Below are 278,760 nucleotides of genomic sequence, written 5' to 3'. Positions count from 1 at the left end.
GAGAGGTCCTAGCCAGGATGAGGATTGTGGCTGGCATTCACTCTACGTTAGGCACTGTTCCACCTGTTTTCATTTAATTTGCCCAACAACCCTCTGAAACAGGCAGTATAATCTTTATTTCACAGGTGAGGATACCGGATTACAGAGAGGTTAAGGATAAGTATGTGGCCAAAGGTTTCAAGGCTATGAAGTAACTTATCAGGAGTTGAATTTAGGGCATCAGCTCATTGCACTTCACTTGTGTGCTGTATAGGGTAGGGGAACACGGTGTCTGGATATTCTCATAAATCCACTGGCCAGCCCAGGCCTACGTCCTTCTGACTCCTGCTGCCCCTGTAGGCCTCTCCTCCAGAAAGGGAGGAGAAGCAAGGAGTAAGTGGCCATTCTTGCTCTTGCTCTGTGGATAGTGAGCTGTAGAAGGGTGTGACTGCTGCTCTGTCTTTCCAGAGGATTAATTGGCCAGAGGAAGCGAGCCCAGGTGGCAGCAGGTGGGAGCTGAGAGAGGTACTGGGAAGCGTGGCTGGCGAAAGCCTTAGGAAGAGAAGTAGCATCTGTCTTGGTGGTGTTTGAGTGTGATTTCTAGCAGGTGATACAGGGGCACACTTTGCCCCTTACACATCTGCTAGACCCTGGAGGGGTCTGACATGCTAATACTGACCTCTGCAGTACTTGAGGTTGCAAGATCCTCAGAGTGTCACCTCTGACTAAGAACAGGTCTCCTTCTGTTACATGGGGACTGCATCCTGTTGTTTCCTCATGTGCACTGTGGGGGAAAAGGTGAGGTGCATGGCCTGGCAGAGGGCCTAGCAGGTAGTGGGTAGCAACGAAGAACTCTTGCTGGCTTCTCCCATTGAGTCCCTGCTGTTCCTTATGTCTGTAATGCCTTTCCTTGCCCATCCTCATGCCCTCATACACACTGGCCCTGGTTTGAATGTCACTTCCTCAGGGAAGCCTTCCCTGACCTTCTGAGTTGTCACATCCTTTTCTTTGATAACATTCATCAAGCTTGTTATTAATTCATTATCTTATTTCTCTGGTGCTTCTGGAGCACTTCATGATATTTGTTGAAGGAAAGAAGATGGTTCCCTGGTCAGGAACTGATTTCCTATTCTTTCTACATGGTTTTCCTCGTGTACCTCAGTTTTGGTTTCTAGAACCCTCCCCACCCTGACTTGCCTTGGTGACTTGTCTGCAGGACATATCCTCGCTTTACTCCCTGACTGTGTCTTATGTGCCTGGGCACTCAGCATGTCCCACAGGAATGGAGGAGAGGTGGACTCTAGGCATCTAGGAGCAGGTCACAGGATGGCCTGCCTCCCAGCCCTGTACTGATGTCTTTGGGTGAGAAGCTTGGGCTCAGGTAAGAAGCAGATTTGGAGTTATGTGGGGTCACACAGCGTCCAACCCAGGGGTCCTTGGAGAAGTGTGCTTGTCATACTGGCTGTAGTCTCTGAGGGGGTAGGATGTAGCTCAGCAGGGCTCAAGACTTCCTCTTTCCTTCTGCTGCTTTCCTGCTCTGCCTGCGTGCTGGAATGTCAGCAGGCTGGGAATTTTCACAGCAAGGATTTTTCCCAGTCAGGGCAACAGATTCCAGCTGGAGCCTGGGGACAGCTCCCCCATGGGCAGGGGCTGCCAGAGAGGGCCAGGGAACATGCTAGGGCATCCCAACTGCTCTGTGCTCGGAGCCTCAGCGGGTGGTGCAGGGAGGCCTTCGGCACCAGAAACTCCTCTGGTGAGGAGAGAACATAGCTGGCCATATCCCACAAGCCTCACTTCCTCCACCGTGTGAGTGAGTCAGGAAGGGGAGCTGCCTCAGATTCCATCCTCAGGTGGGGCTGTGGCTGCCAGACCCAGGTTCTCTGGCCTGTGGGGGCCACCCAGCCTTGGCAGGAGGCGGCACTGCTGAGTCTGTCCCCCTTACCCACCCCTTCTCAGTGGGCCCCGTAATGTCTCCAGGGCCTGGTTCCCTCTCTTTAGTGACCCTTCTGGCCTCTGTGCCTTTTGCCCCTTGACCTCAGTATTGCTGGCCCCTCCCTTCCACTCCCACTTCTGCAAGGAGCTGACTCACTTCCTCTTTCCCTCCCCAGTTTCTTTCACTGCCAGGCCCTATGGTGTGCAGGGTACCCATAGGGAGGGGAGATTTCTCGCAGAGGGTACTTCCAAGGCTCTTTCTCCTGGCAGTTAAGACTGAGGCTGTCCCTGGCCCTGGGCAGAGGAGGGCTGGGAGGTGAGGGTGGGGAGCATGGCTCTGGGCCATAGGAAGGCCCAATGTGAACAGCCCAGGATGGAGCCTGGCACAATTGAGGTGGGATGTCAGAAAGCCTTGAAGGGCACCTGTTCCATGTCACCCTGTGGGCTCAGTTCTGTGGAGGAGAAAGGCTGAATACACCATCCCTATGACCAGGGAGCCTGTGCTTTCTCTAGAACAGAAGACATCTGCAAAAAGATAGATCTCAGCCCAGGGTGGCATGGGCTAGAGGCCAGGCAGTGACAGCACTGTCAGGCAGCATGACACACTCATGACTGTGATACCCAGTCTCATGCCCAGCCCCATCTCATCATGGAGAAAGTGTCTGGGGATTCCAGTGGAGCCTTCCAAGGCCAGGGTGAGGAACAGGGTCTGAAATGGCCTCCCTACTGGTTCTTTCTGCTGGGAGCCCACATTGTGCCTCTCCTGGCCCCCGCTTCCCACATCTGTGAGTCGACTGGTCTAGTTGTGGAGCCAATTGAAGAAGCTGGCTTCAGAACAGTAGAAGGTTTCCTCCCCGAGTAGCTGGCATCTTCCAGCTCCTTGGAGCCATCCAGGCTGTGGAAGCCCATGTGCCTGGTACTTCAGGCACTGGGGACTCAGCTCATGCTGAGCTAGGTACAGCCTTGGATCTTCCCCCCGCAGGTGGCCTAGGTTACATAGAGGACACAGGCACCGGGTAAGGTTGAGTCCCCACTCACTTGGCCATGCATCAAGTTCAATAGAAGCTGAAAGGAAACTAGGCCTACTGCCTGAGAAGCCTGGGAGACTGCTGTGGGCTGTCTTCCTAGAATCAAGGGACCAGCAAACATTCTTATTCCCCCGAGCATTTGGCTTTGCCTGGCGGATCCCGCACTGCACAGGCGGCCTGCAGTGATCTGGATTCTGGCCTCAGGATTTCTGGACAATGACAGGTGTTTCTTGTATAAATGAGGTTGGGGGTGGCAGGCTGGAATGAGGCCTAGGTGTTGTGAAGGTGAGGGGTATTAGCCTGACCACCCCACCCAGAATACTCTCACCCTCTCTGGTGGAGGTGAACCACCCAATATAGGTACTCAGATGCCGGTCTGCATTCCTCTTCCAGGACTCCTTTATTGTTCCCTGCTACCATCCGTCACTCCTTGGCCTCGACCTGTGGCGCAGAACCAGGCTCTGTGATAGGATACCCGGTTTGGAAATGGCTTGGAACACACACAGACACATATACTGCAAAATTTAGTCTGGGTGTCCTTTTCTCTCACACTCTTCCAAAGCATTTCTACCATCAGCTTCTAATCCTTCTAACTGGCCTTCCCCTTCTCTGTCCAGACCACAGGAGTTAGTCTCTGAGGCAAGGCACAGCAGTTTTCTGGCTTCTATCATGGCCCTGGGTTCCCTACTCAGCCCCTGCATCTTCCTTAACAAACCTGTTTTCAGTCTCTCTTCTATGCCTCTGAAAGAGGGACCCATGCTATAAAGGGTCCCCTCTTCTCCCACCCCACATATTCTCTTCAAAAATCCAGAAACTGCAGATCTTATTGTTGCTATAGAAACAGATGCTTGGCAAATATGAAGTTGGATGGAAGGGCTGGTTTTGGCTGTGGAACTGCTTCCAGCTCATTTGGGGAGGAGAAAAAGGAGGCAGGCAGCATTGGCAGAAGAGCCCACAAATCAGAAGATGCTGATGATTATGTATATATTGTTAATACATTGGTGTATATTGGGTACAACATGGACTCTGCAGCTGGACTCCTGGGTTCAAATCCTGACTGTTTACTAAGCTGTGTGACCTTGGGCAAATTATTTAATTTCTCTGTGCCTCACTTTCCTCACCTGTAAAATACTACTACTACTACTACTACTACTACTACTACTACTACTACTACTACTTTCTTGTAAGGTTATTTTAAGGATTCAACTAATCATTACACACAAGTCACTTAGAATAGCATTATCGTCATCATTAATCTGTCTGTAAGGTGCTGGGAGGTACTTGGTGCCTGGGAGCCTGATGGGCCATCTGTCCAGGAATGCCACAGGCCTGTTAATGACTCAGCTCTGCTGATGGTGGTGGGGGGCTGAAGGGGGCACAGTACAGGGCACTTTACTCTCGTCTCCAGAATGGTGCTTTTCCCCAAAGGGCCTCCAAGTGAAGATGGGGAAATAAGACCCAGATCAGTCCCCAGGTTGACTCAGGGCCACATGGCAGCCTCAGAGTTTATCCAAACTAGCCTGTAGTTCAATGCATCTTTAAAATTGTGCTCCTTTTCCCATGAATGCCTCCAGTCAAATTCTTGTCCGATGCCAGCAACTTCGGAATACCAGGCTTCTTTCTACCTGTTTGTTTTCCAGTTAAACAGACTTCACTTTTTTGTGGTCTCTCCACAACTTATTTTGTTTCTTCACGCCCATCTTGCATCTGGATTAGGGCTAAACAGGAACTGAGGACAGAATGGAGGCACAGAACAGAGAGGCAGCCCTGACCTACAATTTCCTGGGTCTATTTTCTGCTCCTTTACCACACATATGAGCTCACCCAGACTCTCCCACCTGGATTTTCTAAGTAAAACCTTTCATATTAAGTGCCTGTGAGAGACTGTGGTAGCTGTCAGACCCATGTCCTGTTCCCTTATTCCTCCATGGATCCAGGGCTTGGGGAGCTTGCTTGAGCCTCTCTAGCCTGGCGGGCATGCCCTAAAGTCCTTTCTCTGCCATGTCCTCCTCCTTACCTTCTTCAGTTGGTTCATCTAGTGAGTGACACAGGGAGATGTCCAGTTATGGTCCCCATTGCTCCGTGGGCAGAACTCCTGGCATGCTGCTCAGAATGAAGCTTTATTGGCCTTATTTGCCCTTGAAAACTCAGGGTTCTGCTGGGACATTTCTCTCTGGGAGCACTCACATCAGATGAGTCCGGCAGCGGGTGGTGCGGGGAAGCCCTCAGGCCACTACATTCCAGATGTCTTACCCATGCATGGTCCAGAGACTCTGTAGAAACAAGGAACGATTGTGTGGCACCAAGGGGCTTTCTCCCAGGCCTGGGATGCCTTGGAGTGGGGGCTGGCTTCCATTCAGCTTTGCCTTTTCAGCCCCTCTGCATCTGGCTTCTGTTCCCTGGCTAGTTGTTATATTGTGGCTAAACTGTGTCCCCTTACTCCACTTCTTTCTGAGGCCCAGGGTTCAGGGCAAGGTACACAGGGACTGGACAGGAGCCTAAGCATAATCTAGGGCAGGGGTAGGAGAGAACAGCAGGTGGTCAGGGGGCAACACCTGACAGAGTCTTTGGACAGGATGACCAGGACAAGCTGAAAGGGGGCTCTCTCGATCAGACCTGTCTGACAGGAGGCTCTGCCAAAACAGGTATGTTCAGGGCAGCCCGGTGGCTCAGCGGTTTAGCGCTGCCTTCAGCCCAGGGTCTGATCCTGGGGACCTGGGATTGAGTCCCACGTGGGACTCCCCGCATGGAGCCTGCTTCTCCCTCTGCCTGTGTCTCTGCCTCTCTCTCTCTCTATGTCTCTCATGAAAAAAAAAAAAAAAGATATGTTCAGCAGTCCTTGCTTTCCAACCTGGTAGCCATTAGCCACCACAGGTGGCTTTTGAGCACTTGAAATGTGATTGGCATGACTGAGGGAGTGAATCTTAAAAAAAAAAAAAATTTTTTTGTTTTAATTTAATCAGAAGTATTCCCATTGTTTCAATTTAACTTAAATTTAAGTAGCCACATGTGGCTCGGGCCTACCGCATTGAACAGTGCAGCTTCAGATAGTTCTCAGAAAACAATGGTGGGGTGCTCTTGAAGGCTTCTCTCCTCTTGCAGCCCTCCTGGTGAGGCTGGGGATGGTGGCATTTTTCCCTTCCTCTCAGGAAGGAAGGCTTGTCCTCTTTGGCAATTTCTACACTTCAGCAGCTCTGGAATCCTGATGCCCCAGGGCCAACAGGTCCCTGGCTGTGAGCCACCACAACTGGGGCAGTGCTTCCCCACCTTGCCAAGCATGTTTTCTGCCCAGCTCTGTAACACACAGGTGCTCACATGCCCCAGTGGATTTGGCCAAGGCTGGTAATGTGGAGGTGGTAGGTTGGTAGGAAAGAAGCTTTTGCTTCATTCCTCCTACTTCTATGGAGATTGAATTTGAGCTTTATTTTTACTTTAAAGGGTTCTAGAAACAGGCTTAAAAAAAAGGCCTCCAGAGGTGAACACACAGATCCTCAAACTATGTATCAAGTGTCCAGTGTTTGGAGGAACCTGAGGCTTGTCTGAAGCAGCCTCCCTGGCGCTGAGAATAAGCACCATGTGTTTCCATCTCTCATACCCGGGAAGACCTTCCTGATGTTTTATTTAAATCTGTGTGGCCAACCCTTAAACTGGCTTTCCTTTTTTTTCTTCTGTGGAAATAGAAAAGAGTTGTCATTTATGTGAAAAAGAGAACAATAGTTCATTATGCTTATTCTCTCAGCCTGCCGAGGGGGTTGGGGATGGGAATATTGTGTATGTGGTACATTTGGTAGACTCAGGGGTGAACCAAGTTTGGGTAGGATTTGGGCAGCGGTATGGAGGATTTTGTCAAGGCAGGCGCTTGGCTTTGGGCCTCGTGGTAGCTTGGCAAAGCAGAGGCAATGTGGAAATCCCCAGGGACCCTGAGGAAATCCCCCGAAGCCGAGAGTCTGGGGAGTAGCAGACCTACTGCAGTGGGCTCTGCAGGCAGCCAGGTCCGACTGTGAGGGGACAGACCTGGTCTTAGCAGAAAGGACAAGCCCACATGCACGTGGGCTCTGTCACCGGGGTCTGAGCAAAGCTTTGGGAGGGCTACGGCAGGGGCTGGCGGAGTGCCGAGACCTAACCTCAGTGACAGAGAGGGTGGTGATCGGGGCTGCCCCTCCCCTGACTTTCCTAGACTGCTGGTCCCAGACCTCGCCCCCCAGCACACCGGTTTAAAGCGTCGCGTCCCCGGAGTCTTCTGTTTATGCACGTACTCATTCATTCATCCATCCATTTTATTCCATCAGTGAGCCAGCTGACTGAGTGCCCACTACATGCAGGGGCCGTTCTGGGTCTTGCGGATGGAGCGGTGATTAAACAAAGGCGGCGCCGCGCTCTGCCCGGCCGCCCCGACCGTACCCTTCCAGGATAAAGCGAGAGGCCATCTTGCCGCCGCAGCCCCCTCAGTCTCGAGCTCCGGGGGGACGCCTCTCGGGGGCGTGGCCTGGACGCCTGCCCCGCTGAGGTGAAATCCCGCGGCTCGGGCGGCCAGGGCGGGCGAGAAGGGAGCGGCCGCCCTCTGCCGGGCTGCCGAGGCGCTGCAGGGCGGGTGCGCCCTGCGGCTCCGGGCGCACTGCGCATGTGCGGGAGCTGGCCCTCCCCGGCTCCGCCCCTCCCCGGCTCCGCCCCTGCGCCTCCCGGCAGGTGGGCTGGGCCTGGAAGCGCAGGCGGGGCTGGGGCTGGGGCCCGGGGCCCACCCGGCTCCCCCCCCCCCCCCCCCCCCGGCTCCCCCCCCCCAACTCCCGCCCCGCCGGCCGCGGAGACCGCCTGGAGGGCAGCAGTGTCTGGACCCAGACCTGGGTCCCAGGGACCCAGACCCTTGCCCTTTTCACCACCTCATTGAAACAATGCATGGCCCCTAGCTTCCGTAAATTCTGTTAATGACAGTTTGTACATTGCAAATTAGTCCTAATACAAGCACTGTGGGATAGTGTTTATGAACCTTTTCTTTCTTTTTAACGGAGTTTTGAATTAAAGAGGAACTAGAGAGATAAGGTCAGATATTCTTTTAAGATGTCAAGTAGAACACCAGGCTCAGTGTTTTCCAAGCTATCTTCTAAATCAGTCTCCATCTGACATTCCTGTTTTAGATAGTGGCTTCAGATTCTTCTCTTGAAATCTTGACAGCTTGAAACGTTGGAGGCTTTACATCTTCTTCCTAACCCCACCCTTCGACTTCCGTGCCCATTTCCCAGCCTCCCCGCTTAGTTGCTGAGTCTCTGTCTTGCATCACCCACTGTCTCTTCCCCACCATCAGCATACAGGAGATACCAACCCCGCTCCCATCCGTCCTCTGGCCATCTCCTTGACTTTCAGCTTCTAGCCTCTTTTGCTTCCCAGCATCCTTTTGTTAGATCAGCATTCCTAAAGCTATGGTTTAATCATGTCCCTTCATTGTCCAGAAGCCTGCTGTGACCCCCACTGTTTTCCAGGCAGGAGGGAGAGTGGAAGGAGCAGGGCTCTGGAGTCAGAATGACTAGTGTCCTAACTGGTCTTGCCAATCACTATCTATGTGGTTTCGGGCAAGTCGTTTAACCTCTGTAAGCCTGTTTCCCAGACCATGATTCCTCTTTTGCAGCACTCACCTCCCAGAGTTTTGTGAGGAAAACAAGCAGCACGATCCCTGACTCCAGCCCTGACTCGTGGCTAGTGCTCAGAATGTGCCTGCTTTGTGCTTAGGCTGCTTACCTCCCTTTTTTCCTTAGGTACAACCCTTTCAATTGCAAGTGACAGAGCCCAGCTGACCTGTTTTTTTTTTTTTAATTTTTTTTTAATTTTTATTTATGATGGTCACAGAGAGAGAGAGAGAGGCAGAGACACAGGCAGAGGGAGAAGCAGGCTGCATGCACTGGGAGCCCGATGTGGGATTCGATCCCGGGTCTCCAGGATCGCGCCCTGGGCCAAAGGCAGGCGCCAAACCGCTGCGCCACCCAGGGATCCCTGACCTGGTTTAAAAAGAAGAAATGCTTGGGGTCAAACATCTGAAACATTCAGGGGGTAGAACTGGTTGTAAGTTCAGCCTCATCTAGAACCCAGGCCTTTCCTGTCTCTCAGTTCATCTTCCATACTGGCTTGGTCCTCAGACAACTGATGACAAAATGGTACAGCACCAGGTTCAGGTCTTATGGGAGAAGTGTGACTCTTTCAGTAATCCAAAGTTTCATTCAATGGCCTCGGTACTGATTGGATCATATGCCTTCCATGAACTAGTCCCTGTAGCCTGGGGACATGACATACTTGTTGGCCAGATTCAAGTCACATGCTGGGGTAGGTCCCCAGGGAAAAAATGGGGTGCTGTAATCAGAGAATAGAGGAATGGATTGTGGGCAGCTGAAACCACACCTGTCCACTATGACACGTGGGCATTCTTGATCTGGCCCCACTTACCTTCCCAGCTTTGCCTCTCATTGTTTACCTATCTGTGTCACTTCATCCAGACTTATTGTTTGTGCTTCATGTTTCATGCTTCTATTATCTTACTCCTTTACCCTGGAATCCCCTTCTTCTCTCATCTCATTACACTTCCTTCCATTTTTCATGGCCCTAGCCCCAAGCTGCCCATAAGCTCTCTGTTTTATTCCCCAGCAGGAAAAGATTTCTGCTTCTGAATTTCCCTAGAACATTATCAGTGACCCTGTTGGAGCATGGAGCAGATCCTACACCAATTCTAATTACTTGGGTAGCTTTGTTTCTCTTCTTCCGGTCTGTATGTTTGCTGAGGTCAGAACTGTGTCCGCATCATCTTGTTTCAATCACTCGCTCATCCATCTATGGAGCACTGCCTCTGAGCAGGACCCAATGCTCTCGGTAGGTGCAGAGCACACAGACTGAACCACAGACATACAGCCTCTTCCTTGAGAAGCTCACAGTCCAGTTGTGAAGTGCCAGAAAAAGAAGCCAGCCTTGTGCTTCTCCCTGGTGCTCACCTTGAGGAATTACAGGTAACTGCTAGTTGAATATGTGAATGGCTTCACTCTTGAGAGCCTTCTGTGTAGCCCACCCATGCCCCCCTGCTTAGCCACTCTGCCTGGCCCAGTGCCAGTAACAGAGGACCTTTCACTCACCCCACACCACCAACAACCACACACACCACCACCGCAGAGTAGTCGAGGTTGTTACTCTATCTGGATACCTCTTTTTTCCCTATTGTGTTCAACACCATGTATCTCACAACAGTTACCTTTTAGGTCAGTTAGTTAAAACCAGTGGATACTTAACACCTACTGTGTGTCTAATGCTGGGGAGGGGGATGAGATTTAAAAGACATAGGAAATGGTCCCTCCTGTTCAGGGAGATAAGATTTAGACATATCACAAATAGATTACCATTCAAAACATTAGTTTATGCTGTGTAGTTGTGGCACATGCACATCAAAATTCAATAAATTCCACTTATGTTTGTGTGAGAAAAAATTTAAACATTGCATTTTGTGTATTTCTTTTATTGTAGGCTGTACATGACTATCCATGCTATGCTTTCCTGAAGATACGTAGAATATATAAAACAATGTGTGCTATACTTTGTGAGCAATTTAAGGGATTTTCAAGAGTAATTTTGGCTATATTTTACATTTGCCTTACAGGCTGACTTTAGAATCTAATCCCATTTAGTATCTATGCGCATTCCATTGTATCTAGCAAAGTGCCATATTGAGTATAAAAAACCACCATGTGTACATGGTGATATCTGGGTATAGACAGGACTGTGGTTGGTTGGTTGTTTTTTTTTTAATCTTTTTTTTAAGATTTTATTTATTCGTGACAGACACAGAGAGAAAGAGAGAGGCAGAGACACAGGCAGAGGGAGAAGCAGGCTCCATGCAGGGAGCCCGACGTGGGACTCGATCCCGGGTCTCCAGGATCATACCCCAGGCTGAAGGCGGCGCCAAACTGCTGGGCCATCGGAGCTGCCCAGGACTGTGGTTTTTGATAATAATTTAATCACTACCTACAATTTGCCAGGCCTAATGCCAGGTACTTTACATATACTGTCTTTTTTAAATTCTCACAACAACCCCAGAAGGTAGTAATAGGTATTATAAGGCAAAAAAAATGGACACCCTAAGAAGCTGAGTAACTTTCCCTTAGGTCAGGCAGCAAGATAGATGCAGAGCTGAGATCCAGGACTGGGGTGCCTGACTGCGAAGGTGTGCTCTTTGCAGTATGCCTCTGTGCAGGCCTTGGGGTTTGGGGAAGACTTCATGAGGGAGGTGACACTTGTGGACCTTGACAGATGGGAAAGTTGGGCAAGGGAGAGAGGCATTTCTTTTCCTTTTTTTTTTTTTTTTTTTTTTAAGGTTATATTTGTTCATGAGGGAGAGAGGTAGAGACACAGGCAGAGGAAAAGCAGGCTCCCCACAAAGAGCCCGATGTGGGTCTCAATCCCAGACCCTGGGAAGAGAGAAGCATTTCTAAGTCATTGGTGGTGATGAGGGCAGGGGACTGTGGGAATGTCTGCCTGAGAATGTGAGAGCACGAGGAAAAGGGAGGAAGGGGAAGGGGAAGTGTCAGGAGGCAGACCCAGGGGCCTAGGGGTGGTCTGGTTGGCTGTGGGAGTGACTGCCCAGTCCCCTGGGGTTATAGGTTGGGCTTACTTAAGACCTACTGGGGCCTGAGGCAGCACCAACCTTTGGGCAGCAGGGGGACTGGTGGTGGCTTTGTGTGACACTGAGTGGGTTGTCAGGTCTCAGGTTTCTTCTCTGAATGAAGAGGTCTGCCCTTGTCACTGAGGGAAGAAAGTGCTTTGAGATGATCTCCATCAGTAACACAAGTCAACTCAGAGACAGAATGAACAGGATCTAGTTGTCTGAATAGAAAAGAGTAGATTGACACATGGTTACTAATAATTCAGAACAAGCTTCTGAAAGTAAAGTGACACCTTGGTCACCCATAAGGGGTGCACCAGTAACTTTTCTTGGCACCAGCGTGTCGAGAAAGCCCTGGGGATGTGAAGAGCTCTGACACAGCACATGCCCCCGAAGGGCCAGACAATCTCCTTGGGATGACACACCAGTCCCTGGTCATCTTCCAGAGCACTGCTGAATGGAAGGTGAGCCTAGAAGATCCTCAGGTGACCAAGATAGAGGGCAGCAAGTCTTGGAGGGAAAACCCAGGCCCTTTACTTACAGGAGAGTAGCTCTCTGGTATTCCACTTGCTCTGCTCTGGACTTTGTTGTATCAGGCTCAGTTATCTGGTTCTCTAGCCTTTGGCAGAAACTGCTCATTAGAAGGAAGTGAGACTGTTGGGGACAGGCATGCTGACAGGTGGAGTGACAGCTGATGGGGACAAAAGAATGAAAAAGCAGATAATCCGGACACAGAGGGCATCTGGTCTTACCAACACGGGCATGGAGCGAGGTTGGCTGCAGCGCCTAGGACGGGGCTGGTGCCTGTTGAGTATGGCGAGGGGCATGGGTAGCCTGGAGCCAGGCTGGGAAGTCCAAAGTCATCACAGTGGGGATGACGGGCCCTCATTTTCATCTGTAGAGGAGGGAAATGAGGGGAATTCAAGAGAGGAAGCTCAGGAGTTTGAGATGTTTGAGATGGGTTCTGAGTGTTTTACTTAAGAAGAGAACCAACAGGGACGCCTGGGAGGTTCAGCAGTTGAGTGCCTGCCTTTGGCCCAGGGTGTGATCCTGGAGTCCCAGGATCGAGTCCCACATCGGGCTCCCTGCATGGAGCCTGCTTCTAGCTCTGCCTGTGTCTCTGCCTCCCTCTCTGTGTGTCTCTCATGAATAAATAAATAAAATCTTAAAAAAAAAATAGAAGAGAACCAACAAAATGTGTGTTTTTATGATTTATAAGTTAGTAATAGAATTTAGAAAATCACTTAAAATAGAAAATATGTTGTGCCTTAAAGGGGATAGTCTTCAGTTACCTGGAAATTTTGCTTGTGATGCTTTGCTTTTCTCTTCTACCCCATCCCCCGACAATGATCCCAGATAGATGATAATAATTAAAACTATCGAAAACTTTTTTTCCAATAAGTTTATTGAAAATTTTTGTGTTAGACACTGTTCCTAGAGCTTTGCAAGCACTAATTCCTCTAATGCCTACAATCACCCTACTGGGTAGGTACTTTCATTGCCCTCCTTGTACAGGTGAAGAACTCACAGCGCAGGGTTCAGTTGTGTAGCTTTCCGCATGGACAAGCCACGATTGAACCCAGTAGGCTGGACCTGGGAGACTCACTGTCAGCCACGGGACACCAAGAATAATTCCTTCAAAGCAGTGGTTCTCAGAATCACCTGAAGGGCTGGTTAGAGCAGAGGTGCTGGGGCCCTGATGCAGAATTTCTGATTCAGTAGGTCTGGAAGGGGGAGGGGTTGCTGGTTTGGGGACCACGTTTTGAGAACCAAACCTTTTCACTCACTGAGATTTTACCAGTCTCATACTGACCATAGAGAAGAGTTACTGGTACAGAACACTCATTTTGTAGATGAGGGCCGTTTAAGGCACAGGCCCAGGGATCATACAGCTGCGTCCTTCATCCCTTCATTCTTTCAGGCACTCAGTGACTTAACAAAGGGACCCCTCTGCTGCCTTCATATTGAACAGTTTTCAGCCTTGGCTACCTATAAGCATCACCTGGGGGAGCTTTTACAAATCCTACTGCCCAGGCTTCCCTCCCGGACCAATTAAATCAGAAACTAGGGGGAAAGGGTGGGATTTAGACATCAGTATTTCTGGAGTCCCATGATTTCAGCTGCAGCCAAGGTTGGCACCAGCGAGTCAAGAAAGCCCTGGGGATGTGAAGAGCTCTGACACAGCACATGCCCCCGAAGGGCCAGACGATCTCCCTGGGACGACACACCAGTCCCTAGAAACCAGAGGCGGGACCCCACGTCCCAATGGTCCTGTGTGGTAGGGAAGAGGCAGAGCTGGGCTTTGGTCCTCCCAGGCAGTGCTTATCAACCTTTCAACAGAGAAAGTCATACTGTTTACAAGACCTACTGGGCTCATAAGACTATCTGGGGTAACAGGCCTGGGGGATCTCCAGCCACCGTGGTTGGACACTGGTTTGGTGACAGCTCTTTTTTCAGGCCTTCCTAATATCACCTCACCCCATTCTTTTTTTTTTTTCCTGGAGAGGAAAAAAACAGGCCAGCTTCCTTTTTTCTGCAGAGCTTACAGCTTCTGAGACAGCTTCAAAAGGCCTGTCTTTTGGCTCCTCCCCATCTGCCCCCAGCTCCCATTTCAGCCTCTTGGGGGTCCCCAGCCCCAGTCTGGGCATCCCCTGGTACTAACTGAAGAGCAAGGCAAGGCCTTCTCTTCATGAGGAGCACTGGCTTTTCATGGGCAACCCTTGCTCACTGACCAGACACCCACAATTTCCTCTGCAGGGCCAAGGCCCACCCACCACACCCTCCTGTGTGCCTGTGCAGTCTCTAGCTGTGTAGGGCAAGAGGTGTATACACAGAAAGTGCAGTTGATTCTTTGCATGTCCCCAGTGTATTTCCGGCAAGGCAGCCACAGACTGATCGTGTGGGTCTCACTCTATTCCTGCCAGACGTTCCAGGATGGCTGCATGGCTGTCGTTCTGGCCCAGCGTGCAGCGGGCCCTGTATATTGGATTGGATGTGACGTTAGTGGTTTCCTTGGCCTCTGCCGCAGTAATTAGATGGCTGGGGTGAGCTTATGATTTGTGTGTTCTCAAGAACACTGTGCTGTGATTGAGTGTTCATGCATGATGGTGTGTGTGTGTGTGTGAGAGAGAGAGAGAGAGAGAGAGAACGTGCATGTGCTTGTCTTAATCCTGGCCTGTGGGGCCGGGGGCTGCAGGTCTCAAATTCCTCTGCTATTTTTAGGGGCCATATCAGCTCAGCTGTTTGGGAGCCGGGGTGTGTGTCAGTAGGAAAGCCCCACCCTCCCTGTCCCTTGCCCCTGACCCTCCAACACTGCCCGCCCCCCACCCATTGCCCCCTCACTCTCCGTGCCTCCTCTTCCCCTTCTACACATGCTGTGTTACCCTCTCCATCCCGGCATACCTGGTATCCGCAGTCCTGGAGGCCACTCACTGTCTGGGACTGGCTCTGGCCAGGGTTGGGCAGCTCAGGCTGCCAGCAGGAGGGGCCTGGGGAGAGGGAGGGGACCAGGGGCGGGGCTGAAGCCAGTGCTATTTTGAGCCACTAACGGAGCAGCATCGGAGAGGAGACTCCTTGCTCTGGGTTGCTCCAGGCCAGGCCATGCGGGTGAGTGTCCCTGTGACCCCCCACCCACCCTGGAAATGTCCCAGGCTCCTCATGCCGGTTCCTCATTTATGAAAGGAGGGGCCTTTTTGTTATTTCCCCAGATGTGGCTGAAGGAGGTGGTGGTGAAGGGGGCGCTGCCTTGGGGCCCCTCTCTGAGCTTCTTGGTGGGGAGAGAATCATCCAGTGCAGGCAACCTCCCAAAACCTCCTGGGCCTGACTCAGGACTTTGGGAGTTTTGGAGGGGGCACCATTTTCTAGACCTCCGTGTCATGGGACTGCATCAGCTTGCCCACAGGCTGTGACACGCCTTCCCCACAGACCATTGGTGCCTGAGGCCCTCATTCCTTGGAACACTCTTTTCTTCCAAGGCCTGGAAGCCCAGTACCTCATGGACCTTCGGAAGGCTCGTATTACCAGCGTAGCCCTCCACCCTTTTGCCTCCTGGTAGATGAGAAAAGGCACTATACAGGGGTCATCCCTCCAGCTGTCAGGGTGGCCAGGAGTGGACTCAGCATGGTCTCCTGCATTTCTGTGGCTCAGACACTTGGAAGAGCACAGATGGCATCTTGGGGATACCCTGACTGTCTGTAGGTCTCATTTTCAGCAGAGATTACTCTAGAGAAGTAAGTTCCTTAAAAAAGCAAGTGAGGAGAGACATAGCTGCCTCCCAGTCATTCCGTTACTCCCCCATGTCAACCCCTCCTGGCCACTGAGGGTCAGGTTTTCATCATGTCAGCAGTTGGCAGCGTGTGGGCTGGCCCAGCACGGAGGTATACTGAGAGCCTGAGTCGTGCTTGTGAGCATTTGAATCTCCCTGGGCCCCAAGACTGCCCCATCCCAGCCACAGAACTGGCGCCAATGCTGAGGTGTGTGTGGGTAGCCAGGGGTGGGGCCCGAGAATCTCCTCGCTGTGAGAGGTGCTTGCTTCCTGGTCTAGCCTCCTCCCCGCCTGATCCCCAGCCCGCAGGCCACCAGCACTAGGTCAGATTTGGGGGGTGGGGGGTGTGCGTGATGATGGCAAGGCAGATGGCAAAGGGCCCCGCAGTGGGGCAGCGAGTGTCCCCAGGGGAGGGAGGCCTCCAGCAGGTCCAGCCATTGGAGGAGGAACCCCAGGCCCGTCTGCAACCGCAGTGGCAGCAGGAAGCCATTCCAGTGCACCTGCTTCCTCTGGGCTGGCCGGCAGTGACTGTGGGCCCTCGGCCGCTTTCTCTTCCGCCCCCCGGTGGGGGAGGGCTCTCACTGGAGGCTGGACCAAAGGAGCCAGGGTGTCCCTGCCAAGCTCTTCCCCTCCTCCTCTGGCTGGCAGCATGGCCTTCAGGCCACTCCCTGCAGAGGCCTTGTTCCTTTCAAGTACCTCTGTGCAAAGCTTATTCGGGTCATGGTGGAAGGGCAGGTCATCTCTGGAAACCCCTGTGTTTCTACCCAAGCTGTTATTCTGGTGGATGACATCATACAAGTTCAGCTGTGGAGGTGAACCAGGGGAGGTGGAGGCAGGGCTTGCTTCCATCCCTTAAAGTGAGCCTGGAAGGTTCTTGCTGGAGGACAGACCTGGGTGTGAGTTCTAATTTGCGATTTGCTGTGCTGAGGGCTCGGCCAGGTCATTTCTGAGCTTCCTTTTGCTCATTTGTAAAGTGGGAATCATGCTAATATCTCCTTCAGAGAAATGTGGGGATTAAATGAGCTCATGCGTGCAGAGGATTCAGCACGGTGCCTGGCAATTAGGACATGCTCAGTAAGGGTTAGCTGTTATTACTGCTATTGCAGTTCCTTCTTCCCACCCTCCTCCTTAGACAAGTAGGTGCTGGGGCGGGGGGGGGGGGGGGGGGGGGGGGGGGGGGGCGGGGGAGGGTAGGGAAAGGGTCTCCTGGGAGCTACTCTCTGCTCCTTAGAACAGGAAAGGAGAGAGAGGATGATGCCATGCCTCTTTCTCCTCTGAATGTGCATGAGTGTTGGCAGAGGGAACAGGTGTGAGTTCCCTAATTCAGACAGCAAGATCTCTTTTTTTCCCCCTGCCCTTGGGGCTCCCTGTGTGTGGATATCTGCATGGGTATTTCCCAGTTTGGGTATTCCGTGCCTTCGGGGAGCCTAGTGAGTAGAAAGCTTGCCCTGGGGGCATTCGTGCCCCCATTCCTTCTTGCAGGGGCACGGAAGATGGTAAGTTAAGGGTGGCTGGTCCTTGCTGGTCCATGCAGTGGGTAAAACCCAGCCTGGTCTGTCCCCTGAGTGTTGGAAGCCTTCCCAGGCTGGGCATCAAAAGGTCCCTCAGCACATTTCTTGGATTTCTCCTTGTTGAGAACAAATGCTTGCAGCTATTATCTCCTCTGCTTTTTCTTTTTTATTGACTATTTAGCTATCTTTACAATAGAAATAAACAATAAGTAACAAATACATAACAAAATAAATACCAAATGTCGCTATTGTGTCTAGTTTACGCAATTTACAAGATTATGATGATCACTGTTTGCATACTATTTAGGTTTTGGTTTCTTTGATGGATATTATTTTAGGTGGAGTTTTGCCTGCATATTTGTTAGTTTAAATGGCAACATAATGGTGCATTGTATGTACCGAGGTACCATAGTTTACCTACCCCTTCCCTTTTTTTTTTTCTTTAAAGATTTTATTTATTTATTCATGAGAAACAGAGAGACAGAGAGGTAGAGACATAGGCAGAGGGAGAAGCAGGCTCCATGCAGGGAGCCCAACGTGGGACTCGATCCCAGGTCTCCAGGATCCTGCCCTGGGCTGAAGGCGGCACTAAACTGCTGAGCTACTTCCCTAATAATGCTAGGCATTTGGGTTGTTTCCAGTTTGGGGCATAGAGTGCATCATTAAAAGTCTCTGCATGGATTTGTGGGCTTTTTTTTTTTTCTCTTCCTTTCTTTAAATCAGCCCATTGCTCATATGTTTCTGAAGATGGAAGGGCTAGGGCCAGAAGATGATGCATTTTATGGCTACTGTTGCTTCCCTAAGAGCTACTCAGCAATCTCAGAGTGTCCCGCCCTCCTTTTCCACTCTACAGCATTGAGTGTTCCATCTATTTATCGTTGCTAAGTTTAGAGCGAGTATTACCTCCCTTTTTTTCCCCCTCATCCCTGGGAATCAGGATTGGCAAGTGTTATTTTCTGTAGTTTACAGTTGAGAGAAGAGACCAGATGGGAATAAGAGTTTGCCAAAGAACCCCCATTTCAGTGCTGTCATGCAGTAAATGTTTATTTATTAAGGCCCACAGTATGATGGGTGACAAAGCATCCTGTGCATGAGGAAACCACAGTCCAGGGAATGCTGTGGATGCACAAACGGCTCACATCCTGCTTGCTCGTGAATCCCAGTATGCCATTTAGTAGCTCTGGGGCCCTCAGTGAGATCCATACCCTCTAGAAAGTGGGTTTTGTGAGGATGAAATAAGGAAGCAGTGTAAAGTGCCTGCCTCTGTGACTGGCTCATAGTAAGGGTTCAGTGAACATTAGTTTCTCTTCCCTTCCCCCACAAAGAAGAGGGCAGAGAGGTACCTGGGTGGCACAGTCGATTAAGCGTCCTGACTCTTGATTTTGGCTCAGGTCCTGATTTCAAGGTCATGAGTTTGAGCCCCATGCCAGGGCTCAGCATGGAGTCTGCCTGAGTTTCTCTCTCCCTCTGCCCCTCCCCTTATGCTCTCTCTCTCTCTCACTCTCTAAAATAAATAAATAAATCTTAAAAAAAGGGGGGGGGGAGACGAGGCCAAAAGTGCCAGGGAGGGTGGTCAGAGAGGTAGTTCGAGCTTCAGAGGGACAGGATTGTGGTGGGGTCACTAGTAAACACTAGTGAACAAACACCTCACTGTCAATCCATGCTTCAGCTAGATCCAGACCTCTCCAGACCTCCTAAACATTGACAGTGACACAGTATGTTAGCCAGAGTTGGCTACTAAGGATGACCTAGCCCCTCTGACCACACATGACTAGCAAAAAAGATGGGCCTCTAAGGGAGCTTTGCAGTCAGAGCAACCTGGGTTCAAATCCAGATCTACCACTTAATAGCTTTGTGACCTAATCTCATTCCAAGTCTTTTTCTTCATCAGTAAGATGAGAATAAAAGTAATTCCTGTGTCCTGAGGCTGTTGTAAGACAGATTTAAAAATATGTGTTAGGGACGCTTTAGTGGCTCAGTGGTTGAGCATCTGCTTTTGGCTCAGGTTGTGACTCCAGGGTCCTGGGTTTGAGTCCCACATCAGGCTCCCCACAGGGAACCTGTTTCTCCCTCTGCTTATGTCTCTGCCTCTCTCTGTGTGTCTCTAATGAGTAAATAAATAAAAATCTTTAAAAATAAATAAGTAAAAATGTGTTAAATACTTTTACAGGTGTTCCATATACAGTAATTAATGATGTTGTCAGAAATGGCTGAAATCCCTAGAGAGAGCAGGTCAGCGAAGACAGGCCTTGGTTTCCTTGCTCCACAAAGCAAGTCATTCCCAGCTCTGGCAATGGCTGTGGTGAAGATGTCACTACCATCTTTGGGGCTGAGTTCCTTACCTGTTTTGCATCGGCTAAAGCTAGGTTATTTTGCATCCTAAGCAAATCTTTAAAATCTTTAAAAGCCAGTGATAAGGACAAGAGCAGAAATAGCCAGGCAATTCCTCACAAAAGCCACAGAGATAATGTCCTCTGGAGAGAACCCCACGTTTGTGTTCAGAGTGATGTTCCTAAGGAGGAGCTGGTGCAGAGGAACAGGCCCAAGTGCAAATGGCCAAGTGTCCTCACGGCCTCAGATGAATGGACCTCTCCCTGCTCCCAGGGAACTTGAGCAGGAGATCTAAGACCAAATGAGTGAAATTATTTATATCTGGCATATGACCCAAATAATAAAATAGACAAAATAATTTTCTAATTTTTCTTTTTTTTAAAGATTTTATTTATTTATTCATGAGAAACACAGAGAGAGAGAGGGGGGGGGGCAGAGACACAGGCAGAGGGAGAAGCAGGCCCCATGCAGGGAGCCCGACATGGGACTCGATCTGGGGTCTCCAGGATCACGCCCTGGACTGAAGGCAGTGCTAAACCACTGAGCCACCCGGGCTGCCCAATTTCTAATTTTTCACTGGTCATTCATGATAAGCAGTAAGAAGGATGGGCCAGTTTTGAAACTCCACTGAATTAACAGATTCTTTGCACAAAGCCTTTCCCTGGGTTGAGGCAGATTCGGCCTGTTGCTTCTCAAGAGAACCCGTTCTAATTTCTCCCCCGTAGTTGGAGTGGCTTTACAATTTTCCCACCCTCCTGCCCCTGGCCAGTAGTGGCATGTGGCAGGCAGAAGGCAATGTCGCCACAGTCCTGGAGAAGCTTTGTTAATGCCTTCACAGGCCCATAACTTTGGTTCACCCAGTTGAGGGCTAGAGTGCCTCTTCCTACCCAAACCCCTAGGGTGCAGACCTGGAAAGGACTTTAGCCATTTTCTAGACTAATCCATCCCCTAATTCTACAGGGAGGCCCAGAAAAGTGAGGTGGCTTATTCAAGGACACACAGCTTCAAGGGCAGGACGTTCTATGTTCTATAACCCACCTGGCCATCTCTTTCCTCCTATGTTTTATTCCTTACTCCTTCTCTGACCTTTTGAACTTTGCTATCTGCCTCCCTCCCCAGTTCCTCCCTCCTGTCACCTGTCGCCCACAGTGTTTGTCCCAGCAGGTCGTGACCTTTAGGAAGACTCCGATTCCCTGAGCGACCCTGCCCACCCCCGTGTCTTCTCTGACCCAGAGTGCAGGCTACCTTCGGCGCAATGGCCTTTTCATCAAGGTTCGCCTTCTGGGAGCAAAAGGAAAGTTGGGTCTCAAAATCCTTGTGCTTTTCTGATGTGCTTGGCATGGTCTGTGCAGGCAGGAGTCTGGCTTGTGGGCCAGGGGGTTCTGGGAGCTAAAGACGGCGCATGTGTGTGGATCTGGGGGCCAGGGAGGATGACCAGGGGGGCTGGTGAACTCACTCTTCTTCCTCGATGGGCTGATGGGCTTCTGCGCTGAGTCATGCTCCTCCTCTGAGCTCCACTTCTGGTAAGCTGAGCTGCCTTTTGTCCCCCTGGTGCCCCTCCAAGTTAACTCCTCCACACCCTTCCCTTCCCCCTGCTGCTCTGACTCACCCTTGGGAACCTGGGCTGCTGTGGCGGTTGCCGCTGGGAATGGCTTTGGCTCTGAGGTCTCTGGAACTGGGTCTCCCCGTGTCTGGGGATGGTGGTGGGTAGAAGGAGAAGAGCCAAGAGTCAGGAGCCAGGCCAGCTAGCTGGCTGCCTGGGTTCCAGAGGGTGATTCAGACTGCAGACCTGGGCGTGCCTTTGTGCTGTGCATAGTCCCCAGCTGGGCAATGACCTATGACAGACAGAGCTTTTGGCTGGGGGCGGGGCGGGGGGGGTGTGTGGAGGGGGGCAGGAGTGGCAGTGAGTCAGCCTCAGGCTAAATCCAGAGCTGAGCTCAGAGCTGGGCCTAGTGTCCCAGGCATTTTGGGGGGCAGTCAGTGTTATCCCCAGTGCTTCACCACTTGGGCAGGACACTTGGGGTCCCAAGCTCACATCCCTGGAGGGAGCACAGAATTGGAGCTGGTGAGGGACACGGAGTGGACTTGGAATCTGGGCCATCCCTGAGCCTGAGCTAACAGCACTGCGTGCAGTAATGAGCAAGTCTGTGTGGTTTGTGAACACTTGATGTTCCCCTGACCTGTGTGCTCAGGTGCTAATGCATGGTGTGATCCTTGGGCGTGTGGGGAGGGTGCAACTATTGGACATTGGTGGGGGGCAGTAGGCACAGACCCAGACTCTGCCACTTGTCCTCGTTCCCTCTCTACCAGCCCCTCCTTTCCTTTTAATTGCTCCAATCCCAGTTTCTAAAGTAGTAGAGCCCACTCTGATGAATAATTGCCATTTCCCTCTGTCTGTAACAGTGTGAACTAACTTTGAAGCTTCGGCCCATTGAAAATAGCTCTCTAGACAAGGTGCAACTTTAAAACTTCAGCGGCCATCATGCTGGTCAGTGCCCTAGGTGCTGCTAATTAGAGATCAAAAGTAGCCAAGGACTCTGGGTACAAATAGAGAGTCCCCACCCCCACCCTGAGGTGGATAATTAACATGATCCTGGATGAATTTCTAAGGATCTTTTCCATTAGGAATCAAGAAAACCTTCCCGTGCAACTACTCCACTGTGTCTGGGGGGGGGGGGGGGGGGGCATGCTGAAGCTGAGTAGGGGTGCTCACAGACCTGCCTTTTTCCCATAGTCCTAAGTGACAGGGCAAAGAGGAGAAAAATCCACTAAGACTGTCTGAGCTTTTGGAGGGAGAGATGCCAGTGAGGGGTGGGCAGAGGACTCATTTGGATTCAGGCGTGGCCCCTTTGGGTCTGTTCTGAGCCAGTCTCAGAACTGAAGGAACCTTCAGAGCATCATCCACATGGTCTGTTCTTTTTCCAGATACAGTCTGGTGGCTGCTGTTTTCCCGACTCTGCAACTCCCCTCTGATAGGCCAGCTAGCTCATAGGCTGAGTGCAACCCCCTGGCCAGAACAGCCAGAGCTCAGGCATCTTTCCTTCCTCTACACTGTGCCCCTATAACCTTAGGGTTTCCTTCCTCAGCTGCATGGTTAGCCGTTTGGTGGGTCTGAGGTTGGCAAAACATCTGGCCTCTCCTACCTCTGCCCCGTTTCCTGCTTCCAGACGTTGCTCAGCTGTCTGGCTGAGAAAGCATTCAGGCTGTGGGCTGGGGGATGTCACAGGGGCCTAGAAGTAAGTTGGAGCCAGCCTGCTAGAGGTTGCCTGTTCAGCCTCCGTTGGCCTAGCAGGCAGGGCCCCCACACCCGGGTCAAGCCTTCCTCCACACTCATTGGGTCAGGGGGCTCTTGTTCAGATGCTTCTTCTCTGAGCTGGGAATGACTCATGGAGTTCAGCAGGAGTTGAGTTATCTGGATCTTTCTGTCCACCCTGTAACCAAGGCCATGATGGCATACTCATAAACAGCCCCAGTGGGACACGTGATGGGGACTGGCGGCAAGGGTACTTGGTTTCCCCGCTCCGTGGAGACTACTCATTCACTGGATGGTTTTGACTCTGGCACAGGATAAGTTGCCCATGTCCTTCACCACTGGTATTCCTGAACACACGGGAACTCTGCCTTCTGGGGAGGGAAGGGCCCATTGGATGTTTTCCTCCTGTGCCTTTGATGCAGAGTTTCTGCCCTGACCTGCCGTTTGACTTCCTTGTCTACTCCCTCAGGTTAAAGAGGAAGACAAAACTCTGCTGAAGCCTGGCCCTCCTGGCAAGGAGGAAGGGGCTGTAAGTGCTTCTCCGAGCCCTGTGTGCGTGTGTATGTGTGCACATGTACGTGTGCCTGGGTGGGTGTGCCTGCCAGCACTAGTCTAGTTCATAAGGCAGTTCCATGGAGCAGCAGGCATGGTGGGGTGCCCCTTCCTGTCTGGGGTGGCCAGAGGGAATGCCATTAATGAGGTAGAAAGTGCAGCATGTATGATGCCAACTTGGGGTGCATGGAGGAGATGGGAAAGCCAAGGTGCTTTGGAGACCTCCTCCAACCCCTCTCTTTAGTTCTTACCTTTAGTTCTTGCTTCCTGAACTCTTAGGTGCTAGAGAGGCCTAGGTGGGCAAACTCTTAGGTTGGGGAGCACCAAAGGAGAGCTCAGCTGTTGGGACTCCTCATTCCCCTCTGGGTGGCACAAGACCAGCACAGGGATGGATTTCACTGCAGCTGTTCTGTCTTCCCAAGACCCTGTCAGCTGCTTGGTGTGGATGACCCAGAGGCAGGCTCCGGCTGCCCGATGACCCCAGCCTCTCCCCCAGGTCATTCTGCCTTGAGATAGGGACACTGAGTAAGGCTGGACTCTTTTGAGGCAAGATAGGGGAGACAGTTCCAGAATAGCAGGTCTGAAGATGTGTAGTTTAGTAGAGGACTGCTATTAGTGCAGGGGGTGGGAGTGCCAGGGGCTCTGGGGCAGAGCTGGGTCTCAAAGCAGATCCGTGCTTCACTATCCCAGATGGTGCCTGTCCCCACTCCCCTACTTCCTTAGATGGAGGTTTGATCATCCAGACATTGTGGCTCCCACCTGATCTGTAATTAATCCCGCAAGGCTAGTTTGTGATTTCAAAGATGTGTGTTTGAGATATCTGTGGAGGGAGGGTCCTCAGAGTATCCAGATAGTTTGTGAAAAATCACAGGTGAAGTGCTTGGAAGACTTCCTGGCACACAGTAAACACTGTGTGACTGTCAAAGGTTACTGTCCTCATCGCTACCATCTTCAGCCAGGGGGGATGGGAGGAAAGCCCGAAGGGGGAGGGGGAGGAGGCCCTAGCCAGCTCCACAGTGCCCTGGCATGCCATGGAGCACTCTTGGTCCAAGAGGTAGAGGAAGAGGCACCTTTAGGTCCTCCTCTCCCCACCCCAACAGCTGAGGTGACTTGGCTCAGCTCTGCTCAGGATGTGGGGCAATCTCTCCATGTGGCAGCCAGAAGTCTGTCCACTCTGAGTGTCTTCCTGCATCCAAGCAGAGATGAAAGCCAGACTTCCAGGTCCTGGTGCCCAGGTATACCCTGGAACTAATGCTGTTGTTTTGGGGACCAGGGACTCAAGCATGGTCTATTAGTGGCAGGGCATTGCCTGACCAGCAAGGAGTCCCGAGGTTGACCTTGCTTATCTGGGCAATGTGGCTGGCTTTGCAGGAAATTCTGCCCTGCTATTAGCCAGCCTGGCTTGCCCAAGTGACTGTCCCTTGGGACCACAGACAGTTCCCACTAGTGTTGGGGGAAGTGTGAGTATGTCAGGCAAAGTGTGCCAGCATCTTCCAGCTAGGCACCCAGAGGCTGGGAGGCTGGCTGAGCCAGGGCCCCAGCTCTAGGGCAGAGTGGATCTGTGGTCACCTTAGTGCTTAACCCTCTGTGGGCCCCAGCTGCCTCCTTTTCATTCTATTACTCTGTACACATACACTTGAGAGGTTTGCTGAAGAAAAACTGCAAAGAGGCTGACAGAAAGCAGGTTGAGGTTGAAGCTTCCTAGGCCAGCACCGGGTCTCTGTAGCCCCTAGGAGTGCAGGTGATAGGGAGATAGTGGCCACAAACCAGAGGAGCAGGAGGGACAAACACTGGCACATCTTGGGGCCAGAAAGTTGTTCCCTGACCACTATTTTTACTGGGATGGATAGGTTTTGGGTCTGGCTGCCCAGAAAGCACAATGATAGACCAGGGCCACAAAGGCAGGACACACCAGAATTAGGCCTAGGATCAATGGCAGGAATTGGCTGCTTGGCCTCTCCATGCTCCATAGCTGCTGTGTTTGGGCTCCGAGGGAGTAGGCTTACCTGGATAGGGATGGTTGCTGCCCTGACATAGACCAGTAACTCTGGGCCACCTCATGGACCTCCATGTGCTGGTACCTCACAGCTTTGTGCTAAGGCTGGGGATAGAGAGAGGGTGACAGCAGTACCTGCTTGTGCTTTGTGGGATAGAGAAGCCAAACTTTTAGTTGGCAATCATCCTATCTGGAAGATGGACCAAGGGCTTCCTAGTGTAGCCTCTTTGAGCTATGGATGAATATAGGAGATCTGTTCCAGGGCTAGGTGTGAGGTCACACCTCTCACTTCCTCTGCACAGGGTGGGGCAGGGATGCAAGGGCTGATGCTAATGTCTACCTGTGTTTGTGTGACTGCAGCCAGAGGGCAGCTCAAAGGACAGCAGTGGCCCATCTAGGAGTCCTCAGCCTCCCACCAGCCCTGTACCCTCAGAGACCTCCCAGAGAGCCAAGAGCCCTGCACCCACACTCGCCATGAATGGCCCAGGGGCTGCCTCAGCAGAAAGCCCAAGTGAGGAGGCCCAAGGCCTGTCCCGGAAGAGAGTGGCAAATGCAGTTAGGAAGGTGGTGAGCAAGGTACTGCCTGGCGAGGAGCCTGGGAGTGCCAAGGAGCCTTCAAGCAGAGGGGTCAGATCCCCTGAGCACCCAGCTAGAGGCAAGAGGGGAGAAAAGGCAGTGCCTGGACCCAAGCCACCACCTCCTCCACCTCCCCCTGCTCCACCTAAGCCTGAATCAAAGAAGGAGGCAGCCAAAGATGAGCTCTCTGTGGGACTGCGGAGCCTGATGTCTCGGGGCAGGGGCAAGGACCACAAGGCCCGTGGCAGGCAGTCTCCTGGGAAGGGAGAGAAGCCCTCCAGCCAGGAGCCAGGCCCCTCAGGGAAGCCAGGCTCCCCAGCCAAGCCTGAAACCCCAGAGAAGCAGTGTTCCCCGGCCCCACCGGAAGAGCTGGCAGCCCCAGGTTCTGCTGGCCTGAAGTCGAACCTCACTGGATTACAGCAGCCCAAGTCACCAGCCTCTGACGTGCAGCAGGAGGTACCCAAGTGTGTCACTAATAACCCCCACCCCCGCCCCTGACCACCCTTGTCTGAGGGCCAGGCACCCTCGCAGCCAGCTTCCCCCTGCTCCGTCAACACGGCCGCATGTCCGAGAAGCTAGGCCTGGCCAGGTGCCAATGGCAGGGCTGCATGACTTTCCTCAACTGAGTGCCAGAGCCCATGGTGGCCTCTGCTCTGAGATGGGCACCGCTAACCAGCATGCTGCTGTTACTCGACACTCTTGCGTGGGAATGGGGTCTGTTCCCAGGCTGCATGGTGTTGGTTGGAGACTCCAGATCCCAAGTAGAGGTTCAGAGTCTTAGCAGATCAGTGCTAGGATAGAAAAAGAATTTCTGGGGTCCAGTGACCTTTGTTTACCTCCCCAGCTGCTCACCCTGTGTGGGATCTCAGCAAGGTCCCATCACTGAGCCTTCATCTGCCAAGTGGGGATGGGACAGGTCTCCAATCCCTTCTCTGAAGCCCTTGGGACCAGAAGTGTTTGGGAAGGTAGTAATTTTTGTATTTTAGAATGTCATACATAATGAGCAGCAACCTGTAACCAAACATAAATACTTTCACAGCAAAATCTATGATCACTCACACTATAGGTGGAGCAAGGGGATAGTCTACAAACAAGTTTTACCAATAAAATACTTAAGAAAAACATCTTTTGTTTTGGGGAACTTTTGGATTTTGGAATTACAAATGAGGGATAATCCGAGCTTTGAAGGGTTGCTGTGAAGATGAGGAATGGTACAGATAACGAACATTCTGAGCCCAGTCCCTGACATAGTGGGTGCTCCACGAATGGTAGCATGGATAGTGATGCTAATAACAGTGGTTTTAATGCCATCATTGCCATCACTATCTTCTTCAAGCCTGGCCAGCAGTTCCCTCTGGCAGCAGGATTTGAGGAGCCCTATGCCTGGCTGGCAAATGGGCATAGCGGGCCCCCTTTGGATCTGGGGCCCCATCTGTTCACAAAGTACCGTCTAGGTGGGACAGAAAGCTGAGAGGTAGAGGGGAGAACGTTGGAAGGTGGTGCCTATATGGCTGATCCTTTGGTCAGGGTCAGTGCTCTTCAAACTTCCCCATTTTGTGGAGCCTTCTGAGACCTCATAAAGTATGGGAGGGGAGGAGTCAAATTTCACCACTGCTTCTCCCAGGCTGTTGCATGCTCTTCTGGCTGGAAGGGCAGGGTGGAAGGGGTGGGGGTAGAGCACAGCCTACAGGCCCTCCCTGCCTGCTACCTCCTGGGATTCCTAGGGTCCCAGAACCTGCCTTATTACCTACATCATTCTTCTTGAGTTTTACAGAACTTAGAGAAAATAATGGCTGCAGCCTTCCTGGCCCTGCTGGCCTGCTCTGAATCAGGGAAATCGCCTCCTGGCACACAGGAGTTGGCAGGGGCATTTTGGCCTGATGGGCAGGCTGTGAGGGGAACTGTCAGCCCCTGAGTAGAACCCTCTAAGTAGCCAAAGAGTGTCATGTGCCTGTTCCCAGACCTAGCTGCCCTCCCTCTGGCTACCTGTCCCTCTCAGTAGGGTAGAATGGGGGGCTGAGATGTGCCCTGACCTGAGGTTCACCCACCTGTCACCTGGGCCTGGGGTAGGGGCCAGGGGGCATGGGGGAATAGGGCCACCCTGGTGCCGAAGTGGTTAGGACTATGAGAAGGAAGAACCCCAGATTTTCCAGGCACCTGTTCTTTTTTTCTCATCATAGCTTAAAAACTAAATTTCATGCCTGGCTTGCCTCCCTGAGCCTACTCCACTTGTCCATGAGGTCCCAGCGGCTTCCTAGGCTAGAAGCTTGGCATGCTGTGCCCCACCTCACCCCTCCTGCCCCAGGCCAGGACTAATAGTGGTTTAACCTCTAGGCAGGAGCCATTCCTGAGGTCCGGCTGACCCCCGCAGAGGAGGCCCAGCAGCGGCTCGAGAGGATCTTCACAGCTTCTGTAATGCCACCTCTCGTGTATGGTTCCCCAAGCTCTGGTGCTCCTCTTTCCCGAGGCTATTGGCCAGATTGTGGGTATCAGGGGGGCAGTGGGAGCAGCACCTGACTATGGAAGGATGGCTCCCTGGTGGCCTGAGGGCTCTGCCGAGGTCTTGAGCAGTGAGGGCTGTTCTTCTAGGGGACCCAGAGCCCTGTGCCTGTGGAAGGGGACCCCTCTTGGCTGAGGATCTAGCCCCTTTCTCTTGCCCCGGAGGACAGGTCTTGGTGCCAGGGCCTGATGGGTGGTGAGGCAAGGAGTTAACTCTCCCCTTTTTTGACGTATTGGCTTTCTTGATCCAGCTGGGGCTTGTTAACTCCTTGCTTATTCCTTAGAGGCAAGGTCCAAGGCCAACTCCACTTTCTCTTCAGAAAGGTCTTCAAATCATCAGACAGGTCAGGTCTGGCCACAGGGTCTGCCCGCAGCCCCTCAGTTTGTGGGCAGGTGGCAGCTGGACCTGGTACAGTGGTACCTCCACTTGCCATGGGGTGGCATGCTTGTCTGTCAGTGGTACAGGAGTGTGGTGGGAGTAAGGGGTGAGGAAAGGGTCTTGGCCTTGGAGCTGCTGGTGGTCTTGTTCTGCACAGGGGGGATGATGGCTCTGAAGGATGGTTGGTCCTGGGCCCTGTACCTTTATGTGTATTTGGAGGCCAGGGACAGCCCTGTTCTGGGGTCTGCTAGCTGCAGGGGACTGAGGCTGACCAGTGCCTAGATTTAAGGCCAGAGCCACCCAAGGGGCCCAGGCCCTGGGTGTGCTGTGGTAGCCTGCCCTGGCAAGCACACAGAAGAGGAGCCTAATTCAAAGTGCACTGGAGGGGGATCCCTGGGTGGCGCAGCGGTTTAGCGCCTGCCTTTGGCCCAGGGCGCGATCCTGGAGACCCGGGATCGAATCCCACGTCGGGCTCCCGGTGCATGGAGCCTGCTTCTCCCTCTGCCTATGTGTCTCTGCCTCTCTCTCTCTCTCTCTCTGTGACTATCATAAATAAATAAAAATTAAAAAAAAAAAAAAGTGCACTGGATATCCCATCCAGCAGAGACTGTGGCCAGAGGCAGAGTAGCATACTCCTGCCCAGGCCATAGTGCATGACTTAGCAGAGACAAGCGTCTCTTTGCCAAGCTGGGCCTCTCCTTCCTACTCTTGCCTCTCCTCGATTGGGCACGGTCCACCTGCCCAGGCCGGCTTCCCATCCTGGCACTGCGTCCTGCTAACCTCCAGCCTGCACCTCAGGCAGCCAGAGTGCCCACCCACCCACTTGGCCCAGAGTGCTTGCTGAAGGGGACATGCCAATGGTCTGCTTGTCTTCACCTCTCTCTCTCTCTCTCTCTCTTTTTTTCTCTCTCTCTCTCTCTCTCCTTTGTTTGCTGCTGGCAGCTGGATCCTGAGGCCACCTCTCCTGCCCACAGCCAGGTAGGGTGCTCCTGTCCCCCTCTGGAGCCCTCCGCTTCCTCTGGTGACTACCCTCCACGCCTGGCCTATACCTGGGCTGGCGTCTGTGCTCGGGCCTCGTGCTGGAGTGTAAGGCCATTTCCCCCTTCTGGCTCCACCCGGTGTCTGGGGGGATCTTTGGGGGAGGCAGTGCTGGAAGTTTGAGATATGGCAGTTCTGTGTCAGGCCCTTAGGGACTGTCTAGACTGGGTGTCACCACTCAAGTTTGGCCTTGTGGCACATGTTTTTTTTGGTGTGTGTGGTTGGTTTTTGTTTTTGTTTTTGTTTTAGTATTTATTTATTCATGACAGACACAGATTGAGAGGCAGAGACATAGGCAAAGGGAGAAGCAGGCTCCCTGCAGGGAGCCCTATGTGGGACTCATCCAAGGACCTCAGGATCACTGAACCGAAGGCAGCTGCTCAGCCACTGAGCCACCCAAGTGTCCCATGGCACATGATTTTTAACCACTGGAGCCCAAGGGCCTGGCTAGAGTTATGGTTTCTAGGTGTTTCAATTCTGCTCACTCTGGGTAGAGAAAGCTGAAAGGCTGAGCCCCTCCTACCTCCCCACCCTCAGGCCCAAACTTCAAGATTTGACATTCTCTGGCTCCACCTGCTGGCCAGTATGGGAAGGATTAGTTCTATGACCCTTTGATGTCTCCTTGTTTGTCAGGTTCCAAACACCTGACCCATAAAACATAACCATTTGAGACAGAGGTTTTCACCTGTATCATGTGATTTGGGAAAAAAAAAATAAAACATTGTGATTTTTTTTTACGAAGTTAGATTTCTTCAAATAATAAAGAATTAGTCTTTTTTTTTTTTTAATGTCATTTAACAATTTAAAATGTTGCCAGCCCAATAGTGGTCTTCCTGGGCTTTTTGTTTTTAAGATTTTATTTATTTATTCATGAGAGACAGAGAGAGACAGGCAGGAGAAGCAGTCTCCATGCAGGGAGCCCAGTGTGGGACTCGAGTCCTGAGCCTCCAGGATCACACCCTGGGCCGAACGCAGGCGCTAAACCGCTGAGCCACCCAGGGATCCCTGGTCCTCCTGTTTGAAGGGCGATTTCACTGATCATGATTCCCAGAGCCTGGGGGCCACGTATAGTCCATGCTTGTCTCTCAAACAGGGAAGGGCAGTCTGCAAGGGAGAGGAAGTTATCTGAAGCTGGAATCCAACCTGGGAGTAGAACACAGATTTCTTTTTCTTTCAGCGACAAAGAAAAGACTTACTATGTTTTCTTGTCCTTTCCTATCCTTCACCCAGGAGGTCAGGATCACAAAACAGCATCTGCGCCTCTGCCTCAGGTCTCCTGAGGGCGGAGGACTCAGAGACTGATTGTAGCTCACAGTTAGTCCAATGTCTATCCATGTGGCATGCAGTCTTCTCCTGTGTCTGACACAGCACTCTGCCCCCTCCTTATATATCTGTCTGTGCTGTTTCATGCTCTTGCATGGCCTTAGCCTGTCCTGGGGAGGCATGAAGGAGGAGTGGAAAGGCTGGCCTGTGCATCCAGTGGAGCATCCTCTGGAGGGAAGGCTAGGCTGAGGCTGGACTCAGGACCCACATGTCACTTTGCAGTACAGAGTTCTCAGTAGACACTTCTCTTCTCAGGTCTTGAGGAAGTACCCTTTCCCAGCTTGGTGAAGGAGGGCCTGTTGTTAGTTGGCTGAGGGAAGAAGCTGGGCATGAGAGGTCACAGTAGCAGTGGACAGTGGCCCAGGCAGAGTTGTACGGGCTCAGGACACACTGATCCTACAGGCTTCATAGGGAGGTGGGGAAGAGGGTGGCCGAAGGTAGAACCAGGTTTGTTTTCCTGTGGTCTACTCTCTTCTGGACTCGAGTTCTGAGTGTCCCTGTCCTTCCTGACATTCAAGGTTAGCATGGTCCCTAACTCTGTGTCCTTGTTCTCAGGGCTCCTCAGGACCACCACCATCCCCCGGCTTCCCCACCTTCTTCCTCTGAACCTCCGACATCCCCTGTTCTGTATCTGCTATCCAACTGTCCCCTTCCCAAGTGGCTCACCTGGAAGCACTTCCCCTCACATTTCTCCTCTCTCCTGCTGTCCTGACTCTGTTTTCTAGAGCAAGGTCTGACTATTTATTCCCCCCTCCCTCTGATAGGTGAAGACAGAAGAACAGATTGCAGCTGAGGAGGCCTGGTATGAGACAGAGAAGGTGTGGCTGGTCCATAAGGATGGCTTCTCACTGGGTGAGTCTGGGGAGGCCCAGGGGAGAGATGCCTGGGCCTCTCAGGTTTCGGGGCTGAGTGTGCCTTCTGGGTCTGGTAAGCCTGGGTGGCGAGTGAGGAGAGGCTAGTGATATAGTGGGGAGGAGACAAGACCACAGAGGGCCCAAAGACAGTAGCAGAGGCTTCCCAGGCCTGTGTCTGACTGTCTGTCCCCGCTCTGTAGGCAGTCAGCTCAAATCCGAGGAGCTCAGCTTGCCAGAAGGGAAGGTGCGTGTGAAGCTAGACCATGATGGCGCCATCTTGGATGTGGATGAGGATGATGTGGAGAAGGTTTGCAGGTGGAGGGCACAGGAAGTGGGCTGGGCAGGGCAGGCCTGTCGATTGGCAATACAGACAGGTTCTGCTTCTTCAGTGCCTGCCCACCTGTCCTATCACACAGGCTAATGCTCCCTCCTGCGACCGTCTAGAAGATCTGGCTTCGCTGGTATACCTCAACGAGTCCAGTGCCCTTCACACACTGCGCCAGCGCTATGGTGCTAGCCTGCTACACACGTACGCTGGCCCCAGCCTGCTCATCCTCAGCCCCCGTGGGGCCCCCGCTGTGTACTCTGAGAAGGTATGGTGACCCCTAGGCTACCATGCTGCCTCAGGGACCCACCCATGTACTACCTACCCCATCTTCCCTGGCTCTGCCCCTTTCCCTTGGCATCCCACTGGGTTCTGGTCCACTCTCAAAGTTGAACTTGGGAAGAGGAGTTGCTTCAGGGGGTGGGGACATAGGCCCTCCCCCTAAACTCTAACAGAAACCAGGATTGGGCTAGAATCTGCATTCCAACACATGGCCTTAGCCTCAAAATCCCTTGCTCCCCACCTGCAGTGAAAGGCCCAGAAAGGTGGAGCAAGGGGTGTCTGAGTGGGACCAGCTAAGAGCCTTCTTCTTCCCTCCATCCCCCTCCCACCCAAGGTGATGCACATGTTCAAGGGGTGTCGGCGGGAGGACATGGCACCCCACATCTATGCCGTGGCCCAGACCGCATACAGGGCAATGCTGATGAGCCGCCAGGACCAGTCTGTCATCCTCCTGGGCAGCAGCGGCAGTGGCAAGACCACCAGCTGCCAGCATCTGGTGCAGTACCTGGCTACCATTGCAGGCACCAGTGGGAACAAGGTGTTTTCTGGTGAGACAGGACACCTGGAAAAACTGAGAGGGGGCGGGAACGGAAGTGCCCTGTAGGTGTCATCTTTTTTTCTCCCTGCCTTCTCTGTGCCCTCAAAACCCCTCTACCCCTGGGTCTGAGTAACTCAGAGCCTCTGTGTGCCGGGGGAGTAGGCCTGGGCTGGGCCTCTGGAGGCTTTCCTCATGGCTCTGGGCTGTCTCCTGCAGTTGAGAAGTGGCAGGCTCTGTACAGCCTTCTGGAAGCCTTTGGGAACAGCCCCACCATCATGAACGGCAATGCCACCCGCTTCTCCCAGATCATCTCCCTGGACTTTGACCAAGCGGGTCAGGTGGCCTCAGCCTCCATCCAGGTGAGGGACATGCAGGGTGGTTAGAGACTGGCTGCCTGGTTCCACGCCCTGGCACTCAGCTCTCTCCTGCGCCTCGTTTTCCTGGGATCCTACCCCAACAGAATGGACCCTGGCTCCAGCAGGGCTGGTTTGCTCCTCTTCAAGCCTTCACCATTCTGCTCCACCACCCCCCCCTTGCCTCCTTTCCTGGGGTTGGCTGCGCCCTACTCCTGGGGCCCTGGCCCTGTGTCTGGGGGCTTCTCTCAGGCTCGTTTCACCCAGGTGAGACTGGCTTGTCAATACAGTAAGGTCCAGCTGACGCTGATCTCCGTCCATGCTAAATGAAACATCTCACCACCGGGTGCCTGGCTCCCTATGAAGACTCTGCCTGGGGGCCCAGGCAAAGGGCAGGAGGACCCCTCCAGGAGCTGGGCTGTCTTTCCCTGGCTCCTGTATCTGCCCCAGGTCTGACCCTGGGGTCATCTGGCCTCTGGTTGAGAGCAAGCTGTAGCCGCTTTTCCCCTGGGCCGGGTTCTTCCTGGTACGGGATGGGGGAAGCTTGACTCGGCATCGCCCTCTTTGCCCATACCCTCCATGCTGTGCCACAGACAATGCTTCTGGAGAAGCTGCGCGTGGCTCGACGCCCAGCCAGTGAGGCCACGTTCAATGTCTTCTACTACCTGCTGGCCTGTGCGGATGGCACACTCAGGTGAGATGGGACAAAGGAAATGGGAACGCTGCTCTGGACTCCAGCTCACTGATGGCTCCTGGTCTTGTCACCTGGTTGTTTATATTGTGTGCTTGCTACCTTTGAGGCTTGGAGGTAACAAACCAGTTTGCTGAATGAGCCATAGGCTCTACCCCACAGCAGCTCCCGAGCTCTGGGCATGGAGATCTGGCTATGTATGAGAGGCAAAATTGGCCCTTCTATGTTCCCAGGGCCTCACCAGGACCTCTGCTACCCCTGAAACCAGGGCTGCAGAGGAAAGCACACCAAGATGCAGGTGGTCAAGGGCTTGCCTGGAGTCACACGGCTAGTGTGGGGCAGAGCTGTTGTTTGAGTCCACACTGGAGCTGAATGCCTGGGCCTTTTTGAAGTGCCCTCTAAGCTGGGCTACCCCCCACAGTCCCCATGTTGGCTCATCTGCCAGGTTCTTCCCTTTAGACCTTTAGTCTTGCTGTCTTTGTTGTTGTTGTTTTAAGATTTTGTTTATTTATTCATGAGAGACATGGAAAGAGAGGTAGAGACATAGGTAGAGGGAGAAGCAGGCTCCCTGCAGGGAGCCAGATGCAAGACTTGATCCCGTGCTCCAAGACCACGCCCTGAGCCAAAGGCAAACACTCAACCACTGAGCCATCCAGGCATCTTGACTTCCTGTCTTTGTTAAATGATAAGGCTGAGTAGCAGCCCCAGGACATTATCCTCCTTAGCTCTTCTTGTAACTGAGAGCATGTCTGTCCTGTCTGGACTCACTCCACAAGCAGATTCCTTGCTCTCTTTCAAGGGTCTGACTGGACACTCTCACCAGAGCATCTCTGGTGACCTGTCCTAGGGAGGCTAGTGCTCTGATCAGGCATCCAGGCCAATTAGGGAAGGTGGCAGCAGCTGGCCTGATAGTAGGGCATGATGGGCGGACAGAACTCAGAGTCTGGAAGCTGATCTGTGTCCACCCTGGTAGAGAGAGGGCCCTTGGCATGGGGGCCAAGCACTGTGCTGATGCCTCTATTGTACCCCTAGGACAGAGCTCCACTTGAACCACTTGGCAGAGAACAATGTGTTTGGGATTGTGCCACTGGCCAAGGTGAGGGGCCTATGGGGCCTGGGTTGGCAGTCCTGGGCCTTGAGAGCAGAGGACGCCTCCAGTAGCCTGGAGTGCCATGTGGGTGGAGCAGGACCTCAGTTCCAGCTGGATGGCTCTCCCTAGCCTTGCCCTTTCTGAGGGTTCAGCAGCATGGGGGTATGCCGAGAGGGACTGCCCCTCGGAGATGTGGTCTCAGCATGCCTGTCTGTCCGTACAGCCTGAGGAGAAGCAGAAGGCAGCTCAGCAGTTCAGTAAGCTCCAGACCGCCATGAAGGTGTTGGGCATCTCCCTAGATGAACAGAAAGCCTGCTGGCTCATCCTGGCTGCCATCTACCACTTAGGGGCTGCAGGTGCCACCAAAGGTAACCCACCGTGGGTCCCAACAGCCTGGCTTATCTCTTATCTCCTGGGAGAGCTTGTGGAGGCCCTGCCACTCTGTCCTCACCCAGCACAGCTCTGTTATCAGACACCCCTCTGTTGCTTGTGCCTCTTCCCCATCCCCCACATCAGAGCAGAAGGCTCCAAGCACGCAGAGGAGCATCTCTACCACTGGACCTGGATGGCAGTGATGCAGAGCATTACGAAGAACAAGGGGGCGGCGGTTCAGAGGCTGAGGGGATAAAGGGTTCTAACTCAGAGCAGTCCTCCTGAAATAACTCTTCTTCTTATTCCCTTCCTGACAGAGGCCCCTGAGGAGCAAGCGGGTAACTGACCTCAGCCCCTCCCTGGGGTATAGAGGCCACCTTGTCCCATCTTGGTGCTGGGGCTCTCTCTGGGGAATGGACTTGTTCTGCCATAATGGAGGGGACTGGCCTGGGAGAAGCTCCTGGTTGAGGGTGGAGAGGGGGTCTGCTGGCCATGAGGCTTCTCAGCATCCCAGGGATAGCTGCTTCGACTTGTTTTGCATCTTGGGATGCCCACCCCCCGCCAATGGGGCTTAGATGGAGTGGGGGGGTTTACTTCTTGGGGCTTTCTGAGGCCAGTACCCCCCCACCCCCCAGTCTTGCTTTCTCTTTACCGGTTTGGTAGCAGGTGTCTCTTCCTCTTGCATGGTAAGGTGGAGACCACTAGGGGGCAGCAGGCACCGTGGTAACAAAGGGGCTGCAGCTTCAGCACTTGCACTGGGGGCTTGTGAATGGCTAGAGCTTGGTGTGGCTGGAAGAGCACTGCTGTCTTCCCCTGAGGTGACGTTGATGGGCGGGCACTTTGAGCACCTCTTCACCCCTTTCTCCCCTTTCTCAGAGGGATGCTGACTCTGAACAGCACCTTGGGCTTTGGCTTCCTCCTCCTCTGGGACGTGAAGAGCCCCAGACAGCTTAGCAGGAGGGAGAAAGGCACTGGTGGGTGGGTGGGTGCCTGGAGGAACAGACGGTTAGGTGTCAGGTTCCTTACAATCCCAGCAGGTGGCATCCCTGCCAAAGAGGAAGCAAGCTCCAAGCTAAAGAAGTTGTCTCCAGACTGTGTAGGTGGGCAGGCGGGTAGGCGTGTTGGCTGTGTCTTGAGGAAGTTCTTTCACTCTGAGGAGGTGACAAAAGCAGGTTTCCTCTAACCCTGTCCCAGCACTGACCGCAGGCAGACAGCTCTGGGTGGTCAACACATGGACCTGGTTGAGCAGGGTCTGTTACCTCCTCAGAGCTTCCAATATTTTCCAGAGTATGTGTGTACATGCGCACATGTGTGTGCATGCATGCATAGTGTCTTCATAGGTCTGTGTGTGTGTGTGTCAATGTGATTACATCCATAAACATACTCCTTTGAGATTGTGTGCGTGTGCTTGTGTGTATTTTTGAGACTGTGAGAATGTGGCTCCATTCTTTCGCCCGCTCATCCTCACAAACCCCCACCCCCTACAGTCCCTTCCCGTGGGCCTGGCAGTTTCAGTTGATGACTGTTTGCTAACACACTGTTTTTCTTTGCATGCTGCATGCTGGTCCTTTGCCTTACAGAAGCTGCTGAAGGTAAAACCTTGTTTCTTGTTAGCTCTCCCTAATTGCTGTGATTAGACACATGTTGGCTGAGGCACGTCTGTCTGCGTGGGCTATTCCCTTTCCCCTGAGGCTTTTTCCACGTTCCCTGCTGCTGGGCCATGGGTGGGTGTTCGTGGTCTCCCCTGGCAGACGCCTGGAGGTAAGGGAGAGGGTCCTCATGTATTCATGGAGAGGGAGGCACTAGGATTCTCTTGTGATGTGTCCCCCATGGGCACAGTGGTTCTCATGCTCATCCCAGGTGGGCTTGCACCTCCTCTGACTGTCTTTCCCCAAGTTGGGACTCCTGAGGCTAAGCCCTCTAACAGGGCTGTTCCAAGCTGCCTGGGTGCCCTCCGGTGGCAGCACTGTGGCATTCCCCCCTCTTTTAGGACCTGTTCATTCTCTCCAACCGCAGGGGACCCCGGAAGTGCTGGCAGCTCCTGGCTGTCCCTGTTTTGCCTAAAGCCCTTCTGGCATCATCAGGACTATTTTTAACTCAACATGTTCACTCCCTAGTCCTTGGCCATGGGAGCCAAAGGGCAGAGCGGTCATCAAACGGACTAAGGAGAAAGACCCAAGATGCCAGATCCTTTTCTCTACCCCATAGCTGGGCGCAAGCAGTTTGCCCGCCACGAGTGGGCCCAGAAGGCCGCGTACCTGTTGGGCTGCAGCCTGGAAGAGTTGTCCTCAGCCATTTTCAAGCATCAGCACAAGGGTTGCACCCTGCAGCGCTCCACCTCCTTCCGCCAGGGCCCTGAGGAGAGCAGCCTGGGAGATGGCACAGGTACACTGAGCCCCTTGGCTGGTGGCTGTGATTGGGAGACCTCACCCAGGGCTCATTGCTCTCTTCTCTGGTTTGGGGAGACTCTTGGAGTGAATAAATACTTCTTTCAGAGGGAGAGGCCCAGCCCCAGTGCCCCATGCTGACTTGACCCTGGGTGGCTAGAGAGCATACCCTGTGGGGATCCCCTAGGGTGGGCAGGAGGTAGAGCTGAGGCTCTTGCCCCACAGGCCCCAAACTGAGTGCGCTGGAGTGCTTAGAGGGCATGGCGTCTGGCCTCTACAGTGAGCTCTTCACCCTTCTCGTCTCCCTGGTGAACAGGTGAGTGCCTGGCAGGACCCAGAAGCTGATCAGCTTCCTGCCTTGACAAAGGGGGAGTTGATGCCTCTCTCAGCTGGTGTGATTGCTGAGGCAGAGCTGTTCTCCACCAGCAGAGGGCTCACTGTCCTTGCGGGCGAGGAACGGCACAGCCTCCCCACCAGGGTTCTGGGCGCCTGGGCCGGGATGGAGATTTGGCTTGTGGCAGAACAGGGCTGCCCGGGCACCACGGGCAGACCAGTGGGGCCAGCTCTGACCCAGGCTCTCCCTGTGAAGGGCTCTCAAGTCCAGCCAGCACTCACTCTGCTCTATGATGATTGTGGACACTCCGGGCTTCCAGAACCCTGAACAGGGTGGGTCGGCCCGCGGAGCCTCCTTTGAGGAGCTGTGCCACAACTACGCCCAGGACCGGCTGCAGAGACTCTTCCACGAGCGCACCTTTGTGCAGGAGTTAGAAAGATACAAGGAGGTAGCACTTGACCTTGCCTCTGCCTGCCTACCCCCTAGCCCCTGCCCCCAGCCTCAGCTTCCTGGCACCCACAGGGAGGACTTCTGGGGAGTGGGAAGGCTCCTGCTTCCTGGCTGGTGGCTCCCTTCCCCACTTCTGCTGTTTGTCATTTCTGTTTCCCCATGCTCTCCAGACTAGTAGTCTTGTCCTGCCCCAGGCTATATTCTTACTTTGCAGAGAGTTTGCTCTCCAAGGAGCTGCAGATGCATTCAGGGCCACTGAGAGCCCCTCCTTGCCCACCCTCAAGGCACCCACATAGGACCCGAATTGCCACCATGCAGTTCCGGCCTCCGTGTGTGTCAGGCCTGGCCTCTGCTGGCCTCCCCCTGGCTCCTGACCTGTTACAATGCTGACTGATTATGTAGGGCTCCTTTGTAAAAGGGTGTCTCGGATGGGACAAGATCTAGAAATCCTACTTCATGTGCAGGTGAGATGAATGAACTGGAGAGGATATTTATCCTGGAGAGAAGATTCAAGAAGCAAACAGCTATCTTCAAGTGTTTCAGGGATGATTGTGTGAAATCGAGAGTAGACTTATTTGGTGTAGTCTCATCACCTGGCCCAAGTAACAGTACTATGTGACTTTAGCTCAGTATTCAAGAAGGTGAAACAAATTTTACTGTCCCAAAATGCCATGTGGTGCCTTGGGAGGTTGTGAACACTTGTCAGTGGGGCTGCTGGAGGGGAGATCCTGAGAGGGATGGAAGGTTAGACTTGCTGACCCAGCACCCCCTCCTGGCCTTCACATAGGGCTGTACCCCTCAAGTGGCCTGTGCTCATCACCACTCACCCTTCCCTCCTAGGAGAACATTGAGCTGGCGTTTGACGACTTGGAGCCAGCCACGGATGATTCTGTGGCAGCTGTGGACCAAGCCTCCCATCAGTCCCTGGTAGGAATTCCAGCCAGGGCCCGGGCTCTCCTTTTCTCCCCTTGTCTGGGCCTTTCCCTCGGTGGAGCCCTCACCGTGTGAACTGCTGCTGCTCTCACTGCTCTGGCCAGGAAGTGGCACTTCCTTCTGCCCTGGTACAGTGAGAGCCTTAGCCCCAGGGTGTCTGACCGGGTTGGGGAGGCATACCTGCTCCTACACGGGCCCTGTCCCGTGACTAGCTGAGCCTTGTGTATGTCTGCCAGGAGCCCTGGTGTTTCCTCCTCCTGGGCCACAAGGGCTGGGCTGGGCCCCGAGTACATAGTAATCCCTCCCACTGTCCCCAAGAGACTGATGCTGCTGAGCAGAGTGGGCAAGGAGCCTGTGCAAATAGGGAATCCACACCTAGCTCTGAATGTGAGCCCTGGCACCTCAACCTTAGGGACAGGCTTTGTCACACTTTGGACTTGTATCTCAGGCAATTTGCCGCCTGGGGGCCTGGCTGACCTGATGAGCACTTGGCATTTACTGATCATCCTCAGACAAGTTGCATAAGGTTCTTCTGGCATATTTGCCCTCTTCTGCTTTGAGCCCTGTCCCCTCCCTCCTCCTGTGGGCAGCCGGGGTGGGGGGCAGGGAGACTGTCCCTCTGGGACAAGTATTTAAAGTGTGCAACTTCTGTGTCTCCCCTGGGAAGCTGGCTTCTTATTCCTGACACCTGGGTCTCCGTGCCAGCCTCCTGGAGAGCCTTTGCCATTCCCAGGAGGTGTGGGGAAGACAGTGCATGTGGCTTAGGAGGGGGGGCATGTCAGATAGTGTCCGGATGGGACTTGGCTATCCCTCCCCTTTGCTCTCCTTATCTGATAGTCCTTGGCCCCTCTGGGGACAGGGGCCCCTCAGTGGTGAGCCTGCTGCTCACTGTCCAATGGCTGCACTGCCCACTCACGCCAGGTAGCTGTAGCCACTCTGAGACCTTAGCTGCCACCAGTTCTTGGCCACCTTCTGCTTCTTCCTGGTTGTCACACTGACTCCCCTGGGCAGCCGTGGGGTGGGTGGAGATGCAAGCAGCGGGGTTCAAAGAGAGGGAAGATGGCACTTTTCTTACTTCTCTTGCCCCCCACTCCTGAAAGGCCAGGCAAGCATGGGGTGTGGAGAAGATTCTGTCCTTCTTGCTCAAGGAAGACTTGGAAATGCTTTGGAAAAGGCACCTTGAGACCAGATGCAACCACAGGCCTCATTTGTGTGATCCACACAGGGTGTTAGAAATCAGAATTTTGTGTTTCCACCTTCTCTTGAAAAGCTGGAGCATTTACCAATGCTAGGCCAGTGTTCTTCCAGGAAAGCAGCTGGCCACCAACTGGTGGCTCTTCCCTTTAGATGGGGACAGGTGTGATTCAGTCACCTTGGCTCCACCTATTATTATTTATATCTATTAAATCACCAGCCTTACATTTTGACCTTTGAGTTTCTGACCCTGCAGGGATTCCACCTGCAGGGCTCGAAGCCATTTCTGGCTCTCCACTGTCAGGGGGACCAGGATTAACCCCATAGCCATTGCTGGTTGAGAGCTTCCTTTGGACCATGCACCCTGCCCCAGGCCTTCCAGACTTCATCTCCTTTAATCTGCCTGGGATGTGATGCCCAGAGAGTGAGGGCAATGTGGGTTCACCCAAGGCCCTGCTGACTTCCAAGAGGATGAGGATGGCTAACAAGAGCCCTTCAGGCTTTGGTGGCTTTGGACACAATTCCTAGGAAATAGATTTTGCTGTGGGCTTTTCTCTCTAGTCTTTTTCTCCTTGCTGCCCAGCTGCTCCACAGGCTGTCAGCCGTGAGTGTCATGGGCTGTAGTGCATGTGCATATGTGTAGCATATTTATAGTGTGTGGTTGGGCCAGGGGTTCCATGTGACATGGTGGCATTTCTTCACTTCTCCATAGGTCCGCTCGCTGGCACGCACCGATGAGGCAAGGGGCCTACTATGGCTATTGGAAGAGGAGGCACTAGTGCCAGGGGCCACTGAGGATGCCCTCCTGGAGCGCCTTTTCTCCTACTATGGCCCTCAGGAAGGTGACAAAAAAGGTGAGTCATACCCCTGGAGGGCTCCTTTTCCTCCTCTCCTGAGGACCCACTTATGTAGGTCTAGATGGTACTGCCTAGAAAGCCCAGAGTGCCTGGGCTTTTTCTGGGCCTGTGCCCTGATGATCTGAACCTTACTTCTCCCACCCTCAGGCCAAAGCCCCCTCCTACGCAGCAGCAAACCACACCATTTTCTCCTGGGCCACAGTCACGGCACCAACTGGGTTGAGTACAATGTATCTGGCTGGCTGAGCTACACCAAACAGAACCCAGCCACCCAGAATGCCCCCCGGCTCCTGCAGGACTCCCAGAAGTAAGAACACCACTCACTCTGCCATGTCCAATCCCCAGGGCCGGTTTTGGGCTTCCTAGTCTCAGAGGCCCCCTCGCCAGCAGGCTTGATAGCCTCTGGTTCCTGAGAGGTGACAGCCAAGCCCAGTTTGGTCTTGAGGGCCTGGGGGCAGCCTCCTGGAGTAGAAGTGGGATGGATATGGTTGGAGGCACCTATAAATTGGATATGGTTATCCAATTATGGATATGGTTGGAGGCACCTTGAAATTTGAATAGCACTTCCACATTCTTCACAGAAGGCAAGAGTAGCAAAAAACAAAAAGCAAAACTTTAAAAAATGGGGCACCTGATTGGTTTAGTGGGAATAATGTGCAACTCTTGATCTCCAGGTCATGAGTTTGAGCCCCACATTCAGTATAATGATTACTTTTAAAAAATAATAAGAATTAACAAATAATAATAAGAAGAAGATACAAATAAAAAACTTAAAAGAAGGCAAGAGTAGCTTTAGAAACCCGTCAGTCACATAAGGCCTGTTATCCGTTTATTTATTTAGCAGATAATTATTGGGCATCTACTCTTTTAGGTGCCTGGCAGATGGCAGTGAATAAAAGAAAACTCCCTGCCCAACTGGGGGCAAGGGGAGAGGCAGAGAACAACCAGTAAATATCATACACAGATTATATGGCGTGGTAGAGTGTTGGGCTCTAATCCCTCCTGCCACACTGGACCTCTGCCCTCCCCAGTGATGACCAAGAGCAGATCACTCTGCCGTGTTCAATCCCTGCCTACTCTAGACCTCTGTCCTGCCCCCCACTAGTTTTCTCTTCTTCCCATTCAAAGATTTCCCTCCAGTTTCTCTCCAGGATTTGGGACATGCAGCCCCAGGCCAGATAATATCCAGGCCTCCAGCCATGGCAATATGGGGATTTTGGGGGTGTCCCAGAAACTGGGAAGACACCCTCTGCTACTCTCTCAAAATTACTTCTTCTCCTCCTCTGCCCTTCCACCTCTGGTAGGAAAATCATTAGCAACCTGTTTCTGGGCCGGGCAGGCGGCACCACAGTGCTGTCAGGCTCCATTGCAGGCTTGGAGGGTGGCTCACAGCTGGCGCTGCGCCGGGCCACCAGCATGCGGAAGACCTTCACCACGGGCATGGCGGCTGTCAAGAAGAAGTCACTGTGCATCCAAATTAAGCTGCAGGTGGTGAGTGTGCCTGCCTAGGCCCTAGGGCCCTCTCGGGGCTTCTCTGGCTGCTTTGGGCACACCCTACTGACCCAGTACCCACTCAGCATCCCACTCTCACATGTGATTGCTGCTGGTGGGTCCTCTTTTCAGAGACCACTCAGGCCTAGTGAGGGTGGCTTTGTCCAGGCTTGGCATGTCTTGGCCAGTGGCAAGACACCTGCCATCCTGGGAGGAGCCAAGTGGCTGCCACTGGTTCCGGCTCTCCTGGACACTGGCTGGGCCATCAGAACCCACTGAGGCACATCTCTTTCCTTTTGGCAGGACGCCCTCATTGACACCATCAAGAAGTCAAAGCTGCACTTCGTGCACTGCTTCCTGCCCGTAGCAGAGGGCTGGGCCGGGGAGCCCCGGTCTGCATCCTCCCGCCGAGTCAGCAGCAGCAGTGAGCTGGACCTGCCCTCAGGAGACCACTGTGAGGCTGGGCTCCTGCAGCTGGACGTGCCCCTACTGCGTGCCCAGCTCCGTGGCTCTCGCCTGCTTGATGCCATGCGCATGTACCGCCAAGGTGGGGCCTCCTTCCCACTCAATTCCTGCTTCTGTTTTCTCGGGCTGTTCCTGCTCCTCTCTACCTTCTAAGTGGGACCCATGGGGCTAGAGGGGTACTACTCCCTTCCTGTCTCTGGACTGGCTCTAGATCTCTTTTCTGCTCTGGTACCTGCTCTGGTGGTGGTTTTCCAGCGCAGTCTGGTCCTCTCTTTTTTCCTTCCCACCCAGGACTCCCTTCTTCCCCCTCTCCCTCCGGCATCCAGTCCTCTTCATCCCCTCCTCGCCCTGCCCCACAGGCCCCGTTCACACAACTCCCCCTCCGCTGTTCCCTGCTCTGCTCTGGCCTGGCCGTGGCAGCAGACCCATGCCCATATAGAGCCATCTGTTCAGTGGTGCTAACTACCTCTGAGAGTAGCCAGGTGGCGGGGCCATACCCCTGAATGAGAGATGAGGTGCTAAATCTTTCTGAGGTACTTAAATTTCCCAAGAAAGGTCAGACAGATCCTTTTTATAGACCCATCTGGAGGAAGGATTGGAAAGGGTGAGAGTCATAGCACAGCTGACCCTTGACCAACATGGCTTTGAACCGTGTGGGTCCACTTACATGTGGACTTTTTGTAATACACTCTGATAAACGTATTTTATCTTCTTTCTGACTTCCTTAATAACATTTGCCTTCCTTGAGCTTTACTGTAATGATACGGTATGTACTCCATGTAACACACAACATTGTGTTAACCTGCTGTTATGTCCAGTTAACCATACGTTATTAGTCATTAAGTTTTGGGGGGAGTTAAATTTACATTTGGATTTTCAACTGCACAGGGGGCCAGCACCCTTAACTCATGTCATGCTGTTCAAGGATCAACTGTAGTTAACATTATTAGAGCAGTTATGGTGTACCAGGCACTGTTCTGAACTCACCATACAACGTCACTCACTTAAGGCTCACAACAGCCTCATGAGGTATTGATACTATGACCATCCCCAGATGAGGAGACTGAGGCTCAGGGTGGTTAAGTAGCTTGCCCAAGGTCACACAGCTCACGAGTGGCAGAGCAAAATGGGACCCAGGCAGACCAGCTTCTGAGTTCGTGCCTCTCAAGTAGGGGGTTCGTTTGCCTGAGAAGTAATGGACTGCCAGATTTCTGCCCTTTTTTCCTTTGATAGGAGAGCCAGCAGGGTCCCACCCACCCATAGCCAGGTCCCTTTGAGGCATCCCCATAGACACCATCACTTTTCCTTAGCAGCCAAAGCCACAAAGCAGGCTCCCTGCCCTGCTCCAAATAAATCATCGATCTGTCCCCACGTCTTGATATGGAGTTGGTGTTTATTATTTCAAAACCAGATTGTTACCGCTCTGAACCAAAATCAATGTGCTTTACTCAAACAAGCAGATCGATGAGGCCAGCAGCAGCAGGCCCCCCTCCCCTGGCCCAGCCCCCAGCCACCATCGATAGCGCTGATGATTAATTAAGATGCCAGGCGTCCAGACCTGCTATTCTGGCCCATCAATTTAATTGCAATTCAGATACAATCAATAGCTCACTTTGTCTTGGCCCCTCAGCGGCCCCCGCCTCCTGTTTCAATTATCGGGCACATGCATCAGCCTCATCTCCCAGTTGGAGGGTTTCCCGGAGCTCATGAAGCCGGCATAGCGTAGCAGGCCCCCGACAGGCTCTCAAGAGCCCGGGTTTGGAGTCCAGTTCTGCCTCTGGCGGCAACCCTGTGACCTTGAGTCAGCCAGTTGGGCCACTGCTTTGGCCTCGGTTCCTATGCCTGGGAGATGAGTTGTATCTGGCCTAAGACCCCTTTTCGGTTTGAAATTCTGTGACTGTGTCCTCTACCATGGGCTCAGGGTGACCTCCTACCAGCCTCCATCCCGACCTCGCTCCAAGCCAGAAGCCGTCTGACCACTTGCCCTGGCCTCAAGCCTAAACAGTAGGGACGTCTCTGCTAGAGGTAACGCTCCGCAGGGAAAGAGAATCTAGAATTCTTTTGCTCATGCAGTCTGGGGCCCAAGGTCAGGATGGGAGCAGGAAGGGCCACCCTTTTTGTATCCTGTTTCTGGGGACTGAAGAAAGGAAGGGAGCATTTTATTGAACACCCACCATGTGAGCCAAACGTGCTTTCTACATATTTTCTCATTCAAACCGCAGGACTATCATACAAGATAAGTGGTAGGTCCCCCATTTAAAGATGAGGAAACCGAGGGACACCTGGGTGGCTCAGTGGTTGAGCATCTGCATTCGGCTCGGGTCATGATCCCAGGGTCCTAGGATCAAGCCCCTCATTGGGCTCCCCGCAAGGAGCCTGCTTCTCCCTCTGCCTATGTCTCTGCCTCTCTCTGTGTGTTTCTCATGAATAAATAAATGAAATCCTTTTTAAAAATAAATAATAAAGATGAGGAAATTGAGAGTCCAGTGACTTGTCCAAAGTCACATGGTGCCATGAGCCAGGGCCAGGATTCTGACCCCAAGTCTGTGCCCTTTTCCTCTTGCTACGGTCTGTTACCCTATTTTCTTTTTCATTGTTAAGTCCTGAAGCCATTGTTCTCTCTGGGTTTAACAGAGTCATAGACACAGAGGCTAGAAAGCATCTTTCTTAGCCATAGTATTATCCCCAGGTGGTCAACCGTCCTCTGTTCACACACCTCACTGACAGGGAGCTTGCTTCCTTCTAAAGGAACCTGTACCCGTTGTAACCTTACAATCCCCCTGGAGGGCAGCCCTAAGTGTCCTGCAGTCTCCTGTCCCACACCCCTGCCTCTTCCCTCTCCACCCTCCCTTCCCAGGCCTGCCCCACACTCAGGCTCTCCTCCCCCTGTAGCTTCTTCCCCTTTCAGGGACTGTCCCTGTGTGCAACCTGGGGCACCAGTGGCCATCTGGTGTGCCAGGAGCAGGCAAGGGGCCAACAGACGTGGCTCGGGGCTGCCGTCTCTCTAGGTTACCCAGACCACATGGTGTTTTCCGAGTTTCGTCGCCGCTTCGACGTCCTGGCCCCACACCTGACCAAGAAGCATGGGCGCAACTACATTGTGATGGATGAAAGGCGGGTAGGTCTGGGCCAGAGAGCCCTACCAGACCCCCTTCATTCTGCGCAGATCCCTCCGAGCAGCTACCCTCCCGCCCCTGGAGATAGCTGGGCTGGCCCTTGCTCAGGCTCCTGGATTTGGCCACCCAGGGGCCAGGACAGGGACATGTAGTAGCCCAGCTATGCCAGTGTAGAGAAGGCAGCCTGGGGCATGGCCCATAGGAATCAGAGAAGAGTCACCTCCTTTGGAGGCCAGAGTTGGGGGTCTCTGCTCTCTGGTCAGCCAGTCATCTAAGAGCCTTCAGGATGCAGATAAGAACTAGTGTTTGGGGTGTTACCACTGGTAGCACCCGGGCCCTTCAGCCTTCACTTCCACATCAGGGACTCGGGTTCCTGCAGCAAGCAAAGCTGTCCAGAGGTGGGGCAAGCATCCTTCCTAGGGGCAAGATTGATACAGCGCCAGGGTAAGCCAAAGGCTCCGGCCTCTTGTCAGCACAGGTTGGTGAACTCATGGCTTCAGAAACTCATGGCTGTAACCCCCAGAGGCAGCCCCTCAGAGAGCCAGAGGGCTCCTTGAGCAGAGGAAGCCTCCTTCACTGTTTTCTGGCCTCAGGCACCCAGCCTGACTCTGAAGGTATCTCAGACCTTAGGATGGCTTCCCCCAAAGGGAGAATGCTGTGCAAAATGGGGCAGAAAGCCCCTCTCCCCTTGCCCCCCAAGTCACAGACCCACATTCACAGAGACCTCAAAAACTTCTCTCCATCCAGGACCTGCCAATGTCCTGAGCAACCTTGGTGTGCGTGTAGATGAGCCACCCACAACCCCCTTCTCTCTCACCCCAGACCTTTATTCCAGCCTCCCACTCATGGCTGCACCCAGGACCTTGTCAGCCCTGGAAATGCTTCACCTGAGAAATCATAAATTCCAACATGGCCTTCTCTGACCACAGCCTCCTACCTGCGCACTTCACTTCTCTCCTCCTTTCAGGACACCTGCTCTTTGACTCTGTTGAGACCTCTCCTTTCTGTACCCCACTCCATTTTCTCTGCTGTGTCCATTCCCTTCTGACTTTCTTTTCTGCTCCACCTTGATGCCATGGTCCAGCCCTCTGGTCACTTGGCCTCCATGCCCCTCAGCTCTCCTGAGCCTCCCTATACCTGCCCATGTCCCCCACCCCCCACAGTGAAGGGCCAGCCTTCAGGTATCTGCACTCCTCAGTTTGGGGTTCCCAAGGGCTATGGAGAAAATTATACAACCAGGCGGACTGGAAGTCCTATGGGTTCATGGCCTCCAGCCTCAACTGCCCTTGATGTGTCCTGGCAAGGTTTTCATATGGCGCATCCTTCCCTGGCCCCTGTTCCAAGCTCCTTCCCTGCCATTCAGTCTTTCTCCTTGAATTCCCCCCTGCTGTACCTCCCCAGGTCATCTGCCCAACAGTTGACCTTGCTTCTGAATGGTAATAAAACTGAGGCTCTGGCTTCCTTCTCTGCCTTCTGTATGTTCTCTTCAGTTTTCTTCTGGTGCCTTCTTCCTCAGCCCTCCTGTCTGGGTGGGAGAGGCCTTCCTCCTGTGCTTTGGAATCCACTTCCTGTGGCTCCCTGGAGTCCTACTTCATCGGTGCTGCAGCCTCTACTCTGCTGCAGGCTCTCTTTTCTCTCAGGGGATAAACATTCTGCAGATCCTGTGCTGGGAAAGGAGCCTCCCATCAACCCTCTCTCACATGGGACCCTTGTCTGTTTCTTGCCTGCCCCAACCCGTTCCTCCACCCTCCAGTGCCCAGATCCCTGCCCTAACACCCTGGGACTGATCTGTTGTCCGTTGCCCTCCGTGGTGCCCTTTACTGTGCTTCTTGGCTACATGTGACTCCATTGACAACTCCATTCTTATGGAAACATTCTCTGCTCAGCTTCCTTGCTGCCACACCTGGCCATGCTCTCATCCTGCTGAGCTTCCCTTCTTCCACTTGCCCCTGCAGGAAAGGTCTCTCTCTCCCTTCAGACACTGCCCTTGGCCATCTGTGCTTTCTATTCTACAGCCTCTTCCTGGGCAATCTCATTCACACCCGTCACTTCCATCACCACGTATGTATTGACGACTCTCATCAATACCTGTAGTCCAGGCCTCTCTCCTGAACCTCAGACGTGTGTTTCTATCTGGCTGCTTTTTTCTGGACTTTTCCACCTACGTGCCTTGTAACACCTCAAATTCAGCATGTTCAGACCAAACAGATTCCATTCCCTCCTAAACTTAGTCTCACTTTTCTGTTTCCTACCGTGGAGAGCAGCACCATTGTCTGTTTAGCTTCCTAAGTCAGAAACCTGGGTGTATCCCTAGGTTCCTCCTTGTCACCCACCCTGCCTCTGCACACCTGCAGGTGCAAGGTTCTATCTCTTCATATCGGCATTTCCGCCTCTTTCTTCCCTTTGGGTCAGGCTTCAGCCTCCTCTCCTGTGAACGCCTGCAGTAGCTGCCTGAGGGGGCCTCCATCCAGTCTCCATATAGGCGCCACCCCTTTTGGCTACTGCCCACCTTTCTAGCAGTACCTTAACCACCCCACACCCTTCACTCCCAAGCTGCCTGGTTTCCTCAGTACATTCCCTTGTCTCGTGTTTCCATGCCTTTGCTTGTGCTTGTCCCTCTGCCTGAAATGCCCTCTCCCTTACTTTGCCTAATTCTTCCTTAGAACCAAAAACTCAGCACAAACAACACCTCCCATCCTCCAGGACACCTTCCGTGATCTCTTGTCTGACTTAGGTGCCGTCTCCTTTGTATACTTCACTAATTCACTTGCCTCTCTCGCCAACAAGATAACTTACTGCCCTCATAGTCATCTTTACGTCCCCAGAATCTAACCTAGTGCCTGACGCAGTGGAAGCCCGCCCAAGAGCACTTGTTGAATAAGTAATGGACTGCCTCAGTAGAGGCTGGGGAGGGACTCGTGCCTAGGCAAAACCCTGCATAGAGACCGGGGTCGGGGGAGCAGCCCCTGGCCTTCCTGACAGAGGCCTCTCTCTGCAGGCAGTGGAGGAGCTGCTGGAGTCCTTGGATCTGGAGAAGAGCAGCTGCTGCATGGGCCTGAGCCGGGTGAGCAGTCCCAGCTGGGTGAGGATGGCCAGGCCCGGCACCCACTCTGGTCACCCTTGTCCAAACGGCTGGCCCTCCCCTTCTGCAGCAAACCTGACTTCCCACCCTCTGAAGGAATGACTCGTTCAGGACCATGAACCTCTGTAACGTCGGGGAGAGGGAGTGGGTTGGAAGGTGGCCCTGAACTTGGCCTGAGTCCTGGTGTGGGGAGCGGGGAGGACAAGACAGCAGGGAGGAGAGCTGGACAAAGCAGGAAGGCAGTAGGCAGAGTGCTCTAGAGGCCCCCCGAGGGCTGCCAGGGTCCCAGCAGAGCAAGCAGGATGCAGCGAGGCTGTGCCGCCGCCACCTGCCCACAAGTCCAATTCCTCACCTGAATGGAACGTGGTGTATGAGAGGCAGGCCCGCCCGGCCTCGGGTGCCAGTGTGCCGCATCACTCTGCGCCAGTGGGTCAGGCGAGCGTCCCTCCCACAGGCAGGAGCCCTGCTCGCCATTCTCTCCTGAAACTGGGAGGCTTGACAGGTGGCGTCCACGTATGTGCTCCAAGGGCTGTACTGGGAGGGAGGCCATGTGGAAGCCAGGGAGGGGTTCTAAGCCTGTCTACCTGTCAGCAGGGACGGAGGGAACTGTGGGTGCCAGGGCTTCATGGAGATGCTCGCAAAGAAGGCTTGGTGTTGCTTGTCCACTCTTTTCTCTCTGTTCTGTATCCTGAGTCACCAGCCTGGCCCTTCTCTTTCCCATCCCCTGGCTGTATCTTTGTCTCTGCTGCTTTTCCCTTTTCCTTCTGGCCCTGGCAGTTCCTGCTGGTATCTAGTCCTTGGTTTCTGGCTCTGTCATTTTCTGTTTCTTTCCTTGTTCTCTGGGTCTTCTGTGGCCTCACTCTTTCCGTTTATTTTTCTGGCTTTGGTCTCTTACTGTATCTGACTCAACCTCTCCCCTTCCCCAACTATCTGTCTGCTCAGGGGCTGCCAGCCGAACTTCCTCCCTGGGAAACCCACAGCCAAAGTTTCACTTCAGCCTCTCCGGCTCCTGGGCGGGCTCCTGCCCCTCCGGCAGGCTGGGCTGCTGCTGGCTGGCACTGGGGTGGCACCTCCTCCAAGGCATGTCCTGGTCAGGAGTGGGCCTGTACAGGCTGGTCCTCTTCCCAGCTGCAGCTCAGACCCTCTGCTTCATCCCAGGTGCTTGGCTGAGGCAGGCGAGCCCCAGGGCCCATTCACACTCAGAAATTAGAGGCAAAGTTGGATGTTTTCTCACATCTGATTTTGGGAGAGAAATTTCAGGGCTTCTAGGCTGTGGTTGGATGGCTGGTGAGCAAAGATTCTGCGTATTTGTGGCATTGCTTCAAGGAGGGGGTCGCTGTCTGAGCCCACAGAACTCTGGGGGTTTCAGGCAGGGTGTTAGAGGATCTTGAGAGCCTCCTGATTCTGTTTGTAAAATTGTATGGATGGGTATGCTGGGAAGAGAGGTCCTGAGCTTTCACCTAATACTCAAAAGGAGTATTACCCCCACTCACCCCCACTAATGCATAGCTGCACAAGAGAGGTCTCAGGCTCCCTGCTCCAGTCCCTAGGCCATCTAGGGACCGCTCTCCATCCCCTTGGCCACCTCCCTTCTGCCCTAGTTAGACAGCTGTGTGTGCTGACCACTAGCACCTATGTCTACCTTCAAGAAGAAAAAGGTGCTGTTCCAAGGGTATCTCCATCCCAGTCCCCAGCTTAGACGGCAAAGCAGAGTTCCTGGGGTGGGGTTGGGGCGGGGGGTCCAAGGGAATGTGCTGGGGCAAGAGGTTTTGGGACTATGAGTTATTGTCACCTGGGGGAGATGGAGCAGTCCTGGGGGGACTCAGATATTCCCCACCCCTGGAGGAATCTCAGGCTCATGCATTGTGAGATACTGAGGCTCGGGTAGGGCTTGAGGCCCATGGGAGAACCCAGGCACTCAGTGCCAGTGTGGGATCTGAGGAAGTGTTGCTGAGGACCGGAGCTGGCTTTCTCCTAGGCCATCCCCAGGGAACTAGGTTTCTGTGGAGTCGCCAGAGGCAAAGCTTTCTCAGCAGAAAGTGTAGGCCCTCTCCCCACTTCTTCCCTGAAGGGAGCCTTAGGGATACTGTAAGTATTGGTTCTGAGTGTTTCCCACAGAGTTCACATCTTCTCTCTGCCCCACAGAAGGGAACTTTCTGTGTCCTGGGCAAGGTGGAGGTGGGCATATACCTAGGTATCCCTTTGCCCTCTGTGAGGATCCTGGAGTCTTCTCATCTGTAAATTCCCCCCTCTTCTTCCCTTAGCAGGGAAAACTTTACCCAGTCCCAGTTTGGAGCACCAAAGAGAGAGAGGAAATGCTGGATGTGGGGGCGCCCAGCTGGTTCCTCTCCCATCTGCCCTCCAGCCCCCAAACCTGTAGGACAGGTCTCTTGATTGGGCCAACCCCCACCCATCCCCTGGCTTTTTCATGAGCTGAAACCTGGGTGTGTGTGTGGGGGCGGGATGCTGGCAAATGAAAGAGGAGGCTGTCTAAAGAGGAGACTGAGTGGGGAGGGGGCCCCACCCTTTCTCTGTGCATGGCTTCTGGACCTTTCTCTCCTTACACAATTTCACCACATCCACTCCACCTGACCCAAGCAGCTGGCCCCTGTGTTTGGGTGCTCCAGTGGGCTGTGGGCATGGGGGCACAGATAGTGCTGCTGGCCGTCCTCGGGGAAGAAACCGCCCTAGATATTGCCGAGGGGTGTCCTGTCCCCATTTGACTGTAGCTGCTGTATTTCCTTCTTGTCCCAGATACCTTCCCTTTGACTTCCTTCTCCTTTTATCTCTCTTTGAAGTTAGATTTCCCACCTTACTCCTCCTCTCCCAAAAACCCTCCCCAGCCACCAGCCTAGCCCTCCCCTCTCAGCCTTCTTGGGGCCTCTCCTTGCTCCCTCCCTCCTCCCTTGTTCCCTTGGATTTTCAAGTTCTTCCCAGGGCCACCTCCCAAGCTGGCTAGTTTCCTGTGCCAGCTGCTTGTTTCTCTGCTGGGCTCCCCTCAGCACATCTCCTGCCTTCATCAGGACTGCCTCTCCACAGGTGTTCTTCCGGGCTGGCACATTGGCCCGGCTAGAGGAACAGCGGGATGAACAAACCAGCAGGAACCTAACCCTGTTCCAGGCGGCCTGCAGAGGCTACCTGGCCCGCCAGCACTTCAAGAAGAAAAAGGTGCTGTTCCAGGGGTATCTCCATCCCAGTCCCCAGCCTAGATGGCAGAGCAGAGTTCCTGGGGTGGGGGTGGGGGGCAGTCCAAGGGAACATGCTGGGGCAGGAGGCTTTGGGACTATGAGTTATTGTCACCTGGGGGAGAAGCAGGATCTTCCTGGGGCCACCATGCCCTGGGCCAGGGCAGGGAAGTGTTCTGAGCTCCTTGGTGCCTATGAGTGTGCTGGAATACCTAGCAGTGGGGCCATGGGGCCTGGGCCTGGGGTGGGGATGGGGGGGCAGCGCCTAGGCAAAGGTGGGCTCTGGATCATAGGCTGCTCCATGAAGATTAAGGAGCTGTGTCAGCGACTCCTTTTCTTATTAGCAAGTCCATAAAACAGCCAGCACCGCCGCCTCTTGTGTTTCAGCAAGATTAGGTTTTATAGCACATCTAGGCCAGGGTGCTGGAAATAATCAGGCAGCAAATAAAGCAGATGAAATTATTCCTAATGACGGCAGAGCGGTTAGTGCCCAGTGCAGTGCTCCCAGGGCCAGGCTCTCTGCCGCCCGCTCTCTGAGGGATGGGAGAAGCTGGAAGCGAGGGGTGGCACAGGGAATGTTTGAACCATGGGTTAGGTTGCCAGAGAAGCAGCCTGGCCTTTGTGCTGGGGGAGGCAGGGCCAGGGGCAGGGCTTAGGACTGAGAGCCCTGCTGTGCACCACCCTCACCCCAATCTAGATCCAGGACCTGGCCATTCGCTGTGTGCAGAAGAACATCAAAAAGAACAAAGGGGTGAAGGACTGGGCCTGGTGGAAACTCTTTACCACTGTGCGGCCCCTCATCGAGGTACAGCTGTCTGAGGAGCAGATCCGGAGCAAAGACGTACGTAACAGCTCCAGAAGGGCCACATCAATGGAAAAGGAGGAGTTCCTCTATGTGGGCAAAATTCTTGCCAGCTCGTCTTGGGCTCCCAAGTGTTCTTCATTTATAGTTCAGAGAGCCTTGAATGATGCCCATCAAACAGAAGGCTTCCCTGTGGGGTGCTGGCCAAGCTCCTGGGTAGCCTCTCAGTCTAAAATCTCAGGCATCCCCAGCATCTAGGGAAGGGTCTTGGGATAGGAGCCCCTGGGAGACAGTGGCTTCCTATCCCCTGTGTCCTGGCCTGAGCTTCCCCAGCTTCATTCACCCACAATGGTGGAGATTCCAGGCCCCAGCCTCTCAGAGCCTCCAGTTCACTTTGTCCTCTTAACGGCACCCTAGGAGGAGATCCAGCAGCTGCGGAGCAAGCTTGAGAAGGTGGAGAAGGAGCGGAACGAGCTTCGCCTCAGCAATGACCGGCTGGAAACCCGGGTGAGTGACTCCCCGCACCAGGCTGACTGGCCCACCTGTGCAGAGTGCCAGGCCCAGGAGGTCCCCTGGGGGTTCCAGCTGAGTAAGGCAGGAATTTCAACTGGTGGCGACTCCCTCCCCCACCAACCCCAGATCTCAGAGCTGACATCGGAGCTGACTGATGAACGTAACACGGGAGAGTCCGCCTCCCAGCTGCTGGACGCAGAGGCCGCGGAGAGGCTCCGAGCTGAGAAGGAGATGAAAGAGCTGCAGGTGAGGGCAGGGCCAGGGTGGAGACAGCCGTGCTGGTGACCACCACGCTCCAGTGTCCATCTGCTGCCCCCCAAGGACAGATGGCCCTGCACCCCTGTCCACCTGGGGTAAGCACGCGCCCAGGGTCTGCATGGCTCAGGGCCATGGTGGATACTGAGCAAGGGAGAGGGATGGTAACCTCATAAGCCTCCCTCCTGCAGACCCAGTACGATGCACTGAAGAAGCAGATGGAGGTAATGGAGATGGAGGTGATGGAGGCCCGCCTCATCCGGGCAGCTGAGATCAACGGGGAGGTGGACGATGATGACACAGGTGGGTCTGAGGCCAGAGGTGCTCGGCCTCCCCACCCTGGGCAGCCACACCCCTGGCCTGGACCTGTCTCTCTTCTGTAGGCTGGCAGAAGGCTTTAGTGACAGAAATAGATGAGGAAGTAGAGGTGGCAGTGAATGCAGGGGGTTGTCGTGGAGAGCCATGACAGCCGTGATAAGGACAGGGTCTGGGGGCCAGGGTGTGATGGTCCCCGGGGAGAAGATAGCACACATAGCCATGCACCCTCTCTAGTCCTTTCCTGGCTTGGGAGGAAGCCATCATTCCAGAGACCTTTGTCCCTTCTCTGGCTGTCTCCCCCTGCTGCCCCTTCTCAGAGGCCCTCAGCAGCTTAGCCATCCCTTGTCTGCCCCTGACTCTCCAGGTGGTGAGTGGCGCCTGAAGTACGAGCGAGCCATGCGGGAGGTGGACTTCACCAAGAAGCGGCTCCAGCAGGAGTTTGAAGACAAGCTGGAGGTGGAGCAGCAGAACAAGAGGCAGCTGGAGAGGCGGGTGAGGCTGGTGAAAGGAGGGAGGCCTATGCCCGGGAGGGGCTTGCTGCCGTGAAGGGCCAGGCGAGCCCTGGGAGCACTGGGGTAGGGTTGATGCCTTAGCCTCTCACTGGGGATGCCCAAGGGCAAAGCATTGTTAGAGAGGTGTGGTTCCCTGGATGTCCCCGACTTCCATCCCTCAACCCTGGATCTCTCCCTCGCTAACCACCCCCTTCTTCTCCTCACCTTCTCCCCCCATACTTCCTGGCCCCTCATTGGCTGCTGGCCCTGTACCACATCTCGGCCCTAGCTTGGGGACCTGCAGGCAGACATCGATGAGAGCCAGCGGGCCCTGCAGCAGCTCAAGAAGAAGTGCCAGCGGCTAACGGCAGAGCTGCAGGACACTAAGCTGCACCTGGAGGGCCAGCAGGTCCGCAACCACGAGCTGGAGAAGAAGCAGAGGAGGTGGGTGGATCCCCTGCCCTGGACATAGAAGACTTCCTAGCACAACCCCAAACAAGGCTCCCTGCCTCCCCCGCCAGGGAAGAGAGAAGGAAAGAGGGCTTGAATTTGGCCAGGGGCCTTGCCTGCATGGCCTGTTGTCCCAGAATGTGAACAGGTCTCACCCCTGACCTCTGAGGAGCACTCTGGCCACACCCCCTCGGAAGGCCTGCTCATGCCTCTGCTCTTGGACATGCTCCCCACAGTGTGTGCCCATCACCCCTGCCTGGGCCCAGTGAGGATGAGCTTCAACCAAGCCCTGTGCAGAAAGCACCTGTGCCCCTGCCCCTTGCCCCCTGCCCCCATATCTTGCTTGCCTCAGCCACACAAACACACTCTCCTGACTAATGTTGTTGAACTACTGTGCCACTTCCATCTCATTATGGTAATGACATGGGGTGGGGGTGGGGGGAAGCAGCCCTCACAAGATCAGATCCAATCTAAATTAATTTCCCTGGCTGGGGATGGGAATGGGCTGCCTTTATTAGCAACACCGGGGAACCCACACACCCTGAGAACAGCAGGGTGCCCCAGGGAGTGGGAAGAGCTCCTGGTTCCTCTCTGCAGGGGAGGGTTTCTCAGCAGAGGTCCCAGGTGCCTTCGTGAAGGGACAGCCCCACCCCTGAGGGTGAGCAGGGCAGAGCTGAGTCCTTCCGGTGACCCTGGGCCTCCTTGGTACTCTGCTGTCCTGCCAGCTGGGTGCCACTTGAAGAAGGTGAGGGGAGACGGCTATGCCTCTCCACCACCCTACTTCTTGTCTTTATCCCCATCCTCCCTTTCACGTAGAGGGGGGCACCCTTAGTGGGACCCCTCTCTCAAGCCCCCCCACCCATGGCAGTGCCAGCCTGGCCTAGTTACCATCTCACTACATTCCCTGCTGGGCAACTTATTGGGTTTCATTTCTGCTGCCCAGAGTTTCCTTCCCTTTTTTTTGATGTGGGATTGGGTTGGGGGGAGCCTTCCAATTTTCCAACATGAACCTTATTAGTTATTCAGAAAAGATGTTAAGAGGCATTTCAGCAATTTGCTCCTTATTTAGAGTCACTGGGCCAGGGAAATAGGCTGGGAGGTAGAGGAGCCAAGGAAGAGGCCCCAACCATGGCTGTGGACCATGCACCTGCCGACGCGCACTGCCAGCTGGGCACAGTGGGACTGCTGGCTTCTGGCCTGGTTGAGGGGGTGGCGGGAAGGGGTCCTGGTGGTGAAACGGGTATTGCTGGGGCACATGGGCCTGCCCGGGGGCTGGCACCCAGAGGTGGGGGCTGGAGCCAGCTGCTTATCTGGAGTTGCCAAATTGAACTGTGGAAAGTGAGTTAGATGAGGCAGGACATCCATTTCTGCATATTCCAGTGCCCTCTCTACCCTCACCCTGGTCCTACATTCTTTGATCTTTTGAAATGAAAAAACTGAGGAGAGCCTGTCTACCTGTTCCCTGAAAGCAGTCTGCAGGTCCCTCCTAGGCTCACCTGGTATAAGGGTTCCTTAGACCCACTCAGTGAGATGCCCCCCTCCCCATCCTAGACCAGGTTGCCAGCAGGGCCTCAATGGCCTGGGATCCTGGATATCCCCCACTTCTGGGCTATCCCTCACTTCTGGGCTGTGTGAGTCCCCCTCTGCTTGCGTCCTGTCCCTGTCCATGGCCCTGCTTTCTGGAAGCCTCTGGGTGCTGGAAACCCAGACTCTTCCCTCCCCTGACAGAGTCACCTTGGTGGTCCTGGCTCCCTCATAGGTTTGACAGCGAGCTCTCACAGGCGCATGAGGAGGCCCAACGGGAGAAGCTGCAGCGGGAGAAGCTGCAGCGGGAGAAGGACACGCTCCTTGCTGAGGCCTTCAGCCTGAAGCAGCAACTGGAAGTGCGTGAGCCACCCACCACCCATGCCCCATCCTCCTCACGGGCAACAGCTGGTTCCAAACCAACATGGGACCAACATCTTTTCTTTTACTCCAGGAAAAAGACATGGACATTGCCGGATTCACCCAGAAGGTTGTCTCACTGGAGGCTGAGCTCCAGGACATTTCTTCCCAAGAGTCTAAGGATGAGGCCTCTCTAGCCAAGGTCAAGAAACAGCTTCGAGACCTGGAGGCCAAAGTCAAGGATCAGGAAGAGGAGCTGGATGAGCAGGCGGGGACCATTCAGATGCTGGAGCAGGTGCCACAGGGTCTGGCCAAGGGAGGGCACCACTGTCCCCACAGCTAACCCGGGGGTAGCCAGAGAAGGGCACATTCCCACATGCAGTCGTGTTGAGTGAGCACCTGATCTGTGCCAGCCCCAGTGTGAAAATAATTAAGCTTTCATGCAGCTTCCACAAAAACAAACCTCGATTGAGCTCTAGTGGTGAGGGGCTCGGGACGCGTGGCAGCCAGAAGGCCACGAGCCTACCGAGCCTGCAACTGAGCCACCATGTCAATTCAGAGAGCTAGAGCCTAAAGGGCAAATGGAAAGTCTGCAGAACTGTCCCCATGTCTGGCAGCTTTCTCTGGGCCTGTGTCAGACATCTAGTGAGGGAATTTGGCTTCTCTGGAGGAGCTGGCTGCCACAAGCAAGGCAGAGCTCTTCTCTGCTCCTGAGCCTAGGGAGAACTGGCCATCAGGGTCCAGTGGGCAGGGGTCAGGGTGCTGCTGAGAAAGGAACCCAGTCCATACTCCCAACCACCTACAGGCCAAGCTACGTCTAGAGATGGAGATGGAGAGGATGAGGCAGACCCATTCCAAGGAGGTGGAAAGTCGGGATGAGGAGGTGGAGGAGGCTCGGCAGTCATGTCAGAAGAAGGTAGGGCAGTGGGCACTTAGCATGTCCAGTACAAACCCTGGTTCCCTCATCACAGCTTTAAAGTAAGGGCTTTTCTGTTGCCCTACCTTAGCTACATGATCCATCCATCCATCCATTGCCCTTCTGGACCAACAACCTCTGCTCAAGCTCCTGCCATTGACTGGGATGTGTGCTTTCAGGGACTAGAGAAAGCTCAGTCCTCTGAGGAATGAATACTCCCTGCTTTCTTTGCAGTCAGCTGGGCCAGCCCAGCAGGGCCTGCCCATTCTCCCGCGAAGCTCTAGGTCTTGCTTGGGGCTGCTGTGCATGGCCTACAATACCTGCTCTCCCTCCCAGGCTGCTTTGAAACCCTGGGAACTTTGAATTCAGTCTGACCCCTCTGGGTCACCCAGGCTCAGCCTGCCCCCAGTTTGCCCAGGGTGGTGGTGGGGGGGGGGGGGAATAGGATCCCCCAGGGAAGGGGACCAGCTGGCACCAGGCATTGAAGGGACTGATGGGCCTCTATTCCCACGGCACTCCAGTTGAAACAAATGGAAGTGCAGCTTGAGGAGGAGTACGAGGATAAGCAGAAGGTGCTGCGAGAGAAGCGGGAACTGGAAAGCAAACTCACCACGCTGAGTGAACAGGTGAGCAGAGCCTGCTGGTGGGGCCTGGCCTATGGGGCCTGGCCCATGGCCCATGCCATTCGGCCTTTGAGAGGGGAATCTCAGCGATGCAAAGCTGGGCCCATGAGTGGGGTCTGGGGGTGGGGGGGAGGGTCTGTAGAGCCCACCATCCTCACATGTAGAATGGGGGGTGTCACCACACGTGGCACACCAGGCTTTTCTCACTGGCGGGCATGATGACCCCGGCATTTCCTCTGTTGTTGCTTGTCAGGGGACCCTGAGGATGAGGGCAAGGGTGAGCCACAGGCTTGGGGAAGATAGGAAGAGGCTGTGCGGTAGAGCCCAGAGCCCCACCTTCTGCTGTCCATCCAGGTGAGCCAGCGGGACCTGGAGTCTGAGAAGCGGCTCCGGAAAGACCTGAAGCGTACCAAGGCCCTGCTGGCAGACGCCCAGATCATGCTGGATCACCTGAAGAACAATGCACCCAGCAAGAGGGAGATCGCCCAGCTGAAGAACCAGGTATCTTTCCAGAGAGGAAGTCATCAGCTCCAAGGGGCAACAAAGCTTATTTTTTCAGTGCTTTCTCTCCCTGCCTCCTCCTCTCAGGGATTCTGGAGTCCTTGAGAAGGAAGGTAACCGGGGAGGGAGAGAGACCACTCATAGCCAGCAGATCCCTAGGATCTGTGCATGCCGTACAGCCTGAATGCCAAGCCCCAGGATGGTGGGGATGGGTCCCTGCATCTGCCAACCCTGCCACAGGAGATGCCTGCATACATCACAGCAGGCCACAGCCCCCGGGGTCTGAAGTGACCAGAGCGCCTGGGCTCCCTCTCCCCTGTGAGCCCCCTGTCCGGCCCTCCCACCCCCAGGGACTGGCTGACGCCCCTCCCTGGGGTGGGGGTGGCTCTGTGCCCAGCTGGAGGAGTCAGAGTTCACCTGTGCAGCAGCCGTGAAAGCACGGAAAGCAATGGAGGTGGAGATGGAAGACCTGCACCTGCAGATTGATGACATTGCCAAAGCCAAGACAGCGGTGAGGAGCTGGGGTGTGCAGGTCGGGCTTGATGGGCCAAGGGAGGATAGAGCCGAGGGAGGATAGAGCCATGACTGTAGCTCCCATCCCCCCAGATATGGGCCCTTCCCTGGTCCACTCCCTTCAGGCCAGGGCTTTTGGCAGGGAGAGCAGGCCACCCCTCCTTGGCCTCTCCCCACCCAGAGCAGAAGCATAGGATGGGGGGCAAGGTGGAAGAGGGAGCCAGCAAGAGCCTGGCTCCCTATTTAACCACCTGCCTGTGGGAGCTTGGCCACAGGCCCCGACACCATAAATAAAGGCAGCTAATATGGCTGAGGGATGTAAACAGGTGCCTAGAGATTAGCCGAAGCACCGATAAGAGAATGGGATGGCTCCAGTTCCCTCCCCTTCCCCTGGCCAGCCCACTGACAAGCCCAACCGGCAGCTAATTAGACCTTTTATTTAATGCTTCCCTTTTAATTCCCTACCTCTCCCACAGCCCATCCATTGGCCCAGAATTCATTACTGGGATGCAGACACCAGTACCTCCTTGGGCAGGGGAAGTGGGGGTGGGGGGTGGGGATGGGGAGTGAGGCTGGGCTTGGCTCCGGGCTCTGTGGCCCCCTCAGCCGGTCACCTGTCTGTGGAGAGATGCCAATCTCACAGGCCTGATTTATCCCTGTGACATTTGTGCTCCTCAGCAGTTTTCAGGTGAGTAACTCAAATTCTTTAATTGTGTTAAAAAAGGCTGTTATAAAATTACCATTTTATTTAAATCCGAGTTAATAAATTTCTTGGCAGAGGCTTCCCCAGCTCCCCACAGCCCGGTAACAAGATGGATGGGGCCGAGAAGGAGCCAACACAGTCATTTTGGTTTGGAATTACAGGCTAATAGATTCATTCATTTCCTGAAGCTGCTGTTGGCTGTCTCCTCCCCTCCCCCCAGGAGAGAACTGACTGGGGGGCCCAGTGGCCAGAGAGCAGGCTGTCCCGTGGGAGATGAGAATCCAAGCCAAGAGAGCCTTGCACATTCGAGGGGTCCTTCCCCAAGGCCTAAAGGGGGCAGAGTGCATGCAGGTTGGGCCTAGATTGCTGGTGCCAGGATGATAGGTCATTTGTTCTGGGTAGACCCTTTTTTTTTCTTAATATTTTATTCATGAGAGACACAGAGAGAGAGAGGCAGAGACACAGGCAGAGGCAGAAGCAGGCTCCATGCAGGGAGCCTGACACGGGACTCGATCCTGGGTCTCCAGGTTCACGCCCTGGCGGAAGGCGGCACTAAACTGCTGAGCCACCCGGGCTGCTCTGTTCTGGGTAGACCTTTTCTGCCTTCTCATTAGCCTTCAAAGAGCTGCCAGGAAGCAGCTGTCATTTAGCCCAGGGTCTGCCTCTGCTGCAAAGACAGCTTTCCCTCAGCTCCCTGTGCGCCTCCGGTCTGGACCCCACTCTAGTGGCTGGGCCCGGCTCCGACATCACCCCCTTCCCATTGGAGGTGGCATGGGGAGGTTCAGATTTGCCACCTCGTGCCATCAGGCACTTGAGGCCTGATGCCCTTTGCTCTTTCTTGCCTCCGTCCAGCTGGAGGAGCAGCTGAGCCGTCTTCAGCGTGAGAAGAATGAGATCCAAAGCCGGCTGGAAGAGGATCAGGAGGACATGAATGAGCTGATGAAGAAGCACAAGGCAGCTGTGGCTCAGGTGCTCCTCCACACCCCGCTGTCCCTGTGGCCCTCCTCACAGGCCCTCACACGCCACTTCTTTTGGGAGTGGCAAGCCTCCGTGCCCCGGCACAGCACTCAGTGTGCAGTGTGGCAGGCTGGGGTTTGTGTTCGTGGTGGATCCTGCTGCAGCGCTCACTCCTTCCCCAGGCCTCGCGGGACTTAGCGCAGATGAATGATCTCCAGGCTCAGCTAGAAGAAGCCAATAAGGAGAAGCAAGAGCTGCAGGAGAAGGTGGGGACCAGGGTCTTCCGTGGTAGAAAGAGGGTGCGGGGCCACTATGTGGGAATGAACCCCCAAGCTCATGGGATAGTAGGCGCTCCCCTCAGTCATTAGTAATCCAGAGCAGCATCAAAGCTGTGAAGGCCTAGGCTTTGAGCCATATCACCATAGTAGACATTTTGGCTTCAGCTGCCTCATTTCACATTTCTATTCCCTCTCTGGTCCTTGGCTTTTACGTTTCTCTACAAAGGGCAAAATCTGTGCCAGCATCAAGAGCACAGGTGGGGAATGCCTCTGGCTCGGGGCCCCATCCTTCCACCTCCCCTGTGCATCCCTGCTCCCTCAGCCTTCCGGTCATCTGCCCCCTCTCTCCTGGGCTCAGTTCTTTCTTTTCCTGGCCCCCAGCTCCAAGCCCTCCAGAGCCAAGTGGAGTTCCTGGAGCAGTCCATGGTGGACAAGTCCCTGGTGAGCAGGCAGGAAGCTAAGATCCGGGAGCTGGAGACCCGCCTGGAGTTCGAAAGGACCCAAGTGAAGAGGCTGGAGGTGGGCACACACTTGTCCTGGTCCGCAGCCGAGAGCAGGGCAGAGCTGCCCTGGCAGCAGGAGCTGCGCATGCTCAGCAGCACCGGGCAGGCCCTGGCCACTCCTCAGAGGCCCCTGCCAAGCTGCCAGGCCAGCTGACGGGGGCGGGTGCCTCCCCCGCCCCCGCCCGCCCCTCCTGCTCTCTGGGCACCGTGGAGCCTGCCTGCTTTACATTCTGTTTCCGTGCTTGCTTTCTGCCAAGGGACCAGAGCAGCTTAGCTTTTTGTCTTCATATTTTCCTCCACCATGGGCTCCCCCCGCTGGTCCCCTCACTCGCTCTCTGGCAGGGTCATAAATATGCAGCGGATGGCGCCACTTCTGTGAGGGCTGAAGTCTGTTCTCTCATCTCACTGCTCACTCGCTCTCTCCCTTCCCTTTATTGCCTTTTTTTCCTCAGTTCTTCCCGCCCCTCCTGTCGCTGCTTTGCCTCCTCTCTCTTTGCTGTCTCCATGTCTGCTCCCTTCTTTCCTGTCCCTTTGCATTTCTCCTCCTCAGCTGCTCCCAGCCTCTCTCTTTCTCCCCATGCCATCCCTGCTCTCCCATTGCTCCTTCTTCTTCTCCTCCTCCCCCCCTTCTGCTCTCTCTCATTCTCCCTTCCACCCATAACCTCCATACTCCAAGTGCATGCAGCCCATTCCCTTTGGCTTCCCAAAGCCAGTGTGCGCAGCCCTGTCCTCTCCCGTGGAGCAGGTAGGAAGAAAGAAGCAGACAGAACTGTCTCAGGGTGAACACCCCTCTCGTCCTATTTTTAAGTTCTCCTCCTCCCACTCGAGCTTTTACACGTGTCTAAGCCCTGGCCATTTTCCGTGAGAACTGTGTTCACAGGTGCACGAACTGGGGAGCATCCCCACTGCCTCCCCAGCAGCCCCTGAAGCCGCAAAGCAGGGACCCGAGTAGGGATGGGAACAGGTAACCGTGGGGCTGGCAGTGGGCATCGAGAGGGCATTAGTCCCTGTGGCCTAGGAAGAGAATATGGCTAAACCCCCCCAGGACAAGGTGCCAGTCCTCAAGAGAGCCGGGGAGAGTTAGGGGAGACTTAGTAATGTTCCTGTTCTGCCCACCACAACCCCATAATGGTTGGTAATATTTTGATCCCATTGTTGCACGTGGGCAGAGTTAAGGAGGTTGCCTAAGTCACAGAGCTGTCAAGGGGCAGAAGAAGCCATTGGGCTGGTGGCCCCAGGGCAGATCAGTGCACAGGTCTCTTTCTTCTGGGCCTCAATCCCTTTCCTCAGCCCTGTCTCTGTATCCCTTCTGCTCAGAAAGGCAGTATTGTCATTTAGATGCACAGAATGTTCAACACAAATGGCCCTTAGAGATCGGATAGCCTCGTGCTCTTATTTTAGAGACACAGAGGTTGGGAGGCCAAGAAGTGGAGACCCTGTGGCCAATTGGAGGTCAAACCAGAAGCAGGTCTTTCCGTCACACTCTGTCCCAAACCTCCAGGTCATTTCTTGCCCAGCATCCTCTGGCCTGCTAGGGGAAAATTTGTTCAAGTTTCCAGAAGAGAAATTCATCAGGCTTAGAGGGATGGCTTTGTGCTTATAATCTGATGACTGTTTAGCCTCCTGATCCAGAAATGCTCAATGAACCATTTACCTCTGAGCACAGGATCTAGCTTTTGGGGCTGCTGGGTTCAGGGTCTCTGAGGGAAGCCCTGCTGACCATGGAGGCGCCACATGTGGTGTCAGTATGGGTAGGCCCAAGCTGTAGCCAGAGCACTCCTCCAACCTTGGTAGTGGTGGTGGTAATGATGATGATGACAATAGCACCTTTCATCATCAAATTGCCTTCATGTACATGACCTTATTCAATCTTTAATAGACCCTGAGGGAGTAGGTGTTACTCTTCCATTTTATAGAAAGGCAAAGGACGCCTCTTCAGAGGGCTCTAGTTCTTGCCCACCTACCAGTGAGTGGTGGTGCCAAAGTTGGACCCCACGCCTCCTGACTCTAGAGCTCAGAGTCAGAGCCACACCCCTGTCTGGGCCTAGCTGATGGGCCTCTCTTCCCCCACCTCCCTGCCTCCTTGCACAGAGCCTCGCCAGCCGGCTCAAGGAAAACATGGAGAAGCTGACGGAGGAGCGGGATCAGCGCACTGCAGCTGAGAACCGGGAGAAGGAGCAGAACAAGAGGCTACAGCGGCAGCTTCGGGACACCAAGGAGGAGATGGGCGAGCTTGCCAGGAAGGAGGCTGAGGCAAGCCGCAAGAAGCATGAACTGGTAATGCACCCTGACCCCCAGGGCCCCAAGCAGGCAGCTGGCTGAGTCGCTGCTATGCACACACCTACCCCCTGGGCTGGTGGGGGGTGGGCCACTGAGAAACCACAGTTTAGATCATTGGAAGGAAGAGGAACATGTCAAGGAGGCAGTCCAGGAAGTCCCAAAGGCAGGCCAGAGGGCCAAGGGTGGTACCCAAGGATGAGCCCAGGCTTGCAGTAGCCTCCATGGAGCTCCTGCCTGGCTGGGAGAGACGTGAACCGGGATTTTTCTAGAGCATCTGGGTGAGAGACTAGCCCTCCTGTGAACTGGACTGCCCACTCTGCCTCCTAGGAGATGGATCTGGAAAGCCTGGAGGCTGCTAACCAGAGCCTACAGGCCGATCTAAAACTGGCATTCAAGCGCATTGGGGACCTGCAGGCTGCCATCGAGGATGAAATGGAGAGCGATGAGAATGAGGACCTCATCACCAGGTGAGGCAGCCTCTGTGGCCACAGTGGCCACAACGAGGCCTTCTGACCACCTCCGGAGCAGGCCACGAGGTAGAACAGCTGTGACCTCTGTCCCCCTGCCACTGAGCCAGCAGCCCACCTTTCCCTCACCACCAGACCCCAGCACAGACCGGACCCTGTCCTGTCACACACAAAACTTAGGGCCTGCCCTCTTCCTCCCTGTCCTCCCTCCCCCGGGCCTCCCAGGAACCTGCCTCTCCAGCTCTGCCTGTTCACAGTGAGTTATTTCTCCTGTTTAGCTGCATTTCCGATGGCACCTGCCCCACTCTGGGGAAGGCAGAGATTTAAGGCCTGTGGTGCCTTGTTACCGTGCCAGAGATTTTCTCTCATAAAACCCACTCAGGGAATGGTTCAGGAAAGGGAGAGAGAGATTTGTAGTCTCAGGCTGAGGAAGAAGTCCCAAGGCAGGTCGACCATCGGCTCTAGGGGGCTGAGGGTCGGGCCCTGGAGAAGCTCCCAAGGTCCCGTAGACCTGCCCCCTTCCTGTGTGAGCGCGGGTGCCCCATCCTGCAGGCTGGGTCCTGGCCCACACAGGGTGCCTGCGCCTTTGGGGCAGGAAAAAGTTGCCCCAGGGCAACCCAGACCTCCCTCTGAGGACAGCACTGTCACTTGGCCCCACTGCTGCTGGCCTCAGCCAGTCAGAGCCATCTCTTGCTGAAGAAAAAGGGGTCCTGAGCTGAGAGGTCATCCTCTTTGGTTTGCCCCCCTTCTTTCTGGCCCCCTTGCCTACCATTTTCTTTCTGTTTCCAGTTTGCAGGACATGGTGACAAAGTATCAGAAAAGAAAGAATAAACCGTGAGGACTGGAGCGCATGCGCTCTCTGCCTCTCCCCATGGTGTCTAACCACCCCTAACTCTGGCTCCCCCCCACCCCCAGGGCCCTTGCCGCATGCTGCACATGGACACAGCCTCTCACACCTCCTCCCAGCTGGTCTCATGCTAACACTGCTGACTCTGTCCTGAGGGGAGGCCAGGCGAGGGGCTGGGCCCTGCCTCAGAGGTAAAGGGCGGGCAGCGAGGCATGCTCCCCCAGGGAGGCTCAGGCTGCTGGCCCTTCACGCCCTGGGTGGGCAGGACCAGGGGGAAGAGCGGCCCTCCAGCAGAAAAAAGAGCTCAGCCTCAGTCTGGAGCACCACAGTCTGCCCTCCTGAGCTCCAGCCCTGTCCTCCCTCACAAAGCCAGAGGAGCTGCCTCTGCCGGCCTCTTTCTCTAGGGGGAAAAGTCTGATTGGGTTGGAGTTGTCCATACTGTAGGGCTCCTTTGGAGCCTGAGCTGCCGGAAAGAAGCAGGTACGTTTCATTTTGAAAGGACCCCCACCTTCTCATGGCAGACAAAGGTGCGAGGTGAGGAACTGCCACCTAGCAGTTCCTTGTTTGGAGAAGGCATCCAGCCAGCTAGTCACAGGCTGCCCGGCAGTGGCCCGGGAAGGGAACACAGCCAGATGTGTTTACTCCCTGTGGGCACTTTGGGCAGAGGCGGGGGCCCAGGCGTTCGTGCTGGTGCTGTCTTGTCAGGTGGCAGCGAGCCCAGGAAACCCACCCGCTCTTCGGTTACTTCTTTCTGGGCGGGAGCTGGACGGCGGTGCAGATGCACAGGCCTTCGGGCAGATCAGAGTGATCCTCCGTCAGGTTCGCCAGGACTGTTTGTTTGGAGGTTGTTTTTTTAGTGTGGCATTGGATTTCCTCCTCCTGCTCTCTCTCGCCTGGCAGGCCTCCTCCCCTGGCCAGGATGGGCTGGCGGCAGCGCAGAGGACTCCGTGAGAGCTAATGATAAATGTAATAGTGTGTAACAGTGATAGAGGGCCGCTGGAGCCCGGTTGTCACACACAATTAATATCCCCCGCCATTCTGTCTCCGTTTGTTTGTTCCCCCGCGATTCGGCTCCCAGTTAACTAATAGCACATGAGCCTGGACATAAATTGTATTTGACTCGAGGTTTAATTCCGACCATTTAAAATTTCAACTGCCCCCTGAGCCTGCCTGCCCCTGGAGTTTGTTTACGGGCCTGATTATTTAAGGAAAAGAACCTAAACATCATCTATAGGCTTGAAACTAAAAGGAAGGCGAGGGCAGGGAGGCCAGCTTCTCAACCCATTCGCTGCCCTGAATGTAAGGAGGAAAATTCGTATTCTGGGTACGCTACTATGTGTCCCCTGTGCGTTCTAGCCCTGCCATCCTTGGGCTGTAGAGAGCTCCGAGGGCTGATAAAATGCACATTTAAGATCATATTCTAGACCACTGCAAGGCAAGGGCAGGTGCGCACATGCATGCGTGCACACACACAGGTGTGCTGGGGCACGCGGTCCTCACCACAGTCCTGCTGATGCCAGAGGTGGCCGTGGCTCCATCCTCAGCAGCTGGGTTTCAGGTCCAAGTTATTGAGCGAGCGAGCGCGTAAGTGTGCTAAGGTGGGCAGAAAAATAATGTTTCGATTTACTTAGAGATACAGTTGTTATTGCCATAACCTTAATGAAAGCAGTAAACAGTGCAGTATTAAGGGAGATTTATACAGAAACACTTTTAACATGTAGACATAGATTTTGTGATGCATACAGCACCTCCTTTCTAAAGGCAATCAATATGGTTATGAACGGTGGTGATAAATTACAGGCTCTGAAGCTAGAGAAGGAGGTTTTTTGCACGAGTGTATAAATCAGGTGGTATTGGCGTTCCATGGGGCCTGTGTACCATAGTAAATCTGCCAGGCTTGGACAGGCACAGGGCTTGCATTAGTGGTTTTGGACTGTCTGCTAAAATCCTGTTTACCCCGGGCATCAGCTAGCCTTGTCTTTGTTCTAATTCTGTATTTGAAGGAAACCCATAAAATATGGGCTTTGTTCCCTTCCCAACAGGTCATGCTCCCTACAGTCCTCAGTACAGTGTCTGGTGGTTTCCTCTGTGTGTGTGCGCATGTGTGTACACACACACACACATGCATGCATGCACACACACGCACATGCCTGTGCAGCTATTTATTCAAGAACATAATTCAGGAATGGGGCTGCTCCTGTTGACACAGATGAAAGGAGATTTGTATCAAGGAGAAATCCTAGCATGTCCATAGCAGAGGAATGTGGGAGCAGACATTTTGCAGAATTCTAAAAGCATTCTCATTCAGAAGCCCTCTCTAAGCCCTCACTGCTTTGCAAAGGAGTCACCATGACTCCAGCCTCAGAATCTGACTTCTTTGGGCTTTTCTGCAAGTAGAGAGGCCTCAGGCTGGCTTGGCCAGACCAGATGTGCAACTGGGAGCAAGAGCTGGCAGCTGCCTGAGGGAGGGAAGAGGAGACTTGGAGAGATGGAGCCATCCTGTTGTCTGGGACTTTCTGGGCTCAAGTGGATCTCCAGGGCCCAGTTTGAATCCCAGAGTTGTTGCCACTACCTCAGGAAGTGCTGATGCCCCGTCCTCATCCTCCTCTGTTTCTTAGGGGCCAGGGAAGTATCAGGGTGGATCTGGGATCTGGTCTGTCATGCTCAGGTTAGCGCCATCATTGGCTGATGAGCCTCCAGTCCAAGCTGACCTGAAGGCATAACGATGCCCTTTTCCAACCTGTGGCTGGCAGTCTAACTCTCGCAGCAAAGGTGTGGGAAATGGCCACTGCTGTGGCCCCATTTCTGGGAGTGGGCAGACGAGATGGAGTCAACCTCAGGGTGTAACTGTAGGGCCTAGGACTCCTCTTTTTAACCGACGGCCATTTAGCCATAACTCATCAATGGATGGTTTCCCTGTCGTCCTCATTGGTTCTGTTTGACCGAACAGCCAGCCTGTCCCAGGAAATAGAATAGGAGGCACCTCCGTGTTCCTCAGGGTCCTGGGGGTGGCTATTGTACAGTGTGGCCTGCTGAGTGGGGCCGGGTCCTTGTGAACTGTGTGCCCCATCTAACCTCTCTTGTTCTCCCTGACTCACTGATGTGCATGCCACCCCGCATCCTACCCCCACACCCACCCAAGACAAACCTGCCATCACTTCTGCGTTCCCTGCTGGGCAGTGGGTGATCTCTTCCTCCCCTGCCTTGCCTACCTTTCTGCTCCTCATCCCACAGCGAGGGGGACTCAGATGTGGACTCAGAGCTGGAGGACCGCGTCGACGGAGTCAAGTCATGGTTGTCAAAAAACAAGGGGCCTTCCAAGGCAGCTTCCGATGATGGCAGCTTGAAGAGTTCCAGGTGAGCATGTGGCCTTGAGCTGGGAAGAAAAGCCACCTCATGCACCAGGAATAATGGAGTAGGGCCTTGATCCCAAAAAGACCAGGCTTCATGCTCCCAGCATCTGTTGCCTGACATGTGGAATGAGCACAGGAGGCTCAGCGTCTTCTTAGGGTCTGTGGCACCCTTGTTCTTCCCAGGAAATGTTTTCCTACCAGGCTTGGGGCTTTGGTTTACTGTAGGTTTGAATTCATCCCTGCTTATGCATCAACAAATGTTGGTTGAACCACTTGCAAGTTTGAGCACTGGAATCAAGGCTGGAATGGGGCATAAGGAGACTCTGGATCCCACAACCCTGGACAGGGCTGGCTTGGGCCGGTTCTGGACCTCTGAAATCTTAAGGGGAATAGCACCAGAAAAGGCACTGGTTCCCCCTGACTCCCCTGACACAGCTACATTCCTCTTTCTCTGCCCATTCTCTCCTTCCTCTGATCTTTTCACCATGTCCCCTCACCCTCCCCGCAACCCCACGCTTTCTGCTTGCACCCATCCACTGGAGGAACTCATTCCCCTCTTGTCCAGCCAAGTCAGTCTTCCCATCATGCAGACCCTACCCCTGAAATCCAGCTCCACATTCCCCATCCTGCACTTCCCCAGCCAGCATGGCAGCAGGGAGGGAGATCCTCTGTCCTCTGCTCCAGTGCCTCCTGCTGGCTCCCCAGCCTCCCAGCTTCTCCCCAACTCAGAGCCATCCTGATTCCCCCCACCCCATCCCTGCTTCCCCACCCCCTCCCAGAGGCTGCTGGCAGGCTGGATGAACAAAGTAATCCCCCTCCTCCTCCAGCTCCCCTGAGGCCCCTTCCCAAGTCCAGCCCCCACACCATAAGCACCCAGCCGCCCCCTCTAATTGGCTTAATTTATTCAGCCAAACAACGTTTTGTTACCGCAGATAATGCCGCCTTCCCCGCCCCACTGCCGTTCACCATGGCATGGCACAAGGCTCCAGGTAGTTGACAATGAAATAAATTGAACTAAACGTTTTAGAGGGGGAAAAGTGATGAAATAGAACAATGGTCTAATTTACATGACATTCTCCATGAAGCTATTTTCACTGACGCAAATTATTTTGCTTCATTTCCTCCAATGCTCTCACTGCCACTTTGCCAGGGTGCTGCCGGGTGCTCCCTTTGCCTCCTGTCTCCTCCCTCCCCCTGTGTCTTTATTCTCTGGGTTTAATGCTGGCTCCTCTCTTTCTCTTTCTCTCTCCCTCTCTCATTCTGTCTGTGCTGCCTCTAACCCACTACTGGTTCTCTCTTCCTGGCCTCACCTCCCTCCCCTAGGACGGCCCTCAACACCTCTGGGAAAGAGGGCAAGGGGGTGGAGGAGAGGCCAGCCTCAGCACTGAGCTCCCTGAGCTACCGGAAACGGCTCACCCTGAAGGACTCCATCGGGGGCACCGGGGACGAGGACTCGCTCTTCACCACCCTGAGCGAGCGGGCAGCCTCCCCCGAGAGGCCCCCCCGGAAGACCTGCCCGGGGCCCAGGGATGAGCTGGATGAACGCGGCTCCACCTTCTCCGAGGCCCCCAGCCGCCGCACTGGCCGGGGGCTGGAGAAGAGGTGGGGCTCAGACTTTGACCGGGCCTCCACGGTCTCTGCCCCCACCAGCCGGGCCTCTTCGGCCACCCGGCGTGGCTCCCGGGGCTCTGGTGAGGACGGGGCCCGCTCCTCCATGAGCTTCTCGCTCTCGGGCTCCCCCAGTTCCCGGCGCAGCACCTCCCGGCTCGATACCCTGTCCGTGTCCAGGACCCTCAGCCCTTCCTTGAGCCGGGCCTCAGGCCTAGGCCGGGACAGCCCTGATTCCCACCTGTCCCTGGGCCAGAGCTGCCTGGATGCGTGGGATGACACGGCCAGCGTGGCCTTGAGCGAGGCCCACTCCCAGTACAGCCACCCGTCACTGGCCCGCAGTCTGTCGGTGCCTCCACGGCCCCGCATCTCAGCCTCTGTCACCGATGAGCCTCTAGGCTCTGGCATCCGCCCTGCTAGCCGTCGCTCCTACCTGGACCCAGACCTGGAGGCCGCCATCAACGAAGTCTTGAGCTACAAACCTGCCCCGTTCCAGAGGAGCAGCCTGGAGCCCGACTCTGAGGAGGACGACCGCAAGAGCATCCAAAGCGTCCGCAGCGTCCAGCTGGACCTCCCAGCGCAGGCCACCAGCATCCGCCGCTCGGCCTCTGCCGCTGACGTGTCCCGGGCCCAGGGCGGCCGCAAGGGCCGCAGCAGGAGGAGGAGCAGCTCCAGCTCCAGCTCCAGCTCCGAGGATTCCTCGGAGCACAAGCGGCGGAAGAAGGGGCGCTCTCGAAAGAGCAAGAAGAAGTCCAAATCGAGAAGAAAGAGAACAGAGACAGAGTCAGAGTCCTCATCAACATCCAGTGGCTCTACCATGTCAGGCCACAGCCGCTCAAGCGTGAAGAAGGGCCCAGCTGTGGAAGAGGAGGAGGCCGGGCAGGCACGCCGGCAATCTCGGAAGGAGGAGAAGAAGCGCAAGAAGGAGGTGGACAGCCTGATGATGCGGTACCTGTACCGACCCGAGAGCGACTAGTGCAGTAGGTGGCACCCGGCATGGAGTGCAGCATGGAGTGTCCCGCTTGGTGTGAACTAACTGATGTGCTCCCACCTCACCTCTCACCTCTTGGGCCTCTCCGTCCAACCCATCCAGATGAGCCAGCCTGGCCTCAGAGAGCTTTCTGGCTACCGTGGAGAGTGGGGCCAGGTAGTCCATCTGAGCTCCAAGCCCAGTCACCTGATGGTGCTTAGGATGATCGGTCACACTTATTAAGTCCCTAATAACAGGCCAGGGGCCCTCCTAGATATTTGCCACACTTTGTTCACCTAATCCTCATACTAACTCCACAACAAAGGTCTGACTAGCTCCATCTTCTAGGAGAGAAAGCTGAGGCTCAGGGAGGCGAAGTCACTTGCCAAGGTCACATAGTTGGGAAGTGATGTTGCTGGGATCAGAATGGAGTCTATTCAACTTACCCTTGACTGCTCTTCTGTATGGCCCAAGGCAGAGCACATGGGTGAGATGTTTGCTGTGTGTGCCTGGCAGCACCAATATGGGAGCTTTTTATCCATGGCCCCAACAGGCTGGTCTTGGGAGAGGGCTCTAGCGGACCTCCTGGGTGTGAGTCGGTGCGTTAGTGGCTATCATCTATTATGAGGCCTTTGGCTCAGCTCTTCCCTGCCCTGCAAAACCACCTTCCTCCCTGGCACAGAGCTCAAGCCTCAGAGTGCAAGGCTAACAGGGCTGCAGCCCCCACAGTACCACACCCTCCATCAAACCCGGAGATGCCTGACTCCCTCCCCATCCCTCCCACCTGAAGCCCACACATGGGCGTCACCTCGTCTCAGCTCATCTTAAAAAGTTATAATGAATAGAAATTAGCAGCTGCTTGAGTGACAGCCCCCTCCTGGCTCTCCTGCCTCCCCCAGCCTTTTCTCTGTGGGAAGGGAGATCTAGCAGTTAGGCCCTTTATGCCCACACCCCCACCTCAGAAGAAAGGCAAAGACTGACTCACTGGAATCCCATTGTTGCCAGTTTCCCTGGTGGGTGGTGACACTTGGATCACCCTGGTTATGTGAAGCTGTTTTTGGCATGGTACCTCCCAGAGCAAGCTTGCTGCTTCCCAGGAGGTATGACCCCAGAGTGCAGCCCCCCACCTGGGGCATGGGCACTGCTTCCCAGGTGCATGAATTAACACACACCTGTTGCATGCCTTTGGGCCTCTAGTGCCCTGGAGCCTCTGAGCAAGTAACAGCGAGTTGGTGGAGTTCTACCAAAAGGGACCAGTTATGATCTAAGAAACGGACAAGTAGAAGTGAATGTTATCTGCACTCCTTGGAAATGGGTGAGGGGATGGTGGGGAGAGGGTAGAATTTAAACCTAGACCAGGCTCATGGCCATCTTGGATTCCTCAAACCCTGAGCTGCTCTGAAACCAAGTCTTTGGGCTCAGCACACCTCTGTTGCTTCCCCTATGTGGCAGATGGTTGCAGGGTGCTCTGGGAAGAGCGGAAACATCTCAGTTGCACTAGGGAGCTGTTTTCAACCCCACAGTGAGAAAAGACAGGAGTCACAATATTGTGTCTACCACATCAGCCTTTCCCTCAGCAGCCCTGCCAAGTGCCCTGCTCCCCCAGTGCAGGAAGTGAGTTGATAGGCCAGGCCCTTCTGAGCACTGCACCCCTGCCTGAAGAGGGAGCCTCCGGCCTTGCCAGGCCCTCCCAAGCTACCCAGCAACTGGTGTATTTCAGACCCAGTGCTTTCAGCCCAACGTCAAAAAACATGTGATGCCTGCTTCTTCCCCCAGCCACCTGCACAGTTCCTCTTGTCCACCAAGAAAACCGGAGTAGTCCCAAAACCCTACACACCACCACCAAGGAGGACTGGATTCACTGCAGGGAGAGTGGGCACTGAGCCAGAAGAAGCTAGCCAGCCAATACAGAGCCGGCAAGAGGAGGGCCAGGGAAGGGAGGACCTGGCCGGGCTCTGCACAAACTGGCTGTGGGTAGAGAAACTGCCAAGTGTGGGGCAGGGGCGGAGTGGTGGCTTAGCTTCCCATCTGGCAATGCGGGACCGGTGAGAATTCAGAAGGCGAACTCATCCATAGCAAAGGCAAGGGGAGGGGGCTGCCACCCTGGGCTCACCCAGCATGAATTAGCTTATACACCAAATTGTTTGTGACAGCAATGTGCAGGAAACGGCTGGCTTGTGGGGAGGAAAGCTTTTTGAACAATTTGGTTAAAATGTTCAAATTGCCAGCCCTGACTCTTGCCCTGGGGAGGAGGCTAGCTGCCTGCTGTTGGCTCTTCAGCTGTGGCACTGTGAATCCACCAAGGAGCCTGGCTGAAGCATACCCAGTGAGGAGCAAGGTATTTTGTAGCTCCCTGGAGCTCCAGAGAGGAGCATGGAGTTGGCCCCCTCTCCAGCCACCTCTGTTATTTGTCCCACATCTGGGGCAGTGCTAGAACCTGGCTATCATCTATCCAGGTATCTGCTTGGCAGGCACAGGAATATGGGAGTGGGGGCTGCTGCCCCACTCAGGAGAAGCATGAGAATGGAAAAGATCTCAGACCAGCCCTACCCTGCGGTGCCCTGTTTACATCTGGATCGCAGCCCTGGCATCCACCTTGCCCCCCTGTCTGCCCCCAAAATAACCCTACTGTTTTTCCACAAAGTCCTCTTGCCCAACAGCAGAACTTTGCACTTGGGTGCCCAGAAACTCTGTCCAAAAATTGAAAATAAAACCAGGCTCCCACTAATTTAGAATTCAAACAACCCAAAAGCTAAAATAACCCCAATTTTTTTCTATGTTGCACAGTCATCATTGAGCTTTATAATTTTGTCCCTGAGATACCCTAGAGTCCTTAAGTGCCTTTGGCCCATCAAAGTAAGACTCATTTATGTTCAGTCTAGTTTGTATTAAATGTGTTTTGTGCTATTCTGATTCCTTTAAAAATGGTAATTCATTCATGAGAAATATGATAACTATTAACCAGACTGCCCCATTCCTGAACCATTCTGCATAATTGAACATGTATTCTATCAGGCTCTTCCTTCTCCCCAGGGAGACAGAGAGAGAAAGAGAGAGAGAGAGAGAGAGACCTATCTTTACAAACCCCCTGGGCTCTCACCCAGGTCAGCGAGGAGCATTCAGATTTGTTCATTTTTTCTCTTCAGGTCACCTAATCTAGCAGCAGGGTGGAGTCAGCAAAAAGCCTTGAGGTTTAAGAGTCCAAGTTCAAGTTTACTTACTGACTGTGTGACCTTGAGTGAGATGTTTCCTCTCTTTGAACCAACTTCCCGCTGACATTTCATAGAGTTGTCCTGAAGAGTAAGACACATATCCAGAGTGCCTGGGACAGTCTCACACACAGGAAGTACTCAATAGCCAAACCCTTTCTTCAGACACAGTTGGAAAAGCTAAGAATGTGATTCTTTCTTGCAGAACCCTGTTTCCTCTTCTTTTGGTTTGAGGATAGAAGAACTTCGAAGGGGCCAGTAAACAAGGTCCCCGCTCAGATTCTTTAAGCAGAGTTGTGAGCAGAAGAGTTACCAAACTCCTGTTTATCCTGGCAGAAGCTCTCTAGGATCTGGAAGCAGAGTGGTGTCCTCGGGAGTGGAGTGGGCAGGGATTCTGAGTGCAGGGCACTGGTAGGGGTGGAGCGCCTCTGAGCTGCATTTTATTCAAGAGTGCTGAAATTATGGTGCACTTGAACCTGCAAAGGCAGCAGAGGTGGGAGGGGCAGGGGCAGGCAGCCCTGAGGCTTTGGGAAAGAAAGAAAAAAGAGAGTGGAGCAAGAGGTTTCCATCCTTGCTCAATGCCATGAGCCTGCTTTTTCCCCGGGATAATGCTTCTTCACCTCCTGGTGAGGGGAAGTTGGAGGCTCCCAGCGACCTGATGAAAACTCTCCAGGGTTGGGTTATGGTGCCAAGGAAGGGATGCCTGTGCTACTCCAAAACAGAGGTCTTGCCAGTCCCTACAACCTGAGCCTCCATTCCTTGTGATGAGTGGATGATGCCATGGTCAAGGGCAGAAAGTCTCAGAGACCTCAGGAAAACTTGAGGGGAAAGGGTTCAGGTCTGGGAGTATCCAGTAGGGAAGGAATTCTGTTTAGGGATAAATTTACCTTAGGCAGGCTGGTGCCCTGTAATCTACGAGACCTGTCAGCATGGTCCATGGACCACCTGCATCAGAATCTTCTGGGGAGGAATTGAAAAAGCAGAATTCCTCAGTCCCACACAGAAGCCAGCAAATCAGAATTTCTCTGGGGAAGAACACAGGAGTCTGTAGCCAGTTCTTACGCATACCCTATAGCACTGCTTTCTTGGGAGTTTCAAAAGTTTTCAGAATCAAGACAATATGCTCCTTTCTCTCACTACTCTGAGTGTGAGGGATTGAATTTGCTTTTCAATTTGTGGCTTTTGGGAAATGCTGTGACAGGGCCTTGGGAGCCTCCCCAGACCCAAAGGCTTTGGTGCTGAAGGTAAAGATCATCTTTCCAGTGACCTTGTGCCTCTCTCCCTGCAGCCCTACCAGCTACTGGAAGTCCCTTGCCCCTGACCGGTCAGATGATGAGCACGACCCTCTGGACAACACCTCCAGGCTGCGATACTCCCATAACTATCTGAGTGACAGCGACACAGAGGCCAAACCAACAGAGACCAACGCATAGCCCAGGGGAGTGGTCTGTACCCCTTGCACCCAATGGCTACTGCAGCCACGGCGCCTCTCCCAGGAAACGGCGGGGCACAGGTCTCCCCCACCTGACTGCTGATCTGCATGGGAAACACCCAGCCCCGTTGGGTCAGGGGGCTTTTCAAGCTGTGGGTGTCTGATGTCTCCACATGGAAGAGGTGGGGGAGGGGGGGAGGAGAGGAGTTTTCGAAAAGAGAACTTTTTGCTCCTTCTGCCTCCAGAATGCCACACTCTTGGCTTCTACCTTGGGCCACTGTGGGCAGTGGCAGGTGGCTTGGCACTGCATGGAGCCAGCAAGCTGACCTCCATCTCAGCCCCCTGCTCAGGGACAATGGACAGATGGCCTGATGGGACACTCTAGGTTGCTGGGTCCATGGGGAAGAGTCAGGGGATGGGGCAGGAACAGCAATTCTCTACCACCCCCCCCACCCCCTGGGTTGAGGGCTTTCTCTTCTCAGTGCCTGCTGTCTTTTTCCTTTTAATTTAAATAGCCAACCTCTCCATCACAGCTGCATCCCTGAAAGAGTGGGAGGGGGCTGTGGTGGCAGCTGGGGTTTACGGGAATGACTAGGGGAATCTCATCTCCATCTTCACTCCTCAGAGAGCAGTCCTTTCTCTGTGCAGCTGGAGAGACCAGTAAATGGAGCTGGGTCCAGATTCTTAAGTCAGCACGAGGTGGGGCTCTCAGGTGTTTCTGGATTTGGGTTGAGCATGCCTACACAGACAGGGGTGCATATGTACTATCCAGCAGTTCCAGCCCCCACCCCCCATCGTCTCATCAGTGTGTTACGTGCAATGATTTATTTAAGACTAAACCTATTCCACCTATACCGATTCAGGGCTTATCCAAGCATTGCCTCCCTGCCATTCTGTCCAAGTTTCCTGCACCATAGGCCCAACTTGAGAGGGAAGGCCTTGAGTTGAGGGCTTGTGATCAGAAAAACTGACGATGGGGGTTTGGGTCAGTACTGGTGTGTATTAGACACCAGTCCTCACATGTGTCCTGAGCCCAAGTCATTTTTCTTCTTCCAGTTGCCCTGCCCCCACACGCTCACTCTAGACATGACAACATGAGGCCCAAAAGTCCCAGCCCCCACCCTACAGGTCATCCCACCAACCACCAGGCTTGGGGGCCCAAGGGCAGTGCCTGGTGCCTCTCCCATCTGCTGTCCCCCCTTCTCTCCTGCAATTGGTTTGTACTCATTGGGCTGTGCTCTCTCTTCCCTGTTTACCTGATGTATGGAAATAAATGCCCTTTCCCTCCCGGCTCTGCCAATTTTCCCGCCTGTTCCTTCAGGCTCAGGTTAAGTCCTGGGTGCTCACTGGAGAGCAGAATCAGGATTCTGCTGGGGACTTGGGGAAGTGCCCGGGTCTCTAGCCTACTCCCACACCAGACCAGTGCCACTCAGCTTTGGCAGGTCATTTGGGGCAGGCAAAGGTAGAAGGATGAAAAGGTTGATCAAGGAGGACAAACCCCTCCTTTTATTTTAAGAGCCTGTGGATTGTAATCAGAGCCATCCACACCACATCCTACCCTGGCCTCCACTCAGAAATGTGGACGTCCCTCTGGTTATTAAATCAGAGATCCTGTCTTTTTTTTTTTTTGGATGCAAGTCCTTACTAGGCAAAAATTTTAGATTTATTTTTAATCATTCCAACTATGATTTTTTGCTCAAAACATGGCAGAACTCTCCTTGGCCTCCAACCCCATTGGCCATAGGGCAACTCAAGTAGGCTGGGAGTTCTGGCTTCTCTGCCCTGCTCAGTCCCTGCCTTCATGCCTCAGTCCACCCTTGCTCTGCTCACTGACAGCTAAGAGGCAGCTCTTGCAGAAAGGCAAAAACAAATGACTCCCTCTCCTCCTCCTCCTCCTCCTCCTCCTCCTTCTCCTCTACCTTCTGTAATGTGACCAGATATAATCCCTGCACTCATAAAGTTTCTTTTACAGCTGGTCAGTCAGGCTCCCCTGGTTTGTACAGATAGTCAGGAAAGGGTATCAGACAGCCCTAATGCCAAGGCTCTGGTGATGTCAGCCACCCAGAAAGGATCAAGAAAGGGAAGGAGGGAGGAAAGTCCCCCAGAATGAGTGGGAGAGGAGTGTCAAATGGATCCATCTTGAATGAAAGAGACTTCCCCCTCCACTGCCCCAGTTGAATAGAGAAGGTAGTAAAAGTAACTTTTTTTTTTTTTTTTTTTTTTTTTTTTTTTACTGCTGGCTCCTCACATTCATCTTTCACTTGTCCTCTCAAGTTAGATGGGTGTGTTTTCTGTTTCTTGCAGGAACTAGTATGACAAAGTACCTCCCACCTTCAGACAAGATCCCAATTCTGTTGACCCACACTGACTCAGGCCTCTAGCTAACTGGAAAGTCCATCATCATTATCTAGTAGTCTAGGGGCAGAAGGCTTATTATTATTATTCAAGTCAGAGAACTTATATTACTAATTTATTCATTCACTTGACAAATATTTCATAACTGCCTGCTATGGCCTAGGCACTGTTCTAAGTACTGGGGACCAATGAGTTTCCTTCTTTTATAAAGCAGATATTCTAGTGGAGATGCTGACATACAAAATAGGTAGGTACTGCACCTACTAATATAATATGTGCAGGCTTTGGGTGAGTAGAGAGGAGTAAATCATAGTGTTTGTCATCTAGGGGTTTGTGGACATGGGCAGACCCATGTGGAAATAATTACATGAGAAAACAGAAGGAGAAAAAAGTTGCTTTGGGCATATTATGGGGAGAGTGGGGTGTGGGGTTCAGGTGGAGGAGGATGGGAAGGCTTCTAAAAGGAGCTGGTATTTTGAACTGGGGCTTAAAGAAAGGATAGCACTTCCACAGGGCTACTGGAAAAAAAGAAGAGCTTAAGCAAAGGACCTGAGGCAGGAAAAGACGGTAGGGATCTCCACACGCAGGGATCTTCTAAGGAAGCCGGACTTAGCCTCACATGACCAACACTTCAGGTTGCCACAAAGCCCCTCGGCCAGGGTGCTAGGCTCCAGGCTGGGAAGGAGGCAATGCCCTCAGCACCAACTCCCCAGGGGAGTCCAGGGGCCTGCAGGGCTGTCAAAGCCCAACTTTATTTGTGTGCGCCTTCAGAGCCCTCCCCTGTACACTGTACACTCATGGCAGCTTTGGTCACTAAGATGTAAATGATTCTCAAAAAATAGGCAGCAAATCTGCCCCTGTGCCAGGCTCAAAGCTGCCTTGATAGCGTCTCCTCTGTCATCTCAGACCCTCAGGACTGCTCTAACTCCTGGGTGAAAGGTGCAGGTGAGGACCAAAGGCTCATGGTGGCGCAGGCTATGCCCAGAGACAAGAGCGGCCCACAGGGACTCCTGAACTCCCTCCTTTGTCCTGTGTCCTCTTGGCAGATTATCCCAGCTGTGCCCCCTCATGCCCCACCCCCATGCCTGGTGGCACAGACACTTAGCGATTTGCTCCTTAATTGTCCCCCGGCTAGGCTGCGCAGATGCAGCTCTTTAATCTCTCCTGATAAATGAATCGCGCAGCTCCTTTAATCATATGTTCATATCCAAGCCAATTTGAATCAATTTGGCAGTGAGCGTGTAGCAAGAGATGCCATGACTGCTGTTTTCCCCTCAGGGTCCCCGAGCCTACGCTTCTGCTGTCCTCATCCTCAGCAAAGAGCCCAGGAGGCCCATTGGAGAAGGATCTCCTACCTGAATGGTGGGAACTTTTCAAAGTGAATCATGAATCCCTGTCCTCCGTGCTGGGCTCTGTGGGACTAGAGGAAAATGGGTTCCCAAAGGCCTCCCACGGGGCCGGGGGGGGGGGGGGGGGGGGGGGGGGCGAGTCCACAGCCTCCCTTGGCCCCTGAACAAAGGGCCCATTGTCATCCCTCAGAGAAACGACTGCCTGAAATCTGACCATAATCCTCCCGCTCCCCTTTCATTTCCTCTGAGCTGGTTCTCAGGGAAGCTGGAACTCATCCCCACCTTCTACATAGCAACACATTCCAGACCAACCTATGGTAATTTGTCCTTGCCTGCTGCTGCTACTGGCTGCCTCCCCAAGGCCTTTCATCCTTCCCCAGGAAGTAGTCCATTCTAAATCCCCCAGCCTGCTGGGCCACCCAGGACCTGCTTGATAATGCACCAAGTTTTGCTGCATTTGGGGCTGCTGCTTTTTCACCTGCAGAAGTCGTGGCCACGTGCCGTGGTAAAAACAAAATACAAAAGTGGCCAAAACCTGCTTACAGGAGCGCTCCTGACGCTAGCACTGAGACCCTGGAGAAGGGGCTTAATCTCTCGGGTTCAGTGTCCTCAACTGTAAAACAAGGTGGTCGTGCTGGCAAGAACCTCCTGGCTCCTAAATTCGGGGGAGCCCCTCCCTGCTGCCTGCAGACCCTCCCCCCTCCACCCCTTCATCCCCCTCGGTAACGAGCCAGAGGAAGCGGGAGCGGAGGGCGGCAGGCGCTGGGGGAGGCGGTCCTCTCCCAGGGCGAGTCTGTCTGTCTGGGGTTGGTCCCGTCCAGCGGCTCGGCTGCTCCTCCGCCTTCTCTCCGCGCCCTCTGGGTTTTCCCCGGGGGCTCGGCCAGTCCGGGCAGGCGCCCTCCCATCCGCCCGGAGCCCTGTATTAACATGTTCATATAGTATTTGCCCTCCTTGGGCCTGCAGAGCACCTACCCTCCCGCCCCCGCCCGAAGGGTCTTCCCGCAGCTCCGCGAAGCCGGGAAGCCACTGCCATCGCTCGGAAGGTTCCTAAGCGGTTGACTGGACCGAGCCCATCAGCCTTGCCCTTCGAGGATTCCCTCTGCGTGAGGACCGGTCTCCGTCAGCCACTCGACCTTACTGTTTCCTGCCTTTTTGAGGGCTCTTGGAGGTCCTTGGCAGAAGCTCCTAATGAGGGGTACCTTTTCCCACCTGTCGCCTGTCAGTAGTGACCCCGGGGATGGGGAGGAAGATGAAATCAACAATAGTTCCCATTTGCTGAACACCTACTATGTTCCCATTTGCTGAGCATTTACTATGTCCTCTAACCTTTATCACAACCATGCAGTGTCCTCTCCCTGAGGCTCCAAGAGGTGATGTGTATCCCAGAAGGATCCTCAGCTTGGTTCTAGCAAAGGGCCAAGCATCTCCCAGCTGCTCTGGCCTTGTCAGGGGATAAAGGGAGTTGAAAGAGTGCCAAGAATCACTGTCACGATCCTCCTCTCTGATGGCTGTGTGCATGGTATTCACCAAAGCTTGGCCTAAGTAAGGAAACGCTTCTTGGCATTTTGGGGGGAAATGTCAACCTTACATTTGTGTTGCTCCTTACAATTTTCAGAACATCCTCCATACATTATCACATTTGTGCTTCATGCATATGGTGCCAACACTATGAGTAACAGCTCCACATGGCCCGGAATGCATACATTAAGCTATATTCACCTCAGTCTAATTTCATTACAGTATAACGGAAAAATCCAGACCCCGTTCTCTGGGATTTGATCTGGGAGGAGTGATTTCCAGAGCAATAGTCATTTTGGAGTTAACAAGGAGGCTAGATTGTTTAGAAGGAATTTCACAGAGAAATTGAGTCTTTTGTAGTATAAACCCTAGTGATGGGTCATATACATGAGGGAGATTCCAAAAAAGGATGTGTGCTTTGCAATTGAAGTCAGTGACATAAATCTCCCAGTGGAATACTTAAATGTGCAGATAGAATTTGTTTTAGATATCAAAAGTCAGCTATGACAGTTTAAAAAAAAAAACACCAAAAAACTCAAAAAGGATATTAAGGTTCAACACCATCCAGGCAAATTATATTTGAGGTGGATTAAGAGTCAAAGAGTTTCCACATTTTAATAAATTTTTATATGTTTTGCACCATATCTATGATCTGACTAGATTAGGAAAAGAAGCAAATGGATTTTGGGAAAAGAGGACACTAGGGATTTGAAAGCAGAGAATCTAAAAAGGAGGTTTTGGAGGTTTTGGGGGGCGGGTTTTTTTTTTTTTTTTTTTTTTGCTTTCTTTTTTAAAACACATTCTGGTATAAGAAGATGTAGCCAATAGCCTTGGAAACATTATATCTTTGAAAGACAGGTCAATGACTGGTAATCAGGCAAATACAAGATTGTATGCAGTGAAATAGGCCTCAGGGCTCATATTTAGTCCTGGGGACTGGCAGCTTGGTACCTTTGCTTGGAGAGCTGCTTCTGGCCCCCACAGGAGTACTATCCTTGGGAGAGCAAGGAAGAGTTACCCTAGATAGTTGCACTGCCCTGAAGTTTCTGCACTAGAAGCATGGAACTCGTGGCCTGCCTTTGAGAGTCCTAGAGCTCATCTGTGGAGGCTGTTCTTTCCAGTGCACCACATACTGAGCCAACAGAGCAAAATTTAATAGTAGAAAAGGGGCTTCTGCTCCCAGGAACTGGCAAAATAAGCCTGGAGAACCAACTAGAAAGGGAGGCACTCTTATAGCTCTGTGAATGGGTTCTTACCAGAATGTGTACACACAACAAAAGTGCACGTGAAAACACAGATAAATAGATAAGTGTTAGAAAAAGGGACCTTAAAAATTAGAAATAGGTTTATTTGAGGATGTGGGTTATAGATGAAGTATCTCTGCTTATAAAGTTTGCAGACGGCTTTTTTAAAGTCAGTACAGATGTATGTCTGTGCCAAACACCAAAGAAGGGCCCAAATTGTCATATTAGTGTGATTTTAAAGAGTAGCTTCTTTCCTGGCATTTCGTAGATAGAAATAGTAGTGCGGTGGGGCGGGGGTGGGGGAGGGGTGGGGAACCAATGTGGCAAAGCTGCTTAAACTGCTTAGATCCCTTGCTGGGCGGGGGGAGCTGTTTTTAAAGCAGCAGGCATCTCTTGGCACGGCTCAGAGTAGAAGCTGGAAGAGGAGCAGATTGGAGGGTGGAACCTGAACGGGGTATTTAAGGGAGAGGAACGCGGGGGAGCATCTAGACGGGCCCTCCGTGCAGCCTGGAGCCCTGCAGGTGACAAGTTTAGGCAAGGAAACTCTTGTACTCTTGTTGAGGGACTGGTAGAGTGGGGTAAGGAGAAGCCGAGAATCAAAAGGTCATTTAGGATATTTGTGTCATGGTTATTATGTACTTCTTTTCTTTCTTTCTTTTTTTAAAGATCTCTGTGGGTAGACACGGTTCAATGGCCAGACTTTGTGCCTGGCTGATGGGTTTGTGCTTTCTCATACCTGACTCCATCCAAGTAGGTTTAGCCCCTTAAGGAAAAACTATTTTTGCTGTTTCAAAGAGTCAAGCTAGTAAGTCTCTGAGAAAATGAGAAGGTGTAGGTATGAGAAGGGGACGCCTGGGGGTTCAGGCTTGGCAGAAGGTCCGGAGTAAGTCCCCTGGGGCTGGGGGTGGGCTTCATCTCCCTCCTCGCCCCCACTCCTTGCTCCCCAGTAGAAATCAGCTACAAATCTCAGCTTGTTGGGAACAGATGGCCTTGGCTGACGAATAAGCCACCGCAGGCTGCTCCACCTGTTCTCGGGCTGGAATAATCAGCTAGAGACAAACATCGGCGCTGAAATAACTCATGGCAGCGGGTGATGCGAAAGCACAGATTCCAAAAATCTCTTAAATAGACCCCCTCCAAGTCTCTCCCCTTCCCAGCCCTAGAGGCCATCAGGGAAAGGTAATGGAGCGGAGAAGACAGATCGAACCCCAAACTGAGCCTGATGCCCAACCGGTGGTGCCGCGGGGTGGGGAAGGGGATGGGGATGGAGGCCTGGGGTGGGGGCTGGGCTGGTTCTGCGTGGGAGGGGCGCAGGTCGGGTGGGGGCCTCGTTTCACCTGCTCCGGGCAGGAAGTTATTTCGCAGGAGCACGTGGAAAACAATGGGAATGGTCGGTCCAGGTCAGGGACAAATGTGAGGAGATCCCACCAGTCACGGAAAGTTGAAAACTGAAAATTTGGGATTCATTCGAATTGTTCATTAAAGGAGTGATATGCAAATGAGACCAAGCTCCAGCGAATCTCTCAGCAGCTCAGACAGCTCTGCCAGCAGCCACTGGGAGTGGGTGCCTGGGTGCCCCTACTTCTTTGGGTTTGTGTTGCCTCCCCTCACCTCCTTGATGAAGTCAGCTAGGCTAATGTTCCCTGGCAGAGGCAGATGAGCATTGGGGGGGAGGGGTGACAGCTCAGGCAAGCAGTGGTGACAGCAGTTGGGGAAGGGGGGAGTGCCATCTGAGATGGGGGTCCAGCTCCAGTGGAGTCAGTCAGGAGAGGGCGGGATTGAGAGACTGGGACTAGGCTGACTTCTTGCTCTGGGTGCCTCAGGCAGGCGGCTCCCCTTGGTCCAGCAACCAACCCCAACCTCCTGCACCTTGGGGCACGGACATGGGGACTCTGAGTCTCCAGACTGGCTGGCTGAGGGAAGAAGCCTGAGAGCCCTTGGACACCCCACACCTCCAACTGCATCTCTAACTGCCAGGTACCATGTTCCCCAAGTGGTTTCTGTGGCTCTGCCTGCAGTCAGGACCCGTATCTATCATTTAGGGTCCCACAAACCTCTTCTTCCTGAAGCCAGCTGTACTCACAGAGGTGCCATGGCAGCCCCTTTCCTGTGGAGTGCCAGGCTCTGTAGTTCTCACCCTGTTGCATATTAGAAACACTCAAGGATGGAACACCTGGGTGACTGAGTCAGTTAAGCCTCAGACTTAATTTCTGCTCAGATGGGTGATCTCAGGGTGAAGAGATCCAGTCCCATGCTGGGCTATGTGCTGGGTGTGGAGCCTGCTTAGGATTCTCTCTCTCCCTCTCCCTCTGCCCCCCTCCTCTCTCTCTCTCTCTCATTCTCTCGAAAGAAAGAACTGACTCAAGGAGCCCCCCTTTATTATGTTTTGTATACAAGAAGTAAAAAGAATCATTAATGAACATCTTTGTCCATCAAGCAGCTTCAACAATTATCAACACTGAGCAAATCTTGCTTCATCTACCCCCCTCCCCACCCACTTTCCCATCCCCTTCAGTGGATTATTTTGAAGTAGATCCCAGATACGATATTACTTTGTTAAGAAATACTTTAGTGTCTATCCCTCAAAGAAAAGAAAATGACTCTAGGGGCACCTGGGTAGCTCAGTCAGTTGGGCAGCCAACTCTTGATTTCAGCTCAGGTCATGATCTCAGGGTCCTGGGATTAGGCCTCACATCAGGCTCTGTGCTCAGCAGAGTCTGCTTGAGTATTTTCCCTCTCTCCCTCTGCCTCTTCCCTGGCTCGCACTTTCTCTCTCCCTCTTTCTCTCTCTCTCTCAAATAAATCTTAAAAAAAAAAAAAAAGAAAATGACTCTTTAAAAAATGTCATGATACTCTTATCATACCTAAAAAAAATCATCAATAACTTCTTAATACCAAATATCCAGTCAATGTTTAGATTTCTCTGATTTTATTTCACATATTAATAATTTAATAGACTACATATGTATATACATATTTATTATATATACACATATATGTAATTTTAAAAGTTTGTCCAAATTAGGATCTAAACAACACTGAGGAGCTTTTTAAAAAAAATACTATGCTTAAGGGCCTTCTTACTCAGAGATTCCAATTTAATTGGTCTTGGGTGGGTCCCAAGCATCATATTTTTTAAAGCTTCCTGGGTAGTTTTAATGTGCAGTCAGGGTTGAGAAATGCTCTACCTTTCCCCCTACTGGTTTCCTGCCAACTCCTCCTCATCTAGGCTTTTAATACTTCTCCCTGACTCTAGCCAGTAGACTGGGCAGCTCCCAGAGCAGTTGGCACTATCATGCCTACCCAGACGCGTTGAGGGCTACCCAGCTTCTCCAACCTTCTCCTTTAGAGGGGCTTAAACTCTCTGTGGGCACAAGCCTTCCTTTTCCCTACAAATTCACATACCACGTGTGCCCGTGTCTATCTCGTTCTCCCTTAATATGCTTGTGTCTGTTCTTACCTTGCAAGCATAGGAGACTTTTTTTTTTTTTTTTTTTTTCATGAAAATAGCAAAATTCCTGCCTAGGAAAAAAGTGAGAACTTCCCTGGGGGCTGTACTCATTTGGCTGCTCAAGTGGCTCAATGCTGCAATGGGCTGAGCCAGGGGCCTGTCAGGGGATTGGCAGCAGATGTAAGGAAAACCAGAGATTGAATGGGACTTGAACCCAGCACATCTCGGGAAATCTAAGAAACTTTTCTTTCAAAAAAAAAAAAAAAACAAACAAACTTTTCTTTCCTGAAGATGTTGGCCCCAGGAGCCTTTTAGAGAATGCTGCCCAGATCCCTAGCTCACAGCCATCTGCTGCCTTCCTGAGGCTGGGGCTTCTGTTCTTCCCCTATGCCTCTATTTCGCCTGCCTTTTGGACTCATTCCTCCCTCCTGTGTCCCCCACTCCATGCCTCACTGAATGTTGGTGAAACAAATCTAGTCTAAAATAATGAGCAATCAACTACCCTGATGCTTGGGGCAGGCTGGGCAGGGGCTGGGGGGGAAGGGGTAGGGAGCTGAATCATTTATAAGGCTTAATAAAGATGCAGATGAGCATGCTGACTAGAAGCCCCAGAGCTGGGCTTATTCATTATTCAAAGTTATGTAAATGCCACTGGGTCTTGCACGTTAGAATCCTGCCCCCTTGCCTCTGATGCTTCTCCCAGCCTGACAGATCCAGCTCACCTTGTGCCTCCCCTTTCCCCACCCCCAGATGCTTCCATTTGCCCTGCCATAGGCCCCGGTCCAGAAACCCATTTCAGACCCTACCTCAACGATAATAAAAAATCCTAGATCTGGGATGCCTGGGTGGCTCAGCGGTTGAGTGTCTGTGTTTGGCTCAGGGTGTGATCCCTGGGTTCCAGGATCAAGTCCTGCATTGGGCTCCCTGTGAGGAGCCTGCTTCTCCCTCTGCCTATGTCTCTGCCTCTCTCTATATATATCTCTCATGAAAAAATAAAATATTTTTTTTTAAAAATCCTAGATCTCCTCTCTCACCAGAAGTCTTCCAGGAGCTTATGGAAGAAAGGCCCTGGCCTTCAGGAAAGTCTATATAGGCCCAAATAGATGGACTTCTGGCTGTTACAGATTTCCAAGGAAAGGATACCATAAGAGTGTTTATGTGCATGTTTTAATATCTCACAAATCTACTTAGTGGGATAGATTTCCTGAGATCTAACCTAAATCCTTCTTGTTGCCCCGAATCCCACCACTGAAATAAAATATCCAATAAGCAAATTCTCTTTCGTCACCTGAGAAGTAAAACTCAAGTATCGTCACCCCTGCTTACTGTCTCCACACTAATTCAACTTTGTTCACTCCTTTTACCTTTTTAGACAGTTGAACCTCCTCTTCCAAGTCATACTCACACTCCTGAAGCTTTTCGGCCTATCCTGGGGTGCCAGACTCCCATGAGGGCTGAACTCGTACCAACATCACATCACCACCTCTTGCCTGCGTCCTAAAGACTGACTCATGCTCCACAACCTCCTGGGTGCCAGGACTCGTGTCCCTTCCTCTGACTCTCCACTCCCTGAGCCAATCTTTCCCTCCCTTTCCTTCCCACCTCATCCCTCTCTAGCTTTTCAGTTTGGTGAGGCTGAGAGAATAAGAATTGGGTCAGAGTCTCAATGGCATCGATTGCCTCTGCTTTCCCTTCTTTTCTGGACTGGCTTTCTTCCCTCCCCCCCACCCCAGCCTATTTTTAGCCTGCCTCTGTTTTCCTTAGTCTGGTTGGCATCAGCACTGGCCTCTTTCTCTTGCTGCCCTTATCTCTCCCCTGCAGCCTATACAGACCCCTGCTGCCCTTCCAGAGGTCTCTCATTGCCTGCCCTGCTGACTGTGATTTTCCCTCATCTTGAAGATAGGTAGAGTCTGTCCTAAAGGGGATGTCTGGCTTTGCTCAAGCACAAGGGAAGCGGGGAGACAATGTTGATAGGTCTGTTTCAGCAAATCCTTCAGTGTTTCTAGAACCCTTAAGTTGTCTCCCCTCCACTACCCACACCACCCCAACCCTGGCCTTCTACAATGGTGTTTCCTCTCCTCTGTGCCCAGAGACTCTTCATGGCCTACACCCCCTCTTCTCTTCTAGGACCCCAGCCCAGCCCAAGAAGAGGTGCTCTGGGGCATTCCGGAGCAGTTTCCTTTGGCTTTGGGGGTGAGCAGCAGCCCTGGAGGTCTTCAACTGCCTTCTTGGCCTGCACATTACCAGTCTCTTCTTCAATTCCTTTTTTTCTCTGCTCCTCCCTGACCTCATCCCTCCCCCCAACGCCCCTTCCTACTCGCACTTGCCCCCGCCCCTGCTGCCCTCCCCCTCGGTTTCTAGGACACACGAGTTCAGGCAGAGCTTGTCAGCATCCCCCACTTGTCCTTTCTCAGCCTCTTCTAGACATTGGTCCCCTCCTTTACTGTCACCAGCAAGCTGAATAAGACTGGATATTTTGGAAGGGGAGCTGCAGCTGGCTGGGGGAGGAGGGCAGTACTGGGAGAAGCAGAGGCAGAGGGAACTACGGGCAGGCAGCCGTTGAATGAGAGGGAGAGGTTCCCAGTGCCCTTTCTCCCCAACTTTGCCAGCTTGGGAGATGGCAGGATCCTACACTGATCTCTGTCTCGGTACCCCTTTTTTTTTCTCTCTCAGAAATAACACAATATCTCGCTTTACAGTTTACCACGTCCTCCCACACATTTCCTGGTATCTGCATGGTGCACTCCTTCTCTGGGCTGTTCAGATGCCACTTCCCTCTGAGTGGGGGTGGGGTGGGGGGGTAGGAGTGGGGGGGGTGCTGTATCACAACCGTGGCAGAGGGCAGCCCTTCCCCCTGCATTCTCCGTCCTCCCTGCCCTGCTCTTTTTCTCCGTGCACTTGTCTCCTTCCAAGCCAGGATATAATTTACTTATACATATTTCTTATATGTCTTCTCTCTGAACTGGGTGAACACCCCAAAAGCAGAGATTTTCATCTGTTTTGTGTCCAGGTACACCCACAAAGCCTAGCACAGTCCCAGGCACATGGCAGAATTTCGATCAATCTTTGTGTATTTGATGAATGATCTCATTTGATCCTTGCAAGCTCTTGTAAATTTGGTCGGTATTACTATCCCCACTCTTTTTATTGCGGTAAAATATAAAATATACATAACATAAAATGTACCATTCTAATAATTTTTAAGTGTAACAATTCCATGGCAGTATGTACCTTATTTATTTATTTATTTATTTATTTATTTATTTATTTATTTAGGAGGGGGTGGGGGACAGAGGGCAAGGGAAAGAGAGTCTTAAGCAGACTCCCCACTGAACATGGAGCCAGAAACTAAGCTGGATCTCACAACCCTGAGATCATGACCTGAGCCGAAATCAAGAGTTGGAAGCTTAACTACACCACCCAGGCATCCCTAAGTACATTCTCTTAAACCATGTTTGTGTTTGTGATGTTGTTAAACCATGGTGTTGTGAAACCATCACCACCATCCATCCACAGAATTTTTTTATCTTCTCAAACGGAGACCCTGTGTCCATGAAAGACTAACACCCTCTTCCCCCTACCTCCCCAGCCCCTGGAAGCAACCATTCCATTTCTGGTCCCTGTGAATCTGACTGCTCTCAGTACCTCATGTGAGTGGAATCCTCCAGTGTTTGTCCTTTTGTGTCAAGCTTATTTCACTTAGCATCACATCTTCAAGTCTCATCCTGGTTGTAGTCCATTATTCCTACTATACAGATGTAATTATTCCCACTTTACGGAGGCTGAGGTTCGAGGGATCCTCTGAGAGCACCCAAGAAGCAGACATGGCACGGGACTTGAGAGACTGGCTGGCTTTAGGATCCCCTGGAGAAATCAGTGCTGAACCGTGTGTCTAGGCTTATGAGGCTATATTCTTTGTGTTGTCCTTCCTTTGGGAATATTTTTATTCTTATCTCCATTTCCTGTTTCTGTTCAGCACTTCCTTCTAACATTTTCACCCCAGTTAGTCCCAATTTTTCTCCCCCAGGAGCAGGAGTTCTCAGGTCAAACTGGCCTGGTCTGGAGATGCTCCGGCTGGGATTTCAGCAGAGCACAATCAGCCTTGCTTGAGTCCCTGTTTACACCCCTCACCCCTTCACCCGCCCTGGGGTAGTTATAAGCCTGTTTCCTTCCAAAGCAATTAGTGCAAGGAGGCCAGCCGACTTGGTGCTAATGCCGTTTCATTAAGTGGGAGCAATCCTAATGATAATAAAATGGCACATTTAACATTCAAACATTGAACAGGGTTTCTAAGCGAGTGTGTCTCTCTCTTCCTTTCTGGTATAACAGCTCCATCTTCATAAGGACCTGACAATACACCCTAATGAGAGACTGGGGAGAACTAAGCGTCCTTACAGAGCCAAAGGGAGGCCAAGAACCAGACAAAGAATCCAGGGAAAGAGGGTGCAGGGCATTGAGGGGATAAAGACCCCAAGGATTCCTGGGGTCATGGGCTCTGTGGCGCTGATTTAGACAAAGTCATGAAGAAATAAGGTCACATGGAGAATAAAGCCCACCACAGACTCTAATGCAATGCAGCTATTCATTTCTTTGCTTGCTCAACACATTTTTTTCAACAAACACTTTTTGTGCACCCAAGGTGAGCCAGATTTTATGGGAGTCTGTGATGGAGGATGGCTCATGTTTTAGGAAAAGGAACTCCAAGTTCCTGTAAGTTGTGATCTACAAACCATCTTGTTTACCCTCCCCTAGGCAGCTCTAGTCAAATCCACCCCAAGTTTATGAAATGTCTCAGCAAAGAGAATTTTTTAACAACTGCTTGGATCCCCTGAGCCAATCCTTATGCATCCTCCTTATTGAGACATCCATCTCAAAGGTCCTTGCTACTTGGTGATTTAGAATATCTGGTTGACCTTCTGGAAGCAAAAACATAGTGGGACTGGGGAGCTGGCCAGGGAAAAGAAAGTTGATTCAATCATCTGGTATTGACTGGGGACTCCAGAGAGGCAGGAGAACAGGATGACATTTAATAGCCAGAGGGCTTTATTCCCAGCTCCTATACATATGCACAAGGGAAGCTGCTGGCCAGGGGTCAAAGGTGGGCTTTGCCCAGGCCAGGGAAGCGGCTCATTCGAAAAGGCGTCAGGTCATAGGATGGGGTTAATTTCATACTTAATTCACACAGGATCTTGCCCACAACAGGGGCGAGCTTGAATCCATGTCCTGGGGAAAGGAAAGCAGGCTGTCAAGGATCCTCAGGGAAAGCAGCTGGGGTCCCTGAATGTCCACTACCCTGTCCCCAAATAGAGCTAACATCCCAAAGCTGGAGGTTGTCTCCCACCAGAGTACTTCTTCTCTATTTGCCTGCCCAGCCCCTTCATACACTCAAGTCTAAGCTCTGGCCAGCTGCGAGCCTAGAAACACCATTTTGCCTGGCACTGAGAAAGGTCGGCTTTAAGGCACATCTTTCCCTCCTCAGGCTCACCAGAGAATCCAGCACCAATGACAATGTTGTCATACTTTGGGTGTCGATCAAGAATGCAGTGCCCATCGGGGGTGTTCTAGAAAGAAACAATCACACTTGCGTCTTTTGAGAACAGAAGGAGGAGGAAGAACTGCAGGCTCCAATGGGAGGGGACTAGGCTGGATTGCTTTCCAGAAAGAATGGGAATGGGGCACAGGAATGCTTTCTGCATGCCAGCGCCCCCTCCGGGTACGACAGTCTTTCTCATTTGTCCATCTGCCCTCTCTTCTCATACAACGCTATGAACACAGTAGGTGCTCAGTTAATGCGTGTAAACTGACTTTAGCCAAGATGCCTCAGGCCCTGGTGACATCTGTCTCATCTCTTTGTCCCTAAGGCCTGTTCAACGAGAACATCTTGCCAAAAAATCTTTTAGAGCTCTTCTGGGAAACATAGTGAGGGGCTGCCAGGCAGAAACCTAGTTTGCTAATGAAAAGGAATATGAATAACCTCCAACGGGGCCCTCTCCAGTAGAGGTGGACCAGCCCACAGGAATAAGCTCATTTGTTTCAAGTCACATACCAGGTCAGGGGTCAAAGAGAAGCCAGCTGGAGCAGTGCAAGGTCTCTCTGTGTCCTTCCCCTGTTCTCTGGGGCTACGAGAGGGCCAGGCCTGGCCCGGCTGCCCACACCCTTACCGTGTACAGGCAGTGCTCCAGAATGGCAGGCTTGGGCTCTAGGTCGGGTAAGTGATCTCTGATGAAGCGGCTCAGGATCTGGACGTCTTGGATGTCTGAGAAGGCTTCCGGGCAGTCCCGCTCCTCAGGATCTGCATTGTTGCCGTGGTGATAGCAGACCTAGCTCCCAATCAGAGCAGTGTGAGCTTCGAGGCCGGCCCTCCTGCACACCCACCCAGCCCAGGGGGCAGGCTCAGACGCAGAGTGCCCCCATCCATCATCACAACCTCTCCCTGGCCCTGACAGATGCTGTTTGCTGCCACATGAGGTTGCCTTAGCTGTTCCTCCCCCCACCAGCCCCATGTTTGCAAAGGAAGGACTCCCTTTGGGGAGGGGGACTTGGGACAGCTGGGGGTCATGCATTGCAAATGGTGAATAGAGAAGTATTCTCCTGCTCCTACTGCTCCCTGGGGGGATCTGGGGAATCTGTTGAAAGGGAAGTTAGAGCACTGCCCCAAATCTGCAAGGGCGGGGTGCCCTACCAACCCTCTCTAGGCCTTTCTGTTCACCTTCATCAACCCAGGATACTCTCCGGAGGGCAGCCCATAGATGTGGTGGGGAGTCAGGCTGAGGTCCAGGCCCAGGAAGCAGGGAAAGGCCTGGGACATGCCATAGCTTCCAGGAACCTTCTCTGGCCAGTAACACACATTGATCCGCAGAGTCTTAAAGGAGAAAGAGAAGTGAGAGATGAAGGGGGAAAGCCAGGAAACTACAGACAGCAAGAACAGCCTCTCCAGAGGTCCTGTAGCTCTTAAATACAAGCCTGGATCCCCCCCCTTAACTTGTCCATCCTTGTTTCACCCAATTCTCTCGTCATCGATCTGTTCTATTTTGATACGAGGCACAAAAATTTCTGCATCTCTGTCTCTTCCCTCTGTCTTAGTCTCCCATACTGCACCCAGGCCTACTTCTCTCTCTCTCTCTCTCTCTCTCTCTCTCTCTCTCTCTCCAGCAGTTAATAAGGCCTCAGATGTGAGGCATTACTACCGGCCAAGCGAGTTCCTGAGGGCTTTATGTTTATTATATAATTTAATACTCCAACAGCCCTGTCCCCATTTTACATGTTATAAAACTGAGGCTCATGAAGTGAACTCATTTGCCCAAGTTCGTCCACTAGCAAGTGACAGATCTGAGACTCAAACTCAAGTCCATCTGACTCCCAGGTTTCTTCTCTTAAACATCAACTCTGAGGCTTTCAGCCCGCCTGACCTGGAGAGGCAGCTCGATCCCCAGGGGACGGAGGAGCCGGTTGGTCCAGGGACCTACTGTGATGATCAAGCTCTTGGCTTGGTAGCTCCTGGAGGTACTTTTCACCATGACTGGTAGCCCTGGCTTTATCTCCATCACCTTCTCTCCATCATGGACTTGGCCTCCAAGACGTCGAATTGCATCCTGGAAGGGCAATGGCAGGGAAGAGCAAATTAGTTATATAGCTATACGGTTCACCCTGGTGAACAGAGTCTTTCACTTAGGGCAGAAAAGAGAGCACAGACTCCAGACCTCCCGTCCCATATCAACGAGATCAAGAATAAAGCCAGCAGGGCAATGGCTCCCTTCCAGCCAGGGACGCTGGGGACGGCATACTGGAACCACAACAGGAGCTGCATTATCCCCAAGGGCTATGCATACTACCTGGAGGGCTCTGAGGGCCCTGTCTGCATAGAGAACTCCTCCAGACTTTTCCAAGAGCCCCACTTCTCCCCTGGCCAACTGAACATTGGGGAAACGTTGCTTCAGTTCCTCAGCTGAGAGATACTGATGTTCCACCCTGTGTCTAGACAAAGTAGCCTGGATTGTTTTTAATTCTGAATTCTCCTTCATTCCCAGCATCAGTAGCCCAGTCTGCCTGTAAAAAAAGAAAAAGAAAGAAAGAAAAGAAAGGCACATGGATGATGGTATGAGTCAGGGCCCTGGGCCATTCTCTCTCATTCTTCAGCAAAGGTCCCATCAAGGAGGGAAGGAGGGTCCCAGCCTCATGTTCAAAAAACTGACCAAGGGCAGTTTTTTGCAGCGGTTTAGCACCCCCTGCAGCCCAGGGTGTGATCCTGGAGACTCGGGATCGAGTCCCGCATCGGGCTCCCTGCATGGAGCCTGCTTCTCCTTCTGCCTGTATCTCTGTCTCTCTCTCTCTCTCCGTGTCTCTCATGAATAAATAAATAAAATCTTAAAAAAAAAAAACTGATCAAGTCAGGGGCGCCTGACTGGCTGAGTCAGTAGAGCATGTGACTCTTGATCTCAGGGTCATGAGTTCAAGCCCCACACTGGGTGGGCATAGAGCCTACTTAAAAAGATTTAAAAAAAAAAAATTAGGGTACCTGGATGGCTCAGTCGGTTGGGTGTCTAACTGTTGGTTTAGGCCAGGTCATGATCTCATGGGTCCTGATCGAACCCAGCTGGGGCTCCAATGCCCACATGCGTTCTCTCTGTCTCAGATAAATAAATAAATCTTAAAAAAAAAAAAAGGTTAAAAAAACCTGTAAAGTCATCTCAGTACTGTCATCAGGGTCACACTCAGTATTACTAAGCTGGCTGCCAGCCCATTCCTAAGTCTGCCCTTGGCTCTCACTATCGGTTTACTTGTCCCTCTATCCTCTTGGGATCCATCCCCGCCTTGAGGGCAGTTATCAGAAATCCTCTTAATGCCACACCTAGAAAGTGGTAAGTGTCTCTTCCTCTTCCTCCATCCCCTGACCCCTTCACTATCCTGATCTCCATTTTTTATCCTCTCCCCCGCTACTCTATGGTCCTGCTGTTTCTTTTCCTTTGTTCCTTTTCTTCACATATAATGTTTTGTCCCTTGCTGTGCATCTCTCTGGTTCCTCCTCAGAGGCTGCCCACTTTATGGAAAGGATCCTAAATGGGGAGACCTGGCTCTGGGTCCAGTCCTGGCAGACCCTTTGTGACCTTGCCCTGGTTGCACACCACTCCAGACCCCAGATTTCTCTGTAACGCAAGCCTGTTGGACAATATATTGGTGGTGCCACACCAGGGTGGTATCGCCCCGACCCCAGGGCTTATGGACATGGCATGGGCCATTTTTTTTTTTTAGTTGCCACAATGCCTGGGGGTTGCCCCTCTCGTGTTTAGTGGGCAGGGCCCGGGGATGCTGAACCTGCAATGCTCCAGAAAATCCCACCCAAATGCTGAGAGCACCCTCACACAGAAACACCATTAGATGGTTTCTTGGGGTTCCGGCAATTAATTCAGTGATTCTGTGGTTCTATTTCTCCCTATACTTCCCTTTATGCTTCTTACTCTCCAGGAGAGTAAAAGTTGTTTCTCTTTAATACTTTCTGTCTCTCTGTCACAAGACATCAGAGCTCCCTTTTGATGGGAACGGATCTAAACAATGGAAGGGTCACTTTGGCCCTGGGACCACTGCTACAGTCCCTCTCCCTTTCAGCAGCTGCAGTGACCAGCACCAGCCTGGTACATCCCCCAGGTACTGTGTATAAAGCTCGTAATAGCCTATAATGGAGTCTCATGGATATTACATGCTTCCAAATCCCACATTATCTGGTTGGGGGGATTAAAGAGAAGATTGGGAGGGGGTAGGGACACAGCAGGCCCCAGGGCCGGTGTCAGTACACAGAGCCGCGAAGCGTGCCCAATCCATTCGCCATGGCCCCCGCCTACCCAGCATTCAGCACTGGTGAGCGAGGATGAGCGCCTCCGCCTCCTCAAAGCTTAGCAGAGGAAGGATGCTGTAGCATCCCCATTAGCCAGCAGGGCCCCTTTCCCATGGCCCCAAAAAGGGCTTCGTTTGGTTCTCAGGTAATGAAAACTTGCCCAATAGACTTCTTGGTCAAGAGGATAATTAAAAAGTCATGCAAGTATATGTCCTAGAGCCCTCGTTTGCCGATGTGGGCTGGGTACAATTCTGGGAAAGACCTGGCTTACCTCTCACCTCAGTGGTTATGTCAGACCCCTGGCTCAGCAATTGCAGAGCAGCATTTTCTAACCCCTGCCTGCTGTATCCCAACCGCAGTGTCCCATACACCCTGAGATTTAGCTACTTCCTTTCCACCCTTTCTTCCTTCCTTCCTTCCTTCCTTCCTTCCTTGAAGTAAGAACTCCTCTTACAGGAATGTACTGTATGGGGAAAACAAAACCCATGCCAAGACAACAGGCAAATCTGTCAAATTATGAAATGCTGAGTGATATTCTAATTCCCAAGCCATCCCGTGGTGGATGAAGCGGGAGCTCCCATCCCTAGGAGCAATCAGTGAGCTGATTCTGCCGGTGAATGTAATTGTGCCAATTGTAATCATTTTGCTCCAGCTCTCTGCCCCTGTGGCATTTATTTCTTAGCCCAGATATTGATCTAACAGTGGGAAATTTTCCATCTGAATTTGTGATGGTGGACCCTCCCCTCGTCCGAAGATGCGTTTGGGAAATTCTCATTTTCCGTGGATCACAGCTGAGCTATTTGGCCTGAGGGAAACCGTGCACTGCTGGAGAAATGCCTCCGATTGGAGAGAGATTTTTGACCATTATGAGCAAATCGGAAATAAATGTAAAACACTGCCTGCAAATGCAAAGGTCTGTCATTATGGGAGATAGGTGAGAGGCTCCTGTGGGAAATGCTTACAGAATTGGAAATCAGTCAGTCAAAACCGGGATCAGAGAATGGGCCTTTTCCACCCAGGATGAAGATAGATGACTTCCATGGGCAGATTGAAAATCATTTAAGTGCTTATTTTCTTAATGGCTTTTCCTAGATCCCAATAAACAGACCACTCGTTCTGCATCAATTTCTCACCCCTGTGCTCTGGGCCTCCCTCTGCTCTTTTCCTGCTCAGACCCTAGTGACAAAGTTTGGAGAGGAGAGGAATGAGAAGAGACAAGGCCATCGCAAGGGAGAAAAAAAAAATGTCCAGGAAATGCCGGCTCAGGGCTGGCCTAGAAAGAAAGCATCTTAAAGTGAGGCTGGATTGTCAGGGGACCCTGGAAAGTGTGGCTCCCAGCTCCCAGCTCCCAGCTCCCAGCATACGACCAGCTGAGTGCAGAGCATGGGGTAGGAACTGTGACTTCCCCCCAACCAGAGTTGGCTCCAGCACCGGGAAGAGGTAATCCAAGAATCCTCCTGAGGGCCTTGTTGACTCCTCTAGCCAACTAAAGCCTCAGACCTGATGTAAGGAGCTGGTGATCGGGGCCTTCCATCTGTTACTAAAGCAGGACAGGAGGCCACCGGCCCAATGGAGCAGGGAGGAACTAGGAGGGACAGATAGCCCTCCTTGGTCAGCCACCTGCCAGCCCGGGCTCCCTCTTTCCCTTCCCAGGGTGAAAAGTGCCAGTGGAGCACCTTGGGGAAGGGACTCAGCCATGGTTGCTGTCTTTGTTGGTTTTGGAGGAGCTCTTGGCTTTCATCTTCCGCTCAGTGGGCCGAGGTGGAATTGGTTAACAAAGACTGCTCCAGGGAGGGGATGTGGCTGACAAGCCAGACATTTCACAGAGACACAGGAAGCAGCAGCTGCAGAGGGGGCCACCAGGTTCTGCCAGCAGCTGTACTGCCTACGGCTGTGATCTTGTCTGATATTGTCAGCTAAGCAGGGGCAGCCTGGGTCAGGAGCTAGATATTAGGACTCAAAGGGAGAAGGGGGGCGGCAAGCAAGAGGTGAGCCACAGAGCTGGGATTTGCTGGTGGTATCAGCATCCCAGCTGTATGCATCACAAAAGATTCAGACCTTGTGATCTGACACGTGTCATTGTCTGTACCCAGAATGTATGCAAATATCCGGAGCCCACCCATGTTTAGTATGCCACTGTCACAGGAAGAAGCAGAACAGGAGGAAAAGAATTGGACAACCACCTTCACTACCAACTCCTGAAGATGTTTGTTTGGTTGTTGTTTTTTTGTTGTTTTTTTATCACCATCGAATAGCATTAAGTACATACATTCGGATCTATCAGTTACATGATGACGTTGCACTGGTTCTCCCAGAAGAACCTAGGAGAATGAGAACCACAAAGATGATAACGCACGTAGAAAATCAGAATTAAGAGCCAAAGCAAAAAGAATGGCAATGGGAAGTATCTATTCTGTATCCCTAAGTAAAAGAATCAAATAGTGTGCTCGAGTGAATCAGATTAGCCACAAGAAAGAACTTGGTAATGATTATGATAATAATAATAATAATAATAATAATTAATAATAATAATGGCAACACCTAGCACTCTGTAGAACTTGAAAGGCTTTCCAAAGCACATTCACTCCACTATTCATTTTTCATAAGTGGGGATTAAAGTGTCGGAATGGTCTTTTATTTTTTTAATTTATTTTCTTTATTTTTTTAATTATTTATTTATTTATTCATGAGAGACACAGATTGAGAGAGAGAGGCAGAGACATAGGCAGAGGGAGAAGAGAAGCAGGCTCCAGGCAGGGAGCCTGTCGTGAGACTCGATCCCGGGTCTCCAGGATCACATCCTGGGCTGAAGGCGGCGCTAAACCACTGAGCCACCAGGCTGCCCTCAGAATGGTCTTTTAAGATGGACTATGATATCTTCCTGTCTTTAAATATATATATATTAGCAGTCTTTCGACCCGAGATGATTTAGGCATAAATTTGTTTGGACAGAGGGGATGGACAAGGTCACCACTCTGTGGTATCTTCTAAGCCGGGGGCCAGCAAACTATGACCCAAGAATCAGATCAGATCTACCACCTATTTTTGTCTGTCATACAAGCCAAGATGATTTTTACATTTTTAAATAGTTGATAAAGAACAAAAGAATATTTCAGGACGTGAAAAGTGCATGAAATGTCAGCATCCATGAATAAAGTTTTATTGGCATACAGCCACGCTCATTTATTTACATATCATCTGTGGCTGCTTTCACACTACAATGGCAGAGTTGAGTAATTGGCAGAGTTGAATAGTTACAACAGAGACCATATGGCCTGCAAAGTCTAAAATACTATGTGGCCAATTCTGGAAAAAGTTCACCAAGCCCTATTCTAGACTAAGAGTGTAGTGATCTCGCGATCTGCACTAATAGGTTAAGAGCCTGACTACTCAGCAACCCTCTCATAAGGTTGTGGGGTGGATTCAATGCTTTAGCATATATTGGGTACTTTTAAAACAGCCTAAGTTTCTTATCATGAGCACTAAATAACATGATGATAGTGATGATAGTGATGATGATGGACTTGTCAGGTACCACCACTCCAAACCCTTCACATACTCATCCTCACAACAGACCCCTGAAATAGCCCTACTTTATAGGTAAGAAAACTGAGTCTCCCAGAGGTTAAACAGCTTGCTCCAGACCACACAGCTAAATGTGTCAGAGCTGACATGTAGAGCCAGGCCTGCCTGGTCCCAAGGCCTTTCCAAATTCCTATCCTCCTGCCATGAGGACTGTGAGATTATGAGAATCTCCTATCCAAGGGTTCCTTTCCCTTGCTCCAGCAGCCATTCTCCTTGATGTCCATGGCTGCTACCTCCCACCTGTCTCCTCTTGGCCTTCTTCTTCCCTATGCAGCCGAGATAGGATACAGCTGACCCAAAATGGGTAGAAGGAACTGCCACTTATCCAAAGATGCTATGTACTATACCAAGTACTTCATGAGAGTCTCATTTAAGGGGCACCCAGGGTGGCTCAGTCGGTTAAGCATCTGACTCTTGATTTCAGCTCAGGTCAGGGCCATGAGATTGAATCCCACATCAGGCTCCACACTGGGCATGGAGTCTGTTTAAGATTCTCTTTCTGTCCCTCTTCCTCTCTTTAAAAAAAAAAAGTCTCCTTTAATCCCCCACAAAGTCCTGTGAGGAAAAAATGAGACACAGAGAGGTACAAAAACTTTTCCAGTGTTATACAACCAGTAAGAGGTAGACACAAAGTCAAGTTCAAGCCTGTCTCAGAATCACGTCCTTTCTGAAAGATTCCAGACACTCTCCTAACATCTCTTAGTTACCTCCTTATCTGCTGGGAGGAAGTGTGCCCTCCAAGGCCTCAGCACTTCTCTTAGTACCAGATACTCAGCAGTATTCACAGATGGCTGACAGAGAGGGGTCCCTTTGCCAGGCCACCCCTCAGCAAGACATGCTCCTTTATTTGGGTGCTGTGTGCATTAGCTACCTCTGGAATAAATCTGTAATTAGCTGTCCTAGCTGTATTTGCATAATGGATTTCACTTTGTTCTTAAGTTAATGGTGTTTTTGCAACAGAACAGTAACCTCTTGGTTCTCGGCCATTAAAATAACTGCCACCCTGTAGGATAGAGTCGTGGTTTTGTAGAGAGTTCAGTTAAGAGCCACAGAGAAGGTGGGAAGGGATGTGTGGTGGGTGATTAAAGTTCTCTATGCACCATGGCTTGTCTGCCTTCTTCCCCATGACTGTTTGAAAGGTCAATGGAGGTGAAGGGGTACAGAGGAGCTTTAAAGGTTAGAGAGCCATGGGGGCAGCAGAGATCCCCAGTGAGCAATAAGGCCTAAAGAGGAGACCTATAGGAAGAGGCATTCAGAGAGAATGAATGGATTTATAGGGGTGGCTCCTGGGGGAGAGGACCCAGTGTGAAAAGTTATGATATTAGTATGAACATAAAGAACCAGCTCTGGGTATCAGCTCCCAGTGTCTTTTCAGCAGTCTTCACAATATACCCTCTGCTGGCCTTGGACATGTGCTCTGAACCCAGTCCTAGAACTCAGTGTGACAGGAGCCAGCTGACCTATGGGGCAATCCTAACAGGGAGCAGAATGCTCCTATGTGTCTGGCACTTCCCTAGGCCCTGTGTCCCTCCACGGCATTTCACATGTTCACGGCACTGTACCCTCACATACTCAAAGCACCTCCAGGCACTGGGCCCCAGAATTCAAGGAATTCCCCCATCCGTCAACCTGTGTAATTGAGTTTCAGCCTCGTGCTCCAGCTGGCCCCATATCTGGTAGCACTCATCCATCATCTGGGTATAAAAGTCTTCAAGGTATGCCCTTCGGATTATCCGGCTCTGCCCATGCGAGCTTCCTCGGGAGTGTGGTAGAAAAAACTGGAAACAGAAAACAAGAGAGACAACTGAAGCTGTTACCCCTTTTGCTGTCTCTTCCACCCCTTAGGAAATTGCTCAGCATGTGTTGTCAATCAGGAGCATTTCCTCTTCAAATATTTTCATAGTTCTCCCTTTATGGTCAAGTTACTGATTTGACTACCAGCATAGAAGTTCTTTAGGAGTACTAACTCTGCTTCCTGGGACGCCTGGGTGGCTCAGTGGGTTAGCACCTGCCTTAGGCCCAGGGTGTGATCCTGGGGTCCTGGGATCGAGTCCCACATCAGGCTCCCTGCATGGAGCCTGCTTCTCCTTCTCCCTTTGTTTCTGCCTCTCTCTCTGTGTGTGTCTCTCATGAATAAATAAAGAAAATCTTAAAAAAAAAAAAAAATAAAGAACTCTGCTTCCTGTTTGGTAACATTACCTCACACCCCAAAGTCCCTTTGTTAGTTAGTCTTTGGTCATCTTGCTGCAAGCCCAGCCCACTTAACTCATAGTCTCATAGAGAAGCATAATTAGAAAGCACCTTTGAGATCATTCCCATCTAGCCCCCTTCATTTTTTTTCAAATTTTTATTTAAATTCAAGTTCAAGTCACTAGTTGGCATATAGTGTAACATTAGTTTCAGAAGGAGAACTTAGTGAGTCATCACATACAATACCCAGTGCTCATCACAAGTGCCCTCAATCCCCATCCCCCATTTAGCCCATCCCCCACTCACCTCCCTCCATCAACTCTGTTTGTTCTCTATCTTTAAGAGTCTCTTAGGGTTTGACTCCATCTTTTTAGCCCTTTCCCATATATTCTTCTGTTTTGTTTCTTAAATTCCACATATGAGTGAAATTACATGGTATTTATCCTTCACTGACTGATTTATCACACTTAGCATAATACACTCTAGCTCCATCCCCATTATTGTCATGGCAAGATTTCATTTTTTCTAATGGCTGAGTAATATTCCATTGTATATATACACCACATCTTCTCTACCCTTTTTTTTTTTTAAAGATTTTATTTACTTATTTGACAGAGAGAGAGAGCGAGAGCAAGAGAGCACAAGCAGGGGGAGCTGCAGGCAGAGGGAGAGGGAGAAGCAGGCTTCCCACTGAGCAGGGAGCCCAATGTGGGGCTTGATCCCAGGGGATTATGACCTAGCCAAAAACAGACACTTAACCAACTAAGCCACCGAGGCATCCCCTTCTTTATCCATTCATCAGTCAATGGACACTTGGGCTCTTTCCATAGTTTGGCTACTGTTGATAATGCTGCTATAAACACCAGAATGCATGTATCTCTTCAAATCTGTATTTTTGTATCCTTTGGGTAAAAAAGGCTCAAAGTGTGCTGGCTCTGGAAACTTCTCTCTGGAAGAGGAGAGAAGGACAGTCCCTAAAGTCAGGAGTGTGGAGGAGACACAGTACCTGCTCCAGCAGGATGACCTTCTTCTTGTGTTTGGCCAGGTGGTATGCCGTGAAGCAGCCCTGGATGCCTGCCCCTATCACAATGGCATCACAGAGAACTTTCTGAGCAGCCATGATGCCCACTCAGCCTTACAGCCACAAAGCTCACACACAAAGGAGAAACCAAACAAAAGTAGGCTCTGGGCTGAAGGGGGAGGAGTAGGGCAAAGTCCAGCCTGGCCAACACTCCCACAATCCCCTGAGCTGTGTCCTTCCCTCCACTCCTCCCTCCTAGCAAAGCCTGGCATAGTGCCCAGCCCCCACCTCCCCTGCAGAGCAGAACAGGGTAGTCTGATTCCTGAAGTTTAGCCCAGCTCAGCTGCCAGCCTCACCCTTGTATCCCTCTAGCTTTCTATTCTTGGCTCAATTATTGTCATGCAAATGGCTCCTTCCTATGCCACCTTCCTGTCTCATTATGATCTTTGTCTCGGGACTTCGGCCTTGGAATTTCAATGCCTCCTAGACCAAGCTGGGCACCAGGAATGCTGCCTCCCCCTGCTGGCTTCCCTCCCTGCAGCCTGATTTCCTTTGGAGATTCTAAGGGCCAAGCTAAGAACTTGGCACTCCGCCCAGGGTAAGGCTCACCTCCCTGGTGGATGGTGAGGTCAGGGGGTAGATGCAGGGAACAATCCGGAGGGCAGTTTTGTGAGTATGAAATTATTCTCAGCGTGTTGCTTTCATTTTTTTACAAAGGAGAAGAAATTATCCGGAATAAATGGGAAAGACAGAGTGAGAAGAGGAGCCTTCTCCTGAGGCACAGAGTGGGGACCAGGCACCAACCCCGGGCACACAGGGTCCCCGATGTGAGCACACCCTCTGTGCCAGGCAGTGTGCTAAAAAAAATACCACTACATGCATTCAGGACAGAGCTAGAATTTGTAGGACCTGGTTCTTGTACCATTTTGGGGTCATGATCCCAGAGTCCCAGGATCGAGCCCCTGAATTAGGCTCCCTGCTCAGTAAGGAGTCTGCTACTCTCTCTGCCCTTCTCCCTGCTCGTGCTCCCTTCCTCTCTCTCTCTCTCTCTCTCTCTTAAATAAATAAATAAATAAATAAATAAATAAATAAATAAAATCTTTAAAAAAGAAAAAGAAAAATTATGAATACAAAATTAGGTGCTAGGACTAGGAAGAGACTGTCCAATTAAGGAGCACTGTGGATGAAGTTTTGTTAGCTTCATGGTACATCTGCCTCTGTACACATCACCTCGTTTAATCCCTGCAGCCCTAGGAGAACATATATTTATCTCCACTTTGGGCACATTAAAGATGGCCCCAAATTCTTTGTCACTCCTCCCGTCACAGGCTCTGTGACTGCATGACCAATAAACTATGGCAAAGTGGGCAGCCCCGGTGGCGTAGCGGTTTAGCACCGCCTGCAGCCCAGGGCATGATCCTGGAGACCCTGGATGGAGTCCCACGTCAGGCTCGCTGCATGGAGCCTGCTTCTCCCTCTGCCTGTGACTCTGCCTCTCTCTCTCTCTGCATCTCTATGAATAAATAAATAAAATCTTAAAAAAAAAAAAAAAAGACTATGGCAAAGTGACACTGGGACACTTTCTGGCCCCCACCTTAAGACACTGAGAGCTTCTTCTTGTCCTGGAGCACTTGATCTGAGTCACCATGTTAGAGGTCCAACCACTCTGTGGGAAAGACCATGTGGGGAGGCCCTGAGACTGCATGGAGAGCCAGACATAAGAGTGAAGCCACCTTGGGCCTCCAGCCCAGCCCAGCCACCAGCTCTATACCACTGAGTGACCCAACTAATGCCACACAGAGCAGAATCACCCAGCCAAGCTTCACCTGAATTCCTGATCGACGAAATCGTGAGATAGAATAAAACCAGTTGTTACTTTAACCACGAAGTTTTGGGCTAACTTTTTATGCAGCCAAAACTGAAATGCCTCTTTACAGCCAAAGACATTAAAGTTTACAAAGCCACACACCTAGTAAGCATAGGCACTGAGATATGAACCTAGGGTCATCTGCTCCCGATCCTGTTCCCTTAACCACTGTGCCATGCTGGGGATCCATCCGAACTCATACTGATGATTCTGATTTAAATAGTTTGCTGTTTCTTTCATGGCCATACTGTGTGGGGAAAAAAAATACTGGATCAGAAAATCCATATGATCCCATTGCGGCTGCCCAGCCTCAGTGAAGTGACCCCCCCGCCCCGCCCCCAGCAAAGGAGGGCAACTAGTTGTCCTCTTGGCCCAGACCCTCTTTTACTAGGAAAATGGGGGTCCAGAGAAGGGGTACCTATGACTGGCTTTTTTTTCTTCTAGAAAAAAAAAATCACTCTAGAATCCAGAAGTCATTTCAACTCCATCTCACCCCTATCCCACATGAATGGGGTAGCATCTGCCTCACAACTGGACAGTCCCCTTAAAAAATGGTAGACATGATGGGAAAAGTGTACTATTTAAGTATGCAAAGGCTTGATAGAAATAGGTAAGGTCAGCCCCCAGATTTGTCTTGGTAAGATGTCAGAGAAGATGAACAGTTTATATACAAGGGAAACAGGTAATAAATCCTCACATGGAAGTGTGCCCAGCCTCACTAGCAATGAAAGAAATGGGAATGAAATAACCTCAAGGTACGATTATGTGCCTATTAAATGAGCAAAAATAAATAAAAATTATAAAATTGGGTGTTGTCAGTGCTGTGGGGAAGGAGAGAGAATGAAGGGGCGACTCAGATGGTCTGGGCCTTCTGGAGAGTACTGGGCAACGTGCAGGCACAGTAGAATGGTGAACCTTCTGATCTAGAAATCTGACTTGGGGAACTATACCCCCAGGAAATATCCAAGGGAAGAAAAAGACATTTGTATGAAGACATTCATAGCCATGCTTTTACAATCTAGAGAACTGGAAACAACCCAGCCACAGGGAATCGCTGAGCAAATTCTGGCACGTTGACACAACGGAATACTATGTAGCAATTCAAAATGACAAGCTGAGGTCTGTGGGCTACATAAAAATGTGTATATATATGAAATCATCCTGAGAAAAAGAACAGAACACAAATAGACACACTCAGATCCCAACCATGAGTTATGGGTGTGTGTGTGATCAAAGATCTAAAGAGAATCTGGCACAGTAATTGAGCTTAATGCTCATTAGTTTCCATACTCTCTCAAAACCGTGCTTTCATTCACAATTTGTAACAGGGGAAGGAGGAATTCCCTGGGGAAGCAGATTCTTCAGATCTCTGCTGGTCACTGGTTCCAGGGCCGGGGGAAGTTCTTTCTTTGTTCTAACCTCCGTGCTTCCTGCTGTCCCCCCACCCACCCCTCCTGGGCCATTTCTTATTGTTCGTTCTCCAGGGAAGCTACAAAGCGGCTCTACATCCCCCTCTCCTTTGTTTAATATAATATCCCTCCAGAAATAAGACGACACTTCCATTTCCCCATCCCTACTTCACAAGCCTGCCCTGGATTCCTAGACTCAAGCATTCTGCTTCTTGTTAAGAATTTCAAACAGCTCCTCCGAAAGCAGACACTGGCCTCGGCCCAACCTTGAAATGAAAAGGAAATAGACTTCTGAAGGCTTCCCCTCTCTCTCAGGGTTGCCCGTCCTTGTGGCTGTCCTGACAGGGGCAGGCAGAGAGAAGCGATCCCCTCAAATTCCATTTTAACACCCATTTTGCATCGGAAGACTATTAAAGAAAAAGCCAGCAGCCCTACACCACGCTGCTGTGTGTCAGCAATTGCAGCTCGTGTCCTGGGGCCCAGCCGCCAAGGATGTGAGGCTGAACTGCTCATCTGATGGCTTGATTGACACTTCGCAGACGGGGGCGGGCGAGCCCAGCCAGGGAAGCAGCAAGCTGTACGGCTCGAAATAATGAGAGGACTCGAATCGGGAGAGAGCGTGGAATAAATAAGAGAGACCTCAGAGTCGAAAGGCGAGGGGGAATCTTCTGTTCCCAGGGAGCTGGAGCCTGGGGTAAGGAGGCAGGCTGGCAGACCAGGAAGTGGCCCCTCCAGACCCATCCTGCCAGCTGCCAGGGGTCTTTGGGTCCCTGATGTGTAGAAGATGCCAGAGTGAGAAAACCGAGAGCTGCACAGCTGGATCTGAACGTGGTCTCCACACACACTGTCCACCCGGTGCATGTCTCCGGTTTCACCCTCCCACCGCCCACCCCTCCAGCCTGGCTCCTTCCGCTGCCTTTGCCCCAGGTCATCCATCTGCCTTCACTCACCCCGATTCCTGCAGTAACCTCATAATGGGGCTCCCGGCCCCTCCATGCCCACTCTGTACCTATCCTTCCATGCCTCTGCCGGAGTCCTCTCTCTAAACGGTGAATGGAACAGGTCACCCCCTACTGAAAACTCTGTAACAGTCGCCCATTTCCTATTACAATGAAAATCACAGCGCCTTAGCCTGGCACGCGAGGCAGTTTGCTTCTGACCTCCACGGGCTCTTGCGGCTCTGCAGCTGGTCCCTTCTCACTGCTTTCTTTAGGCCCTGGCAAGGCTGAGCAGAGAGAGGTCCCCACGTCGCTGCGATGATTCCAAACTCCCCAACACCCCCAAGCCAACTTGGATATCCTCTGTCCTGTGCTCCCTTCTCACGCCGTCTGCATCTCAGGGACAACAATGAACAGAGGGTAATGCAGTAGTTTGCGTGTCTGCCTCCCTCCGCCCCCAGCTCCTTAAGGGGAAGGAATCTAGAACATGGCGAAAAGGATGTCTCCCTCCCACCCTGTCCTCAGCCACTTTGCTCTCCTCACATGCACTACTGTTACCATTTTCATTTGTCTCCTTTCAGAGATGTTCTATGAGGCTACAAAAATATTTAAACTGCCTAGTCTTTGTTTTAAGTCTCAGAAGTAGCACACTGCACAGCACTTTGCTGTTTCCATTTCTTATCTCGTGGCTCCCGCATGAGTCCTATGGAGCTGGCCCGTTCTTCCTGATGGCTGTGTAGTTTTCCTTGCATGGCGAAGGCATTTGGGACAGAGAAGGCACCCAGACATGTTTGCTGAATGTATGCTGGGTTTCTCTGGCTGCCAGAGGCACCCTCACCCACAGAGTTCTCTAGCCATCCGGTGTTGGGAATTCTGGGGTTCTTATCCAGGCCAGCCTGGCAAGGTTTATCAAAGGCTGGCAGTGTCCTCTGTGAGCTGCTGAGGACGGTGCCCATTTTCAGGCCTGGAGGTAGTGGGGATAGAACACCCAGAGAACCTGGCTTCTGCTTCCTGCTGTGTCTTTGTGTTTGCATTTGTTAAGTGGCAGATATTACCGAAACCCTGCTCCCTCAAGATATAAGAGTTCCATTCCTAGGCAGTCTCCAGGGGAGGGAAGAAAATAAGGAAAGTCCTGGGAATTGGGGCTGAAACCTCTGAGAAAAAAATTAAATCACCATGTAGCTTGGGAAGGGAGCATCCACCTCAGACCTCACTAGGACAGAAGAAAATTTGGTAAAAATGAGGAAGGAGACATTTTCATTGTCTTAAGGGAAAACTTCCTTGAAGATGAACACTAGAATCCCCTTCTTCTTCTTCTCCTTCTCCTCCTCCTCCTCCCCCTTCTTCTTCTTCTTGACTTAAGAGTTTTATTTTCCAGAACGCCTGAGTGGCTCAGTGGTTGAGCATCTGCCTTTGGCTCGGGGCATGGTCCTGGAGTTCCTGGATTGAGTCCCATGTCGGGCTCCCTGCATGGAGCCTGCTTCTCCCTCTGCCTGTGTCTCTGCCTCTCTCTGTGTATGTCTTATGAATAAATGAATACAATCTTTAAAAAAAAATCCTTTACTGAGGAGCTCCTGAAGGGTTGCCCTGGCCAGGGAATCCAGAACCTTCAGTCTCTCAGACACAACAGGTGGAGTTACAAGCTTATAGCTGGGAACTTCCTTACAGAGTTTGTCGTATGTCACTTTGTCAAACGAGATCAGGTTATTGAGCCTGTCCTGAACTATTCCTTTAGACCATTTCTCCTCTCTGGCCTTGCCCCCAGATTTGTTCACTGAGTCTTTTTTTTTTTTTTTTTTTTTTTTTTTTGAGGACTTTTCAGAATTTTTCTTCTTGTCATCCCTGGGCAACATTGCAAAGCTCAGAGAGTAGCAGCCATGCCTGCCTTAGCCTCGCTAAGATGTCAGACAAAAATCAAACACTGGAATCTCAGTCTTGTCTTAAGTCTTTCTATCCCAGCTCTGCACAAATCTGTGTGCACATCTGCACACCCATCTAACTGTGGTGCTCAAAGATATACTCAGGTGTTCATTAAGTAGGTCTCTTTACACCTATGTGTATCTGAATGGGTCTATTTCCACCACTAGGCTTTTGGAGAGGTCCCATGAAAGCTCAGAAGACATTGGAGAAAATAGCAAATCAAACAGTGATGAGAATAGGTATCCCAAATTCTGCCACTTGGAGGTGAGGGTGTGTTTGGGACCGAAATAATATATTATCCCCCTTTGTAGGAGAGACTCTTCCATGGCTTTCCCATACTTCATAGCCTGGCTATCAGGACACTCTGCAATCAAGATTTGCAGCAAGAAGTGAGAACCAGGGGCAGGAAAAGTCAAGTGGTTTTCACATGGATCAGACTGGCTTAACAGGTGACAATAGCAACTAAACTTTAGTAGCATGCAGGAAGACCAACTCCAGGGATTTGGTGCTCTGGTATTCCCCAGTTTTCAAGGAGATATGGTCTTCCATTCTCCTACCTCTGCAGCCTGACTGCTGATGTTGCTGCTTGTTAGGGAACATAGGTGGACATGGGAGCTCAGGTCCTCCTGACGTAATGCTACCAAACGTAGGGTCATGGAGGCAGAGAATAGAGGGAAGCCTGAAGGAAAGCAGAATTTGGGATAGCAACTCCTAAGTCATCTTCAATTTCCATCTTCTAATTGTTGCCTCCTGGCTGACTCCCAAAGCCAATCTGGCCCATCTCCTGAGTCATAATACCTGTAAGACTCATCTCCCTTACTCTGATTTCTCTCTGATTCTTATTCTTCTGTTCTTTTTTCTCTTTCTTCCTTGGGCCTCCTTCCTTTCCTTGAGGCCAAGAAAGAAAGAGAGGTCTAAGGGAGGGTATTCGCAGAGAAGTGGTAGGATACCAGGGCCTGGCTGGGGAAGAGGGCTTGAGGCAATGGAAGAGGGAGGGGAGCCTAAGGGAGCAGAGAATCTCAGGCACCAAAGCTACAAAGCTCTGCTGCTTAGTGCTCTTTCTACTAATTGAGTATTTTACATAACATTTAAGTCCCCTGGGGCTGGCAAGACAACCCTCCCTCCTATATCCCTCCCTCCTCTCTCATTTGGCTGCTGGTTTAGACAGGACATTCATGCTTAAGATTCATTGGCTTCTTGAATCTGTAGACTAGTATCTTCCATCAGTCCTGGAAAGCTCTCAACCATTTCTCTTCTCAAATATTTGCTTCTGCCCTATTCGTTCTTTTCTGTTTTTCTGGGATGCTAATTAAACATATATTAAGGCTCTAAGCCACTGTATCTACTATCTTTTCCATCCTTCTACTCTTTTTGTCTCTCCATGTTTCATACTGGGTAATTTCCCACTATTATCTTCCACTTTGCCAATTCTCTGTTCTACTGCATCTCAGCTGCTTTTATTTATTTTTTTATTATTATTTTTTTATTTATTTACGATAGTCATACAGAGAGAGAGAGAGAGGCAGAGACATAGGCAGAGGGAGAAGCAGGCTCCATGCACCAGGAGCCCAACGTGGGATTCGATCCCGGGTCTCCAGGATCACGCTCTGAGCCAAAGGCAGGTGTTAAACCACTGCGCCACCCAGGGATCCCTCAGCTGCTTTTAAATTAATGAGTTGAATTTAAATTGCAGGGGATCCCTGGGTGGCTCAATCATTTAGCGCCTGCCTTTGGCCCAGGGTGCGATCCTGGAGTCCTGGGATCGAGTCCCACATTGGGCTCCTGGTGCATGGAGCCTGCTTCTCCCTCTGCCTGTGTCTCTGCTTCTCTCTCTTTCTATGTCTATCATGAATAAATAAATAAAATATTTTTTTAAATAATTTTAATTGCAATTACTATTATATTTTTTAATTTTCAGAATTTGCATTTGGGTTTTTTTTTTAAGATTTTATTTATTTATTCATGAGAGAGACAGAGACATAGGCAGAGGGAGAAGCAGGATCCCCATGGGGAGCCTGATATGGGAGTCAATCCCAGGATTCTAGGATCACAACCTTAGCCAAAGGCAGATGCTCAACCACTGAGCCACCCAAGTGCCCCTGTATTTGGTTTCTTTAAAGTCTGTTTTGTCCCTTTACATAATGTCTTACTCCATGTAAATATCTGCACTTGAACAAATTATTGTTTATTACACATTAATTTATTACATGTTATTCCACATATATAGGAACAATCTAAATATGAAGGGGCTTTCTCTGGAGAGTATTGTGCTGACTTCTGCCAGACCCTAGGGGCATCACCAGTCCTGAGCTATCAAAACAGAGACCCCCAGATCTGAGGTTCTCTGGATCATGCAGGAGTCTTTTGGGATCTCAGTGTATTGAAGGGAGGACATTGTATTAAGCTTCCCACCATGTACAGGCACTGAGCATGGATTTCTAACCCATACATTATCCCAAGTGATCAAAATGAAACTTCAGATTTGCTAGAATTGACAGATTCCCTTTTTTCAGGGAAAAGTGGTTTCTGTGCTTTGTTTGGTTTTCTCCTCCATATTGACCTGTTGGTTCCTTGGTATTTTATCAATTCTTTGGAGCTTTTAAGGTATTTTAAAAAATATTTTATCTAGCACTTCTAGTTGTTTTTACTGGGATGGTCAGTCCAAATAATTCTGTCTGACATTACCAGGTTCCAACCTCAGTTGCAATCAGATTACTGGGAACACTGGAGATAAAGATCACTTAAAAAAAATAAGATCTAGGTGCACCTGGGTGGCTCAGTGGTTGATCATCTGCCTTTGGCTCAGGACCCTGGGATCAAGTTCCCATTGGGCTCCCCACGGAGCCTGCTTCTCCCTCTGCCTATGTCTCTGCCTCTCTCTGTGTGTGTCTCTCATTAATAAATAAATAAAATCTTAAAAAAAAGAGGACTGTTTTGATAAGATGCAAGTATAGGCTGTGACCTCCAAGGTTAACTGCCTTCAGCTGAAAGTGGGTCCTGATTATGGACAGCTTTTGTTTTAAAGACTGGGTCATGCAATTGCCCACCAGGGCTGCGTTGCTGAGAACAATAGAGAAGCATGGTCCTCTGTTCACCCTTCTTCTTTTCAGTACCTAACCTCCTTAAATAAAGTGTTGAACAAATATTTAAAGAAAATCAGTTTTCTCTCTATAAGTATAGCAAGAAACTGGCAACACAAGTTGCCTCTGGGGAGTGAAGGTAGGTGGAATCTTGTTACAGAAAAAGGCTTAGAAGAAAATGCTGTACAGGTAATTGCTGTCCTGAGGGGGCTCAGGGCATCGTCAGCATCCTGCCTGCACTGAAGCTCCCAACCACAGCCAGGGTTTGGCCTGGATGGGATCCAAATCCACAGAAAGACATGAAAACAGGTGAATGGTGGTGTGCAGCATCTGGAAATGTAAGAAATATAAAAGGGGCAAGATTGTGGAGCCCACCCTGGGTCTCATCTCATTGAGCAGGGTTTTTGTATAGAACTTTGAAAGGATCCATGCCAAGCTCACAGTAGCATGGTATTAGCCAAATGCTCCCCTCTTCCTGCCTCCGTCCTTGGCAGCCCTCTTTTTGTCTCTCCCTCTTTCCGTGTCTCTCTCCACTCCCACCCCTCTCCCTCTCTCTCTCTCTCTCTCTCTCTTTCTCAGCCTTTCTCACTCTATCTCTCTACCTATCATAGTTGTCCACCTTTCTCAGTATTTTCTCAGTATTTAGAGGGGCAGAAGAAGGAAGGCTTAGAAAACACATTGGGAAAAGTCCAGCTGTGTTTGGAACAGACTATCTATGCTCCTTGTCCAGAATTCTGAAAGGAAAGGAGACAGCCAAGGTTTGTGGAATGCGCTGGAGAAGGTCTGCCTGGAGCCCATTCCAAAAGCTTCCTGGACAACACTGATCCTGATCATTGCCCCATAAGAACCCACATCGCATTGCATGAGCTCATCAAAAACTTCAGGGCACTCACTTTATAGACATCTCATTCAATCTGCATGACAGTCCTGTGAGGTGGGCAGGGCAAACATTTTTAACCCCATTTTGCAGACAAGGAAACTGATAACCAGTAAGTGACAGAGCCAGCATTCCACCCCCTCTCTCCAGGACTTCAAGTTCCAAGGCTTTCTCTGCATCCAGAGACAGACCCAGGGCTCTCACTCCAGACCATCCTGGGTCTTGAGCTCAGTGAGTGCTTTTATGAAGAAGGAGCAAGAAGGGGGCTTTGTCCATATTGCAAGTCACAGCATTTTCCACCCCTCCCCTGCAAAGAAAGAGAAGGAACATGAACCCCAATGGAAAGAAATTCTAAAGCAGCCTCTAGGGACCTCTGGAGAAGCTGTTTGATTTATTTCAGTCCCTACTGGTATTCTGTGCCACATTTATAAACGTCAGTGCCGGAAATGAAGTTCCCACTGCCCTGGCAGCTGCTAGTTGCTGCTGTTGCTCACTAAGGGTTCAAATAAAGTGTCTCCCCCTCCCCTTGATTGATAGAGAGCTGAAAATAAAATAAAAATAAAAGCCCCCTGGAGCACTGATAGAAGGGAGGGGACAGCTTCTCGGGAAGAGAAAGGGGGTGATCTTTTCTAGGCTTAGGCTGATACTAGTGGAAACAGAGAGGGTGTGTATGTGTGTGTGTAAGGAAAAGATCCAGTTTTTAAGGCCACATGGAAAATAAATGCCTTCTGCATGGCCATGACAAGAGGAAATGTAGTGAAATCCATGATCTGTTTCAGGAGCTCTGACACAAGATGAAGGAAGGAAAGGGGATCTGTGTGGTTGTCTTCTTAACCTCTGGGTTTCTACTCTCCTTGAGCAAAATCTGCTATCTTCTAGGGTCTGAGCCAGGAACAGAGACTGGCAGAGACCAAGAGCAAGAGAGTCCTAGAAGAGAGTGGCAAGAAATGAAAGATAAAAGCTTCCCAAAGGACCACAGAGATCCAAGGCATTGCCATTATTAACTGAACGAGCCGCTGAGATGGAAACCTCCCTGTGGGGAATGGGCTATGGTGTTGCCCGTGGTACCAGGTAGATACTGATGCACACACCCCTGCAATAGTGCCTCCTTTTGCATGTCTCCTAAATCCACAATGCTCTCTGGTCTTTGAGAAACGCTGGTTGGGACCAATGCACACAGTGCTGGTTGAGCACCTATGATGATCCCCAAAGCAACAAGACATTTAAAAGCCACTTTGATTTATTTTTGTACCTTTATTTTAAAACATAAGCCAAATATTTCCAAATGACTATTGTTCTCTTCAAAGTCACCCCCTTGAGAGGTTTTGTAGTTAACCCAGTGGCACTCACTGTGTGACCTAATCATCCTGGAGGGCAATATGTTAATACTTCAGGGCTGGTTTATAACGCAGGAAATAAAATGTCTTATTGCTTTAGAGGTTCCTTCCTTTGCCTTAACTTGTTTATCACACTTGTTTCCTGTAACTTCTGGCCCTTTCCAAGTAGTATCCTCTGTCTTGCTGCTAGCTCACAGTGGTTTGAACAGGCCCTTAGAGGACAGGATTACTCAGTGACGGGGTGGAGATATAATTATTAGCATAAGAGAAAAACGCACAGCAGAGAGAAGAACCGTTACATTGATGTGATGAGTATCTGGGTGGGTTTTTGCTTCTTTTCACTTTCTTATATGGATAGAAATGTCTCTGGTTTTTTTTTAAAGTGTGGTGTAAACAAAATGTGGTATATTTACACAATGGATATCATTCAGCCTTAAAAACACAGGGAATTCTGACACAGGCTACAACATAGGTGAACCTTGAAAACATTATGCTAAATGAAATAAGCCAATTGCGAAAAGGACAAATACTGGGATCCCTGGGTGGCTCGGCGGTTTAGTGCCTGCTTTCAGCCCTGGGCATGATCCTGGGGTCCTGGGATCAAGTCTGCATCGGGTTCCTTGCATGGAGCCTGCTTCTCCCTCTGCCTGTGTCTCTGCCTCTTTCTCTCTCTCTCTCATAAATAAATAAATAAATAAATAAATAAATAAATAAATAAATCTTTAAGAAAAGAACAAATACTGTAGGATTCCACTGATACGAGGTACCCAGAGCAGTCAAGTTCACAGAGACAGAAGACAGGTTGGTGGTTATGAGGGGCTGGGAGAGGCAGGAACGGGAGTTAGTAATGGCACAGAGTTTCAGTTTGGAAATGAAAAGTTTTAGAGATGGCTGGTGGCTGATGGTTGATGGTAACGTTTACACAACTATGTGAATGTACTTAGGGGTACTTGGGTGGCTCAGTCAGTTGGGCATCTGCTTTTGGCTCGGGTCATGATCCCAGGGTCCTGGATTGAGCCCCATATCAGGCTCCCTGTTCAGCAGGGAGTCTGCTTCTCCCTCTCCCTCTCCCTCTCCTTCTCCCTCTCCCTCCATTCTTTCTTCTCACTCTGCGCTCTCTCTCTAATAAATAAATTAAATATATTTTTTAAAGATTTTATTTATTTATTCATGAGAGACACAAAGAGAGAGAGGCAGAGACACAGGCAGAGGGAGAAGCAGGCTCCATGCAGGAGCCTGATGCAGGACTCGATCCCGGGACTCCAGGATCATGCCCTGGGCCAAAGGCAGGTGCTAAACCGCTGAGCCACCCAGGGATCCCCAATAAAATCTTTTTTAAAAAGCACCAATGTGAATGTACTTAATGTCACTGAACTATACTCTTCAAAAATGGTTAAAACAGTAAATTTTAAGGTAAGTGAATTTTATCACCACAAAAAGAAAAAGTGTGGAGAACAAAATCAAATGTATTCTCAAAAGGTGAGGATTTGACATTATTGGTGTTATTCAAAAGAATGTGCTACAGGGAGGGCAAAGGCCCAAAATAGTCTTTCTGGATCAAAATCAGAGCATTGGTGTCAGGCAGGTAGCCTTCACTCCTGCTCTGAAGCCACTCCCAGGACGAGCTACACCTCCTCCAGGTCTTCTTTTCCTACACCTCCTACAACGTTGTGCACCTGCAGCTGCGAAGCCACTCTCCCAGCCCTGGAATGTTCCACAGCACAGCCTGGGCCACCCTGACCTAGCCTGTGGGCACTGGCCGGCTCCCCTGGCAGCATGAACGAGGCTAGAGCAAGTCATGGCTCTGCTGGCCAGGCGTCTGCTGAGGTGGCTTTTTAATCCTCCAGCCGTGCCTTCCTAGTGATTGCTTTTATTAGGAAATGTAATGAAAAAGACTATATGAAGCCCCTGCCAGAAAGAAAAAAAAAAAACTAATAAGATTTTGTACCAAGTGTGGCGAGAAAAGAAAGGGGGGGGAAAGCACATTAGGAGTCAGATAATGAGATAAATGAAAGACCGCAGGGAAGATCATTTTTGCAGACTTGCTGGATGGTTGTAAAATTTTTAATTTGCTGAATTCTCTTTTTTTCGTTGTCTCTGACTCTCCCCACCTCTTTCCCTGGCTTTCTGATGCTCTGAATCTTGTCCCTGTCTTTCCATCTTCGCCTTGCCCTCTCTCCCACAGCTGCTCTCTCAGTTTCAGCTCTTGCTCTTTGAGCGTGCATGTGCGTGCATGTGTGTGTGTGTGTGTGTGTGTGTCCCTTCACCATGGCCAAACCTGACCCTCAGGAGTTGGGCAGGAAGCTGGCACCTTGGGCAGCGAGTCCCACCCAGTCAGAAGGAGCAAGAGGACAAAGGACTGCAGCTCCCCACCCCCCTTCTAGGGAGCTGCTGTGATTTGGCTGAAGGAAAAGAAAGAGGGAGAGATCAAGAGAAGAAGGAGGAGAAGAATAGGGCTGCAGAGGAAGGACAGGAGATCAAAGACCAGAGAAGTAAGGAGGGAAGAGAAAGCCCCCGCTGCTCCCGCAAATCGATTCTCGGCAATGCCCGCCCTCCCGTCTGTGCTCTGAGCTGCTGAGCAGAATGCCACCTCCGTGGGATGCCAGACCTGAACAGAAGGGCTCTGGGGCACAGGGCAGGCACACAGGCCAGGCTGCCAGGGTCCACAGGGCCTGCCTTACCCTGTGGGGAGAGGTCCTGCCTCCCCAGGACCCCCCTGTCACCACCCAGGCTCTGAGGAGGTTCTCTCCCAAATCCGGTTTGGGCATTAGCTTTGGCAGACCCCTTCCTCCGGTTCCACACTTGGGAATTCAGAGGAGTTCCTTTGCTCCTCTGCATAAATCCCAGTTCACGCTGCAGTTGGAGAGCTTGAGAGTGGACACGATGAATAGCTTCCCCATGGGGAGGAGGAGCCTGTGAAAGTACAGGAATGAATGGCTCAGGGTGGAGACATGTTGTCAGTTATTAGGAAAATCTCTCTCGCTCTTCCATCCCTTGTTCCTGCCTCAGTGGGGACCATCTGCTCCACTTCCTCCCAGGAAGACTTTCTCTCTGTGCCCTGCCTCCAGCAAAAGTCGGCTGTTGGTGACCTAGGGGATAGGCATTTCCTCTGCTGGCCATGCAGAAGAGAAAAGAGCCATGAAAACAGGCAAGGTCTGTGGGAATTAGAGGACTGATCAGAAGAGGGCGTGGGGAGTCCAGCAGTGGGGCCCTAAGCTGGCTGGACAGAGAAGGTGGAAGGGGACAGAGACAGGCAGTCCCAAGAGGGAGGATGGTTCAAGGTCAGTGGGAGGAAGGTGATTGCAACTTGACCATGGCATAAAATAAACTGGGAATAAGAACAAATGCACATGGTGCTTCCTACGCTCAGGCTCTGAGAACCCGGGGTATTGATTTATACCCTCACCACGATCCTGTGAGGTTGGTACGATTGTTAACATCTCCGTTTTATACCTGAGGGAACTAAGGCATGGTGAGAGGGTTGGCTACGTCTCTCTGTTCCCCCTCCAGAACAGGAGACAAGTTGAACAAAGTATCAGAGATGAGTCAGGAGGGAGAACAGCAAAAATAAAAAATAAATAAATAAATAAAAATTAAAAAAAAAAAAAGGAGGGAGAACAGCACTGTGGTTAAGAATGTGAAGATTGGGACGCCTGGATGGCTCAGGTCATGATCCCCGGGTCCTGGGATTGAGTCCCACATTGGGCTCCCCATAGGGAGCCTGCTTCTCCTTCTGCCTGTGTCTCTGCCTCTCTTTCTGTGTCTCTCATGAATAAATAAATAAAATCTTAAAAAAAAAAAAAAGAATGTGAACTTTTGGGCCAGATAACCTGACATGGACTAGCAGTGGGACCTTGGGTGAGATCCTCAGAGCAACATGAAGAGTACCAAATGCATGTTGGTTAAACATGGCATATTTCCTGGCCCCCAGCTCATCAGTGGCAGTGCTTAATGCCATTACCCCCACCACCCATGAGAATAGGAGAGAAGCTTCCATGCTTGGCAGCTGGCAAGCCTCAGTTTCCCCCCTCTAACCTCCCACTGGAACACTGGAGATGGGCCCTCCCAGGGATCAGCTTCTCAGGGGCACGCAGTCCTGCAAATAGGCCCCCAAAAAGCCCTACCCCCACGGCACAGCCCCTCACCCCAGAGCCTCCTCTTTCTCTGACCTGGTGATCCCAGGGATTCCCAGGCTGTGAGAGTAACCCCCAGCCCCAGTGGGCTCAGCGCATCACTCAGGGAGTGTGTTGCCCTCTTTCCTTGCCTCTTTCCCTTCCCTTGCCCCTGCTTTTCTCTTGATGGAGAAGGCACAAATTAGGCAGAAAGGAAAATGTTGACAGCTCCCAGTCCTCCCTTGCTGGGAATAAAGAGAAATGCGTTAACTGCTGAAGCTTTAGGTGGATCAAACACAGTTTGTGAGATGCTTCAAATGTATTATTCATCCCACCAATGATATGCAGTCTTGGGCTTTCTCCTGTCACCCCATCAAGAGGAACCTCAGCCACTGTGGAGATGGTGGGCTCCAGAGAGGAGAGGGCACCCTCAGAACAATATTTTTTCAATATTAAATCAGTAAGTCTGTCTCCAATCCTTCTTTCTCCTCTTGAAGCTTTCCAAATGGCATGAGTCAACTTGCCAAAACATCTAAAGGTACAAAGGCTACAGGTGAGACCCATGGAATTGGGCACAATTCCAAGTGCTTACACTTGGAACCAAAAAGTGACTATGACACTCGGAAGGCAGGAGCTGGAGACCCAGACCCCGGAAGATCCTCCATGTGCCAATTGAACTTGAGGGATGGACTCTCATGGGCTGGAAGAGCTCTAAGAGAAGGCATCTTAGCCATGCCATTAGGTCTAATTTGTCCTGTAGATGGAGAGGGTGGGGTGCCGCACTCATCCTATAGTTGGACATCTGGAGGAAGGTTCTGGATCCAGACACAACCCTTAGGCCTTGTGATTGGGACAGGTGGAGGCCCCTAAGGGTTCTACATTCATTCACTGCCCCCTCTTCCTTTTCCTTTTAGCCACTGAATTCCCCTGTGGGCTCCTGCTAGCATCCCAGGATTCTGAGGCACTGGGCAAGCTTCCCCAAATCACACACTGCCTCCTTCTTAAGGCTGGAGAAGAAACCATCCCAGCCTCCCATGTTTTTCCCCACTATCTAACAAACCTCACACTTGTGCAGTGCTAAGCATATCGGAAGTGGGAATAGAGTGTGGGCACTGCTGGTGCAATTAGAAGAACCCAGAAGGAAAGAATTTTGACATGATGTATCAAAAAGCCTTAGAGTATACATTCCCTTTGACCCAGCAATTCCATCTCTTAAAAACTGCTCTAAGGAAACACTGGACAAGTGTGCAGAACCATACAAAAACATTCACCCCAGCTTTGTTGATAATGGCAAAATCTGCAAACATCTTAAAACCACAATCATAAAGGGTTGGCTAAATAGTTGCCTTCCAGTGTAGTCACTTATAATCAGATGCAATATGGGGGAAGTAATGAACATATTTGCATTCTAAAAAAAAAATGCCAAATAATAAAAGTAAAGCACACTCTTTCCCTTAATCCTAACCTAGTCGCATTCCTCCCCTCAAAGTATTCATTATTAGCAGTTTAGTATGTATCCTCTCAGAGGGTTATTTTGAAGAATGTATTTAATGTAAACAAATAATAAACTCAGGTTATGCAAGTTTGTAGCCAGAGATGTGTCCATGCAAAGATAAAAGTCTTGCTGCTTGTACACCAGAACCTTAAGAATATTCAGCCCTAAATAGTGGCACTGTATATGATTTTTACTTCCCCCTGCAGTAATTACTGTGTTTTCTACATAAACAAAAAAGAGAAACATTTTATTTTATTTTATTTTATTTTATTTTATTTTATTTAGCTATTTTATTTATTTTTTCAACGGTTTTTTAATTTGTTCATTCCAGAGAGAGCAGGGGAGAGGATCAAAGGGAGAGGGAGAAGCAGGCTCCCAGGTAAGCAGGGAACTCAATACCAGGCTCAATCCCAAGACCCCAGGATCATAACCTGAGTCGATGGCAGATGCTTAACCAACGGAGCCACCCAGACAACCCAAAACAATTCTATCTTTAAATATAGTAAAACACAAGGAATTGATACCATTGGCTCTCTCTGAGGAATGAGGGAGACTGTTCACCAGGTACTCTTTTATGTCTTTTGAATTTTGCACCATGGACAGATTATCTACTCAAAAAATGAATAAAAATTTTTAAAATTTAATATGGTAATAAAATAAAATGAAGGGACTGGAGGAGAAGACCTCCAAAGGGCAGCATGCCCTGATATTCCAGGAATCAGTAAAATCCTTCGAGCTGTAGTAACAGTTTCTGAATCTGCTCAGGATTCACTCCCGTAGCACTAGTCTCTTTCTGACTCACTAGGCAAGGAATTAGGGCCTATAACCTGGAAGAAGTGAGGTGGGGTCTAAAATAAACCAGGCTGCCAGTCAGAAATAACTTTGTAATAATTTACAGCACAGCAACAGTAATGGCTCAGTTGAGGCCCTTTTCATTCTTTTTCAAAGTATTTTTCATCTCCCTGTAGTTCTTCCTAGTTTCCTTGAGGTTCTCTGCTGCCATCAGGTTCCTGCCAGGAAAGGATGGGGCCGAAGACCTGTCTAAAGGGCCCTTGTTTGAAGTCTGCCCAAAAGATCCATATTTCCCAGGGCTGGGTGTGGGGTCTCAGACAAGAGTCCCCTCTTCCTCCTTCCCAGGGCTCATCTGCTCCCTCAGTCCCCAGCTCTGTCTCCTATCTCTGGCCTCGGGTTCCTAACTTGTCAAAGGAGGGTAATCAGCCTTGCCTCATAGACCGGCTGTCAGATGTAGGGGATGGTTGGTTGATGGACTGACTGTACAGCAAGGTGGCTGCCCAGTCAGAGCAGAGGGCCCCCAAAGCCAGAGTGGCATCCAGCATCCACTGTGGGGGAGAATATAGTTGGCAAGGTGGGGGCTCTCTGAGGCCTGGGATAACCACTATTCACCAACCAGTGACAGACAGTTTTAATGGACCATGTTATGAGAGGTACAAATGATGTGTGTCTGTGTATGAGGACACGGGCGGCCAACCCAGCCTAGAATGTGCTCCATGAAGCTTCATTCCCTTCCCTGGAAAGCCTCCTCCCTGGGTCCCCTCCAGCACTTCCAGTCACCCTTTTCTCCTCTTGGCTGCCCCATGCCTCTCCACTCATATACCTCCCAGGACTGTAACTGGATGCGTGTTTCACACACAGTCTCACTAGAGTGAATTCCTTGAGGACAAGATTTGTATCCAAATCATTTTTATATGTCACATAGTAGGTCCTCAGAAGCCACTTCCCAAATAAACAAATAGATGCAAATTTTTGAACCCATGATTCCTGTAAATCTAAGCTATCTCACTCCTAGCCCAGAGGCTACCCTAAGACCTGAGGCTCCCTGTTGCAACTCATGCCAAACCTGACCCAGAGGAGGTAGGGACAGGGAGATGGGGGGGGGGGGGCAGCCAGGTGTGGCAAAAAGTGGGCTGGGCTGTGGTCCTGGCAGAGGGAGACTTGACTGCTCTGGATTCAGCTTCTTTTTTTTACATGATCATTAAGTCAGATTGGAAGTTGAAAACTCAGATACCTACAGAGGAAAGTAATGTTGAGAGAGAAGCAAAGGGTGGAAGACAGGATAGTCAGGTAGCAGGTATGTACCCTGAACACTGCCCTTCACAGCCAGCTGGTTATTGTCAGTTGATACAAAACCAGTGAGTTACGGGACACCTGAGTGACTCAGCAGTTGCCTCCAGCATCTGCCTTCAGCTCAGGGTGTGATCCCAGATCCAGGGATCCAGTCCTGCACCAGGCTCCCTGCAAGGAACCTGCTTCTCCCTCTGTCTGTGTCTCTGTCTCTCTCACTCTGTGTGTCTCTCATGAATAAATAGAATCTTTAAAACAAAAATAAAAACCATGAGTTAAGTGTGGCGAGAGTTTCTCATTTTTCAAGGCAAGCCAGAAATCTAGATTTTTTTAAAAAGATTTTTTACTTATTTTTTCATAGAGACAGAGAGAGAAGAGGCAGACACAGGCAGAGAGAGAAGCAGGCACCATGCAGGGAGCCCAACACAGGACTGGATCCTGGGACTCCAGGATCACGCCCCCGGCTGCCCGCGGTGTAAACCGCTGAGCCACCGGGGCTGCCCAAAATCTAGATTTTTATGTGAAGTCTCCTGTGAACAGGTCAAGCTCAAATCTATAAACCCTTGGCGGGCTGGAGGCCACCAGTTTGGGATCACAACACCAGGCGACCACTCACCTCCTTTCCAGCTCTTGAATTTGCCAAATTTCAAGAAAGTGGCCTGAATACTTACGTTTGGGGGGTAACCTTTAAAGGGCAAGACCCAAAGTCCAGGTCTCATTCTGGCAACTGCCACCCTGATGCCCAAACTGCTGGTTTATGCAAGTGTTGTCCCCTGTCTGCCACCAACCGCCCCCACGAAGCAGGCAGAGATGGGGGATGAGGGGTCAATGGCCACTCGTCCTAGGATGGGCCAGAGGGCAGCCGCCGGCTTTCTGCCCTTCCAAGGGCCTGCCCTGCGCAGAGGTCCCGGCCCAGGGGCAAACCAGCTTGCCGCCTCGCCCTGCCCCGCACAGGGGCGCCCACCAGGGTGATACGGTCTCACCTAATAAATTCCCGTCAGCGACGTTGTCAGGGCCTGGGAAATAAATAATGATATTTAACATTTTGTAATAACAACAATTAACCAGTAAATAATGTCCTTTAAACTGCAAACGCTGGAGTAAATTAATTCTTCTAATGAGCTGTCAGGCACGGAAGAAAAAAGTACCGTTTCCTTCGGTGCCACGCGGCTGCCGTGTGAGCAGCGGGGGAAGCTCACCTCGGCCCGGGAGCTCATTACCGCCGAGCCCGCGCCGCCGCGGGTTTCCCGGGAATCGGCCGCCGCCCGTCCTCCCCGCGAACCCCCACCCCCACCCCGCCCCGCCCGGCGCCCCAGGCCTGGCCACGCTCGGCACCCGCACCCGCACCCGCACCCGCAGCCGCACCGCGCACCTCCAGGTGCCGATTGCAAACGAGCGCGCGGCCAGCATTTCAATTAGAGACGCCCGTCTCCCCTGCCTTCCTCGCCCCGCTCGGCCCCGAGGTGGCTGGGGGCAGGGGCTGGGGACTGGGGAGGGGGAGAAGCCGGCGCGCCTCCCCAGTCCTTGCTGCGTGACCTTGGAGAGCTTTCCTGCCCTCTCTGGGCGGGCGACGTCGTAAATGGAAATGTGAAGCTAATCAAACCAGATCTGATTACTTCTGAGCTCCCCAGAAGCCTGTGACCATAAAAAGACACCTAAGAGTAAGGCAGCTCTTTATGTACTGATTCGGAGTAATCTCCAAGATATATTGTCAGGTGACAAAACGCGGCACAGAACAGTGTGTAGGGTATGCTATATCTTGTGTATTAAAAATAGGACTAAAGAAAGAGAATATGTGTCCCTATTTGTGTATGTCTAGACAGGAAACGGATCCAGTGTGCTTGCCTCTGGGGAGAACCGGGAGACTGGGTGGGAGGAAGGCTTTGGCTGGATGGGCTTCGGACCCCTTAGTTGTGGAACCATGTGCAGTTATTTCTGTATTCAAAAAATAAAAGACAAAGCCTCTCACAGCAGAGGTCATCTTGTCTCTCGGTGGCTTTCAGGAAGTGGGAGCCACAGGGGACAGATGAACTGAGACCCATCTTGAAGCCCCCGCCCCCCAGGAAGAGAGCACACTGCCTGCCCCCTGACCCCTCCTACAGCACTGGCTCATGAATCAGGACCTCCTTGCCAGTATCTAATCCCATTCCCTCTCGCTACAATTTGAGTTTATCTCTATATTCTGTATTTGGTGGGTGGAAGGACTGATGATTTCATGCAGAATGCAGAAGTGGGGGGGTGCAGGAGGGGCAGCCATGGTCTGGAGAGGAGAGAATGCAGGCAATCACCCACCACCTTCTGGAGCCACACAGGTCTGAATGTGAATCTGCTTCAGTTGCTTGCTGCCTGTGTGGTACTGTGTGTCATTCTCCACTGCTAGGCTTCAGGATCCAGACGTCCCTGCTTCCCTCAGGGAGGACACAAGGTGCTGAGCATGATGAACAGGCATCCACCTCCCACAAGGGCCAGCCCAGGCCTTTTGCTGCCCAGGACAGACGGAAGAGCCCTTTCACAATCCAGGGCCATCTGGTCCCCAGATCTATGCCTCCCTGAAATGCCCAACACTAATCCCCAAAGGAGATGGATATGTGGCCTCCCTGGGGAACTAGGAGCAGCTTTGCCCACTTAGCACCTAAATTACCATGCTGTAAGTCCAGAACAGACTCAAGGTAGCTGGTGGCTGAAAGATAGTGTTGGAGCCAGAAAATCAACCAGGCCCAGGTCTTAACTGAAGCACTAGAAGGCCAGGGGTGGGGGGTTGGGGGACCACTGCTCCGGAGGTGAGAGAATGATTTAGTAGGAGGGCTCCCAACCCCCTATTGCCAGCTGACCAAATCCATTTTCTTTTTTTTTTTTTTCAAGATTTTATTTATTTATTCATGAGAGACACAGAGAGAGAGGCCAAGACACAAGCAGAGGGAGAAGCAGGCTCCATTTAGGGAGCCTGACGTGGAACTTGATCCCGGATCTCCAGGATCACGCCCAGGGCTGAAGGCGCGCTAAACCACTGAGCCACCAGGGCTGCCCGGACCAGATTCATTTACATCTGTTTGTATCCTTGTCTCCTAATTAGAGAGTTTCTTAGCTAAAATATATTTGAAAAGCCCTGATCTTGGCCATTTAGAACACCCTGCTGCCTGGCCCAGGCCCCACTCCTCACCACCTAGATATATTAACAGGATTGGGGGAGGGAAAGGGAGTACGTGCTGAAATGTGAGATGACCAGTGTGGACTCCTGACCCTCTTGTTTCCTCAACACCCCCAGAACATCAGGGTGAAAGTTCAGGAAATTCATTGTGCCGGTTGTGAGAATTCCTGAGAGTCTCCCTTCCCTGCCACCGTGGTGGAAAAGCATGGCTTCATTTAACCTGATAGGATCCAGGAGGGGGAGAATGCATGTCATCTTTAAGACAGTGTTGGTGGCTAAGGCTTAGGGAAGAGAGTCTAACAGATCCGGGTTCAAATCCAGTCTTCATTTCCTATCAGCTGTGTGACTCAGGACAAGTTACTTAACTTCTCTAAGCTTTGGTTTCCTCTTCTACAAAAATGTAGAGAATTTCTCTATCTCTTTGGGCTGTTATGAGGATTAAGATGAGGTGTGAAATACTTAGCATAGTGCCCGGGCATAAAGTAAGCACCCCATAAATGGCTGTATCTGCTCTGGAGAGCTTTTTTGCTCTCCTGCTAGACAAATTCCATCTCCAAGCCCAAGAAGGTCAGTTGTCCCGCTGCCTCAGGTAAGCAGATCACCTCTGCAGCTCCCTGACTTGGGAGGCAGCCCAGAAAGGTCTCCAGGCCCGGCTTTTGCAGAGGGCAGCGGAAAATCGGAGCTGAAGCCAGCAAAACAAGGATCCCAGCAGCAGGTCTGACTCAGCTCCTCCTGGGTCTGGGGGTTCCAGAGCCTTCCTCAAGGTCACATGACTTCCCAGTCATCCTGTCTCCATGTGACTGCCCTCTTGGCCTGAGTCCTCTGAGGGCCTGCCTGGACACCTGTGAGCTGGGCACACTGGCTGGGAGAGAGGGGTGTTCCAGTGCGCAGAGGAAGCTGGGTCTCAGCCACACGGAAATTAAAACCAGCTTGCCCAGTGCTGAGTTACCATGTCGCCTGAAATCAGATTGATTTCTTGGGCTTGTTGTGACGGCAGTGTTACAATTGATTCGTCTGGATGGCAGGGAGTTTATCTATTTGGAGCTGTCTGTCATTGATCTGAATAAGCTTCTAAAATAGCCCCAATACCTGGTGAGGGCGAGGTCGCCACCAACCCCAGCTCAATATTAATTATAATAATGAACAGGCATGAGGAGGGTTGTTTCATTGCCTGCCCTGCAGGGCTGGCCTCTGTGAGGTTTCCTATTTAATATTCATTGCAGGCCAACCCGTGCAAAGAGCTGGCGGATGCTCCTCAACTGGTGAAAGTTTGCATGGGACAGAGAAGGGACTGGTGCTGTTGAAACAAGAAAGGAAAAAAAAAAAAGAAAAGAAAAAAGAAACAAGAAAGGTTTAGATTAGACCTCAAGAAGGACTTCCTAATGACTAAAAGTGGATGGAGCTAAAAGAGCGTATCATTCACTTGTTAGCCTGGACAAGTTATTTCTTACTGCGTCAGTTTCCCTTGTAAAGTGGGGATTATGATACTTCTACTTGCTGCCACCTCTGCTTCTGGCTAAAAAAATAAGACAAAACAAAACACTGGAAGCCTCTTCTGGTTCAGGGAGAAGCAGAAGGGTTCTGCTTTAGGTATAAAAAAGCATCTGCCTTTCTCAGCTTTGGCACAGAGTAAACATAATGGAGTTATTATTACCATAATTATTGATTCAATGACTATTTACTGAGCGCCTGCTACCTACTTGGCCCCAAGGAAACACAAGTGAACGAGCCACGATGCCCTGCCTTTGAGGAGATGAAGCCTTGGTTACTATGGGAGCCAGGACATCCCCCTTTGTGCAGCATCTCAGGAACCAGGGAGCGTCCTATGCATGGGAGACAGCTTGGAAGTTGCTCCAGGAGGCAGGCGGGTGAGCATGAGGACCTCATGAGGTGGCTGCCAGTCCCAGGCAGTGTCGCCCTGCAGAAAGCAACTCTGTTAAAGATCAGCCAACGAGAGCCCCTCCAGAATAATGTTCTCCCAGGAAGAAGAGGATCCTTCCCTCTAAGGATGTGGCGGAGATGTGATCAGCCTTGGAGTTCAGGTCTGCAAGAAGCAAAGAATAACAAGCTGCCCCTGATGACACCAGCTGACATGCAGCAAGGAGCACGGAGGTTTAACCCACATAGGACTTCTCAGCTGAGGTTTGAAGGGCCGAGAAGGAGACCCTGGATGGAGAGACTCACAGGCCCGTCTGGTAGCCTGGTCTGCTGCCTTTCTTGTGACATTCCTTGCTCTGTTGCCGCAAAGCTCTCCTCTCTCTTGCAGCCTGTGGCTGGCAGGGACCCCCACGGCCAGCCTTAAGAGAAACATCAGAAGAAAGTTAATAGCGAAACGCTCTGGCGGATCTAATTGATTTTTTTCCTATTGGTTCCCTAATATAGGCAACACTGTTCCTGCCGCTTTTCTGGGCTGGAGATTATGTCATAAATAAAGAGATTTGCTCCCTATTTCCATGTGCTTATCTTTAATAAGTTAAGAACTCAACAAGCTTTAGAAGGACTTGAAATAAGCAAGGGATCCGGTGGTGGCTTTGGCTGTGGTGGTGGCAGTGGCAGTCACAGCTTTATTTCAGCAGAGGGGGAGGCAGATGGTTGAGGCTGGTGGGGGCAGAATTTGCATTCTGCACTGGGCTGCACTGGATCCAGGCTCAGCTGGAAGAAGACAGGAGCAGGAGGGAGAGGTGGAGGAGGGACTTCATGGTGGTGACTGTGGCAAAATGGATGGATAGGGCCCGTGAGGCTGGACATACCAGGGGGGTGAAGAGCGCAGGTTCTAGAGCTGGGGGCCTGAGTTCAAATCCCAACCCCATCGCTGCTTACCAACTGTGTGACCTTGGGCTATGTTCCTAGCCTCTCTCTTTTCTCATTTTAAAGACAGATAATATCATCAATTCCATAAGTTGCTGTGGGGCTTGACAACATGTAAAGAGCTTAGAACAGAGCCTGGCATGAAGTGTACATACAACATGTTAGCCAATATATGGTCAATAAGACATCATCTAACTCCATGGACTTTAACTGCTCCTGAGCCTCTGCCATGTGCTAGGCCCTGGCCTGGGCTTCACTGATGACTGAGACACTGCCCGGCCCTGACTTCAAGGAGCACCAGGCCAGCCGGGGCCCCGGGGTCTGTGACTGGCATGAGCAAGTGGTCACCCCTTCCCGAGCAGGCTGCCATTCTTATGCCCCTGTCTCAAGGCTCAACCATTCTCCAGTTCCGGACACACCACGGATTAACTTCCGTTTCTTAAAGCTGACAGTGAACAGAAACTGGGAGCCATGTGTCAAAACAGCCCTCCTCGAGCCTGAGCACATTGCCACCATCCATCACGCATTTACCATATGCCAGGCTGTAAGGACCGGGATTTGAACCCAGGTTCAATTGACTTCCCCTGCTCTAAGCACTGTCCTCGATTCCTATGCTATACTTTCAGTCACAAGCATTAATAAAGCACATAAAAGATGCAAAACCCAAGCTAAAAGCTAAGGGCACAGATAAGTGAATATAATAAGCATTTATTGACTACCTACTCTGTGCCCAGCCTTCCTACAGTTTATCTCCCTGAATACCTTTCTGAAAGGCAAATGGTACTGTTTCACCTTTCTTTTTCTTTTTCTTTTTTTTAAATTTTATTTATTTATTTGACACAGAGAGAAAGAGCACAAGCAGGGGGAGCAGCAGGCAGAAGGAGAAGGAAAAACAGATTCCCTGCAGGGCTCTATCCCAGGACCCTGGGATCCTGACCTGAGCAGATGCTTAATCCACTGAGCCACCTAGGCACCCCTGTTTTCCCTTTCTAAGTAAGGAAGCAGAGACCCAAAGAGGCCCAGAAACTTGCCCACGGCAAGCATGAGATTGGGACGATTTAAACCTGGACCTGACTTCCAAGCCCGGGCACTAGCCCCTTAGCCCTTTGATAAGCAGTCTCCCTCTCCAGTGGGTCCTACTCTCCCAAACCACTAACATGGCTTCAGAAAAACCAGTGGCCAATCTAAAAACACCCCTAGTGTGCCCACCTCCACCCTTCTCCACTCACTGTCACTCCCCCCTCCCACCCCCTACTCACTCACAGAAGACAGAGGGCAGGCCCACAGCCTTAAGCCAATTTGTTATTTATCCTATAAGTCAGGAAACAAGGCTCCTTAGTGCCTTCCCTCTTTCCCTGATGGGGAAATCAAAACTCAAACTTACACCAGGTCTTGGCCAGACTTTCTGAGTCAGTGGGGCTGAGAGCAGAACCACACTCCCGCCTCTACTTCCCAGTGATACCTGGGTGAAGTCAGTGACCCAAGGATGCTGCTCAGCTACCCCATCAATTTCTGCAGTCCATCTGAGTCAGATTATATGAAGTTCTACCTTCAAGGGCAGTTTGGGAGGGGCTCAGTGTCAGTGTAGAAGCTTTCCAGTGAAGACAAGACCAATAAATTGCAAAGGGGGTCGAAGTGGAGCCCTCCTCCCTTCCGTAGGACTTGGGTGGCCCTTTCCTAGTAGAAGAGGGTTTTCTTCTCGGAGCCCCATTTTGAATTCACCCTCTCTCCTTCAGGCCATTGTCCGGATCCACAGATTCTGTTGCTTTAAGGATTGGTGACCTCACAATCAGTTGCCATAGAGACCATTGTGATGTCACAAGCAGAGGACAAGTAGTTCAAGGAGGAGTGGAGGGTGGAAATGCATGGCTGGAATTGAGGGACATCCAGGGTTTCTGTCCTATTTTCACACCCAGAAAAGAAAATGTCTGGAGCTGGATTCTGATGTCTCAGGGAGACCTGGCCATGTTTCCCTGTGTTCTCCTGAAAGTATGAGACCCCTGAGACCCAAAAGAAGGGTCAGTGAATACAAGCATCAGAAACACACTCCACCTTGGAGTGGTAAGAAGTGGGCTACTTTTGTAGCAGAAAGGAATGAGATTGCACATCAGGAGGAACCATGTAGCTGAAAGATCCCCATGGAGGGGATGATGATGCCTTGTCTTAGAAAACTTGAACCATGGGAGATGGCCTCTAGGGCTTTTATTATCCTGTTTAAGCACCTTGTAGAGATAGATATGCCACATTACAGTGAGTTGAGACTCTATCTCCTCTCCCTGGTCTGGGAGCTCCTTGAGAGCTCTGCCTCTCTATATTCCCCTCTATATTCCCCAGCACCAAGAAACATTCCCTCATTCAGCAAACAAACAAGGAAACAAACAAGGGAGAGGGCGTTGAACAAATTAGGTAGGTAATTGGGTAGAATGAGGGAGGGCATGGACAGATGACTGGATGGACATAACGGGCAGGTAGGGAGCCTAGATCATGTACAGCCCCACTAAGCTTTGGAGCTCCACACCTGCCTACGTCTCTACTGCATCCCACCACATACTTCTTTTCTACAATCCAGCCACATTAATCACCTCTTAGTCCTGCTGATTCCAGGACTTTGCACATGCTGTTCCCTCTGCATGGAATGCACTTCCTGTCCCTCTTCAATCATGTAACACCTACTTGTCCTGTGGCTTTCTACTTCATCAACACCTTTTCAAGGTAGCCTTCCCTAATTAGGTCAAACCCCCAGTGAAGTTGCTACAGCCTATGAACCTCTCCTGAGCACCTGATATGCTACAGTTTGTGTTTACTCATTCAGAGTAAGATCTCCCATTCTAGACTCTGAGCTCTGAGCCAGCAAGGGCAGTGTCTGTTTTACTCACCTCTGTACCCCTAGCACTTAGGACAGTGGCTACTTCATAAATATTTGTCTAGTGAATTAGTTAATAAGTGACCAGCCCTGCCCTCACTTATTCCAAGCAGCATATCCTCCACAGATTGAGCCAGGGGAGAGAATGTAGGCACAGGTCCTCTGCAGGTGAACCCAGGACACAGGCCAGAGGTTCAGGGAGCCTGAGGTCCCCCCACAACCTACCCCTGCCAAGGCCCACCAGCACCTATGCCTACCAGCTCTGCCTTGTTAATATATCTTGGTATCACCATGAACTACCTGCAAATCGTTCAGCCACCCAGGGCCTCAGTGTCCTCCTCTGTACAATAGGAACAATGACACTGCCTACTCAATTATCCTCTCACATTATTCAAAGCAACCCCCCAATTTGTCTCAGTCATTAAAAAAAAAAAGGTATGGAGCATTCTTTTGTCCCCCAGCTATGGCTTGACCCAGAGTGAGTACTGTTTGGGACAGGGGTATGAGGTCAATCTGGGTGGATATTTGTTCATGCTTCCACCACCCTCATCCTGCCCTAGTCCTCAGAAGTGGGAGGAGCGGCCCAGGATTCTGTTGGGTAGAGGGACTCTTCCTGACAAAAGACCACCTTTTGGTCAGTGGCACCTCCTCCTTCTTTGTCCTGTGCATAAGTAGTCTCGCATCTATTGACCAAGATTCCAGGGCAGACCACCCAGGCAAGAAGTCAGTTGAACATCCTAATTGGTTCCACATAGCAAAGAACTAAGATGCCTTTGAGGACACCTGGGAAGCTTTGTTCTTCCCACCCCCACACTCCAGCTGACTATAGCTTCCTGAGGCCCAGATGCCCGGGGCAGCCTCAGGATACACATTAGGCTTTCTCCTCCTTTCTCAGGGGCTCAGCCTCTCTGATGACCCACTCCCTCATCACATGGCCATCATCCTGGGACCAGGACCCCCGCTCTATGGCCACACCACCATTAACCCAATGCTTCTGGACAGATGTATTTTATGTAAGTTCAAGCACTAGAAATATTGAGTTCAGGGAATTTTATTTCTAGAGCCCTCTATATTTCTCTGGGATTATCACCTGTCTTTGTTCCCTCCCTCTCCTGGTTATTATCTTTGGACCCTTTCCAAGTCAAGCCACCTTAATTGCTTGGGGAGAAGGCCGCCAGCATCCTCCCACAGTATCTGTGGGTCTGGTAAGAGTGACCTCAAGGGACCCTTTCTTCTTCCTTCAGTATAAGTCTGCAGGTGGCCACTCTGCCCAGGCAGCCTTGGCTTTTGGGAGCTGGCTTCACCAAGGGACTCTCCAAGTGCCAGGGAACACTGAGGTGATGGTGGAAGGGGAGGCCTTCTCCCCGAGTTAGGGAGGACAATGCTCAGGGTGAGCCTCAGGGTACGTAGGGGAGGGAGAAGGCCAGCTGTTCTCTTTTCTACACTGTGCCAACCTAGCCTGACACCAAATTAATAGCATTCAAATGAGATACAAAACATTATGCAAATCTAGAGGAGAAGGCTGCTCTCATCGGGCCTTTGGGCTGTTGGAAGACCAACACTTTAAGCCCTTTCCTGGAGGACCCCACAGACTGCCTTCAACCTCAGCCTTCATCCCTTCAGCACCAGCTGGTGTGAAGATTCCAAAGAGACTTCCATGACCCTCTCAAGGTCCTCTGATTCATGTGCCTCCCCTGGTATCACCTCTCAAGCACTCAGGGCCGCCTCTATTCTGAAATGGTGCAGAAGCAGCTAGAGAACTTGGCATAGCCTTCCCCTGAATACCAGGATTCTGGAGCAGTATATGCAAAATAGATGCAGGGTTTTGTGGGGGTTTTTGTGGGGTTTTTTTTTTTTTTGCATCTATTTAATTGTCCATTAAAACGGCCCCACGCCCATCACCTCTGCACAGGCCCAGGCTTCCAAATTGCCAACCCCTGCTGCCTGCAAGCACCATGTGGTTCCTACGCCTGGTAATTGCCATGGTGTTTGTTGAGCTGTATTTGCATTTGATTGTCATTTAACTTTCCATCTTTCTCCTTCAATCAAAATCGGGGTTGGGCTTTTGCAATTGATTATTCATTTTATTTTCAACCCCTTGGTGGGTTTTCAAAGAGTTTCCTTTATTAGTCCCACAAACTTGAACCCTGGGACTTCTCCTGTCACATGGAGTGGGGAGGCTTCCTCCCACTCATCCCAGGGCTCCTGCATGAAAATAATCTAGCCAACATTGTGGATTTTAAGTCCTATTCCCAGTCTCTCCGTCCCAGCACCTGCCTCATTTCTGTCCAGCCGGTGCCATTAAACATTTATGGAGCTGTAGAGGATCAAAGGCCTTGGCTGGGGGTGATGGACAGGCTAGAGGCCTTGGTTTAGAGATGGAAAGCAGCTCATATCAAGCCTCTTTATGCTACTGTCTCCATCCACCCTGGGGTCTTGCTACAGCTGATGTGCTCCTGCCCCTGGTGCGGATGCAAATGCCTAGATGCCAGGACTCCCCATTTACCAGGGTAGGGACCTCCTCCTACCCCTAAATTCAAAGGGTTGACTTTGAGTACTCCAGGAAGCCTGACTGAAGCATAGTATCCCAGATTGTTCAAGCTGATGCCAGGTCCGGGAATCCCTCTGCGGAGTGGGGGAAGTGAATCGGCAGCTCTGTGTCCCTGGGAATCTCTAGAGTCAGGTGGCAGTCTTTTGCCCCTGCTTCCCTAGAACTCCAAAACTCCCTTGGCTCCACAGAAGATGTAGCTCTGGTTTGAGAGCTATCTTGGAGGAGGCTCATTTTCTTCTTCTCTTGCTCAGAAAGCAAGTGTCATCCAGTTTGAAGGCAGAGACTTCAAAATAAGTCACCAGTGTGCCTGTGATCCTGCAAATTGATGGGCTGTTTGGAAGCGGGAAAGTGAAGCTGGCTTCTCCAGGGATATGGGCTGGTTGTCTGGCACTGCCTGGGCAGAGGCTGCAAAGGTCCTTGGGTTTGGAAAGCCCCACTTCCCTCCCTCTGGCCCTCAATCCTAATGCAGCCATTGTAACCCAGACCCCACCCACCAACCTTCTGAGTCAGCAGAGAACTCTTCTCAGTTACTACCACTTGCTATAGTGTTTGAAAACCCACCTTAACAATTCCAGACTCCCTTGTTTAGGTGAGATATCTTTGTGATGGGATAAATCCTTCTGTATAGTTACCAAGGATGTACTGCAGCTCAAATGACCACAAAGTCCAGCCACAAGTCTACTCCCATTCTTCCTCTTAAACCTCTGTAAGGACTTCCTGTTCCACCAGAGCCAGTCTTCTCACTGACCCCAAACTATCTTGCCTTTTCCACCACTTTACCTTTGCATATGCCACTCCCCCAACTTTGGATGCCCTCCCTCCTCCTTTCCACTGACTGAAACCTAAAAATTATTTAAGACTTGGTTTCAATCCATTTGCCTGCTGTGTGAAGCATTCAGTGACACCCCCCCTTGTGCCCCCAAAAGGAGCAATTATCCCCTTCTCCGCTATCTCACAGCACTATTTTGGCACCAGTAACCTGCCTTGGGCTTTAGACATTCCTTCCTCACCCCTCTACCTCCACTACTGCCGCATCATTTATTCACAAATATTTATTAAGCACCTTCGCAGAGTTGACAGATAATGAGGAAAACAATTAGGCAATTATGTAGACAAGGGTCATCTGGATCTAAAGAGCCAGGTGGAGGGCACAGAAAATGGGAGAAATGAGACAAGTGAAGGGAGACTTGCAAGGCTGCCACTTCCAAATGTGTATATGACTTAAGTACACTATAAGCCTACAGCATAGAGCTGAATACCCCCTCGGGCATCTTATTGTCCTCAGTTTGTGGGTGATGCTGAGCTCTGGGTAGACTGAGTCGCTTAGAGGACATAGACAGGGTGCTTGACAAACACTCTACTGCTTCCCAGTCTGGCCCAGTTCCCTAACTGGGAACCCATTACACAGAGGCCACGTTGACCATCCTCAGGAGGGAGAGACAACCCTGGAATATTATTATTCCCATCATGCACTACAAACCCATCCTCTGAGCTCAAGGCAGAGTGCTGCATTCTGGGACTTGTAGTCTCCATTGGACCCACCCCCACCCTCCTGAATGCCTACCTTAGTTCAGACAATAGGGAAGGAAACATAGCAAGTTCTTGACTGGCTCCATTTACCCTCCCTCTTGTGAGTAGTGCCCAGCCCAGCTTCCAGGAGACAAGCCTTCCACCAGCCTCCAAAACCCCATGAATCATCCTGTCATACAACGTTCATCCCTGGGTCATGATTCACCCTCCTTTTGCCAAGCTGAGTCCAGAGGAACTAGAAATCAAGGAGGTCAGGAATACCTTTAAAAAGGAAAGGAGGACTCTCATACCACTTGCCAGCATTTCCCCAAACTTCTTTCTGCCATAGAACCTACCACTTCCCTCCTCTGCTGACAACTTTTTCTCCCCTCTGCACCTTTCCTGGCTTCCTCTCCTCATCTCTGATTCTTTTGTCAACTCCCCTTCTTCTGCCAGTCTTCTACTACTGCCCTCTTTTTTCTCAGCTTCTTGAAAGGACTGTCCAGCAATCCTCTCCCAGTGACTCCCTCAGATAATTCCACCTGCCTGATGCCTGGGATTCTTTAGGGTGGTGATTCAGTTCAAGGAGACTCCCCAGAGCTCACAGGAAGAGAATCTGGAAAGAATATGAGGAGCTGAGCTGGAAGACTGTGGAGGCAGTAAGGATCAAAAGACCCTCTGAGGAATGAGACTTAAGAGTAGAAGTCTTGGGATCCCTGGGTGGCGCAGCGGTTTGGCGCCTGCCTTTGGCCCAGGGCGCGATCCTGGAGACCCGGGATCGAATCCCACGTCAGGCTCCCGGTGCATGGAGCCTGCTTCTCCCTCTGCCTATGTCTCTGCCTGCCCTCTCTCTCTCTCTCTCTCTCTCTCTCTCTCTCTGTGTGTGTGACTATCATAAAATAAATAAAAATTTAAAAAAAAAAAAGAGTAGAAGTCTTGCCACCTGCTTCCAGGATGAAGTCAGGAAGGGCACTGGACAATAACTAGGGTCTGAAAGCTTTGAGGAAGAGCCAAGTTCATGTGAGAAGCACTAATCAAAAAGCTGTCCTTCTCCCTAGGTGCCACAGGGAGTTCAACCCTCTTCTTCCTCTATAGGAAATATCATCAGTCACAGGGTCATGTCCCATTGTGTCCACTGAGGCTTTTCAAGTGAGTCTATCTATGAAGCCAGAATCTCCTAGGTCTAAACATCAGTCTCAGGGATGACACAACTATGAGTGCCCTTTCTGCTGCCCTATGAATCATTGGAGTTCCTGAGCCCAAGTAGAGCCATGGACGTTTATTTTTCCATGTCCTTGAAATGGTACAGCCTCCCTGGCTATTCCCCTGGTCCTCCTTCAAGTGTCCATCTAAAATATCCTAGGGAAATGCTCCCATCCTCCATACCTGTCCCCTTTTCTCCACCAGTTCCAGGAACCTGGGTAGAGATAGGCATGAAGGGTCTGGTCTCACTGGCTATCACTTTGATTTTTCTGGTCCTGTATGTGTGCTGCGGGGCTGCCCGGGGTGGGGGGTATTGCCAAGACAGAGTCCTACTGACCCTGGGCTGCAAGGGGATCCAGGATACTACCTTCAACTGCCCACAGATTGGCCCAAGTTGCCTCCTGCGAAGACTGTCTTCCCAGGACGTGAATACCACTGGCTTTTAACTATAATATCAGGATAATTAAGCTTTTCTGTGAGCACAGTTTGCTGCTGATGCAGCTGCCTGGAGCCCTGGCATTTATTGAGCGCAAAGTAATAATTTATTGTCCTTTGTACGCACAAAAGCCATCTTCATTATCAGCCCAAGACGGAGCTGCCACAAGGGCACGCGGGCCTCGCCAGCTGCCTCACTGGAGAATGTCTTCCCAGGTCACCCTTGATGCCCTCAGGTACCAGGATGGGGTGGAGTGAGGTGGCGAGAGGGTTGCTCTCCTGGAGAATCAGGTGAGAACCTCACCTCCTTGACAGGCTGCTAATAGGGGAGAGGGTGGCAGGCTTGGCTGGGCGTGGGCAGCCGGGAAGGGAGGGGGCCGTGTGCCCACACTAGCAGGGCAGTTCTTCCCCGGAGCTGGCGGCGGCGGCGCGGGAGCCTGGGCTCCCGCCGCTGGGTCTTCTGCGCCTTTGCTTGAGACTTTACGGTAAACCGCTCCTCCCGCGCCCCCGCCCCCAGCCCCGCACGGCGATCCCCGGCGCCGACGCCAGGCGCTGGCCGTGGTGCTGATTCTGTCAGGCGCTGGCGGCGGCGGCGGCGGCGGCGGCGGCGGCCCCGCTCCCTCTGCCCGGCAAGACCCCGCTCCGTCCCCCGCGCCTACGCCCCGCTGTGCCCCCCGCGTCCCCGCCGTAGCTCCGACCCGGGGCGCGGCCACAACCGGCACCATGCGCTCGGTAGCCCTGCTGCTCCTGCCCTCGCTGCTGGAGCTCCTGGCTCACGGTAAGGGACCCCGGCGTCCGGCGGCAGGACGGGAGCGGGGGCGCGGGCGGGGGCGGGGCGGGGTCCCGGGGGTGGGGAGAGAGGGCAGTACCGCCGCGCAGCCCCGTGCATCTGGCTGCCCCGCGCAAGCACCGCGCTCCGCCGGCTGCGCTGGCCCCCGCGCCGGCCGAGCCGAGCCGGGCGGGGCGCGGGCTCCACCGGCGGGAAGCTGCCGCGGATCCCGCCATTCGCGCCCGGCCAAGACCTCGCCTTTAATCATCTCCCCGGATCTAATGGTATTTCTCTGCTGCAATTCATCACGCCACCCCCTCCCCGCACACACTCACGCGCTCACCCGCGCGCTACCTCGCCACACTCCCGGCGTCTAGCAGCGCCGGGGCGCGTGCAGGAGCGAGGAGAGGGCAAGGGGCAGTCAGTCAGGATGGTCCTGCTGGCCGCCCGCGGTCCCGCCTTCCCTGCTGCCGGCAAACTTCGTTTGACTTTGCTGCCGGTTCCGGGGCGCCTCGGTCCCTCGCTGCGGAGGGATCGAGCCGGATGGCGGCCGGACCCGGGACTGGGACGTCGTTCACCTCCCTCCGCTTCGCGCTGCCACGCCGGAGTCGGAACCTGGCATACAATTCCAGGGAGAAATTCGGGGACCCGGGGACCCATATTCGGCTGCTCGCTCTGACCGCAGCAACTGAGGTCCTAGGCTAGGAACTCTGTCCCCCACCCCACCCCGAAGTCCTCTCCTTGCACCCAGCCAGAGCTCTTCTCCCTCCGGGCCTGCCGTCCTGCCCAGCCCCAGCCCACCCCACGGCAGCAGACTCATCGCGGGAGGACTGGCACCCACCCCTGCTGCCCCTGGTCCTCCGTTCACAGTCCGGGACTCCAACTTCTTTGGTCCCGGGTCGAGGGAAGCTTGGCCATGGAGTGAGCAGCCAGGGAGTGTTGGGGAGAGGATGAGGGTTCTGTGCCTCGGGGGAAGGAAGGTTTCCAAGTCTCGACGGGACCTGCCGCCCAGGCTCAAACAAGCATTCGTCAAAGCTACGGACGCGCCCAGGTCTTTCTTCTACAGCAGCCGGCCGGACTTGTGGGTTCACGGGGATCTTGCTTGGAGTTGGGACCCACCGGCCCTCAAAGTATATGGTTCATAGCTTCTGATGTGGAGTGGGGAGAAGGTGGAAGTTTCTAACCTCCTCGGATCTTTTCAGGCCACGTCGGAGGTCAGGGCAGCGGGGCCAGGACCAGGCTGGGCCCCTGGACGGCAGTTTTCTGCGTTCCCAGGGACACGGAAGCTGCTCTCTGAGCCTCTGGCTCTTGTCGCTCGGGGCCCAGTGTCCTTCCCCGCCCCCTGGCTGCCCATGACTGGTCCTCCCTTGGCTCCCAGAACTCAGAACCTAGTGTTCACGTTCAGGGGCAGCAGGGGGGTGGGGGGTTGTCGCAAAAACCCCACCCTGCTGAGGGCAGGGAGAGGAGGGGAGAAGCCTGTATCTTGGCCCAACCATCCAAGGATGTCCCTGGGAGTTCGGCACCTGTCTTGCAGTCTGGCCATGTCTTGCTCTGGACACCTCCCCTGGGGCTCACTGCCTATGTCTGAAGACTCGGTGTGTGGGTGTGTGGGTCTGAGTGTGAATGTGTGAATCAGGCCCAGTGTGTCTGGATTAACAGATCCAAGTGTGTCTGCACTCAGGAGATCTGGATGTTGGGTGAGGGCTCAGCAGTGAGCCAGTGTGAGGAGTGTGTAAGGCCGGGAGTGTGCCGCACAGCCTCTGCCAGAGAGCTCCCTGCAGGGCTGAAGTGAGACTGCGGGTCTCCAGGAGGATGGCTGGTGTGGATGAGTTGGAGGATCCCCACTGGAGGTATGGGTGCAACAGTTGGGAGGAATCTGTCCATTCTGCGGCCAAGAGCCTGTGTGCCGCCAGTCAGGGTCCCTCCCTGACACACCTAGACCTCTCTAATGTCCATGGGGCCACTTGCCCAAGGGGTATATGTTGTAGTAGTTCACCTGCTGGGCAAGACCTTTATTTTCTCTCCCCAAGGGAGAAGAGGAAGCAGCCCTGCAGTGCCAGGCATGAGGAAAGAGGACCTGGACCAGGGCAAGCCCTAGCATGTCCTTCTATCTCAGTGGAGATTCAAGGTCCTAGTTGGGGTAATGAGTTTCCTCATTGAGAGGCAGTGCATTCAGCCATCTTGGCACTCCTGGGGGCTCCAGCCATGAGAAGGCAGGCCTCGAGCCAGACTTTGAAGCCCAGGTGGCTGAGCACGAGGCCTTGTGGCCTTGAAACTGCTCCCCACCCCCCAAAGCTTGGCTCACACATAGATTGAGGGACACAGCTCTAGGCAGCCCGTGAGATGTTCCTGGGTGCACCCAGAAGTAGCTGAAGGGCCCCAGAGGTCGGAGGCCTTGGAAGGGGGATAAGGGTGAGATCACCCTGGGCCTGGCTCAACCCCTATCCAACTGCGGGGTGGGGAGGATTGGTCTCTGGCTTGAGGGGCGCTTTGGGCCACTGTGATCCTCCAGACCAGAGGGCGGTGCCCCAGCAATCCTGCCACAGTGGGAGAGGAAAGCCATTGGGGTGGCATGTGTCTAGGCCTGCTGTGTCAGTTTAATGATTTTTAATGAGCAATTACCTTTAGTCATTCTCCTAATTTCTGAATATCAATAAAGTTAATTAAACTCTGTGTGTGTGAATGTGGCCTGGGGAGATTGTGAAGGTGGAGACTGGGGTGGGGTTGAGTTTCCTGGGGCAGAGGCTGCCTCCCTGGCCCTGTGACCTTGGACCCAATGCTTCCAGTCTCTAAATTCTGATGGAGTGTGTGGCAGGAAAAAGGAGGGAGGGGACTGCAAGTAGGGGCTGCTCAGTCTGCCAAGAATTAGGGGATGGTGTCTGGGAGGCAAGGCTTGTAGGAGGAAGAAGAGAATGGGGGCTTGGCCTCCAGGAGTCCCAGTGCTGAAAGGGTTAACAAACCAGGGCTGCCTTAACCTAAAATGGTAATTGCTGCTTCCCGCAGACTCAGTGGGAGGTGCGGGATTCTAACAGAACATTTCAGAGTCAGGGGGCTGCAGCGAAGCAGCGCAAGCCAGGTCCTCCTCCCTGCCTCGAAGTCTGGCACTTGGGGGTCAGGAAGTGGCCACTGGGGATAAGGCCCCTTGGGAGGCAGTCTAGATTTCACTCAGAACCCCAGAGGTAGACTTGGCAGACAAGAGGCTCCCCTAGGCTTCTGAGGAGACTAGAGGACCCAGAGATTGCCATGGATGGAAGGGGAAGTCCAGGTTGGCTTCTTGCCCCTCATGGGTCTAAGCTCATCAGGCTTGGCAGGCCTTGGCGGCCATCCCAGCCTCCTCAGCAGGGTGGCAGCTTAAAATGCCTTGGGGACAATAATAGGGAGTGAGGCGACACAGGGGCTGGGCTTAATTAGAAACTGGGCTTAATTAGATCTTTCATGCCCCCCCCCCCCACCTTGGCTGCCCGAATGGTGGGAGGGCTTCAGAAAGTCGGCTTTTGTGAGCCCCTCCTTCCACCCAGACAGGGGCGACCAAGCCCTTCAGCCTGCCTCCACTATGTCCCCATCCCTCCTCTGGGGGCCAGCAGGTGCTGGCTGGTCTCAGCTCAGGGATGTTGCGCCCCCGCCTGGGCAGAAATGTCAGAGCTGTGTACCCCGCCTCCAAACAAGAAAGATGTGAGGAAAGGCCTAGAGGTAAGGATTACTTTTGTGAAGGAACCTCTTGGCCCTGAAGGCTAAGAGCCCAGGCTCCCCTGTGTGGCCTCAGGCATGCCTCTGCCCTCTCTAAGTCTCTACTTTCTGAAGCATTCAATGTAAAGTTGCACCAAACTGATGGTTGCCAAGCCTGGGAGCACATTGTGGCCTCCAAGGGCTTGTCCAGTCAGGCAGATTTCTGGGTCCCCAGCTTTCTGGCTTGCTCTGAAGGAGAAAGAGCCAAGATCTATATGTAAGAGTAGAGCGTCGGGGAGATGATGCTGCTAGCCATGGTCAGCAGCTGGGAGGTAAGGGAAAGGCTCGTCCCAGACTAATTCCAGCGGGAAGCACCTGATCCAGGAAGCCCACTCGCCCAGCCAGGCCATTCAATTTGCCAAACTATCCATGTCCTCAACAGCTCCTGGGCTCTTACCATTCCTTCTGCCTGAAATTCTTTTCCCCTCCTGGGCCAATCTCATTCCATCTCATGCTTTGGGTCTAGCTGTGGTTGACACTTCATGCAATTCTTCAGTATATATTTATGATTCTTCAGGGGAAGCTTCACCTGACCTCCAGCCCGTGTCAGGGGACTCTTGGCCTCCCACCATCCCCTGGTTTCCCTCATTAAGGTATCTATCTTGTTGAGTCACGAGTGCCTGGCTGCTTGATGCTTCTCTCCAGGAGCAAAACTGAACTGAGAAAGGAGACAGCCAAGTCTGTTTTGCTGAGCCCCTCTATGTTGGGGCAATTCCAGAATTCCTATCTGGAAGAAGTTTAGGGTCAGAAAGGAGAGATTGGTGCATGGCAGCTGAGACTGTGTCTTGAGGCTGAGTTTGCGTAGCAAGCACACTATTTTTACATAGATTGTATGTTAGGATTTTTTCCTTTTCCTAAGAGTTGGCCAATTATCCCCACTGTAAATTATAGCCTTTACTTCGTCTTTTCCTTCCACAAATTATGCTGTCACATCGTCAGCGTGAGGTGGCTTGAGGGTGGGATGCTGATGGCCATTCTGAGAAAGCTAAAGCCTCTCTCCAGCCACCCCTTAGTGCCATTACTGCTTGTGTCCCCAGTGGCACAGAGCCTAGCACACGACAGATATTAAATGTATATTGAATAGATTCATGAGAGTTGCACGTGTGGACAGTGGTGGAGTTAAGCCCGGAGCCCAGTCTTCTGGACTCCCTCCCATGGCACCTGCCTACCACGTCTGCTGGCTGAGAGAGGAGCCCTATTTGAAATTAAGGACGGAAGTAAGGGAGGGACAAACCCATTTCATCTGGCTTCTCATCATAGCCCCCTCCTCCATCTCAGCTTCAGCCATCTTTACAAAGCTTAGAGGGACCAACATGAAGCCTTGGGAGCAGCCCTGAGTTTAACATACCCTTGAATGGAAAAGTGGGGACCCTGGGCATCATCCAAGATCATAATAATTCATGTCCACAAAGCCTTCACATCTCCTGAAACAACAGTCCCTGGAGTACCTGTATTCACAATTCACTCATTCACTTCACAAACATGTACTGAGGTATGAGGCCTAGCCCAGAACCCTCAGACCAAGCCCTTCACATGCTTTTTCTATTTAATACAAGAGACTAGCTATCCCCACTTTACAGATGGGAAAACTGAGCTTCAGAGAGATTAAGTCACGGACCCTGGACTTCACAGCCAATAAGTAGGCAGGCTACTCCAAAATGCCTGCCTATTTTGCAAAGCCTGTCTACAGACAGCACTGTGTCTGCTCCCCCAGCCAGAGGCAAAGCTTTAGTACAGGCACATGTGAACCCAGGACACTATCACTATTATCATCACTATAATAACAATACTAGCAAGCATTTGTTAGGTACCAACTACGTGCCAGGCACTGTGCTAAATGCTTTCCATACTCTATTTTTTTTTAAGATTTTTATTTGTTTATTCATGAGAGACACAGAGAGAGAGAGAGAGAGGCAGAGACACAGGCAGAGGGAGAAGCAGGCTCCATGCAGGGAGCCTGATGCAGGACTCAATCCTGGGACTCCAGGATCACGCCCTGGGCTGAAGGCAGGCACTAAACTGCTGAGCCACCCAGGGATCCCCGCTTTCCATACTCTAGATAGCAGCTACTATCTGCATTTTATAGGTCAAGTTCAAGCCCATGTTGTCACGGAGACCCATAAATGGCACCTTTCTTCTGGCCCATTTCTGATGATGACAGTGACTTATCTTCCTGATATCTACCCTCAGTCCTCACTGCTGTAGATTAGGGACATTTTATCTTGCTCAGTTCTTAGTGGCAAGGAATAAAACATTCTCTGACACTGGGAGACCAGGACAGAGTATGAAGCTGGGAGTCAAGTGAATCTTGGTCTTGGCTCAGAAGTCCGTGACCTTGAGTGACTCATTCTTCCAGCATTTGGGAATGAGAAGACCTTGTCATTCCTTGTTGGATGAGAAGACCAGTCAATCCTGTCTTAGCCTCTGGGCTGCCCCACCCTACCCCCAAGTACCCCCTGCTGAGGCCCAGTACCACCACAATCCCACAACCCCCAGGCAGGAAAGCCCAAACTTGCCTGAAGCTCAACTCATCTCCTAGACAGGGCCAGGTGCCAAGCCTGCCCCAGCTTCCCTCCACCTGCCTACCTGCCACCCAGCTGCCAGCCCTGGGAGGGAAGATCGATGCTGCAGCCGCCAGCAGTGTTGTTGGTCATCGATTGTTGAGATTTCTCAGCAGGCTCTGGAGCAAACAAACCTGCCGCTTCTTCAACAACAATCCTGGTCTCCAGCTACAGAGTCTGCAGCCTTGCTGGCAGGCAGGCTGGCGGGAAGGGGAGGGGGTGAGAGGTCCTGGCTGGGCCCAGCAGGGATAAGGGACTCTGCCAGGAGATGAGAAGAAACTGAGTGGTCATGGGAAGGGAGGCAACAGAGAGACCAGGCCAAGATGCTAGGGTGAACCCTAAATCCACGCATGCGTTGTTTGGACCAACCTCTGAGTATTTGCTCAGCCATTTTTCCATTTCTGGAATGCCATCCTGTGTCCCTCTCCTTATTTCAGTTCTCTCACCCTCTCTTTTCCTGATCAGCCCAGAGGGCTCTCTGTTCTCTAAAAGCTAAATGCCTCCCCTTAGGAACTTAGCCTGACAATCCTTCATCCACTCATCCATTCTCCATTCAACAACCCTCTATTCAGCCCCTATCAGGTGCTTTGATAGGCAAGAATACAACATAATCATCATCCTAAAGGAACCCAGTTTGGAGAGGGAGATGCCTTCTAATAAGCTCAATTCTGACTGCCTCCAAAGTTAGACCTGGACCCTCTGATTTTAATTAAATGAGATACAAATGAGATGCCAAACAGCATCTACGTATGTGATCCAACCACTTGGTCTTTGAAAGCACAGGAGATTCCTAGCCAGGGATTGCTCTGGGTCAGTTTCTTGTCTGAGGCTAGAGGGCTCACCTTTTTGGTCTTTGGGGGTCCAGTAAGCCTCTGGAATCCCTGGGCCAGGGCAGCTCTGGTGGCGCAGCGGTTTAGCGCCGCCTGCAGTCCAGGGCGTGATCCTGGAGACCCAGGATCGAGTCCCATGTCGGGCTCCCTTCATGGAGCCTGCTTCTCCCTCTGCCTATGTCTCTGTGCCTCTCTCTTTGTGTCTCTATGAATGAATAAATAAAAAATCTTTAAAAAAAATGGAATCCCTGGGCTAGGCCATTGTGGTACCCTCCATCGTAACTTTTCCCATCTTTGCTGTGACTAGGTGTCCCTTACCCCCAAACAGAGCAGTTGCAGGGCCGCTCCTGGCAACAAGTCCAGTTCTGTGCTGCAGAATGCAAGCGGTGGGTCTCTTCCTGCCCGGGCCCCACCTCATGCAGTCTCTAGGGTCCCAGCCAGAATCTTGACACCCTGGCATCAACCTCACCATCTCCTTGGTCCCCCACTCATTCCCTCCCCACAGGCTCCTCTCTCTACCCCCAGGACCCTCCTCCCTGCTGGTCATTGGGCTGGAAGGACAGAGAGGATAGCCCCTATGAAAATTGCCTAAACTACTGAGCACTCCTACACAGATGCTCATTTGCATGTTGTTTTATCCCCCTTTGCATTCTTGCTCCTTATTAACGTCACAGAAGCAGACCCTGCCTCTCCCCACTCCTAGACCAGATCCCTCCACCCCACCCCCCACAGCTTTCCCTCCCTGCCAGCCCAGCAGCTGAGCACCAGCTCCTTTGTCCCCCAGGCAGCCACCTGCTGAGTGTCTGGCCTGGGTCCCATCAACCAGCAGGTGCCTAGGGAGTCCCAGAGCCTGAGAGGGGGGCTATCGGGCAGTGTGGAGAGCCAACTCGTGCCTCAGGGAAGAAGGGGCATCAGCTAAGGAAGAATAGAAGAGTGTTCATCAGGGAACCAGGACCTCCAGGACTTAAACCCAGTCCTGGCTCTTGCTGGCTGGCTGAGCTTGTGCAAATCATGTCCCTTTCCTGTGCCTCAGTCTCCTTGGGGATTCATGCTGCCCATCCTACCTCTTTTATTGAACAGCATCGAGATCAAAGGAAATCAGAGGGGGTGGTGATGGAAGGAAACCAAAAGCCTCACTTGGGGTGGTGGTCCTTCAATAGCCAGAGCTGTCTAGTACCAAGAGGGGCTGATTTTCAGATTGTCAGTGGAAGAGCCCAGTGCTGAACTGTCAAAGGCAGGGATGGAGAGTGAGTACCAGCTGTACAGTAGGTATGAAGGTTAGTAGTACAGAGGTATGACGGTTGGATTCAGGGTGCTTCTAAGGGCCTTTGACCCTTGCTTGTTGCTCCCATGGACACTGTCTTAGACATCATTTACATTTAGCAAGGGGATGTGTTAGTGATTTGAAACATCTGGTCTGGCAGCTGGCAGGTCTCCTCCTGTCATGAGGCCCTATTTTCTGGCTGGTTAGAGGAAATGGGGGAAAGAGAGTCACCTTCTTTTGAGGACAGAAGAGCCTCTGGCATCTCCAGGCAAATGCATGAAGGTGGGATGAAACAAGGCATGCCTGAGAGAGGTCATTAGAGCATTTATTTATCTAGCCTCCCCTTGTCCCCTTCCCTCATTTCCCATTCACTTCTTGCCCATCCCCTACTAGAGCCCTGGCTGTGCCCAGCTGGGTCTAGCCACCTCCAACCCATCTTCCCTTTGGCCTGCCAGTCAGGCCAGGGAAGAGAACTGCTGCTTAGATTGACGTGGTGTTCCTGAGACTCTAGCCACCTGGGTGGTACCCTGAGTCTGGTCTCTACTGCACCTGTATCCTTGATGCACCTGTATCCCCAGGGTAGGGAAGGGCCTCAAGCAGACAAGACTAGAGGGGATAGGGAAGGAGGACTTAGCCCTCTCAATTCAAAGCAATCATACACCCAACCTGGTAGGGTCCTTGGAGGTCAAAACAAGGTTGGGACAAGAGGGAAGTCTGAAGGGATGGGGGCTGTGCATCTGGGTCTATCTGGTATTTCTAAGAGTCTTGGGAAGAAAAGTCCCAGATATGAAAAGAGCCCTGTCTGTGTGCATCTCTACCTGGCTTGTCCATTTTTCCCTTGGCGTTTGTATGTCCCTGCATATCTGGGTACTTCTATCCCTGCACCCTTGGGACTGTGGCCCTGAGTGTAGGCATAGCAGGTCTCAGCTGAGGGTGGTGTTTCCCCCTCCCTGTAGCTCCCTCCATCCTTTTCCTCCCCAACTTTGGGCTCCATTGACCCCTCGAGGAGACTTATAGCTGGAACTGCTGCTGCTATTTTTGGCAGCTCTGCACCCCTCCCCTCCCCCACCAGGCTTGCTGGGGAAGTGGGGAGGATAGGCAGAGCCTGAGGAGCCTCACAGTGTAGAATGCTGGGTGGGTAAAGCCCTCTCTCCTCAGTCCTACAAGGCTGTGGAAGCAAGGGGAGCCTGGACTTGTCCATAGGTGCAGGGCCTATACTCTGGGGCAGATCAGGCTCCATCCCACCTGCTTGGGCCTGGGAGAAGGTCCCAGGCTGTTCTCTTCATACCTTCTCCCCAAGTTCCTGAGAGTCCAAGCCCCAGTGACTCTTCCTGAAGCTGTTTGGAAGTAAGGCAGGAGCTCCTAGGTCTTCCCCATAGAAGCTGGAGAGTCAGAAGGGCTCAAAGTATCAGGAAGTTCAATGGAGGGAGCACACCTGGATGAGATGACACTCCACCTCTAGGTACCTCTGGTACTATCATGGCACTTCCCAAAGAGGTTTCAGCCCTAGACTCTTGGGACGCCTGGGTCCCTCCCCACCACTGCCCCAGATGCTCTGGAAACTGGCACCAGCTGGAAGGGGGTAGGCTACAGCAGTCCAAAGGGTATGATCTGGAGGACCGAGCAGGTAGGCAGTTCTGGCTTCCTCAGAGTGGATGCCCTCTAGGCTCTGGATACCCTTGCTTTCTGAGGCCCTTTGTTCCTATATCTGTTTTCATCTGTCTCTTGAGATTATCAGGGCAGATGTAGCCCCAGGTCAGCTTCGGGGCCCAGCTAGACCACTTCCCACAGCTGTCTTGTTCTCTAACTATGGGATGGGGAGGATTAATCAAGTAGTGCAGCTGAATAGGCCAGCAGACCCTGGCACACCATAGGTGCTCAAAAATATTCAATCCCTCCCTAGGTTCTCTTCTCACACTTCCGTCCTCCACCTCCCTGGTTGTTCCCCCCCCACACACACACACGCATGCACATACATGCACATATAGATACATTATATGTACTCACACATGTACATACATACAGACAGCCTAGCCTTCCAAGTGCTCAGCAAATACTGGCCAACAGATAGAGGTGAGGAGACCAGGGTCCACTGCCATACCAAAGGAAAGTGATAAGTCAAAAGAGCACAGTGCTCCACACTGCCAGTCCCCCACCTTCACCTTTACCACCAACCAAGGGGCTCCAACAGCTCCTGAGTTTGGGTACCACCCATAAAGACAGGACTGTGACTCTCCACCAAACCTACCCAAAGACTCTAAGAAGCCAGAACCTGAATACTGTATGAAAAACCAGCCATATCCAGAGAAGGCAAGACAAGTTCAAGGTCACACAGCCTGTCAGTGGAGAGCTACTTTCATGCTGGGATCAGGGTTCTGACAAGGCATCACCAGGCTCCTCTGCCTCACAGCTAAGAACAAATACTCTAGTGACTTCATAGGCAGAGAGTGGCCACAGCATACACCAACCAGGGCAGCCCAGGGATCTGGGTTCAGCACCCTCCATCCCTAGCCAAATCCCCCAATCCATCTCCTCTCAGATGCAGCTGACAAAAGCAGCCACAGGGCAAAAATCACAGGTCTGGGAGGGGACTTTGGCCCTGGTACACAGAAGAAGCCCCTTCATGTGACTTAGAGGCCCCAGAATCTTAGGGCTACCCTGCTGTTAATTCAGCTCAGCAGCAAACACAAGCATTCGGAATAATCCCAATTGTATCGGTTTTTGAACTTCAGGATGCGGGCTAGGAGGGGGCAGCAGCCCGGAGATGCCAGTCTGGGACTTGGAAGCTACCTACTCTGGGGCCCTGGCACCCTGTGGCCCTGTCTTGCAGGGTGGGATGGCTGGGAGGAACTGTCCATGGTAGGTACCTGGAGTAAGGCAAGGGCAGAGAATGGAGGGGATGGCTGCTCCTCCCTAGATCAACTCCAGTTGCCCAACTTCAGCACTGGGCTGCCTGAGTTGGTCCTGATCCTGGCACCAGGGAGAATCCAATCCCTGCCCTTACAGCCTTCCTTGTCCCACCTAACATTCTTAAAGTTTTTCATTCAGAGAAATATATTCCTGCTGCTGACAAGGTGGTGATTGGAGAATTAGTGCTGGGGGAGGGCTGACCTGAGCACCCAGCTCAGTGCCAAGTCCCTTCCCTGCCCTGGCCACACTACTTTGAGTTGGTGTAATTGGGGTGGAGCATGACAGATTGACTGATTAACAGGCTGGTGAGGGAGGTGATGCCACAGGGACCCCTGCTGTTCCTCCCACTCCTCCAGTCTGCTCCAGGGGTGAGGGTCAATTCTACTGCCCCCACTCCAAAGCCACTCCTACCCTTTCCCTTGGGGACCCCAGTCCTGTGCCACTTGCCCAAGCTCCAGGAACTGTGGGCAGGCAGAGCTAGGGCCCCCAGGTTCCCAGGGCCAGCAGGCAAGCAGGAGAGGGGAACGCAGGGCTGCAGGGGAAGGTGGAGCACGCAGCAGGTGATGCTGTAGCAGAGGCCTCATTAATCACTTCTCCAGCCCCCAGCTCTGCAGTGCTGAGACCATATTAGATTTTAAATTGGAAAGCAGAGAACATGGCAGTTAGCTGGGAGCTCCCTCTACCCTGGGCCCCTGGTCATATAGCCTCAAAGGAGGTAGGGTGCAGTGGGGAGAAGAGAAGGGAGTTGGCCCCACCGCGTTCCAGAGCCCTATTCCCACCCCCCTCCCCTGTGTACCCAGGGCCTGAGAGACTGTTCAGGCCACAGGGCCCTGGGAAGGGTCAAGTAAGGGTCCAAGAAGGGGGCAGAGTGAAAAGGAGGGAGCACAGCAGCCCCCTTGGAGAAAAGTACAGCCCTTCTGGGAGCAGTGACTTTTTTGGGCTTGAGGACTGTATGAAGTCAGGTTGCAGGGTGTGGCATCCATGGGCAAGGACAAATGGTAGCGACTTGTGGCCCATGCATGTGTTTGGACCTGTGTGCACATGCTCACATATACCCATGGATCCACATACTCACACATGCACACACACATGCTCACAGAAAGCAGCAGCTCAGTGTGGCAGAAATTTTGAGCCCAGGCTATGGACCATGCAAACCCGATTCAAACCCCTTTTTGCCATTTTCTTCCAGTATGAACTAGGATAATTTACTTTGCTTCTCAGTCTTGGTTCCTTCCCATGTAAAGTGGAAAATACTGATTCCAAGCATGGAGAGCTGCTGATCTGAGTGGAAGACAACTCTCTGGGAGGCCCACGCCTGACCCATAGAGAGTGCTCAATAACTGTGAGTGCCCTGCCATGACCTTCAGGCCAGGCAGCTGCTCTGGGGCTGCCCTAGGAGCCCCGGGGAGTGGCAGGCCAGGCTCCCTGCCCCCCTGTGTGCTCCTGAATGGGCACTGAGGTTGCAGCAAATCAACCAATCACAATGGGCATTGTCATGGGACATTCACATAGCCTGGCCCCATCCTGGGCCAAATCACAGGAGGCCAAGCCTTCCTAGCTGTCTGCCACCCACAAAGTCCTCCTAAACTGCCTCTACCTCGACTCCCCAAATTGCCCATCCCCTCAGAACACCAGTGCTCAGTCAAGGTTGGGAAGCCAACATCATCGGTGGGCGGCACTCATCCTTCCCAAGGGGGTGAGTGGTGATAGGCCCAGTTCTCATAAGACCCTTATGAAAAATCTAAAGAGTACCAGGGTTCCTTGTCATTTCTCCTGCCCAACCCCAGTCCCCAGTTTTCCAGACTCAAAGGAGGGAAACAAATACTGCCATGCCATCTTAACTCTTCTCTGAGACCCCTGCTTTAGGCTCTTTCCTGCTGAGAGGCAGTGAATACTACAAGAGGTCAGGTGTGAGCTACACTTCCATTATGGTAGCCTTAACCACATGTGGCCATTTAAATGTAAATTCATTAACATGAATTAAAATTTAAAACTCAGTTTCTCAGTCTTCATTTCAAGTGCTCAATATCCATGAGTGGCTACTGGCTATCATATTGGACATGCAGATATAAAATGTTTCCCTCATCATAAAAAGTTCTATTAAGAGCACTGCTCCGGGCTGGACCACCCCCGGGTTTGAATCTGATATATTCAAATTAGTAGTCTTGGAAACTGCACTCCCTGGGTCCCAGTTTCTCCATCTATAAATAGAATAATAAAAGTTCATATCTCATAGAGTTATAATGAGAATTCAATGAGTTAATTCCAGTAAAGTGCTTCGAGTGGTGCTGTGCAGGTGATAAGTTCTCAGTCAACAGTAGCATTCCATAGTTTTATTCACAAGGTCCTTTGTGACTCACTGGATCCTGGAAGGTGAGAGCTGGCAGGGCCCTCAGATACTTTTCCCATTTTACCAGTGAGGAATTGGAGGCTCAGGTTCAGGAAGTGATTTGTGTAAGGAAACCCAGCCTGTGAGGGGCTGGACCAGGACCAGGCAGGCTGACTCCTGGCAGGGGGCCACTACCTATCCCCACCCCGGCTCTCTCCATCTGACAAGAAGACCCCAACCCTGAGTTGCCAAAGCTCAGGATTATCCACCACCCCAACCCAGGATAGTGAGGGACAAAGCTGCCCCCAGCAGCTCAGGAAAAGTGAACTCTCTGTCCCTGGAGGTTTGCCACAGATGGTATACAGCCCTGTAAGTTTTAGAGTTTACTCTTCAGAGCAATTGGGCAAGATGTTCTCTGAGTCCCAACATCCTGAGTCCCGGCCCTGCCCCAAGTCTGCTGTGTGACCTGGAAAGCCTTTTTGTTTTGTTTGTTTTGTTTTGTTTTGTTTTGTGTTTTTTGTTTTTATTTCATTTATTTATTCATGAAAGACACACTGAGAGAGAGAGGCAGGCTCCATGCAGGGAGCCCAATGTGGGACTCCATCCTGGGACCCTAGGATCATGCCCTGGGCTGAAGGCAGGTGCTCAACCATTAAGCTACACAGGCGTCCCTGGAAAGCCTTTTTGACTCAGTTTCCTCCTGCATAAAAGGGGGAGTGAGTAGTTCACATGGGCTCAGATTCTAGGGATCAGCAACTTCCTCGCCTGGAGCCTAGCCAGGAGGAAGTGCCCTCATTCATATCTGTCCTCCGGACTTGACTGGACTGCAGTCAAGTCTTGGAGTTGACCAAGAAAGGATAGTAGAAGGGTGTGATGGGGAGGGTGGTCAGTTGCAGAGAAAAAGAGGGTAGTCTGGGGTCAGGGACCCAGAGCACTATCTGTGCTGACAGATACTCTTCATGGATTGCCAGTTGAGGCTGTGCTGGGGAACTGCCAAGGGCTGGCTGCCCATCCTTTCCCTGTAGAACCCGCCCCTGCCCGCCTCTGCCCTCCCCTGCCCACCCCTACTGGACAAGGGCCAGGCACTTTGGGGAGAAGGGAGCCTTCCAAGAGTGCAGATAGGCAGAATCCTTGAGCCCACCCTTCACTGTGCCAAGTACCAGGGGTCAGTATTTGTGGGCAGAGACGTGGAAAGAGAGGTGCCTCATGCTGGATCCTTGCCCACAGACACAAGTAGTACATGTCCTGAGGGCCCACCAGGAGGTGTCCCCAGGAGGTCAGAGGAGGGAGCTATTGTCACTCATTGGGCCAGCAGTGATGGCTCCCCAGAAGGGGTATAGGAGCTGGGGCTAGTAGGATGGGGAGGGTTTAAAGAGATAAAGGAACACTGAGTAAATGGGGCAGAAGGAGGAGAGCATTTGTTCTGGCAGAGAAGATCCCTTTGAGTGTATCTCTATGCCCACTCCAACCATGCCCCTGCAAGACACCACCAGGACTTCCTTCCCCATCACCCCAAGCTGCCGGGGTTCCCAGTATAAGTGCCCTAGCATAGTGTGGCCAGGCTGCTGGAGGGACAGTCAGGAGGCCCCAGTGAAGGCAGTGGACAGAGCTGAGCAATGGAGCTATCCAGCTCTGGGTTCTAGTCCCGGCTTGCCATTCTTCAGCCATGAGACCTTGGATAAGTTACTTAGCTGTTCTGGCCCCAAATGTCTTTATCTTTGGGGATAATGACCCAAAGCTTGGTAGAGTAAGGGAGGGGATAAGAGTGGCATGTGAAGGCATGGAGCACATGCTGGGCACACAGTAAGCACTGAGTACTGGCAGCTGACACCTGCCCCAGTTGCCTTGGCTCCAGACCACAAAGGGTAGAATGTATTCATTCAGGCTCTGCCATATATTCTGGGTGACCTTAGAGAAGCCACACCCCAGCTTTGGGCCTCAGTTTCCCCATTTGTCATACAGGGAGTATGTTGCCTTTCCTGTTGGTACAAGTAGTCAGATAACAGGAAACCTACCTCAGATGCAGGGATACTGTGTGGTAATTACTACAGTAGCACATGGAATCAGAAGCCTCTAGAATTGGACCTCAGGCCTCAGGGGCCCTAGGTGGCCCTGCTAGCCTCTAGCTAGGGCCTCTTATTTCAGGGGACTTGGGCCCAGGGTACTGTCACTATGGAGACCAGTCTCTGGCTCTGGGGAGCTCAAGCACTCTCACTCCCAGGACCTCTCTTCCCTCCCTTGGGCTCTGGGATAATGAGGGCCTGCAGGGGCCAGGCCCTCACTAATCCCCTATTAAAACTTGAAAGGGGCCAGGAAACCTCCAGAATAAACTCATTAACTTTTATGGGATAATAAATGTATCGCATTAAATTCTCATTCTTATGCTGGGCCAGCTTAACCTCCAGAACCTAGAGGGGTGGGCTCCCAGCCCACTGTATCCCCAGACTCCCCCTATACCCACCTGCTGTCCTCCTCCCTGCCCCCTCACAACCCCAGCTGAGAGCTGGTGCTACAACAAGGTAGGGATCAAGGCTGGCCTCATCTCAGAACTTTGGGCACCCCTCCCTGTGCTGGCTTTGGCTTCATCCTTAGGAGGCTAGCAGCTGTGGCCCTGGAGTGGGAATGCCTGGCACCTCTGCAGGAAGATAGTTATCAGAGTGACAGAAGCCCTTCTGCCTTCACAGAGGATGGGGTGGGGCTGGCAGATGTGAGCATAGGCCAGTCTCTAGATGGCCCTCACCAAACCCAAATGTCCCCACTCCACAGATGGAGAAACAGAGGCCCAAGTGGGCAGTCCCCTGCCCCAGTCACAGAACCCGTGAGGTGTAGATTTGGGATTCAAACCTGAGTTTTTCTGGCTGTCTGGTGCAGGATGATTTGCAGAAACAATAGCACCAAATAGGGCAGCCCAGCTGGCCCTGAGGTGGCATCTGGAGTCTATTGCCCAGTGCAGCACGTCTCCCCAGGCAGGGCCACTTCATAATGACCCCAGTCCTTCATCACTGCCTCCACAGACCAATTCCAGCTCCACAGCCCACCAGCTGCCTCTTGGGTCTCAGTGAGCCTCAGTTTTCCCATCTATAAGACAGGAATGATAACACTTACCTAGTTGGATGTTATGAAGAAAAGTCCCCAGTGTTCAGGCTTCCGCTAAACAGAGGCTAGAGGACTCCCTGACCCCCATCCACCCCCTACCCCCATCCAATCCGGGGCGTTCAGGGTGGAGCAGAGGACTCTCATCTCTACCCTTACAAGCTGGGCCCTGGGGAGGAGAGGGCAGGGCAGGTGGCCTTCCCCGGGAGGCCTCGTCTGGGCCTGGTGGGGAGGGACCTCCAATCCCTAGAGGGGCCATGGTGGGGGGTGGGGGAAGAGGAGAAGAGGGCCGCTCCGGCTGGGAGGCGGGAGCGGGAGAGAATCCACCGGGGAGGCATCCTGAATGGCTCATTAGTGCCGATGAAAGCCTTTTTTCATTTCGTCTAAATACTTTAAACAGGGCTCCCTCCGATGTCTATTTGCATAGCTTAAGAGCTAATGCGGGGGGAGGGCCTAGGCGGAGGCAGGGCCACACCAGGGCGGGGGTGCTGCTGGGGAGCTCCGGGGCTCCGAGGAGGAGGGGATGGCGGGTGAGGGGAGGAGAGGGGGGTTTCCTGGACCCAGCCCTCTACAGGGAAGAAGCCCTGGGCCCTGCGTCCTTTCCGGAGGAGAGGAGAGAGGGGCAGCCAGGGGAGTGCATTCCTGCAGTCTGGCACCAGTTGGAGGAGACAGGTGGGGATTTGGGGGACCTGTGCACCTCCTCCAGGCAGACCTTGGAGGCAGCTGCCCTTTGCATGACTAGTGTAGTAATATCCTCATTTAACAGATGAGGATGCTGACATTCTCAGGGTCACACACACTGCCACCCACTAGGGAACATGTTCCCTCAGAGAGGAGAAGCCTGGTCCTGGTCCAGCCTCTCCTCAGTGTTGCCCTGCCAGGAGTGGGTGGGGGCTGCCTGGCCTCCACTCTGTGGCCTCTCCCTCAATGCTTCCCTCAAAACTAAAATTTAGAGCAGTAAGATTCTCTGAAAACCCATCCAATGTGCCCATTTTACAGCAGCGAACACAAAAATTCTGAGAGGCAATTTGCCTGGGCTCAAGTGAGATTTAAGAGGCGGAACTAACACTTGAACCCAGGTATGTGGGACACAGTGCCCCTGTCCAGAGAAACCAGTGTTATTGATTTCTGGTTTGGGGTCCAGACTCAGATATGCTTTGGGCATGAGGTGGGTGCTCTCTAGGTCCCACCCAGAAGGCTTCCTGAAGGTCCAGAGCAGGTCAGGCTCAACTCAGGTTCCAGATGCCAGCTCTACTTCCAAACTGCATGAGACCTTGGACAAGTCCATTCTCTCTCTGAGCCTTAGTCTCCTTGGCTATCTAGAGACTTCTTTACTGGATAGCTCCACTCTCCTGTGAGGCAGGCTAGTATCCTGGGAAGACTAAGGCTTTGAAGCCAGATGGGCATAAGTTCAAATCCCAGCTCCATCACTGTGTGACTGAGCGAGTCCTCACCCCAGCTCTCTAGGCTTTGGCTTCTTTGTAATTCCCATCTCTCAGAATTGTAGCATCAATTTAATAATACAAGATCTGGGAACAGCCTGACTCAGTGTCTGGCAAACAGTAGGTACCTGATGAGACTGAGCATGTGGGTCCCTGACACCCCTGTTCCCTATGCCCTGCATCACACACTCCCTTCTGTCAATCTCTGCACCTTTGAACTCAGCCCAGGCAGAGACCCTGAGAAATCTGGTGGTAGGGAGGGTAGGTCACGAGGCCTCAGGCTTCCATCAGAGTCATCCAGGAGATCTGGAGATGCCCTCTCCCCAGAAATGGCTTGTCTCCCGGAAATTGTCTTACCCTCTCTGACAGTGGGTAGCATCCTCTGGGACCAAGTGGCAGCTGATTACGGAATCAATTTGCTTGTTTGATATGCTGTCTTGATCCCATTTAACCAAGTGCTCAGTCCCCCCAGATAACACAATCAGTGCAATCGACAGTGACGGGAGGTGCCCATTAGCTCTGCTCCGTTGCCCAGCACCTACCTGGCAGCCGGAGGGAGGAGCTATGCCCACTATGGTCCCTTCCTGAGACAGAAGATCTCTTTGCCCTTCATCCCCCAGTGAAGAATCCCACAGTTCCCTAGCCTGGAAGCCACGGGCCACATCTCTTATTGGGCAATCCAGGAAGGGGACTCAGTCTTTAGTCTATGTGATGAGAAAGGCTCTTCTTCCTTGTGCTATGCTAAGATCAGTTTCAGCTCACCTGGCAAAGACTGTGTGACATCTGGGAGGTGGGCAAAGAGAGTAGCCCTGTCCTGGCATGACATAGGCACTGCCTGGACCCTCCATTACTGACTCAAATGAAAGACACAGGGCACTGGCAGACCATCTGCTCCAGGGGGTATGGGCCTGGCTGGGCATCTAGTTTGGGCATTGTATCGTCAGTGACTGGCACAGAATGCCAAGGCACAGATGGGCTGCTTTAGTGGGCATCTCAGGAGATAAGGATTTGTCCTGTTTTCTCAGGGCTTTGGGACACCAAGGCCCCTCTGACCCAGAGTAATGGAGAGCCAGCCCTCTTACCTGCACCCACTTCTCCTGTCCTATCTCCTCCCTCCTCCCATTTGTCTGACACATCAGAGTTGCTATGGGCTCCTGAACAGAATGTAGGCCATCTGCCACTTCCCCATGCCTGCCAATCCATGGGGTGGGTGTGAGCCTGTGGAATGACAGCCCCACCATCAGACATTCAGAGGAACCAACCTTCTTCTTGCAAACTGTTAACTCGCCCTGGCTGTGTTTCCTGTCAAGTGCTCATGCAGCCATTTTGAGAGCTGTTAGAATTAGAATATCCTCCCATCCTTCTTGAAGCTGGCAAAATTCTGTATGAGCTGAATCTGGAGCCAGAATTCATTGACCTTTTCCTGGCAGTTAAGGATCTGAAGAGCCTAGTGGGCCACAAGCAGAATATGCATCATCTGTCAGCTATGTGGTTGAAAAAGTGAAAATAATCAATAGCAAACAATTTGTATCTCAAACCAGCAAAAGCAATAAGTTTTATCTTCCATAGCCTATCTAACTGATTAGTAGTGGCTGCCTGGATAACTGTGTTGAGAAGGATTCTGAAGTCCCATGTGGCTCAGCAAGAAATACCCAAAATTGATTAACAATGTCTGCCATGAGTTGGGCCTAACTAATCCCTGCTTTAGACCCTGCCCTAGATGGACCTTGGCTAGTATCACAAGAAAGATAATGGGAGGGAAACAAGAGAAAACTAATGGGAATTCAGAGAGATTGGATCAAATGAGGAAAAGAAATATCATCTCTGTTAATCCTAAAAAAGAAACCCCATTTTATAGATGAGTAGACTAAGTTTCAGAGTTTAGGTTATTTGCCTGAGGTCACACAGCCCCAGAGTGGAATGGATTTGGGATTTGAAGCCACACATCCTTTACTCTAGAGCTTGGCTCTTCCCCCTCTCTTCACATCACTGTTCTAAAAGGATTTAAAACAAAAACAAAAACAAAACAAAAACAAAAACAAATGGATAAAAGAGATGATTTTCTGATAAGTGAGAGAAATGGGACATAATGGGACCCTAACAAAGATGTCATGTACCCATTGGGGAATCTAAAACAAAACCCCAAATATATGAAGCATTTCCTGAGACTTCACTGCAGCTTCACTGAGAACAGAAAATGAATTTGAATGCCCTATAACCTCAGGCAGGAAAGTCTCCATGGTGGGGGATGGCATTCTTGCCAAGAGTCTTACCTCAGGTCTTCAAGTCACTGGTTGAAGCCAATTCCTGTTTCCTCACGTATAAAATAAGGCCCCAATTAGAAATGGCAAATATTTATTTCTCATGTCGGTCTAAGGTAACAAGCATGGCTGCCTGGAGTGTTGTGTTTAGAAGGACTCTGAGGCCAAATCTGTGAAAAGCAGGAAATAATGGAAAGATAAGTTAGTAGTGTCCATATCTGGTGCTGGAGCAGAAATGATCTCTCACATGATATCCCGAAAATATGTGATATCCTCTCATTTCCAGCTCTGAAGTTCTATAGCTCCTGATTCTCAACAGTGAGCACACTCCCCAAGCCTCTCTGTCAACAGAGATAGATCTCCTACTATCTGGACTGGGTGTGATGCTGCTCACTGTAGGGCAGGGGGAGAATCTCTGATCATTCGTTATTATTTCAGGACTCTCCTCAGAGGCCCCAACCATGGGGGAAGGGCAGGCCCCAGGAATGGAAGAGACGGATGGGGAGCTGACAGTGGCCCCCACACCTGAGCAGCCAGAACGAGGTGTCCACTTCGTCACAACAGCCCCTACCCTGAAGCTGCTCAACCACCACCCACTGCTCGAGGAATTCCTACAAGAAGGGCTAGAGGGCAGCGAGGAGGGGCTGAGGCCAGCACTGCCCTTTCAGCCTGACCCACCTACACCACTCACCCCAAGTCCCCTTCCCCGCCTGGCCAACCAGGACAGCCGCCCTGTCTTCACCAGCCCCACACCAGCCATGGCAGCAGCACCCACTCAGCCCCAGTCCAGAGAAAGACCCTGGAGCTTAGAGTCAGAGCCCCCTGTGCTTCGTAGCACAGCTCCCTTACCTCCAGTGCCTACCCTGGGCCCAGGGGAAAGGCCCAGTACCACACCCCCTACCAGAGCATGGACTCCAACCCAAGAGGGTCCTGGAGATATGGGCAGGCCATGGGCTCCAGAGGTCAAGTCTCAGATCATGGGGCTTGGGATGGAGGGAACCATCACCACCTCTACAGCTTCGGGGGATGACGAGGAGACCACCACCACCATCATCACCACCACCATCACCACGGTCCAGCCACCAGGTCAGCTACTTGCTGGCTTGCAGATCTACAAATGGGGATGGGGGAACTGCGGGCCCCTAAAATACTCTGTCTCTGTTACTGTGTCAGCCTGCCTTGCCTTTTGGCACCAAGGGCCAGCCTGCAGGAGGCATGGGATGGGAACCAGATAGCCTAGGTTAAAATCCTCATTGGAAATAACTACAACAGACCCTAGAAATTTTGCTGAACCACCCTGAGCCTCATCTGGAAAATGGTGATAAGACACACCTCATTGAGCCATTGTGAGGACTTAGATAAGATTACACATAGGTACTCGGGAAAAGGTGGTCCCCTTCTTTCAACAGGGAAGTAGACTCCCCAAGAGCAAGGCTTCACTACACATACACACACACACACATGCATTCATGCACATGCACGCATACACGGGTCAGCGTTGGTTGAACCAACAGCACCAGAGCTGGGCTTAGCCTTGTCTTTCCTCCTGCCTCCCAGGCCCTTGTAGCTGGAATTTCTCTGGCCCAGAGGGCTCTCTGGACTCCCCCGTGGCCCCCAGCTCACCTACTGATGTCGGCCTGGACTGTTTCTACTACATTTCCGTCTACCCTGGCTACGGTGTAGAAATCAGGGTAAGTGACCTGGATCCCACAGGGACAAAGCTGGGGCTAATATGTTATTTTTCCAGAAGGATGCTGGCTACTGGGGGAGGTGGGGATGCTTAGGGGCATCAGTCGGCCTAGAACCAGGGCTGGACCTAAAACTTGGCCAGCCTCTGCCGTCCATACCAGAGAGTGAAAAGCTACTGTTCCTACCCCTCCATGCCCTCAGCTGAGAGGGGCTGCAAGAGGGCCAGGCGAGCCCATGCTCTTTCCACCAGGAGCTCAGGAGAGCTTGAGGAGGGGCTCTACTCTTGGTTGAGTAGGGGAGTAGGGGAGTGTCTGAATTTATGTGGCTGAGGAATGAGAATGCAGGGCTGCATGGTTGGGCCTGAAAAGGCCATGGGGCCTCATTGGCTGACTTATCCACTCACTCATTCCTTCAGCAAATACTCCCCTGGGCCAGGCCTCATGCTGGCTCCTGGGGTGCAAAGGTGGGGAAGATAGACACGGTGCACCAGCAGAGAGAACTAGCTAGTGGGCAAGTCAGGCCCACAGCCCCAACCTCCTGCCCCCTGCCTCCCTGGGCCATCTCATCTCTCCCTTGGGATTAAGACTGTCTCTTAATCCTCAAACCTGAGCCTGTAGGTCCTCATGGATATAACATAGGCTCTTCCACCTTCGCATATCTCAAAGCCAACTCTCACCTTTTGTTCCCCCAAACCTGCTTGCCACACCACTCCTGACCTCAGAGATGGACCCTAACCCATCAGAGACATAGAACAGGGCCACCGCTGTGCAATGTGGATGGTGCCTGGAGCATGCATGGGGAGGTCGACTTGGCCCTTCTTTCTCCCTCTTCCCTGCGTCCTGTCAGCTCATGCCTATGTACTATCATGGCACTCTCCAAAACTCAGATCTGCCTGCTTCTCCCCTCCATCCCACAACCACCACATATTCCAGCCTCCATCATCCCTCCCCCAGTGATGCCGTGGTTGCCTCACTAGTCACCCCACTCATGCTTGCCCCCACTGCCCTCCACCTCCACTGCAGTCACTTTGCTGTTTTATTTTTTTAAAAGATTTTATTTATTTATTCACAAGAGACGCGCACAGAGAGAGAGGCAGAGACACAGACAGAGGGAGAAGCAGACTGTATGCAGGGAGCCCAGCTTGATCTGGGGTTTCCAGGATCACACCCTGGGCTGAAGGTGGCGCTAAACCGCTGAGCCACATGGGCTGCCCTATTTTATTTTATTTTTAAAGGTTTATTTATTTGAGAGAGAGAGAGAGCACAAGCCGGGCAGGGAGAGGATCAGACAGGAGAGAGACTCCACATGCAGACTCCCCGCTGAACATGGAGCCAAATGCAGGCCTCCATTTCATGATCCCGAGATCATGACCTGAACCGAAATCAAGAGCTAGACGCTTAACCAGCTGAGCCACCCAGGTGCCCCTTATTTTATTTTACTTAAGTAAGTTCTTACACCCAAGATGGGACTTGAACTCATGACCCAGGGATCAAGAGTCACACGTTCTACTGACTAAGCCAGCTGGGCACCCCTCCAATTGCAGTCATTTTTCCCATATGAAATCAATTCTTCCCTCCACACCTTCCCAGAGGCCTCTGAATCAAGGCCAGTCCCTCTAACCAGTGTCTAGCCACTCCCTTCCTTGTTGTCTAGCCCCCTTCGCACTGAGAAGCTTGCAGCTAACTGGATGGGATGAGCCTGCCCTCCCCACAAACCCCAGTTGTGCGTGCTCATCCCTCTGCCCAAAAGAGTCATCCTACTATCCCTTCCCAGGACTCGCGCTTGGTGTCACTTTCTCTGTGACTTCTCTTCTCATGCCTCGTCCTATGAGTCTGTTAATAGCTGGCCACATGCCCAGCTGGACTGTGAGCTCCTTGAGGGGTACCTTGGAGGACAGGGCCCAGCATGGGGTCTCCATGGACTGGCCCCAGGGACAATGCACAAATGGATGGAGGAAGGAAGGAAGGAGGTTACAGTGGCCTGAGTCTGGAGACAGAATGGAGGTGAAGGAGGGAATTGGACAGGTGACTGAGGAGCACAGGGAAGGGGGCAGAGGAGGAGTCCAAGAAACAGGGCTGTGCTCCCTCTTCCCAGCTCTAGGCCTGCCCCATCCATCCCAAAGCCCCTGGATCTGGGCCTGGAGCCAACTATACCTGTCCTGGGGATGTCAGGTCCAGGTCTCTGAGCCAGATCCAGAAGAGGGGGACCCTCTCCCACCACCGGTGGGCCCCTTCCCTTCTTTCTGTAACCATTTGCTCCTGCTCTGCCAAGCCTTGTGCCCCTCGCTCTGGGTAATTAGGAGCAGCCACACACAACCCCCCCCCCCCAGCCATTAGCACTCAGTGCCGCTTAATTAAGGTAATTAATGTAAAATCATCACCTAATGAGAGGCGGCACTGGCTGTGGTTCACTGGGTGGATGGCGCCAGCTGCAGGTGTAGGAAGGGGGTGGGAAGGGGCAGATGCCAGGTTGCGTGCCCTCCTGCAGGCCTGAGCTTGCTGCACCTGCCTCCCAAGCCTACCATTCCCACTGAGGTCCACTGGGCCAGGCTGAGCCCATTGCTGGCACTCCACAATGGGGCAAAGGGGCTGGCTCTGCCTGCACCAGCCCTGGCCCCGGCCACAGGCCCCACTCTAGAGGCCCACCCCCCTCATCTAAGCCCTATGACTGCTGTCGGTGCTGCCACTTTTTTTTTCCATCAGAATGCCAAAGCTGTTACCAGGCAACCTTGAGATGAAGACCTGCCACAGCCCCGGATTGCTGTTTGGAAACGTGGCAAGCAGATGCTGGTGCCACTTTCTGCCTCTATGACCGTGGGGCAGAGTCCTTGGGGATTTTGTTGGCCCTGATAGCCTGAATTAGAGTCTGAGGCCATGGTGGGAAGGGCCTGGCGGAAAGGATAGAATTAGCCAGGGCCAAAGCAAGAGTTAAAAGTTTGTCTTCTTCCAGGGCCAGTTCCACAACCTCTGCTCCTAGCTGGGCCTCCAGGCCATACCACTCAGGTCACTTGGGGACCGGAAGAATTACCAATACTGCAGACCAATACCTATGGAGAGCTGGGTAAACTGAGGCCAGCAAGGAAAGGGAACTGCCTAAGGTCACTCCATTAAACACTAGCTACCGTTTTTTGATGAATGAATTTGTCCTGCAAATATGAATTGAGCAATTCCAGTGTGCCAGGCTCTGTGCTGGATGCTGGACACAGTTCCCAAGGGACACAGATGTCATAAGTCGTGACTCCAGATTGCTCAGCACTGTTGGGATGGAGTGGGAAGCCCAGGGGACGGTAGGAATTCCAGGATGGGGCACACTTCACCAGCCTGGAGCGTTGGAGAAGGCCTTCCAAAGGCCATAATACCTGCTCTGACGCCTGACAAATGAGAGGTCAGCAGACAGGCCTGGACTGGGAGGCAGGTGGCTATGGCAAACTGGCCGTTGAAGTTTGCCAGGTAGTTTGGGACAGGTGCTTTTTACTGCACAAGAATGGGAGGTGAGCTAAGGGCCTTCTGGATTGCACTCCTGCCAGAGGCTAGGACTGAAAGCTGTGCCCTTCTGCCCAGGCAGTGGGGGTTGGAATGGGCGAGGCAGCCAGAAGTTCTAGAAGGTGCCCAAGGCTCCTTCAGACTTTGGGAAAAACTTGTGGCTTCTCTCCATTGTGAGTAAGCCCCTACCTGCCCCTCCATGAATTCACAGGGATGGTTAGGGTGGGTAGAGGGATGGAATCTAGGCAGGGGGGATAGGAGAAACCATGGGAAGAGAGGAGCATGTGAAGGACCCACAGATCACATCCCTGATATCACACTGCGCCCCTGCCATGTGACCACAGCTCTGGCTGAAGTCTGGGGATCAAGTCTGGGGCTCAAGTCATGAGGATCAGGTTCAGGGCTTCCAGAGCCCCTAACTCCCCAGCTCTCTGTGTCCTGGACTCCAGCCCCTCCTAACCTGCTTTATCCCCTGCCCCCACCTCCCTTCAGGCCTCAGAGGGTCTGGGCTGCCCACATGGAGGAGGCCAGCTCAGGCCCTCTGTAATCAAGGGAGGTTTGCCTGTTTTTATTGGGGTCAGGCACTGGGCTGTCTTAAGAGATCCAGAGAAGCCCCTTCAGGATGGGTGAGCACAAGCCCCCCAGCCCATGTGGGTCCCATCCCTTCTCCAGGCAGCTGGTCTCCCCTGAGAGTTCCAGACCATTCTGGGCCTGGCATGTGCCTCTCATTGCACTTGGCATTCCAAGAACCTTCCCACTGCCAGTCTCCATCTTGGCTTGGCTGCTCTCTGTACCATCTGGAGCCTGGGCACAGCTGCCCATAGTCTCTCCCCTAGTACCTCAGGTGGCCTCATTGGAACACAGCTCTCTCATGCCAGGCCAACTGCCAGTCTGATAGCCAGAACCAGGACCAGGCCTCATGTGCACACCTATAGGGTGGTGGGTCAATGGGGTGAGTTTTCCAGGCAACCTCCTCTGTTCTGGCTCCTAGAAGGCTCATCTGAGAGGGATTATGGAAGTGCAGGCAGGTCTGCCCTGTGGATTTCAGCCCCTCTCCCCACCCTCAGAGCAGACTCTGCCCGTCTGATATGGATGGGCATCAGCTCAGATAAGAGCTCAGAGGCTGTCATGTGGGCCTCTGCAGCCCATCTCTCAGTGATCAGGCAAAGCCCCTAGCCTTCTCTGGAACTGTTTCCTTCTCTGTAAAAGGAGATGAACCATATGATGCCAAAAGGCCCTCCCAGCCAGTCCTTCTGATCCTGTGTCTTTCTTCTGGGTTCAGGAAGCCCCCTCATAGGCCAGACTGGGTAGGGCCCCTCAAGCTCTTGACCCTCCTTCCTGCTTCCTGGCAGCTGTAGGACCTGGGCCAGAAGGTGGCTCCCAGGTACAGTGAGTGCTTCCTAGGCAAAGCCCTGACACACCTGAGGTGGAGCTATCACTGTGGCAAAAGCCACCGTCTTACCAAGGTAGAGCCCAGATCTCCCCAAGAAAGGGGGAGAGGACTGCTAAGCTGTGCCTGTTCTGTGCTGAGCTCCTTATGGGTGGGATCTGACTTAATCCTCACAACCCTATCAACTGTCTATGACCATTCATTTCACACACAAAACTAGGGTTCACAAAGGTCATGTGACTTTCCCAAGGACCTTTCAACTAGTCAGTGATGGAACTGGATTTGATTGCAGGACTCAAGAGCCTCTGGTTTTCCCCTGGCCCAGGAGACTGGCCCAGGTATGGCAAATCCAAAGAGGGAGCTCAGTTGGGGATTGTTGGGGGGCTCTACCCCAATTATTTTTCTCAGCTCAGCCTACCTTCTCCTTTAAGACACTCACCTGGAATTCTTCCAGTTTGGGGCCAGGACCTGGGATACTACTGCTTGAAGACAAAGCACTAGACCAGGAATCTGGAGTCCAGAGTCTAGAATCCTGGCTTTGTTTTACATTTACTGTGTGACCCAAAGAGGAACTCTCAACTTTTCTGATTACGAGGTTCCCTTATCTATAGAGTAGAAGTAAATATACTCTGCTCTGCCTCCCTTAGTGAGATTTTGTGAGATCTGAAAGGATAATGGGTGTGAAGGAGCTTTGGAAACTATAAAGGGTCTCATAGGAGAAGCTGTGATGATGCTACTGTTGGGAGTGGGGTAGCCCATGGAGGCGGGGGAGCACATGGATTTTATGGAGTATGTGGATGAGGGAGCACATGGATGTGGGGAAGGTGGGCATGAGGGCGTGTGCCATGCCATGTGTTTGAGGGAACTATGTGCATGCAACCAGGCCTCTGTCAGACTATACACATGGATGTTGGCGACCAGGAGAATGTAGTGGTGCAGGGCTTGTAGCCATCTTCTGGGGGTGGGGCTCACACCAGAGTCATCCTCGGGCTCATCTCCCTGTGCAGGGTTTTATTCAGGAGATTCTGATATCATCCTATCCACGAGTCACACTGTTAGGACATGTTCTGGAGACCCGACTGGCAGCTTCAGAATGGGGACAGACAGGCCAGTCAAGGCTAATGGTCTTGGGGCTGGCAGAGGGCAACCTAAATCCTCCTCACCTCCCATTCAGAAAGGAGTCGGCCCCCTCAAAGTGCCTGCATTTCCTTCCTTGAACTGAACTCATGGTCAGCTGGAAGCCGGGCAGTGCTAGACAGCCCAGGGTCCTGTGGGATTTGTCTTCCCTCTGCTCTATCTACCCCCTACCTGGCCCCCAGCTCCCCTCCCCTTGTCACAGGCTTATGGGTGTGGGAAGACAGCCCTTGTGAGCAGAGCTGACATTTCAATCTGTCTCCCAAGCTCTTCCGATGCCTGCAAATTGCATCAAGACTTCATCACCCTCCTTGTCCAACACTCAGCCCTGTCTGGCCCCTGTCAGGCCTGGCCCTCAAACAAGTGACAAATTATATTGCAGCCACTGCGGCAGGCCGGCAAGTGGGTGCTTGAAACCCAAGGGACCAGAGCCACACAGACAGCCCCTAGGTGAGAACAGGGTGCCTTCTGGATGTGAGCCAGGCAGCCCAGACCCACTCCATCCCATGCTCTCATGGCAGCCCTCACTACCAGGCAGGCTGGAAGCCAGGCTAGCTTGAGGGGGCCATAAGCCTCAGCTCCCAGTTTTCTTAGCCTTACGGGCTCCTGGCGAGGGGGAAGAATGGCTGGTGGAAACATAAATCTCAACATCTTCGAAAAAGCCTGGTCTGACCAAAATCCACCCTGCTGCTAAACCTGGTGGGCATGGGGTCCAGAAATAAACATGTCTGGACATCTGGACAGGCAACACCCCCATGAGGTTGAAAGAGAAGGAGTTGCCTTTGCCTCCAGCAACACAAGATTTCTGTTACTTTATACCTTAGTGGCCTTTTTGCAAGTTCCTTAGCCTCTCTGAGCCTCTGTTTACTTATGGGGATTTTACCTGTACCTTATAGAAGTGTGGCGAGGAGGAAATAATGCCTGTAAACAGAACAGGGCTTGACACACTGTAGGTGCTCCATGAATGCTAATTGCTATTGCTGTGCTGGCACCACTAGTGGCACTGCTGGTGGCAGAGCAGCAGGGTCACGAGCTGGAAGCTGTAGGTCAGAGGATGTTTGTGGCAACTAGGAAAAATGCTAAGTTCATTTCTGCTTCTCTGCTTTTGCCTCCACAGCCATTTCCCTGCAGTAACATCCTCCCTCCCTCCTCCTCTTCCCAGACCAGGCCCCTGCAAGGCCCTCGCAGATCTACCAGCTCCACACTCTCCCTGAGCTTGCAACCCCTCCACTCCCCCCACAGAGGATTCCCGCTGCATGCATTCAGTGCCACTTAAGGCAGATTATATGCTGCCTGGCGTCTCTCGATAATTACAGATTCCACGTGTGTGAGTCTTGTTTGCCCAACTCGAGAATCACAGAATCTCCAAGTTTGAAGGGACCTCATCCAGCCTCTGCCTGCGGCAGGAATTCCCTAAGGAATGTCCCTGGCAGATGGTCAGGCACCCTCCACCCAAACGTGCCCTATAAGGGAGGCTCCTCACGGAAAGCCGACGCTGCCATTCCAGCACCCCGCCTTCAGCCTTCTTTTTGGCCTCAAAGACCTACTAGGTCTTTTCTCCCAGGCAGAGAAGTCCCTAGGGCACATCTGTTCTCAGCACCCACAGTCTGAGGGACCCAGAGCACGGCTGTCTCCTGGGGCCTGCCTGGGCTCAGCATCCATCCTCTGTGCTTCTCGGCTCACAGGTATCTGGCGAAGAAGGCCTCCAGTGGTCCACACATTCACTCTCTCCACACATCTTTATTGCGACTGGCTATTGAAGAGGGCATTGTGACCCCAAATGCTATCCTGAGCTAAAATGGAGACATACTGAGAGAAGGGACAGGTGCAGAAGGCCTGATGCAAAAGAACTGACTGGCCTGGCTTGGAAGGCAGAGGGTGGTGGTCCTGAGATCTGAAAGAATGACCAGCATCACTAGAAGGGCAAGAGAGGGCATTCCTGCATATGCAAGTACCCAGAAGGGTGGAGTGAGGTGTAGCATTTGACTACAGAGTGGGCAAATGAGGCTGGCAAAGCCCCTGGGCCCAGCTGTGAGCTGAGAACTTTGCACCTTGTCTTCTGGGCAATCTGAAGTCACTAATGTGTTTGGGTAAGAAAGAGGTATAATCTGATCTGAGCCAGCCAACACCCAGAGATGAGCTGAGGGAAGATGAGCTGAGCAGGGGGGAAGGCCATTCTCCAGGTGAGAAAAAATGGGCAGGGGGTGATGTTCAGAGCTAAGGGATAGAGAGGAGGAGCCAACTGGGATTTGGGGGAGGGAACAGATCTCTGGGCTCCCCATCCAATGTTTCTTGTACTGGGCCACACTGCCACTTCCCCCCAGGGCAGTCTATTGCAGTCCAATCCTCCTTTGACTGAATGAAGGCATGAAGCCCAGAAAGATGCTCCAGGGATCGAGGGCCTGAGGACTGGGGTGATGGTAGAGAGGCCTGGGATAGCCAGAGGGAAAGATTGGAAAAAGAAGCCCAGGGGCACTTGGGTGGCTCAGCTCAGTGGTTGAGTGTTTGCCTTTTGCTCAGGTTATGAATCCCGAGGTCCTGGGATCGAGTCCTGCATCGGGCTCCCTGCATGGAGCCTCCTTCTCCCTCTGCCTATGTCTCTGCCTCTCTCTGTGTGTCTCTCATGAATAAATAAATAAATAAAAGCTTAAAGAAAAAGAAAAGAAAATAGAAAAGAAAAGAAAAAGAGGTCCAGAGAGAAAAGAATGGTGGCCAGCATGTGGAGAGGGGGGTGCACAGTGAAGGGCCTGGCTGAGCAATCAGCAGGGGCTAAGTTAGGGAGAGCCCTGTGGGCCACAGCAAGGCATTTGGACTAGATAATGGGGTCTTTGTGGGCTATGCGGAATGCCACCAAAGGATTTCAGTGAGGAAGCACCACATCAGGCCATAGGTTGGGGCTACTAACTGGCTGCAGTTCAGAAATATTGACATGGAGGGAGAAGTGGCTGGAACCCTGCAGGCAGGGAAGCCGGTCAGGAGGCTGCCGTAGTGATCCAAGTGAGCAATAACAGCGAGGAGCTGTGAAGTGGCAGGGGGGATGAAAAGTAGTAAAAAGATCTGGGTCCAATAGACAGGACCGAATGACTGATTGGCCGTGGAGTGTAAGGGAGGAGGCAAGATGCCAGTTTTGACTATGAGGATGCAGATGAATGGAGAGGGAAGCTGCTGGCTGGGGAAGAGGAAGGCTCAGTATGAGGCAGGCTGGGGGTTGGGGTGCCTGTAAAGTATCCAATGACAGGAGGCGTCCAGAGGAAGCTGGGCACATGGGACTGATGCTTAAGAACTCACATGGTGGGCCAGGCCCTTGGACACCATCTAGTTCAACACACCAACTCCATCCCCCAGAGAAATGAAGGGACAGGAAGCAGTTGGTGTCCTGGTGTCACTGAATAGCTTTGGTGACAGAAAGACATGCTTACAAATTCTAGTTCTGCTAATAATCTCTATGTGACCTTGGATAGGAACTTCAGATCCCATCTCACAGGGTTACTGAGATGGTGAAATGAGCTCCTCTTGCACTCAAGCGCCCAGCCCAGGGCCTGGAGGTTCCAGTGGCCAAGCAGCCCTGAGGACAGGCCATGTCTGGGGCCCCCAGGAGACTGTGGGCAGTGGGGCTCAGTTGGCAGGAAGAAGCCTAACTGCTCTACTTTTCACTGTCTATTCCATGGCAGGTCCAGAACATCAGCCTCCGAGAGGGGGAGACGGTGACTGTGGAGGGCCTGGGGGGGCCTGACCCGCTGCCCCTGGCCAACCAGTCTTTCTTACTGAGGGGCCAAGTCATCCGTAGCCCCACCCACCAAGCAGCACTGAGGTTCCAGAGCCTCCCACCACCTGCTGGGCCTGGCACATTCCATTTCCACTACCAAGGTAGGCCTGGGCAGCTGAGGGAAGAACCAGCCCTGACTGGGTACCCTCCTGGGGATTTCTGGTGCTACTATAGGTCTGTGTAGGGGAGGGGGGATGATGGAAGACAGACACAGGTGCCTAGTGAAGCTCTGTACAACTAAAGTTGATTATTACATATTTGACACCTCCCTCCTCCATCTACTACCCTACAGAGAACTGGTCGTGAAGGGGGCCTGACACAGAATCAGGTAGCCCCAGGGGTGCCCACTGCCATTTACTCATTCACTCATTCATTCATTCATTCATTCATCCAGTAAACTCTTCCTAGGTATCTGCTCTTTGCCAAGACTGTGCTGGTCATTGACAATATCAAGATGGCAATATCAACCCTCCAGATCCTTTGCCCTCAAGAAATCGAGAATCTCTAGGGGAGGTGGACACTTAAGTAGGCAATAATAATAGAAGCCCTCTCTCCTAAGTGCAAGGTGGTCAAGATCAAAGGGGCTTGATAGTCCTTAGCTACCAACTTGGTCTTCCTGAACTGCCTCACCCACCCTAGCACCCTAGGGACCCAGTCAGCTCAGAACATCTCTGGAAATAGGGGAGTGGCAAGATAGAATGGGAAAATCACAGACTCAGGGGACGGGCAGATCTGTGTCTAAATCTCCTTCCCATTGGCTGCTGACCTTGGACAGGTCATTTGACCTCTCCAATCCTCCTTTTCCTCTGCTGTACCATTTGACCAATATACTTCCTCCATAAAGGCATGAGGAAGATTATACCAGAGGGTTCCCGTGAAGTGCTTAGCACTTAGCACATTCCGTGAACTTAGCTCTGGTTCCATGAAGGAACCAGAAACAAGTATTAAAGAGCTGGCAGGATAGGAAAGGGAGGGATTGGGGCTTGCCTCTGCCCCTCTTCCATCAGCATCTTTCCTGGCCCTGGCACCCTTTCCCCAGGCAAAGTCTTCTTAATCCCTTGTACTGCTGTGACAGGGTAACCAGTTCAGACTGGGGAGTGCTAATGGGGAAATAATTGGTATGAACAAGTATAGCATTGCCCTACATTGTCAGGGACCACTTCCACAGCCTTGCAGGGTCCATAGCCCAGGGAGGAGGACAGGCACTGGAGATGGGGATGCTTGGAACCCACCTAAGCAGCACTCACCCCTCCCTAGCCTCTCCACCCAAACTGGGAGAGCAGTCAGGTGTGGCAGCAGGGAGCCTGGTGGTGGGCAAGGGCTGGCCTGGGGCTTGGTAGAGAGAGACAAGGGGCCAGCTGAGACAAGGGTGAGCATCTAGGCGGCCCGGCCAGCCTCCCTAATGGCTCATCAATCCTCCTTAGCAGCGGGCATAATTTCACGCCACGGTAACCTTCTCTCTTGCTGCAAATTCCTCTGCACAAAACCCTGGACCTTCCCTCTGTTGGCCAGACAAAGGTGGCTGAGAGGCAGTGAGCTGGAGGCCCAGGGAGGGGTGCAGACACCAAGGAGGGGCTGGGAGAGCTGGCCCAGCCCTGCCTTCTGCTCAGCTCCCAGAAGTCCTCCCTCCTCGGCCCAGTTTTTGTCAATGATCAGCTCTTTCCTTAATGAGTGTAATTCCCCTAATTATAGGCTGTAATTAGCCCTGATCCCAGAGATGGGAACAGGAGGAGCATGTGCTCACACGCGTGTCTCCCTGGGCTGGAGAAAGAGGGTGCCAGAAGAGGGGGCGAGGGGACTGGTATCCATATCACTGCGCTACCCAGGATAATGTTGGAGATCACAAGGATGGGCCCCCACAAGGGCCTCAACTGCAGAACCAGGTTCCAGTTCCCCTCCCACAGCCTCAGGCAGGGTGAGGAAGCAAAGGGCTCTGCCAGGCATGCCCCTCCTCCCTCCTGAGCATTCCTGGCACTGGACTTGGCCCCAGAAACAGACGCCAGGGAGAAAATAGCTCAACAGATTGCAGTCATCCAGGCTCCCTGGGAACGGTAGTCATGGCAACAGGAGGAAGCTCCTCCTGGGAAGTGGCCACGATGGAGTCTGGGGGCTTCCTCATCTGCCCCCAGCCTCCTGTTCTCACCTCATCCCAGTTTCCTAATCTGTGAAATGGGGGACCGCCCTTCCCGGAGTTGTGATAAGAACTCACAGGAAAGGTGTCAGTACATCTGGTTCGTGGCCAGATGTACTGACACCTTTAGACCTCTAGACCTCTCTGGATGTCACCCCCTCCCTGCACTCTGGCTGGAGTGCCTCACACTCTCTTGCCCATCCCATTCTGGCCTGGGGTCTCTCCCCGGGTCATTGTGAATGGCCACCCTAACCGACCAGCCTTGTGTGTCACTCATGGGTTTCTCTGACTCCTGAGCCCTGATTTCTACCTCACCCAGGGAAACAGGTAGGAGAGGGGATTAGAACACAATGGGCTCCAGAGCCAGGAGCTTCAAGTGCCCTCTCTACTGCTCACTGGCTGTGGGATCAGGACTAGTGCCCCGGTCTCTCTTAACCTCAGTTTTCCTCATCCTTAAGAACCCATGCCTTGCCTTCCTTCCACCCAAGCATGTTGTAGACCTCAAGTAGGAAGAGTATAAAGGCATTTTAGAAGCTGGATGGTGCCTGCAGATGTGAAGTGCTTTTATGAATCAAGATTACTAACAATAACAGCAGGCTGGGACATTTGGTATTTGTTCTGTGCCAGGAATTGCACATGTGTCCTCTCAGTTAACCTCCCATGTAACAGCACCGGATGCAGTACTCTGAATGGGTGGGTAAACAAGGAAACAGAGGCACAGAGAAGTTAGGTAATTTGCCCAAGGTGGCACAGCAAGTAGGGGAGCTTGTATTTTTCAAACCCAGGCAGTCCCCTAAGTGCTGCCCTGCCCTGCCTGCCAATTACAAGTAACCACTCATTGTCATGAGAAGGAAGAGTTAAAACCATCCTCTCCCTTTACACAAGCCCAGTGACTACAACCAGGACAGGTGAAAATCACAAAACCCATTTCTGGACCCCATTCTGCTCAGATACAGCCCCTTTTTTCTATTTATACAAATCACACAGAAGTTAGCAGAGTTCTTGCCTAGACCTCTCTTTCCATCTTGCCTAGTGCAATCAGTAAGGGTGGGCCCCTCCGCCCCAAGATTCTCAATCTAGATGGTCCCCATCCCTCTTACCACCCCTAAGGGTTTTCAGACTCCATAGCCCAGCCTTCACTCAGCCTCTCTCCTTGACCCCTCTGGCCTTCTTTCGCACCTCTCTGGACCCAAGCCCTGACCCCCATCTTTAGTATCACCTGGGGCTTGGCTCTATGTTGGGACTTGCCAGGTTGTTTTGTAGGATTTGCTGCCACCGTTTGGTTATACTTGGTATGACAATTCCAAAAGTTACCAAGTTTCCCAGGCAACTTGCCCTTCCCCCACTGCCAAGGAAGGCGTGCCCTGCCTCCCCACCCTCGCCCCATCCTGTTTTTAAAAGAAGTCCACAGCCCTTGCCAGTGAATACTGGGAAAGCTTTTACTGTCTGACTTCAGTCGTTCTGGCTGTAATTCCTATTCGTCCCCTATAGGAAAAATAGTATGAATACTTACATCAGAATAGACTCCTCATTGCTTCAAGTGCTTTCACATCTATAAGTCATTCAGCACACATTTCTCAAAGACGGGCTACCAGCTGGATTCCGGGGATACCACGCTGAATAAAATACTATCCCCTCTATTCTCTTAATAACCCTATAGGTAGGCTGGCATTTTGAAACTCACTAAATAAATGAGAAACTGGGACACAGGGACGCTAAAAAACCTGCCAAAAACATCAGAAAGCTTGGACCAGAAGCCAAGCCTCCTAACTTCCAGCTCTGTGCTTGCTCCACTAACCAGCCCAGGCTGCTGAAAATATCATTGGCACCTTCTGGGGAGGGAATCAGAGTCTCTCCCAGAATTCCCGACACTTCCTCTGGCCCCAAGTGACATGTCCAGGCAGGCTGTGGCAAGCCCCTTTTGCCCTGGCTATGATTCAGCCCCCCAACACACACACACACACACACACACACACACACACACACACACACGTCACCCATTTTCCCTCTGCAGCTTATCTCCTGAACTGCCATTTTCCCCGGCGTCCTGCTTATGGAGCTGTGACTGTCACCAGCCTCCACCCAGGAGGCAGCGCCCACTTCTACTGTGCCACTGGCTACCAGCTGAAGGGTGCCAGGCTTCTTACCTGTCTCAATGCCACCCAGCCCTTCTGGGATTCCCAGGAGCCTGTCTGCATTGGTAAGTGGCTCTGGGGGACTCTGCTAAACAGAGGAGTAAGGTGGGGGGCTTATCCCTGCTCTCGACTGCTGCCTGGAACCTTCCATTTGCTCTCTATAAGGAAGCCAAAAAATGGTCCCATACCTCAGTAGCGTTTATCCAACCTCATTATTGAGTATTTCCTACATAGAGGCACCACAGGTATATAGAGGTGAATTAAACAGGGATCATGCCCTCAAAAAACCTACAATTCCAGGAAGTGGGGGAAGCAAAAAGCACATGGATCACCAATTTCCAGAGCAGGAATTAAGGAAGCACCAATGAAGACACACAAAGTGACCTGGGCAGGGAGGAAGCAATCATTCTTAGTTGGGTATTTAGGAGGCTTCCTGGGGGAAGTGACATGGAAGATTTGACATTTTAATGGAGGGAACACTTAACAGAGCAGTTAACACAGAGGCAACAAGGTGAGGGAGTGTTCAGGGACTCAAAACAGCCAGGGAAGAGCTCAGAACTGTTCCTCAGGAGAGGCAGCCAGGTGGTAATTGAAGGCCAGGTGTCCAGGAGGCCAGGTGGTGTCTGGAGACCAGGAGGCCAGGAAGCCAGGTGGTGTCTAGAGGCCAGGCAGGCAAGAGGGTCTGAACATAGACAGTGACTTTGGGAAGGGAGAGGAGGGAGGAGGTCCCAGAGATACTGACAAACGGAGGGGGGCAAGTGGAAGGAGACATCCTCCCAGGTTCTGGACCTGCACGACCAGGAAGTCTGAGGTTGCTGCCAGTGAAGAGGGGCTTCTTGGCAGAAGGAAGATGGGGCGTTTAGTCTGCAGTGTGCAAGGCAGCTTGGGTATCTTTTCTTTTCTCTCCTTTTCTTTTTAATAGCTTGGGCTCTTAAACCGTACTCCATCTTATAAATGCTTCCTGGGTGCTAGGAACAAGCAGAGGTGAATAAGCCAGATCTGGTCTCTGCCCTCAAGGAGCTCTCTGGCAAGCAGGAAAACCGGCATGTAGCAAGTTCTGTGCAGACCAAGCTGTGATGGGGTGAATTCAGGGCATGGTCAGGATCCAAGCGAGGGAGAGCTGCTCCAAGATGAGGAAGGAGGCAAAGAAAGCTTCCCAGGGAGAGCGCATGGAAGGATTATAAGAATGTTAGCTCAGGGAAGTGGAGTGGATCCTGAGGACAGCATATGTAAAGATGTGGAGGCAGAAAGCAGCACGCTAGAGGACAGGACAAGCAAGGTACATGGGATGGGGCTGAAGCCAAAGTCAGGAGAAAGCCAGCTTCATGAAGGGTTCGATGGCCCCTCAAGCTTAGATGACTTGGAGGTAACAGGGAACCCCAGACAAATTTAAGTGAAGGGTGGGCATGCTCACATTCACAGGGCAGTTCTGTTCTGAGACTAAGAAGAAAGATGGGTCTTGCCCTCTCTGCAGAGAAGCAGAGAAGAAAAGCACCACAACACTCCCAGCCCCAGGAGTTTTATTAAATTTAAAAATTCTGCCATCTTGAACATCCAGAGACAAAGAGGCCATGTTCTGGCCAGGGCAGCCTGGTCTCTGAGAGCAAACAGGCTCCAGAGCTGTGTGTCTAGGAGAGGAGAGGAAAGTGCTGCCTGAAACCAACCACACTCCTCTTGTCTTTGAAACCCCTTCTCTGGCCCTGCTCAACTGCCAGATGCTTGTGGCCAAATAACCCACAAGCCCCATCAGTGATGGGGCTGGGTGAGCTGCTCAGCCTCCCCTTGGAAAAAGGACAGTGCCAGGCCAGGGGGCTCAGTCCAGGAACCATGGTGGTAGTGATGCTATCTCAGGAAGTATGCGAAGCCAGGCCCTAGGTAGCAATGTCTGCTGAGGGCAGAAGATTTGGAGGTGATGCCATGTATACCAGTAGTTTGTCAGCCTATGTCTAGTACTGCCCTCTTTTTTACATTCATTAACTCATTTTATCCAACCAACACTGAATACCAACTCTGTTCCTGGCCTGAAAAAGACCTGGCACCTGCCCCAGGGGGTCCTAGTTAAGGAACATATCCAAACAATAATGGGTTTTAGGGAAGTGGCATGAGGTAGAAGCAGCAGATATACCCAAGAAGGTGGGAGGCCCTGGGTAAGGGGCTTGAAGGCTCTGCCTGCGGGGCGGAGAGTGGGGAAGGCCTCCCAGAGGAGTCAGCAGAGAGGGAAGGTGACTTACCTAGGGCCACTTGGCTAGACCATGGCAGATCTACCACAGTCAAAGGAGTTGAATAATCCCAGATGAGTGAAAGGTTAGGAGGTAGGATTCTGGAGTCCAGGCTGTCTGGGGCTGCGGGATCACAGGGGCCAAGGATTGACCTTTGGCACCACGAATGCACAGAGGGCTCAAGAGCCGGGGTGTGTGGGCAGGCTTGGTAGGCCATTCAGAATCCAGTGGAGCTGGGACCAAAAGCCAGCCCACAGTCCCTGCCCTGTCTCACAGCTGCCTGCGGTGGAGTGACCCGCAATGCCACCACTGGCCGCATTGTCTCCCCGGGTTTCCCGGGCAACTACAGCAACAATCTTACCTGCCACTGGCTGCTTGAGGCCCCAGAAGGCCAGAGGCTGCACTTACATTTTGAGAAGGTTTCCCTGGCGGAGGATGATGACAGGTAAGGAGAGTCCTGGTGGGATGGGAGTGTGCAGCCTACTAAGGCCCCATGGCAAGGATGGATCCCAAGCCTAGGCCCCACACCTTCCAGGGCAGTGACACCAGCCAAGCCTCTGCTCTCTCTCTTGGCCCAGGCTCATCATCCGTAACGGGGACAATGTGGAGGCTCCTCCAGTGTATGATTCCTATGAAGTGGAGTACTTGCCCATTGAGGGACTGCTAAGCTCTGGCCGACACTTCTTCGTGGAACTCAGTACTGACAGCAGTGGGGCAGCCGCAGGCATGGCCCTTCGCTATGAGGGTGAGCCTGCTGGGGCCTCACAGGGGTGGAGGGCTTGAGTCTAGGACCTCTTCTCTCACACACACACCCCCATCCCATCATCACTCCTTCCAACTTAGCCCTCGCTCACCTAGCACTTAGGTGCTCCCTTCTCTCTCCCTCCCTTCCAGTTCTTAGGGATTCCTACCCTGGTCTTGCAGGAGACCCTTGCCTGGACCCAGGCCCTCTAGTCCAAGAGAATGAATCCTCAAGAGTTTGAAGAACAAAAAAGGCCCCAACCCTTAGAGAAGAAAATTCCTGCAGGAGACATTCTAGAACCACCCATGCCTGCATGCATGCATTCATTCATTCATTCAAAAAACCATTTACTGAGTGCCCTGTGTGTATGAAGCACAAAACTAGGTGCTGGGAATACAATGGTGATCAAGCCTGCCTCCTGAGCAGGGTATGATAGGGTATGGTGCTCTGGGCATCCTGCCCCTGCTGCAAGCCTAGGACATACATTTGTGGTCAGGAATATAAAGGCCTTGGGGTGGGAGGCTCCCCCCTTCTCCCCATTTGCCCCAGTTGAGGCTAAGCTGGGCTGGCCCCTGTGGTTTGCAGCCTTCCAGCAGGGCCACTGCTATGAGCCCTTTGTCAAATATGGCAACTTCAGCAGCAGTGCCCCCTCCTATCCCGTGGGCTCCACCGTGGAGTTCAGCTGTGACCCTGGCTACACCCTGGAGCAGGGTTCCATCATCATCGAGTGCATTGACCCCCACGACCCCCAGTGGAATGAGACAGAGCCAGCCTGCCGAGGTCAGTAGGGACTTGTGGACAGACCTGCCCGGGGCAGGGAGCAGGGTGGGGACCAGAGCCAGCTGCAGAACCTGGGGCCAGAGGGGCCCTGTGACATGTGTGATTCAAGCCCCCACCTAAGGAGGAGGTGGGGGCTCCCAGCAATGGGTAGGCACTCCTGTGGGCCAGTGGCAGCCCCAGGACATAGCACTGGGTGGGGGGGATGTGGAGGGGATGCACCTCCTGGGCCTCCCCTGCCTTCCAGCTGTGTGCAGTGGGGAGATTACAGACTCAGCTGGAGTGGTGCTCTCCCCCAACTGGCCGGAGCCTTATAGCCGGGGGCAGGACTGCATCTGGGGTGTGCACGTAGAAGAGGACAAGCGCATCATGCTGGACATCCGAGTGTGAGTGCCCACTGGGCAAGGCTGAGCCAGCTCCTGAGCTCTGGGGTCATTTCTTGCCCAGATCACCCTGGAGTCCCCAGGCCCACCCTCCCTGACAGTCCTCCTCCACAGGCTGCGCATAGGCCCTGGTGATGTGCTTACCTTCTATGATGGGGACGACCTGACAGCCCGGGTCTTGGGCCAGTACTCAGGACCCCGTGGCCACTTCAAGCTCTTTACCTCCATGGCTGATGTCACCATACAGTTCCAGTCAGACCCCGGGGCCTTGGTGCTGGGCTACCAGCAGGGCTTTGTCATCCACTTCTTTGGTGAGCTTGCCCCTGCCCTGCCTGCCCCACCACCTGGGGGAGGGAATGCCAGAACACAGATCCCAAACCATGGCAAGTCAGAGAGGACAGGGCAATGAGCCTGAGTGCTCTTAATCTGACAAGGGAAAGCTGGAAAAGCTCCAGGCATCACCTGAAGGAAGCCAGTCTAATTCTCCATCTTCCCTGATGGAAGGCCCAGTGAAAGGGAGCCTTCTGTTGCAGCAAGAGAGATTTGGGTAGGCATCAGGAAGACCTTCATAACAAAGAGGAAACTCAGAAAGGTGTTTGTTTCTACCTTCTAACAATCTTTAAGTGGCAATTTCCCCCACCCTCCCCGGCTCCTCTCTCAGGCATGAGGAACTGGCCAACGTGCTTTTGAAAGTAAAGCCCAGGGGCACCTGGGTGGCTCAGTTGGTTGAGCATCTGCTTTCAGCTCAGGTTTTGATCTGGGGGTCCTAGGATCAAGCCCCTCATCAGGCTCCCTACTTGTGGGGAGACTGCTTCTCCCTCTGCCTCTCTCTCTCATTAATAAAATCTTAAAAAAGGAAGGAAGGAAAGAAAGGAGAGGAAAGGAGAGGAGAGGAGAGGAGAGGAGAGGAGAGGAGAGGAAAGGGAGAAAGAAAGAAAGAAAAGAAAGAAAGAAAGAAAGAAAGAAAGAAAGAAAGAAAGAAAAGAAAAGAAAAGAAAAGAAAGAAGAAAGAAAGAAGGAAGAAAGAAAGGCATAAAGCCAAAATGATAACCCCTGAATCTACGAGACAACAGAATGATGTCAGGGACAGGCAAGGAGGGGCCCTTGAGCATGAAGGAATGCATTGCTGGGCCTGCCCAGGCCAGGCTAGGCCCAGGCCAAACTGGCAGAGCTGGGGTGCCCTTGTGGTGAGGGAGGCTAGCACAGTCACTTTAGTGATGGCTGAGGGCCTGCATCTTGCTGCCCCTATGCCCCCCAGAGGTGCCCCGCAATGACACATGTCCGGAGCTGCCTGAGATCCCCAATGGCTGGAAGAGCCCATCTCAGCCTGAGCTGGTACATGGCACTGTCGTCACTTACCAGTGCTACCCTGGCTACCAGGTGGTAGGGTCCAGTGTCCTCATGTGCCAGTGGGACCTAACCTGGAGCGAGGACCTGCCCTCCTGCCAGAAAGGTGAGTGTACCTGTTCTCCATATTCCCCTCTTCAATGCAAGATACGAGGCTCTCTCCTGGATTCTGAACCAGACTTCAGCTGTTGCCACCTAGTACCCTTGAACTTCCTCCCCCTTTCATAGCCTCAGTTTTCTCATCTATGAAATGGGGATAGTACCTTTTCAAAGGGTTATCCACCAAGCATTTCAAATATTTCCTTCCTGATGGATGGCCAGTGTTTGTTGACTCTAATGGATAGGAAGAGGGCAGCCCGGGTGGCTCAGCAGTTTAGCGCCGCCTTCAGCCCAGGGTGTGATCCTGAAGGCCCGGGATCAAGTCCCATGTCGGGCTCCCTGCATGGAGCCTGCTTCTCCCTCTGCCTATGTCTCTGCCTCTCTCTGTGTGTCTCTCATGAATAAATAAATATTTTTTTAAAATAAAAAAAAATGATGGATAAGAAGGGGACAGATGAGGGATGCACCAGCAAGATGGCAGGGACAGATAAATAGGCACCACAGCCACATATCATGAAGATATTGGCTGGCTTGGAACAAAGCCAGGGTAGACTGACTTCTGTTGAGTTCTATCTGGGCTACTTTCTCCCATTACCCCCCTACACATAGTGACTTCTTGCCATGACCCTGGGGACGTGGAGCACAGCCGACGCCTCATATCTAGCCCCAAATTTCCTGTGGGGGCCACCGTGCAGTATATCTGCGACCAGGGTTTTGTACTGACTGGTAGTGCCATCCTCACCTGCCATGACCGTCAAGCAAGCAGCCCCAAGTGGAGCGACCGGGCCCCCAAATGTCTCCGTAAGTGTCAAATGGTTATGAGGGGAAGATTCTGGTAGGAGACAAAAGATGCCACCTCTGGAGACTAGAGGCCTGGCATCCTCACTGGGCTCTGCCTGCTTTGCAGTAGAACAGCTCAAGCCATGCCACGGCCTCAGCGCCCCTGAGAATGGTGCTCACAGTCCTGAGAAGCGGCTACACCCAGCTGGGGCGACTGTCCACTTCTCATGCGCCCCTGGCTACGTGCTGAAGGGCCAGGCCAGCATCAAATGTGTGCCCGGGCACCCTTCACATTGGAGTGACCCCCCACCCATCTGTAGGGCTGGTGAGTGTTTTGCCACCCTCAGAACTCCTGTCTGTCCCCGGGCGCCTGGGTGGCGCAGTTGGTTGAGTGTCTGACTCTTGGTTTTGGCTCGGGTCATGATCTCATGGTTGTGGGATCAGGCCCCACGTTGGACTCTGAGCTCAGCTTGGAGTCTGCTTACAATTCTCTTTCCCTCTCCCTCTGCCCCTTCCCATTCATGTGTGCATTCTCTCTCTCTCTCTCTCTCTCTCTCTCTCTCTCTCTCAAATAAATAAATAAATCTTATTTTTTTTAATAAATAAATCTTAAAAAAAAAAACCTCCTGCCAGTCCTACAGGGCTGCTCTAGCAAAGACGCCAAATATTGAGAACCAGAACCCCCTGCCCACATGCCCTTCGTGTTACCCTTAGTCTCCCCAGTCTTTGCCAGATCTTTCTGATCTGGTGACACCAAGACGAATGCTGGGGTAGACTCTCCTTGGACAAATCCATCCCATGATCAGTCTACTCCCTGCCTTAGTGGTTGGCCCATTGGTCTCACCTCTGCCCTTGGCCCTCCCCTCTTGTTCCAGCCTCTCTGGATGGGTTCTACAGCGGCCGCAGCCTGGATGGTGAGCCCCCCCCTTGAGGGCCAGGGAAATAGTCTCCCTGGCCCTGGCTCTCACAGCTCCAAGGCCATGGGTTCCCCAAGAAGGGAGGGCAGAGAAAGAGAGAGGTCTGGGACCAGCAGAGCAAAAGTTAGAAGCTAGAGGGAGCTGGTTACCTGGATTCTCCTGGGCAGAGGTTAGGGCAGATATGGGCTCCGGATCATAGGGACTTCTGCCCCAATCCCATCCACTGTGTTTTCAGTTGCCAAGGCACCTGCTGCCTCCAGCACCCTGGATGTTGCCCATGTTGCAGCCGCCATTTTCTTGCCACTGGTGGTGATGGCGCTCTTGGTAGGAGGTGTGTACCTCTACTTCTCTAGGTGAGTCTGGTTTCCCTTCCTGCCCTATATACCCAACTCACTCCTGCCCAGCACTTCTGACTCACAGGCTTCTCTGTCCCACAGGCTCCAGGGGAAAAGCCCCCTGCGGCTGCCCCGGACACGACCCCGTCCCTATGACCGCATTACTGTGGAGTCAGCATTTGACAATCCAACTTATGAGATTGGAGTAAGTGCCCATGCCATTCTTTGCACCCTTTCTGAGGATCTAATTCTATTCTCCCTTGGGCAGGTACCTCTGAGGGTCCCTCCAAGCCCCCTCACTCTTTCCCTTTGCCTTGGGCAGGTGGATTATGGGCTGGCAAACCTTATACAAGTTTCCAACTCCCAGCAGTCTCTTTACTTTGCAGGAGACGAAAGAATATGAAGTCTCCATCTAGATGGGGGCAGCTTGGAGAAGCCAGCTCAACCCAACATCACAGCCCAGCAGCAAAGTTTCCAGCTTCCTGCTGTCCCTACACCTCCTGTACATACCATCTGGGAAGAGACGCCACCAATCCCTCAAGAAGTCGTGCCCTTCCCCACCTGCAATGCCCACCAGGGCCTATATTCTTGGTACCGCTGCCCACATAGGGCCCTTCCTTGGGTTCAAATCAGGGGGCATCTGCCTCTGGGCAGAGCACAGCTGGAGTACATACATCAAGTACCAGCATTCTCCTGACCCTCCTTCATGCCCTGGACCTCTAGCCTGGAATTCACAAGCAGAGGAAGCACACCTCTCTTCAGGTTAACCACCATCCAGGCTAGCATGTGGCACCCTGCAACAAGGCGAACTTGATGGTGGTGGAGACTGCACCAGGGTGACCCTCACAGGGCTATCACCAGTGGTCAAAGCTGCTGTCAACAATGACCTCTGGGTAATCCTGGCATGCTGACATCAGCCCCTCGGGGAGGTCTCTAATCCTTCTCTAAGGCCCCAGGAATGGACAGTTCTGCTTCCTGGAGGCAAAAATTCTAAGGGACCCAAAGGTGTTTAGGGACCCTACCCCACGCTCAGGTTGGGCTTCCCTAGGCACTCATGCTCCACACCAAAGCAGGACACCCCACTGCCGCCCTGGCAGCCCTACATGCCAAGGAGAGGGAGATCTTACCCTAATGTCAATCTGGCTTTACAAACATCTTTCCCACTAGTCCCTCCTCCAACCCCAGCCACCTACCAGTCTTCCCTCATGGCCACTGTGTTTTGGGATAAGGGGAATGGGCAGGCACATTCTGGAGAGGAGCAGAGGTCCAAGGGCCCAGAAATTTGGCATGGAACAGGGGGTTAGAGACCCACAGAAGAGACCCAGGAGTTGGCTACAGGCCAGTTTGTACATGTAATGTATTATATGGGGTCTGGGCTCCAGCCAGAGAACAATCTTCTATTTCTGTTGTTTCCTTATTAAAACGGTGTTTTTGGAAAAAAAAAAAAAAAAGCAATGGCCAGGTAGATGGTGCTTTCTTGGAGGGAAAGGAGGTGGGAAATCAATGGGATGCGGACTTCAAGACCAGAAGGCATGCTGGGCCCACCAATTGATCACTCTGACATTTTATCAAAAATAAGTTACATGCAGGTGCTTCAAAGACTACTGTCCCCACAAGGTCAGTACAACAGATGGCAGGTGAAATAAGATGCCCCAGTGGCTGATCCACAGGGGTTTGGGAGCCCAGGAATCCAACTGCTTACCTATCCGCAATGTTTCCTTTCTTTCTTTTTGCTAGGTCCAGTACTATACGCCAGCACACTCCCAATGCCACTGTATTGTTGACAAGGCCCAGGAAGCCTGACACCTCTTTTCTCCTTTCTTCCTTCCCCTTCTTTCCCAGCTAGCAAGACTTAGGAAATTGGAATAAGAATTGGAGACTGAACCTCTAAACATGAGGCCCTAGTCCATCTTGGCCTCAGGGAATATCCAGACTATCAGGAGGAGGGGCAGTGCAGTTTAGGTCAGGGACTTGGCTCCTATTTTAGCAAAAGCCTATCTATAGGCTCCAGAAAGAAGTTGGCTGGAGAGGATCTGTTTAAGTTTGACCTGTTTGGTCACTTATAGCCCCGATGCCTCTTCTCTATGGTTCCCAGCACGTTTTGAGATGAAAGTGCTAGCCCAGCCTTGGCCCCCAGCACACACATCCATGCTTAGAGGTGTGTTCTGCATGGCTGCTCTCCAGGGTAAGAGCAAGAGACAGGCAATGGAGTTATGGATACTCAGGAGGCAGAAGACAAAATCCCTGAAGGAAATAATGGCAGCAACCAGCACATTCTACTTCCACAGTCTTCCAACAGAGGGGCCTTGATCACTCATGGCTGCCCACCTCCCACTCTACCCATCTTGAAGGCTGGAGAAGCTCCAGTCCATGTAGAGTGCAGTGCCTATATTAACCACAAGAGGTCACTTCAGAAGATATCTGTATCCCACCTGCTAGCTCTCCTCAATCCCCCTTGAGCAACCAGGGCTGGAGCTCTCCAAGGTGGCACATTTCCAAACGCTGAGCTGACCTCCCCCTTCCCAAGTTCTAAGAGGAATGCGTGTAGAGTGATTAGTTCTCCTGGCACTTGTCAATAGAGCCAAGTATTATTTCCCTCGTTAACCCACCACCTGTTCCTGTTATCCACTGCAAATAATGATGATCAAAGCAAAGTCTTACTCACTGGGCACAGGCCAACAGACTATCTGCCCCATAATACTTTCAGGCTGACACAGCAGCACAGTTGGGCCCTGAGCAGTAAGAAGCTAGTGAGAGAGGGCCTATGGCTTCCAACTTCTGAGGGCCTGTGGCATGAAACAAAACCTCAGAAGATGTGAGGTCCGGCCACTTTCATACAACTAGCTCACCCCTACTCTCTCTGATGGTTGCCTCTCTGGTCCATAGCCACTAGGATTTCTTGTTTGCAGAGGCTGGTAGAGGGCAGAAAGCAGCCAATCTAGATGACATCTACATGACAGATAAGGCCCATGACCTTATCATTCTTCCTAGGCACCAAGAGGAACACCAGAAAAGTCAGAAAAACAGAAATATTGAGACCACACACTGACATCCCCACCCTAACTCATCATCTTCGCTATCCCAAAAGAATAGCTGCTGCTGTTGTGAGCAGCAACAACTCCTCACAGTTAACCTGGCATAATGGAGAGTGTCCTGGCCCGGGATTAAAGCTGTTTCATTCACACGTCTGCCATAAATTCACTATGTGAACCAGGCAAATCATCGCTCCTCTCTATGCATCTGGAAATGAGATTAACACAAATGGCCTTTAATCCCTTTCTAGTTTTATCCTTCTGCAAATGCTACACCTTAACCCTAACGATCACAGGTGAGCAAGACACAACTACCTGGCAACAATGCCAACTAAACGCCTAGTGGCAGGCACAGTGATGCCATTCATTCCCTTCTCCACCTCTTTACCTCCAGTCAGGCAAGAGATAACTGGCCATCTCTGAAAGAGATAACAAGGGCAGGGGCGGGTGCCATAAGGGAGGAATTCGGGGTGAGGCCTTCAGACTACAAATCCCAGCATACAGCACAGCATCCCTTCTCAAAACCATCCCTTCCTACCAGGCAAATCTCTTTTCCTCGCGTCCTCCTACCCTACAACGCATAGCATGCACAGGGAACTACGGCTCCCACAATCCACCAGATCCCTCGCGATTTTTGATCCCAGGGTGCAATACGCTCCCGTTCGCCCTTTGGACCTCCTGCGCATTGCAAACTGGGAGTTGAAGTCCGCCATAGACAGGTAGCTGGGCGTTGTCAGTGTTACTAACTCTTCGCTGTTGGCTTCCACTGGAGCAGTTCTCAAGGACGGTGACCAAGAGGGTAGTAACGGGCAAGCGAAACTCTCCATGGTGTCATCATTGCGCAAGGCAGGGATGCTGAGGCTAAAATTAACTCGGGAGCGGGAGGGTAGTGTGAACAGCAACCATCCAACCCGACACCAAAAGAATAGTTTTCCGTCGCGACGGCTTTTCTTTTCTCTTTACCAATATGGCGTCTAGTTCAGCCACACCTGACGCTGGGAACCAAACGATCCAGTACAATATCTCTAGGAGTGTTGCTGTCACCGACAGCCTACCAGCTCCAGCCAACACCACACCTTACTCCTTCCCGTTGTTGCCTGAGGACCCCAAGGACATGGTAGCCCATATCCCATTACCAAAATGGCGAAAGTAGAAGCATTTTTGTTAGGGCCTGCAGGTGACAATGCGCTTGCGCGGAAAGCGGCTGTGGCGTAGGGCGGGAGGGGGAGGCATTCTCAACGCGCCTGCGCAGGAGCAGAGTATTCCTGGTCTATACACAAAACACCAATGGAAGAAAAGCCCCCATGTTCCTGCGGCTGCGCTGTGACCCTTAGGAACTGTCCCAGGCGCCTGCGCGAGACCTCACGTCCCGCCCTCTTATCTCAGTACGCTGGCGCAAGGCAGAAAGGCGGGGCTTCAGCGCTCCAGACGAATGCCAGCGCGGCTGCGCGCTGGGGGGTACCCTCTCACTGCGGCTGCGCGGGAGCCCGGCCGCCGGCTGTCACTGCGGTTGCGCGCGGCGAGCGGCGATCCCGGGGCGCCTGCGCGGGTGGCTTTGCGGGCGCTCGCGGTAAGTTTGCGCCAAGTGCGCGGCAGCCGGGACGCAGACGGCGGCGGCGGCGAGAGGCGGAGCCCGGGGACCACCCCCCATCACCCTCCCCGCAGTCACCTCACGTACCACAACCTCACCTAACCTCTCACCCCCCCTCCGATCCCCCCAACCCCGGGATGGCAGCGCCCGCCAGCCTTCCCGGCCGGACCAGCGGTCGCCAGCGCCGGCTTTAGCCTGTGGGACTAGGCCCCGCCGAGGCCTGACCCCCGGAGCCGGGACCCACCGTGCAGCCAGCCGCCGGGCCGGGGCTGAGGGGCCGCTCCCCCCTCACGGCCCGTGGGGAGGACGCTGCCGTCCCGGGGACAGGGGGCCGGGGGGTGGGGGGGAGCCAGGGCGAGGAAGTCGGGACCCGTGTTGAGGAAAAAGAAGGGGGGCCGGGGTCAGGAGCGCCCCCTCCCCCCGCTTCCCCCCTCCCCCTGGGGTTGGGGGGGCCGGAGCAGAGAGCGCCCAGCCCGGGAGGTGGATGAATGTGGGAGAAAATGGAGACCAAGACGATCGTGTACGACTTGGACACGTCGGGGGGGCTGATGGAGGTAAGAGCGGCCCTCCTCATCCCCTTCCCCCAGCGCCGGGAGGGAACCTCCGCCCTCCGCCCCACAAAGCCGGTCCTGAGCTCACAGCGCAAAAGGGCCGGGGGAGGGGGGGTTCTTTCCCACCCAGACTCTCCCTCCCTTCTTTGCAATTCGAGGGGCTGAGCTCAGCCTCCGAGGACGTTTGCAGCAGTTTCACCTACCCGCCGCCCTGGATTCGCTCTCCCGAGGCACCAACCCACTCCATGTCGATGCACCGGCGGGCCTCCCCACCCCCTTCTTGTCGGCCCCTTTGTGCTTTCCCCAGCACGTCCGGGTACCAGGTTTCAGGCCTCTCCAGAGCCTGGCTTTGGAGTCCCCCACTGTCCATACAAGGAAGTGGCGAGAAGGGAACCGCGCACCCTCTCCCCATCCCCCTACCCTGATCCTCCCCATTTGGAAGAAGCTGTTCTCGTTGTGCTGCAGGAACGCTGTTAGGGTGGGCTCCCCCCGGTTCCGGGGGCTGAGAGGTTCTGGGAGCAGCTTGGATGGGAGGAAGAAGGACAAAAGGGGGGAGAGGGGTGGGTGACGGAGAAGCCTTGCCGGGGGGGCGACGGACCGCCCGGGAGCTCCGAGTATGCACACACGCCGTTTGTATGTGTGTGCAGCAAATCCAAGCTCTGCTGGCTCCCCCCAAGACGGACGAGGCAGAAAAGCGGAGTCGGAAGCCTGAAAAAGAGCCCCGGAGAAGCGGCAGGGCCACCAACCACGACAGCTGCGATAGCTGCAAAGAAGGTGGGGATCTCCTGTGCTGTGACCATTGCCCGGCCGCCTTCCACCTCCAGTGCTGGTAAGGTCTGGGGACCCCTTTGGAGCTCCTTGGCGGACCCCTCTCGGCACATTCCTTCACCCGGCCTACCCTTGGCTGCCGAAAATAACGGGCGCTTGCAGCCGCTAGCTGACTTTCTGCAGCGGCTGGGGCGAGCGCCTCCCCGCCCCCAGGTGTCTGCCGGGATCTGGCCGTTTGGGGGGGGGGGGAAGCAGCAGTGGGTCCGGACCCCGAGGTGGGGGTTGGGACGAGTGTGGAGAGCCCCATCTGGGATTGGAAGTCTCTGGGTAGCCGGGACAGAGCCGGCAGGGCACGGCCGGCGGTGGCGGGGGAGGAAGGGGAGGAGCTCTGGGCCCTGTGCCTCTCGCTTGCCCGCGCGCCCGCCACCCTCGGGCTCCTGCCGGGCTGGGCTCTCCTGCCGGCGGGTGCGCGGAGCCTTCGGCTGCGGGAGTTGGCCTGGTCCAGACCCGGGAGTCCGGACACCCGGGCGCTTGCGGCTGTGGAAGAAATCATGGAGGGTGTCTCTCGAGTCCGCCTCTCCTCTGCTTCTCTGTTTACAATATGGCGACCTGCCTTTAAATTATATTTTTATTCTCAGCGCCATTTTGGCTGCATATATGATTTGCAAACGTCTCCCGGGGAACGGTGGGGGTAGAAGCTTGGAGTCTTTTCTGCAGAAGCTCCTCAGGGACCAGGGCTAGGATCTCGCCGCTTTGGTCCCCTTTTTCTGGCTCCGCTTGCCCCCTGTTGCCTCTCGGAGCTGCCTCCCTCTCTCCCTCCCCTCCCCGCGCTGCCGCCTCCTAGGAAATCGGGCCGGGTTAGACAATTAAAATTGCCCTTGGGCGCCGATTTCACTTCCCCGCTCCGGATCAGCGAGCCCTTCGCGGCAAAATTCTTTGCTGCCGGGGCAGGATTGTGTGCGGTTAGCTCGGCGAGGGCATTTTTAAGGAGCAGAGAGCTGGAAAGCTGCGCGCTTCCCTCCCCCCCCCCCGCCCCCCTCCCTCCCTTACTGAACGCGAGAGGAGGGGAGAGACCGGAGAGAGAGGGAGGGACCTGAGTTGATCGCCCGCTGCGTGATCCTCCTGGCAGCTCAGCCCAGAACAGTCCGGCCAGGAAGAGTTTAAACTCCAGCTTCTGCCTGGAGAAACCATCTCTGCCCTCCACAAAAATCCTGCATCTGAGCAGGGAGTCCAGATTGTGTCGTGTTCTGATGGGTCTTGTTCTGTTGTTCAGCAACAGTTGACTGAAGCAGGCGTTTGTGAAAGCGGGAAAGAGAGGGTCTTCTGTTTGTTCCCACCAGTTTTTGATGTTGCCTTTTTTTTTTTTTTAAGTCCTCTGTTTAAAAAAGAAAAAGTGAGGTTTTCCTTAAGCCCTCTACACTGTTCATTCACATTCCGTCTCTCAGTTTGTGGACTGGTGCCTACTGTATATTTGTACTAATTACAGGTTTTGGAGCACTTATTAGACAGATGACTGATACTGGGCAAATTAAGTCTGTGGTCAGAAGTTAGGTAGGAAGCTCCCATTACCACTCCCCAGATACTTTTGCCCAGGAAGGCACCCCATCTGGGCTCGTAATGTTGCAGGGACGAAAATGGTTATCCTGGAGGAAGCTTTGTTGCTGGTTTTAAATTTTTTATTATGGAGTGACTAATACCAGCAGAAAGGGTCTGTGGTTTTTAGCCTTTGCTTCCTGTAAGGTGTAATCCACCTGGAGAAAATATCTCTGGTCAAGTTTCCTGTGCTGTTCTTGAGCAAGGAATAGATTTGTATCTGGATATGTTATGTTGCTTATCAGTTTTTTCCTGTTGCTTACACTTTTTATTGTGCTTGTTTGATACATCTACTGGGACTGAATTGTAGCCACCTTGATTTAAAATGTGGATGTTTCATTCCTAGGATGAAGCTAGTGTGAGTTAACCAAGAATGGTGACCCCTGTGTTGAGAATTTTATAAGCTTTTCATTATCTTCAGTCTCCTGTGTTTAGTAAGGAGATTGTTTATCAGAAATTTCAGGAATGGAAAAAGTGTGCTGTTTTGCCTGGATTTGGGCTTTATAAACTCTAAAACCTAACCTCTGGATCTTCTAATTAGATGAGTGTGAGTCTTGTCAAGTTGTAACAATTAACAGTTTCTACTTCAGCTAAGAGAAGAGGGAGGTACTTGTAGCTGTTAGGTGAGACTCAGGCTTGCCCAGACTGTGAATTTCATTGAATACTTTTCTCTTTCATTTTTTGAAGACCCTGAATGGGAACTGGTAATCAGAGATTTGAGAATCCTAGTAAGTGAGGCAGGGCTTGTTTTACATCTCCAATTCCCTCTTTGAAGAGCCAGTACTGAAGGTACCATTGATTTACCTGAGTTATTACATAAATTACAAAGCATTCTAAATATTGGTACAAAGGCAGGAAGCCTTCTTTCCAATGAGCTTTATTTCACCTTCCTGCCTCCCATTCCACATTCTTTCCAGCACAAGTGAAGTATTTCGTTAACTACCTCCACCAGAGTAGTTAGGTCAAGTAGTTAACTGTCTTAGAAAATTTTGATTTCTGAGTGTCCTGGCTTTAATTCACGCCATTTCTGCTTGCTTGTACCATGTGGGAATGAGTTAGGTGTGGCTATATTTTCTCTTGCTTCCCTTTTTAACTAAGACTGGATTACAGTTGACCCTTGAACAGTGCTGAGGGCTTAAGGACACCAACCCTCATGCAGCCAAAAATCTAATAACTCTTGATTCTCCAAAAACTTAACTACTAATAGCCTATTGTTGATCAGAAGCCTTAACCAGGGACATAAACAGTCAACACCTATTTTGCGTGCTATGTGTATTATACACTGTATTCTTACAACAAAGTAAGCTAGAAAAAAAGAAAATGTTAAGAAAGGGACACCTGGGTGGCTCAGCGGTTGAGCGTCTGTGTTTGGCTCAGGTCATGATCCCAGGGTCTTGGGATCGAGTGCCACATCAAGCTCCCTGCAAGGAGCCTGCTTCTCCCTCTGCCTATGTCTCTGCCTCTCTCTGTGTGTCTCTCATGAATAAATAAATAAAATCTTTAATTTAAAAAAAAAGAAAGAAAATACTAAGGAAATCATAGAGAGAAGATACAGTACCATACTATAAAAAAATCCACATAGAAGACCTGCTGTCTAAACTCATGTTTTCCAAGAGTTAGCTGTATTTAGATAGCATAATAATGATAATTTTCTTTAATGTACAGAATATACAAGCATGAAGATGGAGGTTTTGCAAACCCTGTAGATCATAACTAGTTCTGCAAGTCTTCACTCAAAGTTCTCTGAGGCAAGTCCTCTTTCAGTCTTTAGTCTGTCTTGCCAGCTTGCCTCACAGTGAATGAGATCTAACAAAATGTTCCAGAAGTGATCCTAGGCAAACTTTACCTCCTGGGCTTAGTGACATAGCCATAACCACAGGGAATTTTTCAAAGATAAACTACTATAGGAAATGATTGGTCAGATAAACTGTTCTAATTGTCTTGTCTTTTCTCAGGGGCCAGTGCTCTTCCCAATTAGATTGGGAGCCCTGTTTCTGGTTTTTCTGTAATGATCCTTTAGGTGAGGGAATGAATTGTCCTGTGCTCAGCACCATGACCTCACTGAAGAATTAAACTTAAAGAGGTGATTTGTTTTTTGTTTTTGTTTAAGTGATAGTGTAATCATTTTATCTGAGTTTAACTGGTTTATCAATTATTCAGAGCGGTGGTAGGGTTTACTAAACTTGCCCCAGGAGAGCTGGAGAGATGTGTTTAAGTGTTTTCTGGTGAACCTGACACCTATCATAATTGTCATGCCATGAGTTGAACTTTCTGAAAATCCTGGTCTCCATGGGTTAGTCCCTAAAAATTGGTTTGAAAAAATTAGAATAACTGGTGGAGCTCTAGTTGCCACTGACCCATCTTTCTGTTTGTGAAATGGATTGAATTGTTCTCACCAATAAAGTGAACGCCAATAGGCCATGGGCAGTGAAGTCGAATAGAAACTAGATATTTCCCTCTGATTGCTTTCTGTCTCATGGCATTTTGCTCCAAACGGACTGAGGGACCAACACGGTCTGCTTGAGAAGTGAATCTACCTCAGCAGACCTCAGCATGGTTGCTTCCCGTCAGACAGATTTCTGTAGCATTTGCCTCCGCATGTTATATTTGGAATTTTTGGCCGGCTTTCCTCTCTTTGGTGTTGGCAGCAAGATCCAAAATGAGGTTTTCGAAGAATGAGAGTAAAAAGGTCTCTGTGCACAGGCAAAACTAAGCTCAGCTTGGAGTTTTGCATATCTAATTTTCAGTGAGTCATAACAAGAAAGGTTTCACACACAGAGTAGAAAACTGCCTTGCTGAAAATCTTTGCTGTTTGAACTTGTAAGAAGGTGATTTTCCTGATTTTGTTGTGTTTAGCTCCTCATTGGAGTAGTATCAGGCTAGCAATGAATTAAAATACATTTATTGTAATGTTATCTTGTGAATTTGTTTCTAACATTTTAAGTGCTTGGAAACCTAGCACTGAAGATCTGGAGGTGTCAGCATCTGGACTTCCTCCCATCACCCTGCCTCCTCAATAGTAAAATGATTCAACAATAAACAAACCTACTTTGGTTTTATGTATATTTTATTTATTTTTACATTTGCTGCATCACATTGGAATCCAGGTGTGTATTATTATTTTTAAATGTTCCACTCAAACAGGAAGGGTCCAGTAACATTGAGCTTGAGCTCAATTACACATGCATGCTTTGTAAACTTAATGTGGGGCTCAGGGACTAATTCTTGTGATGTAAGTGCTTTGGTTCAATGATAAAAGGATAATGACTATTTGAAAATAATAATAGTAATAATATTTAATATGAATTGTTTACACAAAAATGTGTGACCTAGATGGCTTTGGTTAAGAAAGGAAGCATCAGAAATTTTTTAAAGGGGAAGAGGAGACAATGTTCCTCAAAGGTAAGAGTGTTTGTATGACCTAAGGCAAGTACTTAGTGGTACTGTTGTGGGAAGTTTTTCACTTTGGGCCTTTCCCCAAATTAATTACCATACTCAATGAAAAGTAGGATGCTGTTGTAATCTCATTAGTTTCCTGCTACTCCTTAAGTATTTCCCTGCTCTCAAAATACTTTACAGATGGGCTCCACTAAAATACTAGGGCCGTTTTGGCCTTCATAAATGATTAGTGTATTTTTTATGTGTGTAATTGTATAAGGACATATTTAGGTAGTCTTCACTTATATATGGAGAGGGGATTCATGTTGATCTGTTTTATTTATTTATTTTTTAATTTATTTATTTTTTGTTGATCTGTTTTAAATTCTTAAGTATGTCTCCAAGATAATTTTTTTTAAGCCAAATCATAAAATAAAGACAAATTGTGTAATTTGAACTGAAAAGGGATCCAAATTGTCCTTGCTGTGCATTGATGAGACATTGGTTTTTATTAGGCTCTGAATAAAGGACAAGTGATACTCAAAAAAGGACTCAGTGAGTTTCCAAGGTTCACCCTTGTAGGATTTATCAGTACTTCATCCATTTTTATGGCTAAATATTATCCCATGTATGGATATACCACTTTTTTGCTTATCCATTTATCAGTTAATGGGCATTTGGAGTTTTTTCTACTTTTTGCTATTGTGAGTAATGATGCTATGCACATTTTTGTGTGCAGGTTTTGTGTGGGCATCTGTTTTCATTTATCTTGGTTGTGTACCCAGGAATGGGATTGCTGGGTCATAGAATAACACATATTTAACCTTTGAAGAACTGCCAGACTCCAATTTCTCTACATCCTTTCTAACACTTGTTATTGTATGTCTTCTTGATAAAAGCTATCCTATGAGCAGGAAGTGCTATGGTTTTAATTTGCATTTCCCTAATAGCTATTGATACCAAACATCTTTTCATGTGCTTATTAGCCATTTGGATATTTTCTTGGAGAAATGTCTATTTTGATCCTTTGTCCAATTTTAATTGGGTTATTTGGTTTTTTATTACTGAGTTGTAAGAATTATTTATATTCTGGATACCAAGTATTTTGTCAGATGTATGATTTGCAAGTATTTTCTTCTATTCTGTGGGTTGTCTTTTTTTTTTTTTTTTTTTTTAAGGTTTTATTTATTTATTTGAGAGAGAGAGCAAGAGCACACACAGGGGGAGAGGGAGAATCAGACTCCCTCCTGAGCAGGGAGCCTGATATGGAGTTTGATCCCAGGATCCTGGGATCATGATGTGAGCCAAAGGCAAAAGCTTAACAGGCTGAGCCACCCAGGCACTCCAGTGTGGGTTGTCTTTTCATTTACCCTTTTTATTTTTTAATTTTTGAGTCTTACCTAGAAGAAAAGTAGTTGATTTAAAGCATACTTTAATGTCTATGCCTATGTTATCAATGTAATGACAGTGACTAAGGGTTTTCTTCTGTGAACTCCAGTCAGGATGGTATATCTCAGTGGAGAGAACCCTACAATGTGATTTTTTGTGTTTCAGCTTTTCTGAGTGACCCTTCTTAGTAAAGAGTCTAAGGCTGGAAGTTAGCCCTAGAAAAACTATAACAAATCCACCACAATAGAAAATGGCTCAGCGGTTTAGCACCTGCCTTCAGCCCAGAGTGTGATCCTAGAGTCCTAGGATCGAGTCCCACGTCGGGCTCCCTGCATGGAGCCTGCGTCTCCCTCTGCTGTGTCTGACTCTCTCTCTCTGTGTCTCTCATGAATAAATAAATAAAAATCTTTTTTAAAAAAAATTTCTGTGTATAGAAATCTCATATTTGTGAGGCTCCTAGTTTAAGGAAGATTTTCATTTTCTCAGTTTGATAGGTTACAGCTTGGAGTGGAAATAACTCCAGATCAATTGAGCTAGCTCTTGAACTCCATTAACAAGAACAAAAATTGTACATTGTAATGAACTCACCTGTTATATGTGTCTTTATGTAAACCCAGGTAGCAATAAATAGGGAGACAGAGCGCAGAGAATATTTGCCTGAAGGTTTTATATAGTTTATAAAAAGAAACCATCTGGGGATCCCTGGGTGGCGCAGCGGTTTGGCGCCTGCCTTTGGCCCAGGGCGCGATCCTGGAGACCGGGATCGAATCCCACGTCAGGCTCCCGGTGCATGGAGCCTGCTTCTCCCTCTGCCTATGTCTCTGCCTCTTTCTCTCTCTCTCTGTATGACTACATAAATAAATAATAATAAAAAAAATTTTTTAAAAATTAAAAAAAAAAAAAGAAACCATCTGTTTTGATGCCCCCCAAGAGGATTTTTGCCACCTAGGAGTGCAGATGTCCTGCTTCTTAACAGAAATGGGTACGTTTTTTCTCCTATAAGTGATAGGACAATAGAAAATAGATGAAGCCGAATGTTTTTTGCTTTTGGTCATGAAGGAAGGGTGTTGAAATCTATCTCTGAACCTCCTTGTCTCACCCAAGCAGATATACAATTCCTTGGGTGTGTAGTTAAGCAATCTGCCCTAGTAGATTTTGATTGGGGTTGTGATGGTTGTATTATTATGATAATGCAGCAAGGCTCCTTTAAATGCATTCCTATTTTAAGGTGCCAGAGTTTTAAGTCGGGGTGGGGGGTGTTTTCCCACCTCTACTGTGCTCTTCCTTTGACTTAAGAGTCCCCAGGGAGTACAAACATGGCCAGCTGCATTGCCATTCAGTGAGTGACACTTATAAGAGCACCTCCGCATAATGCTAGCCTCCCAGGAGACTGGACAGGAGTACATCTGTCCCCCTGCCAGTTTCCTGAAAGAAGAGGACATTGTATTCAGTGCAAGTCCTAGACCAAATTTCAGAAAGGCACTTTGGTATTGCGGATTTGTCACCATGCCCAGGACACATGCACAGGTCACTAGCTGACTGCTTTTCCCATGACTTGAGAGCAGTTAAGAATAAGAAGGTGACTCCTTTTTCTGCCTGCCGTTTATAGATGTCAAAGTTTTCATCCTTTAAGCCTAAACATGTGAATCTAGGTCTCAGCAAATAAGAATAAAGATGAAGTTTTAGCACATTTGTATGGGGGGTAGAAGACACTGAGAGGTACAGTAGACACTGATAAAAAGGAGAAATCATTGCTTTGATGCATCAGCAAAAAAGAACTTGTCTACCATGTAGAGCTGTTGAATTCACAGTAAGCAAATTCCAAGTACACGTTACACATTGATAAAATTTCAATTAATGTAAAGCTTGACTCATTCAAAAAGCTACTTTCCCTTTTGCAACCATGTACTTAAATGCTCACTAAACTTCTTGAAAGCCAGAGGCTGACCCATTTCCTCTGCTCACTGCTATGCAATACGTAGCAGTATTACAAATGAGAGACATGCAAAGATAAGCAATGCTTGGGGAACAGAACTGATACCTGGTTCTACCAAGTGGATGGTATCTTTGTTAACACAAACACACGGTGACCATTCCTTTCCCCCTAATTACATTTGTTTCTTATGTGTTAATAGTGTTAGTGTTTAGTCTTTGCCCTTCCCCTGTTTTCGGACAAACTGCAAGATATATCTCCCAGGAAGTGTTTCCCAATCTTGAAAGGACAAAAGACAGTGTAATAGCAGGGCAGGGACTCCATGCCTGAACCTAGCTAGCATCAGTCTTTCCTGATTTGGGGTCTGCATGAGGCTCTTTTTGAAATAAGCTTGAGTGAGCAAGAGAGGACTCTCTGCAGGGTTTGAATTTAACCATAGCCCAAAGACACCACTTTACCACCAGGCCAGGCCAGAGTGAGGGAACCTCTCAGAATTACTAACAAGCTTGAGCTTCAGGGTGGAGCCCTGTTTGTAGCAGCACAAACACTTTTATCCAGCTGTGACCCTCAGAGGACTGTTGAATATTATTTTTCTCCTGTCTGCGTTTGTGCAGAGAACAGAGCAGAGAAGCTAATGAAATGCATAGAACTCTTAAGTGATTATAGGCAAGTCTCCTCATTACAAAACTGGGTGATGAGGAGCTACTCCTGTTCTTTACACCAGCCCTGGGCTCCTGTGATGAGCTGGGAGCTTTTTAATTCCCACGTTCACTGAACCATCAGAGTTCTCCTGATTCTTGGTTTTAGTGAAGCTCTGGAAACAGTGAAACTCTACAGTGAACTTTTTTGGTTGACATTCATCAATTTTTGGTCAAAGTGCATTATGAAATTTATACTCTTAATCTCATTAAATGTGTCTAAACCTATGACTTTTCCTAGTTCTTTCTGTACATAGATTGGCTTACATAGATCAACTTTCCTTGATCTTCCTTGCCATGTTTTGAAAGAGCATCTTAAACATAGAATTCTGTGACCGATTTTGGTCTTTGGATAAACATTGTTTTGCTCTATCATTTTTGTTTTCTTTATCCTTCCTTTGTAGTCCTCATAGTTTTGCCTGGCTTAGACAACACTCAGTCATTCTAGCTTAACTTAGCTCTTATAACACCTAATTCATCAGACATCTTTGGCTGCAGGCTTCAGTTTGTTGGTGTTGAAGTAAGCTGAATGGTAAGAAAAGGATCTGCAGTTTATATAAGTTACAGGAAAGTGATTATGTCCAAGATTTGTATGCTTGCTGCATGTAAGTTTTCCTTAAATTTTACCACTTGTGTGCACACATTCAGGCCTTTAGGGTGATCATTCTTTGGTTAGGGATCATCTGAAAGAAAAGTGGGCCAAAGGGAAAAAATTATGATGCTCTGTCTCTGAGAAGTCTGTTCACCTCCTAAATAGGTCACGGGGGTATAACTGGAAGGCTTCAGAAGCCCAAGTCAGCACTTAGCTGTGGCATCAAACCACGATAGCACTGTTTGACAGCATGCCAGGAGATTACTTCAATCATGTAGGTGGGAAGCTTTGAGGTTTATGAGTAAAATGGGGTAGGGGGAAAAGGTAGAAGAGAAGGAGAGAATAGGCCCTGTGCTGTTTTGATGCAAATAATAGCATTATTCCCCCCCCCCTTTTTTTTTTTAAGAAGACCCTGTCAGAGGAGGGTAAATGAAGCAGAAATCCTCCTTAGGGAAAAGCAGCTGGGTCCTAAGTAGAAACATGCTCTCTATATTTAGTTGCATTTCAAATAAAGATGTTAGTGTTTTTAGTTTTCCCAGCCCTTATAGAATTTTAGGCCCAGTATCTATAAGATGTGAACTGATCCAGATTTCCTGATTTGCATATGCAAAAAAAATTTGGGCTGGCTACCTCCTTGTTCTTGATAGTCCACTAAAATTTGGCCACTGAACAGTACCCAGTTTTCCATATACCTCTGAGACTCTTCTGGAATACACAATTACAACTATTGGTTCTTCTTTCCAAGGAAGAACATTCCCTAGGAACATCAGAAAGTGACTATTGAAGCCAGAATAGTGACTCTTCCAAAAAACAGGTGGGCTCCAGCATCTATCATGAGGTGAATGAATGAAGCTCATTTTTAAAATGCAGCTAACTTGTTTGCCATTGTGGAGAAGCCAGGATTGCCAGAATAGCCAGACTAATGATAGATAAGGCCCTGTGGCACCCAGTCTCAGCTTGTAGAGAAGTTAGCAGAGCGAGACACACCTGGTTTAACTGTTGGCACTCTGCCTTCCCACCCTCCTTTTGCTACACTTAGAACCCTGTTCTCCAGGTGTCCTTCACTGGGAGGATGCCATGAGCCAGCTCTACATAGAGGGCAATGAAGTTTGGGGGCACAGTCAGCTAGTTTGAAAGGATTGTATGCCTGTGGAAGTGACGCAACTAGCTAAGTTTCTCAATGGGGCATTTGTAATGGCCTGGCACTTCATTGGTCTCCTTGTTAACACTGCTACTGAGGCTTTGCATGAAAAAGCCAGCAGTCCTTATATTTTTTTTATGTACTTTGTGGCATTAGCTGTTTTTGAGTCGGTAGCTGGGATGAAGGAGGGTAAGGAATTAAGGTTCTGGGACCCCATGAACTTTCTGCTTTTATCTCCAATATCTTTCAGTATAGCCATCTTATCTTGCCAGCTTTTGAAAGGTAGGCCGTGTTTGAAAATAAAAACTGATGCCCATACAAGTGCCCAGAGGAAGCATATATACTGACATTTAAATTTCATTAGATTTTGTTTCTTTTAAACAAACCATTAAATTTGAGTGTATTAGTAACAACTTTTAAGCTTTAAGAATATTTTTTTAATTTTATCCTGCACCTCTGAGCTTTTCTAGAACAGAAGCTGGTTTCAGTTTATAAAACGCTGCTTTTCGGGTGTCTGGGTGGCTCTGTCAGTTGAGTGGCTGCCTTCAGCTCTGGTTGTGGTCCTAAGGTCCTGGGATTGGGTCCTATATTAGGCTCCTGGTTCAGCGGGGGGTCTGCTTTTCCCTCTCCCGTTGCCCTTCCCCCCTGCTCATGCTCTCCTCTCTCTCTCTGTCAAATAAATAAAAAATCTTTTAAAAACCTACTTAAAAAGGCTTGTTTTGTATGCTCATAGTTTCCTTTGTAGATCAAGATGGCTACCAGGAGGCTGAGATGTGATAGTGGCCTTGTCAGTGATCACCTTCACTCCCATTTTGGCTGGTACCAACACGCTTCCTGAGCTGGCCAAAGGCAACAGGGGTAGTCTGAGGGAGAGCAGGCCTGCTGTAAGCATGTATTGTCTTTTACAGTCACTCTTAGACAATACCGTTAAATATAATTGCAGGATTTTTATCTGGTAGTGGACCTCAGATGGATGGATGAGACCCATGAACTGTGAAATTAAAAATCAAAACTGCTCAGTGCTATTGTTTGCTGGCTGACACCCCACCACCACCCAAAAAAGGGAGGAGACATACAGATGCGGCGGGTGTGTGTGTGTGTGCGTGTGAAACCATTCTTAGTCTGATATTTTAACTGAACTCTATATATGAGCATATGAGCATATATGGCTAGAGAGCTTCTGATTCTTAGAGAATGATGGGTTCTGACAGGAGGGACCCTAGCAGTTCATGCAACTGACCTCTTTTAGAAGAGAACCCGAGTGGAATGCTGTGGGTATATTGTGTTTGGATATGCTATCTGCATAGTGTTCCTGTTCAGTCTTTGTATTAAGTAGAATATTTTATCAGTCCAAGAAGAAAAAATGAGATGCCTTCTTTCTTAAATATTTTTTATGCATCTTTCTTTTGTCCTAATACACACACCAAAGCTTTTGATTTGGTTAAGTGATATTCCATGTCTCCCCAGCTGCCTTTGGCTCAAGTTTTAAAATGTCAGTGTTACTTAGCCGGATGGACAGTTGCAAGCTATACATTAGTAACCTAACATATTTTTTAAAAATACGGGCAGGGCAGCCCCGGTGGCACAGCGGTTTGGCACCGCCTGCAGCCTGGGGTGTGATCCTGGAGACTCTGGATCGAGTCCCACATCGGGCTCCCTGCATGGAGCCTGCTTCTCCCTCTGTCTGTGTCTCTGCCCCTCTCTCTCTGTGTCTATGAATAAATAAATAAAATCTTAAAAAATTAAAAATTAAAAATATGGCCAGAGCCCAATGCCTTTCCTGTCTGCATGTTGTAATGCAAAAAATAGGTCTCTGAAATCAAAGGCAGTCTTTTGCTTCCCTGTCTCCCTATCTCCACCTCTCCCCTCCTCCCTTTGTTCTCTTGTTCCCCTCCCCCTTCTCCCTTCCAGTTCCATATTGAAAAACTGCTTGCGCTGGGTGGATAATTAACGCAGAGCTATGGAGCAACAGGTCCCACTGGTGGCGACTAAATCTGAGGTAAATGTTAATGTCTGCAGGTTCACATGTATTAATAGTTGAGGGAGATGAGTGAGGTGAGACTCAGATCAGCCACACTGGTGTATGACTTGAAATAGATCCTCTTAATTAGAGAGCCAAGAACCATGACAACTAACATCTTCCACCTGCAGTAGTGGGCTGCAGCCTCATTAGTGAATGAAAGAGGCATTCTAAATTAAAACTGGACTTCATCCTTTGGCTGTGAATTGGGTTCATCTGGCTCTGGGCTTTGAATCTCTGACATGAAGAGGTCTATCAATGCAGGCATCACAGCTGGGGGCCAGGGTGTATGTAGTTTTCTCTTCCATGATTCTGGAAATAAACTAATCTAGACAGCCCTGATCAGAAATAGAGTCAAGCCATTTAAATTTGTTTATGGGGGTCTAGATGTTGGAGTCCTGTTGCAGGGGTTGGCTTTAGGAGTTTTAGTTTTAAAAAATTAATGCCAGGGCTCCTGGATGGCTCAGTTGGTTAAATGACCGATTCTTGATTTCAGCTCAGGTCGTGATCTCAGTATCATGAGATCGAGCCCTACTTTGCGCTCTGAGCTCAGCACAAGACCTGCTTGAGATTCCCTCTCTTCTGACTCCACCGTCCTGCATGCATGCTTTCCCTCTCTCTCTAAAATAAGTAAATCTTTTTTTAAAAAAGTAATGCCTTTGACCAGCTTTCTAATTGGTTTGTGTACAGATGTTACTGTTAATGGTTTATAGGCCCTGTCAGGCCTCACAGAAAGCCACACCAAACCCTGAGATGCATATCTTTCAGTTGTCCAATCTCTGTGGATTTAGAGCTATATTGTTATGAACTATTTTATAGCTAACAGAAGGTCTTTAAGATCAGGTAGTTGTTAAATAGCAACTTAGAAAGCAGTGAATGTCACTTTGTGGCCAGGAATTGCAGGCCAGGGCTTTTTAACAAATGATCTGAGAGGAAACCTCCACAGCAGTGAAGATGGATAGATATTCTCTGCAAAAGCTCTGTCCTCACAGGGTACTCTCTAAAGAGCTACCAGTTTTCTAAGACAAGCCAGCTCTCATGCACATTCCAGGACTCACCTTCCTTTCTATGACTTGGACAGTTCTCAGAAGGAATCTAAAGGCTCATACAGGGCAGCCCAGGTGGCTCAGTGGTTTAGCACCGCCTTCAGCCCCAGGGCCTTATCCTGGAGACCCCAGATCAAGTCCCACGTCAGGCTCCCTGCATGGAGCCTGCTTCTCCCTCTGCCTGTGTCTCTGCCTCTCTCCCTGTGTCTCTCATGAATAAATGAACAAAATATTTTAAAAAATAAAGGCTCATACACTGTTGAGTTCTAAATGGACATAAAATACCCATTCCTAGGAAATTGTCACCACTCCCTGAACTTTCCTTCTTCATGTAGTTTTTCAAATATAGAAATACACCTTCCAAAACTATAATTTCCTCCTGAACCCCTTGAGATCCTTAGTATTGCTGTCTTTAAAGGATCACTGACTGAATTACCATTTGCTGAATAGTTCTGAATTATAGAAAGAGAGGAGGGAAAAGGCCACTGTCACCTTCAGTTACCAAGAAACCAAACTTCTTTTTTTTTTTTTTTTTTTTTTTTAAAGAAACCAAACTTCTAAGGCTGTTCATTGAGCCCAGCATCCATGCACAGTTGAGTCTTGTATAGGTGTTTATGGTGGGTTCAGTTTGTAGTTGATTGTATGTGGTCTTGTTGTCAACTGTCCTTTTCATGTTATTCTAGCCTATGATCCCTGAGAGTAAGGACCTTGTCTGAAATCTCACCACTTAACACATTGCCATCCATAAAATAATTAATTATTCATTAAGTGCTTGACTGGACGAATGACTCTGGTCCTCTCTCCCCAAAGGCCATTTCATGGTAGAGTAGATCATAACTTGTTTGCTTTGTGTCCTTCCTCTAATGTGGTACCTATAGCATGGCATTGGTAGTAAGCAGGGGGAACTCAATAAATATCGACTGATGTAGAAGGAAATGCTAGACTTTGAGGTTAAAGAAGACACTTTGATGGATATTCCACTGTTCCTCCCAGAAATAAGAGAATTCACAAAGGTTTTTTAGAAACAGCTTGGGCTCAAGATTTGAGAGAGCCAGGAAACTGATTTGAGTTCTAATTCTGCAACTTAACTGGCCCCATGGCTTTAAATAAGTCCATTTTCTCACCTGTATGATGGGAGTAAGAATTCTCACAGTGTGCTGGTGAAGATCAAATAAAAACATCTGTGAAAACACTTTGAATTGTAATACGCTGTGTAGATGTAAGATGAGATTATCGCTATGCTATTTCTAGGCTTTAGTGATTAGGAAGCATATTGATGTCTTTACAAGCAGCACTGGCTCATTATAGTGTCCTCATGGTTTTCACTGCTGAGTAGAGGAAACTCTGATAGAGCATTTCCAACATTACCTGACTTTTAACTTTTAATGATTTCCGTTTATAGAGAATGGCCCTCAGCATCTTGTCTTCATTGATATATAGGGATAAGAGAGAACTGAGACAAAGCCTTCTTTTTCTTGACAGATGTATTATGATTTAAAGACTCTGGTATGTATATAATTGTTTCAGAGCTGCACAATAAAGGGAACACCATTCTTATAGGGGGAAAAGCTTTGAGATGGGAAAGTCTTCAGGATGTGTATGGGAGTGTCCGGAGGCTGCAGAATCTCCTTTCTCCCTGGAATCCTTTCCCTTTTGGCAATATTTCTGATATAGAACAAAACTAGCTGTTTGCAAAACAGCCTCTTTCTGAACTAGTTTGTGAGCTTATTACTCCAACAATCTAGCTTTCCTGGATTTATTTCATGAATTGTTTTAAAGATACAGGTTATTTGAGTTGAAAAACTACCTTCTAGATAGCTTGAAAGGAATTGCTAATGGCAAAGAGGAAACATGGAGAAAGCTTTATGATAGGCAATTCTTGTATTCCTGCTGTATCTGTGATGATCATTTTCCTTTTTTTATTATTTTATTTTTTAAGATTTTCTTTATTCATTAGAGATAGAGAGGCAGAGGTAGAAGCAGGCTTCCTGCATGGAGCCCGATGAAGGACTGGATTCCAGGACCCCAGGATCATGACCTGAGTCAAAGACAGATACTAAACCACTAAGCCACCCAGGCATCTCTATGATGGCCATTTTCTAGAAACAGACTTTCCTTCCCTATCCATCCTATCTTACATACTACTGCCTTCTCAAAATACCATGTTTTCAAGTTTATTTCAAGATGCACATTCTATCTCAGAAAGCAACAAAATCTTAACTAGGCCTCACTCTTAAGTGTTCTGTGCTCATCCTGGAGACAACACTCTGACTTTCCTGTGCTATTCCCTAAACTCAAAAGCCCTCATCAGACACTTTAGGGCAAACAAAAAGAGCCTGTGGCCATAATTTAGGATTCTGAGAAATGAATGTTCTTAAACTTTATCTCTAAAAGTGATCCTTTAAAAAAAAAAATAAAATAAAAAAATAAAAATAAAAGTGATCCTTTAGAAACCAACCAGAAGTACTTTTAAGAGCCTCTTAATAAAAATTTTAGGCATTTGACCCCTGTTTTCAGAAAAATAAACAAGAAATCAAATTGTTTAAAGAAGGTTTTAAATGAGTTGGGGGTGGTAGTTCAGTGTGAAGTTCAGGTTTGCAAGTGTGGACTTTGACTCTCATGTCTTATTGTTTTGTAACTTAGAAAACAAATCATTTCATGAGTGATTTAACCACCAAAACAAGTGCCTACCCAACTGTATTGCTGCCTCGTGACTTTGGAGGCATTCACTTCCTAGAAGTCCGTTCTTTAGTGTTGCGCAGTTTTTTATTTTTATTTTTTATTTATTTTTTTATTCATGAGAGACAGAGAGAGAGAGAGGCAGAGACACAGGCGGAGGGAGAAGCAGGCTCCATGCAGGGAGCCCGAGTGGGACTCGATCCCTGGACTCTGGGATCACGCCCTGAGCTGCAGGCGGCGCTAAACCGCTATGCCACCGGGGCTGCCCTTCCGCAGTTTTTTAAAGCTTTATTGAATACCTAGTATGTGTCAGACATCTTGCAGAGTGTGAAGGTACAAAGATAAGTAAGGCATAGAGAAAAGGAATCGGATGCATAACAGTTTCAGTACAGTGTGGCACAGAAGTGCTGTAGGGAATCGGGCTTCAGGGGAAGTCTTCCTGGAGGTAACATCTGACTTGAGCCCCAAAAGATAAAGAGTCCACTGGGTAAAGGAATGAAGGAAGGCCCAGCTTTTGTGGTTGTAGGTAGCACCTCCAGAACAAACAGACATGCAGTGGAAAAAGGATATGACTGTGTGGGGAGCCACCAGGTTATTGATGTTGAAGAAAGGTGGAGGACTCTGGCCTCAGGGGTCCTTTTTTTTTTTTTTTAATTCATGAGAGACACAGAGAGAGAGGGAGGCAGAGACATAGACAGAGGGAGAAGCAGGCTCCATGTAAGGAGCCCTGTGTGGGACTCTATCCCGGAACTCCAGGATCACACCCTGAGCTGAAGGCAGACGCTTAACCACTGAGCCACCCAGGCGTCCCTGGCCACAGAGGTCTTAACTGACAATATAGGAGCTTGAACTTTATCCTATAATGGTTAGGGTAGGGGTGATACTGAAGAGCTTTTTAATTAGGAGGGTGATGGGACACCTGGGTTGCTCAGTGGATGAGTGCCTTTGGCTCAGGGCATGATCCCAGAGTCCTGGGATCAAGTCCCTTATCAGGCTCCCCTCAGGGGAGCCTGCTTCTCCCTCTGCCTATGTCTCTGCTTCTCTGTGTCTGTCTCACGAATGAATAAATAAAATCTTTTTTAAAAAATTAGGAGGGTAGGGATCCCTGGGTGGCGCAGCAGTTTGGCGCCTGTCTTTGGCCCAGGGCGCGATCCTGGAGACCCGGGATCGAATCCCACATCGGGCTCCCGGTGCATGGAGCCTGCTTCTCTCTCTGCCTCTCTCTCTCTGTGTGACTATCATAAATAAATAAAATTAAAAAAAAAAAAATTAGGAGGGTAATAAGGTCAGAATTTTGTTTTAAGGGACAGCCCAGCAGTTGAGTATCTGCCTTCGGCTCAGGGCATGATCCCAGAGTCCCAGGATCGAGTCACACATCGGGTTGCCTGCATGGAGCCTGCTTCCCCCTCTGCCTGTATCTCTGCCTCTCTTTTTCTGTGTCTGTCTCACGAATGAATAATAAAATCGAGAGAGAGAGAGAGAGAGAGAGAGAGAGAGAGAGAGAAAGAAAGAAAGAAAAGAAAGAAAGAAAGAAAGAAAGAAAGAAAGAAAGAAGAAAGAAAGAAAGAAAGAAAGAAAATTTTGTTTTAAATAACTCATTCTGCCAGCAGGAGTTGGGGCTAGATTGAGGGAAGCATGAAGAATGGCCAGGAAGCCTTTTACATCTTGGTAAAAGATCTAAGCTCAAACTACCTTTCCTTGCCCTTTTCTGCTTTACATGTTTGGTGGAGAGTATCTTGGTACAAAGCCAAATGGGCAGATGAAAAGAAATGATGAGAAACAGAATCAGAAGTGACAACCTTTTCAGGGTTAGTTTTAATATGACAGCTGCTGAAGCATAGCAGAGTCTGTAGGCCTTTGCAGATTACATGCATGCATTTCATTAGTTTGGATGTAGCCTGTGCAGAAATCCATTAGAGTGAAGTGGGAAGACTTTACAGGTGACATTCATCCCTGATCCTCTAGGGTTTGAAGACCTGTCACAGCAGGCCAGTGTGCCTCCAGTTTTCTACTTCCTAGTAAGGATTTCCTGAGATTGACCAAGGAAACTGGAAGGAAAGAAAGCCAGGACCTGTGATGGCTTGGTGGACATCCCGACATGTATACTCAGAGTTCCAGGGAAGCATGGCAAAGCAGGAGCTAGGACAATTTCCAAGCCAAATGCTCATTTAGATAGTCTGCCTTTGGTTCAGGTCACAATCCTGGGGTCCTGGGATTGAACCCCATGTCAGGCTCCCTGCTCAGTGGGAAGTCTGCTTCTCCTTCTATTCCCCTCCCAGTGACTCCCCCCCGCCCCCCAAGTCATGTTCTCTCTTTCAAATAGATAAAATCTGGGGAAAAGAAAAGAGCAGTGTAATATTAAGCCCTGGGACTTTAAGAAGAGTCCTTCTATTATTCAACATTCAGTTATTACCTTTTTTTTTTTTTTATGAAAAACTTCCTCCTTAACATTCCAAATAGGTGACCCCAGGAACCAACTACAGGAATTCTTTAGTGTAAATGTAGCCTCATTCTGTATAACAGAATTTCTAATTCTGTATGCCTGAAGTGAAGTCTCAATTTGCATTTCTAATAAGTTCCCAGGTGATACTGATGTTTACTTCTGATCTGGAGACCACACTTTGAGAACCACTACTGTATAGACATTAGAAATGTGACTCTCAGAAAAAAAAAAGAAATGTGACTCTCCTGGGATGCCTGGGTGGCTCAGCGGTTGAACATCTGCCTTCAGCTCAGGGCATGATCCTGGGATCCGGGATTGAGTCCTACATCAGGCTCCCTGCAAGGAGCCTGCTTCTCCCTCTGCCTGTGTCTTTGCCTCTCTCTGTGTGTGTCTCTCATGAATAAGCAAATAAATCTTTTTTAAAAAAAAATGTGACCCTCCCAAGGATTTCATATCCTATATATGGTTCTTGCTGTAACCTTAATGGAAAGTAAGGCCTGCCCTACACAGCTCTAATTCTGATTCAGTACTGACTTACTGAGTGACTACTGTGAGCACAACCTGTATTTATTAAGCTACAAAGAGGGAAGAGATCTATCTAATCCTTGTCTCTGTCCTTCTAATGAAAGAAATAAAAGAGGGGCATCTGGCTGGCTCTGTTGGTAGAGCATGCAACTTTGGATCTCAGGATTGACTTCAAACCCCATGTTGGGCATATTTATAAATAACGTTTAATATATATAAATTTAGGGCAGCCTGGTTGGCTCACAGTTTAGCGCCTCCTTCAGCCCAGGGAATGGTCCTTGGAGACCGGTGATCGAGTCCCACGTCAGGCTCCCTGCATGGAGCCTGCTTCTCCCTCTGCCTGTCTCTCTCTCTCTCTCTCTCTCTTTCTCTTTCTCTCATGAATAAATAAATATTTAAATATATGTATGTGTATGTATGTATATATACACATACGTGTGTATGTATATGTGTATATGTGTGTGTGTGTGTGTGTGTGTATATATATATAAAAATTTAGGGGTACCTGGATGGCTCAGTGGTTAAGCATCTGCCTTTGGCTCAGGTTGTGATCCTGAGGCCCCGGGGATAGAGTCCTGCATCGCTTTTCCATCTGCCTATCTCTTCCTGTGTCTTTCATGAATAAATAAGCTCTTTAAATAAATAAATATATATGTATTTTTTATTTATTTATAAATAGTTCAAGCCCCACGTTGGGCATAGGGCTTCCAATATATAACAAGAAATAAGAGAACTAAGGTGCCTGGCTGGCTTAGTCAGAAGAGCATGCAACTCCTGATCTTGGGGTCATGAGTTTGAGCCCCACATTGGGTATAGAGATTACTTAAAAATAAATAAAACTTGAGAAGAAAAAAAACCTGTCACACAAGGGAAAAAACTATGCAGCCCAGAGGTCCAAGATGTCCAAGTAATCCAGGAAGAACATACGGAGGAGCTGTACTCAGTTATCTGTTGCTGCATATAACAAACTACCCAAAACTCAGTGGCTTAAAAACAGACCCTGGTTATTATCTCGCACAAGTCTTTGGGTTGACTGAGCTCACTGAGTGGTTTTTCCCTTCAGTTTGGTGCTGTCTGAGACCACAGTCCTTTAGAGGCTCAACTGAGCTGGCATGGTTCAAGATGACTTAGTCACCTAGCAGTAGTTCATACTGGCTTTTGGCTTGGAGTCCAGAGGAAGCTGTTAATTGGAGTTCCTTAAGTCTCCTCTGTGTGGCCTCTCAGCGTGACAGCAGGGCTCTGAGATGGAACATTCCAAACATGTAAAAATGGAATCTGCAGGTCTCTTAACACCCAGACTCAGAAGTTATATAACCTGGTCACTTCTGCTGCATTCTATTAGTCAAAATAAGTCACAAGGCAAGCTTTATTCAAAAGGAAGGAAATGAAAAAAAAAAAAAAAAAGGAAGGAAATGGCCTACCTCTGGATGGTAGGAGTAGCAAAGAATTTGCAGCCATCTTTAATCTACTATAGGCTGATTGAAGCAAGTTTTACAGGATTAATAGAGTTTTAACAGGCACAGCTTTCAAGGGGGAAAGTGCTATAGAGAAAGAAATAGCAAGTCTTCTATTTGACTAGGGGGAAGGGTACCTGAAAGGCTCCTGGGAAGATGGAATGGGACTGTGCTACATGGGGCTCAGAAAAGCAGGTGGAAGAGTTTTTACATTAACAAACTTTGAGGAATATGGAGGATCTAGTAATGATTTTAGCATGACACAGTTTGGGAATGATTCTCAAGGTTCCAAATTAGTTCTTTCTATCTTTCCCTCTAAGCCCAGTGTTAATAGCTGTGGCTTTGGCTTCTCTTTCCAAGATATGGGAGGGGGTCCTCACTCTTTAGGGTTATTATAAATGATACTAGCTAACCATTTTGAAGGAAAAGAGAGAGAACCCTAGTAGTGTTGCAGGACCGGCCAGAATAGGAGTCAAGGGCCATGCGGCCTTTTGCCAGACCCAGCTAGGCTTTTTCCTGCTGCATCAAAGGTTAGTACTCAGTCTTGCCCTTGTCTTTTCACCACAGTAACCCTCCACTGAGTGAAGAGATGTTGCCTCCTGGGGAGTGGATGTGTCACCGGTGCACTGTTCGCCGAAAGGTAATAATGCTGCTTTCTGAAGGCTCTGCTCAGAATGCCAGATCTAGAGCACTGATATTCTAGAGCTAAGATGGCCTGGCCCTGAAGGCATTTTCGTCCCTTCTTCTTGTCTTTTCCAGCCCTGGAATCACCCTAACTCTCCCCATGGTGACTGTTTGGAATCCAGTAGGGCCTAAAATCCAAACATGAGCTGCTGAAATGGGCAGAAGAGGTGTGTTAATTTACCGAGCCATGTTCATTCACTAGTGACAGGAGTAGGCTGATAAGTGGCCTGAATGTGGCAGCTGTATTCATTGACTGAAACTGGCTGAGAAAAAACAAGGCTGCTTCTCCAGCTTAGTGGAGAAAAGATTCCCCTCACCCCAAGGCACATGTCACTGGTATCCAGATGCTTGAATCTAAGTGTATGAGGGACAGAGAGGACTTTGAACATTTTTGTACCCCAGGTTACCTAATCCCTCTTTAACTCCCCTTCCCTTGGCCTTGATAATTCAGTACTAGCTTTGAGAACATGATTTTCTACTTTGAGACCTTTTGTGGGGTGCAAAAGCTAAATTCCTCTTTATCAAAAAAAGGAAGTAGGGTGTGTTTCCATCCAGATTTTGATACCCAATCCTCAAATTATAGACTATGGATTAGAATCTGGAGCTACTCTTAGTCTGGAGTTGTAAACCATCTCCTTCCCTCTCCCCACACTCGTTACACACCAAGGAACTTGCCTTTGTTGTGACATCACCTCTATTTTCCTGGCCTCTGAACATGATGTCACAATGAATGATGATTTCCTTGGTTGCAGAAACAGGATGAGATAATTCAGAAATTGTGGTTTATGTATGTAACAGTTTTCAGCCTTTTAGAAGGTAAATAGGCAGACATTTCTTTTTCAACATGTGTACAAAGGTCCTGTTAAAAGGCAAGGCAAAGCCAAGTCAACCACTTAGCCTCCGCTGTAGTTTGATATCTCCTAAAGTGCACAAACCAGGCTGTCCTCCAGCCTGTCCACCTCTCAAGATCTCTTTGTATGCATCCCCAGTTAGGTTAGAAGAGGGCCAGTTAGGTCAGAACTCCTGCTAGCTAGGAGGCCTTTCAGAAACTTGCCTCTGAAGAAACTGGACATGAAAGGGTTAGGAATAGTGAAGCCAGGAAAAGAGGAATTAATATTATTTTGGTGCCCATTATATGCTGGGTATTTTACATATGTTGTCTCATTGAATCCATACAGCCATCTGTAGATGCTGGTGGTAGTATCTCCATTTTAAAAAGAAGAAACTGAGGCTCACAAATGTAGAATAACTTTCCCAAGGACTCAAAAGAATTAACAGAGCCAAATTGCCTCACTCCAAAGCTCTGTTACGTCTTCATCAGCTTTCTAGAACCAGAGCTGCTTGGTGGGGATAATAGTAGCTTTTTTCTAACATACTGTGCTTTCCCTGAAATGCCGCTCTGACCTCTTGCCTACCAGTGCCAGGTCTGCCTTTTCCAACACCACTACCTCTATCCCCCTTTTGCCTCCTATAGTTATGCTGAAGTGGATTGAAACAATACATCCTTTGAAAGGGCCTCAGCAACCTCTGATGTTCGGGTCCTGTTCCTAGTGGAGGTTGGATCTTCCTCCAGCTCAGAGCCATCCCTTTCATACGTGTGACCCTTTATCTCCATCATATCTCTGAAAGGAGGAGAAGAAAGGTTTTACTAGTCTTACTTTACAGACAGAAATTCCTGCACACCAACCTGAGTCACCCAGGGTCATAAGGAATCGTTGGCAGAACTGGGACAGATCCCAGGTATCCTGACTGGAGACCAGTGTTAAACCTTCATTTGACCACCCTCTGGAGTCCTAGAGGAAAATGTAATACAGGTCATCCAGTCGTACTGAATAAACATAGTCTTTTTCCATTTCTCCACCTTCCCATTTGAAGAAGTGTCCCTTTCAGAGTTCTAGTTAAACTTGAAACATTGAAAGCCACCATTCTTGGACACTGTGATCACTGGAGAACTACTTTCCACATACCACCCATCCACCTTGTAGTGTAGTTTCTTTCCATGTCAGCACCCAACCTCCCTGGACAAGGAGCTCTGCTTGCCTCTTTTACTTTTTACCTTTGCTTTTGCCGACTTTATTTGGAGCAAAATTCTTAAAACCATTCAGGAGGTCAGAATGCTCCAAGGCAAACAACAGTGATGTTGAGTCTTCTTGTTTTTCTCCTGTTCTCACTTAACCTAAATTTATTCTCACTGTGATAACTTTTTATCCCTTAATCTCTGTACTTTGTATGGAGATAGTGTGTATCATATGATGACTTAGAGTAAAAGATGTATGATAAGTGTGTATAAGTATTTCTAACTTCCCCTACTGTTTTTTGATCCCATCCTGCTATAGTTTGCCAGCTTTAGTTTAGTTCAGCTATAGTTTTGCATCTTGAACAGGCTGGTGTTCCAAGTCCCCAGGTGGATGAGTCTGTGACATGTTAGAGAATTTCATAATTTTGGCTAGTGGTTTAGCAGGACTGTATAGTATTCATCTCTTTCTGTCTTGTCGTACTTTATTTGATGGGCCTACCTGTTTGTTTGCACAGAAACGAGAGCAGAAAAAGGAGCTGGGCCACGTCAATGGACTGGTGGACAAATCTGGCAAACGGACTACATCCCCCAGCAGTGATACTGACTTGTTGGACAGATCAGCCAGCAAAACTGAACTCAAGGCTATTGCCCATGCCCGGATCCTGGAGAGGAGAGCCAGCCGGCCTGGCACGCCCACATCCAATGCCAGCACAGAGACCCCCACCTCTGAGCAGAATGACGTCGACGAGGACATCATTGACGTGGACGAGGAGCCAGTGGCAGCAGAGCCAGACTATGTGCAGCCTCAGCTAAGGCGGCCCTTTGAGCTGCTGATTGCTGCCGCCATGGAGCGGAACCCTACCCAATTTCAGTTGCCCAATGAACTGACTTGTACCACTGCACTACCAGGTTAGCCAAATTGTTATGTCCCCTCCCCTCCACCCCACCTTCCCCAAAAGACTACCGTCCAGCCAGAGGGCAGTGCTGCCTATGTGGTCACTGTACACAGTCATTCTCAGGTTCCTGTTCTTTGTTCTTTCTGGACATCTTTGAAGATTTTAGGTTATACTGTGCCTATTCAGTTTTTTTATATTCTGCCCTTCAGGGTATTACTTTTTTTTTTTTCAGGATATTATTTTTTAAAAAATATAAGTAATATATTCATATGGTTGAAAAGCCAAAAAATATACAAAGGCTTAAAATGAAAAATTTCCCTTCCACCTCTGTCTGCTATTTGCCTGGTTTCTACCTTTCTACCCCTCACAGATAACCAATGTTTGGTTCTTGTGTATTTCCTTCTAGAATTAATTTGTGCCTATATAAGCAAATATAGATATGCTCAGTATTTTCCGTCTAACTAGTTTACTCAATATACTGCTCTACACTTTGCTTTTTTTCACTTCACAGTATGCTCTAGAGATCTTTCCATATTAATGTAGACATTCCTCAGTTTTTCTTAGCGGTTCCCTAATAGTCTATAATATAGATATACTATAATTTGTTTAACTAATTTCCTATTAGTGGACATTCAGGTTGTTCCTACTCTTGTTACTGTAGATAGTGCTTCAACAAATAATTTTGTAAATACATCGTTGTGTACATGTGAGTGAGTGTATCTGTAGGGTAAATTCTTTTAAAGTTTTTTTTTTTTTTTTTTTAAGATTTTATTTATTTATTCATGAGAATACACAGAGAGGAGAGAGAGAAGCAGAGACACAGGCAGAGGGAGAAGCAGGCTCCATGCACGGAGCCTGATGTGGGACTCGATCCTGGGTCTCCAGGATCACACCCTGGGCTGAAGGCAGCACTGAACCGCCTAGCCACCGGCGCTGCCCTGTAGGGTAAATTCTAATGTTAGAATAACTCAGTTATAACTATGCATTTATAGTTTGGTAAGATGTTACCAAATTGCCTATCGTACCTTTTTTTGTTTGCTAAGTCCTGTCTTCTTGATACCACAAAGCTTCTAGACATTATTTTCTTTTTCCCAGAGAAAGTGAAATTGGCAGTCTTAAGAATCTTGGTCAATCAGCAGGATGCATATGGAATCAAAGCCTTTCTGATTTCTGTTAAAATGCAGTAAATGCAGATAGCCTTTTTCCTCTGCCACCTCCGTAGAACCATCTTTGTTGACCATTTGATGTAGGCACTTTTATTCCTTAGGTTGCCAATATCTAACAACCTAAGCTTCTGACTGCTTTATGTTTGCAAAACATAAAGATGTGTTTCTGCCCCAGAGCAGGTGACTTCTGACCATAGTTCTGATTTCTGTCTCAGTGTTCCTTTTCCTACCTTCCTATTCCTTTTTCCCTTTGAAATCAGCCCAGGGGGTCTCAGAGAGAGACCCATGTCTAGGCCATGGCACATGCTTTTACTGAGATCTGTTCTTTTACTTACTATTGTTTCCATATCCCAGACTAGGAACTCGACATCCAAGAAAGCTCAACACCATCAATTTCTCTTCTAGGTTCTAGCAAGAGGAGAAGAAAGGAGGAAACCACAGGGAAAAATGTTAAGAAGACACAGCATGAGTTAGATCACAATGGTCTTGTTCCCTTACCAGTCAAAGTCTGCTTCACATGCAACAGGTATTTTTCTTCCATCCTGAGGGCTCTTCTCTGTAGTCATCAAATGATGTTTTTTCTCTCTTCTGTCACCTCTTCCAAAACCTGTATGTTAAATGTGGACAACCCATATCATGATGACATGAGTACAGAGACTGAGTGGTCAATTGACCAGAATCTTGACTATCTTAACAACAAAGTCCCTAAAGTACCTTAGACTGTGTTTATAGAGGCTTGGATGAGAAGAGTTGGACTTAAACAGAAGTGGGAGATATTTAGACTAGCTAGGAGGAGGAAGTCTGGCCAGCAGAAACACAGGGCCCTGGAAAAGGCAAATAATTTTTTAAGTCACCAGAGATGAGTTTAAAAGTAGTATAAGTATCCATGGTAGCTAATATGCATCAGACTGGATGACTTCCAAAAGCCTCCAGGCTGCCCCAGTTGTAGCTTTCCTGAGACACTGGTTTCCTTCAAATAGGATCTCCTCGGTGACAGGAACCAGCTGCTTCAATTACTGAAGCTGGACTTAGCGGCCTGGGTGACTTAGAAGGGCAGGATAGCAGGAGAAAATAGCTATCAAAAAGAAATGTGCCAAAGAAAAAAAGGAAATGTTCCACAACAAAAGCTGTAGGGAACTGGATAGTAGAGCAGCAGAATTCTGAGCCAGGCCCAGACTAAGGTTCCAGTGCATCTCAGGGACCCAAGGAGTATCATAGTTACAAGTCATAACTGGTGTTTGCTGAAGCTCCTCCCTTAAACTTGTATACACACAAACACATTACAGAATCCTTTCCTGGCACAGCTCTCTCTCTCTCTCTCTGTGTCATTTTTGCTGAGTGCTTCATGTAGAAGAGAAGTCCTTTCTTGCTATATAGTATAAGACTCTAGAAACACTGCTGGAGATTTTTTTTTCTTTTCTTTTCTTTTTTTTAATTTTTATTTATTTATGTATTATGGTCAGAGAGAGAGAGAGAGAGAGAGAGAAGCAGAGACACAGGCAGAGGGAGAAGCAGGCTCCATGCACCGGGAGCCCGACATGGGATTCGATCCCAGGTCTCCAGGATCGCGCCCTGGGCCAAAGGCAGGCGCTAAACCGCTGCGCCACTTTTTTTTTTTTTTAAATGAGGTAGTTACTTTCTTTTCAGGAGTAGAAAGATCAGAACAGAGTTGGCTATCTTCCCCTTGTGGGTACTGAGCATTGATCATTCCTGCTCTGACAGCCACTTTAGCTCTACTCCAAATAAACATTCACTTCCCCACAAGACACATTCCTCTTAAAAGAGAGAATAATGGAGAGCCTGGTGGTAGCCCCCAACCTCATCTGTCTTCCTAAACCATGAGTGTAACTGATCACTAGAGGGGAGGCTCTGGGAGGATGTTGTAAGGATTAGGGAGGAAAGGCTGTTCCACAGAGCAGAACTGGTTTGAATTTTCCCGTTTTGCCACAGAAATGGCCTACAACCGTTTTTTGCAGGAGCTGCCGTGTGGCCCCTCTCATCCAGTGTGACTATTGCCCCCTCCTGTTCCACATGGACTGCCTCGAGCCACCGCTCACTGCCATGCCCCTGGGCAGATGGATGTGTCCGAATCACATCGAACATGTGGTGGTAAGTACAGCGTCACCCCTTCAGTTTTCTCTGAGCACAGCTGGGGCATGGACTGATTCAGGAGAAAGCATACTACGGTCAGCTCTGTACCAGAGTTCACTATAATCTCTCAGATGCTGGATTCTGCAGACCATCCTACTCAGTTCTGATTCTTTTGACATGCTTCAGCTATGTGTTTTCCCTTTACCCACAATGCCTCAGTTTATCTGTTCAGGCAGACTTGGTTGTTTATGCATAATTTCTTCCACAGTGAATTAAGCAGCTGACGTTACAGCTCTAAAAGAGGGTATGTTAGATCCAACTTATGGGAATAAATGCTCTCATGGTAGTTGCTTCCGTATTTTCCTCTTATTTTTAGAGGGAACAAACTAAGAAACTCTAAAACATCTATCCTCATATCTCAGGAATTATCACAGGCAGTCAACTTCCAGTAACTTGGGAGAGTTGATGAATTGGCATGATAACAGTGTTCCAGACAGACAGTTATTGCAACACCTGAGGCCCTTTCCTGTCTCTTTAGTTTTTGACACCCACCTTGTCATGGTACATAATAGATATTCAGTGAGTAAGTTGTTGAATGAATGAATGGTGTGAGGGTCCTTTTATCTTCTCTCTCGGGAGTCTTGGGTGCATTTTCCAGATGCTACCAGGGGCTCAAACAGAACTGTAGTTTGCTATCTCCGAAAGAGGCTTAAGCTTAGTCCCTTTTATGCTAGATGCTAAGAACAGTCATTTACAAGGTTGAATGGGTGAGGGCTTCAGAAGAGCAGCTCCCTCCTAAGAGTAGCCTTTCTAGATTAAAAAGATTATTGTTGGGGATCCCTGGGTGGCTCAGCAGTTTAGCGCCTGCCTTTGGCCCAGGGCGTGATCCTGGAGACCCGGGATTAAGTCCCACAACAGGCTCCCTGCATGGAGCCTGCTTCTCTCTCTGCCTGTGTCTCTGCCTCTGTGTGTGTGTGTGTGTGTCCCTCATGAACAAATAAATAAAAGTCTTTTTAAAAAAAATTTTTTTAAAGATTATTGCTTACGAAATTGTCTATCAGCTTATAATAACCATGGATGGATTGTCTTTTGACCCTTAGCATGACAGTGTACTCCTCACATTGCACCAAAGGACCTCAGTTACAGACTTGCACACTTGGGCAAAAATGTTGCTTTGGCCTCTTCATTTGGCTGACACTGCTCAGAAAGGTTTATCTAGGAGGAAGCTTCTCTCTGAGGCTCAGTTATGAGTGTTTCATTTTGTCCCCTGCTGAACCAGAGAAAAACAACCGTAAGCTGTGTGCCCAAATACGAATCTTAAAGGGCAGCTTTCCAACAGATGAAAAATTAATTAGGCAATTTTTTTTTATTAGCTGCGTAGAGCTTTTTCCTACTTTACTAATTAGGAACCTGCTGTGGAGATCTTTTCTTTTGAATTAAAGTGTAGTGGACTATAGAGCCCCTGGATGGCTCATTCGGTTAAGTGTCTGCCTTTGGCTCAGGTCATGATCCCAGGGTCTTGGGATCGAGCACCCACAGCAGGCTCCCTCCTCCAGTGGGGCATCTGCTTCTCCCTCTGCCCTCTCCTTTCCCCTCCCTCCCATAATTAAAAAAGAAAATTAAAGTTTAATGGACTCTACAGACGTAGAAGAGGAAAAGTGGCATAGTGTTCATATGCCTTCCATATGCTCCTGCATAAAATTCTTTCTTTCCCTCCCTTTCGCCTCAAGAGCAGTCCAGGCTTTCCACCTCCTCTAGAGCAGGACTGTGATATATCCAGATGGACTCACTAATATTCCGTGGTATGTTGGAAGAGGAGTAGGGCAGGTGTACACAGGATTCTGTTGCTGATCCCTGTTCTCAGCCAAGCTCCTATTTAGGAAACTGTCCTGCTTCCTTTGGGAAAAAAAATCCCTTCTAGAAAGAGAGTCTGGGTCTCAGGGGCCAAGGCCCACATCTCCTCTGAAACCTATGCTCCATCGGGTACACTGCAAAAGGTGGTGTGAACTGTCAGAGACTGAATTTAAGGGGCTAATTTGCGATTTCCTATCCCCCTCAAGCCTCTCCAGAGGATAGAAGATACTAGTTTTCCCTTGCTAGACCAGGCAGGGCTGAGGGAGAACATCTTATCCATGTTCCCTGGCCATCTGACAGAAGTGTTTTGACATACCAGCCCCTGACAGAAAGAACCTATTTGGCCCAGTGCTTCTATATTTTGAACCTAGAGAATAGAGGTGGTTGGGAGGGGATGCCTTTTGAGGTTCATTGCAAGAGGGTGTCTGCTTTTTTCCTAGCTGAACCAGAAGAATATGACACTGAGCAATCGGTGCCAGGTGTTTGACCGTTTCCAGGACACCATTTCGCAGCATGTGGTCAAAGTGGACTTCCTGAACCGAATCCATAAGAAGCACCCTCCTAACCGCCGTGTGCTCCAGTCAGTCAAAAGAAGAAGCTTGAAGGTAAGTCCCAACCTGGTTCAAGCAGGATGATGTGAGCTCTGATTGTGTTCATGGGATAGACAGAGGATCATGGGCCCAAATTTATGGACAGGAAGACTGAAGCCCTGAGATTTGTCTGTGGTGTCTCAACAAGTAGTGAATGTGTTTTCATACTTGAGGATGGAGTTCAGGATTATGAAGGCCAAACCCCAAACTCTACAAGTCTCCGGTTCTCCTGAAGATAAGTGCTCTTTAGCCCCTTCTGTCAAACAGATGTGCTCTATTACCACCCCGGGCCTGGCGCTCATGCTATCTGTTCCTGGGAGATGGCCCCTTTCCCAGAACTGCCTAGTGGGGTAAAGGTGATAGTGATGAAGCAGAGGACCATGTGGAAAGTGAGGAGCTATCCCAGCTGAGGAACTTAAGAGGAGAATGACTAAAGGAGAGTTAAATCTGTTTTCCAGGCTGCTAGTAATATATCATGAATACTCCAAAATTGTGGCCTTGCTGTAATAATATCTAACATGCATTTAACAGTTGCTAAAGTGTGTCCACAGGGATAGAAAAAATTCCTTTGTTTGAAAAACGTTTAGAGGTATTGAGGCTGTCTTCATAAACCAATCAGTTCCCTCATTCATTTGACTGAGAGAGCCCAACACTATTATTACAACATGCTTGATTTTTTTTCTCTTCTGAAATAATCCCACAGGCAGTGCTGTCTTTGGAGACCAGCAATTCTCAAATATGGCCACTTGGTGGCAGCCGCGCTCTAAATCACTCACTCCACTCCCTTCACTTCCAGTGGATGTCAGCACCAGCAAAATGCTAACTGTTGGAAATTGTAAAATAATCTCTTAACTGTGTAAATATTTATACTTCAATGCAAACACCAGTTTCCAAAATCAAATCAAGGTGTTTCCAGTTGGGGGTATTACAGAGGTGGCATGCCTTATACCTTAGTGAAACAGATTTGAAAGTAATCTAAACTGTATAATTCCCCATGTAGATTTGGAAGAGAGCCTGGTGGCTGAAGTGAACAGTCCAGGAGGCCTTGATAAAATCCTGTTGCTTTAGAGCGCCCCCTCCCCCTACCTACTTTCCTTCCTTTCTTTAAGACAAGTCGGGGGGCAGCCCTGGTGGCTCAATGGTTTAGCGCAGCCTTCAGCCCAGGGCATGATCCTGGAGACTTGGGATTGAGTCCCACGTCGGGTTCCCTGCATGGAGCCTGCTTCTTCCTCTGCCTGTGTCTCTGCCTCCCTCTCTGTGTGTGTGTCTCTCATTAATAAATAAATTTTAAAAAAATAAGACAAGTGGGGGGCAGAGAAAGGGAGAGAGAGAGAATTTTAAGCAGACCCCATGCCCAGCACAGAGCCCAACATAGGGCTCAATCTCCCAAATCAGAGATCATGACCTGAGCTGAAAACTTGACCAACTAAGCCACCCACGCATCCCCCCCGCCTCCTCTTTTTTAAAGGTTTTCCTAGTCTTGAGGGAAATCCAAGGACATGAATTGCCTGAAACACATTTTTTACTTAGACAATTTGAAAATGAATTGAGGACTATAGCAGCACAGGGCAGTGATGGAGAACTGCTCAGGCTCTGTCATGGAACATCTTTATCATTGATGTAGAGCAGTGCAGCAAATTTGGCTTAAGAACTTTGTATTTTAAAAAAAAAAAAAAAGAACTTTGTATTTTGTTGGGGATTCCTCTTCCTGCTACCCCTTCACTCTTCGCCAGGGGGCAACCTCAGATTTGCCTACCATTCCATTCCTCCCCCTCCCATTCCTAGGTGACCTTGGATAAAACCATGGAACTGGCCACCACTGTTAATGGTGCTGACTCTCAATTCCATACGCCTTGCCTTTCTCCTCATATCCAGACTGCTGTGTGCCTGCTCATCCCACAGACACCTCAGTCTCAACTTGCCCAAGACCAAAGGTGTTCTGCCTCCAAATCTGCTCTTCCTCTTGTATTTCCTGTTTCAGTAAATGATCATGATTGCCATCCAGCCCCCTCAAACCAAAATTCTGGAAACCATTTTCAGTTCCTCTTCTTTTATCCTCCATAGGGACTTGGTCACCAAAGCTGTTCTCCACATGTTTTCCAGATCCACCAAGTGCTTCCACCTCTCTGCCTTATATGCTGCTCCCTTACCTTCAGTTACCCTTTATCTGCCTGGAAGTTCTCAACTTCCATGGCTCAACTCAGATATTGCTTTCCTGCGACATCTTCCCTAATCCAGAGTTCTGTCTTCCCAAGACAGACATGAGCACTCTCCTCTAATGTTTTTAGTAGCTCCTTAGCCACACTGCTATACTAGGTCCCCTTACACTGCTTTGTAATGTTTCTGTGTTTATCTCCCCAACTAGACTGTGCACTCCTTGAGGGCAGAGCTTTTATTCATCTCTGGATCTCTAGGGCTTGGTACAGTACCCAGACTCAGGAGATGCTCAGTAAATGTTGGCTGAATGTATGAATGACTCTTTGCTTGTGTGGCTCTTTCATTCTTACATGGTTAGGATTCCGAATGTGCCTTTTGTCTTTGTACTACAAAGAGTTCTTCAGTTGTTTCATCAGTCATGAATGAATCGGTGAAGAAAACAGACATTGATAGAGTGCTTATCACCAGCCAGGCCTCATGCTGAGCATTTCCACTGTGAATGTGACCTCCTTTAACTTTTTACTTCTCATATCCTGCTCACTCAACTCCCAAACTTGCCGCTGAGCAGTAAGAGCCTAGAGTCCCACTCTGAAACTGTGTCTAGTGTCTGTCTTACACTTCTTAGGCTAAAGCAGTGGTTTTGTCTTCTACGGGCCTTAGACCTTGATAAAGAAGCAGGGTATGGGCAGGGCGCGTGCCTGCTGTTTCTAGCTCTGTTCCTTCTCAGGCTAATGCGTGTGTGTCTGAGGCACAGGGCAGTTGCAGCCCACTGAGCCTGCTTGTCCTAGTGGACCCCAAAGTGCATGATGGTCCCGTGGGCATCAGCACCACAAATGGAAGAATGTGGCCAGGGCAGAATCACCTGGCGTGTTGGCACTATCTCCCCTCTCCTTCCTCCTTCTTTCTGTCCTAAACAGGTTCCCGATGCCATCAAATCTCAGTACCAGTTTCCACCCCCTCTCATTGCACCTGCGGCCATTCGGGATGGGGAGCTGATCTGCAATGGGATCCCTGAGGAATCACAGACGCACCTTTTGAACTCTGAGCACTTAGCCACCCAGGCAGAGCAGCAAGAGGTGAGTGAAGGTAGGGCCGGGATTCCAAAGCCAGTCTCCTTCCGTCTCACCTCAACTGAAGTAGTCTCAGTGCTGTTCCCATCCCCATCTTCTGCAGCCCCACCCCCACACCCTCACCCCCTGAGAGTTGAATATTCCAGAGAGAACTTCTGGCCGATACTCTGAAGTAAAAGAAGTTACAGAGTCAACCAGTCTGCTTCTCTCCATGGGTCCCCCCATGTGCTGTGAGACTGGCAGATCTGTCTTGTAGAAAGAGATGAGTAGACTCATAGAGAGGGTAGGTGGTAATGCTGAGCATATAGCAGTTGCTTAGGGTACTTGCTGAATATTGGTTCACAATATGAACCTTAGAGGCAGAGCCAGACTGAGAACCCCAAGCTCTGCTGACCAGGGTGTTGCCTGCTGAGTGTACCAACAAGTCTTGCTTGGGACTGGAGGTGGAATCCTGTCAGAAGTCAAGCACACTTTTTCTGGGCATTTGCAACGGGACCTTGGAAACAGTGCTTATCAGCCATGTGGTAGCCCTGGCCACTGGGGCAGAAAGGACCAGCGCCTCCCAGGCCTCTCACCCTCCTCTCCTCTCCTCTCCTTCCATTGCAGTGGCTCTGTAGTGTTGTTGCGCTCCAGTGCAGCATATTGAAACATTTATCTGCTAAGCAGATGCCTTCGCATTGGGACTCTGAACAGACAGAGAAGGCTGATATTAAGCCTGTTATTGTGACTGACAGCTCAATCACCACCTCCCTGCAAACAGCTGACAAGGCACCTACACCTTCCCACTGCCCCTTGTCCTGCCCCTCAGGGATTAGCACCCAGAATTCCCTGAGCTGCTCTCCACCCCACCAGCCCCCAGCCCTAGAGGACATCAACTGCAGTTCTTGTGTGGAAAAATCCAAGAAAGCCCCCTGCGGGACTGCCAACGGGCCAGTGAGCACAGAGGTGAAAGCCAATGGCCCACACCTCTACAGCAGCCCCACTGATTCCACGGACCCCCGGCGACTCCCAGGCGCCAACACCCCCTTACCAGGCCTCTCCCACCGGCAAGGCTGGCCCCGGCCCCTCACGCCACCAGCGGCTGGGGGGCTTCAGAACCACACCGTCGGCATCATTGTGAAGACAGAGAATGCCACTGGCCCCAGCTCTTGCCCCCAGAGGAGTTTGGTTCCTGTCCCAAGCCTGCCCCCTTCCATTCCCAGCTCTTGTGCCAGCATCGAGAACACCAGCACTTTGCAAAGAAAGACTGTCCAATCACAGATAGGACCTCCGTTGACAGATTCAAGGCCACTGGGCTCACCCCCAAATGCCACCCGGGTGCTCACTCCCCCCCAAGCAGCAGGAGATGGTATCTTGGCCACAGGAGCCAACCAACGATTCTGCTCACCAGCGCCATCATCAGGTGAGTGCTGCTCAGCCTTGGGGTAATTTGGAGTCCTTTCATGCTCTTCCTGGCAGTTAAACTTCAAAAGACACTTATATTCTTGTGCATATTTCAGAGGAGTTTGATCACTCTATTACTTGCCCTCCCCACATTTATGTGATAGAAGAAAAACACGATAACTTGTCCCCGTTTTATTGGTGGGTTTGCTTAGGCTCTGAAAGTTTAAGTGATTTCTTCTAGGTGGCCCACTGAGTCAGTGGCAGGATTGGAACTATGGCTGGGTTTCTTGATTCCAACTTCCCACACCTTTCAGACTTAGTCTTCTTTGTTTTTTTGTTCCATCACCTTAGAGGAAGGCAGCTGCTCTCTGGAGCCACTGGGACCAGCCTGAGGTGCTAGGTGATAGCCTCTGTGTTTCAGGATCCACACCAGAGAACTAGATCACACCTGATCTAGATTCTCAGAGCCCTCTCATTTGAAGGAGCTTCTGCATCAGGAAAAGCAGGGGTAGAAAGCAACACTGCTTTCAGAATAGCTGTAGAGTGGCATGCCCACAGAGGTTGGTCTGTCCCAAAAGCTCACCCTTTGGCCATGTCCAGAAAGGCAGCCCCCTGTATTGATACAGGGGACTCTCAGCTGTCCCCAGTCAGCACTCCAGACCTCGAGATTGCTGACCCCAGCATCTGAACCAGGTTTCAGATGCTGCTGGAACCCCCTGTGGTCTCTCCTGTCTGAACTGAAGCTGGCCTCCTAGTCAGCTGGGAGTCTCGGTAACCAGGTGACTGTGACTTCTCTGCATGGGGGCCCCTGGTCCCAGGATGGCCCCTACCCTCAGGCTCTTTTCCTGTCCCTGTTAACCTCTTAATACCAACCTGGATAGATTTTGCACCCTGTGAGTCGAACTTAAGGAGGCAGGAATTGAAGGGGCAGATACCACTTATTTCAGTGAATGGAGGCAGCAGGGAGGTAGTCATGGCCTAAAGAACCAAGCTGCCCCACCGCATTCCCCAGAGCAGTTGATTGCACTGGTTCTCAGTGCTCTGGAGACTCCTGCGTGCCCGGGTGCATTGTCGTTCCATCTGCCCTTCCTCACCACACATTTTTAGCTCTAGGAGTTCCAGAGCCTATGGGGTGAGAATCAAGAAGGGAACATCACCTTGGGTCCGAAATCCAGACCTGTCTCAGCAGTGGGGGATTGGACCGGTGGGTTTCCCCTCAGGCGACGTAAGTAACAGTCTTCCTGCTCCGTCCCCAGATGGCAAGGTCAGCCCCGGCACGTTATCCATAGGAAGCGCTTTAACCGTACCCTCTTTCCCAGCCAACTCTACTGCCATGGTGGACCTCACCAACTCACTTCGAGCATTTATGGATGTTAATGGAGGTGAGTGAGTGAGCTGCTGCTCTGCCACCAGCTGCTGTGTGAAGGTGCTGTCCCCGCACAGCATCAAGCTCATTTCAGAAAGGAACAGAAGGGCTGCCTCATCTCCGAGGGCTGGGGAGGTGGGTTCAGAAGGAAAGCCCTTCCTACCTCTGCCTTCTACATGGCCATATACATATAATCAAAGGTGAAAGGAGAGGGGAGAGCAGAGCCAAGCTGAGCCTGAAGGCAGAATAAAACCAGGAGGGCCTTGTTCCCAAACTTAAAGAGAATGGAGGCAGAGCTTGTCCTTTGAAGAGAGGGTGGGTAGAAAATACATGCCTCAGTGTCAGACATCCAGCATCATAAACCACCCCCACCACCCCCACCCCCGCCCAGCAGGCAAGTGGTTTTTCTTTCTCTGCCTTTCTAGGACCACGTGACCTAAAATCAAGCTACCCACCTGCAAGAGGCAGCTGCACAGGCTGCTCCAGGGCCCATGTCTCACTGCAAATGGCTAGTGGGATTCCCAGCTCTGGATCCTTAGGCCACTTTGTACTCCGCTGTCCGAGAAAAATCACTTGGCTAGATTTTAGAAATGCTAAACTATTTACTGTATGACCCTCACCTACTTCCACATTCCATTTCCTCCTCAGCTGCTTTTTAATCTTTCTCTTTGGTTAATAGAAATCGAGATAAATATGCTGGACGAGAAGCTGATCAAGTTTCTGGCCTTGCAGAGAATACATCAGCTTTTCCCCTCCCGGGTCCAAGTTTCACCGGGCAGTGTCGGGGCACATCCGCTGGCTTCTGGAGGGCACCACACAGAAGGTGCGCATGCACACACCTGCCACCACAGCATACCATCAGATATCTTTTCTGTATGTGAGCAGCTATTTCCCCTCCATGAGGAATCTCAGTTTTCAGTACCTCAGTGCTCCTTGTTTGCCTTTAATGGGCTTAATAAAGCACCATGGTTTCTTTCCCCAGAAAACAGGAACAAAAAGGCAACCACAGCTTTCACGTCAGACTCAGGGAAGTCTGAGCTATAACTTTCTTTCATGCTCATCCACCCTGAGACACACATAGCATCTATAAGTGCTTTTGGGTATATGTGGTATGCTTTCTGCTGAACTGCTTTCAAATATATGGGTTACAAAGGTTTCCCAAAAGGGAATTTTTTAAGCTCCCTTTATGGTTAGAAGCAAAATAACAGCTGGGCTAGGGGCACCTGGCTGGTTCAGTCAGTAAAGCATACAGCTCTTGATCTCAGGGTCATGAGGTTGAGCCCCATGTTGAGCATGGAGCCTACTTAAAAAAGAAAAGAAAAAAAATAACAGTTGGGCTGGCCTCCTAGAAATTCTTCCCAACAGTTTAAGTGCTTAGGATATTCCTTAGAGCATTAACCTTTAATGAGCCTTACTGACTGAAATTGTGTGGTCCCCAGACCAGTAGCATCAGCATCATCTAAGAACTTGTTGGAAACGCAGTGCTCAGGCCCCACCTCTGACCCACAACATCAGAACATTTCACCCTTGAGTTCTGTGACCATCTTCAAAGATGGTCCCTCTTACCCTGTGTTGACAAATGCTCTGGGTGGGGGAAGAGAGCATCACCCTGAAGCAGCCCAGGGTCCAAGGTGAGTTTGGCAAGATGACTCCTATCTAGTGGGATTATTTTCTCTACTAGGTTCTTTCGGTTTCTGTTTGGGTCTCAGGTCCTGAGTTTCTGAATGATGCTGTACCTGTGTTTGTCTTGTAGTACAAAGAAAGGAAGTACAGGCCCGAGCTGTGTTCTACCCTCTCTTGGGGCTGGGAGGAGCTGTGAACATGTGCTATCGAACCCTCTACATTGGGACAGGTGAGCCAACTAGAAGAGGCAATGAATCTGTTCAGCCCTAAATACTAACACACACCCCCCTTCCCCACAGAGGCCAGAAAAATGGGTGAGGGAAACCCTCTTCAGGGCTGACTGGTTTAACCCAGCAGATATTCAGGCAAGAGGGACTAAGAAAGGAGATTGCCAGCTACTTGTCTTCTCTGGCTCGAGCCCTTTTGCTTTGGGCCCAGCATGACCTCAAGAGAGAGGAGTCAGCTCTGACTGCTGCTCAGGGAGGCATTTTAAACACGCAAGAAAAACCCAAGCAGAGGGCACATACATTGTCCTGGAGGTCTTTGAAAGAGTGATGGGGCTCACACATACCTAACCCTTACTCAGTCCTGTATCCTGTACACAGGGCCTGTCAGATTAGCCCTCGGCCTACAAATCCCCTTTCTCTCCAACAGTCGGATCTATAAACCCTACACCCTGTGTTGTGCCCTCAGGGAAATAACCCACCGTCCTCAGGCACTCACTCTTCCTTTCTGGGCAGCAGCCATGTGTTCTAAACGAGATCAGCTGGCAGGGACAGCTATTCTTTAGAAGGGGATTGGAAAAGAAACCAGTTTTATTCAAAAATACAAGGAAGAGGCCCTGAGCTAGCTTTCTCCTGAGGTCTTATCAGTCAGTGCCTATCCCAAAGCTCACTCCCTGCCACCCACCTTCCCCCTACACACACACCTTACAGTCTGTTCTCTGCCTTCCTTTGCCTCTACTCCTGCCACTTGCAGGAGCTGACATGGACGTGTGCCTTACAAACTATGGTCACTGTAACTACGTGTCCGGGAAACACGCCTGCATATTCTATGATGAGGTGAGGGCTGGGAATGGGGTGGGAGGGAGCTCTCCCAACCTGAGGCCTCTCCTAGGCAGTAGGGTTTTGTTCCGTGCCCTGGGTGAGGGGAACAAGGAGGGGGAGGTATTCTCTTCTTCCTTCCCTGTCATTCCTGGAGGAGAAGAGTCTTGGCGTGAAAGGGCATCTTCCCATGGCTATCCTGCTCCCTAGGAGGAGGATTGCCATTTCTCCTAAGGTTGGTCACAGGCTCAGCAGGGGGAGCCCACCTGAAAGCAGGGCCAGGGGACCAGCACAGGAGGAGGCCAAACCCTCTGTGCCAGTGGATAGCATTTCAGCAGGAGCCCGTGCCAAGGAGGCGCAGAGTAAAGGAGCAGTGGGAGAGCGGGGGTTGTGGGGCACTGGGAAGGGAGGCTTCCCTGAGGAGGTGAATCTTGAGCCCTATTCTAAAGAGACAGGGAAGTTGGGGGGGGGGGGGCTTGACTGGGGAAGAAAGAGAGCTCCCAAGGTAGAGCAGCACAGCCTTCTCCATGTGTCCTCTCTCCCCTTAGCCCCAGGCCCCACGCAGCAGACCACACATCTTATCTTCCCTCCTCCTCCTCAGAATACCAAACATTATGAGCTGTTAAACTACAGTGAGCACGGGACAACGGTGGACAATGTGCTGTATTCATGTGACTTCTCCGAGAAGACCCCGCCAACCCCCCCAAGCAGTATTGTTGCCAAAGTGCAGAATGTCATCAGTAAGTTGGAGCCTGTGGCCACAAAGCTGGCCATTTTTGGACACATTGTGTTAAGACCCCTGTCAGGGTGGCTCTGGCTTGCTGCCAATGACCTGCTCTCCTCTTCCCGGTCCCATTGGCCAGGCTTTCCTTGCCCATGGGCCCAGGGAAAGCCACAGAGAAGCCAGTGCTATGGGTGCATACACCTCCTTAAGGACTTCCAGCTCCCTGGGGCCTTTCCCAGTGTCCCTCAGCCCTAGGCACACAGCATTTAGAAAGGGGAGGAACAGAGCCCCAGCCAGGGGCAAACAGCCCAGATGGATTGGCTTCTCACCATTCCTCTCCCAGTGATGGCCCTCTTTCTTCCCAGGGCGCCGCCGGCACCAGAAACAGGATGAGGAGCCAAGCGAGGAGGCAGCCGTGATGAGCTCCCAGGCCCAGGGGCCACAGCGGAGACCCTGCAACTGCAAAGCCAGCAGCTCGAGCTTGATTGGGGGCAGTGGGGCCGGCTGGGAGGGCACGGCCTTACTGCACCACGGCAGCTACATCAAGCTGGGGTGCCTGCAGTTCGTCTTCAGCATCACTGAGTTTGCGACCAAACAGCCCAGAGGCGATGCCGGCCTGCTGCAGGATGGGGTCTTGGCCGAGAAGCTGTCTCTCAAGCCCCACCAGGGCCCTGTGCTGCGCTCCAACTCCGTTCCCTAGGACGGGCAGCTGCCCCAGCGCCCGCCCACCCGCCCCACCCAAGACTCCTGCGATGCAAAAATGTACACAAACCAAGCCCGGGTTTTTTCTAGACTCCACCAGAAACCCTTCAACCACAATCTTTGCATGAAATGAAGAAAAACCTTTGACTGTTTTTTAAAAAATCCTTTTTCTTTTCTCAAGTTCTAGGGGGCATTTGCACATACATTTGTACTCAACATTTCATGGGAAAGCGGCAGACCCGAGCTGAGGAACAGCGTGGGCAGGGAGGGGAAGGCTGGCGGTCTGGACACGTCCTCAAACATGAAACCGCTCCCCACCCAACTCCCGCCCCCTCCCCCTCCCCCGCCGTTGTAAAATAATCAGAAACTTGTTCTATTTTGTGGCAGTGACAATAGTTTTATATTAAAAGAAAAAATACAGTTTTCATACAGCAAAATCTATACAATATCATTGTTTTATTTAATATAAAGATCGCTACCCACCCTACTTCCGTGGTTCCTACCCTCCAAGTTATTTTCCCTTTCTGCAGCGGTTGCACTACAGGTAGCTACTGTGTATTATGGACAAATGAGAAATGAATTCTTTTTCTGGCTGTCCATTTATTTTATTTCAAATAAGGAAAAGTGTATTTGGATTTTGTGTAAATACATCCAGTGATGACATTTTTTCAATGTTTTTAAAAACTGTACAGTACTACATGTGGTAGAGCGTTTTCTTCAAATTGTCTATTGTAGCAAAAACGTTTTTGTCGTAAACCTGTTTTGTCTCCTTTTTTTGTTCTCTTGCCACTTCTCTCCTGTTCCTCCCACCCCTGGCTCCCTCCTTTCCCCACCCCACCCCCACCCCTAGTAGTACCAATGTACATAGTAATTGTAATGTTTTAGACTTTACAGAAACTTTCCTGTATTCTGTATATAAAAAAACAAAAATACTTCAAATTATGTTTTCTGCCTGTCTGTCCTACCTGTCATCACCCTTACAGAGGGGACCCTCCCCCAAGATCCTGGTCGCAGTCTCTGAATTCATTTCATTCCCAGACACTCAGTCCCCAAGGGAAGGCAGGAGAGCGGGAGGTCTGGAAGGAAAGTAAGCCCAATATGGGTGTAGGAGAGTGAAGGGCTAGGGTTGCTTCTGCTAAGGGGGAGCAGGGGGCTGTTGTCTGGCTTTATGGGTGACTTGAGGAAATCACTTGATGCAACCATATACAAGAATCCAAGAGAGTGGGCCCTTGCCCCTTCCTGTTGACTCCAAAACCAAGATAAGAAAACAGGAGCTGTTGTAAGACCTCTGCCTTCTGGCCTAGAAACACTAACCTCAGGAGTTAGGGCTGCCTTTGGTTGCAGTCTTTTGCTATCCTGTTTGATTCATCGGTTCTGGGAGAAGTCAATGCCTGGCTTTATCCTTGTCAGCCTTAGCTGGGCATGCAGCACCTCAACCAAGTATCACTTGCATTCCTCCTCTCTGCATGGCCTTTGCTGGGACTTGGGGCTTGGTCTAGGTAACCCACTGTGAGCAGGCAAGAGGACAGATGTGCTCCCTGCCTCTTGGAGCTTAGAATCTAGTGTGGAACAATTTGTCGATTTAAATGTCTCTGGGAAGCATCACGAAGGAGAGATTCAATCTCTAGACCCAGTCAAGCCACAACTTACATGACTAGCGATCCTAACTTCCCTACAATTGCAGCTCATCAGAAGATGCATGCATGGCATTTCCTTAATTCTAAGGCCCTGACAACCCTCTCAGCAAACCAAGCTCCCATCCTTTCTCCTCTCAAACCATACATGAGAAACTTTTTTTGGAAGTGTTTTTTGAAGACAAGTCTTTGACTCCTTAGATAGAGATCACCTGTGTGTCTATCCCAGCAATGTTCCAGGAAGTGGTACCTGCTGGTGTGTCAGGGTTTTGCCCTGAGGATGGAGAATGCACCCATTCATTCCCAGCTTCATCCCACAGCGTCTACAATAGAACCCCAAACCCATAATGCAGCCAAGTAGGAAACTTCTCCCTCCCCTGGAATCAGGTCTGTTCCTAGTTTCCACCTACCTGCTTGGCTTAGCCTCCACCACTGCTCCCTGTGCCCTGATGGGCCTCAAGGTCCCCAAGGACAGAAACATTGTTCTGTTCAGTATTTCCAAGGCTAACCACACTGCTGGTCACACCATAAATGTCAAACAGCAGGTGCTAAGTTACAATGGTTTACTCAAGCAAGTCCTTGTCCTGGCAAGTGACCTGGCCAGCAGTACCCTTACCCATACCCTAACCCTCCTTAGCTGTCCCCACTTACCTTGCCATCATAGTCACTTCTTAAACTGAGTCATGGAGCTTCTTCACCTATTTCTACCCCCTGTGAGGACCATCCCAGAGAAATTTCCTCCTGGAGGTCAGATAATGGGTTTTGCATTGAATGCTTCCCTTCAGAAATGTAGAGGATGGGGAGCAGAGACAGGGAGATATAAACAGCTAATGAAGGAGTAAATCATAACAGCCCTGGACAGATGGTGCCACCCTGACCATTACCTCATCTCTTTCTGACCTTTATAGGAAGAACAGGAAAAATTCTAGCAGCAGAGGGCTGGGAGTGAGGATCAGGAATTGGAGGGCAAGGCTTCCAGGACTGATCTCTCTCTCAGACATAACAGCATTCGTGTACATAGACACCCCTCCAGAAGAGAAAGTCTCTGCTACTCACAGTTGACACCCAGAGGGCTTACACACACCCTGTGAACCCCTCCTGCAAGGCCTCAGCTACGGGCATGTGCACAAAGGACAGCTACATAGGCAGATGTTCATTCAAGTACACATAGGCAGAGACTACAGATGCATGCACACACCTCGGGCGGCTCTTGGCCCACGTGGGCACAAACATGTAAAAGATGGTCACACAGGGATCCCTGGGTGGTGCAGTGGTTTAGCACCTGCCTTTGACCCAGGGCGCGATCCTGGAGACCGGGGATCGAATCCCACGTCAGCCTCCCGGTGCATGCATGGAGCCTGCTTCTCCCTCTGCCTATGTCTCTGCCCCTCTCTCTCTCTCTCTCTCTCTCTCTCTCTCTCTCTCTCTCTCTCTCTCTCTCTGTGTGTGTGTGTGTGACTATCATAAATAAATAAAAATTAAAAAAAAAAAAGATGGTCACACAGGCACACACAACCTGAAGGGCAATCCCAGGGCCCATGGGCACATTACACACTCACGAGTCATTCACACAGAGTAGGTGGATGCGTGTACATAGCCAGGGTGCCCCTGCACACAAACACGCTTCTGGAAGGAGTTCACGCAGGCACACACCTAGAGGGCGCTGCCAGGGCCCAACCCACACGGGCCTCTAGGAGGTGCTCCACAAGCACACACCTACAGGACGAAGGCGCATGCCTAGGGGGCGCTCGCAGGGCCCACGCTCACACGCACGCACACACACCCCTGCCCAGCCTCCCGCCCGCCTCCGCCTCCGCCTCCGCCTTCAGGGAGGCCCGAGCGGGTGCGGGGCGGACCGGCAGCCGCCAGGCGGGCGGCGATCCAGGGGAGGCGCGGGGCCGGTGCGGGGGCCGAGCGGCGCGGCCGGCATGGAGGCGCTGCTGCTGGGCGCGGGGCTGCTGCTGGGTGCCTACGTGCTTATCTATTACAACCTCGTGAAGGCCCCGCCCTGCGGCGGCATAGCCAGCCTGCGCGGCCGCACGGCCGTGGTCACGGGTGAGTGCCGGGGGCCGGGCAGGCGGGCTGGCCGCGGGCGGGGAGGCCGGGCGGCGGGGGCGGCGGGGGCGGCGGGGGCGGCGGCCGGCGGGGCTCAGCGCGCCCACCGCCTGCCCACCGCAGGCGCCAACAGCGGCATCGGGAAGATGACGGCGCTAGAGCTGGCGCGCCGGGGAGCACGCGTGGTGCTGGCCTGTCGTAGCCGGGAGCGCGGGGAGGCGGCCGCCTTCGACCTCCGCCAGGTGAGGGGGGCCAGAGAGGGCGAGAGGGCGAGCGGAAAACGGACACATGGGGATGCAGAGGGGTGAACACAGCGGCTCCCTCAACTGGTCGTTACGTGCAGAAAAAAGGGTCCGCTGGTGCTCTGGCCGTGCGGGGAAGGGGCACCAGACGCCAGCTAGGAAGTGGGTTTTGCGAAAGAAGTAATTGCTGTTCTAAGACGTTTAAGGATTGGTAAAAGTTACATTAATGAAAGACGGTAGGGAAAGGAACAGCAGGGGGAACAGCATATGCAAAGGCCCTGAGGCAAGAGAGCTGATTTGAGTTTAAAAAAAAAATGAAAGAAAAGGCTTATTGAGGCTGGATGGAGCACAAAATATAGGGGAAAGAGGCAAAATGAAGATGCTGGAGGCCCTTATAGACCCTATTGAGGAACTCAGATTTTATAGGAGGAGCAGTATTAGTGAAGGGTCCTCAGCAGGGTATGGACTGTCAGAATAGCCTTTCGGGAGGAACCCCTCAGTGGCTGCACATGCCTGGACTGGGGTGAGGGGGCAAGAGTGGGTGAGGGGAGACCAATGAGAAAGATGTCTGTTGTAGATTTCAGGATAAACAATAATAGGCAGAGAGAATGATAATAATACCAAGTACTACCTACACAGTGCTGACTGGGTGCCAGGCTCTAAGTATTTTATGTATATTAATTCAATCCTCACAACAACTCTGTGAGATAGGTGCTTCATTATTCCCATTTTACAGTGAGAAAACTGAGCCCCAGGAAGATTAATGTCACACTTGCCTAATGTCACACTCTAATAAAAGACAAAGTCAAGATTTGCATCCAGAGTCCACATGCTTATCCACTACATTCTATTGCCTAAGGGCAAATCTTAGTTAACAGTATGAAGAGGACTCTCAAAATTTGGTACCTGGGGAGAGGGAAGAGGAGAGAGATGCCTGGTGACAAGCCCAGCCCTTGCTGCCCCACAGGAGAGTGGGAACAATGAGGTCATCTTCATGGCCTTGGACTTGGCCAGTCTGGCCTCTGTGCGGGCCTTTGCTACTGCCTTCCTGAGCTCTGAGCCACGGCTGGACATCCTCATCCACAATGCCGGTGAGGGGCAGCAGGCCCTGCAGGGGGGCGGCGGGTGGGCAACCATACCCTCCGGCCAGGTCTTGCCAAAGCCCATTGGATGTGTGGGAAGGATGCCCCCTACCACTGTCTCACAAACGGGGACACTGTGGCCTTCCGGGTTCCCTGTGGAGCAGTTGTCATATCTAGCCCCTGCCCCAGGGATCAGTTCCTGTGGCCGGACCCACAAGCCGTTTAACCTGCTGCTGCGAGTGAACCACATTGGTCCCTTCCTGCTGACACATCTGCTGCTGCCCCGGCTGAAGACATGCGCCCCTAGCCGCGTGGTGGTGGTATCCTCAGCTGCCCACAGGCGAGGGCGCCTCGACTTCACACGCCTGGACCGCCCAGTGGTGGGCTGGCAGCAGGAGCTGCGGGCATATGCTGACAGTAAGCTGGCCAACGTGCTATTTGCCAGGGAGCTCGCCACTCAGCTTGAGGGTACTGGTGTCACCTGCTATGCAGCCCACCCAGGTGAGGCCTGACTCTCTGACTGCTCTGGTTGGCTTTCATTCCCCCTCTCTCAACCTCAACCTGTCCTGTGCACCCCCAGCCTCTCACTGAGCCACAGAAACTCAGAACAGGAAGGAAACATGGTATAAGGAGAGACTGTTCCTTGCTGATCTTGGAAGAAGGCTCTCCTTGTCTGGGTTATTCCCCTCACACCACTAGCTTGGATGCTGAGTACTGGTTAGGGTATGGCAATTAATAAAGCCCAGGCTCTCACTCCAAGAAGCCATCCATATGCTGAACTCACTATAAAAATAAGAATGATGAGGAAGGCTAATAATTACTTATTCATTCGAAAAGCGTTTACTGAGTACCTATTACATACCAGCCATTAATCTTGGTGCTGGGAACATAGCAGTGAACAAAACATAGACGTTTTCCCTGTAGAATTTACATGCTAGTTTAAGGGAAGGGGACATGACTAATAAATATATACAATGACAGGTGGCAATCAAATGCAACAGGAAAAATAGAGTGAGGGGGATATGAAATGACAGGAGGTGCTGTTTTTCTGTGGCAGTCAAGGAAGACATATCTGAAAAGGAGACATTTGTGTAGATGCCTGAAGGAGATGAGAGAATGAGCCATGTGGCTTTCTGAGGAGAAGAGTGTAAAGACCAGAGCTGATAGCCTTTGCAAAGGCCCTGAGGCAGAAGTCCCTGGCAGGCTGGAGAAAGAATAGGGAACTCCTTGTGGCTGGAACAGAGTGAGAGAAGGAGAGTGGCAAGAGATGAGATATAGAGATGAGCCGAGTCATCTAGGGTCTGGAAGTCTACTGTAAGCATTTTAGCTTTTAGGCTAAGTGAGTTAACTGATGAATAAGGCCCACCTCTGCCTTATGGAACAGAGCACAAGATAACAAGATCTATCCCATCCATATTACCATACCGCATTTTTTTTTTTAGATTTTATTTTTAATCTCTACACCCAAAGTAGGGCTCAAACTCACAACCCCAAGATCAGGAGTCATATGCTCTAACGAGCAAGGCAGCCAAGCACTCACCATATCACACTTCAGATAGTCATTGCCTAAGACTCACTAGTAATTATAATAGTGACAATAACCACAACTAATGGTTATCAAGCTTTTATTACACTCCTCATCTCTAATGTCCAAAACAGTGGCCCATCTGCCATTGGTTTTAATACCTTTGCTGCTTAAACAAAGGAAGAGGACTTGAAGAAGGAAAAATGTGCCCTCAGGCGGGGGGGGGGGGGGGGCGGCACAAGGAAAATCTGGGACATGAGAATGGACAGGAGCCCAGATAGAAAGGAGGAGGCTTGCTGTCCCCCACAAGGGACCTGAATGCCCACTCCACACTATCCTGGTCTCCCTAGAACTGGACTCTGTTCCTCATCCCCTTCTAGCCCTGTTCTTGCTGCTCTTCCCCTGGACCCTCACCCACCGTCCTCCCCACTTCCTTTCTTCCTGTCCACAGGGCCTGTGAACTCGGAGCTATTCCTGCGCCATGTTCCTGGATGGCTGTGCCCACTCTTACGCCCACTAGCTTGGCTCATGCTGCGGGCACCAAGAGGGGGTGCCCAGACACCCCTGTACTGCGCTCTACAGGAGGGCATTGAGCCCCTCAGTGGGAGATATTTTGCCAACTGCCATGTGGAAGAGGTTCCCCCAGCCGCCCGAGATGACCGTGCAGCTCACCAGCTGTGGGAGGCCAGCAAAAGGCTGGCAGGGCTGGGGCCTGGCAAGGACGCTGAAGCTGATGAAGATTCCCAGCCTGAGGACCCGAGGACCCCATCTTCCCCGAGCAGCCCCCACCCTGAGGAGCCCACAGTTTCTGAACCCTGCCCCACCTCTCAGAGTTCGCAAGACTTGCCTAAGGTCACACGCAGAATCCAGGTTCAAACTGAACCTGAGCCCTACATTTCCTAATCCCTAGGCTGGGATGTTTTCCATGGCACTGGGTGACCCTTGGAAACCTTCACTGCACACCAGGCCATGCCCTGAGCACTGAGGGGTTTGCAATTTTTACCTCTGTGGTTCTTTTCTGGGGCTCCACATTATGTCCTGAACAGCTCTTTTCCTGGTGGAATGAAATCGTGGGCGATGGTTTCTTCCTGAAAATAGCCATAATCCCAGATTCAGGGGTGGGGGATAAATGCGCCAGCATTGCTTCTGAGGAATTTGAATTTGGTATTACCAGTCCCCACGATCAGCTCTGGGTGAGGGCCGGGAAGGTGGTCATTTGATGGAGTGCAAGTTGCGAATTCCTGAACTGGGCCCTTGCAACCTTGTAGCCAGGTAGTTCAATGACCCTCTTTGCCGAGGCGGGATTCGGCTGCGGAGTGAAGGGACTCGCCCAAGGTCTCGCGTCTCCCCGCCGGCAAGGGCAGGGGCGATGTGACTCCGGGCCGACGGTGCAGGGTGGGTGCGGGGAGGAGAGGCAGGTCCGGGCGCTCGTTACGGGGCGGCCCGGGGTGGGGGGGGTCAGGGGGCGTCCTCCCGGGGCGCGGGGGACTGGGCCCCAGGAAATAAAGCGTGTTGACTGCCTCGCCTCGCGCTCGCTGCCGCCGCTCTCGCCGCCGGCCCCGCCCTCCGCCGCCACACTTCCGGCGGGGCTGCGACCGCGGAGGGGCGCGGGCGGGCGGCCGCTGGGGGTGGCGGGATAGGCTGGGCGCGGCCGCCAGTGCGCTCGGCGCCGTCAGGTCCCTGCGGTCCCCGCGGGCCCTCTGCCCCGCCGGCGCCATGGGCAATTGCCACACAGTGGGGCCCAACGAGGCGCTGGTGGTCTCAGGTGAGAGGGAGGTGGGGCCCGCGCGCCGGCGCTGGGGGGTGTTGGGGTGCGCGCGCTGCGCCCTCCAAGTGGTCGAGGAGGGGGCTCGGGGCGGGGGCGGGGCTGCGGACCAAGCCGGGACGGGCTAGGCCAGGGGAGGGCGCGGAGGGCAGTGCGGGGAGTGGGGCGCCGGCGCTGGGCCTGAGAACCTTGCAGGGGGAGCCCCCGTTCTCACGCCTGCCGCGCCCTCGGGACGCCCCCTCCCCCTGCGTGTGTTCTTGTGTTTATTCCCTCTTTTCTCTGCCCCCTCCCTGGGCACAGTCTCCTCTCCCCTACTCCACCGTGGCCTAGGGGGGTCCTGAACTGGGGGCGGGCGGCCGTGGTTCCCAGAACACAGCGGTCTGGCTGGATTCCAGCGCCCGGGCCTCGGGTTCGGTCTCGCAGTTTGGAGGGTAGGTGCCTGCCTGGGGAGGGGCCCCGGGACCGGGATCCTTGGGCTCCCGTTAATTCTGAGCAGGTTGGGGCTTGCTGGGGTTTCCTGGCACTGCCCGCCCCGGAGATGCGGGTGCGGCCTCTACAGGTTGAGAAATTGGGCTCTGGGCTGTGTCGCCGATTGCAAAATGCTACAGGCTCCAGAATTTCTGGGAGCTTCCGCGGGGGCTTGCGGAGGACTGCTGAATTGGGAAAGGGAGAGATATCTTTGCCTTCAGGCTGCTTTTTAAATTGTGTATTTGGGTACCTTGAAAGGTGGCTGAAGCGTTTGAAGCCACCAGCGTGTGCAACACCTAGCTCACAGGTGCCGGGGAGGGGCGTTGTTTCCTGACAGCTTAGAGGCCCAGAGCTGCAGGAATCCTTCAGGTCTTCCCACCATTGCCAATTTCCAGCCTATGTACCAGTTGTTAGGGTTGGCCTCAGAAGGGGGGGGGGGGGGGGCTGGGGGGGGTGGACTAGACCAGGGTTTGTAGCTGTGCCTTGGGGAGGTGTGACAAATCTGTTGGGAACTTTTACCCCAGAACATGGCCTCTGGCTCAGTTTGCATCTCAAAATCAGTCTGTCCACCGCAACTGGAAATCTCCACTCTTCCTGACCAGGACCCTGGTCTGTGAAGGAGAGCAGATAAGACCAGAAGTGGCCTTGGGGTTAGGAGGGAGACACACTCACCCCCCCCACCCCACCCCACCCCTGTCAGAGAACACTGACACCAGACTTGCACCCATCTCCCAGGCCGCAGTCCTAAAGAGGACTTTTTGAACCTGAATCTGCACCGCTCTTTGTTTCTCTTGTGGAATTTCTCTCTGGAAGCCCAGACCCTGGGCTGAGGAGACGAAGGCTCCAGTCCTGTCCTTGTGGAGAGCTTTGAGACTGAGGAGTGAGAGCAACACCTGACGTGGGCTACTCTGTACCTTCCACTTGCTGGAAACCTGGTTTTCTGGCCAGAGGCCAGTGCAGTGCTAGCTTCAAAGCTGTTTTAGAGGTGGGGAGAAGAGGCTGTGCTGAGAATTGAGGGTGGAGTCAAGGAAGAATGGGGGAGAGGAGGGGAGGATAGTGCCCAGCATAACAGTACCTGGGGATTTGAGATGATCCAGCAAGGATGCAGCTCTCTCCTACAGAAGTCCCAGCAGAGCAGAGCAGTCACTCCCAGCCCCGCCCCCACCTGGCTGCTTAAGCCTCATCCAAAGTCTGGAGGCCGAATTTGGGAAGGATGCTTTTTTTTTTTTTTTTTTTTAATTTTTATTTATTTATGATAGTCACACAGAGAGAGAGAGAGGCAGAGACATAGGCAGAGGGAGAAGCAGGCTCCATGCACCGGGAGCCCAACGTGGGATTCGATCCTGGGTCTCCAGGATCGTGCCCCGGGCCAAAGGCAGGCGCCAAACCGCTGCGCCACCCAGGGATCCCTGGGAAGGATGCTGATACATCTCTGGTCATCTTCTCCACCTGAAAAGGCTGGAAAATTTTCAGGTTGTCGTACCTCCCTCCTTCACTCTGTAATATAAAACCTTTTTTCTCAGTTTCTATTGTCAGGAATTTAAAAGGGGAATCCAAACACTGTACACTTTTCTCTCATGTCTACAATAGGGTCAGATGTTCTTAACCTGGGGTTTGAGGGTAGAGTTTAGAGGTCTGTGCATTTGGATAGGGAGAGACGTGCATTTTTATTGTCACTGACCTTAATCAAAATTTAGCATTTCTTCATATTGTAAATGTCATCCACAACCCGTGATAGTATCAGTAGGTATTTTCCTACCACACCACAGTTTTTGCATTGTACCTTCAAAATCATTCATGCTAATCGGGATTTTGAAGTTAAGCTAGTTATTAAATCTACCACTAGATCTTATTATTTAATGTTTTACTGTATGACACATATTATCATGTATTACGTATCATGCATTTGGTTATTTTGATACTTTGGCAACTTTCAAGATAATCCATTTCTTATATATTTTATGCATTTACGAACATTCCAGCATTGCTGGACTACTAAAGGGGATTGTGGCTCAAAAAAGGCTGAATCCCCCCCCCCTTGTATGGTTGTCTGGAGGAGTGAGAAGGTAAAAGAGAGGCAGGAAGGAGGGCAGTATTTCTGAGGAGGAAAAGAGCCCATGCTGGATCTGGAGGGGCTGAGAGTGGGGGTATCGTGGGATGTTTTATGATTCTTCAGTGTGGGTGAAGACAGGGCAAAGGAAAGTAAGCTGGGTTAGAAAAGGTGAGATAAAATTAGGAGAAACTTCTGGGTCTAAAAAGAGTGAGAGCAAGGGAGGTCAAGGAAGGGGCACCTAAGTGTTCTCTTTGGGGAGTGGTGCTCAGACAGCATGACCAGAAATTGGGAAAAGATGCCTTCCAGGGGAGGCGGCTGCTGGGGGTGGGGCAGGCTGGCCAACCCAGCTTCCTGTTGTTGCTACCCCTGGGAACCTGGCCATGTGTCCTTGGCCAAATCCCAGCTTAAGCGGTGACAGCCTCCTCCCAAGGTCAAAGACTAAGTTAAAGATAAAGGGTGGTCACCCCCTTCCCCACTCACCTCCCTTCCCACCACTACTTCCCCTGTCCCTAGCACATGGAGAAGTTCCCTGGAGCTGGCCGGAGGCTGCTAGGCCCCAGTCCTCACCAGGCCAGAGTGACCCTTTCAGTTTCTGTGGATCCCAAGATGGCTTAGGTTTCAGATTGACTGCTTGCCCCTAGAGGCCTCCTTACCCCACTCCCCAGGGCAGAGCAGCCTGCAATAGCTTCCCTTGAGCCTATAGCCCTGTGGGCCAGTATTTCCACCACTGAGAACTGGACTGATCTCCTCTTCCCACCCCTACTCATACTGCAGGGCTGCTCTTTGCTCCTGGACTTCTGGAGGGTCTCCTTGTGACCGGGTACAGCGGCAGGCCCCGGGGACCAGGTGGGCAGCTGAGTGAGCCTTCTCTGATACCAGCTATCTACGCTGCCAGAGGCCCTGCACTCCTGGAGCCCCATTCTTTGACCTCCACCTGTGCAGAGCTCCTCTCTGTTCCCTGTTTCCTCTGGGGTTTTTTGCTGTTGTTGTTTTGTTTTTTAATTTTATTTATTTATTTGAGAGACAGCACGGGAGCAGGGGGAACAGCAGAGGGAGAAGGAGAAGCAGACTCCCCACTGGGCAAGGAGCCCGACACGGGGCTCAGTCCCAGGACCCCGAGACTGTGACCCGAGCCGAAAGCAGACACTTAAACCAGCTGAGCCACCCAAATACCCCAGCCCCATTCTCTCTGTTGTCTCTTTTTCCCTTGTTGGCTTCACCACCCACTCAGACCTGGACTCCAGAGCTGCACTGATATGGTAGCCACTAGCCACTTAAATTTAAAGTAATTAAATTATAAAATCAGTTCTTCAGTCACACCAGCCAAATTTCAAGTCTTAGTAAGCTAAGCACATGTGGCTAGTGGCTGCCATATTACACAATGCATCTATAGGTCATTTCCCCCCTCACAGAAAATTCTCTTGGACAAGATCTCTCTGGAACTTACTCTCTGACATCAGCCATCATGCCTTGTCTAGGTCACTGCAAAAGGCTCCTGCCTAATCTCCTAGACCTCCCCACCCCCATCTTCCTTGTGCAAAGTGGTGTTTCTAAAAGGTAGATATAATTTTGTTGCTCCCCAGCTTCAGTCTCTGTGTGATTCCCCCATCACACACGCACCACACACGCACACACACAGCTTCTTGACCTGATACCTGAAACACCCTATGATCTGCCCTCTCTGCTGTGGGTCCTCAGAGACACTGTGACCCAGCTACATGAAACTTCCCCTAACCCTCAGCTTTTGGGGGCACACACTCTAAGGCTTTCCTGAAAACTCAAGTTTGTGAATACAGAAAATGACGACACCCATTGGCTTTTTCCCAAATCACATTTCCTTTGAATCATCTATTTCCTGTGCTTTTTTTTTTTTTTTTTTTTTTTTTGCACTGCAAAGAAACTGCCCCTCTAGCTTTTACTAAACTTTTCTTGAACTTGATGAATAATTTTGGCATTCGCAGGACAGTTCACAACAAGAATTTCAAGAATTGGAGGCGCCTGGGTGGCTCAGATGGTTAAGTGTCTGCCTACAGCTCTGGTCATGATCTCCAGGTCCTGGAATTGAACCCCACATGGGGCTCCTGCTCAGCCTCAGCGGGGGAGTCTGCTGCTCCCTCTCCTCTACCCCTTCCCCTGCTTATGTGCTCTCTCTTTCTCTCAAATGAATAAATTTAAAAATCTTAAAAAAAAAAAAGAATTTCAGGAATTGGTTTTTCTCATTTCTGCATAGACAGTATGCCGGACATTTCTATAGTTGGGGCCAGATGCAACATTCTGTTAAGTTTATAGTTTTCAGGCACCACTTCCTTTTGAAACCTTCTCCCTTTGTCTCTACTTCTTCCGTGGGCACCACAGGCTGGCCTTTTTTTGAGGCCTTGTCTTCTCCATTCACTCTCCTGCCCAGGGGTACAAAGTCACCCTGAAGCCCTGGGAATAGAGAACCAGCCTTCCTGAGATGTGTCTGCTGGGCATGAGCAAGGATCCCATCTTGGCTCCAAGATTCCTCCCTCCCATCAGCTTCCCAATACCCCTCATCCCTTCATCCCCCTGTGTTCCCCTTCTGCCTGCACATGCCCTGATAAGAGGGAAATCATACAGTAGTATGGTTATCTCAGGAAAATTTCCCATATACTTCAAGATGGGAACTGTAGCTTCATTTCTGAATCCCTAGCACAGAAACCTATTCTGCTTGTTTGCTAAATGAATGGTTGAATGAAAGATGGAAGTTTTTCCTGCTCACTCCTGCCCACTGACTACTTCTGTTCTCTGAAAGCACATTCAGAACCATTCATTGGATGTCCTCCTTTTTTTTTTTTTCCTGGGATGTCCTTCTTTTTATGTAAATTACCCATCCACCGAACTAGATTCCCAGGGCTTAAGAGCTCTCTCTCATTTCTGTGCAAGCTCAGCACCCATTCAATGGGAGTTGTCAAGTGTCAGAGCGAGTAGAGCCAAAATTGCTGTTGGAGGGATGCAGGGCAGACAAACCCAAGAACTGACTGACCAGCAGTGGTTTGTTTTGCTCTCCAGGGGGCTGTTGTGGCTCTGACTATAAACAGTACGTGTTTGGCGGTTGGGCCTGGGCCTGGTGGTGTATCTCCGACACTCAGAGGTAAGGGCTCAGGGCCCCCCGGGAACCTGGTGTCCAAGTGGGCAAGGGAGAAAAGGATTTCCAGGCTTCCCCCTCTTCACCCCACAGTCAGCTGGAGCATCCACCACTTGCCACATTCCATCCTGGGCGGTGGGGCCTCCTAAAAAGCAGGTGAGATGGGTGGCACAGGGGTCCACGGGGCCCATTTGGGCACCATCTCCTTAGTAGGGATGCTTTTTTCCACTGGAGACATCACTTGTGTCCCAGAGAATTCGAGGTTATGCCCACGCAGAATCCTCATTCCCTAAGTCTCGCTTCACGAAACCTGCCTGGATTATCCTCCCTGTGGAGACCCACAGAGGCTGCAGAGATCTACCCACCCACACCCGCCCTCGCCTGCGCAAGCCCGGACAATGCAGGCAATGGCTGAAGAGCAGAGAATGGATCCACGGTCTGAAGCAGCTCTATGGCTCCATGGCAGTAGCTGCTTACAGACAGGGGGAGGGGAGCTAAGGAACGGGTGCTGGGCCAGGCAAAACAGATCAGGACCTCTTCAGTCAGTCTGGAAGGATTCGCCAGGGGAAGGGACATTTCAGCAGGCTCTCCTGGGAGCTCCCCTAGGACCCTCAGCACCCCCAGAAGGCCCAGACTTGGCCCGGGCCTCTCCTGCCTCCCTCACTGCTCACCAAAGAGGAGATGAAGCATGCCAGCCACTCTTCCACCATCACCCCCTTCCTGACTAGGCCCAGATCCTTCCAGGCCAGGACCCAGGCAACAGGGGTAGCCGAACTGGGAAGGTGTGAGAGGGGAAGTGGTGGTCACCCCAAAGGGAAGCAGTGGGGAAAAGCCCTGTGGCCTGCACCAAGCTGCCAGTGCTTGGGACCCCAGGGAAGCCAAGGGTGTCAGCTAGGGTCAGGGGCATGGGAAGGAGGTCCACTTTTTAACCTCACTGATATCGCAGTCACCCCCTCTTCTCTTTCCTCACTTTGCTCTACCTGAATAGAGGGATCCTGTGGGACTGTTAGGGCCCAAGGCCAAAAGTGTCAGAGAGTAACCAATACTGGTCACAACTTCCTCTCAGGAGGTTGCTAGGCCCTGTTGAGTATACCAGTTGGCCTGTTAGAAGCCATGGGGTGCCCTTTCCAGAGGCACTGCCACCCCACCCACAGGACATGCAGTCTTGTGATCACAGAGTATCTTGTCCAAATATCTTGACACACAGCTGGGCCTGAGGGTTTACAGCTAAGCCAGACACTTGTCCTGCATAAGCCTCCACCACTAGGGCAAGATCCCTGCAGCCCTTTTTCTACCTTCTTGGCACCCCCTCCTGCTTCTTGCTGCAGGAAGCAGAGCTCCAAGACAGGGCCAAGCTTCTCTGACAGCAGGTTTGCAAGTAAGGAGTGGAGGGCTTGGGACCTCATCCTAGGAAACTGATCTCACAAACCCAGGCTTAGCATTCTCCCTCTGGTCCCACTTGCTGGGGAGTCTGAGCCTGTAGATCTTGCCCTTCGTGGGCCCTGTTTCTGAGGGAAGCCCCTTCCCCAACCCCTGGCTTATATGAAGGACGTCTCTACAAGCTGGGGCTTATATTTCCCTAGGCCGGCAGGAGCCTCTCCGGTCAAAGTAGAGGCTTTTTTTTTTTTTTTTTCTTTAATTTTATTTATTCATGAGAGACACAGGGGCAGAGACACAGGCAGAGGGAGAAGCAGGCTCCCTACAGGGAGCCCGATATGGGACTCGATCCTGGGACTCCTGGATCAGCCCCTGGGCTACAGGCGGCACTAAACCACTGAGCCACCCAGGGATCCCAAAGTAGAGGCTTTTAATCCAGCCTGAATTCCAAGCCTCCCTTTCCACAGCCACCCTCCATGTGCCCCACCTCCACTGTCAGCCATTCCTCTCCAGGCTCAATGAAGTCCCTCCTGCTGCACTTTGCTGCCATGTCCTATACCATCCTGAGGCCCTCACGTGGCAGCTCTCTCCCTTACCTGAGTGAATCCTCCACCTCTGGCATCTGAGCTGCAGCCTCCTGTCTTCCCTCCTTCCTTCCCTCCTTCTCTCCTCTCTCCCTCTCGCCTCTTTCCCCAGAAGAGAGCTTGGTGGGTTCCTGTCTGAGCCAGGGATAGAGTCCTCTCAACCCAAGAGTGCTAGTATTAGGGGCTTGATTGAAGGCAGCCTTTGCATGTCTGCATGGCCAGAGCCCCTCTGACAGGTAAGGGCAGGGCTCCTCATGGCCTACTGCTCCCATCCCCTGGTCCACCTGCGTCTGCTCCTTTGTCCTCAGCCACTGCCCTCCCTTACTCTGGTCTCAGGAAATGTCCCACACTGCGCACAGCCTAGCTTCTGCCCAGCCACCCTGCACACACACATCCCGCACCACTCACACACATGTGCTGCACTAGGGAGGGTCGGCTGGGATGGGCTGAGCAGCTACACAGGGCACTTTGCTTTTTTTGCCATAATTCTCTGCCTCTGCCCAGTTTTGGAAATTCCAAAGTGAACTATTCCATCACCTCCCAGTTGTCCCTGTGAGTATCCTGGCAGGGACACACTTCCTCCTTCAGCCTCCCTTGACACTTAGCCCTCCAAATCAGAAAATCCCAGCGTTTGTTGTTGTTTTTTTGTTTTTTGTTTTTTGTTTTTTTGGGGGGGGTGGGGGGTGCTTTCCTGGACCAAAATTGCCTTCTTAGTGATATGTAGCCCAAACCCAAGCAGGATTAAGTATTTGCCGTGGCTCATTAATCCCCAGCATGGCATCTCCTGCCCAATTTCTGGAAACACAGGTTTGCCTGTGTTTAGAAGGTAGAGCTGAGGCTGAGTCTCCCAGACTGTGCCAGAACTGTCCTGGGAAAGTGAGGTGGTGGGCCACCTGGGCACCCAGCTCACAGGCCTTCCCATCTCAGGTCATAGGCCCAGGGCATCAGCAGGCTTTTCCCCCAGCCCAGCAGCTCCTCCCAGGCGGGTATGGGGGCTAGGGAAGATATTCAGAGGCCTCAGGCCAGCAAGGGGGTTTCCTATGTCCCCCTACAGTCCTAGGCCGAGCTGGCAGGAGAAGGCTAGAGTACGAAGAGCAGCCTCCCCTGCCCCCAGGCATCAGGCATCATTGCTTGTCTGGTAACCACTGTGTGTGTTTGCTGTGTCCCCTCCTACCCCTCCTGTCCCTACCTCTCCCTCCCCCTGGCTGCTCCTCAGACTGTCTCTGGAGGTTATGACCATCCTGTGTCGCTGTGAGAATATTGAGACGTCGGAGGGGGTCCCGCTATTCGTAACAGGGGTTGCACAGGTAATAACCCACCTGCTTCCTCCTCTGTGTCTAACCTTCTCTCTTCCTGCCCTGCGGGGCCTGGCAGGCAGGAACTGGATGGACTCTCCTCCTGAGAGTGTGCCTCCCTCCCCTCTGCTCCCAGCTGTGCTGCTCTGGGTACCAGGATGGACCCCTATAGATCCCCAGCTCCCTTGCCCTCACCCACTGGGGCTGCTAGTGGGGAAAGAGCAAGGGATTCCGGAAGCTCTGCCCAAGTCTGCCAGTGGGTGTCCTTGGATGCCTAAGGGTAAGTTGAGGCAGGAGACACAGTGCCCTATGTGCCAGAACTAGGCTGTCTGGGTAGAGAGGGTTCAGTCCAGCCACTCCAGGCACTGTGGAGCTCTCTTGCCAGCCCGACCTGTCCGTGCTGACATGTCAAGCCCTAGCACTCCTCCTCACAAGGCCAGAGACAGGTACCCTGAAAAATTCTGTTCTACTAGCACCTTGGCCTCCTCTGATCTCTTTGACAGGCCTTAGCAAAATGAGTCCTGGCTTTTCCCTGCCCCTAATTTTTGTGCAAAAGCCTTTGAGGAAATCTCTTATCATTAGTTTTAGTTTCCTTACGTGTAAAATTGGGAATCCTGTCCTCTCTGTGCTTTGTAGGTATATGGGAAAGGCAGGTAAAGAAAGATGAGGACTCTGGGATTTTTGGAAAAGAAGTGCTGCAGAGGGGCACCTGGGTGATTCAGTCAGCTGAGTGTCTGACTCTTGATCTCAGCTCAGCTCTTGATCTCGGGGTCCTAAGTTCAAGCCCAGGTTAGGCTGTACACTGGGCATAGCACCTACTAAAAAGAAGAAGAAGAAGTGCCAGAGAAACCCAAGCTTTATCGTGAATCCAGTCTCACTTGGAAAAGCTAGTGACCGTTGATGTCTCACTCTTCGTTGCCATGTGGCTGTAGCCAGTGAAACCCTCTCCCGAGCTGGGGTGTTTGGTGCCTCCCAGCTCTCTCCTTGTGCTGTGCAGGCATTCACCTTCACTGCTTCACTCATCAGCTCTCTCTTGAGCTCCTTCCCAGTTCCTGGCACTGTGGATGCTGCAGTGAACATCAGAAGGCCCCTGCCCCCTCAGAGCCTTCATTCTGTGTCCTCAGACTGGAAGAGCCCTAACCATCATCTTACCCATTCCCTTCACTTGTATGAAATTACCCTTCAGGCTTCTCAGGCAAAACCCTAGACCACCTCTCTCTTCCTCACCTATCCTGCTGGCTCCACTCAGGAAGGGAACCGTCCCCACCTCATCCACTCCTTGTAGCCTCAGGTGGGCAGGCTTCAGCACAGAGGCCTGAGCAGCTCAGAGCACCTTGCAGGGAACGGGTAGGGTCCTGGCCTCCCTCCACCTCTAGCTAAAGCAACCCCACTCCCTCTCCAAACTGCTACCTAGTTGGAACAACTGCAAATGCCCACATCCCTTTTAAGCTAGGTGATGTGGACCCTTGAGACTGTCTGGGCCAGGAAGCCCTAGTGTGACCTCAGCCCTTATTCCCTACTTGAGCCACCTGGGCCCAACCCCAGAGGATAGGCTTCAGGTCAAACCTGATGCCAGGTGAAGGGACTGAACAGGACTTCCCTGGCAGGAGGCCGACACAGGATCACCTCCATCTTGGTCCAGCATCTTGGTCTAGCATACTCCTAGCATACCTAGCTAGTAGGCAGAGGTTTCTGGGCAGCCTCCCAGGGCATCTTGGGGTACTGAGCAGACCTGGTGAACAGGTGAAGGCCCCTGAGGGATGTTCACATGGCACCTATGGACAACCTGCACAGCACAGCCTGGAGTACCAGCACTTACATGTCATTCCCAGGACACACACACATCCACACCCCCACACCCCACACACACACAGCTACACCTGGACCCTCCCCACTGACCCAACCTCCCACTACCACTTCTCTACTTCTTTCCCCGTGCTGCAAGCCAGGCTGATCTGAGCAAAAGACATGTGTGCCATGGGTAGCACATTGCACCCACACTGCTCTGCCTTCCCACCCATCTTTTCACATACTCCTGACTACAGCCCCTCAAAGCATCCTCCCCACCCTCTGCAGCAGGATCCCTGGCCTGTCCCAGCTGGAGCAGTGAGATATTGGACTCTCCCCACACCCCAGACCCTGGGCCCCCAGACCCATGCCCCTGTTTTGCATTTCTTGGCAGGATTTCCCTAGAGATTATGACGTTGCAGCCCCGCTGCGAGGACGTAGAGACGGCCGAGGGGGTAGCTTTAACTGTGACGGGTGTCGCCCAGGTATAGTAACTCAGCAGCCCCGCGCATGTCCGTTGAGCTGCCTCGTCCTTGTGCTGGGGTGTGGGGGGAGGAGGAGAGGACAGCAGCCAGGGGCAGTCTCTCTCCAGTGCCCCCGCCCCCAGCCCCCTTCCAAGAGAGGGTCATCACCACTGGAACATGCTCACTCGGCCCCTTGGCTACTCAGCAGGACTAACAGACACCCCTTCTCTCCTCAGCGGGCCCACGAGGGACAGGACCAGTGCTGAGGGCTCCTGTCTCACTAACCCCACCCTATTCTTTGCAGGTGTTGGAAGGGCCATGTCCCAGAATCCAGGCCTTCCCTATTCTCTGGGTAGGGGGTCTAAAAGGGTGGGGACCAGAGGGCAAGGCCACACGAGGCAGAGGAGCTCTCTTGGAGGTTGCTTAGTATTCTATTCCCAGCTCGGGGTCTGAGTGAGGGGCTTCCCACTCTAGACTTCACAGGGCAGCAAGGTGCAACCGAGTTAATAGGCCTCTGGTGAGGGAGTGGTTGGTTTAGGACTTCGGGAAGGAAAGGCCAGAAGACACCCCACCTCAGTGACGTCCCCCTGGACCTGTCTCCTGCCCTGTCTAGGCGACCTTCCCTAGTCTGTATATATATCTGTGTCCCTATTGCTCATTCTCCTTTTCACCCTCTCTGCCTCTCAGCTTGCAGGTCTCCTACCTGTGGGGAGCCTATGGAGGGGGGGAGTTGGCTAATGAGGGAACAGTGAGTGGGCTGAGGGGTGGGGAGATGAGCCCCAAGCAGAAAGGCCATGTCTAGGCCTGAGGCTGCCATTGAAGATAAAATGTGTCAGTGTAAGAATTCCTTGTATGCTCTCCCCACTAGAGGCCTCAGCCAGACTACCCCCCTCCTGGCCCCTAGGCCTCCCGGTCTGAACAAGGAGGGGAGGGGCACAGCCACCATCCTCCACTCCTCTGGGTCTGGGGCCTCCACCTGCCCCCCTCCAGCCTGGTTCAGGCACCTATGTGACCACTGGCAGGTGAAGATCATGACGGAGAAGGAGCTCCTGGCAGTGGCCTGTGAGCAGTTTCTGGGCAAGAACGTGCAGGACATTAAGAACGTCGTCCTGCAGACCCTGGAGGGGCACCTGCGCTCCATCCTCGGTAAGGCCCCGCCCTGCCCCCAGACACCTCTGCTGCCTTTGAGGAACCTCACAGGCTCTCCAAACCCAGGCCAGGGAGGGGCCCAGGGCATGGCAGTCCCACCAAGACTCTCTTTCAAAACTTCAGGGACCTGAGGGAAAGGGAATGCATTGGTATGGGGGGCAGGGGCTGCCAGTCTGATCAGGCACCTGGGGATTGCTTGGGACACTTGTCCTCATCCAGCCTGGGCTCTGCAGGAGGTGACTCAGTGTCAAATGCTGTGAAGAAGAAACCCCAGGAAGACCCAGCTCAGACTGTACAACGTGTGCAAACACTCAGACCGCTACTTGCATGCCTCTCCCCTGTCCCAGTGGGCTGGGCCGCCAGGAAGCCAGCCTGTGATTGCTCTGTCCCCAGGAACCCTGACCGTGGAGCAGATTTATCAGGACCGGGACCAGTTTGCCAAGCTGGTGCGGGAGGTGGCGGCTCCTGACGTCGGCCGCATGGGCATTGAGATCCTCAGCTTTACCATTAAGGTGACATGCAATGGGAAGGCTGCAGCCCACTTCCCCACATGCCCCTCTGGGTGCTTGGCACTTTTGTGCCTATTACAACTCCCAAGGATGACTCCCCCTTCCCTCCCAGGACGTGTATGACAAAGTGGACTACCTGAGCTCCTTGGGCAAGACGCAGACTGCTGTGGTACAGAGAGATGCCGACATTGGGGTGGCCGAGGCTGAGCGAGATGCAGGCATCAGGGTACACCAGCTTTCCTTCCTGCCCCTGGGGCCAGGATTCTCAGGGGCGGCAGGGCCCTGGTTGCCTGGGGGGCCCTCAGCACCTGCCCTTGTTGTTGCCAGGAAGCGGAGTGCAAGAAGGAGATGCTAGATGTGAAGTTCATGGCAGACACCAAGATTGCCGACTCCAAGCGAGCCTTTGAGCTACAGAAGTCAGCTTTCAGTGAGGAAGTCAACATCAAGGTGAGGTGCCATCAGGTATCCCAGGTTGGGGCTTAGGGGCCTGGCAGCCAGCCTCTAATGTCCTACCCATCCTCCTGCCACAGACCGCCGAGGCCCAGCTGGCCTATGAGTTGCAAGGGGCCCGGGAGCAGCAGAAGATCCGGCAGGAAGAGATTGAGATCGAGGTTGTACAGCGCAAGAAGCAGATTGCAGTGGAGGCACAAGAGATCCTTCGCACGGACAAGGAACTCATTGCCACGGTGCGCCGTCCTGCCGAGGCTGAGGCCCACCGCATCCAGCAGATCGCCGAGGGTGAAAAGTGAGCACCCTGGCTGTGGCGGGGTGGGAAGTAGTCAAGCTCCCCTGTCGTCCACACACACCATCAGCTTTCCCAGTCCCAGCTTGGAAGCCACTTCTCCCTGTGCCTGCTTTCTGACTGTGGATTAGAAGTGACCTGCCTCCCCCGTGGGAATGGTGCTGGGAAGACTAAATGAGATAAAGGGGGCTCCAGGGCCTGGTATGGTACTTGGCTCAGTGGGCATACTGGCTAGCACCCTCTCCCCTTTTCATCCAGTAACCAGTGGCCTTCCCCTGGCCAGAGCCAGAAGGCCAGGGTAGCTAGCTCCCTTCCTAGGTTCCCCACCCCGACACCCATCAGGGCAGAGGGCTTGAGAGGCCCTGGCACTTGGCACTGATCCTGCTCGGCCTGAATTCCTGCAGGGTGAAGCAGGTCCTCTTAGCACAGGCAGAGGCCGAGAAAATCCGCAAAATCGGTGAGGCGGAGGCAGCAGTCATCGAGGCGATGGGCAAAGCAGAGGCCGAGCGAATGAAGCTCAAGGCTGAGGCCTACCAGAAATACGGGGATGCAGCCAAGATGGCACTGGTGCTGGAGGCCCTGCCCCAGGTGAGGCCCCCCCGCCCTGGGGTGGGTCTGAGGGGGCCTTGTCAGGAGCACAGCCACAGGCTGGCCAGAAGCATTGAATGCAGAAGTACTCAGCAGCAGGGCAGGAACCCTACAACAGGCACAGGCTCACCTGGCCCACTGGGTCTCCCTGACCATGGGCTTTCAAATAAGAGCCACCCAAGCTGCGTTGGGGTTGGGTGAGGTAGGAGAAGGTGGGAAAGATACCGGACAGGGCAGATGGACAGAGTCAGAGCATGCTCTCCTCCCACCCCACCCTGCCTCCTAGATTGCTGCCAAAATCGCTGCCCCACTGACCAAAGTCGATGAGATTGTGGTCCTCAGTGGGGACAATAGCAAGGTGACATCAGAAGTAAACCGACTACTGGCGGAGCTGCCTGCCTCTGTGCATGCCCTCACCGGCGTGGACCTATCCAAGGTGAGCGCCCAGCTAGCTGCATGTGGAGCCATCCCGGGCCCCAGAGCCGAGGCCTCATGGCGTCTCCCCTCCTTGCAGATACCCCTGATCAAGAAGGCCACCGGTGCACAGGCATGAAGGCCTGTACCCCTCTGCAGCCGTTTTACTACCACAGCGACAACGGGAGCGTTACTGACTCTGGTGCCTTATTTTGTAGGGACCAGAGGTGCTGCGTGTTCAGGCCCTCTCTGGCTGTCTTCCCTTCTCTCCTGTCTCTGGCCATCTCCTTTTCTCTTTTTCCTTCCCACACCTTCACTTCCACTGCCACACTCATCAGGTCTGTCTCCCCCACCTCGTGTCCACCTCTGTACATCTCTTCCTTCATCTATCTGTCTCTGTCTCTGCTCCCCCCCTACACATCATGTAGTTTAGGCTGAAGTCGTTTATTATAATCACTGTCTGTGGGGGGTAGTAGCCCTGCTGCTCCTCAGAATCCTGGTGCCTTGAAGTGCTCTGTGCATCGTCCATCCTCCCTGTGGCCCTTGCCAAAACTCGGCATGGGTGCAGAGGGTCTGGGTAGGATGGCCGCCCTCTCCTCTCCTGGCCTGGTCTTCCTGGCCCTACCCCAGGAAGTCCCCAGCCTCTCCCATTCCGACCCCTGAGGCCTAGCTGGCCACTGCCCTCCCCAGCCCCAGGCCTGCTCTCATACCTTACCTCTCTCTCCCCACCTAGGGGCACAGGGGCAAGGCCTCCTGTCTATAGCAGCTCCCTCACTTTACTACTGCCTTAGGAGGCCCCTGCTTGTGCTCAGGGAAGTCCCCTTCATGGACATGTCCCTACTAGGTGGAGTAGGGCTTGTTCCCAACTCTGTTAAGCCTTCCTGGGATCTGGGTCTAGCTCTGTTGGGGACTGGAAGGTGTGTAGACCCTCTTCCTACTAGGGCTGCGCTGTCCTGGACATTGGGCTAGGCCCTTCCAGTGGTTAGGGCTGTGCCAACCATGTACAGAATTGAGTGCTGTAGACTGGCCAGACTCCATACCCCTTATGCCATCTTTGCTTCTGACCAGAGTGATAGGGTTCCAGCCATGGGGAAGCAGTCCAGTCCTCTGTCTCCTTGCACTAGCGGAGACAGAAGAGCCCAGGGCCCAAGCATCCTGGCAGGGATACTGTGGGTGTCCGTTGGTTCCAGTCTCCCACTTCTGGCTCTGCCCCAGCCTGTGTAGCTGTTCCTGCATGTGGATGCTGCATGTCAGGTCTGGGGCTTGGATGCTGCACTGCCCCGCTGCCTGTCCCTTCTAGTAAAATAAAGATCTGTTACGCCTATGCCCTGTATTGTGTCTTCTGTGAAGGGGGAGACTAGAAAGCAAGGACTAACTGGGTCCCTTACCCATATGCCCATTCTTCCTAAAGGCTACACTTTGTCTGTTCTTCCCCATGACAGCCACTGGGGGGCATCAGCACACTGGCGGTGTCCCCAGTACTGCCCCTGGGGCTGGGAGGCCACTGGCCCAGGTGTTCCTCCCAGATGAGAGCCTTGGGAGACCTGGCTCCTTTGTAGACAGAAGATGGGGGAGCTGCCGGATTCACCACACTTCTTTGCCGGTCCTCAGCCCCACTCGGTAATGAAGCCCATTTGTCAGGCTTAAGAGCATGAACTCTGAGGTCAGACTGCTATCACGTGTGTGATCTTGAGCAAGTAACTTCACCTCTCAGGGCTTTCATAACCTTTTTTTTTAAGATTTATTTATTTTAAAGATTTTTATTTATTTATTCATGAGTGACACAGAGAGAGAGGCAGAGATATAGGCAGAGAGAGAAGCAGGCTCCATGCAGGGAGCCCGATGTGGGACTCCATCCCCGGACTCCAGGATCACCCCCTGGGCCAAAGGCAGACACTCAACTGCTGAGCCACCCAGGTGTCCCAGGCTTTGTTTGTATTCTTATTCGTTACAAACTTACATAATGTCTGCTGTGTACCAGTCATTGCCCTAGATGGTGCGGAGACTGCAGTGAACCATTCAAAGCCCTAGCTTTTAGAGCTTACATTCACATGGAGATAAAGAACAGCAAGTTTGGGGGCAAGTGAAATTTTAGCATGTCAAAGGAAGGCCTCATTTAGAAGGTAGCACTGATGAAAGTAAAGAAATGTGCCATGAGTGAAGAGTTTCATGTCCAAAGTCTCTGAGATAGAATGTGTGTGTGGTGTGACCAAAGACGAGCAAGGACAGTGTATCTGGAAGCAAGTGAATGAGCAGCAGGGAGAATGGTAGTGGGTGAGGTCAGGATGGAAACCTGTTTGCAGATCATGTGGAATCTTAGTGGCTTGTATTTTGGCCTTGACTCTGAGGTAAGAAACTACAGAAGGGGATCCCTGGGTGGTGCAGCGGTTTAGCGCCTGCCTTTGGCCCAGGGCGCGATCCTGGAGACCCGGGATCGAATCCCACGTCGGACTCCCGGTGCATGGAGCCTGCTTCTTCCTCTGCCTATGTCTCTGCCTCTCTCTCTCTCTCTGTGACTATCATAAATAAATAAAAATTAAAAAAAAAAAAAAGAAACTACAGAAGGCTTTTTTTTTTTTTTTTTTTTTTTTTTTGAGAGAGAGAGAGCCAGGCAGGCAGCGACACAGGCAGAGGGAGAAGCAGGCTCCATGCAGGGAGCCCAATGCGGGACTTGGTCCCAGGACTCCAGGATCATGCCCTGGGCCGAAGGCAGGCACTAAACCACTGAGCCACCCAGGAATCTCTACAGAAGGCTTTTGAAAGAAGAATGACATGGGGGTGGGCAGCCCCGGTGGCACAGTGGTTTAGCACCGCCTGCAGCCCAGGGCGTGATCCTGGAGACCCTGGATCGAGTCCCACGTCAGGCTCCCTGCATGGAGCCTGCTTCTCCCTCTGTCTGTGTCTCTGCCTCTCTCTCTCTCTCTTCCTGTGTCTCTATGAATAAATAAACAAAATCTTTAAAAAAAAAAAAAAAGTGTGTCTGTGTGGGGGAAAAATTCAGTAACAACCTCCACTGCATATACAAAAACGAGTTCAAGATGGATCACAGACCTAATGTTAAAATTCAGATTGCAAAACTTACAGAATAAAAGGGGAATGCTTCTATGAGCCTCACAAAGGCAAGATTTCTTAGGACAAAACAGAGCAGTAACCATAAAAGAAAACTTGATAAATCAAACCATCAAAGTTAAGTCTATTCATGTGAAGAAACCTCAGAAGGACGCCTGAGTGGCTCAGTGGTTGAGTGCCTCCCTTTGGCCCAAGGAATGATCCTAGGGTCCAAGGATTGTGTCCCACATCGGGCTCCCTTCATGGAGCCTGCTTCTCCCTCTGCCTGTGTCTCTGCCTCTCTCTGTCTCTCATGAATAAATAAAATCTTAAAAAAAAAATAAATCAATCTCAGAAAATGAAGAGGCAAGCACAGTCAGAAAAAATACTCACCTATAACTAAAAAAGGATTTGCATTCTAATATAAAAAAAGCTCCTACAAATCAGTAATAGACAACCCCATATGAATATCGCTTTGAGGGACACCTGGGTGGCTCAGCGGTTTAGTGCCTGCCTTTGGCCAAAGGCGTGATCCTGGAGTCCCAGGATCAGGTCCTGCATCAGGCTCCCTGCGAAGAGCTTGCTTCTCTCTCCGCCTATGTCTCTGCCTCTCTCTCTGTGTCTCTCATGAATAAATAAATAAATAAAGGAAGGAAGGTGACTGGGGGACTCAGTCACTTAACTGTCTGCTTTCCACTCATGATCCACAAGTCCTGGGATTGAGCCCCACATCACATCTGACTCCTTGCTTAGTGGGGAGTCTGCTTCCCTTCTGCCCCTCCCCCCCTCAAATAAATAAAATCTTAAAAAAAAAAAAAAAAGAATGAAGATGGGCCTGGAGGCAGCAGGGAGAACAGTTGGTTTTCCCCACTATTACAATAATACAGATGAAACAGGATGACATCTTAAATCAATGGGGGTAGTGAGAAGCACTCAGATTCTGGGTAGATTTTGAACTAGCCAGAGTTGAGGATGTTAGATGTGACAGAAAGAGAAAAACAAAATGTCTCCAATATCCTCTGCCTATCAATTTGAAGACTTAAGGATCCCTGGGTGGCTCAGCAGTTTAGTGCCTGCCTTCGGCCCAGGGCCTGATCCTGGAGTCCTGGGATCGAGTCCCACATCGGGCTCCCTGCATGGAGCCTGCTTCTCCTTCTGCCTGTGCCTCTGGCTCTTTTGCTCTCTCTCTGTGTCTATCATGAATAAATAAATAAAATATTTTTTTTAAGATTTTATTTATTTATTCATGAGAGAGACACAGAGAGAGAGAGAGAGACGCAGAGAGGCAGAGGGAGAAGCAGGCTCCACACGGAGAGCCCGACATGGGACTCAATCCAGGGTCTCCAGGATCATGCCCTGGGCTGCAGGTGGCACTAAACCGCTGCGCCACCGGGGCTGCCCCAATAAATAAAATCTTAAAAAAAATTTTTTTTTTGAAGACTTAGCATTGCAATGATTATCAATTCTCCCAAGTTGGTCTATAGGTTAAATACAATCCCAATCAAAATCCAAGAGATTTTTTTCACTTCTTTTCCCTTTCTTTTTTACACTTAACAATATCTGTTATTCTGTGTATCTTTTTTTTTTCGTTGAAGTATAGTTGACACACAGCATAACATTTGAGGTACAACATAGCAATTCTACAATTTGATACACATTATGCAGTGCTCACAAGTGTAGCTGCCATCTGTCACCATACAGCTCTATTACAATACCGTTGACTATATTCCCTATGCTGTGCCTTTTATCCCCATGATTTATTCATTTTATAACTGGAAGCCTGCATCTCCCTCTCCCCATTCACCCATTTTGACCATCTCCCCAGCCTCTCCCCTCTTGCAACCACCCAGTTTGTTCTCCATATTTACAGGTCTGTTTCTGCTTTGTTCTTTCTTTCTTTTTTTTTTTTTTTTCCAATGCTACATGAGTAAAATCAATCCCAAAAGGGTTTTTTAAGTTTTTTTTTAAAAATTAAACTCTAAACCCAATGTGGGGCTCCACTTCATGACCCCAAGATCGGGAATAACCTGTTTTACCAACTGAGCCCACCAAGCACCTTAATCCCAAGAGATTTTTAATTGACAAACTAATTCTGAAACAGGGAAATGCCAGAGTACTAAGAATAAGCAAGACAAATTTGAAAAAGAATAAAGTTGAAGGATTAAAACTATCAGATATTGGGACACTTGGGTGGCTCAGTGGTTGAGTGTCTGCCTTTGGCCCAGGGTGTGATCCTGGAATCCCGGGATCAAGTCCCATGTCGGGCTCCCTGCATGGAGCCTGCTTCTCCCTCTGCCTATCTCTGTCTCTCTCTGTGTCTCTCATGAATAAATAAGTAAAATCTTTAAATAAAATAAAATAAAACTATCAGATATCAAGACTAAGTTTTAGTAATTCAGACAGCATTAAATTGGTACATAGTAGACCAGTAAAATAGGACGGAGAGTCCAGAATTAGACCACAGTTGTTTTATGACCAAAGTTACAATGCAGAACTGTGGGGAAAGGGCAGTCTTTTCAATAAAAGATACTAGAGGGATCCCTGGGTGGAGCAGCGGTTTAGCGCCTGCCTTTGGCCCAGGGCACAATCCTGGAGACCCGGGATCGAATCCCATGTCGGGCTCCCGGTGCATGGAGCCTGCTTCTCCCTCTGCCTATGTCTCTGCCTCTCTCGCTCTCTCTGTGTGACTATCATAAATAAAAATTCAAAATAAATAAATAAATAAAAGATACTAGATATCTGTTGGGGGGTGGTGGAGGATATGATTCTTGATCCTGAACCTCACACCATTCACAAAATCAGTTCCAGATGAATTGCAGATCTAAATGTGAAAAGTAAAATAATAAGGATGCCTGGGAGGCTTAGCGGTTGGATGTCTGCCTTTGTCTCAGGGTGTGATCCTGGAGACCCGGGATTGAGTCTCACATTGGGCTCCCTGCATGGAGCCTGCTTCTCCCTCTACCTATGTCTCTGCCTCTCTCTCTGTGTCTCTCACGAATAAATAAAATCTTTTTTATAAATGAAAAAATGTGCTCGTTTTGGCAGCACACATACTAAAAATGAAAAAAATGTAAAATAATAAACATGTAGAAAATAACAATATCTCTATGACTTTAGGGTAAGCATGCACTTTTTAAACCAATACAAAAATCAGTAAATATAAAAGAAAAACAAAAACTATAAAAAGATTGATAAATTGGAACATTAAAATTAAGAATATCTGTTTAAGGCAGCCCCAGTGGCTCAGCAGTTTGGTGCCACCTTCAGTCCAGGGCACGATCTTGGAGTCCCAGGATCAAGTACTGCGTCGGGCTCCCTGCAAGGAGCCTGCTTCTCCCTCTGCCTGTGTCTGCCTCTCTCTCTCTCCTCTCTGTGTATTCTCATGAATAAATAAATAAAATCTTAAAAAAAAAAAAAAAAGCATATCTGTTTAACCAGGTGGCTGACTGGCTCAGTCAGTGGAGCATGTGAGTCTTGATCCTGGGATTGTAAATTCGAACCCCGTGTTGGGAGTACAGTTCATTTTAAAAAACTAAATAAACAGAGGTGCCTGGGTGGCTCAGCAGTTGAGCATCTGCCTTCAGCTCAGAGCATGATCCCAGGATCTGGAATCGAGTGCCACATTGGGCTCCCTGTGAGGAGCCTGCTTCTCCCTCTGCCTAGTTAGAGTCTCTCTCTGTGTCACTCATGATTAAATAAATCTTTTTAAAATTTCACATTGAAAAATGAAATAAATACCCAGGCAAAAAAAATGTTTAATTAACAACAAAAACAAAAAAATCTGCTTATCAAAAGACATTAATTTCCAGGGAATTATGCTGGTCTAAAACAACTAATTCCAAAATGTTACATACTATCCGATTCCATTTATATAACTTTATTTATTTTTAAGATTTTATTTATTTATTCATGAGAGACACACAGAGAGAAGGGGGGCGGGGGGCAGAGACACAGGCAGAGGGAGAAGCAAGCTCCATGCAGGGAGCCTGATGCCAGACTTGATCCAGAGACTCCAGGATCATGCCCTGGGCGGAAGACAGGCACTAAACTGCAGAGCCACCCAGATGTCCCAATTTTTTGGTAAAATTTACCTAACATTTTAAAATTTACCTTTTTTTTTAAATTTTATTATTTATCTATTTATTCATGAGAGACACAGATAGAGCGAGAGAGAGGCAGAGACACAGGCAGAGGGAGAAGCAGGCTCCATGAAGGGAATTTACCTTCTTGACCATTTTAAGCATGCAGTTCTGTGGTATTAAGTACATTTACATTACTATGCAACCATCACTACCAACATCTCCAGAATTTTTATTTTATTTTATTTTATTTTATTTTATTTTATTTTATTTTATTTTATTTTATTTATTATTCATAAGAGACACAGAGAGAGGCAGAGACACAGGCAGAGGTAGAAGCAGGCTCCATGCAGGGAGCCAATGTGGGACAAGATCCAGGGATTCCGGGATCACGCCTTGGGCCAAAGGCAAATGCTCAACTGCTGAGCTACCCAGGCGTCCCTAAAATTGTTTTCTTTTTGTAAAACTGAAACTCTGGGGGTGCTTGAGTGGCTCAGTTGGTCAGGTGTCTGACTCTTGATTTTGGCTCAGGTCATGATCACATGGTTGTGAAGTCCAAGCCTACATGGAGACTTTGCTTGGGTCTTTCTCTCTCCCTTTGCCCCTCCCCTCACCCCATCTCTTTCTCCCTCTCTCTCTTTCCCTCTCTCTCTCTTTCTCTTTTTAAGATTTTATTTTTTCATGAGAGAGAGACAGAGAGGCAGAGACACAGACAGAAGAGAAGCAAGCTCCATGCATGAAGCCTGATGTGGGACTTGATCCCGGGACTCTAGGATCACGAAAGCCCTTGGCCAAAGGCAGACACCAAAGTGCTGAGCTACCCAGGGATCCCCTCTCTCACTCTCTTTCTCTCTCTTTCTCTCTAATAAATATATAGGGACGCCTGGGTGGCTTAGCAATTAAGCATCTGCCTCCTGTGTGTCTCTATCTGTGTCTCTGCCTCCCTGTGTGTCTCATGAACAAATAAATAAAATCTTAATGAAATAAAATAAAATAAAAATATAAAAATTCTTTTTTTTTTTAAAGATTTTATTTATTTATTCATGATAGTCACACAGAGAGAGAGAGAGGCAGAGACACAGGCAGAGGGAGAAGCAGGCTCCATGCACCGGGAGCCCGACGTGGGATTCGACCCCGGGTCTCCAGGATCGCGCCCCGGGCCAAAGGCAGGCGCCAAACCGCTGCGCCACCCAGGGATCCCTAAAAATTCTTATAAAAAGAAAAAAACCTGAAACTCTGTACCCATAAAACAAAAACTTCCCATCCCTCCCTGCGACAGTTCCTGGCAACCACCAATCTACTTCCTGTCTCTATGAACTTGAGAATTTGACTTCTCTAGGTATTTCATATAAGTGGAATCATACAGTATTTGTCTTTTTGTGTCTGGCTTCTTTCATTTTGCAAATGCCCTCAAGGTTCATCCATGTTGTAGTATATGTCAGAATTTCCCTCTGTTTTAAGGCTAACATTCAGTTGTGTGTATACACATTTTGTTTACCCATTTGTCTGTTGATAGACACTTGGCTTGCTTCCATGTTTTGGCTATTGTGAATAATGCTGCTATGAACATGAGTGTATGAATATCTCAAGATCTTTCTTTCAATTCTTTTGGGTCATACAATAATTCTATTTTTAATTTTTTGAGGAACTACACTCTTTTCCACAACAGTTGTACCACTTTATATTCCCACCAATAGTGTATGAGTTCCAATTTCTCCACATCATTGCCAACACTTGTTATTTTCTGGTTTTTTTCTTTTTTTTTTTTTAAGATTTTATTTATTTATTCATAAGAGACATACAGGGATCCCTGGGTGGCGCAGCGGTTTGGCGCCTGCCTTTGGCCCAGGGCGCGATCCTGGAGACCCGGGATCGAATCCCACGTCGGGCTCCCGGTGCATGGAGCCTGCTTCTCCCTCTGCCTATGTCTCTGCCTCTCTCTCTCTCTCTGTATGACTATCATAAATAAATAATAATAAAAAAAATTTTCATAAGAGACATACAGAAAGGCAGGGACACTGGCAGTGGGAGAAGCAGGCTCCATGCAGAGAGCCTAATGTGGGACTCCACCCTGGGACCCTGCGATCATGCCTCAAGCCGAAGGCAGATGCTCAACTGCTGAGCCACCCAGGTGCCCCTTCTGGGTTTTCTCACAGTAGACATCCCAATGGGTGGGAGATGTGTGACTTTTTTTTAAGTTTTATTTTCACCTAAGTAAGCTGTACACCCAATGTGGGGCTTGAACTAATGAGTCCAAGATCAAGAATAGCACATTCTCCAACTGAGCCAGCCAGGCGCTCCATGGATGACATTTTTGAAATGACAAAATTTTAGAAATGGAGAACAGATTAGCGGCTGCCAGGAGTGGGAGTGGCAGGAGAGAAGTGGGTGTGGTCATAAACATTAGGGTCCCTTGTACTGGAATTGTTGGGTAACTTTACCATGGTGGTGGACACATGAACACACACAAGTGATAAAATTGCATGGAACTTTACACACACACAAGTGACCACAAGTAAAACAGGAAATTTGAAGATGGGTAGATTATATCAATGTGAACATCCTATGATATTTGTCTGTGGTGGTTTTGATGTTATACTGTAGTTTTACAAAATGTCACCATTGGAGAAACTGGCCAAAATGTGCAAGGAGTCTCTCCATATTATTTCTTACAACTGCCTGTGAATCTACAATTACCTCAATATAAATTTTAATTAATACACATGCACATGCACACACATGAAACGCCATTGAGAGAATGAGAAGGCAAGCCTCAGAATAACTTGCAGAAAAGTTATCTGCAATATGTGTATCTGGGGGAAAAATACTAACATCCAGAATATAGTTTACAAATCAATAAATAAAAAGGCAGGGATGCCTGGGTGGCTCAGCGGTTGAGTCTGCCTTCGGCTCAGAACGTGATCCTGGGGTCCTGGGATTGAGTCCTGTGTCAGGCTCCCTGCACGGAGCTTGCTTCTCCCTCTGCCTATGTCTCTGCCTCTCTCTCTGTGCCTCTCATGAATAAATAAATAAAATCTTAAAAAATAAAAATAAAAAGGCAGATGACCCAGCAGAAAAGAAATAGACAAATGATGGGCTCAGGTACTAAACAGAAGGGCCAAGAGATGTATGAAAACATGTGTGGCAGGGGTGCCTGGGTGGCTTAGCTAAGTGTGTGTCTGCCTTCAGATCCGGTCATGATTTCAGGGTCCTGGGATCGAACCCTACATCAGGCTCCCTGCTTGGCAGGAGACTGCTTCTCCCTCTCCCTCTGCCCCTGCTTCTGCTCTCTCTCTCTCTCTGGCTCACTCTCAAATAAATAAATAAAATCTTAAAAAAAAAATAAAAAAAATGAAAAAAAGAAAGAAAACATGTGTGGCAGATCGTATTTTGCAAAGATAGTGGCAATAGTATCATCCATTCTCTGTGTTCCTCTTAACAGTGACTGACAGTCCTTCCAATTAAAAGGAGAGCCTATGCCCCCTTACTTGAAACTGAGTAAGCTTTTGTGACTATTGGGGTCAATAGGATATGGCGAAAGTGATACTATGTGGCTTCCAAGGCTGCATCACAATAGACAGGGTAGATTCTGCTTGGTCTGTTGGAATACTCTGTCCTTAAGCCTTCAGTCTCTGGGATTCCTGGGTGGCTCCGTTGGTTAAGGGGCTGCCTTCGGCTCAGGTCATGATCCCAGGGTCCTGGGCTCGAGCCCCACATTGGGCTCCCTGCTCAGCGGGGAGCCTGCCTCTCCCTCTCCCTCTGTTCTCTCTCTCTTGCTCTCTTAAACAAACAAACAAACAAATAAATAAGCAGTCTGACCATTCTCAGGCAACGGTGCTGTGAGGAAACCCTAGCAGACCCCAAGGATAGGCCCTGAGCTCTGGAAGAGAGAGGTGCCTGGCCGGCCCCCAGCTGCTTTAGCCCCCATCTGACCAGATCCTCGTGAGAAACCCTAAACCAATTCTGCCCAGCCAACCTCCCGAAATCCTGACCCTTAAAGCTGAAACAGTGCCAGATGCTAAAATAACTGTTCATTGTTTGAGCTTCTATAGCTGAGGATGATTTGTTATACAGCAATAATGGGAACAGCAGGGAGCACCTGGGTGGCTCAATGGTTGAGCATCTGCCTTTGGCTCAGGGCGTGATCCCGGGTCCTGGGATCGAGTCCAGTATCGGGCTCCCCGCAGGGAGTCTGCTTTTCCTCCCTCTGCCTATGTCTCTGCCTCTCTCTGTGTGTCTCTCGTGAGATACATTCATATTTATGAATAAATAAAATCTTAAAAAATAATAATACTGTGAACAGCAGCCTAACTCCATTAGTCGCCAGAGAAATGCAAATAAATAAAACAAAACAAAACAAAAAAGATATCCCTACGCACCCACCAGAATAACCAAAATGGAAAAGAATGACAAATCCAAGTGTAAGTGAGGATGTGGAGCCGTTAGAACTTTCATACACATACACTGCTGGAAGAAATGTAGATTGATACAACCACTTTGAAAACCTATTTGATGAAATCTACAACAGCTAAACACAAGCATATCTTTTGACAGAACTATTCCACTCCCAACAGAAATACACATATATGTCCCTACAAGAATATTCTTAGCAGTATTATGAATAATGGCCCCTAAATTCAAACAACTCAAATGTTTAAAATGGTAAAATGAGTAAAGTTTAGTATATTCATGACTTTGAATGCCATGCAGTAATAAAAATGAACTGTTGACACATGGAACAATTTTAATGAATCTTGCAAACATAATATTGAGCCAAAGAAGCCACACATACCATATCATTCCATTATATAAAGTCCAAAAAAGCAAGCAAAGCTAATCCATGGCATTAGAAGTTGGGATGGAGGTCACTTTGGGCTGAGAGAGGACTAGCTCCTGGGAGTATATTGGTAATATGCTGCTTTTTGACCTGGGTGATTATTACATGGATGTGTTCACTTTGTGACAATTCTCTTACAAGTTGTGCACTTTTTGAACTCGTGTTATCCTTCAATAAAAAGTTAATTTGAGGCACCTGGGTGACTCGGTGAGTAAAGCATCCGACCCTTGACTTCTGCTCAGGTCATGATCTCAGGGTCCTGAGATTGAGCCCTGTGATGGGCTCCGTACTCAGCAGGGAATTGGTCTGAGATTCTTTCCCTCTGTTGCCCACCCCCAGCTGGCTTTCTCTCTCCTTTTCTCTCTCTCTCTAATAACCTTTTTTAAAAGTTAATTTAAGAAACCTCCAAAGTGGGGATCCCTGGGTGGCTCAGCAGTTTAGTGCCTGCCTTTGGCCCAGGGCGCGATCCTGGAGTCCTGGGATCGAGTCCCGCATCGGGCTCCCGGCATGGAGCCTGCTTCTCCCTCCTCCTGTATCTCTGCCTCTCTCTCTCTATGTCTATCAAAAATAAATATTAAAAAAGAAAGAAAGAAAGAAAGAAAGAAAGAAAGAAAGAAAGAAAGAAAGAAAGAAAGAAAGAAAGAAAGAAAGAAAACTCCAAGGTTTGGGGCCTGCCTGGAAGAATGGAGTTGTTATTTACTGAAATGGGAAAAACAGCTGAAGGAGAGGATTCAAGGTGAGATCAGACCTCAGTTTTGGACTTGCTAAGTCTAGTGCCTGTTAGAGAAACGGGCAAACAGGAGATTCACTCTACAAGTTAGTGTTAGCAGAGAGGATTGGCCTGGACATGTGGACTAGGGAATCATCACTGTGCAGATAGCATGTGAAGCCTTGGGATGAAAGGAGATCAGTAAAGGAATGAGCGCAGGCAGCAGAGAGAAGAGGTTCAAGGATTGAGTTTAGGGGCAGCCCGGGTGGCTCAGAGGCTTAGTGCCGCCTTCAGCCCAGGGCCTGATCTTGGAGACTGGGGATGGAGTCCCAGGTCGGGCTCCGTGCATGGAGCCTGCTTCTCCCTCTGCCTGTGTCTCTGTCTGTCTCTTTCTCTGTGTCTGTCTCTCATGAATAAATAAATAAAATCTTTTTTTTTTTTAAGATTTTATTTATTTATTCATGACAGTCACACACAGAGAGAGAGAGGCAGAGACACAGGCAGAGGGAGAAGCAGGCTCCATGCAGGGAGCCCGACATGGGATTCAACCCCAGGTCTCCAGGATCGCGCCCCGGGCCAAAGGCAGGCGCCAAACCGCTGCGCCACCCAGGGATCCCAATAAATAAAATCTTAAAAAAAAAAAAAAGGATTGAGCTTGGGGTCCTCTATGGTTGGGGTTGTCATAAGGACTAAATGACGCAGCTTACGCAAGCATCAGGCATGGCCCTTGGTGAGCCCTTAGAATGTACTCCCTAGTATTATTTTCTTGCACCTGGCTTATAAAGTCTGTTCTCAGGCATCTCTTTTTTCTTGTTATTTTCTTTCAGATTTTATTATTTATTTATTTATTTAAGATTTTATTCACTCATTCATGAGAGATAGAGAGAGTGAGAGAGGCAGAGGGAGAAGCAGGCTCCATGCAGAGAGCCCGATGCGGGACTGATCCTAGGTCTCCAGGATCACGTCCTGGGGCTGAAGGCGGCGCTAAACCGCTGAGCCACCTGGGCTGCCCTCAGATTTTATTTTTTAATTGTTAATTGTTAATTTTAAAGATTTTCTTTTTAGGTAATCTGCACCCAACATGGCGTTTGAACTTACAACTCTGAGATTGAGTTGCATGCTCTACCAACTGAAACAGCCAGGCACCCCTTTTCTTCAGATATTAATGTTATTTTCCAGCTGATTATTAAAATTATACATATAGATGTCTATACATGTGTATATGTTTATTTATTTTACTCATTTAATCCCTGCATCAACCCTGTGAAAGAGTTACTGCCTCTATTTTATCAAATGAGGAAACGGAGGAGCATGGAGGTGAAGGGAATTGCCCAAGTCACACAGTGTCTGAGCCAGAACCAGGACTGCAAGCCAGACTCCGAGACCCCATGCTCCTGCTGACCTCCAGGAAAGAAGACCTGGGTGGTTGCAGTGGAGCCCGATGAGGACTTGGTCCTGGTGAGCCTCAGTATCTGGGATAGTGGCTAGCCCAAGGAGATGACCAGAACGGCCAGGAGAAGGGAAGTCAGCAAGAAAACAGGTAAGGGCCTTGCTGCCAGAGGCTGGAAAGGATGCTGCAGAGGAGCATGGAGCCATGATGTGGGGGTGGGAAGAGAAGGGTGATGTATTAGCACCTCCGTTGACACCAGCGGTCCCCGAGGGTGGAGCCAGGCTTCCATCCCTAGAGCCTGGAACCAGTCTTGGGAAGGGGGAGTAGAGAGTATAGGGTCTTTGGTTTAAGCCCTTAAACATCTGCCCAGGCTGTCCCCTCCTTACCTGAGGCTGCTGTGGACCCAGGATGGACAGGAGAGGGCCCTGAGCGTAGACTGGGATCCTAGAGGACACAGGTGATACTGTTCCCTATTTCCTTGTACTACTGACTCCAGTCATGGGAACTGAATATGGGGGCACAGGGCCTGCTGCCTCTCTGCTATTCCCAGTCCCCAGGCCTAAAGACCAGCACAGAGGGGGTTAAGGGCCCTGGAGCCTTTGCCTGGAGGAAGGGGGGGGGCATGGAGAACTGTCATAAGGAGCCTTGTCTGCCCTGATAATCCAGGCCGCCTATCTCACCCACAGCAGCTGTGAGGCAGACAGGTTGCCCTGGCAGGGAGGGAGGGAAGTAAAGGCCTGGCTGATGGCGGGAAGGATTTGAGGAGCGAGGGACACCCATGCTCCCTGGGGATCCTTTCCCACCCCATAGCCATTTTCAGGGCTATGCTTGAAGGCAGGAGGGCATGGCCAGGGTCTGAACGTGGGAGTTCCCACTGACCCAGAGAGTAGGAAGTGGGAGCTGATGAGCAAACAGACTTTGGGAGGTATTGATTGGAAAGTTTCTATTTCTGACTCCGTGTGTGCCTGGGCAGGTATGCAAGGTGGGCACTATCATGGGCATCTGCAGAGGTGTCTGCAGAGCATGGGTGCCCATGAGTATCTGCCCCAGTGGGGAGGGTGAGTAGGGAAAGCCCACTGCAAAGCTGGAAGGGAAGGAATCTGGCATTTGTTGAGCTCCTATTATATGGGAGCCACATTCGGTTGCTTGAGTAGCTCAGTGGTTGACCATCTGCCTTTGTCTCAGGTCATGATCCCGGGGTCCTAGGATGGAGTCCCACACTGGGCTCCCCACAGGGAGCCTGCTTCTCCCTCTGCCTATGTGGGTCTCTCATGAAAAAAATAAATAATCTTTATACGTGAGCCAGGCTATACTTAGAAATTTCCACCTCTACTATCTCATTTCACCAGCACAACAACTGTGGAAAAGAAGGCATTTTCAACCCATTTATCTGATAAGGAAGCCAAGGGTCCAAAAGCAGGTAATAGTGGGGTCCAGGGTCTGACAAATCCGGAGCTATGCTTTTTCCTTTGGGCTCTGAGTCCCTCCTCAGAAAGTGGTGGTCTCAAAGAAAAGCAAGAACTCTTAAGGAACAACCCCTGAGCGACACAGGCTAAGGCTCTGGTTCAAGGCAAGGATGGAGTGTGTGTCCAGGGCATGTGAGCTCCATGCAAGGGCCTGCCTCACGAGCTGCAGGAGTCACAAGAGAAAGGATCACTGCTGGTTTGGAGCTGCTGTGGAAGAGGCTTAAAAAGGCTTGGACGGGTGGGAAAATCAGAGCAAGTGCAAGTGAGGAGGGCACCCCTGCATCATGTGGGTGCTTCACACACATTCTTTCACTGAATCTCCCTGAGGGTCTTATGAGGCAGATATTATTGTAATCTCCATTTAAAAATTTTTTTTAAAGATTTATTTATTTATTCATGAGAGGCAGAGAGAGAGAGGCAGAGACCTAGGCAGAGGGAGAAGCAGGCTCCATGCAGGGAGCCCAATGCGGGACTTGATCCTGGATCCTGGGATCACCACCTGAGCCAAAGGCAGAACACTCAACCACTGAGCCACCCAGGCACCCGTCATCCCCATTTTAGAGACTGGGAGACCAAGGCTCAGAACCATATGGTTGCTAAGTGGCAAAACTCATGTCTGATTCTCTTGCCTTTGAAATTCAAATAGTCTCCCTACAGAGACACACACAAAATCCATCTCATTTGTAGCAAGGCTGTGTATAAAGAAAGCCTGGGGCCTGGAGACCAGAGTTGTCATCCTGACTCATGTCCCAATTTACCATATCATGCAGGCCATGTGTTTACTCCTGAAGCCTCAGTTTCTCTATGATAAAATTGGTGTGCACAGGTGCCTGGCTGGCTCAGCCAGCAGAGCAGAAGATTCTTGATCTCAGGGTCATGAGTTCGAGCCCAACACTGGATGTAGAGATTACTTAAAAATAAAATCTCGGGGATCCCTGGGTGGCTCAGCGGTTTAGCGCCTGCCTATGGCCCAGGGCACGATCCTGGAGTCCCAGGATCGAGTCCCACGTCGGGCTACCGGCATGGAGCCTGCTTCTCCCTCCTCCTGTGTCTCTGCCTCTCTCTCTCTCTCTCTGTGTCTATCATAAATCAATCAATCAATCTTAAAAAATAAAAAATAAAATGTCTATCAAAAAAATGCATTTAGGGGCAGCCCGAGTGGCTCAGCAGTTTAGCGCCGCCTTCGGCCCAGGTTGTGATCCTGGAGACCCGGGATCGAGTCCCACATCAGGCTTCCTGCATGGAGCCCGCTTCTCCCTTTGCCTGTGTTTCTGCCTCTCTCTCTCTCTCTCTCTCTCTCTGTGTGTGTCTCTCATGAATAAAGAAATAAAATCTTTAAAAAACAAAACAAAACAAATACAAGTGGGGCAGCCCGGGTGGCTCAGCGGTTTAGCCCTGCCTTCGGCCCAGGGCCTGATCCTGGAGACCTGGGATCAAGTCCCACTTTGGGTTTTGTGCATGGGGCCTGCTTCTCCCTCTGCCTGTGTCTCTGCCTCTCTCTCTGTGTGTGTCTCTCATGAATAAATAAAATCTTAAAAAAAATATACAATTGGTATCTGGTCATGTTTTTGAGACTGATGGACATTGGCAAAGCCCCCAGGGAAGTCACTGTTAGGACTTCACTGCATCTATGGTTGTTGTTCAACACATACACTTGCTCGTGGGGCTGAAAGGCACGGGGAGTGTAAGAGAGCGGGTCGAGTACGTGGAAACTAACTGGGTACTGTCTGCAGGGTCAGCATCTGTTCAGTGTAAGGTATTCTCTGAGCACGTCACAGGGCAGCACCCTTGAGGGGTGCTGGTACCCAGAGAAGAATCTAACAAGGGGCCTACTCACAGAGTAGTTGGGGACAAATAAGAGATCAGATGAATTCTCAGTGTGATGAGGAAAACAGCAGGATCAAAGCCTGGACTTGAGGGGACAGGTGTCAGGGAGGGTTAGGAGAAACTTCACAGGCTGACCACGATGAACCCAGGCAGTCATCTCTGATGGGTCCCCTAGATCTCAAGCCCCAAGCTATCACATAGAGAGTAAAGATTAGAACAGTTTTCCTTTCTCATACCATTTATGCTCCTAGGACTGACTCTACCAGGCTCTTACTTTGGGTTCCCCTTTTGTAAAGCAAAACAGGAAAGCAAGAACCTCCCAGAACTTCTCAAAGTCCTTGGTTCCAGGATGAGTTGTGCTGTCAATTGTACTTTGAGTGAGACACTGACTGACCCTAGGATTGGGCCGCCTTCTTGTGCAAAGCTGCCGACTTCATGAAACTTAGTAAAGTCCAGAGGAAATTAATTTAAGAGTAATTTTACAAGCTGAATCTATTTTTTAAATATGTGTGCTGTGTATCTCTGTGTGTCTGTGTATATTTAGGCATTACACGTGTGCTACGCACATGTGTGTGTTCCATGTGCTATGTGTGTCTATCTGTATCTGCTGCTGCTGTGCTGTTCTTCTTAAGGTCATGGGTCCCCAGGTCCTGAAAGGTGATGGGAACCCTGAGGCTTTGGGGGTGATTTGCTCCCCTTCTCTGGGCCTTGGTTTCCTCTCCTCCACAAATGGATTACTTGAACTCCATGATTTTGAAGGATTCTTGCAGATCTGACCCCCCCTTAACTTTGTCATTTACCATATCGTTTAAGAATTTCAACCAAAGGAGATCACAATAAGAGTCAAGGGCTAAAGCTGGCATGGCAGGGGCTGGAATTAGACGTGAGAAGGTTAAGGTCCCAGACCAGTCCACACCGGGCTTCAGGAGAGCCACGGAGCTTCTAAGCTAAAGGAACAGTTGTTAGAATACAAGGCCAGGTCCGAGGATGTGGATTGTGTCCTCTCAACCCCGTGCTGGCCAGGAAGAGGCCAGGGTCTCCACAGGACTTGCGGAAAGGGCTCTAAGGAGGCAAAGGGATAGCAGGGCTGCCATCCAGGAGGCAACTCTAGGCGGGAAGTGTCCTCAGCTCCTACTGGGGCTCCTGCAGGCTCCTGATAAACAGAAAAGCCTCCACCCTGATAGCCCCAAGTCTGCTTATCAGGATCCCCAGACTACCCCACCCAGGCTCAGACTCTGTGCCAGCCCCCACCCTGATGCCAGCCCTCTCCACCCCAGCCAGGGCCACAGCCACAGGATCTCGGGCTGACCGAGACAGCGCTCTCTCTTTTTTTTTTTTTGACAGCGCTCTCTTCTACCTCCAGGATCCCTGGTTTCTGCTCACGTTCACCTCTGGTCTAGGACTAAGCAGGTTCTAGGCAGAAGCCAGGCAATGAGTGGCACAAATCTTGGCCTTAGTACATGAAGCCTTTACTCTGGTAAAGGAGCTTGAAGTATCTGTGGGGTGAGTAGAGGTAGCAGGAGGAGTCCCAGGACAGGAAAGGGGGCAAGAAGCAGACGTACAGTATTTTCTCACCTGGCTAGAGCACCTGGGTTTATAAAGGTTTCTCAGCCGTATTTCTCAAGTCTTACGACTTGGTGAGCTGTGTTACCACCAAAACTCAGAGAAGCAGAATTTTGCCTCTGGTCACACAGCTAGTGAGTGACAGAGAAGAAGGAAGGGAAGGAAATGGACATTGGTTCCACAGGTGCTAGATCTGACCTGGGAAGTTGAGATGAGCACTCACAGGACCCTGTCACCACCATATGAGGTAGGCATGGATTGCTCCCATGGTACATATGGGAAAACTGAAGTTGAGAGCACTCACTCCAAGGTCACAGAGCTATGCAGGGGATGAGGGATTGTCACTCAGGGCCTACTCTTCCTTTCCTTTTCTTCTTCTTCTTCTTTTAAGATTCTTTTTTATTTATTTATGATAGTCACACACAGAGAGAGAGAGAGGCAGAGATACAGGCAGAGGGAGAAGCGGGCTCCATGCACCGGGAGCCTGACGTGGGACTCGATCCCGGGTCTCCAGGATCGCACCCTGGGCCAAAGGCAGGCGCCAAACCGCTGCCGCCACCCAGGGATCCCTAAGATTCTTATTTGAGAGAGCGAGAGAGAGAGTGAGAAAGAGAGCGAGAGAGAACTAGAGGGGTGAGGGGCAGAGAGAGATGCAAACTCCCCATTGAGCAGAGAGTTGGAGGGGCTCTAATCTGGGACTCTCGGATCATGACCTGAGCCGAAGACAGACACTTAATCAATTGACCCACCCAGGCACCCTCCTTTCTTCCCCTCCCTTTCCCTTCTCTTCCCTTTCCTTTCCTTCTTTTTAAGATTTTATTTTTAAGTAATCTTCACACCTGATGTGAAGGCTCGAATTTACAACCCTGAGGTTGTAAGGTCAAGAGTTGCATGCTCCACTGACTGAGCCATCCTGGTGCCCCAGGGCCTTTATTTCTAAATCTGGGCTCTCAATGCCTTGAGCGGCTTTTAAGAATATTCCACGAGGGGGACTTGGCTGGTTCATTGGGCTAAGTGCTTTGTGAGTAGCTAGTCACCCAGCTCAGCTCTGAACTGGGGACTGTCATTATGGCATCTACAAGAACAGGAAAGGTCTGAGAGAAAAAGACTTGCCTAAGAGCTATAGTTTTAACTGCCTGCTTCCCCAGGTCAAAGTTTTTCTTCTCCCCTACATCATATTGAGTTTAGCTCTATGTCAGACATTTGACATGATCAGCCAATAAACCAGGTCATTGTGATTATTTGCCTAAATGATTAATCACACAAATGAATGAGCCCATAACAGGGAGATTTAACTAGCCAGAAAAGACTTCCCTGCAGAGGTGATAATTACATAGGAAGAGGGAATAGAAGTTAACTAGACAAGAAAGGAGGGAAGACTGTGCCAGAGGGAAGAGCAGGGCACACAACTTTTGATCTCAGGGTTTTAGGTTTGAGCCCCATGTTGGCTGTAGAGATCACTTAAACAAAACAAAACAAAACAAAACAAAAAAACAGAGGGAAGAGCATGTGCCGACATTCTGCGACAGCAAGAAGCAGAACATCTCCAAGGAATCAAAAGGTTTGGTCTCTCCTCCCACTCATCTTGGTCTCATCTGCTCCTTCAGAGGAGGGGTATAACTGTCTCCCAGAACACAGACCAGACTGTCTAGGATGGGGAAAGCGAGGGAGCAGAGAAGCAGATGTGTCCCTTGGAATGGATATCTAAAATAACAGGTGGGGTGCGTGGGGGCTCAGTAGGTTGGGTGTCCAACTCTCGGTTTCCACTCAGGTCGTGATCCTGGGGTTATGGTATCAAGCCTCACAGCAGGCTTCGCACTCAGCAGGAATTCTGCTTAAGATTCTCTCCCAATCCTTCTGCCCCCATCCCCTACTCCCTCTCACAGGCACATGCTCTCTCTCCTCAGATGAATAAATCTTTAAAAATAAATAATAAGGGCAGCGGTTTAGCGCTGCTTTCGGCCCAGGGCATGATCCTGGAGACCCAGGATCGAGTCCCATGTCGGGCTCCCTGCATGGAGCCTACCTCTCCCTCTGCCTGTGTCTCTGCCTCTCTCTCTCTCTCTCCTATGTATTCTCATGAATAAATAAAATACTTAAAAAAATAAAAATAAAAAAAAATAAATAACAGAGGTCCTGTTTTGAAGAGTCTCACCTCCAGAGGCAGAGAACTGAATATTGCTAGGCTCTCACTATAAGTGGCTTATATGAACAGGCCCCTTACTCATTCTTACACTGGCTTTCGAGAAGAGCTTGAATTCACCTGCCCTCAAATGTCCCAGCAGAGGATTCCCCCCCTGCCCTGCCCAGGGGAGCTTGCCACGGCAGAAGTGGGCAAGAAGTTGGCCTGCCTAGGTCTACCCAACTTGGGCTCCACATACACATGTGGCAGGGGCCCAGGAACTGAAGTTTAAGGCAGAGCTTGCCCCAAGAACCCAGCTGTCAGGACCCTTTCTTTATAGAAAAGACCCTTGCTTTATAGAGGTTCAACTAACTTTTTTTTTTTTTTTTTCTAACTATCATTTTTATCACCACCTTCGCCATTCCATGACCAAAATAACCACCACTCCCACTTGGGTCATGGGCAACAATTAAACCCTGAAGGATGGGGTGAGGCTGTTCCTCCTCTCAGGCCCAGCAGATAGATGATCAGCTTCATGGGGTAGGAGTGAAAGGTAGATCCTAGCTTTAGCAAGGTCCATAAATTCATGTGAGAAAGGGCCTAACGGGGAGAGGAGCCAGTGACCCTAGTTCCAAGAAGTCTAGCAGGGAAAGGGTTAAGAGGCAGGGCTTTCTAGAACCCAGGGAAAGTGCCCCACCCAGGGGAGGGGCCTATGGATTAAAAGGCAAGCAGCTTGAGTGAAGAGCCAGGGTCTGGGCCTCCCTACCTCTAAAGGCCTCCCCAGTCTACATGCAGTTCCAGCTCCAGGTAAGTGCTCTCTCCTGGGCCTGTCTGTCTGCTTGTCAGTCTGACCAGAGGGAACCTTCTGTCTCATTATGTGATCTCTGGCTTGTTTAATTCTGGCACTGGGTCCCCCAGGAGATCTCAACAGACCCTAACTCTGCAGGATTTTCCAGGCCAGTTTCTTTCTTTACCTGACTTGGGCTGCCCCTGACCACACAATCAAGGCACTGCTGATTCAGGAGCTATGGAGCAGGGAGGGGGGAGCTCTGTGTGTACTGACCTGTCCTGCTCTGCCCTGGGCCCCTGGCTCCCCCTGCCACAGTGCTCTCCAAGCCATGCTCCCTGTGCCTGCTGCGGGGCCCTGGCTAGGATATCATCATATACTGTAAGTTTGCGACAAGATACTACAGTATAGATGATGTACTAGTCCGGGTCCCCACAGCTCTGGAGCCAGATGAGGAGGGCAGAGCATGCTGCAAACCCACCGGGCTTACCGCTCAGCCTATCCAGCCTGCTGACCGCCAAGACACTTGGGGATGGCGAGGAAACCGTTACCATTACTGAGTTTAGTAATGGTAATGGTTCTCTTGCTGTACCCACAATACGTGCCAAGAAGACAGCTCGGGACGCTGGAGCAGACCACTGGAAGGGACACTCCAGCTCAGACAACAGTGTGGGGGTGAGGGAATGAGTTTTTACTTTCCTGTGCTAAAGAAATAAAGATGAGAACCAGTATGCTTGTCTTTTTATTAGCATTCGAGAAGGGGAAAGGCATGGGGTGAGTGGCACTATCTCACTTAGGATCCACAGGTCCTCCTCACACATGGCTTTAAGGTAGAGGAACTGAGGGGATAGGAAAAAGATCTCTCTGCTAAAACTGGCAACTCAGGGAGAAACTCTGGGTTTGGTGCCAGCTAGAAGCAGGTTGGCATTGTTCCTACAAAAGAGTCAATTTCAAGACTGAAGTAGCTAGGGCCCCAGGCAGAGAAACGACCTGAGAACTGAGCTAAGTTCCTTCCTCCATAAGGAGATATGGCTAAATAGGGGCTAGGCAGACCCAGCAAGGCCAAGCCAGCCGTCGGGCAGTGTCCATGCCTCCCACCAGTCCCTAGAGGCCCTGGGCAGGGGCCATTCTGGTCAGTGGCTCCTGCCAGCAGCTCTGGCTCAGACCCTTGGGAGAGGCAGCAGAGGGTGGTCACTGGAGAAGCTTCACAGAGAGGCGGAGCTGAACATCACAGAGAAAGATGTCCATGAGGTCGTGGCCTGCCTCCTGTGCAATCTGGGCGATCAAGCGCCCCTTTGGGCCAATCAGGATCCTCTGAGGATGGGATAACAGAGAAGGACATGAGCCTGCTCTCAGGGCTTCCAAGCAGTGGAGGAAGAACCCCTGCTTAATGCCCTGGTCCTTTCTCTAAGCCTAACCCGACTTACCACATGAGATTCTTTGGACACCAGAAGCTTCTGTTCGATCACCAGCTCCCCACTTGGCCCTTCTTCCCACAACACTGTCTTCTGCACAGGGAGACATGATTAGTCAGAGAGGCCCATATCCCTTCCTCTCTGGGCCCCAGGCATCCTGTCTTGGTTGTGTGCCTGGTGAAGAGCCCCCAGATCCCTTCATTGTGCCCACGCCCACACCTGCTGTACACTGTAGGGCATCTCCTGGGGCAGGTGCTCTAGGAGCTTCTCTCGGATGATGTTGGCACAGATTTCCTCAGGCGTCTGGCTAGTGAGGACTCCACTGTGGTATTCCCAAGGTCCTGGCAGGGCCTGTGCTAGGAGGTATTGCTGTGGGTACAAAGAGGGTAGGTGGGCAGTTCAGTCCCAACCAAGACTTTCCTTTCTTATTCACTCTCACTACCAGGAGGAACTCTTTTTTTTTTTTTTTTTTTTTAAGATTTATTTATTCATTCATTCAGAGAGAGCAAAGAGAGAGGCAGAGACACAGGGAGAGGGAAGGATGCAGGAAGCCCGATGTGGGACTCGATCCCAGGTCCCCAGGATCACACCCCAGGCTGCAGGCAGTGCTAAACCGCTGCGCCACCGGGGCTGCCCCCAGGAGGAACTCTAAGGCTTGTCTTCACATGGTAGAAAAGAAAGGCCACACTATGACCAAGGCTAACTGACCTTTAGTGTTTTCACATCTTCCTGGCTTAGAGCTGACAACATGAAGATCTCTCGGAAGTGGGGCCAGCCAATCCTCTGAGGGCCTCCCATGGACTGTATGTTTGGCTCCTTAGCTGCTGGGCTGGGGCGAGGAGTGCCGGACTGTAAGTGAAGGGCCTGTCTCATCTTGAGCTTCTTGCCATTGACCACACCTTCAGTGAGGGCTGCTGTGAGCTCCAGGAGAACTGACTTCTGTTTCAGACAATCTACCTGGACATGGAGGATGGGTAGGAGGTGTGTGGTCAGTGAGATGGGCACCATGGAGGAAAGGAGACTCCTTATTCAGGTAGGCGGTGCTCACCTTGTTCATGACAAGGATGCTAGGGACTTGGGAGAACTGGGTCAAGCACTGGAGCACCTGGGGGCTGAGCTGATTCCGAGTCCACTTGTCTGAGACATCCACCAGAACCACAACTAGAAGTAGGCAGTGAGGGGAGGAGGACAAAAATATGACCACTCTTTCCCCACCCCCTAAAAATGTCCGTGATAGGGGCTCTGGGTCAACCCCCAGCTTCCAAACTACCATGAACAATTGGGGTTCAGATTCCTATCATGAGTCTAACCTAGATCAGCAGATTCCATGCTCTTCCATGGATCTTCCAACAAAGAAAGCTCCAGATGGTGCCTGAGGACATACAAACATAGGTCAGGAAGGGTCTTAGGACTGATATACTCTTTTTTTTTTTTTTTTTTTAAGTCCAAGATACTGACTTCCTGCCTTTTTTTTTTTTTTTTAAGATTTCATTTATTTATTCATGAGAGAGAGAGAGAGAGAGAGGCAGAGACACAGGCAGAGGGAGAAGCAGGCTCCATGCAGAGAGCCCGATGTTGGACCCAATCCCGGGACTCCAGGATCATGCCCTGGGCCGAAGGCAGGCGCTAAACCGCTGAGCAACCCAAGGATCCCCAGGACTGATATACTCTTAATGAGGGATAAGGTGTGATAAGAGGGTCTTCCAGCCTCTACGATGGAATCTCCCCACCCTCTCCTTTACCACCTTGCCCTTTACAAACCCGTTTCCACAGCTATTACCTTTTCTGTTTAGCAGGGCTGATGAGGCCAGGTGTGTCAAGCAGAATCTAAAATCAAGAAAGAGAGATGCCCAGCCCCCCAGATGGGCAAGTGAAAGAAAGGCCGCCACTGACATCAGAAGACTGGACTTTTACCCTCCAGCTTTGTTTTAATTCTAGATGAGATCCAAGAAAAGATGATAACTGTGAATATATGGGAGATTGGGAAGGAATAAAGAGGGAATGAAATCCTTCTGACTAGATGCCAGAGGTGGGAAAGGAGAGAGAGATCTGCACTAGGCCTAACAAAAGAGAAGACCCTCTTCCCTCAAAGCAGTTAATCTAAACATTTTCTTCAAGTTGAACTGTAAAGGAGACCCTCCTAAGTCCATCCTCTGCCCAGTCTGCTGGAATTCCTTTGCAGGCTACCCACCACCTGGGCCTCTTCCTCTGTGATGACCCCCAGAGCTTGGCAGCGAGTGGTGTGCACCTTCTTGGAGACAGGAAACACCTGCCAGAAATAAAGAAATCCCAAGTGAGGTCCCAGATCACTGTAGGTCAATTCATGAAGAAGAGAAAAAGTGAGATGAAGGGGAGGGGGGTGGGCTGGGCGTCAAGGATGTAGCATACCTTCCGGCCCAGCAGCTGGTTGGAGAGCGTTGACTTCCCTGCATTTGGGGCACCCAGGAGGACCACTCGTAGGACTCGAGGGTTCTCAGGCATGTCAGGACGATGGACCAAGAGGAGATCCTGCTCATCTGTGTGTGGGGGCAGGAGGGGAGTGAAAGGTAGTGCAATCTGGATGCCCTGTCAGGTACTCAGTTCTACTCACCCACAAAGGAAGTAAAGAATACAAGATTAGTGTACCAGGTTGAAGCTGAGACCTGGCTTTGAGACTTAGTTTGTCCATTAATTTGTTTATATGAGTTTACCAAGTTATCTAAGTTCCTTGGTTTTCTCACATGTAAAGTGGAGATAATATTAACAATACCTACTTATCTTAAAACCTTCTTTCGACAATTGGCAATTTTATAAAAACAAACACAATGCCTGGCACTTAATACAATTACCGTGTGGAACCGTACTGGGAAGTTGTGCTTTATCTGATAAATATGTGTATGTGTGTGAAAGTATAGCCAGATCAGTTACAGCCAGAAATCCCTCCAGCTCGGACAATCTCACCCTTCTAAGGGTGTTATGTAGGCTCTGCAAGCTTGCTCAGTATTTCTAAGTATTAGTTTCTTATAATACTACATAAAAATTACCAGTTTTTGTGTCCAGCCTCCTTACCAAAGTGTAGTCTATGCTACTTGAAGAACAGGAGCTATTTCCTAGGTGTAATTCAGTCTCTTGACAAATAGATGGGGGCACTATTTGGGTCGAGTTTGCTTCCCATCTCAGGGCAGAGAGCGACACTTCTGCCTTGCCTATGGCCCTTCAATCTCTTGCTCTTTTCGTGTGTCTCTGGTTGTAACCACATCGGTTCCCTCTTGGAACCTGGTATATCTTTCCTCTGAGATCCTTCAAGGCTTGCCTCTCTCTCGGGGCCTCAAGATCGTTTTCCATAATATAGGACCAGAGATGATACCCCAGGGACTGAGGAGTTTCCCCGACCCGGAACTTTCAGGGCTAAGACCGTGACAGTCCGGGACAAGCCTATCTGGGCCCTTTACCTCTGTGCATGGACACGGCGGGAGGATGAGAAGTCAACGAACCGCCAGGCTGAGAGAGTCCGAGGAAGCGGTCCAAGGCTGAGCTCTGGCCATAACGGCGAGAGGCGGAGGCCAGGCGGGGACCAGAGAAGGCGGCTCCCGAACAACAGGACACGCACCTCCGCTGACAGTCAGAGAACGAGGAGAGCCGAGCCACCCACTCCCTAGCGGCATCGGGACCCAACCGCCTGATCCCTAACACGGTCGGAAGAAGAAGAGCGGAGCGGCGGCTGGCGGCAGCCATTGCGGCCGCAAGGCACGCCGGGAACTGACCAGGCGCGCACCTGCGGTTGGATAGAGCCGTGGAAAGGCGAGCGAGCAGGAGAGAGCGAGATTGGCCCAGAGAGCGGAGACGCACGGCACGTAGGAAGTGGGTTGGAGGAGAAACAGTTCTGGAGACAGACCGAAGCTAAGAAAAAGGAAGATGTCTATTTAGAGTTTGTGTGGACATGGTGATCGTTTTGGACCCCCATTTACATCCTGTTTCCTTCTTCTCCTGTCAGAGTTTCGCAAAAGGCCCTTCTAGCCCTGCCTCCTGAGAGACTACATCTCCCATGAGGCCAAGCGCAGAAACCTTTCTCTTAGCTTCTGCCTTCTCCCAGCTGGAGAAACTGACGCATCGAAGGAGGAAAGGTAGTGGGAGCCAGAGCAGGTGCTGTTCCGCCGGTCCCCGTAAGGGCCTTTTAGTTCTCTCTGGTTTCAGGCTTGCACATCCTCCCCTAGCACCTCCCACCCCCAGCCCCCGGCTTGGCCTAGCTGGTCAGCAGCGTTCTCTTAACAGTCTGCACCTTTGCTTTATGCGAGCCTCCTGTAGGGAGTACTCCCTGGGTGTGTGTTCCCCAGGGGCACAGACCCAGTTTACCATCTATTAACCTCCGTTACGATCTCCTCCCTGAGGACATTCCTTTCTGAAGAAAAACAAGAGGGTCTTAAAGGGAGAAGAAGCTGCACAGTCACCTACAATCCCCTCAGATTGCCTTAGTGGCCTGCGGAACTTACATCTTAGTCATTTTGCGGCCTTAAGCTTTATTCATTCTTTGAAGCCTCTCAATCAAACTCTTGGGGATTTATTCATATGCTATGTACAGGCCGTGTCCAGGTGCTGGGGATGTATGACTGAAGAAAATGGACAAAAACCTGCCTCAGGATTTTGTGTCCTGGA

The 278,760-nt window shown here is 50.9% G+C and overlaps 7 protein-coding genes and 2 long non-coding RNA genes across 77 annotated transcripts in view; 5 read left to right on the top strand and 4 right to left on the bottom strand.

Moving 5' to 3' along the window:
* The window catches only part of MYO18A (myosin XVIIIA), a 97,299-nt gene extending 18,840 nt beyond the window's left edge, over window positions 1-78,459 (top strand). For 6 of the 49 annotated variants that reach the window (XM_072747841.1, XM_072747842.1, XM_072747845.1 and 3 more), the window contains 41 exons: window positions 32,052-32,139; window positions 32,342-32,448; window positions 32,558-32,734; window positions 33,083-33,296; window positions 33,503-33,645; window positions 34,233-34,333; window positions 35,363-35,426; window positions 35,644-35,788; window positions 37,373-37,384; window positions 38,001-38,177; window positions 38,405-38,495; window positions 38,769-38,961; window positions 39,804-39,890; window positions 41,803-41,944; window positions 42,095-42,254; window positions 43,252-43,438; window positions 43,742-43,985; window positions 46,912-47,021; window positions 50,018-50,083; window positions 53,141-53,269; window positions 53,984-54,127; window positions 54,506-54,595; window positions 54,728-54,847; window positions 55,048-55,159; window positions 55,539-55,666; window positions 55,955-56,109; window positions 57,875-57,998; window positions 58,094-58,294; window positions 58,805-58,915; window positions 59,437-59,541; window positions 59,893-60,039; window positions 60,437-60,550; window positions 62,108-62,224; window positions 62,395-62,478; window positions 62,872-63,009; window positions 65,085-65,270; window positions 65,601-65,740; window positions 66,530-66,574; window positions 69,822-69,944; window positions 71,264-72,528; window positions 77,016-78,459. In XM_072747841.1, the coding sequence (XP_072603942.1) occupies window positions 32,052-32,139; window positions 32,342-32,448; window positions 32,558-32,734; window positions 33,083-33,296; window positions 33,503-33,645; window positions 34,233-34,333; window positions 35,363-35,426; window positions 35,644-35,788; window positions 37,373-37,384; window positions 38,001-38,177; window positions 38,405-38,495; window positions 38,769-38,961; window positions 39,804-39,890; window positions 41,803-41,944; window positions 42,095-42,254; window positions 43,252-43,438; window positions 43,742-43,985; window positions 46,912-47,021; window positions 50,018-50,083; window positions 53,141-53,269; window positions 53,984-54,127; window positions 54,506-54,595; window positions 54,728-54,847; window positions 55,048-55,159; window positions 55,539-55,666; window positions 55,955-56,109; window positions 57,875-57,998; window positions 58,094-58,294; window positions 58,805-58,915; window positions 59,437-59,541; window positions 59,893-60,039; window positions 60,437-60,550; window positions 62,108-62,224; window positions 62,395-62,478; window positions 62,872-63,009; window positions 65,085-65,270; window positions 65,601-65,740; window positions 66,530-66,574; window positions 69,822-69,944; window positions 71,264-72,524 (6,282 nt within the window). In that variant the 3' untranslated portion in view covers window positions 72,525-72,528; window positions 77,016-78,459. Of the gene's footprint in view, window positions 1-5,565; window positions 5,585-15,055; window positions 15,172-20,835; window positions 20,967-21,603; window positions 21,737-23,393; window positions 23,454-25,832; window positions 26,505-28,382; window positions 28,461-29,868; window positions 30,013-32,051; window positions 32,140-32,341; window positions 32,449-32,557; window positions 32,735-33,082; window positions 33,297-33,502; window positions 33,646-34,232; window positions 34,334-35,362; window positions 35,427-35,643; window positions 35,789-37,372; window positions 37,385-38,000; window positions 38,178-38,404; window positions 38,496-38,768; window positions 38,962-39,803; window positions 39,891-41,802; window positions 41,945-42,094; window positions 42,255-43,251; window positions 43,439-43,741; window positions 43,986-46,911; window positions 47,022-50,017; window positions 50,084-53,140; window positions 53,270-53,983; window positions 54,128-54,505; window positions 54,596-54,727; window positions 54,848-55,047; window positions 55,160-55,538; window positions 55,667-55,954; window positions 56,110-57,874; window positions 57,999-58,093; window positions 58,295-58,804; window positions 58,916-59,436; window positions 59,542-59,892; window positions 60,040-60,436; window positions 60,551-62,107; window positions 62,225-62,394; window positions 62,479-62,871; window positions 63,010-65,084; window positions 65,271-65,600; window positions 65,741-66,529; window positions 66,575-69,821; window positions 69,945-71,263; window positions 72,529-77,015 lie in introns of those variants that run through there. The other 43 variants (XM_072747864.1, XM_072747866.1, XM_072747865.1 and 40 more) reach the window with 23 other exon arrangements.
* LOC140597812 (uncharacterized) lies at window positions 67,693-80,936 on the bottom strand. The gene is made up of 3 exons (XR_011999754.1): window positions 80,870-80,936; window positions 69,800-69,963; window positions 67,693-68,180 (listed from the first exon to the last, which is right to left on the bottom strand). It is a non-coding gene; the product is annotated as an uncharacterized lncRNA (long non-coding RNA).
* Window positions 80,937-92,096: 11,160 nt separating this feature from the next.
* PIPOX (pipecolic acid and sarcosine oxidase) lies at window positions 92,097-103,891 on the bottom strand. Of its 2 annotated transcripts, none has more exons than XM_026016236.2 (8): window positions 103,687-103,891; window positions 102,120-102,268; window positions 94,909-95,122; window positions 94,486-94,668; window positions 93,786-93,938; window positions 93,238-93,396; window positions 92,562-92,637; window positions 92,097-92,299 (listed from the first exon to the last, which is right to left on the bottom strand). In XM_026016236.2, exons 1-8 carry the CDS (start codon window positions 103,798-103,800, stop codon window positions 92,169-92,171), a joined length of 1,179 nt encoding a protein of 392 aa, XP_025872021.1. In that variant the 5' UTR covers window positions 103,801-103,891; the 3' UTR covers window positions 92,097-92,168. The 2 variants fall into 2 exon arrangements, with proteins under 2 accessions (XP_025872021.1, XP_025872022.1); XM_026016237.2 differs by having other exon boundaries at window positions 94,543-94,668; window positions 103,687-103,866.
* Window positions 103,892-137,758: 33,867 nt separating this feature from the next.
* On the top strand, window positions 137,759-183,301 carry SEZ6 (seizure related 6 homolog). Of its 8 annotated transcripts, none has more exons than XM_072747832.1 (17): window positions 137,759-138,113; window positions 158,959-159,606; window positions 160,078-160,211; window positions 169,887-170,082; window positions 174,127-174,312; window positions 176,743-176,911; window positions 177,045-177,211; window positions 177,794-177,988; window positions 178,233-178,371; window positions 178,483-178,679; window positions 179,627-179,821; window positions 180,424-180,615; window positions 180,725-180,919; window positions 181,470-181,508; window positions 181,747-181,864; window positions 181,949-182,051; window positions 182,233-183,301. In XM_072747832.1, exons 1-17 carry the CDS (start codon window positions 138,059-138,061, stop codon window positions 182,260-182,262), a joined length of 2,958 nt encoding a protein of 985 aa, XP_072603933.1. In that variant the 5' UTR covers window positions 137,759-138,058; the 3' UTR covers window positions 182,263-183,301. The 8 variants fall into 8 exon arrangements, with proteins under 8 accessions (XP_072603933.1, XP_025871841.1, XP_025871840.1 ...); XM_026016056.2 differs by having other exon boundaries at window positions 182,217-183,301; XM_026016055.2 differs by having other exon boundaries at window positions 180,722-180,919.
* On the bottom strand, window positions 152,200-187,390 carry LOC140597809 (uncharacterized). Of its 2 annotated transcripts, none has more exons than XR_011999753.1 (4): window positions 173,626-173,907; window positions 158,533-158,690; window positions 157,522-157,706; window positions 152,200-154,802 (listed from the first exon to the last, which is right to left on the bottom strand). It is a non-coding gene; the product is annotated as an uncharacterized lncRNA (long non-coding RNA). The 2 variants fall into 2 exon arrangements; XR_011999752.1 differs by lacking the exon at window positions 173,626-173,907 and adding an exon at window positions 187,224-187,390 and having other exon boundaries at window positions 152,221-154,802.
* On the top strand, window positions 186,812-228,984 carry PHF12 (PHD finger protein 12). 3 transcript variants are annotated; one of them, XM_026016065.2, is made up of 16 exons: window positions 186,839-187,023; window positions 187,668-187,849; window positions 200,424-200,511; window positions 209,247-209,319; window positions 211,896-212,289; window positions 213,848-213,968; window positions 215,419-215,551; window positions 217,828-217,992; window positions 221,052-221,210; window positions 221,811-222,606; window positions 223,844-223,969; window positions 224,633-224,776; window positions 225,707-225,805; window positions 226,555-226,637; window positions 227,221-227,359; window positions 227,709-228,984. In XM_026016065.2, exons 4-16 carry the CDS (start codon window positions 209,269-209,271, stop codon window positions 228,041-228,043), a joined length of 2,745 nt encoding a protein of 914 aa, XP_025871850.1. In that variant the 5' UTR covers window positions 186,839-187,023; window positions 187,668-187,849; window positions 200,424-200,511; window positions 209,247-209,268; the 3' UTR covers window positions 228,044-228,984. The 3 variants fall into 3 exon arrangements, 2 of the variants coding, with proteins under 2 accessions (XP_025871849.1, XP_025871850.1); XR_011999751.1 differs by lacking the exon at window positions 200,424-200,511 and having other exon boundaries at window positions 186,812-187,023; window positions 227,168-227,359; XM_026016064.2 differs by lacking the exon at window positions 200,424-200,511 and having other exon boundaries at window positions 186,813-187,023.
* A 2,455-nt stretch (window positions 228,985-231,439) lies between these two features.
* On the top strand, window positions 231,440-235,651 carry DHRS13 (dehydrogenase/reductase 13). Its single transcript, XM_072747831.1, has 5 exons — window positions 231,440-231,734; window positions 231,858-231,976; window positions 232,944-233,067; window positions 233,248-233,559; window positions 235,035-235,651. Exons 1-5 carry the CDS (start codon window positions 231,608-231,610, stop codon window positions 235,484-235,486), a joined length of 1,134 nt encoding a protein of 377 aa, XP_072603932.1. The 5' UTR covers window positions 231,440-231,607; the 3' UTR covers window positions 235,487-235,651.
* Window positions 235,652-236,165: 514 nt separating this feature from the next.
* FLOT2 (flotillin 2) lies at window positions 236,166-252,209 on the top strand. 10 transcript variants are annotated; one of them, XM_072747827.1, is made up of 13 exons: window positions 236,287-236,348; window positions 239,644-239,715; window positions 241,900-241,981; window positions 245,153-245,243; window positions 247,414-247,504; window positions 248,506-248,629; window positions 249,026-249,144; window positions 249,254-249,367; window positions 249,469-249,588; window positions 249,672-249,886; window positions 250,288-250,471; window positions 250,758-250,907; window positions 250,986-252,209. In XM_072747827.1, exons 5-13 carry the CDS (start codon window positions 247,430-247,432, stop codon window positions 251,022-251,024), a joined length of 1,140 nt encoding a protein of 379 aa, XP_072603928.1. In that variant the 5' UTR covers window positions 236,287-236,348; window positions 239,644-239,715; window positions 241,900-241,981; window positions 245,153-245,243; window positions 247,414-247,429; the 3' UTR covers window positions 251,025-252,209. The 10 variants fall into 10 exon arrangements, with proteins under 10 accessions (XP_072603925.1, XP_072603926.1, XP_072603931.1 ...); XM_072747828.1 differs by lacking the exon at window positions 236,287-236,348 and adding an exon at window positions 238,076-238,289; XM_072747830.1 differs by lacking the exon at window positions 245,153-245,243 and having other exon boundaries at window positions 236,181-236,348.
* A 21,233-nt stretch (window positions 252,210-273,442) lies between these two features.
* ERAL1 (Era like 12S mitochondrial rRNA chaperone 1) lies at window positions 273,443-278,142 on the bottom strand. Its single transcript, XM_026016220.2, has 10 exons — window positions 277,560-278,142; window positions 276,517-276,644; window positions 276,320-276,397; window positions 275,909-275,955; window positions 275,439-275,500; window positions 275,177-275,289; window positions 274,837-275,085; window positions 274,348-274,497; window positions 274,141-274,221; window positions 273,443-274,027 (listed from the first exon to the last, which is right to left on the bottom strand). The coding sequence occupies exons 1-10, from the start codon at window positions 277,840-277,842 to the stop codon at window positions 273,905-273,907; spliced, it is 1,314 nt and encodes a 437-aa protein (XP_025872005.1). The 5' UTR covers window positions 277,843-278,142; the 3' UTR covers window positions 273,443-273,904.
* Between the last annotated feature and the right edge of the window lie 618 nt (window positions 278,143-278,760).

Source organism: Vulpes vulpes, chromosome 2 (genome assembly GCF_048418805.1).
Source record: "Vulpes vulpes isolate BD-2025 chromosome 2, VulVul3, whole genome shotgun sequence".
Lineage (NCBI taxonomy): Eukaryota > Metazoa > Chordata > Mammalia > Carnivora > Canidae > Vulpes > Vulpes vulpes.
Note: the sequence above shows the minus strand (reverse complement) of the source record. Positions and strands in the feature narration are given on the sequence as shown.

Bases quoted from the DNA above. Each gene is read 5' to 3' on its own strand.
- PIPOX (XM_026016236.2), bottom strand. From the start codon at position 103,800: ATGGCTGCTCAGAAAGTTCTCTGTGATGCCATTGTGATAGGGGCAGGC. The intron at 95,123-102,119 runs GTTGACGGATGG...CTTTTTTTACAG, and splicing joins GCTGAAACTCAATTACACAG to GCAGACTGGGCTACTGATGC. The intron at 93,397-93,785 runs GTGAACAGAAAG...ATTGGGAGCTAG, and splicing joins AGTATCCTGGGTTGATGAAG to GTCTGCTATCACCACGGCAA.
- SEZ6 (XM_026016054.2), top strand. From the start codon at position 138,059: ATGCGCTCGGTAGCCCTGCTGCTCCTGCCCTCGCTGCTGGAGCTCCTG. The intron at 170,083-174,126 runs GTAGGCCTGGGC...TTCCCTCTGCAG, and splicing joins ATTCCATTTCCACTACCAAG to CTTATCTCCTGAACTGCCAT. The intron at 177,212-177,793 runs GTGAGCCTGCTG...TGTGGTTTGCAG, and splicing joins CATGGCCCTTCGCTATGAGG to CCTTCCAGCAGGGCCACTGC.
- PHF12 (XM_026016064.2), top strand. From the start codon at position 186,958: ATGTGGGAGAAAATGGAGACCAAGACGATCGTGTACGACTTGGACACG. The intron at 213,969-215,418 runs GTATTTTTCTTC...CGTTTTTTGCAG, and splicing joins GTCTGCTTCACATGCAACAG to GAGCTGCCGTGTGGCCCCTC. The intron at 227,360-227,708 runs GTAAGTTGGAGC...CTTTCTTCCCAG, and splicing joins CAAAGTGCAGAATGTCATCA to GGCGCCGCCGGCACCAGAAA.
- DHRS13 (XM_072747831.1), top strand. From the start codon at position 231,608: ATGGAGGCGCTGCTGCTGGGCGCGGGGCTGCTGCTGGGTGCCTACGTG. The intron at 231,735-231,857 runs GTGAGTGCCGGG...TGCCCACCGCAG, and splicing joins CCGCACGGCCGTGGTCACGG to GCGCCAACAGCGGCATCGGG. The intron at 233,560-235,034 runs GTGAGGCCTGAC...TCCTGTCCACAG, and splicing joins CTGCTATGCAGCCCACCCAG to GGCCTGTGAACTCGGAGCTA.
- FLOT2 (XM_026016086.2), top strand. From the start codon at position 238,235: ATGCTGATACATCTCTGGTCATCTTCTCCACCTGAAAAGGCTGGAAAA. The intron at 247,505-248,505 runs GTATAGTAACTC...GACCACTGGCAG, and splicing joins CTGTGACGGGTGTCGCCCAG to GTGAAGATCATGACGGAGAA. The intron at 249,887-250,287 runs GTGAGCACCCTG...GAATTCCTGCAG, and splicing joins CAGATCGCCGAGGGTGAAAA to GGTGAAGCAGGTCCTCTTAG.
- ERAL1 (XM_026016220.2), bottom strand. From the start codon at position 277,842: ATGGCTGCCGCCAGCCGCCGCTCCGCTCTTCTTCTTCCGACCGTGTTA. The intron at 276,645-277,559 runs GTAAAGGGCCCA...CCCCACACACAG, and splicing joins CGCCGTGTCCATGCACAGAG to ATGAGCAGGATCTCCTCTTG. The intron at 274,498-274,836 runs GTCAGTTAGCCT...TTGTACCCACAG, and splicing joins AAGATGTGAAAACACTAAAG to CAATACCTCCTAGCACAGGC.